The following is a 288,358-nucleotide window of genomic DNA, read 5'->3' as shown; positions in this document are numbered from 1 at the left end:
TATTTACCAATAAGCAAATATACTGGGACTGAAGTTCCTTTGAATGAGAAGATGCATTGGTTTCTGGTCCTTCTCTGTCACTGACAGTAGGTTTGTCATGGATGGAGTCACATCGTGGTCTGCAAGTCTTGTTTGGAAAGGATAAGAACTAAACTTGGAGAAGGCTGAGAATATACCTGTGACCAAAGAAAGGTCATGTGTAAGTCTGGGCAAGAAAAGTAGGGAGAAGCTAATTATCACTATGGGTCATCATCAAGGAGTGAGGAGGAGAAATGACCAGATAGTGCAGCTCCGTATTGACATTCCTCTGCATGGCATGATGTTAACAATTTTGACTGTAATAATTATAAAGCCTACCAATAGAGTGGCCATAGAATTTATCAACCAAATGGGGACACTTTCAAGAATGGAAAAGAATGCTATTTATAACTTCCAGACAACACATCTAAACCAGGACTGTCCAAGGAAACAAGACACATGCTCACCTGCCAGTGATTTCCCTCGATTCTTGGACAGAATATTCCATAAGAAGCAACCTTTCCACTATGTTCCAAGTCACAGACACTCAGTTCTCTCTACTGAAATGCAGAGATGCCCCCTCAGTCTAAGATGTTCTACACCATCTACACTGGACCTCAGCCTGTGTGGGAATCAGAATCACTGAGGGGAATGGAAAACAAATTGATTTGCGCTTCCTACCAGGGTTTCCAATTCAGAAGTCCTGTAGTGGGCCTGGGTGTGGTCCTGCTACTGCTGGCCTAGGGACCACCTATACTACACTGAGTGGAGGTCTTCGACAGCTGTGCCCTTCTTCATTCTCACATCTGCATCAGTCTAACATCAGTTCCTCAGATGCCCTCCCTAGCCCTACCACCAGTTATCAGTATGTTCATTCCTGACATTCTTACTTTACTAATTAATTCTTCTACAATGTTTCTCCTAATTTCCTATCAACTGGGGAAAGCTTATTAGAGAAAGCTCCTTAAAATGAATTCATAAATAGGCATATCTATTCATTCATTCAGCCAACACGAATTGGAGTGTTCCTCTAGGCTATCACTTGGAGTTAAAGCCTGCATTGATCTATTTTGACTACTCACTTGCCTTGCTTATTTACTTTATATCTCCCAGCTGGGTTTCAAAAGACACCATTTCCACAGAAATGTGGAATCAGTGAAAGATAACTGTAATCGAGAACATGTAGTCTAAAATATATCTGTAAAAATTAAAGAAAGAGTTGGAATGGCATTGCCATGGAGACATTGCTATATAAGAGACATTTCTTTATGAAAAGAGTAAAGATAGGACATCAATTCAGTGTCCAAGCCATATTTTTCATGCACACTATTCTTCTGTTTTATTTGAGAGGCTGAGATACAGAAACAGAGGGAGGGAGGGAGGGGGAGAGGGAGAGAGGGAGGGAGGGAGAGAGAGAGAGAGAGAGAGAGAGAGAGAGAGAGAGAAGGGGAAGGGAGAAGAGGGGAGGGAAGAGGAGAGAAAGGGAGGGGAGAGGAGGGATCCTATCTGCTAATTTATTCCCCAAATGGCCACAACTGCTGGGCTGGGTCAGGCTGAAGAGTGACCTGGAAACTCATTCCAGGTCTCCCATGTGTGTGGTAGAAATTCCATTACTTGATCCATCAGCTGCGGCCTCCCGGAAGCTGAACACAGTCACTTCAGTGCGGGTTATGGGTATCTCACCTGACTTAACTGTTGGACCAAATGCCCTCTGCCATACCCCATTCCTAGGGAATTGTGTGCCAGCTACACAGACTCTTGTCTGTCAATCATCCCCATTCTCACGGTCCATCTACTTCATATTGTGCAGTGTCAGTTCATATTTAATGAGATACAGGGATTCTTCTAGAAATACGATAGAATAAACTCAGCTTTAAATTAGCCCCTTCTCAGAGACCATCCATCCGCCTTGACCCAATAAGCCTACTTTCAGCTCATCTGAACCCTTTGAGGCTATTAAGATATGACCCTAATTCTTCAGTCTTTCCTTTCTCCCAGAAGAAAACCTCTTTGACAACAGCAAGTTCATCTCATGATCACCAATCTGGAGTGTGGTGTTGAAGGGCTTATCCATGCCAAGAAGTGACAGCCTTGGAGCTGGGCTGAGTTAGGACAGCTGAGTTGCCCCCATTTCCCCTGTGCTAGTGCTGCCCATGTGGTGCAGAGCATGGGAGTCTGGAAAGGAGCTGTGCTTTGGGGCAGACCCCTTACCCCAGGCTCACAGTCTTGCCCCTCACTGCCATCGGAGTCCCAGGACTCAAATCACTGGGGCCGTGTTTCCTTACCTTGTGTAGCAGGGGTAGGGAACCTTTATTCTGCCAAGGGCCATTTGGATTTTTATATCATCATGCGTGGGCCATACAAAATCACCAACTTAAAACCTAGCCTGCTACAAATTTATTGAATTTTGAGTCCTGCCGATGGTTCCCTTGACAAGGACAGACCAAATGATTCCGCTGGCCTTCTGTGGATGCTCCCCAGCCCTGAAGAGTAGATGAAAGAACTCACACTGAGAGAAGTCCACCCCCTCCCCTCCATAATACCCAGGATTTTAGGAGGAGAGAGCTGTGAGGATATTTACAAAAGCTCACAGACTGATAGAATTAAAGGAAGCTTATTTTGGTGCATAAAGACAAAGTCTTACTAATTGGATGGTGAGGAGGGATGTGCTACCTCCCAAATCTTGCAGTAGTTATGCCAAGTTCTTGCCCCGTGGGAGATAAGAATTCAAAGGGGAGGTGGAAGTAGCATACAAGAATGAGAGCAGGACTTAGTAAAGTGAGAAAGTGAATATATATTCACGTGTGGGTGTGGGCAACCTCATGAGTAGAGATACCCACCATAAGAGGGCCAGAGAGCTGCCTTGGAGGAGAGAGGACAGAGGCAAGAGGAAGGCCAAAAAAGGAAGGGCCATTCCCACGTCCAACAGTCCCCTTTATGAGGTAGGGGGTGGCACCTTAATTGAACATACAAAACAGGATGGATCTGGGGAAGGATTTAGTGTGGGTGAGGCTGTGTGGCAGGAATTCCATGGCATCTCCACGTGGAGTTTAGCTTCCATGTGTTCATCATGGCATCTCCTCCTTCCCAGTCCTGGATAAGACAGCCAGGAAAAAAGGCATGATGGGAAAGTAGGCGTACTGGCTTGGCAAGCAAGGGGGTGGTGTCATAATGCAGGAAAGCAAGACAGAAACTATGAGAAAATCTCCCCACTCATTTATTCCTACCTAACTCCCCACCTGGTTCCTCCACACCACCTTGAGAACCACTGAGTTCCTGTGGGGGAGGGAGGAGGTCCTATAGGCAGAGACCTTACGCACATGGTGTTTGTCATAAATGCGGATTTGGCAGGAACTAAGTGAACTTCCCTCATTCATGCTCCCCTTCCTCCTTGCTCCAAGTTTTCGCTCCCAGATGGAGTCTCAATCCCCACTCACATCTTCTCTCCCCGACTGCTGCTGCCCTTTCTGCTCCTTACTTCATCCCAAATGTAGGCTACAAGCAAAGTGCTGGCAACTCAGTCCTCAGAGGGAACAAGGTTTCACTGGGTGTTGACTACCATGGAGAGCAACTCAACACAGTGCAAAGAACAACATTCACTTGAATGAAGGGCTCATGGTCCATCCCTGTCACAGAAAGGTTTGCTTCTTCCTGAGATCCTGACTTGGCCTGTCCCATCGGGCTCCTGAGAACTCTCTTCATTCTGTTCCTTCCTCTCAAGTCATGAGCTGGCAACCCAAACACTTCTGTTGCTTTAGTATGCAGAGCAATCCGTTTTTTCAAACTCCATCCTAGACTATGTGTTGGTTTCATTATCTAACCAAACACGGGCTCTCTTTTCCAAAGAAACTCATATAATAGTCCAGTCCTGTAAAGTTCATGCAGTGACTACAGTCACCCCTTTTGAATCTCACTTGATCCTTTTTATGACAATCACCATATGGATGTGTGCAACCTGATTCATTTAACTGAGCCTTGCTCTTCTCACCTAGCTCAGTAGGTTTCTTTGAAGGTTAAATGCAAACGCCAGCCCGATGCTTACCAAATGGCAGCTGCTAATATTTTTGACTACATGGAATTTTCCTGGGAAGGGCAATTAATAATGGCAACACTGGGCGGTATTGGCCAACACCCACAGCCAGGAATTGACATGCTACTCTGCGGCTGAGGGTACCACCCTCCAGCACCAGATACCACATACCCTAATTCTCCTAGATGCCCCCCTTCTTGGCAAAGACATTATCAGAAAATATTAGGCAAATCCTCAAATTCTGGGGCTGAAAATATCCTTCCCCTGCCCCCACTCACAGTAAGGGCTGGTGTTCTATCACGCTTATGTTGTTTACTTCTTTCTCCTAGGGAGGAGAACAGAGCTGGCTGGACAGGAGCCCAGCTATGTGCTACACGCTTCTGCAATCCGCTGCCTGCCATCACGTATCTGCTCTGAGAATAAACTAGTCACAGTTTTTACAAGGATCTTAATTTCCCGGGGAAACAAGGGTTGGTCTATAGATAATCGGAAAATCATTTCAGCTGACAGAGTTAATGTCAGCGAAAGATCCCCTCCTGGGAGCCAACTTCAAGGCAAATGCCAGGGGATGCATTTGAATCAGGCTCCATTGGCCCAGTCATCGATCCCAGACTTGCCTCCCATCAAGGCTACCAAGTCTGCTCCTAGGCAAAGATCTTTTTCCCCTCCATTCTCTCCATCTCTCCTTCTCTCCTTCTCTAGCTGCTGTCCTTGTTAGATGTTTCAACATTATGTCTACTCTTCTAGCCCTCCCTCTGAGCCACAGAGCAAGTATTCACCTGAAAATGAGGTAACCTAAGTGTTTTGGGCTCTGAGATACAAGTACCCTGCACCAGCTGGTCCTAGGCCCTGTGCTTGGTGCTCTTTGTGTATAATCTCAACTGTTCTTCCAACACACAATGAGATTGATTGATTTTATACCCATTTTTAAGACGAAAAGGTGACACTCAGAGAAGGTAAAGCACTTGAGTGTGATCCCACAATCAGGGTGGAAAGCCAGGTCTCTCCTACAGCAAGTCTCATGTTTCTTTCATCACAAAATACTTTCTTCCTAGGTAAGATTATCAGCTCAAGGAAGGTTTCCAGTGAGACTAAAAGAAATCTAAAAGGGCCAGCACTGTGGGGCGGCAAGCTAAGGTTGCCACTTGGGATGCCAGTGTCCCACATCATGTGCCAGTGTGAGTCCCAGCTACACAACTTCTGATCCAGCTCTGCTGGTGTGCCTTGGAAGGAGCGGACAACAGGTCACGTCTATCATGGTGCCCTTTGCTGTCCTGACTTCTAAGTCCCACCATGGCATTTCTTTCCCCAGGAGCTGCACCACTCACTCTCTGGGGTGTCTGTGCATCTGCTGAGCATCCGAGGCCTTGTGCAGCCTGCCCTCAGTGGGGTTTCTACTCCATCTGCCATTCGACCCTCACACCCAGTCAACCCTCCACCCAAACAAAGGGCCCCTCCCAGGCCCTTAGAATGTTCTGGTTCAGGGTGGAAGTCAAGAGTAAGTTCTATGTAACAGAAATGTGCCATAGTGAGATACCACTTTACACCTACTAGGGCTATAATCCACCATGTGAGAAATAACAAGTGTTGGCAAGGATGTGGAGAAATTGGAAGCCTTGTACATTGCTGGTGGAGATCTAACAGGGTGCAGCTGCTGTAGCAAACATTCTAGTGGTTTCTCCATGGGTTAAACATAGAATCCCTATTCGACCCAGTAATTCCATTCCTAGGTTTATATCCGAAAGAATTGAAAGCAAGGACTCAGACATTTGAAAACCTACGTCCATTAGCAGGCTCTATTCACAGCAGACAAAAGGCAGACGAATGGATTAAAAATGTAGTGAATACATACAAAGGATACTTACTGAGCCATCGAAAGGAAGCAACACTAGATATATGCTTCCACGTGAATGGATCTTGAAAACACTAAGTGAAGTAAGTCAGACATGCATGGACAAATACGATTTCACTTACACGTGAAACCTAGAATTGGGCAAATTCATGAAGACAGAAAGTAGAGTAGAGATTGCCAAGGGCAGAGCTTTTTTTGTTGGGGATAATGAAAATTTTAAACATAGATGGTAGTGAGAGCTACACGATATTGTGAATGTACTGAGTGAACTGTGCACTTAAAAATGATGAAAGTGACACATTTCCTAGTCCTCCTTTTAAAGTCAAATCATGTAATGGACATTGTCAACCTAGCCTCTGATGCCTTGAAAGGGGGGTAGACCCGGGAAGCCAGCAGGGAAAACCAGATGGAGAGAACCCTCAGGCACTTGGAGGCCCTACACGGCCGAAACCAACCATATCTTCTCTCTGCGAATCAATCAGGTCGCTGTGCCCCCTGTTGACCCTGTTCCCATTAGCTCTTCAGCCCCAAGAACACACTGCGCTGTTTCCCACCTCAGGGCCTTTGCACATTCCTGTCCCAGTCCACTCTTCCTCACGAGGAAGGTATCAGCTGAAACCTTCCCTGCTGTAGACACCGCCCTGGCCTGCCAACTCTAACCGCTCTGCCCCTCTCTCGGCCACACTTTGTACCAGTCTTCACTCTGTTTTTTTCCCCTCTTTCTTAGCAGTGGATCTTTTTTTGGTAAACGTTGCATTGGTTGCTTTTCTTAGTTTTTATCTCTATACTTCAGTAGAACATGTGACCCCTGAGAGAGCACGGAGAGCGCTGTGTGTGTGTCCACTCCCAGCACACTGTTAGCTGTTCCTTGTCCCGGAAGTCTGAGCCCCTTTCCTCTATACGTGCCATCACAGTCTTGTTAGGGAGACAGACGTAAACCAGTTACTACCTGGGTCTCTAACAGGCCTGTCCTCCTGCGTGACGTGAACGTTAACACTTTTAGCAGAATGTAAGGTTGTATGTGCATGTTGAGCTGTAATCACTGCTGGTCACTCCCTGCTTAGGGCGATGAATGTCTCAGGATACTCTGAAAACAGAAATAATTAACGTTGGGTAGAAAATCAAAGTCTAAACTTTGATCCCGTATTTCTTTCATCTGATATTTTACCGAGCATTAAGGAACAGGTTTTTGAAAATACTTTCATCAGCTTTGAAAATTAAAACCATAATGAAGTACTCGTGAAAATGGCCAACTAAAAGAAAAAGCAAGAAGTAATAAGTATTGATGGGAATATAGAGAAATTGGAAGCCTTGTACGTTTCTGGTCGGAAAGTAAGATAGGAAAGCCACTGGGGAAAACAGTTTTGCAACTCCTCAGTTAAAGAATTAGCATAGAGCCCAGTAATTCTCCTCCTACTCAAAAGAGTGTTTGAACCTTTTTTTAAACAGAAACTTTTTCACAAATGTTCATAGCAGCATTATTCACAATCACAAGAAGGTAGAAATGACCCAAATAGCCATCAACTGATGAAAGGATCAACACAACCCGGCGTATCCACATGACGGAATCCTACGCACCCATGGAAAGGAAGAAAGCCATCATGCATGCCGTGACATGGAGGAAGCGTGAAACATTGTTCAGTGAAAGAAGCCAAAGGGCCACAGAGTGTGTGATCTGCTGTACACGAAATGCCCAGGCTAGCGATGCACAGGGGCAGGAAGCAGACCAGAGGTTGCCAAGGGCTGGGACGAGGGAGGATGGGGTGTGACTGCTGACTGGCTACCAGATTCTTTTTGAGGGGATGAAAAATATCTTGGCACTAGATGGTGCTCATGGTGGCACAACGCCAAAAACATACCAAACACCACTGAGAGGTATTCCTTACAATAACGAAAATGAGGACTTTCACGTTGTATATTTTACCACAGCTGTAGAAATGATTGATCTATTAAAAACTGCTTTACTTACTCCGAAAGTCATTTATTCGGGGAAATCTCCAGGGGTAGGAAAGAAATGCGTTCCAAGCTTTCTGCATTATGAGGGTACTTTTAGAAAGTCTTACAAAAGAGGAGTTTAAAGATAAGCTTATTTCAGTGCAAAAATTTTGAAATCTATGCACACAAGGGGTCATCAAAAAGCTCATGGAATTGCAGATTATGAAAAAAAAGATGCATGAATTTCAAAAGTTTTGCATGAAAATAAACTTATTTTTAATTTCACTTTTTCGTGAGCTTTTTGAAGTATTTCCATACGTTGATTGGAATTATTCTTTTTAGAAAAAGAGCATCCTGGGCCCCCCCTTTTTGTTTTTGGTCGTTAAAACTCTAGGCATAATGATTGACATACGACGTGGCTATGAATTGAGCACAAGTGACATTTTGAGAAAGTTATTAAATTGATCCGGTGTGCTAGATTCAGGTCAATTTACAAAATAACCACCCCTAAGACATACCCAAAGCACTTTAAAAAATGTTTATAGCTACAGTGCACAGAAGCTGCCTGCCCCCGGCTCTAGAGCCCAGTTCTACCAGAAGTAGCTGCAGTTCAGACATTCGTCCTTTGCTGCCGAGTATTTACGAACCTGTTCATTAGGGGTGAAGGATGAAAAGCTTCTGCAATTTATGCAAGCCCAAAGAGTAAGGCATCTTTGGTAAGTGCTCACCTTTCAGAAACTGTGGTCTCTTTCAGTAACTGTGGTCTCTGTTGTCACGCACCGGGTGAAGGTGCCACCTGTGACACCAGCATCCGATACTGGAGTGCTGGTGCCAGTCCCAGCTGCTCCACTTCCACCCGAGCTCCCTGCTAATGCACCTGGGAAAGCAGCAGATGATGGGCCCCTGCCAGGCAGGTGGGAGACCCAGATGGAGCTCCCAGCTCTTGGCTTCAGCCTGGCCCATCCCCAACCAGTGTGGTCATTTGAGGAGTGAACCAACAGATGGAAGATCTCTTTCTCTCTCCATGTCTCCCTCTCCATCTGTCACTCTGCTTTTCAAATACATATTTTTTAAAAAAGAAAGGAACTAGTAACCGACTAGAAAAAGTGTTTGGCATGTCAAACCCAATATAGCAATTTCATGAAAATGGATTTTCTTTCCAGAAAACTTTTACATGGTTAAATATAATTGAAAGAACTATAATGTACATTTCTCTTTCTATGAGAGAGAAAGCTGTGCATAAAATTTGCTGTAATTCAGACTGCAGCCTTTTATTAGGAAAGATGATATTCCTCCTGGGGCCAATAGCAGCAACTGAGATTCCAGCAAAAACATTGGACAGTTTAGTGGTTGGTCCACTTCCATGTTTCTTTTTTTTTCCTTGTGGTTATTGCTTTGTGAGCACCAGTTCTCATTATCGGGTCTTTCCAATCTATCCATTCAAAGGTTATTCTCTGAAGGCCTGGAGCTAGGCAAGTTAGAGATTACAATACATGGTAGAAGCCGTAGTGAGTTGGAAATCTGGACAGTGAGATGCAAATTCTTTCTCTGTTTCTTTCTAGCCAGGAAATGAGATCCTCGTGAGAAGAGGATCACCAAAGAGAAATTATACCTTGTCCTCTGCACGCCACAAGGCTGCTCCAAAGATTAAAATGAGAAGATGACTGTGAAAGGAATTTGTAAGGGATGGTGGTGAAATTTCCTCTTTACTCTTCAGGATAATTTTTAAATATACTATTTGCATTTAAAACTCTATAGTACAGGGGCCAGTGCTGTGGTGTAGCAGGTAAAGCCACTGCCTGCAGTGCCAGCATCCCATACGGGCGCCGGTTCAAGTCCCGGCTGCTCCACTTCCCATCCAGCTCTCTGCTATATGGCCTGAAAAAGCAGTGGAAGATGGCCCAGGTCCTTAGGCCCCTGCTCCTGCATGGGAAACCTGGAAGAAGTTCCTGGCTCCTGGGTTCGGATTGGCACAGCTCTGGTCATTGCAGCCAATCAGAGAGTGAACCAGCGAGTGGAAGACCTCTCTCTCTTTCTCTCTCTCTCTCTCTACCTGTGTGTGTGTAACTTTGAGATATAAATAAATCTTAAGAAAAATATCTATAGTGCAAAAATAAAAACAGATTGAGTTTACCTGTTGTTTGATGTTAGAACCATCCACTGTAGATCTAGAAATTCTACCATTTTTTAAAAGATTTATTTTATTTATTTCACAGGCAGAATTACTGAGAGAGAGAGAGAAATTCTACTATTAGAAATTAATGTCCAGCATGTTTTTTCTCAAAGCAATGTAATTATGCAGTCTCTTTGACCCTGTAGTTCTTTGGTGAAAATAGATTCTAAAGCAATATATGTGGATGCTTGCAAAGATTTAGCTGAAAGATGCTTAATACGTGCTGTTTGCAGTGTCAGAGAAGTGGAAATCAACATGTTCAGCAGGAGAGTGGCCAGATCACTTTGGCATTTCTAGAGCCAGAGGGATTCTCTCACGTCATACACTATTGGCATCATCTGCAGCAAGCAGGTGTTAATATTATCATCATGAAATACACGATCAATTTTATTTCCTACAATAAATTGAAGGTCATTCTATGCTAATTAACTCAACAAATGCATTTATCTCCTTCCCTCATGGAACGCAGGTACAGTGTCAGTGAAGGGAGTGTTTTAAGGCACAGACCAACCAAAAGGGGTAGGGGAGGAACTGTAGCCACAAACTGGGAGATGCCAGAAAGCCTCTGGATCACGGGTACAGTTGTAACAGACTCCAGAGAGCTGACTGGGGAGGGCAAAGAGCAGCCAGACTTACAACACTGAGTCCCTGGGTCTCCTGGAGAGGACGAAAGGGACCCTCACCACAGGGAGACCACCCGAAGCCATCATGCCACGTGAAATAAGCCACACACTGAAGAGCAAACGCCGCACGTTCTATCTCGTAGGTGGAAGACTTTTAAAAGTATCTCCATGAGCTTGGAACAGTGATTACTAGAGGTTGGGTATAGAGAGAAGTTGGGTCATGGGCACCCAAACACAGTCAGATAGAAGTCACAGGCTCACAGCACAGCAGGGTGAGAAAGAGCTCATGACAACGTGTTCTGTGCTGCATGAAGACCCAGAGGGGAGGAGCTGACGGGCACCGGACACGGAGGAGGACGGAGGACGGAGCTGTTGACTGCCTGATCTGATCAGCTGGTCCTGCTAGCAGGGGCCTGTGGAGATCCTGCTCTGGGGTGTTACATGCTAATCCAAAAAGTTTTAGAAATAATAAAAGCAGCGAGGAAACTCACACAGCTGAGGGAAGCTTCTGAGAGGAAAGATACAAACCAGAAGGAAGAAGGAGAAATAATAAAGACTTTTAAAAACCATTGTTAATTAAGCTGTCATAACTCAATCATTACTGATCGTATCTGAAAGATAGAAGAGAATGTTCTGTCCCTCAAATAAGAGGATACAACCAAAAGCATGCACAATGGGGTAGCAGGTGGACCAAGACACTCTGGCAACCACCTCCACACAGAGACAGTAACTGGCCCGGCTACTCATGCACCAGGTCTCCTCACAAGAGCTGTGGAAGCCAGGTAAGAATCTACACACCTGCTTTTAGTACAAGAAGAAAAGTCACACTGAAGAAAGCAGGCAGGAAAGAGTCATCCCTTCCCAGATCCAAGGAACACAGCATGGGGAGAGACACCTGCTACTCGGGGAGGGAGAAGGGACTGGATTCTAGTGCCACGCCTACCGTCATGAAACTCAGAGTCAGAGAGGGACCCAGGGCCCTGGCCCCAGGCCTGGACCTGCAGCGTATTTGCACTTTCTATAAGACAGCCACTCCGGCTATTGAGGAGTATGGTGGCAGGGGCCCGAGGACCTGGCCCTGGAGCTCAAAGCAGGCTCCAACTGTGGCTCACACAGGTGAACTATCTGAGAAAGAAATTCAGACCAACCAGTATTGGAAATTCCATTTCCAATAGCTACAATAAATAAATTAAAAAAAAACCTAGGAAAGAATTTAACCACAGATGGGAAAGATCTCTGTAATGAAAACCACAAATCAGGATGAAAGAAATTGAAGAGGACACAAAGACATCCTGTGTTGAGGAATTGGAACAATCAATATTGTTAAAATGTGCATACCCCCAAAGCAATTTACAGATTCAGTGTAATCCCTATCAAAATATCAATGACATTCTTCATAGAATTAGAAAAATCACTACTAAAATTTGGGTAGAATTACAAAAGACCTCAAATAGCCAGAGCAATTGTAACAAAAGAACAAAGCAGGAGGCATTTCACTATTTGGCTTTAAAATATATTACAAAGCTATAATAATTAAAACAGCATGTTACTGGAATAAAAATGGATCCATAAACCAGTGGAACAGAGGAAGGACCCAAGAAGTAAACTCACACATCTATAGGCAACTGATTCTTGACAAACATGCCAAGAACATGCATTGGAAAAAGGATAATCTTTTTAAAAAATATATATGTATATATTAATTTGAAAGGCAAAAGGACAGAGGCAGAGAGAAAAGGGAGAGGGTGTTGGAGAGGGTGGGAGAGACAGAGAAAGAAGCAAAGATCTCTTTCATTGGTTCATTCTTCAAATGCCTGGGACTGAGCCAGAATGAAGCCAGGAGCCAGGAATCCACCCAGGTCTCATCCATGAGTAACAAAGACCCAATACTCGGGCCATCATCTGATATCTCCCAGGTACATTAGCAGGAAGCTGGATCAGAAGTGGAGGTGAGACTTGATCTCAGGCATTCATTGATTTTTTTAATAAATGGTGCCAAAGAAATTGGAGATCCACATGCAGAAGAATGAAGCCAGGTCCCTATCTCTCACCATGTTTACAATTCAACTCAAAATGGATTAAAGACTTCAAGGTAAGATTTGAAACTACTAGAAGAAAATCGAGGGGAAATGCTTCAGGACATGGAAATCCAGAATTGGCTTTTTTTGGATCAGACTATAAAAGCACAGGAAGCAAAATCAAACATAGACAAATGGGATTTCATCCAGCTAGAGAGCTCTTGCACCACAAAGGAAACAATCAACAGAATGAGGACACAACTCTCAGAAGGGGAGGAAATATTCGCAGACTGTCCATCTGATGAACAGTTAATAACCAGGATGTGTAAGGAATTCAAACAACTCCATATCAAAGTGATGATCATCTGATTAAAAACAGACAGTAGATCTAAACAGATATTTCTCAAGACATACAAATGGCCGAGAGACACATGCGACAAAGATCAGCATCGTTAATCATCAGGAAAATGCAAGTCAAAGCCACAATGATGCATCACCTCGCCCTTTTAGATTGGGTATTGTCAAAAAGGCAGAAGATAACAAATGATGGGCAGCGTGTGGAGAAAAGGGAAACCCTTGTTCACTGTTGGTACGGTCATTGAGGAAAATGGATAGCATGGACGTTCATCACAAAACTACAAATAGAACTACCATGTGATCCGGCCATCCCACTGCGGGGTACGTACCCCAGAGAGATGCAATCACTTTGTTAGACACACACCTGCAGCTCATGTTTACTGCAGCACTGCACACAACAGCCAAGAAAAGGAAACAACCTGACGGTCCATCTACTGGTGGGCAGATAAAGAAAATGCGGTCAATATGCACAGCGAGATACCACTCAGCCACAAAGAGGATGAGGTCTCGTCACTCTCGGCAACATGGACGGAACTGGAGGTCGCTCGGTGGAATAAACCAAGCATAGAAAGTTAAGCATTGGATGATCCCACTCCTAGGTGGGGTTAAAACCAGGTGATCTCACAGAAGTTCACCATGTAACGCTGGTTGCCAGAGGCTGAGGAGGAAAACGAGGGGCAGCGATGGGAAAAAGGTTGGCTATTGGGTACCAATTTATAGTTAGATAGGAGTAAGAGCTCGGGGCTTTTACTGCATACTAAAGTAACTGTGTATAATGTGGATGTGTTGTATATTTCTCTATGATTTTTTTAAAAAATAGAGGATAGGAGTTTGAATATTTTCACCATAGAAATGTTCAATGTCTCAGGGGATCTATTTACCCTGATTGGGTATTACACAATGTGTGTATATGTGTCTATGCGTCAATGATATGCCTAAATATGCACGATTTTATGTGTTGTTAAAATTTTTTAAAGAAAAATTCAAATAGATCACACACATATCTACTCTTCAGAGAAGAGTTTGCATCACCTTAAAGTGTAGAGGAGGAAGTGGGAGATAAAATTTGAGGAAATCTCTCCAAAAATAGAATCGATTTAACCACGGAAAATATAGAAAAGAAAGTTAGAAGAACAGTTCTGAAAAATCCAACATCTGCTTAATAAAAGTTCCCCAATGAGAAAATGTAGAAGAATAAACTCTCATAGAAATCATTGGAGAAATCTCTCCAACCTGAAGCATGTGACTATGACACACTGAAGCCAGCCCCACAGGGCCCGCCCTAAGACCTAGGACGTGTTACTGCAGAACAATGGACACAAAAAGAACATCTCACACACTTCTAAAGCAGGAATCAGCCAACTATGGCTCATGGGCTACACCCCCACCACCTGCTGTTAGAAAGAACCTCTTACTGGAACACAGTCTTGCTCATTTGTTTGCATCCTGTCTATGGCTGGTTTCACACCACAACCCCACAGTTGTCATTGTTCCAGAAAGTCTACGGCTCACAAAAGCCCTAAATACTTGCTACCTCGTCCTGTACAGAAGTTTGCCTACTTGTATGCAGAAGGAAAAGATCACACACGAAAAACAAAGTAAAACTGTCAGGCTTGCAATACATATACAATATTTCCCCTTGTGCACCCTTTCCTAGGATGGTGCTAATGTTGGGTTCCACCAAAATAAGGAAGTGAATCAAGACAAAGGAAGATAGAAACTAAAAGACAAAATTCAAGACAGAGGCAAAAGAGGCCAGAATAACAGGTAGGAACCAGGCCCAGGGAACAAACTGTTCAGACCAGTGATGGAAACACATCTAATGCTGGGGACCTTGTTAACACAGTTAGAAAAATAGTAGAGTATTTAGAAAATTAAGGGAGTTTTATAAAAGTACGTAGAACACCAAGCAACTAATACAAAAAACACTGTTAACTCTAGAGGAAGCAAAGAGTTGTGTAGCAAAGGAAAAGTGACTAAAATATATAATTTAGTTGTGAATGTCATTTCCTTAGTCATAGTCACGTAGGCTTTGACTATTGATCTAACTAGAAGTAAGATAAACTTGGGGAGACAGGAAAACAGAAAAGAAACTGTGATTGACTATGTATAAAATGGGATTTAGGAGAGGCGTTGCTTAAAGCGAACAAAATCTTCATCTTTATTCTTGGAAAATCAACAGACAATTCATTGGCCAAATCGGCATGATTAGAACTACAGAGGTAAATGTCAAAAGAATCAGATAAAGGTTTTTTTAGGAATGACATAATGTTTATTTTTTATTTGTATGAGAAATATTTTTCCGTCTTTTTCCCGTTTAAATGTATTTATATAAAAGGAACAGATTTCATGTATTTCATAGGTACTATTTTAAGAGCAAAGTGATACTTTCCACCCTCCCCTCCCCAGATAAAGGATTTAAAGTTGGTTACCACTGGGAACAGAAACAATGGGAAGAGGAGGAGACTTTTTCCCCCAACAATCCATGTGGAACACCTTGAGCACTTATAATATGCCCACGTGTAATTTTGATTTCTGAAATCATCCCTGAATTTAAAAAGGAAAATAAGAGAATGAAAACCTTGCATATGGACACTCAGCGAGTGTTAGAGCAGAAAGTTGCCTTAGAGGGGCTGGTGCCGCAGCATAGGAGGCTAAGCCTCTACCTGTGACACCAGCATCCCAAGTGGGAGCCAGTTCAGGACCCGGCTGTTGCACTTCCAATCTCGCTTTCTATGATGGCCTGGGAAAGCAGTGGAAGTACACCCACGTGGGAGATCTGGAAGAAGCTCCTGGCTCCTGACTTCAAATTGGCCCATCTCTGGCCATTGTGGCCATTTGGGGCATGAACCAGCAGATGGAAGACCTTTCTCTCTGTCCCTTCCTCTCTCTGTCTATAGCTCTACCTCTAGAATAAGTAAATAAGAAATCTTTAAAAAAAAAAAAAAAGGAAGTTGCCTTAGATATCATCTGCCTGACTTGCAATTTTACTCATAAGAAAACTGACCAAGAGAGTTTAAGGAAAGAGAAAGGTTTGAGTCCTAGGCAATTTGTGCCACATCCCATGCTGTCCACCAAGTTCATTCAATGATTTTTTTAAGTTCATGATGCAGTTGCTAACTGTAACTGAATACCATGGGTCTCTATTGCTTTTACCTGGAGTCCCTCCTTTCCTCCTGCTGAAAACCCTGTTTCATATGGTGGAAATGGCACTGAGCCTCCGTCCTCCCCACTTCCTAAATGCATCATGGATGCCAGACAGGAATATTCCACACACACCTTTCCCCAGTTCCAGCCCTGGGGATAGACATGTGGCTAACACCACACAAACTGTTCCTCTCTGACATGTATTAAGCAGAGTGCTCAAGTCAATGCCGTTACATCGTGAGCTTACTACTCTCATTCTCTCTGAATCCTCATAACAACCCCAGAAAGTTGGCAGTCTGTTTTTATAGACGAGTTACCTGGTGCACAGACAGGTTAAGTGATTTCCCCCCAAAATAGCTAACTGGAACTAGATATGATGGATTCACATCACATGGTCTGATTCCAGGTTCTGTGTCAATCACTTTGCCTCTCTAGGGTTTGTGCTTTACCCTCTCACACACCCATTTCCCTTCCAGGGGTGGACGTTGCTGTGGGGGACCCATCGCTCTACCTGCTCCTGGTCATGTGATCAAGGTAGGCCCCGGTGCTGGAGGTGGGACAGCTGTCCCGGGCATGGACGATGCAGACACCACACTCTTTGTTCAGTGATGGCTCAGGGCCTGACTCACGACCTAACCTGCTGTCCTCAGAGACTTTTCAGGGGCTGCTGGGGAAGTTTCTTCCCCTTTCTGTTCACACTCGAGCCTGCAGTCGTGTGAGACTGAGGCTTTTCCAGCCGTCCTGCCAGCCAGCATGTGGGTCCTAATGCAAAGTGCACAGTACAGAGGAAAAGACGGCAGAACTGACCCTACAGGTGGAGCACATGGAGCCCCAAGGACACACAGAGACTCGGGGAACCCGGTTAGCTTGACTCTCAGCTCTGGGAGGGCACAGTGTCACCAGTGTCCATAGCCGTGTCTGATACCTGGGAGGCCCTGGGAGACTGCTTGTTGAACACATCATCTGGCCCCAGGCACCATGTTATCACTAGACTCTTCAATTACACGGGCCAATAAACTTCCTGTTGTGGCTAAGTTGTTCAGGTCAGGTGCCTCAATGACAACTCAGGTCCTTAATCACCACCTTGCTAAATCAACCCACTTTGGGCCAGCATCATGGCGCTGCAGGTTAAGTCATGCTTATGAACCAGCATCCCATACTACAGTGCCTCTTCAAGTCCAGGCTGCTCTGCTCCCAATCCAGCTTCCTCCTAAGGTGCCTGGAAAGGCAGTGGCCCAAGTGCCTGGGACTCTGCCATCCATGTGAGAGACCCAGATGGAATTCCTGACTCTGAACTTTGGCCTGGCCCAGCGCTGACAGTGTGACCATTTTGGGAATGAACCAGTGGATGGAAGATCTCTCTCTCTCTCTCTCGCTCTCTCTCTCTCTCTGTTTCTCTGCCTTTCAAATAAATATTTACAAAATTTTTAAAAACCTACTCTTTGCAAATATCCAAATAAAATACTTAGCTACTCCTTCCCTAGCCAAGTCCATACTCTTTAACTAACACAAGAGTCCCCCCTGCCCTTTCTAAATTGGTACACACTTGCCTGCTTTCCTCACTCAGGGTTTAATTACAACTAATCCAACCACCCCCACACTTTGCACCTCCTTCTCTTATGGGTGTCAAGACAACTTTCTCTAGAGCTGAGCTTGTTAAAGAAAACATTCCAGCAGACAGGGTTGATTTTCTCGTGATGCTATTGCCAGCCATAGGGAGCAAGCACAGAGCCCGCGTGGATACCCAGCTCTGTAGAGACAAGGGCAGAAGCCTTTCCAAGGGTGAGGGCGAGAGGACCTTAGGTCACCTGTGTATGCTCTCTGGTCTTATCCAGAGGCAAAAGGGACTTTCTCATGTGTTCCCGGCAGGAGGTGATTTTGCAACTTGAAACAAGGAGCCCATGCAGGTTGGACTTCTGGAAAGGGAGCCTGGTAGGGGTGCTATCATCCTGGACCTCTGCACTTCCACAGAATGGCTTGCTCCTGCATCTTTGAGGGGGACTCTTCAGGGTTGTAAAACTGGCAAGAGGCTTTGGAAAGCTTTTTCTCTCAAAGGGCAGGGCTGGAGGGAGAATGTGCAATGACGAGTTTTCTAAAGTAAAAGCTCTCACAGAAGGGAGGTGAGGGCCTAGAGGGCAGAGACGTCTGTGCTAAGCTTTGTCAAGCTGAGGGAAAGAGAAGGCTGTCGTGGTCCTGGTTTGTAGGAAACTGGAACCAGATCAATCTCTCGGCACTCGCAAAACATCTGAGTGTTCTATTTTCGTTGGATTTCCTCCTAAGATGAACAAGAGCACTCCATCTTATATATTCAGGAGGAATGTGTAGGGTTAATCTCATGTCCACTCCCTGCCTGTGGCCTAGCGAAATCTGTACTCAGTCTACAATTGCCCATCCCGTAGTCTCCCACAGAAACTCCCCATGAGGGCAAACTGCCTGCTCTGAATGCCTACAGCAGTTTGCAGTTGTTACCAATCGCCATGCTTGGGTGTTTCTGTCCCTGCAGGTTCACAGGTTGAAGTCTCATTGCCCATGAAATGTGCTTAGAAAAGAGGCCTCTGGGATGGGGTTCTGGGATCTTGGCTTTGACCTGGCCCAGCCCTGGGTCTTTGCTGCCATTTGGGGAGTGAGCCAGAAGACAGAAGATGGCTCGCTCTCTCTCTTCCCTTACTCTGCCTGGCAAATAAATAACTCTTAGAGAGAGAGAGAGAGAGAGAGAGAGAGAGAGAGAGAGAAAGAGAAAGAGAATCAGCTGACCCTCAACTCTGGAGGTTACCCCAGGTGACGTGTGTAGGCAATGCAATCACAAGGGTCCCTAAGAGTGAACAAGGGAAGCAGAAGAGGACGTCAAGGTGAGGCAACACTCAACTTGCTGCTGTTGACTTAGAGGAGGAAGGAGGAGGCCACTGCCCAAGGAAAAGAGGCAGCCTCCAAAGGTGGCAAAGGCAAGAAGAAGGATTATTTCCTGGAGTCTCCAGAAAGAATGGGGTGCCGCTGGAACTTGCTTCTCTTCCAATGAGACCTGTGTCGTACTTGGGTCTTAGAGCAATGTAAGATAATCAATTTGTATTAAGCCACTGACTTTGTAGCGAGATGTTACACAGCAGTAGAAAATCAATGTGGACTGCATAATCAGAATCCTGGCTACCTCTGGAACTCTGCAAAAGTGACTTAACTTTTCCTGTTTCTCTTCACCTGTTAAATGAGACTGGTAATCATATATTCTTGAGGATTAAATGGGATGATCCAGGTCATACTTAGAATAATGCCAGACATATAGCAAGTGCTCAATAAACATTCAATGTCGTCATTTGGTTGCTGATTTCTTCTTTGCCTTTCTCTTTGACTTTTAGCATGAGATTTTACCTGGGAACCGTACTCCAATGTTACGTTTTCCCCATTTCCATTTACACGGCACAAGAATGCCTACCAAATGAGTAAGAGCCATGACGTCCTCAGCTGCAGCTGCCTGGGGTTCCTTCTTCAGATGTTTTGTTTTTAGCCTTGCACTGTTAACTTATCTTGCTTGATCTAACTCGCTGGAACAAGCCATGCTAACACCATTTTTTAAAAAGAACTTTCTGTACTTCTTGATGACTTAATTATAGGGCTGCTGGCTGATGACTTTTCATTTGAAACCAAGACCTAGAAATAAACCCAGTCATTTCAGTTCTTGATACAACTGAGTGAGTGAGGGTGCCTTCTCTGGTTAACTTGGGGGCCTCACAGTATGGCAGGACCAGGGGACAAAATCAGCCATCCTTACCAAATAACCTCATTGTCATTGCTGATTTTGGCCAATTCTAAAATTTTACTTCTTCCTGGAGCATACTGTGTTTGATATGTTTGTAATACAGCTAGCCATTTTATTTGGGAAATCTAACAGTGTTGCAGTGTTCGATTAACTTAATTTACTTTTTCCAAAAGATGTCACAGAAGAAACAAACTTTTACCACATGCATAAAATATAAAGTCCCTTTATTTTTAGTAGCTTCTGGGATCCTCCCACAGATCACAACCTTAGAGAATATCTACCTCGATGCCCACAGAGTGTGAAAATTTCCTGTCTTCTATTAGTCTGAACAGCCCTACTCTTGTACTATTATGCCTATAATAAGAATCTCTCTTGTTATCATTGAAATTAACATATATGAGGTTGGTGCTGTGGCGCAGTGGGTTAAAGCCCTGGCCTGAAGAGCCGGTATCCCATATGGGTGCCAGTTCTAGTCCTGGTTGCTCCTCTTCTGACCCAGCTCTCTGCTGTGGCCTGGAAAGGCAGTGGAAGATGGCCCAGGTCCTTGGGCCCCTGCACCTGCATGGGAGACCCAGAAGAAGCTTCTGGCTCCTGGCTTCGGATTGGCGCATCTCCGGCCATTGTGGCCATCTGGGGAGTGACCCAGTGAATGGAGGACCTCTCTGTCTCTACCTCTCTCTGTAACTCTGTCTTTCAAATAAATAAAATAAATCTTTTTTTAAAAAAAAGTAAGTACCATACACAAGAAAATATCAGAGGGCATTGTTGGGGAAGGAGGTTACAGTACTGCACCCTACTAGTTTCAATGCTTGGTCAAAGACAATGGATTGAGCTTCCTGGTTTGCTATTCATTCACTCACTCATTCTTTCAACAAGTGTTTATTAAGTTTGTGCACTCTTCCAGAAAGATAAAGATAAGCCACATACTGCCTATACATTCAGAAGGCTGAATTGACTTTAAAACCCTCAAACTTCAGAATGGTGCCACCACTGGGGGAGGCAGGGAGGTGGGATCAGGGAGGAGCCAGTGGTGTGGTGGCGTCAGAACTCCATGTTGGATGATACTTCTTCAGGTCTTCCTTCTATCACTACACTTTATAACACACATATACTCTTTGATTCACAAATACTCATTTGAAAAAGGAACTGCCAGTCTCTGCTTTAGCTAGCTTATAGTCTTCTACAGCTTTGTGTGGTCTCCAGAACTTTTTTCTATAACAATGGCAGGGAGGGAGGGAGGGGGAGGGAAAGGAGAGGGTGAGGGAGAGAGTTTGAGATCTCCATTTCTGTCATCCACTGGTTTACCCCTCAATAGCCCAGCTGAGGCTGGAGCTGGGAACTCCATCCATGTCTACCCCGTGGGTGGCAGGAACCCAGCCACTTGAGCCACTACCACTGCCTCCCATGGTCTGCATTAGTAGGAAACTGGAGTCAGGAGCCAGAGCTGAGTGTTGAACCCAAGTACACAGATGTGGGATATGTGTAGGTGTCTTAAGCACTCGACCAAATGCCTACCCGAAGATCTCACATCTTACATTTCTTCTACTGGAATCTCTGCCTCCTCTTCCCCTTCCTCCCACCCGTTTTGGAAGTCACTCATCTCTTGTTAGAGAAAAATACACCATACATTCCTAAATTTTACAAAAATGTCCCAATGAAAGTACCTTGCAAACTTACATGTGCTCACCCATCCTGAGCTCAAGGGACCAAGGATCATTTCCGTGTAATGAGTGAGTAGTGGGGACACTCATCTGTTTTCTTGTCTGTGTCCTGCAACTTGAGCACAGGGAAGGGTCAGCCCCAGCAGACCTCGTGTGGAACAAAGTGCTCAACAGTAGAAGGCAAGTCCCAGCCTAACTTCCACCATTCATTCATTGTGTGCTCTTAAGCAAGGAAGTAAATATTCTTTCATCTTTTTCTTTTTACTTGCCAGTGTCAAAATGTTCACATCTATAGGCTGTCTCCTGGGGCCTTTCTGTGACTATATAATTACACATAATATATAAAATTTCAAACACTTTGAAAACTTAAATGCCATATTTAAGCTGCCTACTGCCATGAGCATTCTTGTTACAAGTATGTGAATTCGGATTGTGTATATTTCTATTTCTTTTCATCTATTTGAAAGGCAGAGTGACAAAGACACACAGATATATATATATATATATATATATATATATATATATATATATATAGAGAGAGAGAGAGAGAGAGAGAGAGAGAGACAGAGAGAGAGAGAGACAGAGACAGAGAGAGACAGAGAAAGGGAGGGAGGGAGGGAGGAAGGGAGGGAGAGATCTTCCAACCACTGATTTAACCTGCACACACCTACAACAGCCAGGGCTGGGCCTGGAACTGCATCCGGGTCTCCCACATGAGTGACAGGGGCCTAAGCTCTCGGGCATCATCTTCAGCCTCCCAGGATGCATTAGCAGTAAGCTAGATCAGAAGTGGAGGAGCCAGGACTGAAATCAGGGCTCCAATATGGGATAGGGGTGTTATAAGCAGTGGCTTGACCTGCTGTGCCACAACATTCACACCCAAGTGTGTGAACTTGATAATGAACATTTGTAAAGGAATTTGTGGCTGTTATTACAAATAATAAGGCACAAGAGCACGATGTGGCAGAGAGAAGGTAGGGGGAGCATTCAGCTTTGCCATTAAAATGCCACTGAGGGGGCCGGTGCCGTGGCTCACTTGGTTAATCCTCCACTTGCGGCACCAGCATCCCATATGGGCGCCGGATTCTAGTCCTAGTTGCTCCTCTTCCAGTCCAGCTCTCTGCTGTGGCCCAGGGGGACAGTGGAGGATGGCCCAAGTGTTTGGGCCCCTGCACCCACATGGGAGACCAGGAGGAAGCACCTGGCTCCTGGCTTTGGATTGGTGCAGCACCAGCCATGGCAGCCATTTGGGGAGTGAACCAAGGGAAGGAAGACCTTTCTCTGTCTCTCTCTCTCACTGTCTATAACTCTACCTGTCAAATGGGGGCTTTGCTCTATCCAACAGTTTCTCCCAGCCACAAAAAAAAAAAAAAAAAAAAAAAAAAATACAAAGGTAGATTTCTGTGTAGACAACGCCTGGGGGCTGCCTGTGCTTAGCTAGGGTATCTTTGTCAAGTACATGTGTTCGTTGATCTTCCATTTCTCCACTTGCAAAACATGGGCTCCTACATCAAGGGATCTGCTAATGAGAATGAAAACGGATACAGCATCTGTGAAGGGATATGTGACAACTCCTATCACTTAAAATGTCCCTATATGTTGAACAAGCAATTCTACTTCAAGGAATTTATCACACAACTAGGCTCATTCAATTAAGAAATGACAGCATGTGCATGGTTTCTGATTACAGGGTTGTAATTAGTCAGGCTTAGAAATAACCTCCACACGAAGATAGTGAACTGGCTCAAAAACTTCACATCCATACAACGACAACAAAAAATTGTAAGGCTATTAAAAAAAAAAAAAAGAAGGAAGAACTCTTTGTGCTTATGTGGAATGACCTACAAGATAAATTGTTCGGTAGAAAGACAAGATACAAGGGAAGAGTGTGTCATGTATCACCATTTGTGTCTTTTTTGAAGCAAATGCATTCATTTCCATACACATGACATTTATAAGGACACACCAGGGTCACATCACTTTGGTGACCTCTGAAGGAGACCGAGCGGCTAGAAAACAGAGAGAGGAGGCAGACTCCCTCCCTGTGTATCTCTCTCTCTGTTTCTATTTTTCCCCTAAGATTTGTTTATTTGAAATCAGAGTGACAGAAAAAGAGAGAGAGAAAAATCTTCCATCCACTGGTTCACTGCCCAAATGCCCACCAGAACCAGGGCTGAATCCAGGAGCCAGGAATTTCTATGTAGGTGATGGGGCCCAAGCACTTGGGCCATCATCTGCTGCCTTCTTATGTGTATGAGCAAGGAGCTGAATTGGAAGCAGAAGTGCCAGGACTCAATACCCAACGCTCCCAATGGACTTTAGGCAGCCTGAGAAGCAGCGGAACCTGCCACAATGCCTACCCCTTTCCAATTTTGAACCATCAAATATATTGCCTATTTGAAAGATAATGAATCACCCTATCTGGCATGAAATAAGTGCTCCAAGTACTTAGCTCCTTGTCTTCAATCCTCCCCATCTAAACTATTTTTAAACTGAATGTATAGCTTTTTTTAACCCTTTATTCATTTTCCCATTTGAACTATTCAATTCTCCAGCTGGAATAAGAGAAAGTGTAAATCTGCCAGTGTTTTGAAACAGCCATTATGACAATCACTGAAATGAAGTGCCATACCCTTCGGCAGACCCTAGTTGTAGAAAGTGGCCCATTTCACACGCTAAGTGCACAGAAGGCCAGCAGAAATGAGAGCGCAAGCCCAAGACCCCTCTGTCCCCCTGAAAGGGAACCAGGCGAAACCCCTTCCTGCACAACCTGAGCGCTGTCATCATTTGTCCTTGGCAGCCACCTCTGAGAAGCAAAGGGATATTCCCTGATCGAAATGCCCGTGCGCAGGGACCTGGTCCAGGGGAGAGAAGAGGCCAACAAGCTACAAAGTGAATGCTCCATGCAGCTGGGAAGATGGACAGGAGAGCCTGATCTCATTATCTTTCCAATCTTATTCCAGCTTTTCTATATAAACACAGCAGTCTCCCGCCACCTATTCCCTAGCAACTTCTTGCCTCTCTACTGCCTGGTCCATGTCAGAATTCATCCAGAGCTTTACGTTACAGGAATAGGTTTAATTTCATTTAGCACATCTACCATGCCTTTGGCTCAGTAAGTGGCTAATCATGAAAACGTGCATGACGATACGGAGACGTACAGCACATCAGTCCATGAAAAGGTTAATGATAACCCAAGACGAGGACTTCCGATGGGGAAGGGTGAGTCAGGGAGGGCAGAGAACACTCGGTGCTGTGGTTCTGGAAAGGTCCATGAAGAGACGCTGCTGGGTGCTCAGGGATGTGCGCACAGGATCGAGGAGAGGTAATGCATGGACAGGTGTGGGGAACAGAGAATCTAAACCACATTGGGCCAGGACTTGGGTCACTACTCCCCGAAGTATAGACCCTGCAACACTGGAGATAATAAATTGTTTCAGTCAATGCAAGGGAAATCATTTCCTATGTAATAGTTGAAAACCACACATGTGGGATGAGCCCAGAGTTATCTCAAACAGGGAGCCACTCCTGCCTCCGGCTCCTGCACCCAGTGCCACAGTTGCCACTGCAGGTCCCCAGGAGGCCACCAGAGCCCTTGGCACCTTTGTAAGTTCAGAGACCCAGGAATTCTGGTGGAGCAAGCAGTGAGACAAGCCCAGGATAAAAACAGCCATTGGGCTGCACCCCCCTACAATTGGAGGAACCCCATACCCTCCTAGCTGGCAGCTTAGTAGGGAAAGTAGGTGGGAGGTTCCACCCATCCTGCAGACAGGGAGCCATGGAGGTGCACACAGGCCCAGCTGAAGGCCAGGGGACTCGGTATAGTGCATGAGTTTCCATTTGCCAAAGTGACTCATCTTAGAAAGAAACCTTTCATAATTATTACACAAGCATTGCAAAACCATGAAGGCTGTGCTCATTGCCCGGGGCTGCCATAGCAAAGTGCTACCAGCTGGGTGGCTCAAGTAGCAGTCGGGTATCATCTTTTCCCTGGAAGGAAGGTCAAGATCAAGGAGAGGAGGAACCTGTTCCGTGCCTCTCTTGGCTCCTGGTGGCCTCGGTGTCCTTTGCCTTTGCAGGTGGCTGCCTCCCTACATCTTCCCATCATCTTCCTTCTGTGCACTCTGGCCCTGTGGCCCTGTGGCCCCTTCTGATAAGGACACCAGTCATACTGGAGGAAACACCCACCTTCATTAGCTCATTTAACTTCATTACCTTAGTACCGGCCCTACTCTCAAACACTGGGAGAGGGCACAATTCAAATAGTAACAAAGGTACGAGCTGAATGATCAAAATTGGGTAGCACTGGCTTTCTGGCATCTTCTGGCTTCCCTTAAGTCCAGACGTGCCCTCTCAGAGCAATGCTGTCTTGGGCAAGTCACTTAACCTTCTGGAAACAACTTCTCTCAACCTTAAAGCAGAGAGATTGAGGTAGATCAGTGATGATCACATTGTTGGGTTGTTATGAACTACTGAACTTTCAAAGAAAAAAAAAAAGAGGTAAGGCAGAAGTCTTGAAACTTAGTTTTTGGCTGGCACTGTGGCTTAACAGGCTAATCCTCCGCCTTGCGGCGCCGGCACACTGGGCTCTAGTCCTGGTTGGGGCGCCAGATTCTATCCCGGTTGCCCCTCTTCCAGGCCAACTCTCGGCTATGGCGGGAAGGCAGTGGAGGATGGCCCAAGTTCTTGGGCCCTGCACCCACATGGGAGACCAGGAGAAGCACCTGGCTCCTGGCTTTGGATCAGCACAATGCGCTGGCCGCAGCGGCCATTGGAGGGTGAACCAACGGCAAAAAGGAAGACCTTTCTCTCTCTCTCTCACTATCCACTCTGCCTGTCAAAAAAAAGAAAAAGAAATTTAGTTTTTGCCAAATGTATGAAGTTTTGGCTAATTTGCCACCAACCCTACTTCCTCCTCCCAGGCACACAGCTAAACTGAATGACTCAGACTCATTGACCGGTAGATGTGGACAGTATGAGTTTCAGTGGTGAAATAGAAGTAGAAGCAATTGTACACTATCCAAGGCCTGGCCAATCACAATCTTGTTTCTGTAATGTTCCTTTCTCTTCCAACATGTGAAGCTGGAAGGAGTGGATTTGGGGACCTACATGAGGGCGGAGCCTCGACAGAGAAATCAGCCAGGGCCCCCAGTGAACATGAGAGGTGCACCCTGTCTTTTTTTTTTTTACAGGAAGAGTGGACAGTGAGAGAGACAGAGAGAAAGTTCAGAGACCCAGGAATTGGTTCACCCTCCAATGGCCGCTGTGGCCGGCACACCACGCTGATCTGAAGCCAGGAGCCAGGTGCTTCTCCTGGTCTCCCATGCGGGCCCAAGCACTTGGGCCATCCTCCACTGCACTCCTGGGCCACAGCAGAGAGCTGGACAGGAAGAGGAGTGACCAGGACAGAACCCAGCGCTCCAACTGGGACTAGAACCTGGGGTGCTGGCACCGCAGGTGGAGGATTAGCCTATTGAGCTGCAGCACCGGCCACGTGCACCCTGTCTTTATATTTTACTTAAGGAAGACATGAATTAATTGGGTTATTCCACTGGTGTCTGGGGATTAGAGCAGCTGTCTTTAATGACCGTAACTTAGACTCCAAAGATGAACACTTAAAAACAGACCACCTACTGTCACCAAAAAGGGACAATGGAACATACGAAAATGTAGGAAGCATACCATCTCAGAAGCAAGAGCTGTCCTTCACATTGAAAAGCTAACTCTTTAGAAAACCCTTTATTTGAACCTGATTTTTCTCATTTCACCATGAATGTATGTGAACTATTGCAGGCAGTCACTGGTGAGTACGCCAACACTGAACCTCTGGACAGCTGACGCCCGACTCAATCTGAGCTCAAGGGACAGATTGAATTCAGGTGCTCATGGTTGTTGGGACGCAGCCTCTCTCCATCCCAGGGCTGTGCTGCCCCCTGTGTTTCTTCATGCCCAGCAAGCTCAGTCTTCATGGTGAGCTCCACTTCTCCTGGTTAGCATGGTCATAGCTCCAATACCGGGGGAAGAAGTCTTTCTGTTGCTATGAAAGACAACCCATGATGAGTTCTGATTGGATCAGCTGGGGCCATGAGCCTCCTCCCACCACACACTGCAGCCAGGAGGATTGGATATGCCTGGGACCAGGCCCAGGCACATACAGGGATGGCTTTGCCAGAAGATACTTGATGATACCTGATGCTGGGCACCATAATGTTGCCATAAACATAAACAGGGATTCTGCCAACTTCCCAGTGAGCTCTGATATAAAGTGTGGGAGGAAAAAAGGGTTTCAATGAAAATAAACAAAGGCGTCCTTATCCATACCAAGCAAGATGAAAATGCCAAATTTGGGGAGGTAGGCAGGCTAATTAAAATGTGAGCTTTGAAGTTTCATTTTTTTTTTTAAGATTTGAAAGGCAGAGTGCCAGAGAGAGAGAGAGAGAGAGAGAGAGAGAGAGAGATACAGAGAGAAAAAGAGATCTTCCCTCTGTTAGTTCACTCCCCAAATGGCTGCAACAACCAAGAGTGGGCCAGGCTGAAGCCAGGAGCCTGGAACTCCATCTAGGTCTCCCACATGAGTTGTAGGAGCCCAAGTACTTGGCCCATCTTCTACTGCTTTCCAAGTGCCTTAGCAGGGAGCTGGATCAGAAGCAAAACAGCCAAGACCGCACCCTGTGCTCCCATGTGGGATATCGGTGTGCCAAGTGGCAGCTTAACCTGCTGGCCACAAAACCAGCCCTGCTTTGCTTTTATTAGGGGCATCAGAACAAGTGAGATAAATTTGGGATCATTAAAGACTTGGTTTCTCCACCCACCTTAATTTTTGTATTCTGTTATTATCATCCCATCTGTGAGAAAAGACTTAGAGACATTCAGTATGTCATATCAGCAAGGTCAGAGAATTTTCCTCTTCTTGAAAGTTCATGTTCTGCCTCCCTCATAACGGAAAGTTGGAAGAATAATGAAACACGGTTTTGCCTTAGCTTACCCCACATTTGCAGGCATTAGAATCTCTCCCAATCCTGTCGATGGTCTGTGCCCCATATTGGACTCTTTTGTTCTAATTATACAAGGAGATTGGATTTATTTTCATGTTTCCAGCAATCTAGCAAAAGTCTTATTAAAGCTAATCCAGCAAGCATCTTCCAGAAATAATTAGACAATGATGAATTTTCAGACCTAGTTCAGCTAAAGTCCACAAATTACTCTTCATTCCCTGGTATGTGTCAGGCGATTTTTCTTTTCTCCTTGGCTGTCATTAATTCAGTCGAGTTCTTCAATTTGAACTCTCAACAGAGTGACAGATTAAGTCTGTCTCTCTTTTTTTCTGCCCATACCTTTCTCACTCAAACATGAAGGCCCATCAACCTCATTCTTGCTTCAAGACTATCTGGCCCCGGCTCACTTCAAAGTGCCTGGATTCCACATCCGTCTCTGGCTTCTGATTCCAGCTTCCCGCTAACGGAGACGCTGGGAGGCAGTGATGATGGTTCAAGTAATTGTATTCCTGCCACCCACAGGGGAGACCTGGATTGAGTATCTGGCTCCCAGCTTCAGCCCTAGCCTAGCCAAAACCATTGCAGGCATTTGGGAGGGAATTTGTGGAAGGGAGATCCTTCTTTTTGTCCACCTCCCTCCCTCTTTCTCAAATTAAAAAAGAAATTAAAACCTCATACCTCCACAATTCACTTGCTGCTTCCAATGCATTATAATATGTGTGTTAATTTCTGTTTTGAAAGCCCATTATTCACAATTACTAAGAGGAAAATCATAGGAAAGACAAAATTTACGATTTTTTAACTAAATAGGTTTGACATTTTAACTCGTTGTCAAATACCAAGGACAGTTCATCATTAATTTTAAAAAAGATTTATTTATTTGACTTCCCCCAAATGATGGAGTTAGAAATGTACCAGGGGATTCCAATACAATCACATCAAGGTGCATGTACCAATGCCATCTCACTAGTCCAAGTGATCAATTTCAGTTCACAACCGATGGCTCTGATAGGTCTAAGAATCAAAGGGATCACACAAACAAGACAAGTGTCTGCTAATACTAACTGATAGAATCAAAAAGGAGGAGAAAGATCCAACATGGGAAGCGGAATACACAGCAGACTCATAGAATGGCAGACATTCTAAACAACACTCTGGCCTCAGAATCAGCCCTTAAGGCATTCGGATCTGGCTGAAGAGCCCATGAGAGTATTGTAGGCATGGAAAGCCAAGATACCATGGAAAAGAAAAAAAAAAAAAGAAGAAGAAGACCTAAATGAAAGATCCCTGTGAGTGAGATCCCAGTGGAAAGAACGGGGCCATCAAAGAAGGAGGTACCTTTCTCTGAAGGGAGGAGAGAGCTTCCACTTTGACTATGATCCTATCGGAATAAGATCGAAGTCGGTGAACTCTAAAGGCTTCCATAGCCCTGGCAACTCATGACTAGAGCCTAGGGAGATTACTGACGCCATGAACAGGAGTGTCAAATTGTTAAGTCAGCAACAGGAGTCACTGTGTGCTTACATCCCATGTGGGATCTGTCCTTAATGTGTTGTCTAATGTGCAGTGATGCTATAACTAGTACTGAAACAGTATATTTACACTTTGTGTTTCTGCGTGGGTACAAACTGTTGTGATCTTTACTAATTATATACTGAATCGATCTTCTGTATATAAAGATAATTGGAAATGAAAAAAAAAAAAAAACAAAAAACCTGGTGTTAAATTGGAAATGGCATAGAAAATTAATTAATTTTTTTAAAAAAATATTATGTAGGATCTCTGTCTTTAATGTGCTGTACACTCTTATTTAATGCTATAACTAGTACTCCAACAGCACTTTTTTTTCACTTTGTGTTGCTATATGGGGCAAACTGTTGAAATCGTTACTTAATATATACTAAACTGATCTTCTGTATATAAAGAGAATTGAAAATGAATCATGATGTGAATGGAAGGGGAGAGGGAGCGGGAAAGGGGAGGGTTGTGGGTGGGAGGGAAGTTTTGGGAGGGGGAAGCCATTGTAACCCATAAGCTGTACTTTGTAAATTTATATTCATTAAATAAAAGTTTAATAAAAAAATACTGCAAAAAAAAAAGATTTATTTATTTGAAAGCAAAGCTACAGAGTGAGAGAAGAGAGAGAGATCTTCCATTTGCCAATTCACTCCCCAAATGGCCACAGTGACCAGGGCTGGGCCAAGCCGAAGCCAGGAGCCCGGAGCTTCTTCTGGGTCTCCCCTGTGGGTGCAGGAGCCCAAGGACTTGGGCCATCCTCTGCTGCTTTCCCAGACACATCAGCAGGAAGCTGGATTGCAAGCGGAGCAGCCAGGACTCAACCAGTGCCCATATGGGATGCAGGTGCTACAGCCATAGCCATAGCTTAACCTGTTGTGCCACAGCACCAGCCCTGATAATTAACTTTTTCAACAAATATTAGATACTTCAAAAAGTTCATGGAAAATGGAATTAAGTGATAAAATTTATTTTGGTGCAAAACCCTTGATGTCCATGCATGGTTTTCTTATAATATGCCTTCTCAAAGAACATTTTCAAGACCCCTCACATGCATGAATTTCAAAATTTCCTTTAGCAAAATGAATTTACCTCTTAGCCCATTTTCCTGGAACTTTCTGAAGTGCTCTTTTATTTACTGATTCCACAAAAGGGCCCCGAGCATTATGGCTGAGGAGCCGGGCTGGGAGAGCCTTCTATGCAGAGAGAACACGTGTGAGGATCCAGAGGCCGGAAGGCATTCCCCAGAAGTCAGGGGGAAGGAGGCCAGCACGGCTAGGTCATTACTGTCAGTCATCTCGGTGGTCCAGCGATGGCCTGTGAGTGACAGGTCTTCCAGAGAATGCAACATTTCAGTTGCCTGGTCAGTCAGTCACTCCTTAACTTCCACAATGGTTTATTTTTCATATATGGTGAGGTGGTTCGTAGTTCTCTGGATTGAGTCTAACCATGTTTAACTCTCTAAGAACACCAACAACGCATTTTGAGTCCACGCAGAAAAAGCATCCACTCCGACACCAGTGGTCACAAAGAGTTAATATACCTCCCGGAACGCCAGTTGGCTGCCAAGAAACCCTTCCCAGCCAGAGAGAATCTGGCTAGATATTTGTAGCCATCTGGTATTGAAAGCAAAACCCATTGTGCAGAGCTGGCCACATTTCAGAAACACAACAACCATCAATCTCGGTTTTCGCTTCCTACCAACGAATCTCTCTCGGCGTGCATCTACTGAACCAGGCTGTGCTACTCTGATATTTTTGTGCCCTGGTTTTAATAACATTTCAAATTATCTAACAAAATGTCATGTGAAAAAGACTGATGGAGCAGGGCTCCACGGCCTCTTTGAGCACAGCATGATCTCCAGTGAGCTCCATCTGCTTCCTGTAAGCACCAGGCCGACCAGGAATAAGCCAGGCAAAGCAGGACAAGGAGTCGGCTGTAGCCCCAGCTCTGCAGCCCTGAATCTACAGCAAATGGCAGAAGAGGCTCCCTTGGTGTGTGACAGGGCACTCATCTGCAGGAGGAACTTGGACTTCTGGAAGACCGAGGTACAAATTTCAGGGTCCCACTCACTCCTCCCTGGCCTCAAAACCTCAGTCCTTAGGTACCTTGTGTAACTTCCTCCAACATCGCTGTTATCAAGGGCAGAAGGAAAACAATGCATTTGGTTTGTTAAGAGAATTAACTGCAAGAATGCACATAACAAGTGTGTCACATCATCAACAAAAGCAGATACTGTTTTCCTGATCCTTGTGAATGAAGTCCATTCCTCAGGTAGGTAGAAAATAGCTCCTAAGCCACTCCCCATCCTGGAAGAGACACAGCAGGTGTTGTGGGGACAGGGTGAGCAGAAACCTTCCAAGGCCATCTTGTACCCATTCAATCACATCTACCCTGTCTGCTTTGCCTGGCAGAGGGTAGGCTCAGAAGGAGACAGCTCTGACCTCTGTAGTAGCAGGCTGTACTCATACCACAAACTTGAGTGACTATTGCTCAGTTGGTCAGTATGGCATGGGGTGAGGGGTGAGAGAGAGAGACAGAGAGAGAGAGAGAGATTGATTGATTGAGATTCAACCTGCTGATTCACTCCCCCAAATGTCTGAAACAGTCAGGACTGAGCCCAGGGCAAGAGCTACGAGTCAGGAACCGAATCCAGGTCTCGCACGTGGGTGGCAGGAAGCCAATCACCTTAGCCACCATTTACTGCTCCAAGATTCTGCATTGACAGGAAGCTGGAGTTAGGAGCCAGAGCCAGGCACCTAACCCAGACACTCCAACATGGTACGCAGGCATCTTAACCAGTGTCTGGATCATCAAGCCAAACAACCTACTCTTCTCTGCCTTGCATCCGGGCACATACCGTTCTCTATCACTGGAGTGCTTTGTTCCAAAACCAACTACACACTTCTCAGGCCCTGTACAACAATACAAAGGCAGGTGTTCTTGTTTGAAATGTATTAAGACTTTCAAGGTGGTGACAACAGAGCATGGGACCCTTCCACGCCGGCGGCCCTGTGTGATGCCCAGGTCTGCCCCCAGGAGAGCTGGTCCTCCTTTTGCTTCTGCTCTCCACTGAGCCCACCCCTGCTGAGAGCACCTGTTCCAACATTCTCTGAGAGCTGCCTTCTTTATTTTCTGTAGAGCACACACCACAATTTTAAATACTAACCTATTTCTGTGCTTGCTCCTTTGGGTCTCTGTCTCCCATACAACCCCCTTTGAGACTTTAAGTTGCCCAGAGGCAAAGGCTACCTTAGCCACAGTTGGATCCCCAGTGTCTACAACAGAGTCTGGCATATGCCAACTCCCAGTGAATATATGTTGCAGGAGTGGATTCATTTATATTCCTCAGCTTTCACCTTGGGGTTACTTTTAATATCGAAGCCTTTAGTGCATAAAAATGTAGCTTGAGACTTGTCAGAAAGAAGGCAGAACTCCATAAGAGTGATGACTGCTTGGACAGAGTCAGGGTCATGGTTTTCTCTTCTCATCATTCCTCTCATCTGGATTGTTTTCTAGAAGCATTCAGTTGCTCTTATGGGTTCTGTTCTACCTAAACCTTCCTATTTTCTTGTATAAAGGCAGATCTCAGGCCCTCCATGAGGTATAGGTATAGTTTCATGACTAGCTCATAAATGAGTTAAGGAAGAAGTAGATAAAGAGTTATCCTGACAGCAACTTGTGAACTGTGGACAGCAATACAGCCGTGACACTCCCCATCCACACAGGAGACCTGGATTGAGTCCCTGGCTCCTGGCTTCAGCCTGGCCCAGATCCAGCTGTTTTGGGCATTTAGGGAGTGAACTAGTAGATGGGAAATCTCCTTTCTCTCTCTCTCTCTCTCTCTCTCTCACACACACACACACACACACACACACACATTAAAAATTCAAGAAGAGGCCGGCGCCGCGGCTCACTAGGCTAATCCTCCGCCTGCGGTACTGGCACACCGGGTTCTAGTCCTGGTCAGGGCACCGGATTCTGTCCCGGTCACTCCTCTTCCTGTCCAGCTCTCTGCTGTGGCCCGGGAGTGCAGTGGAGGATGGCCCAGGTCCTTGGGCCCTGCACCCGCATGGGAGACTAGGAGAAGCACCTGGATCCTGGCTTCGGATCGGCTCGGTGTGCCAGCCAAAGCATGCCAGCCACAGCAGCCATTGGAGGGTGAACCAATGGAAAAGGAAGACCTTTCTCTCTGTCTCTCTCTCTCACTGTCCACTCTGCCTGTCCAAAAAAAAAAAGTTCAAGAAGAGTGGGGATTCCGTGTTAGTCATGTCAAAATAGGCAGAATGGGTTATGAACCCCAGGTCCCAGTATCCCATAACTTCAGAAATCATCATGTAGTTGGCTATTTCTTCTAAACTCTTTCCCACTTCCCCATTCTCATTACGTCAGTTTGAAGCAAATCCTAAATATTCAAGCATCTCATCTGTAAATTGTTCCACTGTATATTTCTACATTTGATCTTAGCCAAAAGGCCGAGAAGCAATCCACTGTATATCTCTAAAATACAGACTTTCCTTTTAATACTTAGCAATCATCCTTTATTCTCAATATCCTTTCTGTGTTTATAAAGATTTTTAAAAGTATCTTTAGTTGGTCTTGGAATGAAAAGAACACATCACAATTAGTTATTGCAACTCTTAGGTCTCTTAGAGTCTACTGGTTCCCACATTACGCAGTCTCTTTCCCCGGCCATTTTCTTCCTGAAGACACCAGATTGTCTGTCTCTGGTTGTCTGGCTTCTGCTGTTTGCATTTGTAGGAAGTCTTTTAGTCTATTCCCCTGGCCTTTTTATTTCCTATACGTTGACAGTAACATCTAAAGTTTTGATCACATTGAGAACGGATGGATAGATTGACCGATCGACTGACAGAGAAATGATTATTTTGTGTTTTAGCAAGACTCCCTGATGAAAGGCGTTGTGTACATCCATTAAGGGGTGTATGATATCCGGTTGCCTTTTTCCCTTATAATGTTAGAAAGTGCTGATGGTCAGTTCACAGATCCATTAATTTATTAAGAGTTGTAAAGTGATGATTTCCTAATTGTATTATTCCATCATTAATTAAAACACTTGGCTAAGGAGAAGCTACCCTGGTAAACTATTGGTTCCTCAGCACAATAGAGAGCTCATTTAAGAAAACAAGAATGCTTGATTCTGGCCCAGTATTGGTCATATTTATAAAGTGTTTATTCCCTGTACTCTCCAAGGGCAATCTGAGGTTATTGGAAGTTTTGTTATTGTGTTCCAAGTTTTTAGCTGCAGTGAAAAAGTCCTTCCATGGCAAACTGATTTATAAACCACCTTTACAGCTTCAATCTTGATAATTTTTGATTTATTTATTCATTCATTTTAAAGGCAGAGAGAGAGAGAGCGCATACTTCCATCCACTGGTTCACTCCCCAAATGGGCACAACCATCAGGGCTGGGCCAGATTGAAGCCAGAGCCAGGAACTCCACCCAGATTTGCACATGACAGGCAGGGACTCAAGTCTGTTGCTTTCCAGATCCATTAGCAGGGAACCAGATCAAAATGGAATTAGCTGGAACTTGCAAACCCAGCACTCTGAGCTGGGATGTGGGTGTCCTAACCCCCTTAATTCTTCTTCCCAGAAAGACCTGCTGAATGAGTAACACTCATTTCTATAAGCTGCATGGGGCTACTGATTATGAGTTTTTGCTTATGTGATTTTTCAAGGGATTGTATCCTTTGCAGGAAACAGAATTCTGAAGAAAATGTAAACATGAACTTATCAAAGTGCTCTCTGAATTACTTTCCTAATAAGATCCACATTATTTCTCTCCATTCAGGTGTTTTCTTTGCAGAATAGCTTACTCCATGCAGAAATACGTTTAAAGTCTGGGTCAGTTCTGAGCCACACAGGTCTATGAGCCTCTTGGCACATGCGCGCGTGCGCACACACACACACTCGTGTTTAAAGGGTCAGCATTCTCTATTTTTGGTCGCATTTCTGAGAGTGACTTTGCTCTTGTAATCTCTCAGGGTGGCTCCCTAATCAGCTTCATGCATCTGCTTTAGACTTGATAGGGACTGGGGACTGCTGGCAGGTGCGGTCTGGCTCCCCATGGTGACCCCGGCCACTGCCACCAGTGCCTTTGACGCTCCTGTTGGCATGTCTGCTATTAGTTGACAACATTCTTATCTAACTTCTGCTAAAATTATCCTCCCTTGGAATACAGTCTTCTCTTTCATCAGGGTAATTACTGGCCCTCGAGTGCCTTCCCAAAGCTGTTGTTTCCAATGATTCACACGGCACAAAATACACAGCTCGGTTCTGGAGACCCAGCAATGACAACAGCATCCTGGGAGAGACAAAATGCAAAATGCAAAACAAAAACAAAAACAAATCCAGAGATACAGAAGATTGGTTTTTCTTTTTTGTAAAGATACACGCACATACACATTCCTGCACTTAAAAGCTCTGTCACTCTAAAAGTCAATAAACGGCATCTCTGGGATCTCATCCCAGCCAGACTGATCCAGACTGAGTTAATTACACGCAAAGGCAAAACCAGGGCGTGCTTCTGATATAATCTCAGGGTCATGAGAAGGCCCTGATAGTTCTCCAAATGCCCTCTCCCTCCTGGTCAATGCCCAAAATGTAATTAGTACTTCATCTTTCAGCTTACGGCTCACCCCTGGTTGAAAAGCTCACACCTCCAAGGAAGGTTAGCACTTACACTGGATCTTCCTCCTTGTGAAAGGTGGCCAGGATCCACCCCAGCCACACTGAGCGTGAGGCAGTTCTCAACTTGCCTGCACATTAAAATCTCCTTGGACACTTTTACATAACACAGCTGAGAGGGCTCTGCCTTGGGCCAGTGGACTCAATCTCCCAGGTGGGCTTGGCTGCTGTTAATTTCTAGAGGTAAAAAATGGCCCACGTGACTCCCAATGTGGGATTGGATACTGGGGCTGAGGCTCTGGAGAATAACAGGGGGGCCAGGCATGGTGTTGGCGGAAAAATGAACATGAGCAGGACAGACCTGCCAAGGCTCTGTATACACGAAGCAGACGTCTCTGTCTCACCCAGGACACACGGCACTCTATCTGATGGACAGGTCTCCCTCTTGCTGGCAGGGAGGGGAGCTGTGGCTCAGGCCCAGGCACTTGAGCACTGCATCCCCTTCCAATGATGAGCTGGGTGGATCAGAACCAACAAGCACCACCTTCAGGACTTTTGCTGGAAGTGTTGGGAACAAAGTTCTGTTAGCGCCAGGATTGCTCAGAAGCAAGCCAGAGTGGCTAGTGGCCCGTCTGACCGTATAGAGAAGCTGCCAGAGATGGACACTCACAGAAATGAAGCTGAACCAGGACCAAGACAGCCAGTCCCAGAGACAGCTTCTCACCAGTGGAACCTGCCTAGAATACTACTAAAACCTCGGAGTTGTGGGAGCTAAGTTCTTTTGCTTGTATCACTTTGACTTGAATTGTCTGTAAGTTGTGACAAAAAAAGAATGATGAATAATGGATGAATGGAGAGGCCTACATGAGTAAAAAAAAAAATTCTCTGGTTTTCAGGACCGTATCTAGTATTGCCCTTACCATTGAGATAGGCTGGGTTGAATAAGCAGGGATAAAGATTACCATGAGCCATAGAAAGAAACCAAGACTCTCAAAGTGACCCAGAGTTAATGTGCTGGGCTATTTAACCATAAATAAATATCACAAGGAAGAGCCTTTAGCTGTACTCCTAATGTTTAAAAAAACTAGTCCTTTTTTTCTAATTGAGTTAATTTGTGCTAGATTAATGATATCAGCAGTTACTTATCACCAACACTCCCATGGTTCAATCAGCTCCCCATGAAAAACAGTCTTCTGCAGCCAACACTGTAAGAAACAAGGTTTCTGGGGCTGGTGTCATGGCACAGTGTATTCAGGGCCACTTGCAGCTGCACATCCCATATGAGTCGAGACCTGGCTGCTCCACTTCTGATCCAGCTCCCTGCTAATGTGCTGAAGAAAGCAGTGGAAGATGGCCCAAGTGCTTGATCAGCCACCTTAGTGGCAGGGGCATCCAATGGAGTTTCAGGCTCTTGGTTTTGGCCTGGCCAGCCCTTGGCCATGGCCATCATTTGGGGAGTGAAACAGCAGATGGAAGATCTGTTTCTCCTCTCTATGACTCTGCCTTTCAAACAAATAGATCTTTAAAAACAGAAATGAAGTCTCTATGCACATTATAGTCTAGTACAGAGATAGATTATGTACTGCCATGCACTTCAGGAAAGCTGATGCCCTCCACAACAGACATCCACTATTGCCTTTTATGCTGAGAAGAGACAGGAGGTTCACAGCCCCCACCCCTTACCCATCTGAGATGCAAAGTCTGATTCAAGTCTTCACACATTCACGTGATGGCAGACTCTCATTCTTTCCTCTTCCTTTGAAATCAACAATTCCCAGTTGGAACTTAACATCCATCAGATCCAACCCTGTTCTCTTGAACTCAAGCTGATTTGAATACTACGGGGGTATTTTTATTTCATAGGCCCGTAACTCAACATGCACCCCCATCTTACGTTTTTCTCTGTGAGGCCTGTAGAGTGTGCGTGTAGCTGTAGGGACAAGCCTCGTAGCTGCAAAGCGGAAGAAGGAGCTTAGAACCCAACCTAAGGGAGCCACAGGCACCAAATAAGCATGACGGGCAGTCATCCCCGGTGAGACTGATCGCAGGTTGTTCTAAGGGATCCTCCTCAAATCTGTGCGACATTTAACAGTGCGAGAACGAATGGCCAGCAAGCGCTTATTTGCTGGTCCCCTGGCTCCACCTTGTGATTGTCGTCATGCTAATCTCCACTGCAGGAGTGTTTAAGAGGTTGCACACAAAGACCTACAGTGACTGGCCCTGGAATTCTGACTTCCCCACGAGTATCTGAACATAGTGTCTGAACCAGTGACCCAGCTGGTCTGCTTTTTTTCCCGCCCCGGCCTGTCAATTCTGGTTTGGAGCAGGACTGAAGTCCAGGATCGGTGTGGCTCTCAGCTCTGGGCCTTGTCACTTGCGGTGGTCGGAGCATTCTGCACCCACCCAACAGGAGCACACAGAGCGCTGCCTCCTGGACCGCCTTCACCCCCTCTCATCCTGACCTGTGCCTTTTATTCCATCCTGTGGGCTCAAGGAAACCATGGCAGGCACTCACCTGGAATAATTTCTATGTAGGAGCCAGATAGCAGCTGAGTGTGCACTCCTACCTTAAAGAGACATGTACCATATCCTCCCAGTAATCCCATAGAAACCCCTGTCCTTCAACTTGGCCTTCAAGGAAGCACCACACACACACACACACACACACATCCTTTCCCCTTGGGGACAAGGTAGCCAAGGAAGTCCTCTTCTGTCTCCAATAACTTTTTTATCCTTGTGGCAGATGAGGTGTGCTCAAATCATTTAACTAATTTTTGGACATTTACTTGGAAATGACTATAGGATGCCCTGTCTCAGAGCTTACATACTGTGATCTGATACCTATCACCTGAGAAGTCAGCCAAACATTCCACTTTCACTTCCTGTAGGCAAGAATAAAGCTAGCCTACAGTAGCACTGAAAGCCCAGAAAGTCATTCAGGTAAAAATTCAAACATTGTTCTCCCTGCACACTTGAACAGCAGCCCTTCATCACGTCTTCGCTGAAGAGCAATCAGGTCATGGCCACCTTGTCCTCTGTTTTTCACCTCTGAGGTCACACCTTTTTGGGGAAAAGCTTGACAAACAGCCTTGCTCTGACTCATGCTCTCCGACACGGCCCCTCCTCTTGATCTACCTGGAAGGTATCGGATTCACCCCCTCCAGAGAGGGTGCCAGGAGCTACAGACTGAACAGCACCCAAGTTCACCTCCGCAGGAGACCAGGAGTCAAACCCACTGCAGAGAAACACAAGTCATCTTTTTGGTAATTTGACTCCATGTGTATTTTCAATCTGTACCTTGTGACTAATAGCAGAGAGGTAGTTGTTTGGCCTTGTGGTCAAGCTACCAGTTAAGACACCTACATCCCATGTTGGAGAGCCTGGTTGCAAGCCCTGGTTCAGCTTCTGGCTTCAACTTCTTGATGATATGCACTGCGGGAGGTCGCGAGTGATGGCTCAGAGTTGGGTTCCTGCCACCCATGTGGGCCACCTGCATTGAAATCCTGGCTCCTGGCTTCAGCCTGGCCCAGCCCTTGCTACTGCAGGGATAGGGGGAGTGAACCAGTGAATGAAATCTCTCTCTCTCTCTCTCTCTCTCTCTCTCTCTCTCTCTCTCTGCCATTCAAACAGATAAAAGTTAAAACAACAACAAGGAGATCCCAGTTGCAGATTCAAATCCCCAGAGGGGTGCCTCAGGGTTGCCTCTTTCAAGCCTCTTGCTGATGAGGAGGTTGAGGTTAAAGAAGGCCAGGGCCTCGGCCAAGGTCACATAAGTCACTCAGCAGATGGCTCCTTCACACAAAGTTCAAAGTCTGCAGGGCAGGAGCCAGCACTGCAGCATAGTGGGCAAAGCTGCCACCTGCAGTGCCAGCATCCCTTATGGCCACCAGTTCGAGCCTCAGCTGCTCCACTTCCAATCCAGCTCTCTGCTATGGCCTGGGAAAGCAGTGGAAGATGGCCCAAGTGCTTGGGCCCCCGCACCCATCTGGGAGACCTGGAAGAAGCTCCTGGTTCCTGGCTTCAGATCGGCACAACTCCTGCCGTTGTGGCCATCTGGGGAGTGAACAAGCAGATCGAAGACCTCTCTCTCTCTGCCTCTGCTTCTGCTTCTGCTTCTGCAACTCTGCCTTTCAAATAAAATAAATAAACCTTAAAAAACAAAGTCTGCAGGGCAGATGTTCACATAATTGCACAAATAAATTCAATTCCTCTAGTAAGGCTCAGGGAGTCACGGAAATGAACCATGAGAAAATAGTTCTATTATTTTTAAACAATTCTAGGAAAGTAATATATATCTGTTACAGGGGATTTGGAATGAACAAAACATGAAGACAAAAATCAACTAATTATACAAAGAGGCAGTGCTTTTAACATTTTTGTATGTGTTTATATGTATAAATATATGTATATAGGTATATATACATATATATATAATATAGGTATATACATATATGTATATAGGTATATAGGTACAGATGCAGAAAGTATATATGTAGAATTTATATATATATATATATATTTGTATATGATTACAAGGTATAATTATTTTTTACATATAGGTTATATAATACTAGAATTCATCTCATTTCTTTCCACTTAGCATTTCTTTAGCCATTAAAATCACTGTGTCATTGTTGACTAGTACTTCCTCAGAACCTAGTTTTCAAATTCTCTTACTATTTCACATTTGTTTCTAGATTTGCTCTTGTGAATTAGGCCAGCAGGTGAGATCTGAAGTTTCACTAAGGTAGAAAGGTGTGTTGGTAAGCAGACCGCAGTGGGGTTCCAAGAAGGATCTGTTGGTAACAGAACTCCAGGGCCAGGCCCCCACACAAAGGCAGTAAGATGGAGAGGGGTCAATATGCCTGTGGGAAGGGTTGCAGGAATCGCCAAGAAAAGTCAACCATTAGCAAATTTTCCTGGGCATGGTCCTGTGTATGGACATTGAAATTCCAGAAAGAACAGCAAGATTCATCCAAGGCCAACCTCTTTCCTCTTCTCCGTGTCTCCTACCTCTCAGACAAAAAATTGCTTTTCTGCAAGACTTTAGTCAACTGATAACCAACCTCTTCAAAACATCACAGATCTTGGAAAAGACAGTTCAATCAAGAAAAACCTTTAGAAGAATTCTTGAAAGCTAATAACCCTCTTCTTCCTAAATGTCCTTAATTAGCAGTGCTGTTTTATCTGAACAAAGCCCATTTATTTAAGTGCAAAATTTTTTTTTCTCGAGTACTGATGGATGACCTATTTATATTCTATGAGAATGAGAGTATATTGCCTCTAACGTAAAAAGCTATGTTTAGGCTGCTCAGCTAAAATGTTCTCTAGTTATAAAATATTTATAGAGCAATTTTCCTATATTCTTTCCTTAGATAGGTTTGCAATTATGAGAGTATTGTTTGGGTGGGGACAGTATTTCACCATTTCAACTATTACCCCAACTAGATAACAACTTTTTCTCAACGGCCCCTTAATCAACATGCTAATCTTTCTTTTTTCTTCCATCCAAGTTTTAGAAATTAATTTCAACTGTCTTGAACAATGAAAAGTTTTCTTTTTTAAATTGAAATATCACTCAGACCTTGAAATAGCCATGTTAACTCTCATATTTGCTGTTTTAATACTTTTGTTACTTACTATACTGCTAAACGTCTCTTCATATTTTTGTTTCACACTCTTGTTCAATGAAAATGTTCACAAAGATCCAATCATGCTAAGCGCCAGTGAAATAAAACAATGCTTCTTTTCTGAACATCCAGATATTCCAAAGTCAAACATGGAGTTTAGTGAAAGGACCAAGTTTCCTGAACAGTTGGCATTGACATTGGCCCTGTTCGCTGATCCAGGGAGGAAGTTCGATTGGAGAAGGCCCCAGTGAAGATGCTGTTGACTTCAAAAAGAATTTCACAGAAATTTCAAAGAAATCCTTTTCTGAGATTTTTTACTGGGGCTGTTCTAGAAACAAACATTCTATGGGAGCCGGCGCTGTGGCGTAGCAGATAAGGTTGCCGTCTGCAGTGCCAGCATCCCATATAGTCGCTGGTTCAAGTCCCAGCTGCTCCACTTTCAATCCAGCTCTCTGCTATGGCCTGGGAAAGCAGCAAAAGATGGCCTAAGTGCTTGGGCCCCCACACCTGCATGGGAGACCTGAAAGAAGCACCTGGCTCCTGGCTTTGGATCAGCTTAGATCTGGCTGTTGCAGCCAATTAGAGAATGAACCAGCAGATAGAAGACCTCTCTCTCTCTCTGCCTTTCCTTCTCTCTCTGTGTAACTCTGACTTTCAAGTAAATAAATCTTTTTAAAAAACTTTCTAAAGCAGTATTTTACTATTTCTTTGAGGGTGATAACATCTCTCAATGTAAAATAAATTTTTCACTTTAAACAACTTCTGGTAACAGTTCAACATACTTAAACAGTTTGGCCTGCTAAAGCACATACTATAGCAGGAGCTCAGGGAAACATGTCTCCCACCTGATTTGACCTTGAACTCTTCTTTTTTTTTTTTTTTTTTTTTTTTTTTTTGACAGGCAGAGTGGACAGTGAGAGAGAGAGACAGAGAGAAAGGTCTTCCTTTTTGCCGTTGGTTCACCCTCCAATGGCCGCCGCGGTAGCGCGCTGCGGCCGGCGCACCGCGCTGTTCCGATGGCAGGAGCCAGGTACTTATCCTGGTCTCCCATGGGGTGCAGAGCCCAAACACTTGGGCTATCCTCCACTGTACTCCCTGGCCACAGCAGAGAGCTGGCCTGGAAGAGGGGCAACCGGGACAGGATCGGTGCCCCGACCGGGACTAGAACCCGGTGTGCCGGCGCCGCAAGGCGGAGGATTAGCCTGTTGAGCCACGGTGCCGGCTTGAACTCTTCTTTTAAGGAGAAGCCGACGTCCCAATGAAGGATTTGATGCCACTACAAAGCAACCTCAGAAATCAATTGCTCCTTGGCAAAGCTGAACACTTCTAGTAAGCTTCAGACACCTTAAGCGCTGTGGCGCAGCGGGTTAAAGCCCTGGCCTGAAGCGCCAGCATCCCATATGGGCATCGGTTCTAGTCCTGGCTGCTCCACTTCCAATCCAGCTCTCTGCTATGGCCTGGGAAAGCAGTAGAAGATGGCCCAAGTGCTTGGGCCCCTGCACCCATGTGGGAGACCCAGAGAAGCTCCTGGCTCCTGGCTTCGGATCAGCAGCTCCAGCCATTGCAACCATCTGGGGAGTGAACCAGCAGATGGAAGACCTCTCTTTCTGTCTCTACCTCTCTCTGTAACTCTGTCTTTCAAATAAATAAAATAAATCTAAAAAAAAATTACTGGGTCACTTATGCCCACAAATAGCATTCATATTTTTCTGTTACATTGAGTAAAACTGCTTTTTGTCATTTCCATTTGTCCAAAGGAAAAATTAATAAATGTTTAAAAAAAAAAAGAAATCCATTGCTCCTTCCATGTCTCACTCCATCCCCACAATCCCTTGCCCCTTTTCACCTGCACAGCCTCTGACTGGCCCTGTTCCTCATTGTGCCACCCTTCGGCTCTATATCTGCCATGTGTGACTATTTGCATCAGCAGGTGCTTGCTTATGTGTTGGGCAATCTTGCCTATAATGAAAGAGTATCATTGTCTTAAATTCCTACAAAAGTTCAAATGAGCTTCCCAAAAGCTCAGTACTCTGCTTTGCTCTCTGGCACTATTCTCTCTGCCTATGTATTTCTCAAGGTGTCCTGCCCACGCATACACGTATTTTGTGTTGAAATCAGTAGAATATAGTTTTTTCGCACCATTTGATTCCCTCTCATTTCTATTCAAGCAGTGATGGCTTTTTCCAACGGGAACTATTGTGTGCACCTTGTTTCGTATCAGGAGGAAAAGTGAAGTTAAATGGATAGGCAGGCTCTCACCTCGGCAGAGGTTGAGGGCGGAAGTCAGCTACTTCCCTGCCAAGCCTCTGCTTCCATCCCCATGCCCCTCACAGCCCTAATCACTTCATCTCTGTCCTCTGACCCCAGGGTGCAGTTCTGTTGCGCTCCGATCCCTTCCCTACCCTGCAGGAAGCCTGGAAGAGTGACTTGGAACCTCAGTAGTGACAACTTTGGTCCTCTCCCTGGATCAAGGGAGCTCAGAATCTAAACTGAAATGCAGAGAAAAGTGAATCTATTACAAACCATTGCTGAGTGATTTCTCTGTGACCTACCCTGGTCAGGAGAAATACCGTGTCTGAGAGAGCTCCCATTTTTCAAGGTCCCCAATCCCCAGACCCACACCAGCTTCTGCAGCAGTCTAGGGGCACCACCGCCAAGGGCACAGTCCTGGCAGACTGGGGCTGGTGCCCTGGGGCAGCCAAGCTAACTTCAGCAGCAGCTAATTGTGGTAAGAGCACAGGGTCTGGGCAGCGGGTCCTCCTTGCCTGGGATTCCCACCTGGGAGCTTTTGCCTCCAGGGGCCCTGATAATCAGCGGGAGTCTGGCTGAGTCTCAGCTACCAGGTGAGGAGATGGGTTCCCCTCCCTTCATGCCTTGCAACTCCCTTCTGAAATCTCCTCTCTCCACCGCTGTATTCCCCAAGTGTCGGTCACACAGTGTCCCACCTGGCTTTATTCTTTCCTTCATTGTGCCTTCTTAGCATCTCTTTACAGTTAGGGAAGTCGCCCAGGGGCTCCATCTCCCTGGACACAGAGCAATGTGATGTCCCTGCGTTAACCTGGTACATCCACCTCCTTGCAGCAAGACCTGTGAATCCTCTTCCTACCTAGTTACTGTATCTAAGCAATGGGGCTGACAAACACTCCCAGTCCAGTCTAGCGCCTTCCAGAACTGCCCAGCTAACTCATGCACCCAGAACCCACCCATTCTCATTGACACAAAGAAATACCTCTCAGGGTCGGTGCTGTGGTGTAGCGGGTAAAGCCATCGCCTGAAGCGCCAGCGTCACATATGGGCGCCAGTTCGAGTCCTGGCTGCTCTACTTCCTATCCAGCTCTCTGCCATGGACTGGGAAAGCAGTAGAAGATGGCCCAGGTGCTTAAGGCTCTGCACCTGCATGGGAGACCTGGAGGAAGCTCCTGGCTCCTGGATTCGGATCAGCCCAGCTTCAGCCGTTGGGGCCATCTGGGGAGTGAATCAGCGGATGGAAGACCTCTCTCTCTGCCTCTCTGCTAACTCTGCTTTTCAAATTATTATGTAAATCTTTTAATAAAAAGGAAAAAGAAATACCTTTCTGTGTCTTAGCACAAACGCCTGCTGAGTAGACAAAAGGCACGTATACACCAACTCGTGTTTCCTTCTTACAGCAAGTCTCTCAGACTCGGGGCAATAATAGAAGCGTGTTATGACAGCAAGACTCCAGCACGAAGACTGACAATTCTCCAGCAAACAAAAGAAACTTAAAGGTTAGTGGAAGTTGCTGGGGAGAAAATGGATGTAGACTCAGTTCTCAAAACTACTCCTTTTTGGAGGCAAAAATATCAGAGGAACAAAAAAGATGAGTTTACATGAAAAGAAGTGACCATTCTAAACTTCTGTCGTGAAAACATGCTATATGCTTTTTAGCTTCTTATAATATAAGCTCTCTAATATCCAAATGGTTTAAAATTAAATTGCTGTATTTGAAATGATACGTTTTTATCTACGTTCTCAGCTTAATAATTCTTTGGTTAGTTGAAATATTTTCAAATATTCCTGAAGCTTTAAAAAAAAACGAGTTATAACAAAAAGTACAGAGCGTGATTAAGTTTGCACTTTGGGGAAACTGTTCCATACCCTTTAAGCACCACAGGACCTCGGGCAGTTATGAATAATTCTGAAATAAATGTCACAGAGGAGTTAACCCGAGGTTACCCCAGACGACACTGATCAGGCTTTATCAGTGCAACACTGCGGGAGTGGGCTGTAGGCTGGCAATGAAGAGGCTGGCCTCCGCACCCGAGTGCCTGGATTGGTTTCCAGCCGGGACCTCTAGCGCCAGCTTCCTGCCAATGCAGACCCTGGGATGTAGTTCTAACACTCAAGGACTTGGGTTCCTCTAGCCCTACCCAACCCAGCCACTGAAGGTATTTAGGGAGTGAACCAGTGGATGGAAACATGCCCCCTCCCCCATACCTCTGAAATAAATTTTTAAAAATTTTACTGGGTAAAAAGATTTAAACAGACACCTATCAAAGATGATAGGTTTTAAAAATAATTATATCAGGTCCGGCACCGTGGCTCACTTGGTTAATCCTCCAACTGCAGTGCCGGCATCCCATATGGGCACAGGGTTCTAGTCCCAGTTCCTCCTCTTCCAGAACAGCTCTCTGCTGTGGCCCGGGAGTGCAGTGGAGGTTGGCCCAAGTGCTTGGGCCCTGCACTTGCACGGGAGACCAGGAGGAAGCACCTGGCTCCTGGCTTCGCATCGGCACAGCACCGGCCGTAGCAGCCATTTGGGGGGTGAACCAACAGAAGGAAGACTTTTCTCTCTGTCTTTCTCTCACTGTCTAACTCTGCCTATCAAATAAAAAAAAATTATATCAACATAAATTTGGAGCTGAGACCTAAACATGTTACCAAGACAAGGTAAATTATTTATGTTCTCTAATGTTTAACCTTTCAAAAGAGATTTAAAACATTAAAACTCCTCCACATCAAGAGATTCAATAACTATCTCACAAACAAAATATAACTTTGTTAGGAGGCTCTTGCATAATTTGGTTTTGCTTATTCAAATAGTTTTTAAATATGCCATTTATTTATTTTAATGCTAAAGATCTAAAGGCATTTTATATTTTATACTTATGTTTATACTTTACATAAATAGAGTATTTTATATCAATTAGGATATTTCTATTGCAAGTAACACACAATCCTATTCCAGCTGTTTATCCAGAAAAGGTATTGTACTGTTTTCTTTTGTAAAACATAGAAAAACCTAAGGATTCCACTAAGAAGCTTTAAAATTGATAAATCAATTCAGTAAAGTCATAGGTTACAAAATCAGTATACAATAAAAGCAAGTTTTATACACCAATAATGAACTCACTGTCAGAGACATCAAGAAAAAAATCCCATTCACAATAGCCACAAAAGCTATCAGTTAGGAATTAATTCAACCAAAGTAGTGATATATCTTTACAAAGAATATTCTAAAGCATTGTTGAAAGTAATCTCCAAGAACACACCTACAAAAAAGGAGAGTCCTTGCTTATTAATTGGAAGAATTAATATCATAAAAATATCTATACTACCTAAAGCAGTCTATAAACTCAGTGCAACCTCTATCAAAACACCAACAACATTCTTTACAGATATAGAAAAAACAATCCTAAAACTCAAATGGAATCACAAAAGACCCGAAGTAGCCAGAGCAATCCTGAGGTGGTGAGGGGAGGGAGGAAAATCAAGCTGGAGCATCACAATACCTGATTTCAAAGCATACTACAAAGCTATAGTAAGTAAAACAACATGGTGAGGCCGGCGCTGTGGCACAGTGGGTTAATGCCCTGGCCTGAAGCGCTGGCATCCCATATGGGCGCCAGTTCAAGACCCGGCTGCTCTACTTCCTGTCCAGCTCTCTGCTATGGCCTGGGAAAGCAGTAGAAGATGGCCCAAGTCCTTGGGACCCTGCACCCGCTTGGGAGACCAGGAAGAAGCTCCTGGCTCCTGGCTTCGGATTAGCACAGTCCTGGCTGTTGCAGCCATCTGGGGAACGAACCATCGGATGGAAGACCTCTCTCTCTCTCTGCCTCTCCTCTCTTTGTGTAACTCTTTCAAATAAATAAATAAATCTTAAAAAAAAAAAAAAACCACAGTACTGCAATAAAAACTTGAACACGGATCGAAGAAAAAGAATAGAGAGCCCAGAAATTAACCCATGAAGATACTGCCAACTGATTATTGACAAAAGTGCTCAGACCATACATTAGAGGAAGTACAGTCTCTTCAAAAGTGATGCTGGAAAAACTGAATATACATCATAGAAGAATGAAATTAGATCCATGTCCCTCACCATACAAAAAAATCAAGACCTAAATTTAAGACCTTAGACTATTCAATTGCTAGGGAAAAAAAAATGTAAGAGAAGCATTTTAAGACATTGATATGGAAGATGACTTCCTGAATAAGATCCTCAAAACACAGGCAACAGAAATAAAAAAGACAAAATGGATTATGTCAAACTCAGCAGTTTATGCACAGCAAAGGAAATGATCAATAAAGAGACATCTGACAAAATGGGAAAGAATATTTGCAAGTTACTTAGCTAACAAAGGATTAAAACCCAGAATGTATCAGCTGCTCAAAAATCCCAACAGCAAAGGAACAACTGATCCAGTTAAGAAATGGGCAAAGGGCCTGAATAGACAGTTCTCAGGAGAAATAGAAATAGCCAACAAAGATATGAAGAAATGCTCAATATCACTAGCCACCGGGTGAATGCGAATCAAAAGGACAATGAGATATCACCTCACCCCTACCAGAAGGGCTGTTCTCCTACACAGAGCAACAAATGCTGGCGAGGACGTGGAGAAAGGGGAACTCTTACAACGATTGGTGGGAATGTAAATTAGTGCAGCCACTGTGGAAAACAGTATGGAGACATTTCTTTCTTTCTTTCTTTCTTTCTTTCTTTTTTTTTTTATTTGACAGGTAGAGTTATAGACAGTGAGAGAGAGAGACAGAGAGGAAGGTCTTCCTTTCATTGGTTCACTCCCCAAATGGTCGCTACGGCCGGCACTGTGTTGATCCGAAGCCAGGAGCCAGGTGCTTCTTCCTGGTCTCCCATGCAGGTGCAGGGGCCCAAGCACTTGGGCCAACCTCCACTGCACTCCCAGGCCATAGCAGAGAGCTGGACTGGAAGAGGAGCAACCGGGACTAGAACCCAGCACCCATATGGGATGCCTGTGCTGCAGGCGGAGGATTAGCCAAGTGAGCCACAGCACCGGCCTCCTTGTGACACTTTTTGACTTAATTACTTTTTAAAAATATACAGGAGAGGGGCCGGCCCCATGGCGTAGCAGGTAAAGCCATTGCCTGCAGTGCCAGCATCCCATGTGGGTGCCAGTTTGAGTCCCAGCTGCTCTACTTCCAACCCAGCTCTCTGCTGTGGTCTGCAAAGGCAGTAGAAAATGGCCCAAGTCCTTGGGCCCTGTACCACATGGGAGACCCGGAATAGGCTCCTGTCTCTTAGCTTTGGATCATCGCAGCTTTGACTGTTGTAGCCAATTGGGAGTGAACCATTGGATGGAAGACCTCTCTCTCTCTCTCTCTGCATAACTCTGACTTTCAAATAAACAAATAAATCTTTAAAATATATATATACAGGCGAACCACCTTCTTCTCTTTTGGTTACCATTTGCATAGAGTATCAGTTTCCAACCGTTCACTTTCCTATATGTGTTTCTAAGGCTAACGTGAGTATCTCAGGTATAGCAAATAGTTGAATCTAATTTTCTAATCTGTTCAGCCAACCTTTGCCTATTGAGTGAGGAACTTACATCATTTAAAGTAATTCTTTATGGGTCAGGACTTGTGCTGCCTTTTGTTAGCCCTGTTCCAAAGCTGCCTTATTCCAGTCTTCTGTCTTCCTTTGTGATGCACTGATTTTTGGTGTGGGATATTCTGCTCTTTTGTCTTGTGTGTATTTACTACAGGGTTTTTCATGATGTTCATAAAAGTATAATAGACTGCTTTAAGCTTCATTCCAACCACATGCTAGAACTCTACACTGGAATGTTTCCTCCCCCCAACACTTAATGTTTTTAATGTCACAGTTTACATCCTTTATATATTGGATCTTCATTAACAAATTACTGCTGTTTGGTTACTTTTAGTAATTTTAACATTTTTTAAGATTCATTTATTTATTTGAAAGGCAGAGTTAGAGAGAGAGAGAGATTGATCTTCCATCTTCTGGTTCACTCCCCAGATGGCTGCAATGGCCAGGACTGGACCAGGCCAAAGCCAGGAGCCAGGACTTCCCTCCACTGCTTTCCCAGGTGCATTAGCAGGGAGCTGGATCAGAGGTGGTAGAGCTGGGACACAAACCAGCACCCATATGGGATGCCGGCGTCACAGACGGTGGCTTCACCCACTACACCACACCACTGGCCCCTCTATTTTTGACTTTTATACAGAAGTTGAAGGTTATTTATGTGCTAACATTACAGTGTTAGAATATTCTGGATTTCATTGTACTCGTATTCTTACCTTTACAGTGAGTTTTATCAGTTTTTTGTGTTGTTATCAATTAACTATAACGGGAAGGATTCCCTTAGCATCTCTAGTGGTGATGAACTCCCACAACTTTTCTTTGGGAAAAGTCTGAACCTCTCCATCTCTACAGGGCAGACTTCCTAGTTATGGTATTTTGTTGTTGTTGTTGGAAATACTTTCTTTCAGGTCTTTGGATGTGTGAAGCCCATTCCCAAAACACAAGAGTTCTGCCAGGAAACGTGTCCGTGGTCCCATAGAACTCCTTTCTACATGATGAGTTACTTTTCTCTTCATGTTTTTCTTTGACTCTTGAGGTCAGAATGTGTCTCGGTGAAGATCTCATTGTATTTAAACTCTGTGGGATTCTTTGGGATTCAGGGATCTGGATGTAATTCCTTTTCCAAGTATGAGATGTTTTCAGCCTTTATTTCTTTAAGCAAATCTTCTGCCTCTCTCTCATGCTTCTTTTGGAATTCTCCGTATTGCATATTTTAGTTAAATTGATGCCACCTGTTAGGGAATCATTCATGGAGAAAGTAAGTGTAGCGCCATTTGAAACAAAGTAACTGCGCAGTAGCGCAGCTTGAAAGAAAAGTAGAAAGGTAACCAGGCTAGCTGGTAAGATTTGAAAAGGGACGGCCTAACCAGATGGCCTAACCACAAACTGTCGCTGCCATGACGACGGGACCCTGGGAGGTCGGAATGTGGGCGGGGCTAGCCTCTAGAAACTGTATATAAGGGGACCCTCAGCCCCTGTAAACCAGAGGTGGCTCAGCCTCTCTCTCCAGTCCGCAGTGCGTAGTGCCCGCGGGGAGAAGCTCCTGGGCCGCAGTGCCTAGTGCCCGCAGGAGTAGGCTTGAGCGATCTCTCCTCCTAGTCGCCTAGAGTTTCAATAAAGTGTGTTTAGCTTGACCTTCCTCAGTCTCCTGGACTCTTCCTTCGCGGCAACCTGGCCAGTTCCGGGAGGGAGAGATCCTGACACCACCCCATAACTTCCCTAAGCCTTCTTCATTATTTTTCTTTTCTTTTTGTTACTCTGACCAGGTAATTCAGTTTCCCTTTGCTTAAATCTACTGTTGACACTCTCTACGGAATTTTTCAAGTCTGTCATTGTGTCTTTCACCTCCAGAATTTGTCTGGTTTTTTTTTTTGTGGCTTCTACCCCTTTGTTGAACTTTACATGCTGTATTTACAGGTACTGTTTCTATGATTTTATTTTTATCTGTATTGTCTTCTATCTCACTGAGCTTCTTCAAGAGGAGTATTTTGGATTCTTTGTCAGGGAGTTTGTAGGTCTCCATTTCTTTGGGCTGAGTCACTGGTACTTTATTTTGTCCCTTTGATGGTGTCCTCATTCCCTGATTATTCATGTCTCTGTGTTTGAACAAGTAGGCACTTCTGGCCATTGCAAATTGGCTTCAGAGTGAAAGCCTTTTACCAGTGAGCCTGGCCACAGATGCTGGGCAAGCCATCTGCAGAACAGCTGGGTGGGCTTGCTGTTAGAGCCCTTGGGCAAGCTTACCTGGTTCCAGGGATCACAGGGCCCAGCCTGGTACCTGGGTCAACATGAGCAGGACTGGGTCCTAGGGCCACGGGGGCTGACCTGATACTGGATCCATGGAGCCTGCAGCCTGCTTCTCTAGCGGCTGACCTGTCACTGGAACAGGCCTTGAGCCTGAGTCTTCAAGAGTTGGATTGGTGCTGTGTGAGCCTAGCACTTGAGTCCATGGGGATAAAGCCTGATCCCCATGCCCTAGAGGCTACCCTAAGGAGGGTGTGAGCCTAAAGACTGATCCTGCAGAATTAAGCCAAAAATTTGGCATCACAAGGCTTGTCACAAGGCTTGGACAGGGCTGAAGTCTAGAACCGCTACAGCCTGAGTCCATGGGAGCAGCCTAATGCTGGGGCAGGTCTGGAGCCTGGGCCATGGGGACTGGGTCATCCTGGGGCAGGGGGCCACCAGGTCAGCTTGTTGTTGGGAGATTCCTGAGACTTGTCCCATGGGCACGACCCTAAAATATCAGGCTGCAAGAGCTGGCTAGCGTTGGAGTGGGCCTGAAACTTGATGCTCAGGAGCTACCCTGGACCCTGGGGCAGATCTAGATCCAGAGTCTATATTGGCAATCCTGGAGTCTTGGTGTCACCGGGGTGTGCCTCTGGCCACAGAGGGCAGTCATGCTAGCCCCCATCTGCCACAAGAGAGACTGCAACAAACACAGAGTGGCTTGAATCAGAAAAATCATTATTTCTGTTTTATAAATTTCACATATCACTCTGCCCGATCTATATTGGATATAGTGATAAGACCGAAGGAGGTGGCCAGAGAAATGAGGATAGTAGAGTTGTCCTCTGTGACATCCAAACAAGAGCCACCTTGTGCATCTTCTGCTACCACAGAGGAGATGCTTGTGGAAGAAAAAAGGGCCACATTGCTTCTGTGGCAGAGCAGGGGCACAGTGCAACCAGCTCTGGTGACATTGCCTTGAGTGACAGCCATTGCCTGCAGAGCCACTGCTGCACCCCCATCACGTCCTGGGCATTAAATGGCACCACAGAATAAATCAACCGAAATTCACGCGTCACTACAGCTGGTGGCAGGGTGAGGAGGAGAGTGACAAATAACATCTTCACAGCCAAGTCTAAAGCCAGCGTGGAGATGAATAGAAATGTTTTTGCCTCATAAACTTCATCGCTGTCTATTTTGCCTTCAGTGAGCTTCACCCTTTTTAAGCACTAGCTTGATGGGCTTTAAGGAATTCTAGACACCTATGGAGCTGCCGCCACAGTCAGGATGCAAACTATGTCCCTCCTTCCAGAATGTTCCCGCAAGCCCTTCCTTGTCCATGCCTACAGGAAGATTTTTCTTTTAAGTAAACTAAGATTTCATTGAACATTTTTCAATGGCGCTGAGATAAAAAAGAATCTGCTCACTTGCCAAAACCAATATTTAGATCTTCAGTTCTTTGCCTGAAATCAGATAATCCTCCCCTAAGTATCGGTTGAGTATGGACCAGCTTCTAATGGGAAGTGGTTGCCACACAACTTCCAAGCCTGGCCAGCATCTGAAGTGGACCATCTACCCCCACAATAATACAATGGAAAAGGGAGGATTGAGTATACCTGACACGTTCCAAAGTTAGGAGGTTCTCCTCCCAGGGCCACAGGGAGGCCATTAACATGGGTGAGAGGGCTGGGGGGAAGGGAAAGCAAAATTTTAAAGAATGACTTCAGTAAAAATTATATCACATGTATGCACTTCTGCAAAATTATATGTGTATACAGAGGACGGTAATTCCAAAATCTCATAAAAATAAACCACAAAATACATTTATTTTGAAGGAAATAAATTTAGAAATCCTCACATAGTTTTTCCATAATATATGCATTCTGCATGAATATATGAAGACCCCTTGTATATACAATTTATATACCCCTCTGATACATATCTTCTAATTTCATTTTTCCATGAACTTTTTGGGATGTCCTCATACACAGAAACTGCATATAAGATTTAAAATATAGGGGCTGGCATTGTAGCACAGTGAGTTAACACTCTGGCCTGCAGCACCAGCATCCCATATGGGCATCAGTTCTAGTCCTGGCTGCCCTTCTTCCAATCCAGCTCTCTGCTATGGCCTGGGAAAGCAGTGGAAGATGTCCCAAGTCCTTGGGCCCCTGCACCTGTGTGGAGACCTGGAAGAAGCTCCTGGCTCCTGGCTTCAGATCGGTGCATTTCCAGTCGTTGTGGCCATCTGGGGAGTGAACCAGCAGATCGAAGACCTCTCTCTCTGTCTCTACCTCTCTCTGTAACTCTGTCTTTCAAATAAACAAAAAATAACTCTTTAACAAGATAAAATAAAATATAAAAAATACTTATAGAGATGCCCCAATTCTTACAAAATGTTCTGACCTTGCCACTGAATTCCCTTCAAAATATTTCTTGGCTTATGTAACATCAAATAATTTTCCATCTTTAAAAATAAAAACAGACTAAAATCTAAAACTTAGTATTGACTGATAGAAATCCAGAATGAGATTTGGAGAGAAAAGCGCTTTCTCAAGCTGGCGCTACAGCGTCTGTTTCATAAGTGCCTTCCTGCCTGCCTCCCCATGGACCAGTGTAATGGGCCAGGCAAGAACTTCGCCTATGGACGCTTTCTAAGAGACGCTGAGAGCTGGACAACTCAGGGACTAAGACAGATTTCTGATCCTAAACCCCATCCATCTTTGTCATCTGATAGAGTATGCAATTAGTAGGAATTCTCAGGTTGCCTTTAGGAAACTCTTGTGATTTCTATTATGACTTCTTAATAAAACATAAAAGCAGGTGTGCACCATTAGAAAATGGAAATATGACTGAAGTTTTATTCAAATAGTGGTAAGGAAACCTGGGAAAAAAAGTATAATTGGACAACAAAGAATTGCCTTTAACTTGGTCACATTTTAAAATATGGAAATAGGGGCAAGTACCTGGTGCAGAGGGTAAGATGTCACTGGCAATGCCAGTGACAGTGCCTGGGTTTGAGTTCCAGCTCCACTCCTGAACCCACTTGCTGTTAAAGAGCACCCTGGGAGGCTGCAAGCAATGGCTCAAGTAGCTGGGTCCCTGCAACCCACATAGGAGACCTGGATAGGGCTCCAGGATCCAGCTTTGGCTGTAGCTAGGGGCTGTGAAGGGCACCTGGAGTAGTGAATCAACGGATGGGAAAAAACTCTTTCTGCCTTTCAAATAAAAATATAAAATAAATTTGCAGCAATAAAAAACACAATAAGCTGACACTGTATCCCAAGTTTCCACTTACTATTGTTAACATATATATATTTTCCATTTCCTAACTAATTACCAATAAATACCTTGAAGAAAATAAAAGATTTATTTGGAGTCAGTGCTGTGTTGTATTAAGTGTCCCATATGGACACTGGTTTGTGTCCCAGCTGCTCCTTTTCCAATCCAGCTCTCTGCTTATGGCCTGGGAAAGCAGTGGAAGGTGGCCCAAGTGCTTGGGCCTCTGCACCCACTTAGGAGACCCGGAAGAAGCTCCTGGCTTCAGATTGGCTCAGCTCTGGCATTGCAGCCATTTGGGGAGTGAACCAGAGGATGGAAGACCCCTCTCTCTCTCTCCCTCTCTCTGTCATTGTGCCTTTCAAATAAATAAATTGAAAACTTGAAAGGTGGAGTAACAAGGGGGGGTGGGGGGAGAGAGACAGAGATCTTCCATCCGCTGGTTCACTCCCCAAATGACCACACTGGCCAGAGCTGGGCCATTCTGAAGCCAGGAACTAGGAGATTCATCCAAGTCTGCCATGTGGATGCAGAGGCCCAAGCACTTGGGTGATCCTCTGACACCTTCCAGGCACATCAGCAGGAAGCTGGAATGGAAGTGGAGCAGCCAGGACTGGAAGTGGTGCTCATAGGCAGGCATCCTAGGCTGTGGCTTAAACAGCTGCACCCCAATGCTGCTCCTTTTCCTTCGATTCTTCAGCCAGCACCCAGACAGGGTACTGGCTCCAGAGGGCAGCCTTACCTGCTATGCCACAGCACCAGCCCCCAACAAACACTTCTTAATGATTGTCATATAGTCCCCCAGAAATAAAACTTCTAGCCTTGGCTAGTGTTGGACAGTTAAGCTGGTTCCAAGTTTGGGTCATCACAACCCTGTGATGAACACATTTGTATGTAAGGCATTTTCTGTAGTTTGCATTGTTTCCCTAGATCACATTTTTAAATGTGTAATCACTGCATATGAGCATGCAAATCTGTCTCTTATTGCCTATTTTCAATTTGCTTTGCAAAAATATAATGATCTGTTTTTTGGGCAATTTGGCAGTGTGCATCAGTATCTTCACAGATATTCCTGTCTTTTGGTCCATTATTTCCTTCTGTGCTTACAACATTATTGTAGTATTATTTCCGTGACCAAGTCAGCCACAATTCAAATTCCCAAAAGTCAAAAACATTTACAGAAAATTACATCATAGAATTGCCTTATACAGCATTAAAATCACATATTTAAAATATGTAAAAACAGGCAAAATGTCAAAATACAGTGTATCATTAGGTTTAACTGAAAAAAGTGAGGATGTAAAATTATATAAATATTGGGGCCAGCGCTGCAGCATCATGGGTGAGGTCACCACCTGCAGCACCGGCATCTCATATGGGCGCCAGTTTGGGTCCCGGCTGCTCCACTTCTGATCCAGCTCTCTGCTGTGGCCTGGGAGGGCAGTGGAGGATAGCCCAAGTGGGAAACCTGGAGGAGGCTCCTGGCTCCTGGCTTTGGATCGGCACAGCTCTGGCCATTGGGGCCATCTGGGGCGTGAACCAGAAGATGGAAGATCTCTCTTTCTCTTTCTGCCTCTGCCTCCCTGTGACTCTGCCTTTCAAATAAATGAATAAATATTTTTTAAAAAGTATATAAACATTTGGATCTCAATCATATGTGTGTATATATGTAAAATTAATTGTATATGTGTGTGTTCATTAATAAAAGCTAGAAATAGATCAAATGCATGTAGTCATGACCTGCTACCTCCCAGGGGTGCACCAGTAGGATGCTGGAGTTAGGGGCAGTGTTGGGACTTGAACCCAGGCATTCCAATATGGGACACAGGTCTGGCAGTGCTTGGCATTTGGGGATTCAACCAATGAATGGGAGATGTATGTATATATATCTCTAACAATTTTTTAATATATATAACCATTATTTCAAGGTGGGGGTGATTATATATGTTCATTCCCATATTCTTTGGTATAGATTTTTCTATCTTCAAGATAGTAATCCTTTCTAATATTTTAATGTCTATTTTTCTTTTTCATCTACTTAAAAGGCAGGGCAACCGAGGAGAAAAAAAGAGATCTTCCATCTGCCGGTTCACTCTCCAAATGCCCACAATAACCAGGACTGAACCAGGTTGAAACCAGGGGTCTGGAACTCCATCCAGGTCTCCCAGGTGGGACTGGATGCCATCTTTGGCTACCTCCCAGGATACACTGCAGAAAGCTGGTTTGGATCCCAAGCAGCCAGGATTCAAAGCAGGTACTGTGATGTGGGATGGGGGCATTGCCAATGGTGGCTTATGTCTCAGTGCCACAGGCCTGCCCCAATCCTTTCTAATATTTCTATAGCACATTTACACCTTTATATAAAAACATGCATTAGTCCATATAAATGGAACTTGAGTATAACATTTAAAACATAAGAATATTTACAGAGGGCAGGTGGTGAGCCTCATGGTGAAGATGCTGGTTAGGACACCCACAACCCTTATCAGAACACCTGAGCTTGATCCCCGACTCCACCCCTGTATAGTTGGGCACTGGGAGGGGCAGTGATGGCTCAGTTGGGTGCATCTCAGCCAGCCACATGGGAGACCCGTATTCTGTTCCCATCTCCTGGCTTCAGTCTGGCTCAGGTCTGTTGTGTAGGCATCTGGGGAGTGCACTAGCAGATCAAACATTCTCTCGTTCTCGCTCTCGCTCTCCCCCCCCCCCTCATATAAATAAAAATAAAACATTTATAGACATTCCAATTCTCACAAGGTAATTTTTCACCTAAATGGATTACACATTGGCAGTTATTAAACAGAAAAGAAACTATGACAATTTCTCACGAGGACCTATGGTTGCATTGAATTTTTGCACTACTGATTGGCTGTCTAAAGTTTTCAAACGAATGACCCTGGCAATGGAGTAGAAGCAGAGTTTGTGCCTTTGGCCGAGTTTACATTCCCTCAGTCTCTGTGTGGGCTCTGGCTGGCCCTCAGGCACGTCCCCAGGCCTCAAGACACCGCCTGAGCTCTCAGGGCGGAGTGCACCTCCTCACACAGGAGTACAGGAGCCTCCAGAGGCAGCCTCTGCCGCCCCCAGGGCCTTCCCTCTGACTGCCCACCCTCTGTTCCTCCAGCCTGCTCTGCTTGTCAGGGGGCTGGGCACTCACTGGGCAGAAACACCGCGTGTCCACTCTCTCCTGGGGTGTTCATTCAGGGAGAGCGGAATCACAGGTTTACTTTGTCGCAAAGAAGTGTTTCGAAATTCACTCATGGTTTATATAAAGCACATTTTCCCAGGGACTTTTTGAAGACCCCTTCTTTAGGGACTCGCAGAGGGTGCCAATCCTCCTCTCAGACGTCACCTGTCCCCGAGAAGGCACCCCACTTCCTGTCCCCTGCAGGTGGCCACGTGCTCTGCCTCCGCACTCCCACAATAGGACTCTCCTTGGGAGCTGCTCTCTCATACAGTGCCTTGCACACAGCAGGCATTCAGTAAAATGTTTGACTTTTTCTATTCACTTACTTTACACTTTGGTCCAGGTATTTTTACATCGATGAAAAAACAGTCATAAATTTCTAGGGAAAAATACAGCGGACAAAACTCTGACTTTTTTAGATTTACTTATTTACTTGAAAGGCAGTTAGAGAGAGACAGAGAGAGGCAGAGAGATTTTTCATCTGTTGGTTCACTCCCCAAATGGCCACAATGACCAGGACTTGGTCTCATTCATGTGTCCTATATGGGTCACAGGGGCTAAAGTACTGGAGCCATCTTCTGCTGCTTTCCCAGGCACATTAGCAGGGAGTTGGTCTAGAACTGGAGCAGCCGGGACTTGAACTGGCACTCATATGCTGGTATCCCAGGCAATGTGTTCAGTGGCTGCACCACAGTGCTCTTCCATTTCCTCTGATTCTGGTGATAAACCATGGAGTGGGCATCTAGTGCAGGGTTAAGACTGATGTCCAAATCCCTTATCAGAGTGTCTAGGTTCAAGTCCTACCTCTGCTTCCAACTCCAGCTTCTCTTTAATATGTACCCTGGGAAGCAGCAAATGATGTCTCAAGTACTTGGTCCCCAGCACCTACATGAGCACAGGATTGAGTTCTGAGCTCCTGGCTCTAGCCTGGCCCAACCCTGGCTCTTATAGGCATCAGGTGAGTAAACCAATGGATGGAAGATCTCCATCTGTCTCTGTCTTTCTGTTTTTCAAATAAATAAAACATTTTTTGTAAAAGAGAAATCATATTAGAATACAGCCCTAGCGATAGATAGGTAGAAGGCCAAAATCCTATAAGGCTAGGCTCCCTAAGGCCATGCAGATATGTAGCCTACACTGCTGGGCCTTCCTGCAGAAGAAATGGGTCCTTGGGAGTAAGTTTTATAGAGAGCAGAATTTCCCATTTCTTCATGGTAGCACCTAGGGGTAATCCCAGAACACAGGAGAACATCTCGTTGCTGTCATTATCCATTCTATTACTGAGACAAAGCACAACATTAAATTCTGTCCTAGAGCCATTTGGCGAAATGTGCAAAATCTCATGCCAAAAATACAGTCATTGATTCTGGGATTGGAATCTATTTGAAAAATAGACCTTTTGAGTCACTTTGAAGCACTGGTGCTTGCTTGAAGCTGGTTTGTTGGGGATACTGGGCTCACTACCCAACACAAGCAGGATCCTTGAGACCAGTAGAGCCACAAGCTGGGACGGCTGCTGCCCCCAGCCTGTTGCCGGTGGGCAGCCACTCTCAAGAATGTTGAACCAGGGCTGGCACAGCAGACAGCTGGATCCACAAAGGCTCATTCAGAGCCTCCCTGGCAAAGCAAGAAACTTCCCTGTAGCAAAAGAGATGTTGACAGCCAGAATAAATATTCTTGCTGCCAGTAGCACAGAGATCCTGGGCTATGGTTTGCGCAAGATTTGTCTCCTATGGAAAACGTGTTGGGATGTAATCCCTGTTATGAGATAGCAAGAGGTAGGAACAGGTGGGAACTTGCAGCGGTGATGAGCCCTCAGCCATCATGAATATATCTGTGAGTTAGTGGTTCTCTAGCAGGTAGATCTGCTATAAGAGCCAGTTCAGTTTAGGTCTCCTGCCCTCCCGGTCTCTGCCTAAGGCCCTGCACTGAGGCAGGGCTCCACCAGCAAAGGCCATCACCAGATGCCATCCCTTGGCCCTGGACCAGAACCATGAGCCAAAATAAATCTTTCTTTAATCCTTACCCATTTCGTGGTATTGGGGCATTAGGAGAAGAAAACAGACTAAGACATCCTATAAAGTAATTAAACACTGCACACACACAGGCTGTTACAGTCCCACAAAGCCCAGTGGTTCCTGCACCTGGTGGAAACACAATAAACAGCCACCTGTGTGCTCCTCGTCTTTAAACCCTTAGTTAACTTGCCTTTGGGCAGCATTTGCTGTCAGGTGGATTTTCTTGGTTTTTGTTTTGGACTGTACATTTGTGAATATATATGACAGACTGGATACAGACAAACATACATTTCCATGAGTAGTTTACCCTTGGCATTTTATTTCATTGCGAATTATCACTCACTGTATTTCACTTCTTTGTACTTCTCAGTGTGGTGAGTGCATTTATTTGACTGGGATCAGCCAAAGCCTGATAAAGGGCAATGCGAATTGAAGGCAGGAAAGGAGCTAAGGGGGTGGGGCTCCTCACAGTAGCTTGACTACAGTTTTGTGTCTGGGGAGAAGGTGTTTGTTCAGAATCCGTGGAGACAGAAGTGATGACAAGAAACTAGAGAGCAGAAAAAGAACTCACCGACAGTTGGGAAGAGGTGCAGTAGCCAGGTGAAAACACAGGGTAGGAATTAAAGCAGATGGCTAGCTGGCACCTGCGAGGGCATTTCCCTCAGAATGTGGCTTGACCTTGGGGGAGGTGCAGGTGGTAATTAGGACCTGGGGGAGTTGTTTTGAAAGCTCTTCCAGTGCTGCTACAGTGTGTGAAAATGCACCTCCACACAAAATCTGACACTGGGATGGATCGCTGGCTGGCTGGCTGGATGATGCTTGGATGACCAGGTGGGTGAGTGGGTGGGTTTGTGGAATATGGTAGCAACGTTAGATATACAAAATACATCTCCTCCAAAAAAATCATTTCTAGAGGCTTCGGAGATGCCATTTTAGAATCCTTGCCTTTGAGTTGTTCATGTACTGGCCTCAACTCTCTGAATCGGAATGAGCTTGTTTTAGAACTTGCTTGGCGGGGCCTAGGAATCTACAGGTAAAGTTCTCAGGGTAAATGCTTTGCACCTTAATGTTTGAAATGCCTGGACTAAGGCATTGTCCTTTGACAGGTATGAAGGACACTCTCCACGGATCAGGTCCTTTCTTACAGACCGAAGGCAGACAGATGGAAGAGAATGAGAGGAGGAGTATTTGGTAGGGGAGGGAGGACTTCCTTCTGTCCGGGCGTCAGTGAAGGGGCCTAGGCAGGCAGAGGCCCCCAAACATCCTTAGTACCATTCTAGGGAGAAGGGGGAGAGTCAAACACTCATGAGTGCCACTCACACACCTGGGGCCTCCAGCCCGTGCATTTCCAAGGTTCAGGTAAAGCTTCAGCTCCTCCACAGTTCGAGCCACACACATCCACCTGACCCAGCGTGAAGTCACCTGTTCTTCTAAGCTCTGCTGAGAATTCTGCCTGCACCTTTCATGGGCTTGATTTATCCATCCAGTTAGAATATGGACTGAGGAGTGGGCGCTTGGTGCGTGGTTAAGACACTGCACCCCATATGGGAGTGGCTGGGTTCAAGTCCTGGGTCTGCTTCCAATTCTAGCTTCCTGCTAATACACATCCTGGAAGGCGGTAGGTGATGGCTCAAGCATCCGCCATAGGCCAGACCCTGCTGTAGACACTGAGAGAGAGCAGTGAACTAAAGAAATAGACGTTTTTGCTTTTCTGGAGTGTAGGTCCTTGTAGCAGAAGCAATAAAACTAGTAAAATACATGTTATGTAAAAAAATGCGAGGTGGAAGGAGCAAGACAGCAGGACATGTGTGTGAGGTGGGGGAGGCCATACTTTGAGAGTCAGGGAGGGTCTCTCCATCAACGTGACATTTGTGTAAAGGACAGGAGGAAGCAGGCCATGAGCAGAGGGCATCTCTAAGAAAGCACTTGAAAGCAGAGCCAACTGCAAGGTCAAAGGCCTGGAGGCCAGGGCCTGCCAGTGGGATCAAGGAGTCATCAGGTGGCCACTGTGAGAAGAGTAAGGCAGGGAGAGACCAGTAGGGGGCAGGGTCAGGCAACGATGGGAAGGCCCTGTCCCACTGGCTCAGCTCTGGAGATGTTAAGAAGTTTGTCATTTACTCTGAGCAAGATGGAACTCTACCAAAGGATCCTAGTAGGCAAGTGTCACGGTCAGTCCCAGCTCCGACAATATCGCTGGGTGTTTTGTTGAGAATCATTCACGGGTGGCAAGTCTAGCAGAAGGAAGGTTGGTTTCAGAAAGCCATTGCAATAACCTAGGACAGAGACAATGGTGGTATGGATGAGCAGAGGAGGTGGGGAGACACGACCTGACTCTAGATGTGATCTACCAAGGTTATCTAGCTGGCCAATGGCAGAGAGGAGAGTTAGACTCCAGCTGTCTGTCCCCAGAGAACGTATCCTAACCATTCTGCCTTATGATCCATGAGGCCCTCTAGGAGACTGAAGAAGGCAGGGGATCAAAATGTGGCCCACCATGAAGGGCAAAGGTCTCTGAAAAGATTCAAACCAAAGATGACTTCACAAAGATGTATCATAATAAAACTGTCAAATATCAAAGACAAACAGAATTTTGAAAGCAGCAAGAGAAAAAAAGTTTATCACATATAAAAGAACTCCATAGGTCTATCCACAGATTTCTCAGCAGAAACTTGCAGACCAGGAGAGAATAGGATGATCTATTACAAGTGCTGAAAGAAAATAACTGCCAACCAAGAATACTTTACCTGGCAGAGCTGTCCTTCAGAAATGAAGGAGAGATAAAGACTTTCCCAGACAAACAAAAGCTGAAGGAGTTCATCACCACTAGACCTGCCATACAAGAAATGCTAAAGGGAATTCTTCAAGCTGAAACGAAAGCATGCTAATTAGTGACATTAAAACATATGAAAGAATAAAACTCACTGGCAAAGGCCATTAGCAAGGAGCTGGATCAGGAGTGCAGCAGCTGGGACAAAACCAGAACCAATATGGGGTGTTGGCATTGCAGGCAACAGCTTTATCTGCTATGCCACAATGCAGAAGAGGAAAACAAAGTAACTAAAGCACACCACTACAGCAAATCATCAAATCACAAAGAAAGACAGCAAGAGAGGAAAAAGAATGAAGGATCTATAACTCAGCCAAAAACAATTGAGAAAATGGAAATATTAAAGTTCTTACCTACCAATAATGACTTTAAAGCTAAATGGATTAAATTTTGTCATCAAAAAACATAGAGTGGCTGAATGGATTAAAAAGACTATATAAAGTCTATTTCAGATTTAAGGGCAGACATACAATGAAAGTGAAGAGATGGAAAAAGGTATTCCATGTAAATGGAAACCGAAAGAAAGTAGGAGTGGCTATATCTATTTCAGACAAAACAGATAATAAGCCAAAAACTGTAACGAGGCAAGGTTATTTTAAAGTAAAATGGGATCAATTTAACAATTTGTTGCATTTTTAACTTTTATTTAATAAATATAAATTTCCAAAGTAAAAAAAAAAAAAAATGTGGCCCACCTCAGAAACATCCCACTCGCTGACATCTCAACCCTCGTCTTCTTTGAGTTCAAATATAGAGCAATCCTTCTGAACACCTATACCTTAGCAGAATTCAATAGGATGCACCCTCGACAGGTAGTACTCAAATCTTATGAGTATAAATTTAACTGAAAATAGATCTGTGTAAAAATTAAGAATGGGAATAGGAGAGGGAGGAGGTGGAAGGGTGGGATCATGGGTGAGAGGGAGGGTAGGGTGGGAAGTATCACTATGTTACTGAATCTGTATGTAGGAAATACATGAAATTTGTATATCTAAAATAAAATTTTTAAAAAATGAAGTTAGAAGGCATTGATAAATTCTGTAAAAAAAATCTACAATTTCAATTGAAATATGTTAACAATATGATCAAATAGCTAATTATTATTTTAATAAATATTTAGTAAAAATAAATATAATTAAAAGAATAATTAGAATTTAGGCATCCTAATGCATTTATGAATATTTAAAATGGGTTTACGTTCAACTGGTAAACTATTAAACATATTCAAATATTGTTTCTCTCCAATCATGGTGTAAGCAAGTTACATTAAGCAAATAATTATCTGAATGCAAAGATCAGTCATCATTTATGTTCACTAAACAGAGTTTCTTTATTCTAAAAAAAAAACTTTCAAAGGTTGGAAGACTTGGGTTCCAGACAGCCAAAGTCTCACCATTTACTTATGTGGATCATTTAGCCTCTAAGAATCTCTTGCTAAAAATAGAAAAGTAAATCTTTTTAAAACTATATTAGAATAGAAGCGATTTCGGAGAATCAAAATTGACCATTTTCAGTACTTCGAGCTCTTCTTCGTTCTAGATTAGGTGGGATCCTTGAAGACTGACAACTTGCAGGAAGGACTGTGTGCAAATCATGAGGTAGGAAATCAATGGTACCTGCATTTTATGTGCGCCCTTCTGTTAAAAACCAATCAGCCATTTTTGCTTAGAGTTAAGAAAACCAGTCAGACTCTGCATTTCCAAGGGGCCCATTTTTCTAGCCAAATAACATGGGTTAAAAGCTGAATTTCGGCCATTAAAAAAAAAAAATCTGAAAGTTGTTCAGCAAAGTCAAATCCAGTTTTTCTTTCTCACATAGCCCCCTGTTCCTCTCCGCTTCTTGGATAATTACCACCTTGCAAAATGACCGCTGGTAATAGTTACCTTCCAGTGGAGTTCAAGCCTGGCAGTCAGCTGATCATTTCAAGTGTCCTACTGCATTTAATCCTCCCACCTCCCTTCTCATATCCCTAGCATTAGCTCATTTTACAGAGGAGAAAGCTGAGGCTTGCAGAAGTGATGTAATTTTGGCCAAACTAAACAGCCAGAAGGCTAGGGAATCAGGATTCCAACCTACTGTCTTAGATTCCACAGGCACCTGCTCTCAGTCACTGGTACATGTCAATCTTCCTGGGAACCATACAAGATGAGGACGAGGGTGGTGCAAGGAGCCGTTAGGACTACTTGAAGCCATGGATGACTGCATCTCTGAGTTTGACAAGAATAGCTTACCCTGAATATAATATACCCCTGAAGCCAACACCATGGTAGTATTATCTGCGAGATCTGAGTTGGCAGAACACCAGGAGTCCATGGAGCAAGGCAAACCCAGAGCCATGATTTGGATATAACTTAACCAACAGCATTATTTTTGCATCTGAACTCAAATTGTACAGAATAGGTAAATTCTAATTTCCTAAGTAAGAACATTTTCCTTCTCAAACAACCCATTCCTTTTTGGCCAAATGACTGAGTAAAACTTTCATGAAAAGCCAAAGCTCAGTACTGTCATTGACCTAAGGCTCTGATCCACATCCCTTATGCTTCACTTCATTATTTGTGGGATTCCCCCAGGGGCCAGAACAGTTGGCTTCCTCAACTTGTGCCCCTGGGGAATTTCTATGGTGTGCTGTAGCACTTCATGCCTTTGTTGTCTAATTTGATGGAACCTGTCTTTTTATGCACCCAGGAAGATGAAATCAGGGGAAAGGTGTGAAACAACCATTTCACAAGAGCTACTTCCCACCCAGCGAGTTAAAGGAGTGAGGACCTAGAGATTTTTATGACAAGGAGCAGAAAACCCTGGGTGTGCCTAAGTCCCAGCAACCAAAGACTTAGAACATGCAGGCCAAGCCTGTCGACATCACAGAAGCTTCCCGCAGTCACAATGCCACCGAGTCACTTTTAGGGAGATGCCCAGAGACGTGAAGACTTTTGCTAGAACACAACCAAGATTCTGTAGTACTTTGACTTTTTGAGAAAGGGGAGGGGAACCAAATAGAAATATTAAACCAACAAAAAATAGAGCTGAGAAATCAAGGTCATGAGCTCAGGTATTTATTCCCTGAACAGCTCAAGGTCTCACTTCATGATCATACCTCTATCTCTTCTAAAATTTATTTTATTTATTTGAAAGGAAGAGTGACATAAAGAGGGAGAGAGAAAAAGAGGGGGAGAGAGGAAGAGAGAGAGAGAGAGAGAGAGAATCTTCCATCTGCTAGTTCACTCCTCAAATGGCACCAATGGCTGGGCCAATACCAAAGGCCAGGAACTCCCTCTTGGTCTCCCACATGGGTAGTGGGGGCCCAAGTACTTGGGCCATCATCTGTTGCCTACCTAGGTACATTAACAGGGAACTTGATTGGAGGTGGAGCAGCCAGCTCTTGAACCGGATCTCCCATATGGGAATGCCAGTGTTCCAAGTGGTGTTTTTTTTGTTTTGTTTTGTTTTTGTTTTTGTTTTTTTTAAAACAGGCAGAGTGGACAGAGAGAGACAGAGAGAAAGGTCTTCCTTTGCCGTTGGTTCACCCTCCAATGGCCGCCGCTGCTGGTGCACTGCGGCCGGCGCACCGCACTGATCCGATGGCAGGAGCCAGGTGCTTCTCCTGGTCTCCCATGGGGTGCAGGGCCCAAGCACTTGGGCCATCCTCCACTGCACTCCCTGGCCACAGCAGAGAGCTGGCCTGGAAGAGGGGCAACCGGGACAGAATCCGGCACCCCGACCGGAACTAGAACCTGGTGTGCCAGCGCCACAAAGCGGAAGATTAGCCTATTGAGCCGCGGCGCCGGCCCCAAGTGGTGGTTTAACCTGTTGCATCACAAGGCCAGCTCCACCCTGTATTTCTTAGTGCAAATAAACATAATGAAGATACTCAGGTGTCGTGGGGCCAATAGCCTGAGGATCATTCCCTATAATTTCAGAATTATTAGACCTCAACAAAGCTCCTGTCTTTTTTTAAAAAAATATTTATTTATTTATTTGAAAGGCAGAGTTGGGGTGGGGGGGAGACACAGAGAGATCTTTTATCTGCTGGTTCCCTCCCCAAATGGCCACAATGGCTGGGCCAGGCTGAAGGCAAGAGTTTCCTGGGTCTCCCATGTAGACCATCTTTTAATTCTTTCTCAGGCCCATTAGCAGTGAGCAGGATCAGAAGTGGAGTACCCAGGACACCAAAAGGTGCCCATAAAGGCACCTCATGGCCAGCAGCTTAACCCAGTAAGCCGTAATTCTGCCCCCTAAAGTCCCCATGTTGTATTAGTCCCTGCTAGAATACGGTCTTCTATCTGATTGTACATGTATTGGGTCCCTGGGGGAGAAATTTGGAGTAGGAGAGAGAAAAGGGCAAAAGTAAAACGAATTAGAAACTTCGCTTTAAGTTCTGTCGATTAAACTGCTGTCAACTTAAAAAAAAAAAAAATTGCCACGGCAAAAATTCATTGGCCAGAGTTGCTAATCTGACTCAGCATTCTGGTTGCCTAGATACAGATGCAAACAAAAGCGGCTTCCAGACTGCCCAGGAACAGCCACAGCCGCAGCCTGATGAACCCGACCGCCCCGCTCCTGGCTCAGCTGCCGACCAAGAAGAGAAAGCAAGTATTCTGGATATTCATATCAAACACAGAATTTTTGCTCAGCTTCCTTAACGCTTAGGGTTGCTTAGACAGTTTCAAGAAGTCTTGGCAGAATGGTCTTTGCTTTGACTCTTAACACATCCCCTGTGCGCTTTGCCAGGACCAAGTAGCTGGTAACAGCACAAGTTGACTTTTTTTTTTTTTTAAAGATTTTATTTATTTGAAAGACAGAGTTACAGAGAGGTAGAGACAGAAAGAAAGGTCTTCCATCTGCTGGTTGTAACATGAGAAAGAAGAGCTAAAGAGAATAGTTCCTGCATCAGTACTTGTCATACCTTTCTCATGAACTTTAAAAAAAGCATTCAAAGCAAGCAGTGTTTTTAGATGTTGTTTTGTGATTCTCGAAACACCCAACGTGTGGACACAGCCTCTTGTCCTGAAAAGAGCACCAGAAAGCCAGTCCCAGAGCCAGCCCTGGTTCTGCGTTATCTACTGAGTGTCCCACACACTAGTCCTGGGGCTTTGGACGATTGCTTAGCCTCTCTGGTACCTCTTCCATAAAACTGGTGAATTAGAACTATCATACGAAGTTCCTGAGAGGTTTGAATGAGTCACTTAGGTAAAGTGCTTAGCGGGTAGGAAGAGCTCAATCAACACATTTCTGTTTTATCATCTACATGATCTATAGCAAGTCCATTACCTTCTCTGATCCTCAACTTCTTCCCCTACAAAAATAACCATCTTAAATTGTTTCTGGGATAAGGGAGGATTTCAGTTACTTAAAGTTTCTAATGTCATCCATAATGTGAAAATATAGGAGTAGAAAGCTCCTGGAAAATGGAACTAAAAGTTTATTTTAGTTTAAGCACCTGGCTCCTGCCATCGGAACAGCGCGGTGCGCCGGCTGCAGCGCGCTACAGCGGCGGCCATTAGAGGGTGAACCAACGGCAAAGGAAGACCTTTCTCTCTGTCTCTCTCTCTCTCTCACTGTCCACTCTGCCTGTGAAAAATTAAAAAAAAAAAAAAAGTTTATTTTGGTTCAAAAAAATTCATACATATGAGCCGTCTTCAAAAAGCTCATAGAATAATGTGTATTATGAAATATGAATAATTCATATTATGAAAGGAACTATACGTGGATTTCAAAATTTTTGCACCCAAATAGACTTATCTTTTAATTTCATTTCATAATTTTGAAGTACCCTCATAATGATGTCCACCTTAGTGCCATTAAAAGAATGAAATCATGCAATATATAAGAAAATGTGTTGCAGTCCATAAAGCTATAAGGGTTTACAACATGTGAAAGTATTATGAAACATGTAAAAACTGACACATGTAAAAAACTCCTCCCAATAACCATCAAGCTATTTGACTATGAAACAAGTTTTACATATAATTACATCCTAGCCTGTACATATGAGATATAACAGAACTGACTTCTATGTTAACTTGCAAAAGTATAGAAATTTAAATATTCTCTTCTATACATAAAAATGCATTAAAAAGAGAAAATAATTACACTATAATGTTAACAGGCTCAAGGTAGTAAAATTTCAAGTGAGAGTTTATGCTCTTGTATGTTATTTTTTGTATTTTTACAAATTTTTCTAGATTTCCATCCTTATGCTTAACCTGTCACTTAAAAAGTGTGTGTGCTGGGTAGGTTTTTAAAGGGATGGCATTTGAGGGCCTGCACCGTGGCTCAACAGGCTAATCCTCCGCCTGCGGCACTGGCACACCAGGTTCTAGTCCCGGTCGGGGCACCGGATTCTATTCCGGTTGCCCCTCTTCCAGGCCAGCTCTCTGCTATGGCCCGGGAGTGCAGTGGAGGATGGCCCAAGTGCTTGGGCCCTGCACCCCATGGGAGACCAAGAGAAGCACCTGGCTCCTGCCTTCGGATCAGCGCGGTGCGCTGGCCACAGCGCGCGTCGCAGCGGCCATTGGAGGGTGAACCAATGGCAAAGGAAGACCTTTCTCTCTGTCTCTCTCACTGTCCACTCTGCCTGTCAAAAAAAAAAAAAAAAAGGCGGGGGGGATGGCATTTGTAGTCTTTCAAGACTTGATAAGACAAATAAGACTTAATCTATGAACACCTACAGAGGGACGGTGGGTGCCAACCACATAAGGTAAAGAGCCAGCCGGCCGTTGTTTGAGAAATGCCTAAGACAGACTCCCACGGGCCAGGGAGCAGTGAAGAGCTGGGAATGAAAGCGCTGGCAGGAAGCAGGGGGACACTCAGGGCCCAGCTCTGTTCCGGCAGGAAGCAGGAGTGCAAACAGGCCCCAGAGCAGAAACCGGGTCAAGTCCTCTGGGGACCTGGGGGGCCATCACCACATGGGCACCTGAGTGCCCAGAGGATCGGTAAGAGCCATTCTCTAGGGGAAGGCGGGGCTCAGGGGCACCAGACCCATTGCAGATGCCACTCAGCAATGGGGAGAGGGCTGAGGCAGTACCTGGAGACTCCGGGGTGCCAGCCTGCGCAGCCTTAATCCTACCAGGTGAGGTAGGAGCACCTGAGTCTTGACCTTTATTTGCTCCCTTGATAACAGGCACATCAAGTTGGATTTTTTTTTTTTATTTAAGAGGGAAGCTTCCAATTAAGTTCTTTGGCCATAAATTAAAAAGTGTTCATCAGACATTTGCAAAAGGAACGCTATCTGTGTATCTCTTCACATATTCTGCCCATATTATAATGAATAGTATAAACCAAGAAAAAATGCTAGGAATTTATTTGATTTAATTTTCTGAACTGAGGGGACATATCACTTATAGTCTTCCTGTTGAATTCAGTACAGGGATAGGCTATTAAAATTAACCAAAATTAACATAAATGTGTGTCCTACTTTTTAAAATTAAAAACTGAAAGAATAATAGAGTTTAAAACATTTTCAGCAGAGGCAAAATAGCAAATACATTCGATACCCTCTCCTTATAGAAATGTTGCCCAATTATTAATTTGCATTTAGATAGAACTTTCTAGTAGTATCATTTTATTGAATTAAATATTGTCAGTTAAGTGTTTAGGTGGCCACCTATGCTTAATACTAGTAAACCATGTATAAAGTTATGCTTTGTGCTTTTATTTCTCATTGATTTCAATAACCTGACATCCAGATTTCTTAGAAAATAAAATTACTTAGACTAGTTTCCTAGTTTTAGGCTTCATTTTTGAAAATTATCTGACTCCCCTGAGAAATCAGCATGTCAGGAGTAACTCATTCTAGGAGGACTTCTTTAATAACTCCATCAATAATCATTGACTATTTTATTGATTCATTTTCTAGGGATAATAATGACTTTGGGTTTTCCAAAAAGTTTTTCCTGACTGTGCTACCAAGCCTATAAAATGCAGCTTTGCAGTAGCTCACCAGAATTTAATTTTAGTTTTATTCTTTAGCAATACAAATGAGGTCTGTGCAAGATTAACAGGGTTGATGTTCCATGATCTATGGCATCTATTTTGTTCAAAATTGAAACATAAAAAGAATAAAATGGGTAAGAGTAGCCTGTCTAGTAGGAGATGATGTATTTTAAATCCATGACCTTTGTTTTAGGTAAGATTATCTCCAACCAAAATGTCAACCAAGAGCTCTACAGATCTAGTTGAATATGTTGACAAGTAAGTCTGTAAATTACAACTTGTTCTAGCAGTTCACGGTGCCTAATTATTCAGAGATTGAAGTGCCTGAAGGAGACTTTAGAGTTTCTCTAAACTAGTTCTCTGTTCTCAGAAGAGACAGTCATGTCAGAAGGATGACCTCTCTAACCCCTTCCTTTCTGACTGACACAGCAGGATTTTACTGCCTTTGCCTTTAATAAGCTGCTGTACTCTGGGTCTTCGTTGGGTGTTATGGGCTTGATCTTAATGGTTAATGGATTAAGTGAGGAGATTTAATACAACTGTGATGTCTGGAGATGGGGCCTTTGACAATTGAATAGATTGGATTTAAGTTGCAGGGGTGGAGCCCACATGATCAAATCACAGGAGCTTTATAAAGTGAGACCCTGGGAAGGGAGCACAAGCATACTCCTTGACTCCTCTTTAGCATTCCACCATCCACTGCCCTCATCACACATCTGCACCAACGGGGCCACCTGATCTTTGACTGTGAACCTCCAAAATCACAAGCTGAAATAAACTCTCTTCCTTCATGAGTAGCTGCTCTCAAGAATTTGTTATAGTGATGAAAAGTGACTAAGGCATAACCTCTGTAGGTTTCCATAGATTTATAAGAAAAATAATACAACATAGGCAATGAATGACTTACAACAAACATCAAATATAACTGATTTTTCAAAGAAGCCAATGAAATCTGAATATTTCGTAATTTAAAAAATCAGGAGAATTTGAAATATACATTAAGAATCAAATAATTCTGTTTCTGCTGTTTATAATGCCACACCTAGAGCTCATGCAGGTAGGGTCTACAAAAAAGGTCAACTCTGGACACTGAATCATTTATGTATGTACACTGTGCAGAAGACTCTAGAATTCTAGTTTGCCATTGTGCTTCTAGGATGACTGATTTTAGCCCACAATGCCTCTGGGCTTTAGTTTTTTTTTTGTTTATAAAATGAAGAGGTTAGACTAGGAGCTCTGTAGGATCTACAGCAGCTTTTAAATAATCCAGGCTCTAAGATGTCCATTATGACCAGAGAAAAAAAGATGACCAAATAAATGAGTTAATATGCAGAAAATAAATACTAGACTGATTTTAAAGCTTATCTTTAATAATGAAGATAACATTTTAAATTTTTATTTTTTATTATAATATTGGCATAATTAAGAATCCCCCTGTTCCTTAGGCAGTGAAACTTATTACAATCCAAATAGTTCAACCCCAGTATTTTGGCCCCTCTTTTCATGTTCCATATAACTTATAATTGCTTATGTGACTAAGTCTATAATTTAGGTGAAAAAAGGAAACCAAGTATCATTGGAACCAATCCACAAAAAGGATTTTTAGTATTTAGAAAATAATACAATTGAATAAATGAAATTTTTTCTCAAGGACAATGAATACAACCCAATGCACAAAAATAATTATAAATGGCCACATTAGCCATAAATGAGGAAAAGACCTGCTCCTACATGATTTTATATGACAAAAAGAAAAAGAAATTCATCTTCTGATCTGTCAATTTCCAATATGAACCCATGCTGGCTCTGTTTAGCTGAGGCTATGATCTGCAGTCTGGGAGACCAGAATAAGTTCTGGGAACATGGGAACAAATTTAAGAAATCCAAGATTTTTTTTAGATTTCTTGGTTTCTAGAAAAACTAAAAAAGACCAAGGGTAGAAAGAGTCCAGGATTCAAGACAAATACATGATGAAGGTTATCTGGCCCCAGCATTCATTTCTACCTTGATCTCTTCCATAACTCTTCTCTTGCTGTCTAAATCATGTATCTGGAATTGTCTATTCAGATAATTCTCTTTCAGTGTCTTCTCTCTTATCTGCCACAACTGGCTGTAAGCTCCCTAGAAGCAGAGATTGTACGGCTGTGTGCTTTTTGAAGTCCCCACAGTGGTCTATCATGGTGCATTGCCTTGATGCATGGTGCATGGCTGCTTGATGAACTGAGGTTGACAGATTTAATGGTTATCAATGGTAGAACAACTGAATCATTAGAGCTCTTCTTAAAGCAGTAGACCTGTGGGTAGATGACTAATTGGAAAAGCAAAATGGCACTTGAGCATTAGAGTCATCATTGCAACTGACATATTTAACCCCCAAAAAATAAAGAATAATAGTCTTTAAAGTAACTATTGTTTAAATTACAGTATTCCTTGGGAAGCAACAAACATATTGATATGCAAGCAGAGCACTTAGACAAGTAAAAGCCATTACCAATTCATTAAACTACCTGAATATATATCATACATTCTTAGAGGTTCAGCCTTGAAACATATGTGGGTACTTCCAAAGGTTCATGGACAATCTTATGATGAATAAATTACCCATGGGTTTCAAAAATTTTTGTACCAAAATAAACTTAACTTTTAATTCCATTTTAATGGCCTTTTTGAAGCACCCTTGAGTATATGTGTGTGATTTTATATATATATACACACATATACTATATATATATACATATATATAATCACACACATATATATGTATATATCCATATTTACAGGTAATACTAACAACAAATGATAAAATTCCAGCAATAAAAGAGGTAATACCAGTCCTGTGGAAAAGTTGGGCTAGAAATATCCATGTTAAAAAGGCAGGCACACAGCGTGCATTTACAGGGCACTTTCTGGAGTCACATACATGCCTATCAGTGTCCGTTACATGTTAAGTCATGTTCGTAGTGAACAGGGCAAGGATGGCCAAATGCTTGCATCCATTGATAGGACAATTTCGGTGACATTATACTAAAGACAATCAATTCTGATTTCTGCATTTGTTCATTGATGCAAAATGAGCAGATGAATTGACGTCTGCTGATTTTACATCAGCAGAGCCTGTGCTCCTTTTAGCTTAATTGAATAGAAAATCAAAGGCTTTTTCACTTGTTCCTTTTCTTCCACTGGTGGAAGGGCACTAATGGAGGCTAGGACGCCTTCCATCTACTCTTCAATCTGATGCTACTGCACTGTGGCATTGACCTTGAGAAAAAGAAAATTTCTTGTCTTTCCTGGTCAATCTCTCTGGATCCTCTATAAAATTGGATGGGGGTTTCAAGTGATCAGGGATGAGAAGTCTGAGTCCCAAGGGCTGTCTGTGTTGAAGGTAAGACTTGGATTTCATTTCCAGGATGCAAATTAGAATGTTGCTGTATTAGCTTTTTATTACTTCTTGGGAAGGAAAAGGTGTAGCCTGGCTTATAGTCTAGAGGCTCAGGGTTCAAGGTGGGGCAGCCCTATTAGTCTGGAGTTCGGTGGAGACTGGTCATGGCCAAACACTTGAAGAGGAATGGTCAGGAAGCAAAGAAGCCAGGGCACACTCAGCTTAAATAACCAACGCTCTCCGAGAACTGCCTTCCAAGGGCAAACCCCAATGACCTGGAGACCTCCTACTGGCCTCACCTCCTAGCCTGTATAATTAGATCAAGTATCCACCTTAATTCATCAACCATTAGCATTAATCCATTAACTGCTCACCTAACTTTGGAGTTTGAATATCTGCACGTTTGGGAAGCCAAGTCCTGTCTGTGCCCTAACAGTTGCCTTCACTTGCTCTCAGCTCTGCCCACGGTCTCCCATCAACATTCTCCTGTATCATAAAGCAGGGGGTGAAGATTTAAGAACATACAGCATTTCACTCCGTGGGACTTCATTTTGATTGAAAAACTAATTCTGCCCACATGTCTATTTTTCTTTTTCTTTAATTGACTCTCCTAAGTTGGGTGAGAGGTGTAACATCTCATCACACAATCAAATATTGCTAAGGTTTCTTCACCCCTAACATTCTTTGGTTTTCAAAAGCTGGCAATTGCCAATATTTATAACAAATAACAAATATTTACTAAGCATCTGCCATGTGCCGGCCCCCATGTTAGGCACATGGGAGAGTCTTCATGAATGACACAAAGATCCCTGCCCTCATGATGCTTCCACTCTAACAGGAAGGAGCGATGCATTGTTAGACAGGTGGCATCCAAACAAAGGCCAGCAAATGAGGGCTTTGGCTCTGGGGACATGGGGCAGGGGGAAGAGCCCAGTTTCTGAGGCAGGAACACTCCTGTGGTGTGGCAGGAACAGAAAGGGGACAAGGATGGCTGGAGGAAACAGGAGGAAGGACAAACTCGAATGATGACGGTATCTCAGCTGTGATTTGGAAATCTCTGGATAGAGTGAACTCTGACAGTCTCCTGCGCATGTGGGAAATTCTGCATTTTTTGAACAAAAAGGAAACCAGGGAAAGGATGTTGTTTCATGCTAAGGAGCTGTCCAAGCACATAGCTATCTCTGGACTTCTCTCAGGTGTATATTCTGGGAAGATGAGTGTCCGGCTAAGAGCCCAACAACAGTATTTGCAATTTGGGCATGGAAAACGTTCAGCAAGCCAAACAGACAAAATAATGAATGATCTGTGATTTCACCCTGTGAGAAGATGACCTTCACGTGTGACAAGTACTTGTCCCAAGGCTTTTCTGAGCCCCGTGGCAGACTCTTGATGTTGCTGTGATGCCTCACTTCGGCGGCTAGCTGATGAAGACAGATGCTTCACGTGGCAACACATGGGAGAGGCAGACAGCATTCATGGACAGGACAGGTCATGGGTGGCATTGCCATCAGCACAGTGTATTCTTTCATTCTCTTTTGTCTTCTCCTGCCTGTGATGGCCAAGGCTGTGGGAACTGGCCGTTATCCACACTGACCCCTCAAATTAGTCTGAGCAGGAGCTGCCCCCTTGATACTTGATCTCTCCCCACCCCATGGGCCCTTTAAGCTTGTCGCACTTGAGTCTCTGCTCAATTATAAGAACCCTGGCCAGTGCCATGGCTCACTAGGCTAATCCTCCGCCTGCGGCGCCCGCACCCCGGATCTAGTCCCGGTTGGGGTGCCGGTTCTGTCCCGGTTGCTCCTCTTCCAGTCCAGCTCTCTGCTGTGGCCCGGGAGTGCAGTGGAGGATGGCCCAAGTGCTTGGGCCCTGCACCTGCATGGGAGACCAGGAGGAAGCACCTGGCTCCTGGCTTTGGATCGGCGCAGCGTGCCAGTCGTAGCGGCCATTTGAGGGGTGAACCAATGGGAGGAAGACCTTTCTCTCTGTCTCTCTCTCTCTCTCACTGTCTAACTCTGCCTGACAAAAAAAAAAAAAAAAACTTGTAAGAACCCTGTCTCAGTTCCCTACACATAGAGGGACCTCTGCACTCCATAGGTCTTTAGACACAGAGAGGAACTGAGACCTCCACAGAGAGATGTGAGCAAGCAAGAAAAGGTGACAAGGGTGAAAGATTACATGGTGCTGGAAGCATGTCACATATCAAGAGGCAGGAGGATTGGGTGTTCGGCCTAATGTTTAAGACAAGGAGCAGGATACCCACGTCTCACATCAAAGTGCCTGAGTTTAGGTCCCAGCTCCATTCCTGACTCCAGCTTCCTGTTAATGCAGACCCTGGGAGGCAGCAGGTGGTGGCCTGGACTGAGATCCCAGCTCCTGGCTTCAGCCTGGCCCAGACCCAGCTATTGTGGCATTGAAGAGTAGACCAACAGACGGGAGCTATTTGTCTACCTCCTAAATAAACCAACATTTTTAAAGAAGCAGGAGAATAACACATCTTACCCCTCCGAGGAAATGCAAACACAAAAGGAAGGGCCACTAACTGGACTAAACAATGATGCTGTGATACAGGATAAAGAGCAGATGGACATTAACACGTGGCCTAGTTGAGTTAATAAAAATCTCCAAGCCTCAAATTCCTAAACTGAAAAAAAAAATTTTGACTTATGCCACAAGATATCATGAGAAGGAAATCATGTTTATGAAAGTGATGTGTTGACTCTGAGAAATAAAATCACATTATAATAAATTTCTACATTTCTTCTGAAATGTAAACACCCCTCAAACACTTTACCATCTCTGTTAATTTCCAGGACTGCCATAACACAATACCACAAACTGGGTGGCCTAAAACAACAGAAATCCATTGTCTCACAAAACCGGAGATTAGAATTCCAAAGTCAAGGTATCCCCCGGGGTTGACTCCTGAGAGCTCTCAGGAGCATCTGATCCACGTCTGTCTGTCTGTCTGTCTGTCTGTCTCGCTCTCTCTCTCTGGCTCTACAGGTGACCTCTGTCAGCCCTTGGCATTCCTTGGCTTACAGATGCCTCATTCCAATCTCTGCCTCCCTCCTCATGTTCTCCTTCGGCCTCTGTCCTCAAGTGGATGCCAATCATAAAATTAGGGGCCCACCCTACTCCAGTACGATCTCATTTTCGGTGTTTACATCTGCAATGACTCTATTTGCAAATAAGCTCACATTCTCAGGTGCTGGGCTTCAAGATGTCAGCCTATGGCTGGCGCCATGGCTCAATAGGCTAATCCTCCACCTGTGGCGCCAGCACACCGGGTTCTAGTCCCGGTCGGGGCTCCAGATTCTGTCCCGGTTGCTCCTCTTCCAGTCCAACTCTCTGCTGTGGCCCAGGAAGGCAGTGGAGGATGGCCCAAGTCCTTGGGCCCTGCACCTGCATGGGAGACCAGGAGAAGCACCTGGCTCCTGCCTTTGGATCAGAGCGGTGCGACGGCCACAGTGGCCATTGGAGGGTGAACCAACAGTAAAGGAAGACCTTTCTCCCTGTCTCCCTTTCTCACTATCCACTCTGCCTGTCCCAAAAAAAAAAAAATGATGTCAGCCTATCTTCTTAGAGGACACAGTTCAACCCCTAACACTGTCTCATTACCAATAGTTGTAAGAACATAATGTTTGATCTTTTAGACATCTCAAAGCAATGCAGGTACTTTACTTGAAATGATTCCCTCTGCCCATTGAGTATGGCAGGAGCCATTCTCTCCATGGGACAGAGGAGGAGACTTGCTCTGGGCAACCTAAGTGGGCAAATGTAATAAGTAGGAGTTGGCCTAGGGATGGAGACTCAGCATCCCACATCGGAGTGTGTGGACTTGATTCCCGGCTCTAACTCCTGACTTCAGCTTCCCACCAAAGCAGACCCTGAGAGGCAACAGCTGCGATTCAAGTAGTTGAATTCCTACCATTCAGGATTGATATCTCGGATCCAGGCTTCATCTTTGTCCAAGCCCTAAGCATTCTAAGTATTTGGGGAAGGAATCAGCAAATGGACCTCCACTTGCTCTCTCACTCACTCTGTCCTCCTCTCAAAATTTTTTTGACAGACAGTAAGTGGCACAGACAGAACTTAATCCAAGTTTTCTGGCTCCTAGTGTTCTTTCTCCAGAAGACTCACAGGAAAACCCACCATCTGGGCCCCCAGAGGAACCAGGCAATATGGGGAAGGGCTCGAGATGGCTACCAACGCCGTGGGAACTCCAGTCCACATCAGAGCAATGTGCTGCTGCTGCACTTCCGTACATTTAATCCACACGAGTGCCCCAGTCACCCACCCTGCCCTCATTCACACGGGGCCCATGCCTGGAACCTTTGCAACTTGACTGGAAATGCCATTGCACATGAGGTGTGCACCGCCTAGCATGCATAGCTATTCCCAGGACAGGATTCAGAACCAGTCTCCCTCTCCCCCAGCCCCACCCCCTCTTGTCTGTGCCACTGTCTGGAGTCCTCTCTTTTCCACCCCCATTGGCCTCGGTCTGCATTTCCCCAGCCCTTGCCCACCGGAGCATGATGCCTTGCTTGCTCCCCAGAGCCTTTTGCACTGGCCACACTCAGCTCTGGAGGCTTGAACAGCCACCAACCCCATCTGCAGTTATAAACAGTCAGTGGAGAAACCACAGCAAATTTTTTTTTTTTAATTCTGTTTCATCACTCCCCCCTCACGCTCATAGATTATTTTTGGGCGGCTTCAAAATATTCTCTTAAATCTTGCTCTCTATGGCTCTGCAGGAGTCAGCACTCAGAAGGTAACCGGTCACCCAATAGATCTCCTAAGAAGGCAAACAACATTCTTCAGGGATGCTCGCTTGTCCTGGAAGTGGGCTTCCATTGCGGCATCTTTGTCTCTGAGTATTGCAGGTTGCCAAATTGGCTATCAGAATCTCCCAAGTAAATTTAGCACGCGATTCACAAGAACAGAACAGGCAGAGAAGTGCGAGGCTCCCTGTACTGAGGGAGCTGCCAGCACCCGCCCAGCTGCTGCACCTCCCGCCAAGCGGCGCAGAGAACTCCGAGTTTGTGGAAAATCTGTTCCGATGCAGCTGTCAGCGACACAACCGATGGTCTCTGAGAAGCCTAAACCTCTCTCTGAAAGGCCTCCTAGGAATTCTTCCTCCTATGGTTAGGAACTCCATCTGGACTAGTCTGGAATATTCTGTTATTTCTTTTCTCCCACAGTTAAATTTAGATAGAGGTCTCACTGGTATAACACTACTGATAAAGCAGTTGGGTTCTGTCCTAAAAATGTATTGGTTTACTTAGTCTAGGTAGCTGCAGCTTGCTCCCAGTGGAAAGCCTGAGTTTTTGCATTAAGATTTATTTAGTTAGTTGAAAGGCAGAGTTAGAGAGAGACAGAAACAGAGAAAGGGAGAGACAGACAGAGATAAAGAGATTTTTTATCTACTTGTTCACTACCCACATGGCCTCAATAGCAGGGGCTAGATCAGGCCAAATCCAGGAGCTTGGAACTCCACCTGGATCTCCCACATGAGTGGCAGGGGCCCAAGTCCTTGAGCTATCCTCAGCTGCTTGTCCACGTGTATTGGCTGGGACCTGGATGGGAAGTGGAGCAGCCAGGATTCAAACCAGCACTCATATGGGATGCCAGCAGCACAGGTTTGTGGTTTAACCTGCTGTGACAGCTCCAGGTCTTGGTTTTCAGCCCAAAAGGGCAACCTAGTGATTTGATCAGTGGTATCACTGGGAATTTCTCTTAGAAGATTAAAGTGTTCAAGTGTTTGTTTATCAGTTGCTGCACTGGGAAAGTCAACTGGAAAACAATGCTCTCTTCCCTTACGGAAATTGCAAAGCTATATATGTGAGGATACTTCAAAACTCTCATAGACATGGAGTTAAAGTTTATTTTGGTGCCAAAAAAAATTAGCAATCGACTCAATCATATAAGGAGCCTTAAGAAGCTTCATGGAAATTATATCGAATGAAAAGCATATGCATGGATTTCAAGGCTTTTTGCACTAAAATAAACTGATCTTTAATTAAGTCTCCCATGAACTTTGTGAAGGTTTGTCTTACAGGTACCACACGAACAGAACTAAACAAAGCATCCTTTAGTGCCCCACTCAGCCTGAACACACAAATTCTAAGTTCCAGGGACGCACAGGATCAATCACAGATGTCTGCATGGGGCCTGGACTGGAGAGCAGCACTGATCGTCCAGAGGCCAGAAAGATGCCCCAGCTCAGAGGAGCAGGGAACCAACCCGCAGGCTGTGTGCCGGCATCAACAGAGCCCAGCAGCCTCTTCCCTTCTCTTCTTGGCTCACGCCCATGCAGCACTGTCAGCACAGTGAGGTTTTAGGAGAATGGGTCTTATATAAACCAGGTACCATTTGGTGATTTTCCAGAAGAATCTTTTTGAGCCAAATGAGTAGTAGATGAAATCCCTTAGCCAAGCCGTCTGTGTGGCTCTCTTGTACTGCTGATAGGAAAGTGGGATCCTTGCCAGGGTAAGGCTGATTTATATGTCCCCAAAGAACAAACTATAAACCTCAAGGTTCCAACAACCTGTGACTTTATAAAGCCATTTTTCTCCTCCAATTTTCTAATAGCTGAGCTTTCAAAAAAGCCAAATTGGAAAAATCAGTCGGTAAATATTTGTTGGCATGACCACCTTCAAGGTGCCATGACCTCTATTCAGTGCCAGGGACACTTAGGGAACAAGGAGGAAATTGCCGGTGCACACGGATCTCTCATACTAGCAAGAGAGGACAGAAGATGAGCACAGAAACAAAAGAAGGCCAAGGAATGAATGGTGCAAGGGACAAGACACAGTGGGGTATCACCATGGAAAGGAGGGAGAAGAAGCCTCATCCCAAGATGGGACATTGGGGTTGAGACCTGTGGGGAAGAGCAATCCAAGCAGGAGGAAGAGCAAACGCCAGGGCTCTGAGGTCAGAAATAGCTCGGTGTGTTTGGGGGAGAGGAAGAAGGCTTGGGTGGTTGGGTGGAGGGTAGAGTGGGAGGAGAGGAGGATAGAGGGCTCAGAGACTGACCTGGCCAGAGCAGGGCTCTAAGCAAGCCAGGGTACTGTTTACACCCTGGGAACCATCAACTCTAGCTGCGGTAGGGAGGGTGTGGTCTGTATTAAGAGGCAAAAGAAGAGATGGTGATGACCAGGACCAAGAAAGGAAAGCAGAACTAAACACACAGTAGATTTGGAGCCTGAGGACGCTTGGAGGTGTCATTTCTGCTGCCAGCCTGACACACGACATGAGTAGCGTGAGTGAGATTCTGCCCCCTGCATCTGCTTGCAATGATGGCAGAACGTGGCAGTTAGCGTGAACACTGGATGTGGGAATTCTCGCGTTATAAATCCTGATGTTGGTATCACCAAGTTCTGTGACTATGCTTCCTCTGTCCAGTGAGTTTCCAGAATCTAGTCTTCCAAATCACTCATTCAGCCTTCAGCTCTTTCCCCTATCATATTCTTACCTCGTCTTTTCTTTCTTTATAGCATTTGCACTTGCTACTTTTTATGGCATCCTTTTTTTTTTTTTTTTTTTGCCAGTGTCCTTCCTTATCTTCTAATTGGCTTATTAGCCTTTTAGAAAGTTTATTTTTGTATCTTAGTATTCTTCTGTCGGAAGATTGTTTATTTGTGGATTGTTTATTTGCCACTTGGTTGATTTTGAAAGACAAATGTGCCTCTCAGCTTCCTCGAGCTCAGGAGAGGGTGGGGGTGACCCTCAGTACCTGAAACCCACAGCCAACTCCTCCGCAGCCTACGGAAGATAAGTTCTCATAGCAGGAAGGAGCAAGTTAGGAGGCAGGTGCTTTCCCACCCTGGGGTGCTCAGAGCTGGAACTGGGCGGAAGTTAGTTGTCCCTCGAGTTTGTCGCTTTCAGTCCTGTTCCAAGTCCTTACTCCATAGGCTGCCTGCTCTGCCTGATCTAGACAACACCTAGACCAGGGTCTGAAACGGGACCCAAGGAACAGCAGTGGGTCCCAAGGCACTGGAGGAAGCAAGAGAAGACCCCATCGGGTGTCACATTGGCTCTATGCCCCAGGCCAGCCAGGTCCCCTGGCCCAGGTTGGGTCGCCCTGGAAACAGACACTGAGCCAGAGACTGGGGAACAGAAGTCTACCAGAGAGTGAACCGCTGCAGGAGGGGAGGGAAGGAAACAGCTGGGAGGAACAGGGGAGCCGTGATGCAGGACCAGCGACATCAGCTGAGCCACAGAGGGCGCTGCAGTGAGGAAGGCCCTCCCAGTAAGCCAGCCAAGCCTGTGTCACCCGCCCACTAGCGCCCTGGGAAGTGGGCGTGGCTTGGTCAGGTGACCCCTCACCAAGGCTGTGCTTGGAGAAGACCAGCAGCTGAGGTCTGCCAGCCGGGAGCACTGTGAAGAGTTGCGGGGAGCTGGTGGCACAGTCACACCACCCAGGAAGCCATCCCACATGATCACCCCTTTAACACAGCCCTGCCGCCCTGGTTTCCATAGCAGTCTCACTTTCTCCATCTAGGTCCGCCAAGGTTTTTGCGAGGAGAGCTCAAAGTCAGGCTAATTCAGTGCATCTGTCCGAACTACAGTCAGCCCAGGAAGCTGTCACCCTAAGGAACTGTGTCACTCATTCCCTTCCGGCTTTGTCTCACGCGAGCTGACCTGTTCCTCTGACGCAGGCTTGCTTTACCCTGACACAGTCACATGAATCCTCACCTCGCTCCCTCACGGAAAGCTGGCTCCTAGGAGGCCGAGGCTGAGCCCAGCGGAGGTGTCCTGAGGGCCAGGGGCAGCCTTGGCTGAGGGCTCTGCAGAGACCCTGGGCCCCCTGCACATGGAGATGGCAGCATCTGCCATGGGCCCAAGTCTGCACGGGAGTCCCCAGGAGCTCCCTAGTAGTTCTCAGTCAGGGCCCTGACAGATACTTAGAGTGTCCAGAATGGGGTAGGGACCCACGTGGGGAGAGGGTACTGCTCCTTTCTTTATAAGTTTCCCCCCCACACACACACCAGACTTCTCCCAAGTGTTCACCTGCCATTTATTTTTCTAGTAACATCCAGGTCTCCATCTCTAGCCATGTTGCAGACTGTCTAAGGGGCCTATGGGTGCCTATAAATATCTCAAATTCATTTTCTTTCCCCTAAACTCAATGTTTAAAAAAAAAAATGTTCAGTCTTAACGAAAGTCATCATCATTCAGTAAGTCCACATCAGAACCTTGGACTCCCCTCCCAGACCCATTTCCTATCTATTCCAAAAGCCCCTAGAACGTCTCAATTCTTAGCATCATGTCTGTCTTCCCCATGTGTCTGGAACCACATCTGGGTCTCAAGCACTCTCACTGAAAAAAAACTATTAATTTATTTAATTACCTCTATGTATTTAATTTATAATTTATTTAATCATTTAATAAAACCATTATTTAAATTTATAATTTAATTAATGCTTTCATTAGCACTACTTATTTTGTGAAAGGCAGAGAGACAGAGTGACAGAGAAACAGAAACATAGATACACACTGAGATGGAAATACACAAAGAGACAGCAAGAAATCTCACATGTTCTGGTTCATGCCCCAAATGCCAGGGTTGGGCCAGGCCAAAGCCAAGAGATCAAAACTCAGGCCAAGTCTATGGGGATAGTAGGGGCTCAACTTCCTGAGCCGTCACCTGCTGCCCCGCGGGAGAGGACCCAAGTGCTCAAGCCACCACCTGCTGAGCAATGGCAGGAAGCAGAGTCGGGACCCCAACCCCCCCCCCCCCCCCCCGAGCACTCCAATGTGGGCTGCAGGTGCCCGGACTGACCTGCCCACTGCTGTGCCAAACACCTGCCCCTCATTTCTACTTGGATGACTGTGTTCCTTATCGACTGACATGTAGCAAAGTCTCCCAAAACCCAGCGGGATAAACGGCAAGCATGTAGCCCAGCTTCTGTGGACCAGGAACCGGAGGTGGCTTCCTGGGGGGGGGGGGGTGCTTTCAGCTCAGGGGGGCTCATGGGGTTTCACTGAGGGTGGCGGCTGCCGCTACGGCCATCCTGGCAGACTGGCTCCCACCACGTGTCACTCACATGGTTGGTGTGCATGGAGCTGCTCAACCTGGCAGCTGCCTTCGCCCAGAATGCAGGGGGGGGGGGGGGGGACAGGGAAGAGGAGAGCTTGCACACTGAGGGAACCGGATTATCACAGTGGGGAGGGGTAAGCTACTGACAACCAAAGCACAACAGGAGTACCTTCCTCCTTTTAGAAGTTCCTCCGAAAGCCAGGGAGCTGCACCCTAATGCTCCCCATGCCGTCAGCATCTGCGCATTCTTTGCCCTGACACTAAGTAGCCCTCACCTTTTTCCTTTTCCTAATTTACTTTGCTTTCATCGAACTCCTCTGTTCATCTTTGTCTTCAGGCTGCCCTGTCGGCCTCCCCCGAGCACTGACTGATCAGGTATTCGATGTGTGTGGATCTGACACCATGCAAACTTGGCTTGCTACACTGCGGGTGACACGCAGTCTCTGAGGGCGACACGACAGAGCCCTGGAGTCGGACTGTGTAGGCGTGAGCACTGGCTCCACCCTTGCTCATGGGCTGACCTTGGACTATCTGCTCTATTACTCTAGGCCTCCAACTTCATCATCTTTAGAATGGGGCAGAGTAATGGTCCTTCAGAGCACCATTATGAAGATTTAACAGGTGCCTCATTTAACATGCCAGCCACGAGGCTGGGCTTACGTGACATGTTCACACTCACTCACACACACACACACACACACACACAAGCTGTAATTATTCATCAAGGACATGAATGGTGAAGGGTGAGTAGCAACACCTTTCACTGCTCAGGGATGTCTTCTGCCTACTCTTGTGTTCCAACCGTGCTGTCCGAGACAATAGCCAGTGGCCACACATGGATTACTAAGTACGCAAAATGCAGCTGGCCCAAATTAAGAGGTGTTACCAGTGTTAAATACATGGTGATGGCAAAGATTTGGTATAACACCTGTAACATAGCCCTTTAATAAGCTTCATGTTGAACATGCTACAGTGACATTTTAGGGATTTCTATAAAGATGAATTCTATCTTTTTAAAAACAACATGGCTACTAGAAATTTCTAAATTATAAGGCTTGCATTACATTTCTTTGTGACAGTATTTTAAAGATTTATTTATTTGAAAGAGAGAAAGAGAACGAGAGAACCAAGAGAAAAAGGCCTTCTATCTGCTGGTTCACTCCCCAAATGGCCACAACAGCCAGGGCTGGGCCAGACTGAAGCCTGGAACTCCATCTGGGTCTCCCACATGGATAGCAGAGGCCCAAGGACTCGGCCCACCATGTACTTACTGCTTTTCCAGGCATATCAGCAGGGATGGGGGTCAGAAGCCAAGCAGCTGGAACTAAGGAACTGGTGCTCATATGGGGTGTTGTTGTTGCAAGCAGCAGCTAACCCACTGCTGGCCCCCAGGCACTCTTTTAGAAAAGGAAACCACCAAGTAGAAGTCACGTGTTGCTGTATTGTCTTCACCTGCATAGCATGAGCCACTCTTCTCTTCTCTAGGTTGACCTCCGATGGGCAGGTAGACCCTTGCCATCCACACACACTGATTCTGGAGCACCCATCCAGCACTAGAGTACCGATAATGCTATTTGTGGTCAATTTCTAACCAAGCTCTGCCTTGCCCAAGGAAACTTGATTGTCCATTCATAGGAAGACAGCCAATGAGCAACAGGAAAGAAACCAATGGCTTGTCTCTTAAATTCCTTTGACAGAAAGGCTTAGTATAAAATGGGAGGTAAGAGAGAAAAAGTACCTGACAAACAGCACTGTTAGCCAATCCGGCACCTGCACATTTCCTCTACTTCTATGCAAATAAAAAAACCTTATTTGGCTTAAGGCTGCCACATACCCAGATTTTTAAAATGTTTATAAACTTAAATGAGAAGAGGTGACCATATGGCACAGTTTCTACTAATGAAATATGAGGGGACTTCCGAAAGTTCATGGAAAAATGGAATCTACATAAACATTTTGGTGCAAAAAAACCTTTTGAAATGCATGCCTAGAGGAATCTTCCAGAGGCTCATGGAAGATGCAAAACGTCAGCCAGAGGTCCCCTCACACAGAGTGGCAGGGGGAGACTTTCAGGAGAACTGTTTCTCAAGTTAACCCTGGAGGGGCAGTGACAAACTCAGCCAGGAGACACATGGTACGCTGGGTCCTCGGGTCTTTTCCACCTGGGATCCGGGCACAATACTTCAAAGTGGAACAGCAACCTTGAGATTCAGGTTCAAGGTCATACTCTGAGAGTGAGCCAGGAAGTCCAAAGGAGCCTGAGAGCTCACAACTTTCTTTGGTCAGCAGCAAGTCCCCCTCCCTACCACCCACCGCTCACCACCACCCCACCACCCGCTCTTGCCCTATTGTTCCGCAACCAAATAACCTCCCTGTTTAACCATCTCTGGGTTTCTGTGGCCCACAGCTAAAAATAGCGCTGCAGAAGATGCTCATGTTCAGGCTCTTCTCTTCTGCTGTCCCCAGGGCATTCTCGCTTCCAAGCAAATAATAGCTCCCAGCAAACAGTTACTCCTGCTCTGGCAAGAGGAATGGGGATGAATTCTTTGGCTTTGGCTTTTTACGAACCAGCAAATGTGACAGTCATTTTTTAAGATGTATGCTACAGCTACATACGAATATAGATATAGATATTTCCTAGAGGGTGGCAGCTTTGTCTGTCTTACTCCTGATTTTACTCCAAGGCTTTACAAAGGCCAGATCTCCTCCTCTGCTTAAGACTGACTTCTCCCTCTAGTGATCGTCATCACACAACATTCTGCTACACTCAGAGGCACCTCACTCAAAGCATCACAGGGAGGTGGCAGGACACGTGGGTATCATCCTGCCTGTGCCAAATCAGCAGCTCTGTGACCTTGGGACTGTTCTTCACATGCAAGAAAGCAAGCCCATAGCCCCTTCCACCGGCTCATAAGTCAAGGACAACCATGAAATTTCAAACTCTCTGATCCATAGATCTAGCGAACAAGTGTCACACAGCAGGTACAACAATCAGACCTGGCATGAGGTCAGAAATAAGAGCACAGCAAAGCTTCGCAAGTCACCTGCACCTGGAGCAAGTGTATTAGCACATGTGCCTTGGATGACCTACAGCTCTGTATTTAACTACTCCATGAACTGTTTTCCCATCTATACAATCAGAATAGTACTGGCAGACATTTATATGATAACATACAATGAAAATCTCTGAGAAAAGAACAGAATGTTCCACGTTTTCCAAATGTACTTGACCATCAAATATGATGGCCTATCTTATCAACTGTTATTCCAAAATATGCGCTTTGGGAAACTCTCTAATACAGTCACTTTTGTGTTTTTACAGACATAAGAGCCTAGATTGTTTTTTCTAGATTAAAATAGAATTGTTTATATTGGGGGTAAGGAGGATATGAAGGCATATATCTCAGGAGGCTTCTAGCATATTCCTGCATGAACCCCTCATCACCTCCCAACCACGCTCAACTGGGCTTAAAAATTTCCTACTGTTGTCCAATTCCTACTGTTGAACAATGTCCCACTGTTGACCCATTCCTATTGTTGTCCAGTTCCTACTGTTGACCAATGTCCTACTGTTGACCCATTCCTACTGTTGACCAACATCCCACTGTTGACTCATTCCTACTGTTGTCCAATTCCCACTGTTGAACAATGTCCCAATGTTGACCCATTCCTACTGTTGACCAACGTCTCACTGTTGACCCATTCCTACTGTCAACCAATGTCCTACTGTTGATCAATTCTTGCTTGGAAAATAAGAAAAAAAGCCATCATACTAGATCACGGGACAACTTAGATCTGCTTCGTAGTGAGACCTAAACCAAGGTTCTATGCACGCAAGTGTGTGTGGTCCCACCACCCTGTCATGGGGGACAAAATGAAGTAGACGTGCAGCTGCAAGTCTGGTTCCTGGTTCCTTGTAACAACCCTGATGTTTCTTCTTTCTGACCAGGGGGCGTGCTTTTCTTCCCATCATTGCAAACGCCCAGAGCAGCCAGCTGGAAGACAGGTTGAGCAGCCAGGAGCGCACCATCGCTTTCCTCCTCGAGCAAGCCTTCCGCATCAAAGAGGACATCTCTGCCTGTCTGCAGGGCACCCATGGCTTCCAAAAAGAGGAATCGCTTGCCAGGAAGTTGCTGGAAAGCCACATCCAGACCATCACCAGCATCGTCAAAAAACTCAGCCAGAACATTGAGGTAATTCTGCTCTCCCTCTGTTGGCCTCCTGGCTTGAAAAAGATCGGCCACCACCAGTGCCACTTGTCAGCTGGAGAAACGTGTGCTCATTTTTTCATTTCAGCTGACTACAACCTAGCTGCCCCATATGGAGACAGTTTTTTCAATTTCCTGACTACCCATTTATGCCCCAAAGTAGAAGACACTGTGTTCAAAAAGCACGTATTGTACATCTATTTTGTGACAGCAAGGACAGTTAATTGACATGACATTAAACATCAAGCTAAGTTGCTCACCTTAGTCTAGATCTCTAAGATTCTTTTTTTTAAATATACATTTTATTTTATTATTTATTTGAAAGAGTTACATAGAGGAAGAAGAGAGAGAGTTCTTCCATCTGCTGGTTCACTCCCCAGATGACCACATGGCTGGAGCTGGGCCAATTCGAAGCCAAGAGCCAGGAGATTCTTCCAGGTCTCCCATGTGGGTGCAGGGGCCCAAGGACTTGGGCCATCTTCTACTACTTTCCCAGGCCACAGCTGAGTGCTGGATTGGAAGTGGAGTAGCCAGAACTTGAACCAGTGCCCATGTGGGATACTGGTACTACAGGCAGCAACTTTACCCACTACACCACAGCACTGACCCCTAGGTCTCTAAGATTCTATTAATTGTCTCAGTTGGATGTTTTCATAATGCATCAACAATGCTGGTTCCTAGGCCTGTGATAATCTGACCCCAACAATCTCTCTGTCCCTCTCTCCCTACCCCCCTACCTCTCTCAACTTCCCTTTAGCCACACTGACCTCTTAGCCATTCTTTTTTTTTAAAAGATTTATTTATTTTACTTGAAAGTCAGAATTACACAGAGAGAGAAGCAGAGAGAGAGAGAAAGAGAGAGAAAGCGAGGTCTTCCATCCTCTGGTTCACTCCCCAATTGGCCGCAATGGCCAGAATTGCACCGATCCAAAGCCAGGAGCTTCCTCCAGGTCTTCCATGCGGGTATAGGGGCCCAAGGACTTGGGCCATCTTCTACTGCTTTCCCAGGCCATAGCAGAGAGCTGGATCGGAAGTGGAGCAGCCAGGTCTCAAACCGATGCCCATATGGGATGCTTGTGCTTTAGGCCAGGGCGTTCACTCGCTGCGCCACAGTGCAGGCTCTCCAGCCACTCTTAAAACATGCCCTGGCCCCACAGCCTTTGCACATGTTATTCATTCTGGCTAGAGCATTTTCCTGTAAATGCACCTGTGAAATAGTCTCCATTTCCTTCAAGTTTCTGCTCCAATACCTGCTGGCACTCTAAAATACCACTCTTCCTCACCCAACAATTTCAATCTCCCTGAAACTCTATTTTTATCTATAGCGTATACCACATTCCACCATGGTCCATATTTGTCTATTTCCCCTTCTAGAATATAATCTCCATAAGGGCAGGGATGCTGTTCACAGCTAAATCCTGCACCAGACAACAACCATGTCTGGTATGTGGTTAGAATCGTGTAAATATTACTTGAATGGATAAGTAAATTAATAAATGGTTTTAAGGTGAGAAAGGAAAAATAGTTTCAATCATGAAAATTCTTGCGCTAAATCAAGATAAACAAATTTTCCTTACAGATTCCAATTTATGGGTCCAAACACCTTAGTAATTGAGAAGAGAATGACATTCTTAGAAATACCAAAGTCCCAAAGGATATTCAGGATCTTTCTCTGGATAGAGATGCTTACTTGACCCAATATGTCAAGACCCATCCAGGCCGGCACCGTGGCTCAACAGGCTAATCCTCCGCCTTGCGGCGCCGGCACACCGGGTTCTAGTCCCGGTTGGGGCACCGGATTCTATCCTGGTTGCCCCTCTTCCAGGCCAGCTCTCTGCTATGGACCGGGAAGGCAGTGGAGGATGGCCCAAGTCCTTGGGCCCTGCACCCGCATGGGAGACCAGGAGAAGCACCTGGCTCCAAGCTTTGGATCAGCGCGATGTGCCGGCCGCAACAGCCATTGGAGGGTGAACCAACGGCAAAAAGGAAGACCTTTCTCTCTGTCTCTCTCTCTCTCTCTCTCTCACTATCCACTCTGCCTGTCAAAAAAAAAAAAAAAAAGACCCATCCAGATGTCCACTCAGACATGTGCATTTCAACACATGTTAATTATCCTCCAACATACTCAGCATTAAGGGGGAAAAAGTCTTTCCATTGTGAGAATCTAGCTAAGAGATTTAGTTTTCTTTTAATAATTGATTATCTGAGATCAGCTCTAGAAAACAAAAAGGCTAAGTCAAAGCATTTTCCCAAAACTCTAAAATCTCTGAATATTAGCAATCCTATGAAGGGTTTGGCATATGAAGGGAAAATGAGGAGAGCTGCTCCGTTTGTGTGGGAAATGGAATTTAAAAATATTTTAAAAGCCATAGATCCTGTAGTTGAAATAATATGAAGGAGAAATTGTCAGGCCACATTCAGTAAATACCTAGGACTCTAAAGTGATAAGCACTTGCTAGAGAAATGGACTAGGTAGGTGTTTGGTACAGCAGTGGAGTTACAGCTGGAGACACCTGTATTTCGTATTGAAGCGTGTGGTGAAGTTTAGCTCGAGGCTGGCACACCCTGGGAGGCAGCAGGTGGGGGCTCAAGCAGTTGGGGACCTGCCACTCATGTGGGAGACCTGGACTGCATCCCGCACTCCTGGCTCACCCAGCCCCAGCTATTGAGAACATGGTGGGGAGTGACCCAGTCGCTGGCTCCTTCTCTCTTTCCCCCTCTTAAATAAAACAAAAATTAAAGAGAACCTAAATTCATTAACTGGATCAGCACACCTGCAAATTGGTCAGCAAAACAGATGCAAATGTGAACTGAAGCTCGACCCAAGTCCTTAAAATGAATTTTAAAAATGTTTTTAATCTGCCATAATTACAGCAATTAAGTCCCTCCTTCCTTTTTAAAATCAAGTCATTTCTTTTTTTAAGTAGGCAGCTAATTGTTTTTAAATTAGATTAATTTTTAACTAAAAAATGTATGTATAATGGTGTCTTGTGCAGGTTTTCCTCCCTCAATTTATAAAAGCGATAGTCATTTGTTGCAATTATTTCAAAAGTTCAGGCTGAAATTTTAAAACCTGGGAAAGCAATCTCTTAGAATTCTACCCCCAAACACAAGCATGTAGTTCCTTATAGGCTTTGCAAATATTCTAGACTGAGATTACACTTGTAAGCATAATCTACAATTTTAAATAAAGTCTTTCATGTCATTAAAAACTGCACGGGTCATACACCATGGTCTGCTTAACGATTCTCTTACTGTTGAACACTCTGTGTAGAACCTAAGTCCATGCTTGAGTTGTATCTGCAGTACATATCCTTAGATGTAGAATTCCTAAGCTATGAACCCTGAAAACACTTAACATATTTTGCCAAGTTTGTTTTAAGAAAGTTTTTAGGGGCTGATGCTGTGACACAGTAGGCCAATCTCTGCCTGCAGCACCAGCATCCCATATGGGCACCAGTTTGTGTCCCGGCTGGCCCTCTTCCAATCTAGCTCTCTGCTGGTGGCCTGGGAAGGCAGTGGATGATGGCCCAAGTGCTTGGGCCCCTGTATCCATGTGGGAGACCCTGAAGAAGCTCTTGACTTTGAACTGGCCCAGCTCCAGCTGTTGTACCCATTTGGGGATTGAACTGTAGATGGAAGACCTTTCTCTTTGTCTCTCCCTCTCTCTGTAAGTCTACTGCTCAAATAAATAAATATTTTTTTTAAAAAAAGATTTACAAATTTACTCTTTGATTAGCATTATTAGAGTGCCTTATTCACTGTGCCTTTGCCAGCATTGAGATTTCTTGTTTTAACTTTGACTAATTTGCTAGGATGGGGATATTACCTTTTTTTTTTCCTGGAGGTGTTGAATCTCTGGCTTTCCTATTACGAAATGTTTTAGGACCTAGTAGAACAAGTTCCCTGTCATCACCATGCTTTAGCTAAAAGGAGAACAAAGCACCTACACACCTGCTTTGACAAAAAGGAACTGCTATTTTCTTCTACTAGGATTTATTTGCTCTTGATTTTCTCAACCTGCCAGTGTACACAAAGGCAAGATCTGCACAGGGCCTCTGAAATTCCTAAAATTCATAACCTACAAGATCCTTCTTTTCCTTGGAAAACTTGAAGACGTAACTTAAACATACTTCAGGCCCTTTGTCAAGTATAACGACACTTTAATGTCTCCTCACATCACTAATTTGTTTCTTTCCTAAGTTCCATGGTCTCACTTTTCTCAATAAATGCATATTTTATATATCATCATATTACACTGGAATTTGTTTGCATATAAAATGAAATATAATGTTTTCAATAGGCAGAATGTTTTCAGTTTTTATAACATAAATACCGTTTTTCACTTTTTCAGTTGATACCTTTAAAATTTAAAAACCACTATTCCAAAACACCAAAAGGTCCTAAAAGCATAATCAACAATACTCAGAGACAAAACCTGAACCCATGGGAGCCCTCAGTCTCTCATATTCCCTAAGCAATCCCGAATGATTGCAGATTTCAGATACAGATTTCATGCCATCTGTATGGAACAGTTTGATTCACACTCGCTTTTCTTGATATTAGCTTCATGGTGATTCTGAATCGATCCACAGAGGACCCTGCCTGATGCCATCCTGAAAAATCCCTTTGTCTACATTGACCACTGCCAGGGAGGCAGCAGGCTTTGTATGAGAAGCTGTTGTACAGTGGTAACCAAATGGCAGCTCACGACCACTCAGCACTATCACCGCGTTCTTCTTGGCTCACGTAGTATTTAGTGGAAACTCCAAATTAGGGAGCCGTATTTTTAGGTTGAGAGATTTCACAGGAAATCTGCATTTCGAGTGCCCACTACTGCCCCCACCTGCTGCATCTTTCAGACCCAGCACAGGTCTCTTCCCCTGGGGTCGGCCCCCTTACTCATTTCCACCATCAGCCTAGCTAGGACACGCAATCAGATCTGTGACTTCTGCTTCAAATGATGTTCTCCTGTCATATGCAATGGGAAATTAATGGGATTTTCTCCTCAACATTACAGATTTTAGAAGACCAAATACGAATTCGAGATCAGGCAACCACTGGAGCCAGTTTTGCGGTACACGATCTAAGTGTGAAACACATACAAGGAGTTGGAGATCTTCGAGGAAGAGTAGCCAGGTGAGAAGAAACAACATCGATTAGCATTGAGCAGTCAGTTCTCAGCCACTGAATTCTCATTCCTAAATAAGTTCTCTACTGGGAGTCTTCAAAAAGTACATGGAAAATGCATATTATGAAAATACTGTACATGGATTCTGAAATACCCTCAAATTGTAGAAGCAATAAATTGTCTTTCTGTTGAGCTAAACTGTAGAGAGAAGAGTTGAGGAAGCATCTCATAGAACTTTCAGAGCTACATGCCACCTCTGAGTCCCCAGGTTTCTATAAAAGAGCCCAGTTATAGGCCAATACAATGTCCAGTATGATCCCAGAGAAGTGACCAGGGTCCTTTCTGTACAACCCTTCCCTGCTCCAAAGTCAACATCCTTACAGAGACACAACCTCATCACCACAGAAAAGTCCCCAGCCATGTCAAATTCTAATAAGGACCACACAATACACAAAAACTCCTTGTCAGAGCCCAGAAAAAGGGATTTACCAGTGACCACATGGAAAAAGTCTTGGAGAACATGTTTTGGGTGAGTTTTCCTGAATCAAAAGAGTTAACGGTTCAGAAAAAGTCTGTAGGTATTGACTGTAGCTGGACCACTCTGGCAGGTGCATCAGAGGCGACTTGAGGGAATAGACATCTCCCACCTGTACATCTTCGGCCAGAACCCCTTTCTCTCCTGGAATACCCCCACCTCCAATCTTGTTACTCTTCTCCGAAGTGTTAAAAACCAATGAGATAACACTTGAGTCAAGCCCCTCTATCTAAGTCCCTTTGTGCGCTATAACCAAACAAGTAAGACTAGAACACTGCTAGGAACAGACCTTTGTTTTCTCCTGGTTCTGGGGCCTGGAAAGTGTAAGATCAAGGTGCCAGCAGGTTCCCTTCTAGGGAGGACCTCACCCTCCAGAGGGGACAAACACTGGGTCCTCACATGACGGGAAGCAAATGAACTTGCTGCAAGGGCGAACTACCCAACTCCTGCACAAGCCCTCTAGACCAGCCTTCACCCCATTGACAAAGGGGTGGCCCTCCTGGCCTCATCGCCTCTTAAAGGCCCCACTTCTGCACACAATCACATTGGCACTCTCCTAGGGTATTTATTTGCCCATTGAATTCAGCAGCAGTACGGGAAGCCCTTATCACACGCCCACGCCCAGGTGTGTGCTAGGATTCAATAACCTGGCCCCCTTTCTGTGGCTGTTCACAGTCTCCCAAGGAAAACGAGCTGCAGCCAGAAGCAAGGAGGCACCTGTTATCCCGAGAGCCCTGGGGAGCTATGGGACTCGCCCAATCAGCACAGCAGAGGCTTTCCAAGCAGGTGTAGTTCTGAAGAGTTTGTAGCAGACCCTTCACACGGGAGCAGGGGACATGCAGAGAAGAACTGCGGCTAAGGATTACAATGACATGGCCAAGGGCCCACCTGTGAGAGCAGTGGTAAGGTTCTGGGAGTAAGCGTTTAGGAAGAGATGGCAGCTGAAGTTAGAGAAGAGGTCCCAAGTTGGAAGATGAGGGACCCTGAGGGCCAGCATAAAGGGTCTGACCTTGTGGTCATGGTCATGGGCGAATTCTGGGGAAGAGGCCATCTGTCCTACCTGGTGGCATTGGTAGCAGCTGAAGCGATCGGGTGCAGAGACCAGAGAACTGTGAGTGCAGCAGTTCCAGAGAGTTCAAGGGCCCAGACTACGCACTAGGCATGGCAGTCCCAAGCAGGGGACAGACAACACAGCCATAGGGAACAGAACTTACAGAATGAGTACCTAAATAAATGGGCTCCCCCAGGCAAGGACCGGCAGCAAAGCTTCTGGCTTTGGACTCCTTCAACAGAAACCAGAAAGGAGCAGTTTGGGCAAGGGAGTAGAACTGGAAGCAGAGAAGAGCAATGTGTTTGCTTTTGAGCGTGTTGTAAATGAGAAGATTGTGGGGTCCTGCCCAGGCTGGGCTGGTGCTCAGATAGGAAGGGGTGTCTCTGTGTCTGTAGGAGGGGTGAGCATCCAGCCTTCCAGGTATCTGGTTGTCAACAGCATCAATGATTCAGTGGTGCTGGGAGAGATTTTGTAGTTCTGGAGGGTGGCTGTATTCCTCTTAAAAGTAAAGATACTTAGGGCAGACACCATGGCTAGCTGGATAAGCCCACTGGAATGCCCATGTTTCAGATCAGAGTACCCAGGATGAAGTCTTGACTTGCCTTCCTGTCCAGCTTCCTTTAATTCACCCTGGAGGCAGCGGGAGATGGCCCAAGTGCATGAGCTTCTGTCACCTACATGGGAGACCCTAATGGAGTTCCTGGCTCCTGGCTTCAGCCTGGCCCAGTCCCAGCTGTTGTGGGCATTTGTGAAGAGGAAAAGTGAATGGAACCTCTTTCTTTCTCCCTTTCCCTTTCTCTTTCTCTCTCTCTCTCTCTCCACCCCCCATGCCTCCCTCCCATCTCCTTCTCTATGTCAAATAAATAAATAAATAATCTTAAATAAATAAAGATCCTACCTAGGAAATAATACTCACGGTTGGAAAACTCTCATAGAAGAAAAATGACTCTGACGATCCAGAGGAGAAAATGTATATAATTATTCATATTATGTGCAAATACATGAAATATTTTTATGTTTTATTCTACATTTCATAATACACAATATAATAGTTGTGTAAATTATGAAGTAATACATAAAAAAAACAGCAGCAAGTCTACCTCCCTACTTAAACAACTTAGATATGTGCCACTTTTTACAAAGAGAAACACCAAATATCTGCTTTCACTAAAACTTGATTAGTTCATACTGAAGATACTCCCGCCATCTACTTTTCTCTGCAAACCACTCTGCAGCATAACATTTTATTCTTGTAAACCCCATTTTCTATCCAAAAGAACAAATGGATTTGTTCTAAAGCCACGAGATCGATGGAATCTCATCAAGAAGATGAGCAATTCTTGCTCTGCTCCCATCTCTTTCCTTCCTGCCTCTTCAATCTTAAGCAGTGACTTCAGAGCAAGGTATTATTTTTCCTTGAAATGTCCCTCTTTATGGAAAATTTCTGAAATCTATTTGGTAATCTGAGACCGAATCTGGCAGAAAGCCACAAGACTTAAAATTCCCCCCCCCCCCCCGGTTTCTTTTCCGTGTTGTTGCCAGACGAATGACTAATGGACAAGCTAAGGCAGATGGATCACTGGCCTCCCTCATGGAGTGACCTTAATTCTAATAGTCAATTTGGCACAAGCCGAATTAAGTTGATTATTTTAGTACAATCTCTAGCAAATATTCTACTGCTTCATGAGTCAGGCTCAATATTTAACAACTCCACTGTACCTTGGATTTTTCACCTTTTTTCCCTACCCCCAACACAGTGGCAATTTAAAAGCAAGTACTTCCGGTGAGATGAGGCTCTCCAAGGTGCCCAGCCTCTCCTTTGATAGATTAGTCTCAAGTGAAGAAAGGGAAAAAGGGACTGTGCAATGGGTACCCAGAGAGATGGATCCGATTAATCTACAGCAGCAGCCAGAAGCAAGCAACCCATTGGGCACATTTGGTGCTGTGGGACTCCAGGGGAAACCTGAATTTAAGAACAGAAATGACACATTGGGGCCAGCACTGCACCGCAGCGGGTTAACTGCATGGCCTGAAGCTCTGGCATCCCATATGGGCGCCGGTTCTAGTCCCGGCTGCTCCACTTCCAGTCCGGCTCTCTGCTGTGGCCTGGGAAGGCAGTGGAGGATGGCCCAAGTGCTTGGGCCCCTGTGCCCATGTGGGAGACCCAGAAGAAGTTCCTGGCTCCTGGCTTTGGATCAGCGTAGCTCCAGCCATTGTGGCCAATTGGGGAGTGAACCAGCGGATGTAGGACCTCTCTCTCTCTGCCTCTCCTCTGTGTAAGTCTGACTTTCAGATAAATAAATTAATCTTTAAAAAAAAAAAAAAGAAATGACACATTGTGTAGATGTGCGATTAAAAGCAAAAATCAAGTCCATTAAAGAGATATCATGATAGTATGGACCTTATCAACTCTTAAAATGTGAAGAGGATCTTCTAGAATACAGATATTTTCCTCCACTCCTGTGTTCAATACCTCAAGCCAGTGGAAAAACAGAAAGCAAAATGTCTATCTTTAATGTAACAAGAAAGTTGCCACAATGGCCATCCTGATCCATTTCTTTTTTTTTTTTCTTTTTCTTTTTCTTTTTTTGACAGGCAGAGTTAGACAGTGAGAGAGAGACAGAGAGAAAGGTCTTCCTTCCATTGCTTCACCCCCCAAATGGCCACTACGGCCAGCACACTGTGCCAATCTGAAGCCAGGAGCCAGGTGCTTCCTCCTGGTCTCCCATGAGGTGCAGAGCCCAAGCACTTGGGCCACCCTCCACTGCCTTCCTGGGCCACAGCAGAGAGCTGAACTGGAAGAGGAGCAACTGGGACAGAATCTGGCACCCCAACTGGGACTAGAACCTGGGGTGCCTAGTGAGCCGCGGGGCTGGCCCTGATCCGTTTCTTGATGCCATAATGGAATACCTGTTGCTGGGTAATTTATAAAGGAGAAAAGGCATTTTTAGCTCACATTTTTGGAGGCTGAAAATCCAAGATGGGACACCTCAATCTGCTCAGGCTCTGGTGAGGACCCTCACAGCATGGCACAGAAGTGGGACGCAGAATGACTGTGTGCAGTAGGGGCCAGACAGAACCTCAGCCCAGGGGGTGGCCTTGAGTCCCATGAGAACTACATTAATCTCTTCTGAGGTGGATATCCTTAATCACCTCCTGCGTGGCCCTACCTCCTAAAGGTTCCACCACCTCCTCACCATTGCCATACCGGGCACCATGCTTCCAGCACATGAAACTTTGCAGGATGCACTTAAACCATACCCAAAACTTTGCAATCACTAACCACCAACAAAGCACACAGCCAATGACATTAAACTGATGTCCTTCTCAGACCCTCAATGTAAGGACTTACTCTGTAAGGAGCCAGAGACATTCAGAGATGCCATATTGATAGGTAGGATCAAGCCAAGAATAAAAATCATCTCCATTACCATACGTAGATTAGACTAGATTTGATGGATTAGACAGAAGATGATAAAGATGCTAGACAATGATAATGCTACTGATGATAGAAGATGATGATAGATAGGTAGATAGAAGATGGGAGACAGGTATGACAGATAAATACAGATAGATGATGGATAGTTGATAGACAAAAATGTCAGCAAAAGATTGATGAGTATGCTTCATGCGATGGAGTTCCTGGAAAAGTACAAGAAGAGTTCAAAACAAAGGTTTTCCCAATTTCAAAAAAATTAAGAGCAAAAGACAGAGATAAAAGAAGTTTGCTACGTGAACAGTCGTGTGTAATTTGGTCCCTTCCATGGAGCCCACTAAATCTACAGCGACCAGATGTTCACTTCACAACATAACCCACAAGGATAGGCAACATCAGAACCAAAGAGCTAGAACCTAGAAAGTTATGGGCAAGAGAAAACTGCCCTGGGGCAGGGACTTACTGAAGTCAACCTTAGAGATGGGGGATTGGCTGCAAACGAGCCGACCTTACACCATAGAATTCTCAAGAGGCTTTGGGTGCGTGCCTCAAGGGAGAGGCACTGAGAGGCAGGGAGAGGTAGGGCCAGGAACATTGTAGTTTGCTTTTTGCCTTTTAAATGATAGGCACATTTTCCTGGGATAAGATAGAGATTACTTTTAAAAATAAGGCATGGAAGAGTGCTGGGGTTTGGACTTGGTCCCCAAGATGGAGATTGTGTGGGATGGTGGGGCCATTTATAACTATCTTCCATCAGGAGGGACCTATCTGTCTTTGATTAGTCTAGGGCTAGAGAGTTTCTGTTGTTGAGAGGTAGCTTCATTTGGTGAGAGAATCAGAAAATGGACTAAAATGAACAGTTTCTACCCCAAAGACATTATCAAATAACAAAAGGAGACAAAACAGGAATGGCTCAGGGATACAGTCAAAGTTAAATTATTTTAGAGATTAAATCTGCTTCAGAAACCTCCAACATAAAATAAGTTTTCAAAGTAAAAAGCAGAAGCAAAATGCTTTTTAATACAAAAAATGGTTATAGAGAAATTAAATATATGACAGGCAACAAAAACTCATCCAACACAGACCTAACAGGAACCTATAAAGAAGAGAAAAATTCTTCAGAACACATTTATGGATAGAAGAGAAACGCGTTTTCCCCAAACACCAAAATCTGTTGTAACTCCTACAGCTGAGTCCATGTAAAGCCAAAAGTGTCAGATCTCTCCAGTGTACCCACATAAACTACCCCAATCTGTGCTCTTGTTTGGGTCTATGTGGGATACCTGGCTTCTCCCCCATCAAGAAGACAAGAGAAAATTGAATGTGATTCCTGTCTATGCTCCTACATCTCCTGGATCATTAATCAAAGAATGCTGGCATCTTTGCCCCCAAATGATATGCAGGTCTTACTCTGATATTAAAAATATTTCGAGTTTGTTGACTTCACACCAATTTCCGTCTTGCCACCAGATGTGATTCAAGCATCATGAAGCTCTCCAGTGACATTCACTTCATCAGGAATGAGTTCCGGCAAACGGAGAAAGCGATTCAAGACCTCGTGTCTGCCCTAGAAACTCTTTCTAAGAACCTGGACATGAAGGTAAGAGAAGAGAGATAGGGGTCTTACATTATGAGATATGGCCAGAAGTACGCTCGGGATGGCTTATTAAAATGCCCAGGCAGGGGGTGATTTTTTCAATTAATTAATTTGGTTTCCTCCAAGAGGTGTAAATGTGACAAATCACTCATATCCACCATGGATAGTCAGTTCAATCAACAATATCCATTGAGTGCCCCCTATGGTCCAACACAGCCTCTCCCATTGTAAGCACACATTGCTGGATTCCACCATTACTGTTATTTACTTTCTGGATTCCCTTCAGTGACTGTGGACCAACAATATAAGCAAAGAAATTTCCCATGGAAGCTGATATTATCAAAGATCCAGCATAGACAAGAGTGGATTATATCACATACCTGCTTAAAACCATGCAAGGGTAACGTCTCTTAGAAAATTACGTATTAGTTCCTTGGTGTGGATTTTAAAGGCCATGTCTGCCCCGGTGCCTGGTTACTGCCTGTGCTTCCTGTTTCACCTGTTAAGCCCACTGACACTGAGCTACCTGAAGGTAGGTCCCCATTCACACCTGGGTACTGCCCATCCTCCCTCTGCACATGATCTTGCCTGCCGGAAACGTCTCTCTCTCCTGGTCTTCCCTGGATTCAACGGTGATTCAACAGCAGTGGGGTCCAGTCCAAAGTTTACCATGCCCTGGTTGGTCAAGTAATTTTGTAAAACAGGCACATCTCCTCTGAAGTCATTTGGGCAGAATGAAGTAGAAAAATCCTCCGGGGAACTGAGAGAAATGGAAGTTTGATGTTTGGTGATTTGTTGTTGTGAGAGAATCCAGAGCACACGTAACAGGTGCATAACAACATATCCAGCCCTGTCTGGCACCCCTTATCCACCCTCCTACTTAACCAACAAATCATATGAGTTTTTTAATCTCCATGTCACACATTAGTCACACAAAAAACTTTTCATGACAATGTTTTCTCTGATATTCTGATTTTAAATGTCATCCTTTTTTTTTTTTTTTTAAGACCTTGACCAAAACATATCAAACACCATTAAATAAATGTCGTCAATAAAGGCAGCTTGGCTGATCCCTGGTTATATTGGGAATCTTTTTGTTGTTCCCTGTGGATGTTGGTTTGATACATTTATAATCATTTTTTAAAAGATTTATTTTATTTATTTGAAAGAGAGTTACAGAGAGAGGTAGAAACAGAGAGAGAGGTCTTCCATCGGCTGGTTCACTTCCCAGATGGTCACAACGGCCGGAGCTGTGCCGATCCAAAGCCAGGAGCCAGGAGATTCTTCTGGGTCTCCCACATGGGCACAGGGGCCCAAGTACTTGGGCCATCTTCCCCTGCCTTTCCAGGCCACAGCAGAGAGCTGGATTGGAAGTGGAGCAGCTGGGACTAGAACCGGCGCTCATATGGGATGCGGGCACCGCAAGCAGAGGATTAACCAAGTGATCCATGGCATCAGCCCCTCTAATCATTTTAAGAAAGATACCCAATGTTTCCAACTTAGTTGTATTAGGACTGATTATTTAATTTTAAATATCAAATGCCTAAGATTATCAGATTGGCTGTTTGAGGTTCTTTCGCTTGTGTACTTCTTTTTTACTTTCTACCATGCTATGCTAATACATTTCCGGATGCTGAAAGTTTCTTGCCTTTTCGGTAATAATTCAGTACTTGATTTTGCATCTAACTTCAAAAATGACAGTACTGACAGTGAGCTATAAATCCCTCCAACTCCATAATTTTTTAAGGTAAGTGTATGTATACTGGCTCAAAAATTGAAACTATATATGAAATACACTTTGAGGATTTTCACTCCCACTTCCATCATCGTTAATGACATTTTTAGGGCCCCTCTCATGTGACCATATTTATTAGTCTGCTGTGAATCTTTTCAATATACCTCCTGTTGCAGACACAAGCAAATGTATATTCTCATTTCTCTGTATGTTTCACAAAAGCACAATGGTGTCTATTTCTATACATTCTGGAGAACTTTCCTAATCATTATTTTTAATAGTAATTTTTTTACAACTGCATACTATTTTTCTATATGTTATAGCACATTTAACTAGTCCTTCATAGATGAACATTTGGGTTTTTAATGTTCCATCTCTTTCAAATGATGCTGCAATCAACAGCCTTGCATTTCTTTCATTTTGTATGAAGACAGGTGTGGGTATTCTGTAGGTTAAACACCCAGAGGTGGAATTGCTGGGTCAAAAGACATGAGTGTTTGTTATTTGGAAAGGTGTTGCCCATTTCCTTTCCACAGAGCCTCTAGCATATTCAACACCCACTAGCAATATGCCAAATCTCCTATATGCCAGTTGCCTCATCAATGGCCATTCTTACAGGGCTTTAAAAAAAAGTGCTACATGGGAGATGCTGAGGAAACTCCTGGCTCCTGGCTCTTGGCTTCAGCACTGGCTGAGCCAGACCCCCTCGCTATTTGGAGAATAAACCAGAGGATGGAATATTCTCTCATTCTCTCTCCCCCCACCCCATCTCTCTCTCCTTCTCTCTATCTCTGCCTTTCAAATAAATAAATGAAACCAGAAATGCTCCCTGTGTTCCTCTTATGATGGGAGAACAAACTATGTAAGTTTTCTACTGGTATATTAGCCTAATTATTTATATTAATATCTTTCCTGCTACTAAACCATTCTTGCTTTTGCAAAAATAAGTCGCACTTATGTTTATTTTTATTTACTTGAATTTTTATTTGAAATCAGAGAGACAGATGCAAAGACAGGGAGAGATCTGCCATCCACTGGTCCACTCCCCAAATGCCCTCAACAGCCATGGCCGGGCGTAGGCAGATGCTAGGATCCTGGAACTCAACCCAGGTCTCTCACATGCCTGGCAGGCACTCAGGCACTGGAGACGTCATCCTCTGCCTCCCAAAGTGTGCATTAGAAGAAAGCTGGGTGAGAAGCTGAGGAGCTGAGACTCAAAGCAGGAACTCTGATTCCAGATGCAGGCATGCAGAGCAAAGCTACTTTGTCCCTGTGCCAAATGTGCATCCTGATATGCTTTATTTCATTGTTGCTGAGATTTGCTGTGGCACAGTGGGTTAATGCCCTGGCCTGAAGTGCTGGCATCCCATATGGGAGCCAGTTCAAGATCCAGCTGCTCCACTTTCGTCCAGCTCTCTGCTATGGCCTGGGAAAGCAGTGGAAGATGGCCCAGATCCTTGGGCCCCTGCACCCACGTGGGATACCCGAAAGAAGCTCCTGGCTCCTGGCTTCAGATCAGCGAAGCTCTGGCCATTGCGGCCATATAGGGAGTGAACCATCGGACGGAAAACCTCTCTCTCTCTTCCTCTCCTCTCTCTCTGTAACTCTTTCAAAAAAAGAGAACTTAACATTAAAGCTTATAAATGAATTTACCTAATTTTTTACCCATTATGCACTGACTTCATGAAAGTAAGTTGCAGGCTTCTCTTCTTTTTTTATGCTTTGAAACAGTTTCAAGAGCATCACAAGTATTTATTCTGTCAGGATTTGGTAGGTTTGCTTTTGAAACCACCTGGTCCTAATGACCTGATGGGGACAGAAGTCCTTTGATATTTTTGCTCAATTTATTTTTTCTATGGAAATTGGTCTGCTTAAAATTTTTATCTCTTTAGGGGTCAGTTTTAGTCAATTACTTTTTTTAAAAAAACTTTTATTTAATAAATATAAATTTTGAAAGTACAACTTTTGGGTTATAGCGGGTTTTCCTTCCATAACCTCCTTCCCACCCGCAAACATCCCATCTCCCGCTCCCTCTCCCATCCCATTCTTCATCAAGGTACATTTTCAATTATCTTTATACACAGAAGATCAATTTAGTATCTACTAAGTAAAGATTTCAACAGTTTGCACCCACACAGACACACAAAGTATAAAGTACTGTTTGAGTACTAGTTATACTGTTAATTCACATAGTACAACACATTAAGGATAGAGATCCTACATGGGGAGTAAGTGCACAGTGACTCCCGTTGATTTAACAATTGGCACTCTTATTTATGATGTCAGTAATCACCCAAGACTCTTGTCATGAGCTGCCAAGGCTATGTAGAAGCCTCTTGAATTCACAAACTCCAACCTTATTTAGACAAGGCCATAATCAAAGTGGAAGTTCTCTCCTCCCTTCAGAGAAAGGTACCTCCTTCTTTGATGGCCCGTTCTTTCCACTGGGATCTCATGGAGGTCTTTCATTTAGGTTTTTTGTTTGTTTGTTTGTTTTGTTTTGTTTTTTTTTTTTTTTTTTTTTTTTTGCCAGAGTGTCTTGGCTTTCCATGCCTAAGAAACTCTCATGGTCTTTTTAGCCGCATCTGAATGCCTTAAGGGCTGATTCTGAGGCCAGAGTGCTGTTCAGGGCATCTGCCATTCTATGAGTCTGCTGTGTATCCTGCTTCCCATGTTAGATCATTCTCTCCTTTTTAATTCTATCAGTTAGTATTAGCCGACGCTAGTCTGTTTATGTGATCCCTTTGACACTTAATTCTATCATTATGATCAATTATGAACTGAAACTGATCACTTTGACTAGTAAGGTGGCATTGGTACATGCCTCCTTGATGGGAAGTTTTCTGCTAGTATCTCACCAAAAAGGCCTTCTAATCCTTTCTCTCTCTCCATGCCTTCAGGAACTCCTAGAACCCAAATGTTAGTTTTTTAAAATAATATCCTGTAGATTTCCCAACAATATTTTTTAGATTTATAATTTCCTCTTCTTGTCTTTGGTTTGACTGTATACTTTCCTGTGCTCTGTTTTCTAAGTCTGATATTCTCTTCTGCCTGATTCTGTTTTTAAGGCTCTTAACTGTGTTTTTTTCATTTGTTCTATTGAGTTCTTCATTTTGATTTCTCTTCAATATCTCAATTTCATGTTCTATTAAATTCCTCATTTCATTTTGATACCTCCTTAATATTTCATTTTCATGAGAGATATTTTCTTTCATGTCCTGCATGGATTTCAATAGTTCATGCATTTGTTTTTGGTTACTTCTAAACATTCTTATCATACATTTTTTGAAGTTCCTTTCTTGCATTTCTTCTATCTCATCGTCTTCACAATCTTGTATTGATGTGTCATGTTCTTTTGGGAGCGTCATGTTGTCTTCCTTATCCTTGTTTCCTCAGTTGTTGCATTTGTTTGGCATTTATAAATGGACTGTCTGCTTTCAGTGACTCCCTAGAGGCTTGTGGTGGGTGTGGCCAGAGAGCTGTGTTCAGTTCTTCAGGGTGTGCCTAAGGTGACACACCCAGGTTTGCCGTGGTAAATTATTTAATCAGAAGGGAACTAATTCCCCTCAGCTGAGCTCTTCTCCTTGATGGCGATCAGTGCCTAAGCGCTAGCCCCAGTGGGTATAATATTCGTCTTCTCTACCCCAAGGACCACACAAAGGATCTGTGCAGTCCTCAGTGTAAGCTCAGATTCCCCTGCAATGTCTCTCACTGGGTAGCCAGGGCCACAGGAGCTTGTGGCATCTCCCACTGAGACTACTTAAGTCTCAGCCACACCGTGAGTTCTCCCATACACCGTCAGTTATTTTGTTTTTCCACAGTCCCAGTTCATAAGCTCCACACATTCACTAGGTCTTAGAGCCAGGAGCCTCTTCCAGGTCTCTCACGCTAGTACAGGGGCCCAAGCACTTGGGCCCCTTCCATTGCTTTCCCAGGCCATAGCAGAGAGCTGGATCAGAAGAGGAGCAGCTGGGACTTGAACCAGACCCATATGGGATGCCCACACGGCAGGCTGCGGCCTCAAAAGCTATGCCACAGCCCTAGCCCCAATTTTCTTTAGATTGAACAGTTGAGTTGTTTTTTTTTTCCCTCCAAGTTAAATACTTGGTTGTGCTGGTATTCATTTTTTAGTTTTATCTTATTACGAATAAATGTCTCCGTGTATATCAATTTTAGTTTCCTGAATATTTTGAAGGTTTTTTTTTTGTAATTGGATAGTCAATTTTTGTGCATGCACTAAAGAAATGTGTATTCTATATTTTTAAGTTATAAAGTTTAGACCACATATACACAAGAAATGGCCTATTGGTTAAGTCTTTTTTTTTTTTTTTTTTTTTTTTTTGGCTTACTTCTGTCTCAGATTGAAGGAGTTTGGTTAAAATCTCAATAATTATTGAGCTTTCATTTCAATTATAATTGCAGCTTTGCAATGTTTTTTGCTATTTTATTTGGTTCGCAGGTATCCATAGCTGCTGTCTTTTCCCACCTCTAATTTTTAATATTCACGTTTTCTCTTTTCTTTATGCATACTGTAGGACAAACTCTACTATCTTTTTAAAGAATGAGTCATTGGATTTATTTATCACTCCAATATTTTTTCTGTGTTTTATTCCCTGATTTTCCATAACAAATTGCCCCAAACATAGTGGTTTAAAATAACAAAAGGCCGCACTGTGGTGTAGCAGGTAAAGCTGCTGCCTGCAGTGCTAGCATCCCACATGGGTGCTGGTTCTAGTCCCGGCTGCTCCACTTCCAATCCAGCTCTCTACTGTGGCCTGGAAAGGCAGGGGGAGATGGCCCAAGTCTTTGGGCCCCTGAACCCACATGGGAGACCTAGAAGAAGCTCCGGGCTCCTGGCTCTGGATCGGCTTAGCTCTGGCCGTTGCAGCCATCTGGAGAGTGAACCAGTGGATGCAAGATCTTTCTGTCTCTCCCTCTCTGTAGCTCTGCACTTCAAATAAATAAATCTTTAAAAAATAAGTAAATGAAAAAATAAAACATAAATGTTGTCTGACAGTTTCTGTGACTCCAAAGTCTAGGTGGGCTAGACTAGACCCTCTGCTTAGTCTCACAAGGCAGAAATCCAGGTGTTGGGGGTGGGGGTCCTCTGGGCAGGCTCTGGAGCTTGGAGCCGCGTCCTCTCCCAGGTTTATTCAAGTCTTCGGCCAAGTTCAGTGTCCTGCAGTTGCAGGACTGAGGTCCCTTCTGTGCTGGAGGCTGCTCTCTGCTCTGCAGCCTGCCTGTCGGCCTCTCGTGTTTTCCATGGGGCCGGTCGAGCCACTGCCGGTCAAGTCTGTGTCACACTCCACGTCATTCGGATCTCATCTGCTGGTGCACCTCCCACTCTTCCTGGGCAAAGTCCCTGCTTCTCAGGCCTCGTGTGACTAGATTGAGCCTATTTAGATAATCCAGAATAATTTGCTTTATATATGTGTGTGTGTGTGTGTAGGCAATCTTTTTCTTTTTTTTTTTTTTTTAATTTTTTGACAGGCAGAGTGGACAGTGAGAGAGAGAAACAGAGAGAAAGGTCTTCCTTTTGCCGTTGGTTCACCCTCCAATGGCCGCTGGGGCCGGCGCATCTCGCTGATCCGAAGCCAGGAGCCAGGTGCTTCTCCTGGTCTCCCATGGGGTGCAGGGCCCAAGCACTTGGGCCATCCTCCACTGTACTCCCTGGCCACAGCAGAGAGCTGGCCTGGAAGAGGGGCAACCAGGACAGAATCCGGCACCCCGACCAGGACTAGAACCCAGGGTGCCGGTGCCACAAGGCGGAGGATGAGCCGCGGCGCCGGCCGGCAATTTTAATTTATAGCTACAAACTCCTTTTGTCAGGAAATGTAACCTATTCATAGGTTGCAGACACTTGGGGATGGACATGTTTGTGTAGTCACTGTGCCAGCCACACTGTGTCTATTTCTTTACTCATTCATTTATTTATTTAAGTGAGATTTGCTGTTCTCTTTTTAAGTTTGTGAAACCATCAGTTGCATAATTATGAACACAGATAATGTTACATATTGATCTGAGTATAGATTTGGTTGTGCCCTTCTGGTAGGTAACGTTCTCATGATCATTTCCTAAATAAATTATAATTGCAGGGTTGGTTTACTCTTTGACATTTGTACGAGCCCAGATCCCTTAACAAACAAATGCAGTAAAGGAATTAGATGAGGAAAAGTCTATGAGAAAGATGGAGAGGGAGGTCCAGGAGACAAGGAGAGACTTACCAGTGTCATGCAGGTCTGAGTTCTGTGAAGGTGACAGGGAGGGGTGGCCCTGGACTGCAATGCCATTCTCCCCTCCAAGTGCTAACCAGGCCCGACCCCACTAAGCTTCCAAGGCCAGACCAGATCGGGTGCGTGCAGGGTGGTGTGGCCGTAGACTGCAATGCCATTCTAAGAGTGTTGCATCAAGACGCTTGAGCCAGTCACCCAGCAAAGGCCCACTGCTCAGACCTGGGCTGGGAACAGCCCACGCAAAGCGTGGTCTGGACGTATGGTCATTTTGAGCACAGTGGTCAAAACCCCTGGTCAATTCCACTGCTTGCTGAAGATCTGAGAGGTGCATTTTCATGTGAAACACTAGAACTAGACACTAGAATTAAAAGAGCATTTTTTTAAGTCAAGTGACTTTATACTTTATCATTTCTAGTTTTAGTTCAGTGTAGAGTTATGGTCTGTGCTTTTCTTGCTCTTGGGAATAATTTGAGATTTCCTTCATAATTACCTGAGTTATTGCAAATTTCATGAGCATTAGACTGTTTGCTGTTATATGGCTTGATATATAAACCTATTAAATAAAATGTATAGTCTCATACCTTTCTATATCCTTATTTATATATTACATATTTGACCAGGAAAGAACATGAAAGTCATTTAAAATAATTAATATATCATCTCTGTTAGTCTTTCCTAAAATGCTGTTTTTTATTTTAATATAAATAGTTTCAATGCTATTTCTTATTGTGTATCTTCATGTATAAGAGTGATCATCTTTGTCCTACATTTTAACATGTTTTTGCCTTGAATAACACTTAATCTAACATTAATATTGCCCTGCCTGCTTTCTTTACTCTGTTGGATATATATTATAGCCTATTATTTTATTTTTTTACAGCTTTGCCATTAGCCTATTGCAAGGGTATCTCCTACAAATAACCATTCAGGTGCTGTTGGTTGCCCAGCCAACATCTCTCTCTTCAAACCCTTCTGTTATTAACGGCTTTCCTTTCTTGGAGAACTCTGACTTTATTAAATGCCCACTCCCCTCTTTCCATTTCAGGAGCTGATTTCTGTTTGGCCAAAGCCAGCCATGTAGTTTTATTCCTCTAGGGACGGTGATTAATTTAGGCACAAATACAATATGACTCTGCATCTGTGTTTTAATCCAGTCCTAATTCCTAATTCTCAGCGCCCTCAGCAGTGAGAAGCACTCCCAACCTTAAATTCTAGAACAGGACCTGGTTTCCTCCCATCTTTTTAGACCCTAAGTCATTTCACTGTGGATCCCAGAACCTCTGGGAATCTCTGATGCCAAATCTCACGCCAGCCAAGGGCATGGTTACCTCAGACCCTAACTGTGCATTTGAACATCCAATAAGTGTTTGTAACACTTATTAGTCTCCCAATGTGTGCTGGGGGTTCAGCAGGGACAGGATATAGTGGCTTACATGAAAACCGGGGAGGCACCAAGAAAAGAAATAATCAAATCAAAACTAAGGGCAATCGTGTCTTTGCTGTATCGTTAGGTAGCAGGGTATGTGAAAAACTATTATAGACAGCAGAATGGAACATTCCCTGGTATTCTTTTCCTAAAAATAATGCAGTCACAATGGGGAGTCAACCCCCCCACCCCGGGAAACACCCACCTCCAAACACAGACACGCTGCAGGTGGAAGTGGACTCGCCGGCTCCTTTAGGAGTCCAGGGCAGTTCCTCTAAGTGCTGGTGGTTTTGTTCACACACAGATCCCCCCTCTCATATTTTCATTAGGTAATGCAGCTCTTGGGGAAGATAGAGACCGCCAGTTCTGAGCAAATCGCACACGTAAAGATGGTCCAGGGAGATTTCCGTCATGAAATGGATCTTGTGGAATTCAAGTAAGTGAACACAAGATTTTGAATTCTGTTCAACGTGTTCCAAAGAGTTTTGCCTCACAACAGCACTGGCATTGAGTAAAAACCTACCCTAGGAATTTCAACCTGGCCAAGAAATAAAGCAGCAAACTGATACTGAGAATATTCTAAAGCAACACAAACAATATTCATAATAAAACATGAATATTGTTATTCTTTGAGCAATGTCAACTGAATTGACATGCTCATTGTGATATTAATTTATTACCAGTTGTATACTAAAATGTCTCAATGTCAAGCACTGTTAAATATAAATGGATTCTGCAAGATTATCAACTATCTTTACAAACAATTTTGATTTATAAGCCTTTAAGGTCTTTTCTACATTTTCCCTTCTTAAGACTGGTCTCTATCCCATCTTAAACTAAAACTCTTTCCCTTAACTCTACAGAGGAAGTAAACTAGACAAGGCTGTACACATACCCAAATTACTGACCCCTTATTCTCAAATCTCTCTTTCTTGTTTAAACGACCACAGTTCCTAGGCCTCCATGCAGGCAAAGAGAAGCTCTACTCACATAGATGATGCCTCCTTATAAGCCACGCCCACAGAGTCTCAATCCAGACCATCAGCTTCAGTTTGCATTCCTTTCCCCATTGGACTTCGCTTTTCCATGAATGGCCTATTCTTTTCTTTGGTCAATTTTTGTGTTGAGATTTTTATTACTTTCTTATTAATGTGTAGGGTTCCTTCACATTAGGGATATTAGCGTCTCAAATGAGATAAGTATTGCAAGTGTGTTTTGTTCAAAGAGAAAGCAAGCATTTATGTTTTAATTTGGTATGTGGATCTTTAGCTTTTAGCAAGATTGGCTTTGAACAACAAATAGCTTTAAAACATATACAAATCAATGTCAACATTATAATTTTGTGATACATGTCAATTTAAAATTAACGTAGAAGGCCCAGCATTGTGGCATAGTGGGTTGTCAACATCCCATGTGGGCACTAGCTGGAGTCCCAGCTACTTCACTTCTGATCCAGCTCCCTGTTAATGAGCCTGGGAAGACAACAGACGATGACCCAAGTGCTTGGGCACCTATAACCATGTGGGAGACCTGGAAGAGGCGCCTGGCTCCTGACTTCTGCTTGGCCCAGTCCTAGCCATTGGGACCATTTAGGGAGTGAACCGGCAGATGGAAGACCTCTGTGTCTCTGTGTGTGTCTCTTCCTCTCTCTCTATAACTCAGCCTTTCAAATAAATAAATTAAATATTTAAAAAAAATTATAGTAGATTGGGTTTAGAATGTGCTTTTCTTTGTTTCTGAACAAAGGAGTTATTAAAAGCATTTTAATAACATAAATGTTCAGTTTAATTAAGCAATTGAACATGAACAAATTCAAGTTTAGTGGTCAACTAAACTTTTGTTTTATACTCAGCTTAAAAACCACATTATCATCTGGGGATTTTCTTGTGAATTCTTGAGTCTTTGGCACTGATTATTAACCTGACAAAAGAAATGTACATTGGACCCCACTACTGAGCCTCTTCCTTCCAGAATAATCTTTCGCATTCAGTTAAGGAATGTCCGAAGTCAATAATTTTGTATTCAGATAGCTGGAGACTCAGCCATCATGATATACCACCGCCTTTTAACAAGGGTTTGGCAGGCCAGCACCTGCCAGTCATCCACAGAGAGCTCTTTCTGCTGATGCTATTAGGAGACAGTGATTTAAAGAGAAAAAAGTGGTCAAATAAGCAAATGCATGGACTTAAATCTTATCACCCATCTTTGAAAATGCTCCCGCAGTAGAAAGTTTACAAACTATTCAAGGCGGGGATATGTTTCATTAATCTTTCATTCAGTGCCTATCACAGTCAAACACAAATAGAACCCAATCAACAATGATTTTTTAAGCACCTATAATATGTAAGTTATATTTTGAAATATCCAAAACATAATCCTAGCCTCAGACAATTGGGAAGAAACTACATGAGTCAGTGAAAAGCTAAACAGAACTCAAATAAAAGTTAAGACTGTGTTAAATGAGATATATCAGTAGGCAGAAGTAGTAAATGTAGTAGTTGTTATTGATAAATGTCTTATTGATAAATGTTATTGATAAATGCCTATCGATCTTGAATTGCTCAAGTTAACCAATGCAGCTGGCCCTGTGGGGTGGGTCTCCTTGCTATTTAAAGATGAGGACATTTATAATCATAGAGATTCAGTAATATGCCCAGTCACATTGCTGGCATGTGTCTGGCTCCAAAACTCAGGCCATTTTCATTTAGTCCATGAGGGCTCCATATCACAATTCTATCTTCTAACAAACTAATTGTATTACAGAAGGTTAGGGAAGGTAAAGATTGCATTTTCTTGGGTGGCCAAGAGACAGGTTGTGAAGGTATTGGGATTTAAGTTCAAGTACAATTTGGGAATGACCAAGTAACAATGTTTCTTGGAATTAAATCCTTGCTTCTACTTTGAAATTTGAAATCTTAGACTCAGTCTCCAAGTTAGTAAAAGCACAAGGTCTATCATAAGCCCTTTCCCAAATATAATCAGAGAGAGAGAGAGAGAGAGAGAGAGAGAGATCATCTGTGCTCATCAGCTCAAAGGCCATTAATTCTTTCACATTCACACTTGATCAAAGCCACTCTCCAAATTCTTGAGAACCTGTTAATTTTAACAGTATCCAAGAATTGAAACTCTTCCACATCTTCTTATAAGAAGTTCATTCAAATGATTGTTGAATGCAAGAATTGGGTTTAAGGCACAAGATAACTGGGAAGTCAAGTATGTTAATGAGACTGTCTCCACTGTTAGCCCCGGGCTCTGCTGGGGCTGTAGATTCCCACTGTAACTTCCTTGCTCACAACTGACTCTGGGAAGGATTTTAACCCGATTCCATCAGGATACAAACTTAAATAAAAAAGAAAATGAGCAATAGCCTGAATTTGAGTGCTTAAAAAATAAAAAGGCTTCTAAGACAAGTGATGATTAACACAGAGCTAGTGAGCTCTCTGGCCAACACTGAAGCCTGATTTCTGTACTTAGAGGAACACTAAAGCTTTCATCTACCCACCTATGTATATACTTACCGACCTACATCTGATAGAAATACACCTACACTCAGCAAAATAGAAGATTTGGGGACGAAAATGTCAATGTCATCTAAGATGTTGACATTTCAATTGGAAACTCTATAATTAATAGAACTAGAGAAAACCATGTCCCTTTTTGTTAGGTAAAAAGTCTAAGCAAAGAAAAATATTCCCATAAACCTTTATTTTATGCTTATCCTTCAAGGAGAATACTTTCTTAAAAGGCTTTTATAGTGGCTCACTAGGGTAATCCTCTGCCTGGCACCCCAGGTTCTAGTCCCAGTTGGGGCGCCAGTTCTGTCCCAGTTGTTCCTTTTCCAGTCCAGCTCTCTGTTGTGGCCTGGGAGGGCGGTGGAGGATGGCCCAAATGCTTGGGCCCTGCACCCACATGGGAGACCAGGAGGAAGCACCTGGCTTCTGGCTTCGGATCAGCGCAGCACGCCGGCCAAAGCAGCCATTTGGGGGGTAAACGAACCAAAGGAAGACCTTTCTCTCTGTCTCTCTCACTGTCTAACTCTGCCCGTCAAAAAAAAAAAAAAAAAAAGGCTTTTATGTTTTAATACACTACCAATAGACAGAGAGTCTGACTTTTGACTGTACCCAAGAAACTGAGCCTCCAATTTCAGGCAAACCTTGTAATAAAAGGATCACAAGTAGTAATTCATTCTTTATGGCTTTGTTTTAATTTCAGTATTTCAATTACTGAGATACCCTTGCAGAGCTATTACATGGGCACAGTTAATGGTTTGTTGGCTTTCATAGGGATGTTAATATTGTATCAGTGACAAGAGAGTAAATGCTCTTATTTATCTACACAGGAAGGGTGAGGACTGAATGCCAGCTTCTCAATTTCAAGCCATCTCTTGGTTATCTTGGGACTTAATCTTCCCTCGACCCATTACTATTAATTAACATATCACAGGACACAGGGAAAGGAAGTTGACAATTGAAACAAACTAGGGTTCTACATAGCTTGATAAATGTATTATTTACTATTTGCCAGGAGCCCTAATGGAAGCTATTTAATGGGAAAGAGTGGCTCATTTGTTCATTTCGTCAACAACTGCTTATTGAGCACTTACTCTCTTCCAGACATGGTTCACGGCCATGAGCAAGGCAAAACTCTTGGTTTCATGGAGCTTTAAATGCTAGTGGAGAAGAGGGCACACAAATTAGTGATGCTCATATGGAGAGGAGACTTTTGGAGAAAGGTTAAGTATGGGAAGAGAATAAGGGGTGTCAGGCGAGGAAAAAGGCTCCTTTTTAGGACATTAAATTAAAAGTCTTCTCTGATCATGTGATATTTGAACACAAATCCAATTGATGTAAAGGCAAGAGCAAGTGTTTTGCTGAGGACCAGTGTTCAGATTAGAGGAAATAATTGGCTAAAATGAAGTGGCCCAGGCACGGGTTGGTGGGTGTATGTGTCTGAGATCCATGAGCTGTCAGGCTGTTGCAAATCATGATTAGATTAAGAACAGGAAGAGAAAGCAACTTCATCTTCTTTGACGTTCAGGCATATCACCTGAATTAAGATATGCTATCCATGTGAAAGGATGCCCCTCCCTGTATCAAGAGTAATGTGAGGACTTGGCAAAGACGAAGGTCCAAATTCAGCTGTTTCACTATCACTTAAAGAACTGCTGAAAAACCAACCTCCTTTTTCCATGCCTTGGTTTCATCGACATCTGGGTTCCCCAGCCTGGACACTGTGTGCCTTCCAGCAGGCCAGCTCGCATGGTGGGGCCGTCCTGCCCGCTCTGACATGTTTGCTGACATCGCTGGTCTCTGGCCACTCGATGCCAGCAGCACCTCCCACATGTGACAACCAAAAATATCTCCAGAACTTACCCAGTGCCCCCTGGGAGGGACAAAGTTGCCCCTAGATGAGAGCTGTGGGTCTAACTAAAAGTGGAAATGATGTCACAGGACTTCTTTTCAAGGGATTAATCCCAGCACTGTCTCAGGGAGCAGGAGAGGTATGTATGTGCGCTATATTCCATTTCACGTTAAGCAATTTGCAATGGTAAATAGCACAAACTAAATTATCTGCTTTAACCTTGCCTGAAAACATCAGAGCAATCATCCCCATAATTTTAAGTACCACATATTGTAACTAAGCCCGAATATTTTCAATCGCAAACATGGCAATTTTCAACTACAAACAACATGGTAATTTTAAGTACCACATATTGTAACAAAGCCTGAATATTTTCAATCACAAACAACATAGATCGTTCCTGCCCATCTAATAGTTTTTGCTGTCATGCTACAGGAGCCCAGAGTCTGAGAGGGCTTGTAACATTCATTTATTCCAAAGAAACCACCCCAAAGTCCACCTGGGAGAATTAAAGGCTTACCCTACCTACGGGAATGACTGATGGCTGTGGTTGATCAGTAATTTGCCATGCCTGGTCAAAGTGCAGCATTAAACAGGAAACAGCAGAATGGGTTCACGGGCGTGTTCCCTGGTGTCCCACAAAGCTACCAACGCAAGGACACAAGCCACAGCTGTTTTCTGCTTACCTCCACCTTCCCCAGATTCTACCTAAGATGTTCATGAGGGCACAGCGGGGCCGTCCCAGAGCCACCCCCGGGGCACAGAATGCCCTTCCTCGTGGGGGAAGGGCAGGGTTAGAGGCCGTTCCTACGTCTGCCTTTTCTAAAAGGGAATTTGAAATTCACATCTTCACTATGAGAAAATCACCTGCGAAAATATAAGGATACTTCAAGAAGTGCAGGGAAAATGGAATGAAAAGACAAGCTTTCTTGTGCAAAGAAACTTTGAAATCCACGCATAGCTTTTTCATAATACGTATTTTCCATGAACTTTCTGAAGAGCGCTTGTGTGCAGATTTCAAAAAAACTGCATGAAAAATGAACTTACTTTCGACTCCATTTTTTATAAACGTCTCGAAATCCCCTCACACTTAACTTGCTCCTCTCACCCATGTGATGCTAAGCACACGGAACCTCCTCATGCTCAAAACTACAGACTTTTCCAACACTCAATTTTGGTTTCAAGTTTACATTCACGTATTAAAACCATAACAAATCTGTTTTGTTTTCAGATTTAATTCACTTTCAAGTAATCTGTATGAAGAAATTTCAAACAACCAAAAGTGGACCGAAAACCAGTTCCTCAAATACAGAAAAGACCACCTGTGCTATATAAATGACTACCTGAAGGTTCTCCAGGAGAAACAGGTGAAGGGCTCTGGGATGAACTCAGGGCCACCAGCTGCCCCGTCACTCCCGGATGTTACCAGCTGTGACGGCCATGGGCGTATTCTCACCATTTTCCGGGTTCTTGTCCCACACACAGATAAGCACTCTAAGTTGAGACAGGTATAAGTTGTACAAAGTCATAACAAGACCTTATGTAAAAGGTGAGAAAGTGAACTCACATTCACGCTTCCATGTGGGCTGCCCGACAGGGAGAGAGAACCTGTTATGAGTGGACCAGTGGGTTTCCCAGGGGGAGCAGGGGTGGGGGGAGAGGGAAGAAAGAGAACACCTGAGCAGCACCTCCAGCCACGGTCAGCAGAGGAGAGCGCTCTCCCCCACTGCTGGCACGAGGTGCTGCCTCCACTTGCATGAGGCCACCAGGAAGCTTTATGACCCCTACATAAATTCCAAGTGAAGTTTAATATTTCACAGCCCTCCTTCTAGGTCCAGGATGAAACAGGTGCATCCTGGGAAAGGGGGCGTTTTGATCGACAGGTAGAGAGTTAACGTTACATCCTGGCTTGCAGGGATCCCCAGCTCACTACAGAACTAAAGCAGCGGCCTGCCTATTCACCCCACATCCCGAGAGGTCAAGGTCACAGGCAGAGTGATCTCCACTGTGTTTGGTAATGTGCTTTTTTAACACTCACGAGGAGCCCAGAGGCCTTGCTCCTGGCCCTGATTTCTACTCCCCAGCTCTGCAGACCTCCATTTCAGAGTGTGTTCTCCCTGGACCAAAGTAACTCGCAAAGACTTGCTCAATGACACAGATTCCTACCTCCGTCCCCTGGAGTTGGCGCATCTAGACGAGTCCCCTGGGCGACCTCTAGGCGCCAAGCAGCTTGCCAACTTGGGGTTCGACAAACCACCCCACCTTTCGGGAGAGCCATTCGTTCGTAGAGCAAAGGTTTTCCAAAACTCCTTCTCCAGACTGTAAAATAAGGCCCAGGCTTTGGGAGTGAGGCTATTAAAGTGCACGAGAATTGTGTTTATATCAGGGCTTCCTTCTCCCACAGCAACTCCCACAGGGGACCCAGTGGAGGGGGCGGGGAACAGCAGCCGGCCATTAGCATGGTCAGGGACTGCGAGCCCTGCAGGTGATTCAAATAAGATGTTTCTAGAACTTAGGGAGAGGGGGCTCTGGCAGCTGAGAAAATTACATCCCCAGCCCCGACCTGTGTAGACAAACAGCTGATACGGTCAGCAGTCCCAGCTGGAGTCCACTGTAAGCAAACAGGCGAGGCTTTCAGAGCAGGGCTGTCAGAGGGGCGGCCACGCTGGCCTGCTAGTCCTTCACCCCTCAATCAGGCAGGCCTGTCCGTTACAGGCAGCACCAGACGACCTCGAGCCCTCTGCAGGCAGGGCCTCCCCACAACACGGCGGAGAAAGACAATCACTATTCTTAAGTCAGGCAGGGCCAAAGGAAAAAGAATTGCCAGTCACTCCCAGTCCTGCTTCCAAACTCCCTGGGCACGTTAGAAACACCTAAAGAGCTTTTCATTTTTTTATTTTATTTTATTTTTTTTAGACACACAGAGAAAGAGAACACCCCCATTTGCTGATTCACCCCTCAAATGCCTGCAAAGCCTGGGCTGGATCAGGCCAAAACCAGGAGACAAGAAATCAGTTTAGGTCTCCCACGTGGGTGAAAGGGACCCATGTACTTGAGCCCCAGCTGCTGCCTCCCAGGGTGCCAGTAGCAGGAAGCTGGAGTCGGGAGCCGAGACAGAACTCCACCCCAGGCCCTGCAAATGGGATGCTAGCATCCCAGGGGGCTCCTGCAGACCTTTCAAATATCAGTTCCTGAACTCCGTCATAGACCAATGAAACGGGAATTCCTGATTCCTGATTCCAGGTGGCGTGCAGGGGCACTTTTCTGGCTGAAGTGTGTCCACGTGAAGATACATACGTCTAGGGACTAAGAACTTCTAACACTTAGGGGCTCGTCCAAGCAACGTGGGGAAAGCAGGATCTGAACCATCTTCTCCAACACTACGCTAAAATTCCAACCCCTCAAAGCACCTTAACCAACACAGCTCTTTTCCCGCATAGCCTCTACCATTCCAGCAACCACAAGCAAACAAGCTCAAACCAAGGGTTACCTCTTACATATGTGAACACAGTTTTCGATGGAAGGACTGAGGGTTTGAATTTTCATGCTGGCCGTGAAAGCGTGAACATGGGCAAACACATTCCCTCCGCGGGAACATCCCTCTACTTGAGCATCCTTTTCTGCAAGAGTTTTATCTCGTCATCTCTTTCCTAGGAAAAATCTGAAAATAAAATGGAAGAAAAATTGCTGCAGCTTTCAAGCAAACTAGAGAATGTCATCAACACACAGAAACAGGAAGCAGAGCTCAACAAAGCCAAGCACATAGAAAATAAGTTGTCCAAAAAGATGACCCACATGGAGAAGCAGATCTGGGAGGAATTAGAGAAGATGCAGACCGAGTACCAATCAGGTGAGCAGACACTGTCTTGTTACGAAGTAGAGAGCAGCTCTCCTGGCTGCCTGACTCCTCAGAGTTTTCTACTAAGACATAATGACCAGGGATCAACCTTGTCGAGCGTGAGCTGCTTATTTATTGAATTGGGCTTTTCCAAATAGCCTGTAACACAGCTGGGGAACATCAGGCCCGTGGGCCATCTAAGGCCTGCAAAATCATTTGGTCTGGCCCTGCCAAGGCAACCGCAGGTGGGACTCATAATCCAATACATCTATAGCAGACTAACGTTTGAGTTGGTAACGCTCTATGGCCCGCGAATGAGGTTATAAATATCCAAATGGCTCTCGGGAGAAAAAAAGTGCTCCACCCCACCCCTGCCGGGCCAGCATACTACTGAAGGGATGAAGTAAGTTAACCTTCTTCCTTGGCACCTAGCAATGTCATAAGCCTGTCACTGCTGGGAGGTTTTCTCCACTCTGTGACCATAGAGTCACAGGATGGCTAGACTTGGAAATTCCTTTGTCCATTCTTGAGACCTGCCTTGAGGGTATATCACGAAAGTAGGGGCCTCCATCCAACGGCTCTCTCATTGAGCTGCCGGTAATGAACCTGCACAGATGTCAGCCTGGAGACTTGACCTTTAGAAGTGAAGAAGAAAGATGAGTCCGGCACACTGACTGCTGTTCTTAAGGGGCTGACGGCCACAGTGCTGAGCTGAGCTAGCGTCATCTAATTTGTCAAAGGGCAGGACATGGGATCGGCGCCGTGCGGCGGCCATCTGCCTGGAGCCACAATTCTGCGGGGATTACCAGGAGTCAGAGAGGATTCTTTATAAGAGAAAGTCCCAATCCATTTTCTGTCCTCTGGATCTTAGGAACGTGGGTACATCCTACCAAGCTGTGCCTTGGGAAGACGTCAGGGTCTCCTTCTGCTGGATGTTCCTGACACAGCAGTCGAATGGGCTGCATGGGAATCTGACGCTCACAACCCCCACCTCCTGCCCTCAAATCAAAATAGCCAGGAATCATGTCCCAAGCCTAACTGGCCCTTCTATTAGGGGACCTGCTTTCTGCGTAGCCATCAGAAGTTGGGTTTTACTCATCTATGGGCACAGCCTCGGGGGCAGCCGGAGCAGAAGTCGTCCTCTGTATGTTTCTGCCTTTTACTAAGTGGGAGCTCCAGCCAAGGGGACTGGATGGTTTCTTCCTTTGTGCCTTTCATAAAAACACACCGAGAAACAACTACGTGAAGGGCCTCAGCCCATGAGGAATGCGCTGTAGCCCAGGAACCAGGACCCCCAAGCTCTGCTGGGCCTGCAGTCACCAGTGGCCGGCTGTGTGAGAGATGACAGTGCAGGAGTGGGTGGGGGAGCCCCCAGGGCGTGGAGCGTGGCGGGGGGCGGGCGGTGGGCAGCAGGTGGATTATACTCTTGAGATCCTTCAAGCAGGTCACTTCAGAGGACTTTCAGAATCTCAACTGTGGTCTGCACCATCAATTTGGTAACAAGATTTTTCTTTTTTAAAAAAAAGGGGGAAAGCTCCAACAAGTAGTCAAAGCAGAAAGAAAAAAGTATTTTAAATTTCTTTTGAAACCCGGAATCGCTTCATTAATGCAATATGTTTGGGAGCAGGGGAAGGAGAGGAGTGAAATGTTCATGATGATGTCATTAAAACATTCTGCTAATGCATCCTGGTGACATGCAGGAAAGGGATCATAAACATTTTAGGCTGGTCCCCGGGGCACTGGGTGTGCTTTGAATTAAATGATGATCCGCTACGGCAGAACTTCTGCCCAGCAACTTTTGTAAAATATACATTTATCTCTCTATTCTGATGCGCTGCTTCAGCATAGCTATCCTCTTACCCTCTCCCAGGATTTAAATCGATCCACGACTCCCTCACCTCCCTGCAACAAATACAGAAGACAAAGATGGATTTAGAGAAATATAAAGTACAGAAAGACCTGAAGAAATTACAGCGTAAGATAGTGGAGCTCCAGGAAATATAGAACTTTCCCATCATCTTCTTTTGCACCGGCCTGTGGAATGGTTTGTATGGGAACGTGAGAAGACAGTTCCTGTCTCTGGGCGGGAGGTTAGGGGTTCTGAGGAGTCTGAACTTCTAGCACTTTCGAAGGATGTGACCAGAAAAAACAATAAAGCAAAGAAACTTATGATGCTTTCCATCTCTGAATGAAAAACTTAAGGGATTTCTTCACATAGCTGTCTTTTTATGTTTGTTTGTCTACACATAAAAAAGAGCAGTCTGCATAAAGTAGCTGGATGAGCGGTGTAGGCCAGGCATCAGACATTAAAGAGTGGCAGAAATTGTGGCAAATCGCAGGTGACTGACTCAGCCTAAAAGTAAGAGCCACTCTGTAGTTCCGGTTCATCACTGAATATGTCTTTAGTCCAATATTGACAAAAATTGTCTTAGTAGAAACGTCTCCAGTTTTTGGCATTAGTAACTGTTCAAAATAGTTCCCAAACGATGAAGGACGTGTCCCTGGAGCAGATTTGCCCGGTGAGCTCTCAATTAGCAACTTTTGACCAGAGGTTTTCCTTTCTAATGTCTAATTTATACATATTTAAAGTATATTTCATCGTATTCCTTATGTATCACAATGAGGAAGAAGTGAGAGTTAACCTATGTAAGAATATAACAGCTTCTAGGAAAAATATCCAACATCTGGGGTCAGCATTGTAGCACAGCAGGTAGAGCCACTACCTGTGATGCCAGCATCCCATATGGGCACCTGTTCCAGTCCTGGCTGCTCCAATTCCAATCCAACTCCCTGCCAATGCGCTTTTGCCAGAAGAAGATGGCCCAAGTATTCCCATGTGGGAGACCCAGATGTATCTCCAGGCTTCTGGCTTCAGCCTTTCCCAGCCCTGGCTGTTATGGCCATTTGGGGTGTGAACCAGCAAGTGGAAAATCTTTCTCTCTCTTTTTCTCTCCTTCTCTGCCTTTTAAATAAATAACAAATAAATCTTTTAAAAAGGAAAATATTCAACATAATTTTACGTGGGTAAATGCAGAAGTACTTGAAAAACACTAACTTCATATAAAATTAGAATGTCTAACTTTTCTGGATATTAATGTTAAGTGCAGAGCATGGTATTGGCCAGTAAAATCATGAAAATAAACTATTCCCAGCATGTGCTATCTGCTAGGACAAGGACAACTTTCTAACCACAGAGCTTTTCGGAAGCCTGGCAGAGGGATCTTTGAGTCAGGTTTAATCTCTTCCCTTATGTACAAAGAGTGGCAACTTTGCCACTAAAAAAGAGCAAACATATCTCCCAAATAAATTTTACTGACAAATGCCCACTTCTCTAATTCCTTTACTATATGAAAAACATCTCCATTTATTATTATAAATAATCATAATACTCTGCATGCATCAATAGCTCTATAATCAGAGAAATTCTTATAGCAGGATTTAAGAGTTTAAAATGCAACAGACACATTCATTGCAATCAAGTGTCATGCTAAGACAGAGCTAATATCCCAAGTAATCTCAAATAATTCCTCCAAGTCAATGAGAAAATAATAACCAATGACATTTTTTTTTTCAAAATGGCAAAGGTTGAAATGATTGATAAGATTGGGCTGGCAAGGATAAAGAGAAATGTGTCCTTTCATACATTATTGGAGAGTCTATAAATTAATACATTGATTTGGAGGACAGTTGGAAACACATGTTGACATCTTTCTTTAAAAATATATACCTTTGATCTTGCAATACCACTGCTGGAAATTTGTATTACAGGAAAAAAAAATGAACCAAAAAAAAGAGTGTAAAGATGACTGAGAATAATCATTACAGGATCATTTGTTATGGTAAAAACCCCCTTCCCCCGCACACACACACTCACCAAATGCAGTCCAGCCCTTACAAAGAATATAAAGAGGTATCCAAGATATACTGTCAGGTTAAAAAACAATTTAAAAAAAAAGTTTCAAAGCAACATGGATATGATCCTGCTTTTGGAAAAAAAAAAGAGTTAAAAAAAATTTAGGGGTCAGCATTGTGGCACAGCGAGTTAAGCTAGCTGTGGTTTGTGACACCAACAGCAGATAGAAGATGCCTTTCTCTCCCTGTTTCTCTCTGTCTGTCCCTCCCTCTCTCTCTCCCTCATCAGTCTGCCTTTCAAATAAATAATATAAATTTTATTTAATAAAAAAGTCCATTGGTAGGTGAGTGGATGTTTGTGTATGTAATGAATTATTATTCAGCCTAATAAGGAAATACGCTATTTGCAACATGAGTGAACTTGGAGGACATTACGCTGTGCGAAATCAGCCAGTCACAGAACAATGAATACTTCATGACCTTGCTTATAGGTGGGATCCCAAGAAGTCAAACCCATAGAAACAAAGAGTAGGATGTAGTTGACATGGGCTGGGAGAGTTACCAGCTTTAAGTGTTAAGATGAATACATTCTAGAGATCTAATGTACAGTATGGAGACTGTATTCACCCATTTTCTGTTACTGTAGTGAAATACCTGAGGATGGGTATCTTGATAAAGAAAAGAGGGTTGGTTAGCTCACAGTTCTGAAGGTTCAAGCACCTGGCACCAGCAGCAGCAGCAGCACCAGCAGCAGCAGCAGCAGCACCAGCAGCAGCAGCAGCTCTGCTCTGGTGAGGGCCCCAAGGCAGATGGCATCACAAAGGGGTCAGAGTACACAGGAGAGGGGATAGATCATATTGCCAGACAAGGAAACCAGAGAGACTGGGAGTGGCCAGACTGGGAGCTGTTCTTCTATAACAACCCCCTTGTGAGGGCTGACCCCAGAGACCTAAGAGAACCGTGCAGTCACTTCTGAAGACAGTGCCCCAATGACCCAATGACCTCCCACCAGTCTCCACCTCCTAAAGATCCCCCAGCCTCCACAGTGCCAAACTGAGGACCAAGGCTTCAACACACAGACCCCTGATGGACAAACCACACCCAAGCCCTAGCAGAGACCATTGTTGAGATGTTCTGCATGCCTGATATTTCCTTCTCAACACACACACACACACGGTAACTATGTGAGGTGATGGATATATTAACTAGCTTGATTCTGGTAATCATTTCACAATGTATATGTTTGAGGAGTCTTCAAAAAGGTCATAGAAAATGTGTATTATCAAGAAAATACCCCTGGATTTCAAAATTTTTGCACAAGAATTTATAATTCCAATTTCCCACAAATTTTTTGGGTACCCAATAATATCAAAATACCACACTGTACTCCTTAGATATATATAATAAAAATATTCAACCTATTCTTTGCAAGGAAAATCATATGAAATTGTTCTTACTGAGGACTAAATGATAAAGTTCCAAGTGTTTTCTACCCCTTTGAAGATGAAGAATAAACTCTTTACATTAAGCTACATGGTGACTGCCTTCTCAGAGCCTTTGTGGAGTGGTTACACTCTGATAACCAAGAGGGCAGCAAGGCTCAAGGTCAAAGAAAGAGAACCCCCGTGTGCTCCAGACACCAGCAGCCGTCTCACCTTCTACAGAAACCTTCCAAACATTTGCTCACTTTGGCTGACTTCACTCACGTCAGCAGTAAACAGCACCCACAAACACCAAGGACAAATGCAAACTAGAATACACCTGCACAGCCCTGCGACCTCACAAAGCAGCCCTCCAGACTTGTAAGGGGCACTCCTTTTCTGAAATACGCCTTTCCTGCCTTCCTAGGTTCATGTCTTAGGAACTGTGGATACAATATTGAGAACCTAAACATGGACCTTGCCCTCAGCGCACTTCCAGTCCAGCCAAAATGAATACATTTGTGAATACATAGGCAACTCAAGGGTGTGAGGGGAGCACCCGGGAGAGCCATTTGTCACTAACATGGGGAATCAGGCAGAGTGATTTTCCAGAAGAAAAAGCATCTAAATTGAGACCCCTGAAGTCTATGTAGACAGTAGCCGAAGGACACAGAGCAGGTTAGAGGAGGTGCAGGCTGAGGCAGGTGGAATGGTTTGAATGAAGGCCTGCAGGCCAAGAGAATGGGACACACACCAGGAACTACCAGGCGCTCACGTGTGATACGTGGGCGGGGAAGCAGGTGAGCACTACAGAGAAGGCTGGAGAGGTGAGGGGAGTGTGCTGTCCAATCACAAGCAGCCTTGTAACACACCATGGGGAATCGGGCTTTACCTTAAGGACCCAAAGTAGATTTTAAGGGGTTTAAAATATGAGAGCAACATTATGAGATCTGCATGTTAGAGGTCCTTCTGGCTATAGGGTGGAGTATCGATTACTGATCGGCTGGGAGGGAAAGCAGGGAGATGATGCAGCATTGTGGGTCACGAGCTCAAAGTCATTGATTTCCAGTGTGTATGGGACATCCAAGTGGAGGAGTCTAGCGGTTAGCGGGAGATGGGCTGAAAGCATGACAGAAAGTTCTGGACTAGGGAGATGTCTTTGGAAGTCGGCAGCAGAGACCTGGCTATTGGTAGTGTAGGTGAGAAAGAGATTGCTAGGAGGGGTGGGGATGGAGTGGGGGACATGAAGACCACACCAAACGGGGAGCACGCTTAGGATATCCAACACTCGGGGAACCAACAGGCAGAGAGACCTGGGTGAGGAGAAGGAGATGGCAGCGAGGGAGGTGGAGGCAGTGCCATCCTTGGAAGGGCTCAGGGAGTTCCTGTTGGCAGATGACGGCAGCGACTGACCTGGCATTCTACCGCGATTGCTTCAGGGCCTACCAGATCTCCAACTACCCTGTCTTGCAACGCAAACCAGAATGCTGAATGTCTTACACAGCTCACAGAGAACAGTTGCAAACTCTTTCCCGATTCTCCTTAAATGCACTAAAATAAATGTGCAGTTGATTCTCACAGGGTGGTGAGCCCTCTGGAGAGAGGCAGGATTGCAGCCAGCAAACAGACTGGGATGCTCTGGCCCCTACCCAACTAGGCACTTGCCTCTCCAGGAGTTCAGACACACACACACACACACACACACAACCTGTGGAATGGGCTTCATTTTATTTCAGGGCTATGCCTTAATCTATAGTCATGAAATGTTCTAACTCCATAGACTGAATTTCCATAACCCCCATGCTCCTTGCTGAGGTTCTCCTACCTCATTTGCAGAAGCTATTGATATGCATGTAATAAATGTCATTAATCAGAAATGACCACCACTAGGTCATCACCCAGGCCCTCTTCCACAGTTGCATAAGACGCAAGTGAGCAAACAGGAAAATGAACCAGGCTTCTGGGCCGAGAAGGTCTGACAAATGGAGTTTAAACCCAGTACAACAGTTATTCTCCGTGTGACCTAGGGTATGTTCCTTAATTCTGGACTCCCAGCTTCCTCATCTTAAAACAGGGATGAGTATTGACTGTACCTGCCTTGTAGGTTATTGAAATAATTAGGTGCCATCATGGAGCTATCACCAGATATTGCAGGCTGTTCAAAGCAGTCCAAATGGATGAATTCATTCACTCTACCAAGGCACAGAGGGGTTAGGTAGCTGACATGAGGTCTCATGGCCAGTAAGAGATGAGCCAGGATTCCAACTCACCGCAGAACCTTCTCGTAAACATTATGTTATACGATTTCTCTCCATGTGGACGTCGACTGGAGGTGCACCAGGCGCTGACACCAGTGTCCAGGGAAGCCTATTTTCTCCTTAAAACCTGGCATCAAGGCAAACCCAACAGCCATTGCAGTTGGATAAGGGCAAATGGTACCCAAGTAGCAGAAGACTTCTCCAAAGAAGTACTGCTGTGCCCACGAGGCCAGTGTTCAGGGATGGGCTCCAAAGGGGCACGGTACTGGACAAACCCACACCCCTGCAACTGAACACAACTCCTATAACCAAGCATCTCTCTGGTCTCTACGCCTAAATTCCATTACTTAGCCCCTAAGACTTTGAGCATCCTGACACCAACACAAAACCTTCAAAAAACGTGGGATAGGTAGATAAATGGAAGAGTAAATGTAGACGCAAACACGCAGTCATGACCTAGAGCCAACCGCCTCCTCTGCAAAGATTAGTTGGTAACTAAGAGATCAAGGTTCTTCCATCTCACCCAAGAAAGTGTCCAGGTACCCAAGACTCCCAGGAGGGTCAAAGGACAGTCGGTGCACCCTGAAGAGAATCTAGAGAAAGTCAAAGAGGAAAACCAAAGGCTGGCACTTGTGATCTTATCAAGGAAAATTAAAATAGTTAGCTTAATTGGCCTTGGTTTATATCAAGTTCAAAATCTAACAAGGTGGAATAGTCCATATTACTTACCTTCATATTTGCATAATTATCTTTCTCCTACAATTCCTTCCTAGAATTGAGAAATGGAAATGAGAAATGGAAATGATAAATGATAGCATCTGAATGTAGCTTGGGAAGATAACCAGCCTGTCTCAAAGACATATACCTCAACTATTTCACATTTCTTTGAGCTGACAGCAATTATTGACCAAAATCTGAGAGTTGTATTGGGAGCAAGCTTTGGGTCTAGATTCTACTTGCCCAAGACTATAGAGAATTTAAAGAGAGTTGATCTCTCTGAGCCCCACCCCTCTTTTATTGCCTGTAAAATTAGGGTATCTACTATAAAAAAGATGTGAGAGTTAAACATGGTTAAGTGTTAAGAACTTGGCCAACGGTAGGCAGTCACTGCACTCGCTCTGCCCGCGCCCGTCAGGCTGTGGGTGGCAAAGCCCAAGTGGGTAGTGCTTACCACAGCATAGGCACCACACCCTCCTCGGCTGAAGGGCGGGCTTGGCTGGCATGCTGCCAACAGCCTTTGAGAGGCTCCTTCTTGCTTGAGCTTTCCTGGGAGCTGCGGGACTGGCATGAACAAGTTTATTGCTGCCTTCATATTTCCCAATATTCACAAGTGATTCCCCGCTGCTTATTGTAAAGCTGGGGCTTGCGAGGTGATAAATCATGTATTAAATCCGAACCTGTGTCTCAGAAAAGTCTTCCATCCACATGCACAGCACTGGTCCTGAGCCACTACAGGGCAGGCCTCAGGCAACTCAGAAATACCTGGGAGCACTTCAAAAAGTTCATGGAAAAAGGAATTTTTAAAGCCATTTGGTTTTGTTGTAAAAAGTGTTTGAAATCCATGTATACAACGGGTCTTCAAAAAGTTCATAGGTATGAAAAACCTATGCTGTGGAAAGCCAAGACACTGTGGCCAAAAAAAAAAAAAAAAAATCCTACATGAAGGATCTCTGTGAGACCCCTGTGGAAATAAGGGGCCATCAAAGAAAGATGTAGTTTTCTCTGAAGGGAGGAGAGAACTTCCACTTTGATTATGGCCTTGTTTAAATAAGGTTGGAGTTTGTGAATTCAAGAGGCTCCCATAGCCTTGGCAGCTCATGACAAGAGCCTCGGGTGATTACTGACATCATAAATAAGAGTGTCAATTGTTAAATCAACAACGGAGTCACTGTGCACTTACTCCCCATGTAGGATCTCTGTCCTTACTGTGCTGTACTCTGCGAATTAACAGTAAAACTACTATTCAAACAGTACTTTATACTTTATGTGTCTGTGTGGGTGCAATCTGTTGAAATCTTTACTTAGTATATACTAAGTTGATCTGTATCCAAAGATAATTAAAAATGAATCTTAATGAAGAATGGGATGGGAGAGGGAGTGGGAGGTGGGATGGTTTGGTGTGGGAGAGAGGTTATAGGGGGAAAACCCGCTATAATCCTAAAGTTGTACTTTCAAAATTTACATTTATTAAATAAAAATTTTCTAAAAAAAAAAAAAAAACTTCCACTTTGCTTATGGCCTTGTCTAAATATTGATGGAGACTGTGGATTCCAAAGGCGTCCACAGGCTCGGCAGATCATGACAAGAGCCTTGGGTGATCACTGACGTCATACATGAGTGGTAATTGTTAAATTAACAACAAGAGTCACTGTGCACTAATTCCCCATGCAGGACCTCTGCCCTCAATATGAGAATTAACTGTACTTGTTTTCAAAGTTTGTGTGTGTGCAAATTGTTGGAAACTACTTAGTATAGAGTTGGTCTTCTGTGAACAAAGTTAATTGAAAATGAATCTTAATGGAGAATGGGACAAGGAATGGGAGAGAGCGGAGGAGGTGTGATGGGAGTGGGGACAGGAGCTCGGGTATGGTGGGAAGAATCACTATATTTCTAAAGTTGTACTTATGAAATTTGTACTCATTAAATAAAAGCTTTTTTGGGAAAAAAGCAAAAAAAAAATCTGTATATATGAAAAAATCTGTTTACCTTAAATAAAATTTTAAAAAATTGAAAAACCCAAAAACCTACACTGGATTTCATTTTTTTTTTTTTTGCACCAAAATAAATATATCTTTCAACGCCATTTTCCATGAAGTTTCCTGAAGCACCTTGTGTTTGCTTCCACCTTGGAGAAGATGCTTAGTGCAAATCTTCTCCTCAGCACTCCTCCTCCTCTCTGCCTAGCCTCCTCCTTTCCACACACATACCAGTTTGCTCCGTCTGGCTTTTCTCAAAGACATCCGTGTCCCAAACACTGAGAAATTAGCACTGCCAGGAATGCACACAGGCAAGAAAGCATGCAACCAATTGCAAAGATAAAACCCAGGGTCGTCTTTTTTCCACACCACTTGACCAAACTTCCAGAGCTCAGCATGTATCTAAAGACCATTTGTAGGGTATTTTGGATGTATTAAATTGAACAATTAAGATTAGGATATTTTTAATGTGTGATGTGTATTCTTTTTTTCCGGAAAGATTTATTTATTTGAAGGGCAGAGTTGTGGCGGGGGTGGGGGTGGAGGGATTGATCTTCCACCTGCTGATTCACTCCCCAAATGGCCGTTAACAGTTGGGACCAGACAAGGTTGAAGCCAGAAGCCCTGAACTCTTATCTGGTCTCCCAGGTGGTGGCAGGGCCCAAGCACTTGGACCATCTTCCACTGCCTTCCCAGGTGCATTAGCAGGGAGCTGTATCAGAAGTAGAAAAGCCGGCCGGCGCCGCGGCTCACTAGGCTAATCCTCCGCCTTGCGGCGCCGGCACACCAGGTTCTAGTCCCGGTCGGGGCACCGGTCCTGTCCCGGATGCCCCTCTTCCAGGTCAGCTCTCTGCTGTGGCCAGGGAGTGCAGTGGAGGATGGCCCAAGTACTTGGGCCCTGCACCCCATGAGAGACCAGGATAAGCACCTGGCTCCTGCCATTGGATCAGCGCGGTGCACTGGCCGCAGCGCGCCAACCGCGGCGGCCATTGGAGGGTGAACCAACGGCAAAAGGAAGACATTTCTCTCTGTCTCTCTTTCACTGTCCACTCTGCCTGTCAAAAAAATAAATAAATAAATAAATAAAAGAAGTAGAAAAGCCAGGATTTGAACCAGTGTTCTGATGTGGGATGCCAACATCGCAGGCAGTAGCTTAATTCAGTGCCACAACGCCAGCTTCAGACTAGGACTTTTAAACCAGTACCTGGTGGTTTTCCAGAAAAGTTCCTGACTGCCTGAGACTACACTCTGCAGCATTTTTTTTTTATCTCCATAGAGATTAAGCAATGATCACATTTTGTATGATCAAAGGACAAGAAATAGCTTCAAAAAGACAGAGTCTAAAAATCTCAAGTTATTGAAGCCACGTGGAAGTCAAATAATACGAAAGTCTTGTTTACTGTGGGTGGTCCTTCTGTGGGAACAACCTCTTTGGCACTTGGCAGGCACACATAATTCCCTTCCGGGGCTGGCTTCCAAGAACGTATTCCCTGAGTAGTATAGGGCTGGTTTTCTTTGCCAAGACTGGTCTCCCTATGGGTCTCTGCAAAGGGGCTCTTCCTTAAGGTTTACAAGCCCAGGGGTCCCTCTGCTGGGCGGAAGCAGAGGTTGCTGCTTCACAGTACAGCACCAAACACCTTGTTTCAGCTCACTTCAGACTTGGAAACTGCGGACTTCAGAGCAGCATTAGATAGCTCATGCAAGGCCCTGTGTTTTGGTTTTTTTTTTTTTTTTCTTTTTTTTTAAAATTCACATAAAAACCCAAGGCCAAGTGATGGACTTAACTCAGTCACATAACCATTCCATATACTTACTTTTTTTTTTCCGATTTATTTATTTGAAAGTTTTTCCCATATTCTGGATCACTACCCAAATTGTTACAACAGCAGGGCTGGGCTGGGCCAAAGTCATGAGCCAGGAACTCAATCCAGGTCTGCCAAGTCGATGGCAGGGACGTAACTACTTGAGCCAGCATCTGCTGCCTCCCACAAGCAGGAAAAACACTGGAGCCAGCACTGTGGCTGGGCAGGTAACACTCTTCCCTGTAAAGCCAGCATCTCATATGGGTCCTAGTTCGTGTCCCAGCTGCTCCACATTGGATCCAGTTCCTTGTGAATGGCCTGGGAAAAGCAGCAGAAGATGGTCCAGGTGTTTGGGCCCCTGCCACCCACATGAAACTCCTAAAGACCCTGAAGAAGCTCCTGGCTCCTGGCTTCAGCCTGGCCCAGTCCTAGCTGTCACAGCTATTTGGGGAGTGAGCCAGCAGATGGAAGATCTCTTAATTTCTCACTCTCTCTCACTGTTAACTGACTTTCAAATAAATAAATAAATCTTCTAAAAAACAAAAGAATTGAAAATACTGTTCCCCAGAAAGATCCTAATCAGATAAAGAAAGGAGAAACCCAGGATTATAAGGCAAAAGGCCCGGAGCACCAGGAGACTCCACAGCTCCGAAGTGGATATGCTTTCTCAACCAAAAATGGGGCAGGCACTCGGAGAGTTTTCCGACTTCTTAATCTCATTTATAGGAAAAGTCTTTATATAAGGAAATATTTTTGTATCTGTATGCTGCATAAATGTTCTTTTTAAAGTGCCAAATCAAAGCCAATAAACAAAATGAAGGTCTTACTTAAGCAGGCAGTTGAATGCTACATCTTAAACAGGTAGCATGGAAGCCTCAGAATTTTCTATTTGCAACTGAAATGAAAGAAAGACCTGTGGAGCGATGTTCACCCAGAGTTCCACATTTCTGAATGTCCGAGCACTAAAGTGGATCTGCAAGCCTCTCAGATTCATACTCCAAAGCACTCTTGATTTTTGTGTTCCTTTGCAATTTCCCCAGACAGACAGCATTACCTAATGCCTCGAATGGTTATAAATCATCACATTTTTTAATTCCCTTGTTGTACAACCTGAGTATTTCCAGCCAACCCTATTCTTTGTAGAAACCCAAATTAAAGCAATTTGTCAACTGCTCACTTTGTAAAGTGAAAAAAGAGCATGGCATTTTAAACGAGGTTGGTTGGTTGGTTTTTGCTTGCTTGTTTGTTTTTGTTTTTTCTGATAAGAAGTGACTAAAAGAGAGATCTCAAGAAATGTGACAAGTGACCCCAAATACATAATGTTCCTGGAAGTTTACTTGTGACCCAAAATGTTTTACCATAGGAAATTATCACATGCCAAACTAATCTATAAACATCTAATTAATCAATAGCCAAGCGGTGGATAAAAAATTGCCGAAAATGTACTACCATTCTCAAACAAAATAGAACAATAAAATAACAGTATGAATGCTTACTATTGGTTCTTCAGGAAATAACCTTTAATTGAATTCCTCACATGAATCGTATGTATAAACTGCAGGGAAATGCAGGCCACTTTGAGAGCTCCTAGAATCCGGCGATGCTGGATACATTTCACACTTCCTCTGCTTTAAGACACTGGTTAGCACCATTCTCCCTTATAAGCCAGTATTAAATGACTATCCTACGGACACTCAGCCTAGTCTGGCACCAAGCAATCTGAAGAGAAGCTGACACACCAGGGTTAAGAAAGGGTATGTGCACAAACTCAGGAACGAATGACCTCAGATGGGTTAGTGGAGGTGTCTTCCCAGCTCTCCTCTCTACAAAGCCTGGGTCTGAGGCCCCTGGCAGTGGGAATCTGGCAAGGAAGTCAAAAGGTTACCCCTTGCCTTGTGGGCCTGGGGCCAAGGCTAATCAAGTCCACGCTCCCATGGAAGCACCCTGGCGAAGCAGGTGACACCAGAAAGCAGACGGAGGCCAAGAACCAGCCCGAAGCACTTAGCGGACGGAGCCAGCGCGTGCTCTGGGAAATGGCTGGGGTGTTTTCCTGGGCACCAGGCTGCACAGGCAGCCTTGCACACAGGGCACCTCTGGCTAAGGGCCAGGCTGTGACAAGCAGCCAGTTATGAGGGTAAGGAAGACACAGAGAATGGAGCGTGCTTAATCTTGTTACAGAAAGGAAGGGAGGAATCGCTGCATTCATCTGGCAGCTCACAAATCTAAACAAATCTCGGACTTTCTTAGGCACGCCTTTGAAACGCACAGTCCGAGGCCTCTCATCTGGAAACCCTGGTTACCTAGGTCTGAATGGTTATTAAGGTTAGCCAAATTTCGGAAACACCAGATTACAGTTCAACAGATTAGCCTTTGAAATACAATTTAATTACAGATTATCAGTTTATGTTAGCTCAGAAGTTGACACCGTAAACCTGTAGTTTCAGAAAAACCATTCACATAGATTATATAACCACCTATCTTGGTATAATAAATAACATGTAAATGTCCACATTTTTAAAATCATAAATCCAAAATAAGCAGCATATAGTTTCTTTAAATATGTAAAAGGCTTTATGAAAAAAATAGATAACTATGCTTTCAAGTTTTAAAATTTGAAAGTTAAAGTATTCTCATACTGATACTATAAAGAAAGTAAGATGCTGTACTTTATTTCAGAAAGTTCAAGTTTTTCATCATAATTGAAGGAAATGCATGATTGAGTAAACATCGATAGCATTGTTTTCCATTAAACGCAGCCATGCACCTGAGTGCTTTGAACTCTTATGCTTCTTCAATAGGATCTGAGATGAATGAATCACTAGCAAAATAAGTTAGAAGATTATTTGGATTTTATGATGAGTTGGTCTGAACTCCAGAATTTATAAGAAAAAGTAACTGAATTTAATAAATGGAAATTCTTCAATGCACTAATCTGCTTTTGCAGATTATTTAGAAAATGGCTATTAAGGCTTTACTGTAAGGGCTTAAAAAAAAGATTCTGTGCACCATGCATAAGCAGGAAACTATGGTTTAGAAATAACTGGTGAGCAACCCAGGGCATTGTGGATTTCCTTGCACTGTGGACTTCTGAAATCAAAGACGCTTTTCAGTTTAAAATTAGGTAAACAGTTAACGGAAAGCTACATCCCTAACTTAAGAACTTTAAGTTCTTTAGATTAAAAAAAAAGAAAAGAAATAGATGATTATTATTTTTTTTTTCTTAGAAAAATTGGTGCTTTGGGGAGGTCCTGATTCATTGCTTCATTCGTACAGCCTTTTTCTTTGCTTCTTAGCTGTTATTGTGAGGATAATTTCTGATGCAGTTTCAATGCCCTTGTATCTCTGTGAGTTTCAGCATTCTTGACCAGCACCTGCGGGAGAATCAGGCAGAAATATGAGGGTTTTGATTATTATCCGTATCTCTGTTCAGATCCATAAAAGCCAAGCACGCCAAAGGGCAGCAGTCTTGAAAAGGCAACAATAGACTCCATAAGAAAAAGTGACTGTGCAGTCTGTCCCTGCTGACATGAACTGCTTAACCAAAGCCAGCATCAGACACAGGCACGGGGAACAGCATCTTGACTGCTTCCTCTGTCAGCACTAGGTAAAAACTAAAGGTCGTGCTGGCATTTGTAGCGGTGCTGAAGATACCCCTTGAGATGCCCACGTTCCAGATAGAAGCCCCTAGTCTGAGTCCCAGGTTCACTCCCAATTCCATCTTCTTACCAATGTGCAACCTGGGAGGCATCAGGTGACGGCGCAAGTGCTTGGGTTCCTACCACCATGTGAGAGATTTGGACTGAGTTCCTGGCTTGTGGATCTGACCTTGCCTAGCTCTGGCCTGCTGCAGGATATTGGGGAAGGAAGCAGTCTGTCTGTCTGTCTCTCTCTGACTTTCAAATTAATAAATTAAAAAAAAAAAGATTAAATGTTTTGAAAAGAAACTAGAAAAATTTAAAGGTTTTTGTTGGTTGGCTTTGTTTAAAATACTTCTGGGTTTAAATCCTTACCCAAAAAGTCCATTTCATGCATAGAATTGTAAAATGATACTGCTCCCTTTTAAAATAACAGCTTTGTTAATTCTGGGTTCTAAGCTTTATTAAGAATCTTTATCAAGGGTTTATCAAGAATTTTTTCAGCCATGTTCCATACTGCAGTGCTGGTTCGAGTCTCCAGGCCTCTGCTTCTGATCAGCTTCCTGGGACTTAATCTGTGTCTCCCACAGGAGTTACAGGGACCCAAGTACTTCAGCCGTCGCCTGCTGCCTCCCAGGGTGCACATGAGTCTAATGAGCTTTCTCGAGTAAAAGAGAAATTATGTTGCTAAAATTGTTGGTTAAAATATGAGACACTTAACCCAATTTACTGTTGTGTACTCTACCTTTTTCAAGGCAATTTTAAATGCCTATATAGGCTTATGTGTTTACATGTCAGAACCATCTCAGGAAGAGTGCAGCAGAAATTGTCACACACATTTTAAAGAAAACTCAAGGAGAAATAAAACACTTTTTTAAAAGATAATATGAACCCCATTAGATTCTAACTCCTTTCCAAGCTACTGATTTCCCTCTACTGCAGTGGCCATAACAAAATACAGTAGCACCCAGCACCTCTGCCCACCCTTTCTCCTATACTACACAACACATCAGAACAACGTCCACGGGCCAGTGCTGTGACGCAGCGGGGTTAAGCTACTGCTTGCAACGCCAGCATCCCACATTAGAGCGCTAGTCTGAGCCCCAGCATCCCCACTTCTAACCCAGCTCCCTGCTAATGTACATGGGAAAGCAGCTTTTGACCTTGACAACCACCTGGGAGACCTGGATAGAGTTCCAGGTTCCAGGCTTCCACCTGACTCAGCCCTGACCATTGCAGCCACTTGGGGAGAGAATGAAAAGATGGAAGATCTCTTTCCTTTATCTCCCTCCAACTTTGCCTGTCAAATTAATAAATAAAATACATTTTTAAAAAAATAATAATAAAGAAGACTATCCAAAAGACCTTCAGAAAGTTAGCAGAAAAATGTGTATAATTTATGAAAAAAACTATGCAAGGATTTCAAAATTTTTTTTGCATCAGAGTGGGTGTTTAACCTTGCAGTGCCTGGATTTAATCTCTAGCTCCTGACTCCAGCTTCCTGTCAGTACTGACCCTGGGAGGCAGCAGTGATGGCCCAAGTAACTGGCTTTCTGCTACCCATGTGAGGGACATGGATTGATTTCACAACTCCTTGTTCGGACCCTGACCCCAGCCCCAGCCAGCCCGGGCCATTGCAGGCACTGGCAGAATGAAGCAGAGTTTCCACAAACTTTCTGATGTACCCTTGTGTTACCTATAGGTTAAAGCAGTGGTCCCCAACCAGGGTGATTAGACCCCAGGCGGCATTTGACAAGTGGAGAACATGTTTTTGTTTGGCACTAGCAGGGTAGTGGGGAGAAGCACAGTACTTCTGGTTTCTAGTGCTTAGAAAGATTAAGACTGCTGCCCAGCACCCAGCATTCCACAGGACCGCACCACTCCTTGCAAAGAATCACCCAGTCCACAGCCTCAGTAGAGCTGAGGTTGAGAAACTGAACTGAATAGGCTACAAGGAATAATCACATTCCTAGCGCAGCAAAGCTAAACACGGGCAGGCAAATATAACGCCATTCTTGTGATGTTAACGCAAGACCAGTACCAACGTATGCATCTCTTTCCTTTGGTTTACTGCTTTGCCTTTTACTAAACCATTTGGTTCATCCATTTCTAATAACACAGCAAGTGAAAAAGTGAGTACAGTTAAGTCATTCCTTTCTGGCAGAAACACAGAAAGGCGGAAAGACAGGAAAAGGGAAGAAAAGGAGAGGAGAGGAAGGAAGGGGGCCGGCACTGTGGTATAGTGGGTAAAGCTGCCGCCTGCAGTGCCAGCATCCCAAATGGGCACCGGTTCGAGTCCCGGCTGCTCCACTTCCGATCCAGCTCTCTGCTATGGCCTGGGAAAGCAGTAGAAGATGGCCCAAGTCCTTGGGTTCCTGCACCTGCGTGGGAGACCTGGAAGAGGCTCCTGGCTTTGGATCGGCTCAGCTCCGGCCATTGCGGCTATGAACCAGCAGATGGAAGATCTCTCTCTCTCTCTGTCTACCTCTGCCTCTCTCTAACTCTGCCTTTCAAAGAAAAGGGAGGAAGGGAGGAAAGCAGGAAGGGAGGGATGAAGGGAGGGAGGGAGGACAAGCAGAAAGAAATAGACAAGAAGGAAGGAAGGAAGGAAAAGTTGATTCTTGGTACTGCCTCAGGTTAGGTTTAGATGGTAACACATTTGCAAGGCTGTAAATTTCACTAAATAAGGGCTTCAGATCAGCAGTTTTCCATTTTTATAAAACTCAGTATATCTGATGAATGACTTAAACTTGTGATGCTCTCACTGGTTCACAGGAAAGTACGACCAATTAGGCAAGCCTCCTATAATTCTATCCTCCCTCATTTCAAAAAGCTTACAAGAATTCACTGACAGAGGAAAGTGTGAGAATAGCCATGAGTCTGCTTTATTTCATTACAAAAAATAAAGAAGTAAAACCCTATGTCATCCATGGCTGGTACACAACTACTTCCTACTTCATAACCAGTTACGACCCCAGGGTTTCAAAACAATGTCCTGGGCCTCAGGACTCGCCATTCATTTGGATTCTGCCTCTCAAATAATCACTCTCAAAGAAAACTGAGCAGATTCCCTGTAAGTCATCTAGCACATACACAGGCTGAATTTACATTCCACTACTTTTATTATCTAGTTAGTTAGTTAGTGAATTTTTAGCTGACACGGGATTTTGTATATATTTACGGGTACCATGTGATGTTTGATACATGCACACCCATATAAACTATTTCTAAACATAGCTTTAACAGTCCTGTTACTTATGTCCAATAACTTGGATTCTGATATTTATAATATCAAAACAGGAACTTCATAATCGATCCATGGAAAAATACAAAATATAGATTTAACCTTGAAGCCATAAGCATAAATGCTTTCCTATTTTCAAACATGACACAATTGATATTGCAGTCTTTTGTTGGCTCAAGAATTACATGCTCGTTTTTTTGAAGTTCAGTCATAAAAACAGAATAATTTTGAAAAAGAACTCTTGGCCGGCGCCATGGCTCAATAGGCTAATCCTCCACCTAGCGGCGCCGGCACACCGGGTTCTAGTCCCGGTCGGGGCACCGGATTCTGTCCCGGTTGCCCCTCTTCCAGGCCAGCTCTCTGCTGTGGCCAGGGAGTGTAGTGGACGATGGCCCAAGTGCTTGGGCCTTGCACCCCATGGGAGACCAGAATAAGCACCTGGCTCCTGCCATCGGACCAGCGCGGTGCGCTGGCCGCAGCGCGCTGGCTGCGGTGGCCATTGGAGGGTGAACCAACGGCAAAAGGAAGACCTTTCTCTCTCTCTCTCTCTCTCTCTCTCTCTCACTGTCCACTCTGCCTGTCAAAAAAAAAAAAAAAAAAGAAAAGAAAAGAAAAAGAACTCTTAACACATTTTAGGTCCAAGATGAAATATCTTAAATAAGATTAAGGCCTTACTTCAATGAGCTCGTCGTCATTTTTGGCATGTAAGTGTCTCAGCAGATACCAACGTGCAGTTGATACAACAGATTTGGGATACCCAGGCTGATAGACCACTCTCTCCAAAAGTCGCCGTGTCTCTCTGCAAAAAAGAATTTACATTTAGTCCAAAGGAAGTAAATTATTATTTCATACACACATGCATGTGGTATGTGATTACTCACAATTTTTTAATCCAGATAATGATAAAGGAAACAAAAATGGTTAATATTTCTTAGGTGTTTATCCTGCAGTAGATACCTGTGCCTGATATGCTACACTTTTACACATGTGGTCATATTCAATATTCAGAACCTATTGCTATTACTAGCGCCATTCTGCAATAAGCAAACTAAGGCTCATGTCAAATAGAAAGGGGAGAAGAGCCGTACTTTACGAGCACTTCGGAGGGTCCACTTTTAATCTTTTTGAAACTAGGCAGAAAATAAATCAATAAATAACACAAAAGTGACACATAGTGAGACAAGAAATATTTACCCTCCACACTAGAAGCTAAGTGTATAGTATCAGGCTTTCATTGTACAGTTCCAAGGACATACATAGTATGCAAACCCATTGTACTAACAGGCTGATTTACAGGTATAGCCTATCTTTTTCTTTTCTAATTTACTAACATATATGAACCCCATCATATCTGTATTGGTAGAAACAATATAAACAGCAGTAATTTCAAAACTGCTAAGTAGAAGGATCTTGTAAGTAGCAATAACTAAAGAACTCATTTTGAAGTTTTTCCATAAGAATAAAATAGTATGTACACTTTTTTCTTAGATTAGTATTTATTTGGGCTAGTCTAGAGAAGTGATAAAAATAAGAGAGGTATTAACAAGATTACAGGGGGAAAGGGGACCAGTGTTTTCCAAGTCACCCACAATGTGCATCAACATAAAGAGTTCATTGAAAAGTAAAAATTACAGCTGAAAAGCATTTCTTAGTAAAACTGGTCAGACAGAAACAGCTAAATGTGAACGACCATTAATGAACAATGATAGAAGTGGTGATTAGCCACGGGGTCTTAATTCTTCCTTCATCCCTGTTTTTGGATGTCTTTTGCCACATACTCTATTTACATGTACTAAGCTCTTTTTCTACAGTATCTATCATGTTCCAGTAATGTTTGTTCCTGAATTATGATTTTACTTATGGTCTTCTGTATTATGCGTGACAGCTGTTAGAGCTGGATATTATTTTCAGAGTTTTCACATACCCTTATTTGTTTTTTTCATCTATATGACCTTTAAGTAATTTTCTTCTAATTTATTTCTGGCCCTATCCCTACCCACTAACAAAAATATTGCCTGGATTTTTATATTTTAATCTGAGCAGCTTTTGGATTTTCTGGATATGAAACGATACTACTTACAAACAATACGTCTCTGTCTTTTGATTATTTATTACTTTTTCCATGGCTTACTGCATTAGCAAACAGCTCCTATTAATTTAGCCTTGAACTTGGGTCCTGTTGGTCTTTTTTCTAAGAATCCACATCACACTGTTGGCTCATCGTAAAGCTGAAAACAAAATTCCAAGGCTGGGGCCAGTGCTGTGACATAGCAAGTAAAGCTGCTGCCTGCGCTGCCAGCATCCCATATGGGCACCAGTTCGAGACCAGGCTGCTCCTCTTCTGATCCGGCTCCCTGCTGTGCCCTGGGAAAGCAGCAGAAGATGGCCCAAGTGCTTGGGCCCCTGTACCTGCATGGGAGACCTGGAGGAAGCTCTTGGCTCCTGGCGTTGGATCAGCCCAGCTCTGGCCATTGCAGCCATTTGGGGAGTGAACCAGCAGATGGAAGGCTTTTCTTTCTTTCTCTCTCTCTCTCTCTCTCTCTCTCTCTCTCTCTCTGCCTCTCTGTAATTCTGCCTTTCAAATAATTAAATCTTAAAACAAACAAAACCCTCAAAGGCCTTCACTTGAAATGCTGTTACTGCCAAACCTCCTGCTCTGTATTTATGTATCAAATTATTTCTTAAATACAAAATCTTGTTTTCTTCCTTATTGGGTTGCTAGAACTACCCCTTCCAAAGTGGATAAAGATAAAAGAATAACCCCAAAGTCTGCTAAACTAATTAGAAATCATTCCTTGACAGTTTCCTAGGTGGATTTAAAGTGAAGAAGCATCCAAGAAAAAAAATGAACAAAGATTCTCCATACCTCGCCCCCATTTTGCGGCTGAACTGTAACAAGGCTTGCAAAAGAACAGCCAGTGGACAAAAGCAAAGTTTCATGGCTTCAGCTGTAGCCTCTTGAACCAAGGATGGCCAGTGGTCACCGGAAATATTAGCCTGCAAAAACATACATATTAACTCCAAGTTTTTAAGACGTTTACTGTAAAAGAATGCAGTTCAGCTCTCATTGATTGAGCGCTGGCCTATCTACACAAAAGATACAAGGAACACAGTTACTGAACATTACTGAAGATCTGATTCCTTTCTTGAAGCGCTACAAAGGGTAGGCTGGAAGGAAGGCCTTGAAGAGGAGGCACCATTTACAAAACACTACATTATTATTATTATTTTTTAAATGCTCCACGCTACACAGGTGAATAAAATCAATGGTTTAGTAAGCCTTTGATCTACCAAATATAAAAATGCTAACTTTGACACAATAAGTTAACTGGTAATGATAAAGTTCTACATTTCAAAAATTATCTAAAGAAACAGGAAAGGCTAAACTATTTTAATAAAACTTCAATATAGAAACAAAGTGCAAACAGATCAGAGATTTAAAAGCTGAAGGCACGGACAGATGCTGGGCAGCATGGTTAAGTAAGACACCACTTGGGGTGCTCACATCCTGCATCAGAGTGCCTGTGGTCGAGTCCTGGGGCCACTCCTGATTCCTGCTGATGTGCACCCTGGGAGGCAGCAGGTGATGGTGCAAGTACTTGTATCCCTGTTACCCGTGTGGGATGCCTGGATTGAGTTCCAGACATCCAGGCTGTTGCGGGCATCTGGCGAGTGAACCAGTGCATAAGAGACCTCTCTCTCTTTCAAATAATTTTTGTAAAAAACTAAGTCAAAGTTGGCAATACTGTAAATATTTTTAAATGTCTTATCGATGAGAAATGTTAATGTATTAATTCATTAGTTGGGTTATGGATGCTTAGTTTTATGATACATACCAATGCAAAAATATCATAGATAAGTATTTCTTAATAACTGTTAATAAAATGAACACTACTGAATTATATAAGGAAAATGCATTAAAATTTTTTTATTAAAAATAAAATTGTACACATTTTAATGAAGTCAATATAATGAGCCAATATGTAGTCCATTTCAAATACTAAATTCTAAAAGTGTTAGAGCAGTAATCTCTCAGTGCAGTGCAGGCATTAGTAATTCCTGTCATCACAGATGAGGAAGTTATAATGATAATGAGCTTAAAAACAACAGAGGCTGTGAGACATCTTCTGTAAGGTGGGTGCACTGGGACAATGGGTACATCTGAGAAGGTAAACAACACAAGGCAAGCATGAAGCACATTTTTCTAAAATCTCTTTAAAAATTGGTAACATCGGAGCTGGTGCTATTGCTCAGCGTGTTAAAGGCCCAGCCCGCGGTGCCAGCATGCCATATGGGTGCCAGTTTGAGTCCCGGCTGCTGCTCCACTTCTGATCCAGCTCCTTGCTAATGCACTTGGGAAAGCAGTGGAGGATGGTCCAAGTGCTTGGGCCCCCGCACCCATGTGGGAGACCCGGAAGAAGCTCCTGGCTCCTGCCTGGCTCAGTCCTGGTTGTTGTGACCTGGTTGTTTGGAGTGAACCAGCAGATGGAAGACCTCTGTCTCTCCTTCTCTCTCTAACTCTGCCTTTCAAATAAAAGGGAAAAAACAGTAACACAAAACTTTCACTGGATATTTTTAATAATGCACTCTCTAAGTTCCAAGAAATCATATCAAGTTTTCTGTAAATCAGTACAAAGGTTATTTCATATAACTGGAAAATTGAACAATGTGATCAGAGTGTACTTTTCTTTTTGTCTCCCTGTCTCTCTGCAATATATTCAAAGAGGACTTTCTCTCTGTTCCTGAATGTAAATTACAGCAGTCCTCATGAGTCATATCAATGTTTCCTTCATCACAAATGATGTCCTCTTCCATTCACCATTTTACTCTTCATGGAAAGGTATTTACTGAATCTGAACCTCCCTCCCCAGGCCCTTCAGCTCCCAGGCTAGGGTGGGGTTCAGACAGTGGCAGATGGCTTGTCTCTCTTCTCTCATACTGCTGCCTTTTCTTCTGAGCTGTGGTGCCAGGCCTCTAGGAAATTATCACAAGCCTGTGTACTACTGGGAAGATGGTGTCAAGCTCTCCAGGCCTGATTTTTCCACCCCCTCAGGCTGGCTTTATCAGATTCTAACTTCTTAAGTAGTTGCTTAGCTGCATTCGCACTACAATAGCCTTTGGGGCCTTGTGCAAAATAAAAGCACAGGGCTGTTTGTTCAAAAATTAGTAACAATTCAAGAAGGCAATTGCAGAGCACTGAGCTAAGTGTGGAGCCAGGGACACAGACCACGAAGGCAGCCCTGCTCACCTGCAGTTCTGCTAACCTGGGCAAACGGACAGAAGCTCCTTGACTTAACATGGGGTTGTGTCCTGATCAACCTAGCATACACTGCAAATACTGTAAGTCAGAAATGCACTTCACGCACCTGACTACTGACACCCTCGCCAGCAGCACAATGTGCCACCGTCTCGGTTGGCACAGGGTGACCGGGAGCCACGCTCACTGCCGCTGTCTGGTGTTGAGTGGATCGTTCGTGTTTGTTAACCTGGGAAAGGCCACACTGCAACATTCAAAGCACGGCTTCTACGGAATGGATATGGTTTTCCCATCACTGGACAGCCAAAAAACCTGCTAAGTTAACCATCTGAGACAGGGGCATCCAAACTGTATTCCGCTTACTCGCTGCACATCCTGTAGCAATACGGAAACTCTAGCTTCCTCTCTGCTAAGATTCCGTGACCCCTGTGGACTGCCCTCCGGGGCAGGATCTAAGATAATGCCAGTCCACTCTCACACTTGGCTGTGCCCACTTCTAAATCTCACAAACTGAGTACCAGGGATCCCATCTGCAGCAACTGCCCCCCACTCCTGTGTCTCCAGTGAGGCCACTCTCCTGAAACACTAGCACTCTCTCTTCTGTATTAACATCTCAGAAACCTGAGAAGCACGTTTCAGACAGCTGTCCGCAAGCTTCTGTACACACGCCTTCAGGACCTCAGAGGACAAACGGCAAAGTCCCTCTCCCTATTAGGGTCCCTTCTTCACCTGTGTGTCTATGGAAACATGAGGGGGTTTACGGGGGAGACAACAGCTCTCTGCCAAGAAATGCCTTCATAGGTCACCTCCAACACTCCTCTTCTGATGCTGTTATAGCTTCCTTTACAGGTTAAGATTTTACCCACTTCAAAATCTGTATCATTCAGCATGGGCATGGAGTGCAGGGGTAAAGAAGCCACTTGGGGTGCCGACAGCCCCTTTTAAAATGCCTAGGATTGAGTCAAGGCTCCACTTCCAATTTTAGCTTCCTACTAGTGCATACCCTGGAAGGCAGCAGGCGATGTCTCAGGTGCTTCAGTCCCTCCTGCCCACATAGGAAACTCAGACTGAGTTCCTGGCTCCCAGCTTCTGCCTAGCCCAGCTGTGGCTGTTGCAGGCATTTGGGGAGTGAACCAATAGATGAAAAATCTTTGTCTGCTTCTCTATTGAAAAGAAGTAATTTTTCAAAATACCTATCTCCATCTAGTATCTTATTTTGGAATTGAACATGTAACATTTTAGGTAAACTTTCAGTTTAATATCTGTTTCATCTATACTCACACATTAAGTAGTAGTTCATAAAACAGACTAATTTTAATATCTCCATCTTCCCCACACTGCCAGTTGTTTATGTGCAAATGTGGCAACTCCTTTATTTCTCTGTAATAAGAAATGGGGGTGGGGAGGCATTTGGTGCAGTGGTCAAGCTGCTGCTTGGGACATCCGCATCCTATACCGGCGTGCCTGGGACAGTGCACTGGCTCCATTCCCAATTCTGGCTTTCTGCTAACATATACCCTAGGCAGCAGGCGATGGCTCAAATTCTTTGACCCTGCACCCGACATGGATTGAATTCTGGCTCCCGCTTCACTCTGGTTTAGTCCCATCTGTTGTGGGCACTTGGGGAGTAAACCAGCAGATACAGATCTCTCTCTGTCTTTCCACCTCCACTTCTCTCTCTCTCAAATCAAATGAAAATAAATAAATAAAAATTATATTGAGATAAATTTGTTGGGTATCAAATTTTTAACAAGAACAAATGACATTTGGATAGTGTTTGAAGGTCACAAAGGTTATCTGTAAATGTTACTTAATTTGATATTCCTAACAACCCAACAGGAAGATGAAGAAGATACCTTCACTATTACAGTCAAAGAAAATGGCTCTGCACAGTTAAACTGGTGGAAGATTTCCCAGAAGTAAATGGTAGAATCAGAATACAGGCTGTTAAAGAAAATACTCTTGTGTTGGCAGTGGACTGATGTGCAGTATACCTGGGTATTCCTGTTCTGCAAGCTGACTTCCCCATTTGTAATAGGATTGCTAAGACAGTATATTGAGTAAGGCACTTATAACAGCACCTAGAACAGACTAAATGCTAGATGTGTTTGCTATTGTTAGAGCTATTACTAATTTGTTTTATTCCAGGTCAGATTTAAAATTTCCCAGCATTAAAAAAAATAGCATTCATAACTAAGACATAGTAAGTTAGGCTACAATAGCGTCCATGTCTCCAGTTCACACACTCAAGAGCGTGTTACAGTAAGTACTACATGTGGTTTCACAGCTCACCGGTTACCAAGGTTAGAAAGACCTTTGTTAAACATAATTATGAGACAAACAAATGGTGGGTGATCTACAACTACTGTTACCACCATTCCTTTCCACCCAAATCACCTCAGATTTGACCACAATACTATTTGCCCATTCATTAAAAACAAACAAAAACCCTCCTATGTACAAGATAGAATGAAAAAGCAATGATGAACAGAACATGCACCCTGGCCTGAGGAGCACTTACATGTGTTCAACAGCAATTGTAACAAAGCTGAAAAGTTTCCTAGTTCTTATAGTGATTGCCGGTTTCTTATCTACCCTTCCATATAATTCTCTAAGTACATGCACACACAAGCACACATGGCATACTTGGAGATATGTACTTGTAGACACATACACCACACACAAACACCAAATGGGATTACATCACATACCCTGTCCTGCAGTTGCCCTCCCTTCACTTAAACATGGCTCTTCAACAATTCTTCCCTACCAGCAAATAAGACTTGCAGATGAACATATGTAAACTGGCATCAGAAAACAGGATGTCAAGTTGTAAATTAATAGAAGTCCCTCTGACAGAATGTCAAACTGAACTGAGAAGCGGCTGAAATTTTAAACACTGGCATGTCATCTGTGGAAGAGTGCTGGATTTAATTCTAATTTCAATCACCGAAGACTAAAGAGTGCACACTCTGCTACAACCCACCATTTACCACAGTGATCTCTGTTTTCACACCAAACACTGACAACGTTCTGCAGGAGTCTATGGATTTTCGCTACTTTTATGTCCATTAAGAACCCAGAATATGAAGTCAACGAAGAGACTGCACTGTAAGACAACAAAGGAACTCCACAGAGCAAAGCTGTGTGAACAGCTTTCATGTTAAAGAAAGATTAAACATCCCAGCTTTACGATCACAACTACAACAAGACCTTACCCTGCAGACTTCCAATGCAAGCAGCGCTAGTCTCAGTAGACTCGAGAGCTTCCCGCTCCAGCTGCCCTGCTGGGACGCCACTTGTAGACTCTTCCTGTAACACATCTCTGCGGCACTCATCATTCCCTGGGACTGATACACGTACGCCAGCCACTGGGCCACAGAAAGAGAATGCAGAGGATTTTGATTTAGTACCGTCCAGGATCCCACCCCAACACATTCAATAAGCTCTGATGAAGCTAAAAGTTTTATTTAGGGGTAAGTGGTACACAGTTAAGGGCCACTTAGGACGCCCATATCCCATATCCGAGTGCCTGGGTTTGAGTTCTTGCTAATGTGCACCCTGGGAGGCAGCAGGTAATGAATGACTCAAGTGTCTGTGACCCTGCCACTCATGTGGGAGACCTGGATTGAGTTCCAGGCTCTTGGCTTCAACCTGGCCCAGCCCTGGCTGTCGTGGGCTTTTGTGGAGTAAACCAGCAGAAGGAAGATTTCCGTCTCTGTCTCACTGCCTTTCAAATAAATAAAAATAAATAAATAAGAATGATTTAAGTTCTGTGCCCAAGAAACAAAAATTACAGGTTATAAAAGCTGTTACATAAATGTAGTCTGTAACTGAAAAACTATCCATAATTAAGATTCCAGGCCTAAATGACTTCAACAGTGAATTCTCCCAAATGGTTTAGAAACAAATAATGTTAACATTAAACACAATCTTTTAGAAAGTAAAAACAAAAGAAATAATAACAGACATGAAGACCTGACAAAGAATTTATAGGAATGAAAAATTACAGGCTAACTTCTTTCATAAATATAGGCACAAAAATTCTCAACAAGTATTAGCAAATTGATTTCAGCAATATATAAAAAGAAGTGTATCATAATCAAGTAGGGTTTATTCTAAGAATGCAAAGCTATCTTAATATTTGAAAGTCAATGTAGGCTGGCGCCATGGCTTAACAGGCTAATCCTCTGCCTTGCGGCGCCGGCACACTGGGTTCTAATCCTGGTTGGGGCACCGGATTCTATCCCGGTTGCCCCTCTTCCAGGCCAGCTCTCTGCTATAGCCCGGGAAGGCAGTGGAGGATGGCCCAGGTGCTTGGGTCCTGCGCCTGCATGGGAGACCAGGAGAAGCACCTGGCTCCTGCCATCGGATCAGCGAGATGCGCAGGCCGCAGCGGCCATTGGAGGGTGAACCAACGGCAAAAAGGAAGACCTTTCTCTCTGTCTCTCTCTCTCTCACTATCCACTCTGCCTGTTAAAAAAAAAAAAAAAAAAAGAAAGTCAATGTAATCTACCACATCAATAAAATAAAGAAAATGGTCCATTCTAACAAATGTCCAAAAAAAAAAAAAAAAAGCCCTGGATAATTCAAGACCTGTTCATTCTAGAAAACAAGCCTCTCACAAAAAATTCAGAACTTCCTTAATTTGATAAACATATCTACCAAAATCTACTACAAACTCATGATAATGAAATAATGTTTTCTATGAAGTAAAAATAAGACTGGAATGTTGACTTATCGTCACATTTATTTAACAATTAAAGGTTCTAGGCAACATAATTGAGAACAATTTAATATGTAAATATTAGAAAAATAAATTTTATCATTAACAAGGGGATATAACTGTCTATATACAAAATCCAACTACCATTTCAGAAAATAAATGAATTTGGTAAGGTTGTTGGAGGACCAATATATAAAAACTGACTGTACCTCTAAATGTTTCAAACTTCATATATATTTATACGTGCTTCATACACATACACATCTGTATATATACACAAACCAAAAAAATCAAAAACAAAAATCATTTACAATGGAACAAAAAAATTATAAATATCTAGGTACCTCAAAATTGTATCTAGATTTACCCAAAAGTATAAAAGAACTTTAGGATAAAACTGTAAAACATTGCTGAACATTTCAAACTAATTAACTGAGGAATGTATATTACGTTCTTGGGTAGAAAAATTCAGCACTGACTTACTTTGTCAGTTCTTTCCCCAATTAAACTTCGGATTCCACACAACCTCAACCAAGATGCCAGCAAGGCTTTCTGTGTGTATGTGCAGGAGTTCATTTTAACAATGTGGTCATGCAGAAGTCCTAACACGACTAAGACAAACTGAATGAGACCAAAAAGCAGGAGGTCTTAATGTTACCAGACATCGACACTGATAACCAATCTGTGAGCGAGGTAAACAAACAGACCAAAGGAAAAGAATAGGGACCGCCGAGAGTTATGACAAAGCCATCACCGAGATTCAGGGGGAACGGCATGTTTTTTTCAAAGAATGGGATTAGGTCAATTAAATATCCTTTTAGAAAAATATGAATTGACCATGGCAATATTCACAAAAGTTAATCAAGGATAAATTATAGACTAAATGTGAAAGGTAAGACAATAAAATGTCTACAGAAAACATAAAAAGTCTTCATGAACTCGGAATAAGCTGAGTTCTTAAGTAGAAGACCCTCATAAAGCATTCACCATTTAAAAATGATAAATTAGACTTCATTAAAATTAAGAATTATTCCTCAAAAAATAACAGTAAGAGAGTGCTGAAGCAGACCACAGATGTGAGAAAATATCTGCAATTAAAATTTTCAAAACTCCGCTGCTGTAGCACAGCAATGCCAGTATCCCACACTGAAGTGTCGGTCTGGGTCCTGACTGCTCTGCTTCTGATCCAGCTCCCTGCCAACACGCCTGGGAAGTCACATATGTGGGAGACCTGGATGGAGTGCCTGGCTTTTGGCTTTGGCCTGGCCCACAGCTGCTTGTTGTGGCCACTGGGGAGTGAACCAGCACATGGAACATCTCTCTCTGTCACTCTGCCTTTCAAATAAATAAATTAAATAAGTAAATCTTGGAAGGAAAAAAAGTGAGACACATTAAGATGAAGGACATCCCTGACCTCAACTAAAATCACGGAGAATTAATTGAGGACTTCGGTAAGAAGGGAGAGAACTCACCTGCCAAGCCGGAACAGAGGCTGAGTTGGACACGACTGCTTTCTGCAGTTCTTCTAGCACAGCGTCCGGGAGCTGCTTTTGTGACTCCAGGAGTGGTTTGCACTGAACTTGTCTCAAGAGTAAAATAACAGCTGGCTGATCAGGGTGACTTTTTAAATTCTGAAAATTGAACCCAAATAGGAAAATATCAAATGGGCCCTTAAATGTTAAATGTTAAATATCACATTTTTCATGTTCGTAAGAAGAATTCTTAATCTAGTTTTGGCATATTTAAGAGTAAACAACTGGCCGGCGCCACGGCTCACTAGGCTAATCCTCCGCCTTGCGGCGCCGGCACACCGGGTTCTAGTCCCGGTCGGGGCACCGATCCTGTCCTGGTTGCCCCTCTTCCAGGCCAGCTCTCTGCTGTGGCCAGGGAGTGCAGTGGAGGATGGCCCAAGTCCTTGGGCCCTGCACCCCATGGGAGACCAGGAGAAGCACCTGGCTCCTGCCATCGGATCAGCATGGTGCGCCGGCCGCAGCGCGCCTACTGCGGCGGCCATTGGAGGGTGAACCAACAGCAAAAAGGAAGACCTTTCTCTCTGTCTCTCTCTCACTGTCCACTCTGCCTGTCAAAAATAAAAATTAAAAAAAAAAAAAAGAGTAAACAACTGCAAAGGTAAACAAAACACTCAGCGAACAAGAACTTGGAAATATGAAACTCCATGATTAACTACTGGTTTTAAAAACCAGTAATGCTATTAATGTAGTCTATAAGTCATTTATTTTAGAATTAGTGTGTCCCTTTAACTTGGTTTATTTTCAGACAAATATAAGTTCAAATTGTAAGTCTACCCATTTCTAGCTGTGAGCTATTGTGTAAATTACTTAACTCTCCTAAGTCTTCGCTGTCTCATTACCAAAAATGGAATACTAATCAACCCCTCCGTCCTAGAACCGCTGCAATGTTTCAGTATAAAGCGCTAAATGCAGTGACTGGTTTGTAGCAAGCACGGATCAATCCTGGCTGTTACACGATCATCACAGCACAACCATTATCACATGCTCTTTAAACAGCCTGCACTCCACTTCTGAAGTCACTTCCGAGTGGGATAAGCATCCACACGTTTCAGTGTGCAGTTCCGTAACAAACCTTTGTGCAGAGAGCTTCGGCTTCAGCTGTTCTTCCAGTGTCTACTAGACCAGTGACAGCTTGTGACAGAGACCACGTTTCAAGAGATTGCTTGTAATTTTCAAGGAATTCTTTGTCTTTAACTGTAAATAAAACATATCAATGTTACTTTTCCCTGTAATTTATGTGTTCACAGAGCAACTAGGTTAAAAGGTAGTAGAACTGCTTTTAAATCTTACATGTCCCACTGGAATACCATAGGTTGTTCTGACACCAAACTAGTTTCTATGAAGTTTTGTGGTAGGAGTATCTGTGGCTAAAAAAACTTACGGCTTCACAGTGATATACTTGAGACTTGGACCCAAAATCATGGTACAGTAACAACACAGACAAAATTTAAAGTTTTACTGCAATACACTGGATAAAAAATAAACTGCATATATTCAAACTATACAATGTGATAAGATCTGACACAAGAACACATAAGTGAGCCATCACTACAATCAAGGAATAAACTGATTCACCAGTATTGAAAGTTTCCTCTTTTAGAGTATTGTAGGCATGGAAAGCCAAGATACCATGGAAAAGAAAAAAAGAAGAAGACCTAAATGAAAGATCCCTGTGAGTGAGATCCCAGTGGAAAGAACGGGGCCATCAAAGAAGGAGGTACCTTTCTCTGAAGGGAGGAGAGAACTTCCACTTTGACTATGACCCTATCGGAATAAGATCAAAGTCAGCGAACTCTAAAGGATTCCATAGCCCTGGCAACTCATGACTAGAGCCTAGGGAGATTACTGACGCCATGAACAGGAGTGTCAAATTGTTAAGTCAGCAACAGAAGTCACTGTGTACTTACATCCCATGTGAGATCTGTCCTTAATGTGTTGTCCAATGTGCAGTGATGCTATAACTAGTACTGAAACAGTATTTTTACACTTTGTGTTTCTGCATGGGTGCAAACTGATGAGATCTTTACTAATTATATACTGAATCGATCTTCTGTATATAAAGATAATGGAAATGAAAAAAAAAACAAAAACAAAACCTGATGTTAAATTGGAAATGGCATAGAAAATTAATTAATTTAAAAAAAAATATTATATTATGTAGGATCTCTGTCTTTAATGTGCTGTACACTCTTATTTAATGCTATAACTAGTACTCCAATAGTATTTTTTTTCACTTTGTGTTGCTATATGGGGGCAAACTGTTGAAATCGTTACCTAATATATACTAAACTGATCTTCTGTATATAAAAGAGAATTGAAAATGAATCATGATGTGATTGGAAGGGGAGAGGGAGCGGGAAAGGGGAGGGTTGTGGGTGGGAGGGAAGTTTTGGGAGGGGGAAGCCATTGTAACCCATAAGCTGTACTTTGGAAATTTATATTCATTAAATAAAAGTTTAATTAAAAAAAAAAAAAGAAAGTTTCCTCTTTTATCATCACTTCTGTCCCCAAGCCACTCCATTTCCCATTACCCTCTGCCCTCAGGCAACTCCTAGTCTGTTTTCTGTCACAGTAGACCAATTTGCCTTTTTCCTAAACCTTACACATACATGGAATCAAACAGCTTAAACTGTTTGGCATCTTCAAAGGTGTTAACACAGCGAATCTGATTTACTTTCAAATTCCTAGGACAAACCGTCCTAGACCCTGATGCACTACTAGCTTTCTTATTGATGCTCGATTTGAATGGCTGGGGTGTTGTTATGAACCTCTTCACCTGTGTTCATAGTGATGCTGTTCTGTAGTGTTCTGTTCTTGTTGTGTCTCTGTCTGCCTCACAGAGGACATTAGGAAATACTACCATGTTTTGGATTTTCAGGGGAGAATTTGTGTGAAATTGGTATTACTTCTTTCTTAACTACTTGGTAGAATTCTTCAGTGAATTCACGTGGCCCAGGTGCTTTCTTTGTGGGAAGATATTTAACTGCAAATCTCGTGTGTTTAATAGATACACAGCTAGTCAATGTATTCCTCTTGAGCGAATTTTATCTTTTACGGAATTTGTCTACTTCATCCAGGCTGTCAAATTCCATAGCAGAAACTTGTTCATAAGGTTCCTGTTAGCCTTTGGAATGGCTGTCATGATGTACCCTCTTTCATTCCTAGCGTGGGTACTCTCTGTCTTCTTCCTTACCCATCCAGCTAGAGGTTCTTTTTTCTCAAAGAAACAGTTTTTGGTTTCATTGATTTTTCTGTCAATTTTCTGTCCTCTACGTGACAGGCTTTCTATTCTTTATTATTTCCTATCTTTTTAGTTTCCTCTTCCTTTTCCTAGTTTCTTAAGCTAGCAGCTGATGTCACTGACTTGAGGAAGGCCTTTCTTCTTTTCTAATGTAGACATTTAATGCTAGAAACTTCTCTCTTAGCAGGGTTTTAGTGACACTGCAAGTCTGAAATGTTGTGTTCTTTTCACTCACTTCAGATTATTTTTTAATCTGAATTTTAATTTTAATTATTTTTTGATTTGTTGTTTGACCTGGTTCATTTAGAAGTATGTGATTTAATTTCCAAGTGTTTGAGAATTTTCCAGATATTTTGTTACTGATTTGAGATTTAATTCTGCTGTATAAAATATTACACTTTGTATAATTTGAATCGTTTTAAATTTATGGAGACCTGTTTAATGACCCAGACTATGATGTAATTGGGTAAATGCTCTGTGTGCACTTGAAAACGGCACGTTCTGCTGTTAGGAGCAAGAAGTGTCGTAAACGTCTATTAGGTGAAGTGACTTGACAACATTATTAAGTCTTTATAGCATCCTAACTCACTCTGTGCCTGCTTGTTCTGTCCATCAGGGGAGACACGTGAGGCGAGGCCTGCAACTGTGGCAGTTACTGCCTGAGACAGTATGCAGGCTACAGCTCTGGGAAGGCCAGTGGGGGCCAGCTGGGGAGCCGGCCAGGGTGGCTGGAGTTCTGGGAGGAGAAAATCGCACAGAGAGCTCCGGACAATACCACTGCCCTGCCTCCTCCCCTTGGCACTTCATCAGCTCAGTCTTGGCAGTGTGAGGGCTAGTGTGGGGCAAAAAGGGACCAATCAAAGAGGCATGAGCAGCAGTATTCAGAGTTTACAGAAGCCCAGCGATAGTTAGTTTTTCTGCCAGCCAGAGTTGAAAAATACTTGGAACAATGATGAGTGAGAATTTCTGCAAATTAATGTCAGACACTAACCCATAGACCCAAAAAGCTCAGAGAATATTGAGCAAGTATAAATGCCAAAAAACTGCACACCTGGGAATATCATTTTCAAGCTAAACAAAAATCAAAGAAAAACTGAAGGAAGCTAGAAGAAAAAAAATCTTACTTATAAAGACATGAAGGTAGAATTACATCCAACTTCTCCTCAGAAACTATTTAAGTCAAAAGAGAGTGGAGTGAAATAACTTGTATTTACAGTGTTGAGAGAAAACACAAATACCAACCAAGAATTCTACATGCTGAGTGAGCAGTTCTGCTACAACAGCGAAAGACGAATCGTCTTTCTCAAACAAAAATTGAGGGAATTTGTAACCCAGCAGACTCACTTTGCAAGAAGTGTTACAAGAAATTCTTCAGTGAGGAAGAAACAGATTAAGGTCAGAAACTTAGATCTAAAAGAAAGGAAGAGCAACAAAGAACAAATATTGAAAGTAAAATAGAAAGCAAATTTTTATTTTTAACTGACCGAATACATTAATTTTTAAAAATCAGTTTGTTCAAAATAATGATAGCAAAAATGTATTTAGTTGAGTGTGTGTGTGTATATGTATAAGCAGCATGAATGATAATGATATAAGGAACAGGACGGTGGAATGATGCTTATTTTGTTTTGTAAGGTACTTGGCATTGCCCATGAAATGGTACAGTGTTATTTGAAAAAGTGGACTTGGGACTAGTTGCAAATATATATTGCAAACTTCAGGGCAACCACCAAAAAAAGTTATAAAGTTTAACTGACATGCTAATAAAGGGGAGAAAACAGTATCACATAAAAGGCACAATTAAAAAGAAAGAAAAATAGTAGAAGGTGAAAAAGGAACAAAGAACAAGGGCAACAAACAGAAGATAGTAAAAAAAATGACAGATTTTAATCCACCCATATCAGTAACCACTGTGAATATCTATGGTCTAAATGCACCAATTTTAAGATACAGGTTTGCGAGGGTGGATCAAAAACAAAAACAGCAGGGGCACTGTGGCATAACAGCAGGTTAAGCCACCACTCAGAATGCCTGTATCCCACACCAAACAAATTGCCATTTGAGTCCCAGCTACTTTGCCTCTGATCAAGCTTCCTAGCAATGCATCGTGGGAGGTAGCAAACAGTGGCTCAAATGCTTGGGCCCCTGCCATCCACATAGGAGACCTGGATGGAGTTCCTGTCTCCTGTCTTCAGCCTGCTTCAATCTCAACTGGTGGGCATCTGGGGAGTGAACCAGTGGATAGAAGGTCTCCCACCCTGATCCCCTGCCCCTCCCTCTTTCTGCCTTCCAAATAGATGGCAATAAATAAACACTTAAAAATAAGTGGGTTGAGATCTTTTAAAATCTGAATAGCATGGATTAAAATTAAGTATGTTCTGCTGATTTATCACTGAAAATAAGTTCATTTGATTAAAACACTGAACGTTATAAGACATTTTATTATAATGACATTTAGAAAGGGCATAGTTTTAAAAATTTTCCCTAGTAATCCATAAAAGTCAGGTAGTAATGATGTTTAATATTTACTAAAAAATAACTATAGTCCAGGCCGGCGCTGTGGCTCACTAGGCTAATCCTCTGCCTGCAGTGCCAGCACACCGGGTTCTAGTCCCAGTCGGGGCGCTGGATTCTGTCGCGGTTGCCCCTCTTCCAGGCCAGCTCTCTGCTATGGCCCAGGAGTGCAGTGGAGGATGGCCCAAGTCCTTGGGCCCTGCACCCGCATGGGATACCAGGAGAAGCACCTGGCTCCTGGGTTCGGATCGGCACAATGCGCCAGCTGCAGCGCACCCGCCGTGGCGGCCATTGGAGGATGAACTAACAGCAAAAGGAAGACCTTTCTCTCTGTCTCTCTCTCTCTCACTGTCCACTCTGCCTGTCAAAAATAAATAAATAAATAAATAACTATAGTCTAAAATTTACTAGGGGAAAACTACTGTCCTAAGACAAGAGTATTAACCTATTTATGATGCTATTAAATCACTTTTCAATGAGGAGATTCACAGATTTTTCAAGACAGTGTTAACTAAATCTGGTTAACAGCTGCTCCGGCCAAGATTCCTGGAAGAGTCACAGGACAATTTCAGTGCTGGCTTCGGTAAAGGACTCTTCCAGGTTACCTCAATCCAAAACACTGGGCTCGAAGCAGGAAAACACCACAAAGCAAAGATTTCAGCTCACAGAACATAGTGCACTTTCAAACTACATGAGAAATAAAAAATGCGCAGTATGCATATCCCAGCTATCGTTCCTATGGATTCTTTACTGAATATATGTATTTTTTATAATATACGCACCAGTCATGTTCCTGAGTTAGCCAATTAAGGAATCTGAATTAAATTATGAATAAAAATGAGTTTTTAAACTTACTTGAAGCAGAAACAGCAGACAACAGTGCCAAGTATAAATCCATCCTCTTTGGATGAGTGTTGTTCACGAGAGCCAGTTTATCATCAGCATGACATGCCGCCATGAGCCCCGCCCACACAGCAGGGTCACCTAAATAGGCATAGAGTCAGAAGGTTTGTTAGTGGAGAGTCCTCAGAAACCTGGATATAACCCTACCATACAACCCCATCCCACTCCTTGGAATTCACCCAAAGGAAATTAAATTGGCAAACAAAAAAGCAGTCTGCACCTTAATGTTTATTGCAGCTCAATTCACAATAGCTAAGACTTGGAATCAACCTAAATGCCCATCAACAGTGGACTGGATAAAGAAATTATGGGACATGTACTCTATAGAATACTATACAGCAGTCAAAAACAATGAAATCCGGTCATTTGCAACAAAATGGAGGAATCTGGAAAACATCATGCTGAGTGAAATAAGCCAGTCCCAGAGGGACAAATATCATATGTTCTCCCTGATCGGTGACAACTAACCGAGCACTAAAAAGAAAACCTGCTGAAGTGAAATGGACACTATGAAAAATAGTGACTTGATCAGTCCTTGTCCTGACTGTTAATGAACAACTTAATACTTTATCCCTTTTAGTATTTTTTTGTTGTTGTTGTTCTACTTAATACTATTGGTTGAATTCTGTAATTAATACACAATTATTCTTAAGTGTTGAAACTTAACTGAAAAGTGATCCCTGTTAAATATAAGAGTGGGAATAAGAGAAGGAAGAGATGTACAATTTGGGACATGCTCAAGCTGACTTGCCCCAAACGGTAGAGTTAGAAACATACCAGGGGATTCCAATTCAATCCCATCAAGGTGGCATGTAGCAATGCCATCTCACTAGTCCAAGTGATCAATTTCAGTTCACAATTGATCAGAATGATAGGACTAAGAGTCAAAGGGATCACATAAACAAGACTAGTGTCTGCAAATACTAACTGATAGAATAAAAAAGGGAGAGAATGATCCAACATGGGAAGTGGGATACACAGCAGACTGATAAAACAGCAGATGTCCTAAACAGCACTCTGGCCTCAGAATCAGCCCTTAAGGCATGCAGATCCAGCTGAAAAGCCCATAAGAGTATTTCAGGCATGGAAAGCCAAGACACTTTGGCAAAAAAAAAAAAAAAAAAAAACAACCTAAATGAAAGATCTCCACAAGTGAGATCCCAGTGGAAAGAACAGGTCATCAAAGAAGGAGGTACCTTTCTCTGAAGGGAGGAGAGAACTTCTACTTTGACTATGACCTTGTCCAAATATGATCAGAGTCGGCAAACTCAAAAGGCTTCCATAGCCTTGGCAACTCATGACAATAGCCTAGGGTGATTCCTGATGCCATAACAAGAGTGTCAATTTGTTAAGTCAACAACAGGAGTCACTGTGCACTCACTCCTCATGTAGGATCTCTGTCCTTAATGTGCTGTACATTATGATTTAATGCTATAACTAGTACTCAAACAGTATTTTTCACTTTGTGTTTCTGTGTGGGTGCAAACTGTTGAAAGCTTTACTTAATATATACTAAACTGATCTTCTGTATAAAGAGAATTGAAAATGAATCTTGATGTGAATGGAAGGGGAGAGAAAGCGGGGGGGGGGGGGGGGGGGGGAGCCATTGTAATCCATAAGCTGTACTTTGGAAATTATATTCATGAAATAAAAGTTAAAAAAAAAAAAAAGAATGTTTGTTAGTATCAAGATGTTGCCATAAAGCTCCTAAAGTGAGAGTGAAAGTACCCCCCAAAATAAAAATTAACGATATCTCCAGAAAAATTCTACTTTCTTAAGGGAAAACTCAGTAATACTTGTTTTCAGAGACATATTACTACACTCATCCTTTGAGATTCTCCATTTTGTTAGTAAACACATCAGAGGCTGAGCAATTCGCTGCTGAACACTTCTTCCACGGCTGGTTAGCTCACTTGCCCTCAGCACTGTGTTATTATGGAAAGGATAATTATTCTGCTTTCACCAGACACCAAGGACGAGTCTCAAACAGTAACCCATCCTTCTCAACTTAGTCACAGGCTAAGTAAGGTAACATAATCTTTTTCGTGAGAAAAGTTGGAGTCAGGGAAAGGCTCAGTATTTCATCTATGTTGCAATAGGAGAGCCTGAAACTCACTGTTTCACCCCTCCCATTTCTAGGCTCCTACGGATCCCTCATTCATTTGCTCTTTCCCACCTGACCACAGCAGCTTCAGTGAGGTGGAAAGGCTACCTGCAACGAGCTGAAGGGGTCCAACAGAGACTACGCACATACACTCCTCTCCCTAAGAAAGGTTAGTTGTGAAAAAGCTGCAAGAGGACTGGTTTTCCTTGCTTTTTCTTTTTTTTTTTTTTTCTAGGTCTTTCATTATTTACAAATCTCATTTTGCAGCTTACTTCAACAGTTAATGTGTTTTAAATCTGACAATCCTTAAAAAGAGAAATGACTGGGGCATAGCAGGTGAAGTTACCACCTACAACGCCAGCAGCCCATATGGGTGCCAGTCTGTGTTAATTCCCTGCTAATTGCCTGAGAAAGCAGCAGAAGATGGCCCAAAGATCTGGGCCCCTGCCACCATAGGAGGCCTAGATGAAGTTCCTGGCTTCGGCCTGGCTTAGCCCTGGCCATTGTGGTCATCTGGGGAGTGAACCAGTAGATGGAAGATCTGTCTCTCTCTCTCTCTCTCTCTCTCTAGATCTCTGTAGCTCTCTCTTTCAAATAAATAAATCTTTAAAAAAAATCCCACAAGGGGGTGCTAGTTAACAATATAGTCACACATAGTTTGGTAATTGTTCTGATTGCCTCATCAAAAAATGTATCTCCCATAAAATGTCTAAAATATGCTTCTCAATTATAAATGCTCCTATTATGGCAAGTAGTACAAGAATAGTGAAAATTCCTATGCAGATCAAAACCTTTTACAAAGCAACATATATCTTCCTTCTCTGAAATATCTTCTTAACCAGAGTATGATTATTTTATCTGAAGTAACATAAGACACAGCCAAACTCCACAATAAACAAACGGGGACTGTTTCCTAGATTTCGTGATGAGATCTGATTACTATATAATATTACTATATAATAAAAGGCACATGACTTAGATCTGGGTTTGGGGGTCTAACAATGACACTGATTAGCTGTCTGGCAATTTTTCCTTTGGGAATTATTTTTCTATTACAAAAAGAGACAATTGAACAGTTGACAGCTGAGGTGCCAACTGGAAGTGGCGTTTCATAGGTCTACAATCTGAGGATTCCAACTACAGGGGACTCCATTTCTAAATACTGATTTATTCCTAATATTAAGTGAACAAGCCCCTTAGGGACCCTATGGTATTCTAAAATTTAGATTTTCAGCAAGGGATATAAACATTAGCTGGAAGATATTTCTTCTGTCACAATGCAAAAGAATGGCTGCTCCTAGTAAGTCTTCCCAATCAGCGACCCAAATTCCCTATGAAACAAAGTGTGACTCCAATATAATATCCACAGCACAAATGTAAACATTTTAAAATATAGTTTGTTAAACATTAAAACATTTCTTCATAGCACAGAATCACTAGTCTTTTCTCCATTTTTTTTCCCATTTAGTCCTAAATTCTTTGGATTATCTTTAAACTACTGAAAAGACTCCTTGGAGAAACATCTATCAAAAGTATACTTTCTTTGATCATAGATGCACAAGGTTGGACAGCCAACACACGTAACGACAAGCCTGTCTACTCGCACTGGACATCAAGGACAGGTCTCAAACAGGCACTCGTCTTTACCACCCACTCTCTGTCGTAAGCATCCCCCGTAATGGCTCCGCTTCCTTGATGTATGTATTTCTCCAAATTACTTGGGAAATTCAGAAACCATGACAGAGGACCTCATCTTGGCAATCTCACCTTTCTAGTTCATGCACTTACACAATCAAAGCTAACAGGTCTTCTATCATCTGAGACTGAAGTCTAATACTTGCCTGAGATCACTTCCACAAACCAGAAGCTTGTCAGTGTCTAACAGACAAATCCAAAAGCTTAGGGCCTGCTTTTGTTCGATGACAGGATAAACAACAGGATATTGGTCTCTACTTGTTTTGTAAAATAACTCCTGACTATTTGAGATTTTGCTGCTTGGTTAGGATCTTTATAGTTTATTATGAATATAATAACAATAAACTTTTTCTTTGTACAATCTGCTTCAGCCAAAAGCAACAGCACTTCAATCTAATCATTATCATGAAGTATTCTGGATGAATGTATTGTTCAATGCTTCATTTCATATTTAAATGACATTTTGTAAAAAAATACCTTGTGACCCTACATTGCTAGACATTCCCGATCTCTTGAGGCATTTTTCCAGTAGTGGAAATGGAGGCAGTGATATGCAATTCCTCAGTATCCCATACAACACCATATGCACCACACAGCTGGTCAGAACTAAAAATAGTCAGCTCAGGTGGAGCCATGACCTTGGCGTTTCTAACAGCTACCACATATGGCACATCCCTCCCCATCCTTCAAGGAGTTAACAGCACATAAAAATAACTAAGCATGTAGAGTAAATATTAGCAGCCACAGGTAAGCCTCATTAAATAAGAATGATGGAAAAACAGAAAGAAAACCACTTCTTGAAAATATATAATCCAGATTTTCAATAACAGGTAATAATATAACTTTAAGCAGACATTCCTTTCAACCTGTTTCTATAACTGATGCTCTCTCTCTCTCTCTCTTTTTTTTTTTTTTTTTTTTTTTTTTTTTTTTGACAGGCAGAGTTAGACAGTGAGAGAGAGACAGAGAGAAAGGTCTTCCTTTCCTTGGTTCACCCTCCAAAAGGCTGCTACAGCAGGTGCGCAGCGCCAATCCAAAGCCAGGAGCCAGGTGCTTCTCCTGGTCTCCCATGCGGGTGCAGGGCCCAAAGACCTGGCCCATCCTCCACTGCCTTCCCGGGCCACAGCAGAGAGATGGACTGGAAGAGGAGCAACCAGGACAGAATCTGGCACCCCAACTAGGACTAGAACCCGGGGTGCTGCCGCTGCAGGCAGGGGATTAGCCAAGTGAGCTGTGGCGCCGGCCAACTGATGCTCTCTTAATTATGAAAAGTCAAACCTAGATAACTAAATAATATGCAAAATCTTAAAAACAGTTTCCTAAAATTCCTTTTGCCTCATTTCATGTAAATACAAACTCTATGCCCGTAAGCACAATGTAAGATTGACAGAATCTGAGTTAGCGACGTGGATTTATCATGATCACCTGGAGAGAGCAGCGCTGCCTTCTGAATGGTCTTTAGAGCAACATTCTTTTCATCTTCCGCTGACCTGCTTCCCATCGCCAGCTGATTGGCTGCAGTGTACAGTAACGCCTTCTACACAGGGAAAAGGAGTGTGTTAGCCAATTCTCTTCACAGCTCCCTGTCTTTCAAACTGACCCAAAGACGGGCTATTTCTGATATGGAACCCCTAACGTTACAGAGAAAATTGGTTTTATTCTTTCATCAGTGCTGTTTAACAAGACGCATGTAACAAGGGCAAACTAACCTTCCCATGATGTGAGTCCAGAATATGGGCCACATTTCCTGCTACAGCACCTCCCTGCAATAGAAAATATGGGCTGTTTAGACAAAAGCACAGACTTTCAAAAACACTAAAATTTAAGACTGACAACATCTCTCCATGAAATCATTTGAAAGGTTCAGTTGTATCATATTCACAATTTCTAAACTCAAGTATCTACTTATAAGTACGGTTTTAAAAGATCAGTTTACTATTTTTGTGAAAGAAAATCTTTCCACTGTAATCATTTGAACTCTGCTTTTAAATATTCATGAAGATTCAAAAGTTACATGATTTGTACAGTGGTACCAAGCATTTTCCAACAATGTAAGAGACTGTGGGAGAAAGAGAGGGGGAGAGAGAGATTATAAAGCTAAGGAAAAGCTGGTTGTAGTCCATGAAAACATGCAGTATTTCTAAATGCATAGTGCCTAGTAAAATGAAGGAAGTGCAGAACACTGTGAAACTCACCACTGCTTTATTAATCCAAAACTAAAAATAGAATACACGCCTCAGCATCAAAGTTTTCATAAGGTAAATTTGAAATCTGTAGCTTTAAAAACTTCAAAATGAGACTTTTATTTTGTAAAAAAAAGTGAATGACTCCATTTTACTTCGGAAGTATACTCTACCTTTCATTTCTTATCATAAGTCTATCAGAAGTGTTTTCAAAATTGTACTTAGTGTGTATAAAGAATGCTAATAACATAAACTTCTAAAAGTATGTCAATGCAAAACAGAGAGATGGACTAAAAAGAAGGCAGGCAACACAGCAGAGTGGAAAGACGCTTCAGGAATCAGATCTGGAAATGAATCCCATACCCACAACCATTAAAGTTCAGTGCACAAGTTACTGTTGTCTCACATTTCCTTCTATAAATAAGGACAATAAGTGCTCCTACTTCATACGACTGTTGAGATTAAATGGCAAAATACATGAAAAGGCTTAGCACAGTAGTAGACAAATAGTAAGGACTTCATTCTGCTGTCTGATAACAATGGTGTTCCAGGTCTTTTAAATCATGCTATCCACTCAAGTCGTTAAAAATCTGGGAGAAAACCTTGCTCCTCAACTGTGCCCTGTGTGTCAGCCGCACTGCCACTCTCTGGGAGGTTGTTACCAAGGCAGAATATTAGGCCCCAGCTCAGAGCTGCTGAATCACAACCTGTATTTTGACATCGTCACCAGGCGATTTCAGCTGCACATTAAAGTGTGAGAAGTACTGGGATAGAACATTTAAAAACTTATTCTTAAAAGCATTGACTAACTGACAAGTTATTAAGGAATTGCCAGGCCAAAACCAAGAACAAAAGCTGCAATCTGGGATGGGTGAGCAAAGAAGCCACTTACCTTGCAGATCCAATAAATTTTAATTTTTATCTTGAAGGATTCATGGGTTTGTGGGACAGAAATTAACATCCAGGGCTCACACAAAGTGGGAAGTATATTAAAAAACCCATATCAGAAAAGCTGAGACTTTAAGAGACTATAACTTCAGGTTCTAAGTGAATCAGAATTAAGCCAAGTCTCAAATAACCTTGCAACCTCAAGCTCTAAATCTTGTTAATGGTGGCCCCAGATTGGTACAGCTCCAAACACGTGTCAGAAGCAAGTACAAATTCTTTCTAGAGAAAGGTATCTTAAACCTCAGCCTCAAATTATTACAAAAAACTTGCACACACATACACACACACAATTAGGTAAATAAAGAAACAAAGCTACCATGAGTAAGCACTCATAGTAAGAAAAAAAAAAACAAAACATCAGAACCATAAAGATTTTAGAGACCAGAATTATTAGGCATGGTAATACTAAAACATATTATCTATTATGACCATTATATTTACCAGTCAGTTTAAATGAACTATGAATGCACATATTAATCAGATATGTTAGAAGAAAAATTCCTGAAAATATTTGGCTGCTACAAATGGAAATAGTGCACAATCCTTTACAGAACATCAGTGAATTTATACACACCTTTTTTGAAATTTACAGCATTACAGGTACTATTGCCTTATCTTTAAGAATAGATAAAGCTATCTTTGGGGATTTAAAAATACAACAGCCAATGCTTCTTACACAGCCACATTATAAACATTATTTTATCGCACGGCCACTAACATAATCTGTATGTGTTCAAAATGGCCCTCGTCTTCTCTCTATTGACCACCACATCCAGAACAGTACAACAACGTGGAGGACACTCAGTCTAGTACTTGCTCAATGACTAATGGAACAGAATTCCCTTCACCAGATTAAATATCTTCCAGAAGAAAACAATGCTGCATGCTGAAATGATCATGTTCACACCATATCACAAGTCACTTTGCCACTTGGCCAGAATGTAGAACATGACTCACCTTTGCATTTCGCTGGGCATGCTGAGCAACGACACGGGACAACAGAGACCAAAGAGCAGGGTCAGCTGGGTTACTGCAGGGATCACCAAAGGCGCAGGCTTAGAGACAGGAGTTACTTTAACCACAGAGTGGACAACTAATGCTTTCTTAAGTTTAAAATCTTTTAAACATCAATAACAAGTTCATATTAATTGTTCACATTTGGTTGAAAGTATCTTGACTTTTGGAAAACATGCTCTTTATTTCTAATATACAACAAGAGTTCTTATGGAAACAAGAAAAAAACAGCAAAAGGATGACTACAAAAACACAAGACAATTAAGAAAACTTAAGGAAAGGCAATACACTGTGTCCAAAGAAACCAAAAAGATAATAAAAATTATAGGATAGAGTAGGAGAATGATTTCTAAAGGAAATGGCACTATAGTAGAGCAAGCTTTATATTAAAGTAATTTAATTTTTTTAAAAAATATAACCTGTAAATACCGTTAATAAGAAGGGACTATAGCAGAACAAACTACAGATAGAACACTGTACTGCAGACAAGAAAATGAAGAACTGTGGTTAAAAATGACAGCTTTCTAGTTTCCAAATTTTGAAGAAAATAATATTCAAGTAGGCAGTAACGCCTGAAACTACCAATGTGAACAGAATCATCTGACAGATGCAAACAAGGTTTGGGTCTGAACTGGAATAAGGACAAATTTATCAACTGAATTAAAAATACAAATCCCAAGGGCCAGCGCCGTGGCATTCCATATGGGCACCGGGTTCTAGTCCCGGTTGCTCCTCTTCCAGTCCAGCTCTCTGCTATGGCCCGGGAAGGCAGTGGAGGATGGCCCAAGTGCTTGGGCCCTGCACCGACATGGGAGACCAGGAAGAAGCATCTGGCTCCTGGCTTTGGATTGGCACAGCGCGCCGGCCATAGCAGCAATTTGGGGGGGGTGAACCAATGGAAGAAAGACCTTTCTCTCTGTCTCTCTTGCTCTCACTGTCTGTCAAATTTAAAAATAAATAAATAAATAAATCAAAATAAAAATCCCAACAGGTGAAGCAACACAGACCATTACCTAATCCCACATACAACTTCATAAAACCAGAGTTGGGCTTTCACATACACGTGCTGACCTCGCTGCACAGTCTTGGTAAACCCAAGTGTCGAACACAACCACATCGGTCCTCTCCATGTCACGAGGCCCCAAGGACACGAGGCCAGAATTCACCTGTGAACAGCCTTGGACGCCTGTCGCTGCACTGCCACGCTGCGGCCCTGGAGTGCGTGGATGGCTGACGTCAGAAGGCACCTCTGGTAATCACTGCCTCTGTGCTTGCCGCGCTTCAGTAACTCGTTCAGGGCTGCTTTGGACAGGGTCGCATCCTGCATGGCCAAGCCGAGGGCACACAGGGCTTGAAGGCTTTCGGTGGTCGGCTCCTTTAAGATAGAGCTGTAAACACATTTTCAAACTGGCTATTAACCATGCGTACAGCAGCATTTCTCTGTAACTATTAAAGTATACAGAATGCCTAGTACAAAAAAACCCAGTACAGTAAGGCCAGCTTGAAGATTAATATAAAAGAGAAAACTCCTTGGCTTTTGGAGACAGCAATTCCCTTGGCTGACGCGGTGTGAAGTACCAATGCCTTTCAGAGAACAACAGTTACAGTTCTTTCCTGGGCACTACAGCTAAGGTTTAGAAACAAATACAGATCAGCCTCCTTGGGCAGCAGTCCTAGGTAAACAATGAGAACAATTTTGCTAAAAATATTGTTTCAATAAAATCCTAGAAATATAAATAAAGAAAAACAATTTTGGGGCCGGCACTGTGGCGCAGTGGGTTAATACCATGGCCTGAAGCGCTGTTTCAAGACCCGACTGGCTCCATTTCCTGTCCAGCTCTCTGCTATGGCCCGGGAAAGCAGTAGAAGATGGCCCAGGTCCTTGGGCCCCTGCACCCGTGTGGGAGACCTGGAAGAAGCTCCTGGCTCCTGGCTTCGGATCAGCGCAGCTCCAGCTATTGCAGCCATTTGGGGAGTGAACCATCGGATGGAAGACCTCTCTCTCTCTCTCTCTCTCTGCCTCTAGAGCCTCTCTGTGTAACTCTGACTTTCAAATAAATAAATAAATCTTAAAAAAAAGAAAACAATTTTAATGTTAAATCTGATTTTTATCCTTCTGATGGAGCTTTGTCCTCATAAGCTGTGTGGTACTGAAACCAGCATTTTATATAACAAGTACAAACTATGTCTATATTCACCATACTCCAAGTTAGTATTTTTACAATTTAAAGAGAATTTAAATTTTGTATGTAAATACTTAGCATTTGTTTTCTCCTTCAACTGCAAAAACTGATTTAGCCTTATATAAGTGAAAGTCACTAATGTTTAGAAATCCTTGTTAATTTCAATAAAGAACACTTAGCTCTCTACAAGCTTAATACTTCTAATTATTATCATAAATTTTACACTATGATAAAACAAGGGAAATTCCAAAGCTTTTTAAAAAAGTTCAATAAAACATAACAGAAATATTCATTGCTTTATAAAATATCACATATCTCCACTATGTCTTTGAACTATTTTTGGGGGAAGAGGAAATTAGGTGTTTTGTACTTAATTTTGATAAACAGGTATGAAATAACAAATTCTTATGAAGCAGCTCTGGAGTAAGTAGCTTAAAGTTTCAATTCACAGTAAGAATTTAACAGACGTAGGAGTTCAAATATGAAAACACTTCAGTCAGTGCCACTTCTGTCAATAACCTACATGGTCAGTTGGTGAAAGTAAGAAAGCAAAAAATGAAAAAAACAAAATCCAGGGGTCGGTGCCATGGCACAGTGGAATAATCCTCCACCTGTGACACCAGCATCCCATATGGGCACCAGTTCTAGTCCCGGATGTTCCTCTTCCAATCCAGCTCTCTGCTGTGGCCTGGAAAAGCAGTGGAGGTTGGCACGAGTGCTTGGGCCCTGCACCCGCATGGGAGACCGGGAAGAAGTACCTGACTCCTGGCTTTGGATCGGCGCAGCTCCGGCCATTGCAGCCATCTAGGGAGTGAACCAATGGAAGGAAGACCTTTCTCTCTGTCTCTCCCTCTCACTGTAATTCTACCTCTCAAATGAATAAATAAATAAATAAAATCTTTTAAAAAATTCCAATATTGATAACAAAAGAAATTCTAACTTGGGCCTTGACTCAAAAGGATAAAAACCTTATTATAACATTTACTAACGTACAAAATCCAAATTATAACTGAAATGACTACATTCCAGTATTAAGAAGGAGTTAAAATCTCAGTGTCTGCATGCATGTAGTCTTTTACCACATTTCACAGGTTTCCCATGTGGTTTCTTACTTTTTTTTTTTTTTTTAAAGATTTATTTATTTATTTGAAAGAGTTACACAGAGAGGTAGAGGCAGAGGCAGAGAGAGGTCTTCCATCCGCTGGTTCACTCCCCAATTGGCCATAACAGCTGGAGCTGCACCAATCCAAAGCTAGCAGCCGGAAGCTTCTTCTAGGTCTCCACGCGAGTGCAGGGGCCCAAGGACTTGAGCATCCTCTACTGCTTTCCCAGGCCATAGCAGAGAGCTGGGTCGGAAGAGGAGCAGTCAGGTCTCAAACCGGGGCCCATATGGGATGCCCACGCTTCAGGCCAGGGCGTTAACCTGCTGTGCTGCAGCACTGGCCCCCATGTGGTTTCTTATTCTAAAATCTAGAAAATTGGTAACCAGATCTTTTTTCCCCTCATATGATGAACTATTCCCCTTCAATAAGCATTTTTAGGACACTGCTCATTTTCTAATATAAGACTATCAACCAACAAACAACTGGCAACAGTGAGCTTTCCATATAAAGAACATCACAGTAAAGAATGCCGAGGGCTGGGGGTGAGAACAGTTGGTAGTGTTAAGTTTCCATGATGACATTAAGAAGACTAAAACCATAGACAGAAACAAGACCCAGCCCTGGATCCAACAATCCAAAACAAGGGGGTAAAAGTTCTACTCCCAGCAAAAAAGCACAGATTATACTGTTATGTTTTCCCAGTTCCACCAATATTCAAAATGATTTGGGTTTAAGTAATAACCAAAATGTGTCTAATTTTGGGTTAGTTTTGCCCTTGATAACTGAGGTAATCATTTGCCATCTGACTCTTGGCAGCAAGCCATTTGCAAATTTGGAATCTCTGAACTTGTTATACAGAGGCACAAATATATGTCACAAGAATGTATCCTGTAAAATGACAAGATTTTCTTTTAATTTTCAGGAAAATTTTCTTTATTTGAGAGGCAGAGAAACTCGGAGAGACAGATAGAGGGCCATCACTGTTAGACACATTGAATCCGTGGATGGAAGCTCTCTGTCCACCTCTTTTCTGTCTCTCAAATAAATGAATGAATATTTAAAAGAAAAAAATCCAAAAATAGTATAAAATAACCATAGATACATAAGCTGTTATTTTATTAACTTATTCCAAAAGCATAGCAATAGCTAAAAGTTCTACTGGGACAATTTTTTTAAAGACTTATCTTTAAATGAAATATTTAGCAAGCTAACTCGAAAAGGAAAGAGGAAATAAATCTCTTCGGGGATCCAAGAAGCCAAAAAATAAACCAGTTATTTATTACCTTCATTAAAATTTTACGGTCATTCTTGACCACGTGGTTAAATACTGTTTAAAACATATCAATAACACACAGAGTAGAGGACAGTTTTGAAGGACTGGGTGGTTCCGGGGCTAAGAATGAAGCCATGATCTCTAGCTCCACTTCACTGTTCATTCAGAACCATGTGGGCCCAATCCTTTTTGTTTACTCAAAGTTCCTGAAATGTTAACAACTTCAATCTATGTGGCTCCAACTATATGGTAATGTTAAGTGCTCAGGTCAATTGTACATACCATTTAAATAGCAATGTCTTGGCTACATCCAGTTTTCCTTGTTTATATTCTGCTAGTGCCAGAGCTGTCAAGATATGGGCTTTGTCTTGCTCTGATTCAACAATAGACAAGGCTCTCTCATAAGCTGTTAGAATTGGAAACAAGAAAACATGAAAGCAATACTGATAGATGAAGTGTAGGATTTTTTCACTTCCTAATCTCATTTTTCAAAAAGCGCTTAAATAAAACTGTACCTTATTTGTTGTTCCCTTATTTTCTAGAGGCTAAAATAAAAATTCATAGTAATGTAACCCTGGAAGAGCTATTCCAATGTGACTGTGGGATTATCCCTAGGCCTATCACATGACTACCCCCAACTTCTACCTTCACAATCTATAGGGAGGCCACAATGGCTGTCTTTAAGGGCCAGGCGGGGCCAGAAGTAGAGGCCTGCACAGCTGTGACACCACCATAACCCACTGGAGCAGACCAGCAACTCCGCCTAGCAGACCACATTTGAATGAGTTGCACACATACTGGCTGGGCCCACCTACGTGAAAATTCACTCAGTTAATGTTTTTGGAGAAATCAAGATCTACTATTAGTAACATTTAAGCAGTGCAGAGTTGTGAACACAGGCCTTCAAAAGCTAGCTCATAGGGGTCCGCATTGTGGAGCAGCAAGTCAGTTGCCACTTGTAACATCAGCAGCCCATATCTAAGTGTCATTTTGGAGTCCTGGCTGTTCTGCTTCCAACTCAGCACCTGGGAAGGCAGTGGAAGATGGCTCAGGCACTTGGGTCCCTGCCACCCATATGGGAGATCTGGGTGGAGTTCCTGGCTCCCGACTTTAGCCTGGTCTAGCCCTGGATACCATGGCCATTTAGGGAGTGAACCAGCAGCTTTGGAAAATCCTCTCTCTCATTCTGCCCTCAAATAACTAACTAAATCTTTAAAACAAACAAACAAAGGCTAATTCCATGTCTACTGCAGATGATCTCAGCCCTGGTTTCCCTATCTGTACAATGAGCAGTCCTAGTACCATACTACAAGGACTATTCATAGTATTTGAAGTGGAGTCATAGATAAAAAGTTCTTAGGATCACTCAGGACTCCTAGTCAGATTTCAGGAAACACTGCACTCCTCCCTCCCCATACCCAGTTAACCCTTCTATACTTAAGCTTATCATGATTAACCTCTACTCGGCTTTGGAAACATCTGTTCATTAGCATCAAGCACTATCCTTACCTTTGCTGCTTTCTTTATATAGCCCCTTCATAAATAAAGCCAATGCGAAACCTACGATGTCTTCTAACTCTTCCAGAGGCGTTGACTTAAAAGCCTGGATAGCTTTATCATATTCACCAATGGAACTAAGAAGCAAAGCACAACTTACTTTTAATATAAAAGAAACACTTTGGATTATGAAAGGAAAATAGAGGGCTACAATTACATTAAGTTATTTTAATAACTTCACATGTAGTCTCTTTTTTACAGTGGTGATTCAGTAAACAATAACCTATTAAAGTTCTAGAAAAGACCCAAGATGGAAAGTATATCACAATTAGAATGTATTGGGGGGATTCAACATTAACCTCACACACTGCCCCTTTCCAATTACATGTGAAAATAACAGGTTCTGCTAAATCACAAAGTATCTTCTTTTAAGCAAATTTTATTTAAAACCCCAGTAAAAATCCAAGTTGGCTTCTATATAGAAATCTAATTTTCTAAGCTTAACATTTTAGTTAACTATCATCCTGTGGGTATAGTTCTACCATTTTTGACAAGTATAACAAGTCATAAAATATCTTGTCTGCATCAAACTTAGCCTTTGGATAAACTATTTACCTGAACACCCATTTTCTTGGAGCGCATACAGACTCACTAAAAATCCAGAGAAAAAAACTATGCATTTAAAAACCAGTGTTTAGGGGTAGGCGATGTGGTGTAGCAGGTTAAGCTACCACCTGCGACACCGGCATCCCGTATGAGCACTTGGCTGCTCCACTCCAATCCAGCTCCCTGCTAACGTAATGTGCGTGGAAAAGCATGTGCCCCACCACTGACACGAGAGACCTGGAATAAGCTCCTGCTCCTGGCTTCTAATCAGCCCAGACCTGGCTGTTGCAGCCATTTGGGAGTGAACCAGTGGATGGAGGACACCTCTCTCTCTCTGTGTGTGTAACTCTGTCTTTCAAATAAAGAAAATGTCTTCAAAAACAAAACAAAAAAGTGTAAAAAAAAAAAAAGAGGTTTGTCTTTCAATGAACACTATCTTCAAAGATGCAATTACTTTTGTGGAGAAAAGAATGGAATGAGAGAAGGGCATAAGGGGGGTTTTGATGCTACTTGTCTATTTTTTTTTTTTAAAGAAAGCTTGAGCAAATTGACAGAATTTTAAGCTGTCACATTTGAGTGGTGACTATTTGTTAATTTATGCTCTGTATTTTATTATTCATTATATGCTTGCATATTTAATGTATTTCATAATAAAAAATGAAAAAGACCTGTAAGCAATGGAAGGTATAGATTTCTTTCTAAAATACTTAAATTACATGAAACATTAAAACGAAAATGAACATATATTTTATTCCCCACAATTTCTTTCAGTATCTGTCCTCCGCTTCAATAAAATTGCAGACAGAGCTCTGCTAACTGACAAATGTAACAGTTTAAAAGAACTGATAAGAAAGGCAGCCAGCACAGAAAAATTTTCCTGTTTATGCATATAACTCAGTTACATAGTTGGAAAAGAAAAGAACTTGTGACCTCAGGTCTCTACCATGTAACTTTCAATGGAGACAACAATCCCCAAACATTTACACCATAATTAAATGTGCCTCAATCATTTGGGGGAGCTCAAAACTGAAGGAGGGCCATCCTACCTTGAGTCAAAACCTTTCTCCTGTATTACTTGTGTTCTCTGGTCCTCCAAACAACCGGTTCTTAATCAGAAATCCCTGACAATCTGAGGAAAGATACCTAGCTCCCTCACCGTCCCCCACATTTTCGTGTACCATTTTAAAGGGGCTGCTGAACCACTAACGCCCATCTTGAGTTTAAGAATATACACAAATCCGGATGAATGCAACTCCTCGTCCTTTAACGAGGTTTCTGCTATTAGAGACCGCACTCTCTCTCTCCCAAAGTTCTCCTCTGCACAAATGATGAGTTCTAACCTGCTCCTGAGACAGCAATATGGAGTTTCGTGTCATTACAGGGAAGGGAAACGGCAGAGGCTGGAACATGGGAATTATGTGTCCTGTACGTTCCGCTACTCTGGGATCTTGTCATCATCTCCCTAGTCCCACAGCTTTCACCGGGAAAATCCAACAGATACACAGCACTCATGGCAAAAAAATTATTTACCATAACAATCTGCCATAATGTCTTACAGTAACATTGTACGTATCTTTGTCTTCTGCAGACAACAAAATTGCTCTGAAAAAAAGAACACAACATTTTAAGTTATCTGCATGCTTAATTACCTACTGCTTATCTTTCCTCCTTAGCTGACTCTACAGACTTCTGTTCTCTTTATTCAACCCTATGAATTCTTTAGTGCCAATTATAACTGCTTACTCATATTTTATTAAGTTGGTGCCACGAAACTAAAATTTAGATTTTAGGTCATCAGGAAAATAACTCAAGTAAACTTACCTCTCATTAAGTGATATCATTAATCATAGCTGAGTGCCAAATATTCTCAAAATTTTAATCTAAATGCAGGAAATGAGTATATTGTGATGTTATGTTTTGACATATTTGGAGTTTCTAGAAAACACTTGTGAAGATACTGATATACAAGTATTTGAATTGGGAAGGCAGGAAACTGAGTACTTTCATGGGCCCTTGCCTGAGTACACAGAACAATAGTTACCAGAGAGTTGAGGGAAGGGAGCAAGTCATCAGAGGGGCCTGGAGGATAAGGGCAAAGACACCCACACACTGGCAGCCTCACTTCCTTCTCGTGCTCCGTCCTGGGCCGGGACAGAAGCATCTGAATAGCTCACGAGAGCCTGACATTCGGTAAGGCTTTGTATTTCCTTTTCTGTTTAGAGAGGATTTCTCAGGGTTTCTTTAAGTTCAAGAACAGCTTTTTATCAACAGTGTTGCAACATGAAGGAAACTTAGGGACACCTATAAGACAGTCTCACAGGGATCAAAACCCCGAGTTCTTGTTTAAGGCAGAAGACAGCAGTGCCAGGACCGTGGAGCAAGCCTCTGGTGCACACAGCGTGGGATACAGTGTCTGCAGTCCCCGCAGGAAGCACCCCTCCCCCAACGCTGCCTCGTTTTCCTTCTTTAAAAACCACATCCACAGTTGATTCTACCATACCGTTTGCTTACTTGTAAGTTTACTAAAACTGAAGGAAACAAAAGTACGGTTTTTCATGAACATCTCTCCCTGTACAACTGGAGTAACACTTCCTTGATGACGCCTCCAGTACCAGCTAGTGATGACTCCTTTGAACTACAGAGACATCCAAATAAATCAGGACACAGCAAAGCTTTTGGGACAATTCAATTAATTTTTTACTTGATAAGGCTTCTTCTAAATTTCTGCTTTATTCAGGGCAATAAAGTGACTCAGAGGTTAGGCCACAGGATCTTCCGGCTTCTCATCTCGCAGCTACTCATGAGGCCCACGGCTATTTTCTCATTCGCCTGTCTGTTACCTGGCAGTCACAGAACTACGTGGACTTCGTTTCACACCGCTGTCCGGGCTGGTCATTCCAGTCCAGCACGCTGGCTTTCCTGTGCCATGAACAGGCCAAGTCCGCTCCTGCTTCGGAGCACCTGCCCTCCGCCTGGGACAGTCTTGCCAGGATAACCAAACGGCAAGTCAACAAAACAGCTCAGTTCCTTCAGGCCGGGCCTCAGCTGCCTCCTCTGCAAACCCACCCTTCTTAAAACCTCTGACAGGTCTCTTCCTACCTCCACGTCCTCTGCTCCTTTCCCCACTTCGAGTGGCTTTCTTAGTAATTATTGTTATCTCAGAGACTTCTCAGCTTCTCCCATGTCTCCCAGCTCCAGGTGTGCCCTCCACAAGGGCACCTATGTAGTGTCTGATTCACTGCTAAGCGGCCAGTGACCAGGACACTGCGTGGCACACAGCAGTCCAAGAAACAGACACTGAATAGATAAATATAAGGCAGTAATAAAGGCATTCAAATAAGTATAATGTTACCGTCGCTTGTCTCACTGAACACATGTATGAATTAAAGCTGGGTAAATTCCCTTGGAGATAGATTTTTCTAAAACAGATTCTGAGGAGATTTTTGTCTTTTCTGTCAGTTTTGTCTTTCCTTTCAATCTCTCTCTCTCTCTTTCTTAACAGAAACCAAAGTAAAGCTGAAAATTGGGGACTGTGTCTTTTCACGTTCTAAGATGTAATCTAAGAAGATAATACACAATGAGGAAAAGGAAACGAGAACATTTCTTCAGTACCGTCTGCAGGAGAACGAGGCCAAGTGTGAGAAGGCTGATGGAGACAGGGCCTGCGCTTGGACGGACTGGGACTCACCTCTGGTACGCATCTGCTGCTTGCTTCTTCAGCTGCAGATGTTCATTCAGGTAACCCAGCATTGTGAAGGCTGGAGCGTAATTCTGAATTCTTTCTGGAAATTCAGAAATACACTGACATGCATATGCTGGTTGTGTTCAAAAATATTAGTATAATTTTCAATTTTTCCATTATCTTAAACACCAGATCATTGTCCTTGTTAAGAATAATGAGGGGCCGGCGCTGTGGCATAGCAGGTAAAAATGTCACCTGCAGTGCCGACATCCCATATGGGTGCCGGTTCAAGTCCTGGCTGCTCCACTTCCAATCCAGCTCTCTGCTATAGCCTGGGAAAGCAGTAGAAGATGGCCCAAGTCCTTGGGCCCCTGCACCTGCATGGGAAAACCCAGAGGAAGCTCCTAGCTCCTGTCTCCTGGCTTCAGATTGGCACAGCTCTGGACATTGCAGCCAACTGGGGAGTGAACCAGCAGATCGAAGACCCCTCTCTCTCTCTCTGCCTCTCCTTCTCTCTCTGTGTAACTCTAACTTCCAACTAAATAAATTAATCTTTAAAAAATAAAAGAATAATGATCTGACTTTATCTGGAATATGCCAGTAACCATTTTATTATAACTTTCAAGTTACTAAAAAATACTTGAGAGTGGTAGATGGTTTCTAGTTGTGTTTATACTTTACAAACATCTGATCTAATCTACTTAAAAGTGGATTAGAAGCTAATCTTCAAACCCCTTAAACTACCTAACAAAGTACAATGTAATATCTGATGTGCGATGTCCTAATGTCAACGCATAAAGTGAAAACCACACAGTTATTCTTGAAAAACTCCTAAAGTCTCCATAGGAGGAAAAAGTCACCAAAACTGAGTCAAAGTGAGCAGGAGAAGCTCCATGCTCGACATGGCACACGGTTAGACCCCAAGGCAAACAGGACAGACACGAGGTGATCTGCACTTTCCCTCTCTCTTTCCTGCTTCTTTTTTCTTTCCTTTTTGACAAGCACATAAAGTTGAATTTACTAAATGAATACAGGACTCCACTACAGGGTTTAAAAAAAAAAAAAAAAAGCTATGAATTAGTTGGTAGATTTTTTCACTGCTTTAAGTACCTAAATTCTGCTGCAAGCTGAAGGTTTCCCTCATTCTGTAAAGAAGCCCCTCTGTGAAGTTTCTGACCACACACTTCATCAGCTCCCAGTTCTTATCAGAGGCACTCATTCTGGCGTGGCGGGCGAGATGACTGTGTCCTAAAGGGACCATGTTTGTAAACTAACTTCCTCCCACGCCAGTGCTCCACACCAAAGGCATGAAGATTATGACACTCCCCAGTCCCTTCCACGTCTATGATGGGGCATGTTCCCTCCTGTGTTTCCAGTTTACGTGATACTTCATATGGTAGGTCAGTATTTACTGCTAATATAATATTCCTGCTGAAGTTCCTTCTCACTTCATTAAAATTTGTCAAAAGCTAACAGAACCAACACTTCTTGAGCATCCAGGGTACACCAGGTACTCTGTGGAATATTTTGTATAAATCATCTTTCTTAAACCCAAGGAAATAGGTATTTTGCTGCTTGTACTACAGATGAGAAATCTAAAATTCAATTTTGTATTATGCCCAAGGTTTCAACTGTAGCTACTAAGTGGTGGGGTAGATATGAAAAGCCAGTGGCAGTTTTATTAAAGAAAACAGAAAATTATTACAATAGAAGGTTAATAAAATTTTATCATTTTGCCGATTTTTTTTTAATCTAAACCTATTTTTCCAGTATCCTGAAGATAAGTCAGATGTGAAAGTAGGAGGTTAAAAGCCCTGAGTTTGGGGCTTCATGTACCTTAACTCATTTAAATAACTACAACTTGGGTATTATTGTTGATCATTTCCAAAGAATAAAGAGACATAAGGGGACATGAAATATTTGGCCTGAGATTGCGAGAAGGGACAACGGTGGAGCCACAGCAGCAGCACCTCAAACCCATTAGGCTCCAAAACCCTTTCCACTGTAAACAAGGAAACCACTTTTATCTTGAATCATAGTAAAACTAATTTTCATCACTCTTCAAGAGCCCTTCCTGAAGTTTAAAAAGTAGACTGCTTGGCCAGCAGGGAAAATGGCAAAATCGTGTTTTCAAGGACACTCATATTTAATTTGGGACAAATTAATTTTAAAAATTCTTTTAACTAATTTCAAAAGTAATTAAAATATCTTGGCATTTATATAACAGGCACCTTACCTATGTATTTACACAAAACAACTTGTGCCGCTGGAATAGCATTCATCTGGAGGATGTTGTACCGGTACAGTTCTGTTTCTCTGTTGCTTTTATCTTGCAGTGTTGTGCAGACCCAATATGCATAACCTATTGCTCCCTCGGTCTTTAAAAAAGCCAACATTAGCAAATGGTAAGAACTAAGACAATAAAAATTCAGAAGTAATGCATTGCAACACTGTAAGTATCATATCTTAGTCTTCTTTAAGTGCCTTTAAATGAAATATCACTACGATAAAACACAGCTAAGAACTTATTTAAGTCACTGGCTCCCATACTAAGTAGAGGAATCAAATGGGATAAACAAAGAGCAGACAACAGAGCCCCACCAGATGTGCTGGTTTCCCTCTTCTCAGCACCATTCCTATACAGGTCACACCAAAGAATTTTAAAATAATTTCACAAATAATCTAGAAATGTCAACTGAGTGTGATCTTCGGCTCAAGTCCATTTTTATTCCTAGAGTTTCAGTTTCTTCTCTATATAACTATTAAATCTCAGTGTCATTTCTTCAGTTTCAAGAGCTGATAGGAAGATGAAACTAGAGGTTCTTTAAAAACAGCTAATTTTTTCCAGGGAAGAATACAGAGTAGAAACAACTACTGTTGTTGACATCTTACACCACTGGCTATATATTTCCTTAAAGAGGATAGTACTTGATTAACTTCTGATAGTACTTGATTAACTTCTGAGTTTACATAAGATGAGAATGTTAGAGGAACATTCAAGTTTCTTACATGCATACTGAGCTCTGTGGTGTGCCTGAAGAGATCCATGGTATCAAAGCTCCCAACCGTCTCTGCAATAAGAGCCTACAAAAGGAAAAAAGTGGCTCCTAGTATGTTCAAAAGAATAGTAATAACAGAGATACATGAAATTGGAACAACCAAAGGTTTAATGCCTAAATTTAAAAGTAAATTTTGACTTATATTAACATTTTAATTAAACCTACTTCCTGAAATAAATTGTCTGTAAGAAAAAAAATAGATATATACAAATAGCTGATCTGAAAAGCATCTAAACTCTACTATCCCAAGTGAGGTTTCTGGACCAGCCTCATCCTCATCTCCTGGGAGCAGTTACAAAAGCAGACTCCGGGCTCTCTATGTTCACTAAGTGACGCCCAGGCTAGCACAGTAATGCCCCTGCTCCATAGTTAACAGGGAGATTGCTTTACCAATGGACTAGATTTAGACCAAGAGTCCATAGTCCTATAAAAGATATCAAATGCTGATAAATAACTTTCTTATAGGATTGGCGCCCCTAATATTCTTTGACCAAAACAATCAACTGCTTACTAATTCATTATAATTTCTCAACTAGGCAAGACACTGGAGGCTACCTGGTCCAATTTCCTTTTCTTCCAGGTGAGGAAATTAAAATCAAAGAAATGGGCCGGTGCCGTGGCTTAACAGGCTAATCCTCCGCCTTGCGGCACCGGCACACTGGGTTCTAGTCCCGGTTGGGGCGCCGGATTCTATCCTGGTTGCCCCTCTTCCAGGCCAGCTCTCTGCTATGGCCCAGGAAGGCAGTGGAGGATGGCCCAAGTGCTTGGGTCCTGCACCCGCATGGGAGACCGGGAGAAGCTCCTGGCTTCGGATCAGCACGATGCGCCAGCCGCAGCGGCCATTGGAGGGTGAACCAATGGCAAAAAGGAAGACCTTTCTCTCTGTCTCTCTCTCACTATTCACTCTGCCTGTCCAAAAAAAAAAAAAAAAAATCAAAGAAATGACATGTTCAGGTTAGAAAAACAAAATAAAACAAAACAAAATCCAGTTGATGATAGCTGAGACTAGTGACTGAGTACACGGATTCCTCTAATTGGCAGAGCAAAACTCTCAAGTTGGAGGAGGAGAGAAGACTCACCAAGTACCCAATCAAGCAAGAGTTTACGTAAGATAAGAAAACAAAATAATTAAAATGATCTCTACACATGTGCAGTTCCTCTTACACAGGAGTTAGGCATAGTATTTAGACTGATGGGGTTCAAAGCCCCTTAAAATCAACACTTAATCATTTTAAGGTGTGTGACTTTAGATGTGATACTTAGGATCTCTGTGCTTCAACTTCACATCCGTAAAGAGTTTAACAATCACAACTCGCAGGATTGATGAAATAAATGGAAATAATGTACACAAAGAGCTAAGTACAGGGATTCGTACAAAGTTATATCCTCATATGTACTCGTTATAATTATTATTTATATTACTAGGTTGTTTCTGTCCATTCCTATGAATAGGCTATATACATCAACAGGTAACCATTAGTGACTATATATCTTACTTGTCCAATCCAGCACATTAAGTACGATGGATCAAGGGACTGAGCCATTTTGAAAGCTTCATGAGCTTGCTAGGGGAAAAACATAAGAAAACATGTCATTTTGTAAAATCAGTCTTAAATTGTTTATGTTTAAAAACCATAAAACAAGAGGATAAGAAAAGTCAATCATCATAAACACACATGAACTGAGAACTCCACTGTTTATGAACAACTCCGCAATGCTTATTGCAGTGTTTCAGCAACAAGTCCTGGAGTACTCCTGGGTGCGATAGGTTTCTCTTCAGATTAGGAGCTCTGATCCCCAACAGAAGAGCTATATATACGTGTGTGTGGGTCTGTCTCATAGTCTGAACAACTTGTAAGCAAACACATGTACGTCTGCTAGCCACAGCTGGTGAAGAAAATGACTAAATAAGGTGGTATTTATTTCCTTCTCTTTGAGCTGAACCAGCAGGAAAAGAACTCAGTCAAGGAGGTCCGGGACATGAGCCTGCCCGTGAAGAGCGAGCAGCCAGTAACATAATTCTCCACTATCCAGTCACAAAGCTTTGAAGACACTTCACTCAGACGTGCTTTTTTATTTTCTTAACTGGTAATTACACATTACCTTATATTGTTTCTTCAATCATGTATGTATGACAGGAAATAGTCTTATTCTTTCTATAAAAAAGTTAGCTTGGCCGGCGCCGCGGCTCACTAGGCTAATCCTCCGCCTTGCGGCGCCGGCACACCGGGTTCTAGTCCCGGTCTGGGCACCGATCCTGTCCCGGTTGCCCCTCTTCCAGGCCAGCTCTCTGCTGTGGCCAGGGAGTGCAGTGGAGGATGGCCCAGGTCCTTGGGCCCTGCACCCCATGGGAGACCAGGAGAAGCACCTGGCTCCTGCCATCGGATCAGCGCGATGCGCCGGCCACAGCGCGCCAACCGCAGCGGCCATTGGAGGGTGAACCAACGGCAAAAGGAAGACCTTTCTCTCTGTCTGTCTCTCTCTCACTATCCACTCTGCCTGTCAAAATAAATAAATAAATAAATAAATAAATAAAAAAGTTAGCTTATGGGCAACAGCTGTGCCATTATAATAAAACCACATGCATACCTCATCATCTATAACACATTTCCATGTAAAAAAAATTTTTTTTTTTTTGACAGGCAGAGTGGATAGTGAAAAAGAGAGAGAAAGGTCTTCCTTTTTGCCGTTGGTTCACCCTCCAAATGGCCGCTGCGGTCGGCTCATCACACTGATCCGAAGCCAGGAGCCAGGTGCTTCTCCTGGTCTCCCAGGCGGGTGCAGGGCCCAAGCACTTGGGCCATCCTCCACTGCACTCCCAGGCCATAGCAGAGAGCTGGCCTGGAAGAGGGGCAACCGGGATAGAATCCGGCGCCCGACCAGGACTAGAACCCGGTGTGCCAGCGCCGCAAGGCGGAGGATTAGCCTGTTAAACCACGGCGCAGGCCCATGTAAATTTTTAGAGAATATGTTCATGTATCTTAAGATCCAAATTAATATTTTCTATTAGTCTTCTAACATCACTCTTATGTGAAGTGAGTTAAAGGATCCCTGAGAATATTATGGCTGTTTTAAAAGAACAAGATCCAATATACTGGCTGAAATACAAAGAGTACAGATGTGGCATTATCAAGAGACATGTGGAAACTTTCCAAATATGGCTTAGAAACATGCTGGGACTGGGAGTTTAGCCTAGTGGTCAAGACACCCACATCCCACATCAGAGTGCCTAGTTCCATCCCTGGCTCTAACTTCTGACTTCAGCTTCCCATCAAAGCAGACCCAGAGAGGTGGAGGTGAAGGTTCAAGTAATAGAGTCCCTGCCACCTACACGGGAGACCTGGGTTGCATTCCCAGCTCCCAGCGCCAGCCCTGGTCCAGTCCCAGCAACTGTAGGCATTTGAACAGTGAACCAGTGGATGGGAGTGCTCTCTGACACTCTATCAAAATTAAATAGATAGGAAGGTAGATAAGTAGATTGGTAAACAGGTAGATAGACAGACAAAAAGATAAAGAAATAAATTTAAAATGCTTCCAGCTTAGTACCAGTTTAATGTATAACCGCTCAAGTATGACAGATTACACTGTATTTAAAGGGATCAATATCCACTAAACCCAAATCTAAATCACCCAAACATAGGTTAAATTTGAGCTATTAGAGGAGACTAGTTGTCTCCATCACCTACATCCACCCACTTCAAACAGTCTGCTTCTCTTAACTTGTGTACAGATATAAAGAAAAACACTCCATTGTAACCCATAAGCTGTACTTTGAAAATTTATATTCATTAAAGTTTAATAAATGAAAAAAAAAAAAACACTCAAGTCACAACAGAATTATTTTCACTTCAGTGTGAAAAGCCAACACATTATAAAACTGGATGCTTCTAGAGTGTCATGGAAAAGAAGATAACTCTTACATGTTCATTATTCAACATAATGGAATGAATTTCATCAATTAACTAGCACAACTGGAGAGTATCCTAGACAGACAACCAAGTAATAGATATTTCACAAGAAACTGAGCTATGACAAAGAGATCAGAAATAGAAAATGTTCTTTGTATGTATGTTTTATATAATTTTTTGAATATTTTGACACATTTGCTTTAAATATACAGTTCATACATACATATATACTATTTTTCTTAACAGATATTAATATCACAGAGTGAAGGATTTATGATAATGATCATAATGTGGGGAAAGAGACACATGGTATGATTCATCCTTCTATTTAAGATGACAAAACAGACAACAAATTTACCTCAATGTTTTCATTTGCAAGGTACAACACTCCCAAGTTGGTCCATGCAACAGCATTCTGAAAAATAAACACATAGATATGTAAAAATACATATACACAAACACACACATGTCTCTGTGTACTTGGAAGTCTCAAAACATTCTTAATATTACATTCTGAAGTTCTTTTTCAAAGACACAAAGAACACTCACAATTTGTTCAGACTGGATTGATTTGATGAAGCAGTGCTGAGCCAGGGCATAATTTCCAATACCTGAAAAATAAAGAATTCACTGAAATTGAAATCTGTTACCTGGAACCCATAGTCTTCTAAAAATATTGAAGTAAGTGTTACTCAGTTCTCACCACTGTAACATGCAACCACACCAAGAGCATTCCAGTACAGGTGGTTATTACTGTCAAGTCTCACTGCCTTTTTCAGACACTGAAAATAAATTAAATTAGATTAATTTTTATTTCTTAGAGTGTTTACATTTATATCAAGATAAATGTGGCTTTATGGGAAAATACTACAGTATTCATTCTATCAAAAATATTTCTCAGAAAAGCATCTGGTTTTTTAAATTTCCCAAAATCATACATGTAAAGATTTCTCCAGCAGCTCTTGAAGATCATTCATGCTGCTGCCTGTTTCTGCTAGATGTTGTACTTGGCGATAGTAATTAATCCCAAGGTCACACCATGTATTAGACGTAGACATTAACTTCAATGCGCGACCATAACACCTGTGGAAATATAAATGTGAATGTCACATTTGATTTTAATGTCCTAATTCAATTTGAATGTCATTAACTGATCATTTTCCTAAGTTACCTTCCTCCAAGATGGAGGAGCTCATTTTTCTTTAATACTTGTTTTCCTTCTTTCTGACCGAGCAGGACTCCTAGAACATGAATGTTCACTTTGGATGTAGAGACAGCATACAGGCTGGTGCAGGCATCACCAATCAGCTTCCAGAGGCAGGACACATCAGCTCGCTGCTGCAGGGCCCTACGAAAAGGAATAGTGTGATGTTCACAGATTATTTCCAAAACGTATAAAGGCTATCTCCCTTGTCACTACTTCCAACCGAAACAGAATAACTATATTCCACCCAGATTAAAACCTACTTCCTGGGTCAAGCACTGTGAATGCTTTATGAACCTCCTCCTACCCTCACTGTTGCCATCTTCCTAACAGGAAGGTAAGAAGGCAGGAAGAGTGGAGGAGGGGCAACTGGGTATTTTAAGCTGAGTTCCAGAAATTTTGCAGATTTTGGGGTATTTGTCAACATTTTGTTAGAAGTAGCAGAAATCAAATAAGTCAATAGATTATTCAGACCAACTTAATTTTGAATTTTTTAACTATGCTATTTTTGCTTGTTTAAGCAATGACCACAGCAGTAAAGTGACAACTCTCTTACAGTGGGCTATTGTAAACTCAGGTTTCTGCATTTAGACCGTCCCTCAAAATAATAAATAAATAAATAAAACTAGTAAATGTATCAGATATATTTGGTGATCCATGTGATTTTTATTCTCTGAAATCAAAACTAACAAAAATGTAAATATGAAAAACCACATTTTTAGAGCCAACAACTGACTGAATGGATAAGCTCAAAAATAAACAGAAATATTAATTACAGTGACAGAGTGTACTTCTTGGAATGAGAAAATTTGCGGCTATACATTTCTGTTCTTCTCAAGATCTTATAAATAAAACACAGCAATTTCATTTAAGCCAATCATCAGCCATCACAAATGGCTATGCTACTGGCAGATGGACAAGCAGATGGAACATTTTTCATAGCCTCTTTTATTCAAGGAGTTCAGCCAAAAATCATCTTGCAATGTCTTCCTGAGAAGCAACGCTGAGTACTGCACTCATGACAGAGAGCCACTGTGAGAATCAGGAGGAAGGACAACACTATGTAGAGTTCCTTTGCCCAAATATCTAGCAAAATTTTTAAAATTTATAGCATGAAGGAAAAAGGAAAAAAAGAAAACGAGCAATTTAAATAGCTTACTTCTCTTAAGTTAAATAAAAAATAAACATGGGGTGGCCTTTGGTGTAGTGGTGGGGACACTGCTAAGGAACCCACATCCCTTGTTGGGGTGCAAGTCCTGGCTCTGCTTCTGATTCCAGCTTCCTGCTAATGCACACTGTAGCAGGTAGCAATGAAGGCCCAGTACCTGGCCCCTGCCATGCATGTGGGAGACTCAGATGGGGTTCAGAGCTCCTGGCTTCAGAATGACCCTGTCCTGGCTGTTGTAGGCATTTGGGGAGTAAACCAGCAGATGAAAGATCTTGCCCTGAGTTTCAAATAAATAAAAATGTAAATAATAAACAAAAAACATGTAGAGTGAAATACCTTCTCTTACCCTTACACATTAATTTTGATAGTACAAATTCCTTTTAAGGCTAGAAGTAAATATATTGTGGATCAAAATTTAAAAGTTCTATGTATCACCTTATAATTGGTTATAAGTATGCTTATGTAATTCAAAATAAAATTTTCTAGGCTCAGGAACACAGGACTGCTACGAAGGATTGTCACCCACAGGTTCACATTTACTTTTAAATACCAGTTCAAACAAAGCATGTCCCTTCACACTAACTTTCCTGGTGGAAAGAATACTACATGAGATCTGAGAGTCAGCAATACAAGTCAGTGAGAGAAAAAAGGGTTAGGTTTTCACCATTTCATCTCTTAATCATATGAAAAGCAATTCTGGAACAATCAAATAAATAGGACGCAGAGGAAAAGACAAATTAGAAAAGAAAGAAGAGAAGTAGAAGAAAAATGTTTCCAAGAAAAAAAAAAAAAAAGCAAGTGTTTTGTCTAACCTTCAGAATGTTTCAAGTCGTTTACCACAAATAACACTTCTGCTCTACCCAATGAGTTTACCTGTGTGCTGTGTCTGTGTATCACATCTACTCAGATTTTTCTGACTCCTTTCTTATTACCAGACACAGCATTCTTTTCTACATAGTGTCTCTCCAGATGCAACCACATTGCTCATTTCCCCTTCCCCTCAGGTCCATCAGTAAACCTCAAACAGGCCCATACCGCTAAATGCAAAGCATACTGTGCCTGAAGCCCTGTTTCCCCCTCAGCACCCATTTCTGGGCCTCCTGGGAGGGAACACTGACACGCGTCAGAGCTACTGCTCCACTAACAGCAGGCTTCTTCTTGCTCTTCCTGGACACTTGGCACACAAGCCACTGCAGAGCACAAGTAAAATCAGTACAAGGGAAGGGGAGGGTTGCGGGTGGGAGGGAAGTTTTGGGAGGGGGAAGCCATTGTAACCCATAAGCTGTACCTTGGAAATTTATATTCATTAAATAAAAGTTTAATTTAAAAAAATAATAATAATAAATTAGGCACAGTAAGAGATTAACAATAATAGTAAAATAGAGCAATTATAACAATACACTGTCATAAAAGTTACTTAAAATTTCTTATTTATTTCTAGAACTTTCTATTTAATGTATCTTGACTAGTTGACATTGTGCAACTGAAATTGCAGAAAATGAAATTGTGACTAAGAGGAAAAAAAAAAATCAGTACAAGGATATTACAGCATTAGTTGGCTAGTCTGTTCTTTAGGTCTGGCATTTTAAATAATTGCTGCATAACACAGAATAGCCCTAAAATAACTTTCTACATGTAGCTTATCAGAATAAGAAAATCAATACAGTAAGAATGATACTAACCAAGTAAAATATTCCAGTGCTTTTTCTATGTAGTCCACAGCTTTCCCATCAAGATAATCCACCAGAGCTGCTTTGGCCATCATAAAATGGCATTCACCCAAACCTAAAATTGAGTAAGATTGTAGTTGACATAAAACAAACACTTAACATGAACTTCAAATATATTTATTGGTGTTATTTTAAAGGCATTTCCAAGAAAAAAAAGCTTGAAGTAACTTATAAAACTATTTTTAAGTATGATCTCGCATACATTTAGTGAGGAATTCAAACGTCAGGGTATACTGGCATTCACAAGGACTGAAAGTGATAAAAAGTTGACCCTGGACAATCTGCTTACCTCCTAAAACCTCAAAAATGAAAATGGGACTATTACCTAAATGTTACTCTTTATCTTATTACTATTTCTGGACTGTTGTGAAACAAAGTTTGATCTTTTTAATTAAAATCTGTACAGCAAACTCTAAGAATTAAATGAAATTGTGATGTTACTAAAGTACCTAGTAAACATTTCATAAATTAGAGTTTTTTTTCTTGAGGAGTTTTATAATTTTTTTAAAAGTTTCATGCCAAAGTTATATGCCACTTAAAATATATATTTGATTTAAACTTCAATAATTTCTTAAAATAAAAGAAGGAAAGCATATATAATAAAATCCAGACTTTTGTTAAATGGTCAGATATACTCATAAAAATGTAGTTACATATGGATTGTGGTATTTTACTTTATATCACTAAAAATAATTTATTAAGAAATCTAGGAGCTGGCGCTGTGGTGTAACGGGTAAAAGCTACTGCCTGCAGTGTCAGTATCCCACGTGGGCACCGGCTCGAGTCCCAGCTGCTCCACTTCCAACCCAGCTCTCTGCTTTGGCCTGGGAAAGCAGTAGAAGATGGCCCAAGTGCTTGGGCCCCTGTACTGCATGGGAGACCCAGAAGAAGTTCCTGGCTCCTGGTTTTGGATTGGCCCAGCTCCAGCCATTGTGGTCATTTGGAGAGTGAACCAGTGGATGGAAGACCTCGCTCTTTCTCTCTGCCTCTGCCTCTCTGTAACTCTTCCTTTCAAATAAATAAAATAAATCTAACAAAAAGAAAAAAAAAAAGGAATCTACAGATCTCTATGGAGGAAGTAAAAATCAATTTCGATAATCAGAAAATAATGCAAATTGTTAAGTTTTAAAAAAATTAAAACATGTTTACTAGGTACTTTAGTAAACAAAAAGATTTCAAAAGAGGTTCAATAGCTTACAAAGTAATTAGAAGATATTTTAGCAATATTGTGAATAATTATCAAAATATAAGAGGCAGGGAAACTCTTGTTAGTGAGTTCCACGTTTAGATCCAATAGCAACTATGCTATCTGTCTAAAAGTTAAAGCTCTACCATATTCTTATTCATTAACTGTTATGAAGGATTTGATCTTTTTATATTCAAATCTGTGTTAGCTGTACTATAAGGTTCATAATGGATGCTTGTTATTGATGAAAGAAATCTTTTTCAAATTATTCAGTACACTTACTTAGGTGGGAAGTTGACTCAAGCATTTTATAATTCAGTTTACAAAAGTCAAAGGAGCTAATAAAATGGAATTACCTTTCAGAGCAGGCACATAATCTCCTTTTTTTTTAATGATCAGCTGGTATTGCGCTATAGCCTCCTTGTATTTGCCTAGGATCTGCTGTATTGCTGCAACCTTAAACACACTGTATATGGATTCCGGGTTCAGTTCACTGGCTTTTGTGAAGGATTTCAAGGCTGTCGTATAGCTGCCTCTGCTTAAGTATGCTTCTCCTAATGACTCCCAGCAATTGAAGTCCTTCGGGTCTGCCCGTAATGCTGCCTGTAAACTGTCAAGAAACAGTAAGAGATATGAAAGTAACAGAACTAAGTTCCAGAACTGATATGTGCATATAAATAACTCAATGGCCACTTTTATTTATAAAAGTGTTATGTGGAGGCCAGCGCTGTGGTGTAGTAGATTAAGCCTCCGCCAGGGGCGCCCGCATCCCATACTGGTGCTGGTTCCTGTCCCAGCTGCCTTTCTTCCAATCCAGCTCTCTGCTAATGGCCTGGGAAAGCAGAGGAAGATGGCCCAAGTGCTTGGACCCCTGCACCCACATGGGAGACCCAGAAGAAGCCCTTGGCTTTGACCTGGCCTAGCCCTGGTCAATGTAGCCATTTGGGGAGCGAACCAGAGGATGGAAGATTCTCTCTCTGTCTCTCCTTCTCACCTCTGTACTTCTGACTTTCAGCTAAATGAATAAATTTTTAAAAAAAATACATGTACCTCAGCTTTTTATCACTGCTTACATTTCTACGAACCTACTCTGTGTACTAAGAAGACTTCGTTTCCAGAAGTCTTCAACAGACCGGCTATCTCCTCAACAGCAGGACATCACTTAATCCATTTTTGCAATCCCCATTGCCTATTAAGAGGAGCCTAAAAGCTCATTCTGAATATAAATGAAATCTAACTTAAGGAACCATTACACTGTGGAACAGTGTGTTTAAAAATAGTAGGTTGCCTTACTCAGCCACTGCTTGAGAATGCTGACCCGCTCGCAAGTAGTACAGTCCACGCCTGAGCCAGGCCCATTTTGCTGTTCCAGCACTTGCCTTTTGAGTTACTGCTGTTAGGATAGCTAGGGCAGTTTCCTAAGAAGAAGAAAACACTAATATTACAGACATTGAATATCATAAAAATTCAGAACATCAAGTACCCCCCAGTTCTACTTCCCACTTCTGATGTTTTTAAACTTAAATAGTAAACACTAAACCACAGTTTCAGCATTAAATGATGAGGAATTTACCATCTACCAATGAAAAGAAAATTCACTCTATTTATAAATATTGGCAAAACTATTTTTATTGCATCTACAAAAAAAAGTGAAAACTAATGATACTTGTCAACCATTCATATAAAAAACTTTGCAATGCTATACTCAGGATGGAAAAACAAGAAGGTGAAAGCGGTTACCACATCTTCCAGCTCCACGCTCAGGTCAACTGCTGCGGCTCCCGCTTCACTGTCAGCATCGTCCAGTTCAAATGCCTTCCTGTAGCAGCCACGGGCTCTGTTCTTATCTCCCACCACATCTCTGTAGTAATGACCCAAATAGCAGAAAACTTTGCCCATGTATGTGTCCAGTCTTGCAGCCTTTGAAATAAATATTGGTAACAAAACATTAAAAATTCATCTGGCTGGGTAATAAGCCAGTCTCAGAAAGACAAATATCACGTTTTCTCTTATTTGTGGAAGTTAGTACAGAGTATAAAAATTATGTGGATGTCATATTACTTGGTAAGTAGTTATAAATATTGCTTCATTGACTCATATCATGTAAATGACAATTTATACCCTTCTTTTCCCAATGTTACAATAATTGTTATGAATCTTTCACTTGGTGATATTAATATCTGTTTTCAAGAAAAATAAAAAAAGATGGAAAAAAAAGAAAAAATCCACACAAGATACAGTACATAGACCAAAAAAGAAAATGGACAATTTCTGAAATATATAAAAATTTGCCAAAACAACTTCTGATATAAAACAGACAAGAAAGCTGGCCTTCACTGTAGACAGAAAATAAATAGTAGTGCAAAAATATTATTCTTTTGTGTGGGAAATACGATTAGAACAATTATTAAATTAATCTACTCCTATGAGTTAGGATAAGAACGTAAGACAGATGTTAACAACTAAAAGAACAAGAAATTAAACATCTAAATTCATGTGCCAATAAAAATATAGTAGAAATTACTTTTAAAAATATTGTTTTCTAGAGATAAATGTCTCATTTTCTATAGTACCTTCTTCTTAAAAAGTAACTTTTATAGTTTAATTTTCTCCTTGAAAACCTCTAAATTTTCTCATAAAACCTTGTATGTGAGATGAGGCACAAAAACAGTTCAGTAAAGAGTCATTTCAAGTACTTAACCTAAATGAGTATGACTTATGATTTTATAATAAATCCATTTCAACTAAGAATTAAAGATGAGCTGTTGTTTCACCTTCAGAAAGTGGGTGAGAGCCTTTGTTTTATCTTTTCTTGTTTCTTCACTCATGAACCAATACGTTAACCCCAGCTGGTAATGGTATTCAGCCACATCAGCATCCTTCTCCAGCGCTTGCTGGAAACTAAGTCACCAAGGAGAGGAAGGGGATATATTTTAAACTAATGTAGCACACATATGTTTTTCTTGGCATATGTATACATATAAATGTACATAAAAATGCATGAAAATTATAAGAGACTCCACATTGGAACAATTTCAGCATCAAGGATACCAAACTAGAAACAAACCACTACTTTAGGATTTAGATTATAGTAAGAAAAAAAAAAATTTGTTTTTGAAGAAGTGCTTAAAAAACCATAACAGCTTCTTAACACTACTATGTACAAAGTGTTCACAGCATAAACTAAACATCACATTTGCTTACTGAACATTATGATCACCTATTTTGATTCAAAATCTATCAAAGCATTTTATAGCCGCATACTAAATAAATTTTCTAAAACACTAAAATCTACAAAAATCAAATTTGTACAAAATCAAGTCTTCATCAAGCCCACTCATTTTGAATTTTTGAGAACTACAAAAAAGTAAAATATGTCTGGATCCATATATATTTTTACCATTTTTCGGCTTGTAGGTAGTCCTTTTTGGTAAAATGAATTAAAGCCTCCAGGGCATGAACTTCAGCGAGGTCAGGATAAGAAGAGAGAAGGTCTTCCATAATCTACAAAACAGACATCTATTAATTTCATATCCATGTAGAAGTGACTTAAGTTTTAGAAAGTACTCAGTTTGAATGAACAAACAAAACACACCAACCTTTGTAGCTTCATCTACTGAGCCTTTGTTCAGATAGGCCAAGCTTTTGAGAACCAAAAGGCCTGGGATGTTATTTGCATCAGAAACCTAGAAAACAATCATAAAGAATTGCTCTAAGTCTTCAATGTATCACAAAAATAACTTGTTTTAATTAAAGCATGGTCATAGGAGAGCAGGGGCTAAAGGAATAAAGACACATAGATCCAACTGCTATCACTATTCACACTTTCACTCTTCACAACCTCAATACTGGGGGAAAATTTAAGTATGTTAAAAAAAAAAAAAAGAAACCCAGACTAGGATAACAGACCCACATGCACCCACCATCCAGCCACAGAATAAGAAAATAGAAGGCAATCTTTTTTCAAATATACCTCTAACCACCTGACCACCCTCTTGCTCAGACTGTTTAGAAACAAATCCCAGTTGTAGTAACTTCTCATCTTTTCATTATTCATAACTTTAGTGTCTGTATCTAAAAGGTAAATTCACTGTTAAATTACATAACCACATTACCATTATCACACGTAAACAAGCCCAACAGTATATATCCTCAATATCATCAGGTTTTCCAATTGGCTCATAAAGTATTTGAAGTATTTATCTGCTTTAATAAAAATCCTAATAAGGTACTTGCATTTCAAGTGGCTGATCTAACTCTTTCAATCTCCATTTTTAAACTACAGAGTTCCCTCCTAGCTCTTATTTTTTCCCCTCTCCTCTCCCTAACAAGGTAATTGTAGTAGAAAGATTTGGGCCGTTTGTCACAGGTTCTCATGGTCTGGATTTGCTGAATATATTTTCAGGGTGTCCCACAATCACCCGCATTTTCTGTATGATAGCAGTTGGGTCTAGAACTTGATCTCATTTGAGTTTAACATCCTGACAAGAAGACTCCATCTACTTGAAGTTGGCTGAGTCTGGCTGCATCTCTGTGATGATGGCAGCACTGGTCCTCAATGTCCAGATCTACACATTACTTATGGGTCGCAAAACGGGTGAGTTCCTATTCTATCATTCCTTCTTCCCTTCAAGATGGAATACTTGAACACAAAGAACCTCCCCCTCCTCTCGTTATCTCTTAGGTTACCCTAAGGAGCAGTTCAAATGAGCAAGGCGGGACAAAAACTTTGCTTCTTTCCAGCTGTATCATGGCAAATGCATGGCCTTAAGCACATCTGATATATCTAAATCCATAGCAGGTACTGATGTGTATGCCAGCTCCTGGGCCCTTCAGATCCCAGCAGCCTTGAGCTTCCTTGCTTTCTAGCAAGACAAGATGCCCGGCCTCATCTATACATTTTCTGCCTCAGCCCTGGACTCTCCCAATTCTCTAAGAAACTTTTTGCTTTTGTTTTGTAAAAAAGTGATTGGAAAGGCCCCTATAAAGCATTCACAAACATATCATTGGTAGGAAGGTAAGCAGAAGAGAAGAGAACAAGATAATTCTTAAAGGATGCTGACACTGTTTTAAAGAATTATCATGAAATATAAAGCCCTTTGAAATATATAAAATGATCTTAAAAAAAAAAACTTAAAAAGTTGTAAAATGTTGATATAAAATGTGATATAATTTTAATTTTAGACCAAAAACAAAAAGGTACTGCATGATTTGGATATGGTTTGTCTCCTAAAGGAGGGGTAGGTAACAGCCAGCCCCATGGGTCATATAAGGCCAGTGAAATCATTTGGTCTGGCCATGCCAAGGCAACCAACGGTGGGATTCAAAGTTCAATAAATCTACAGGAGGCTAATTTTGAAGTTGATAATTTTGTATGGCCCACAAATGATATTATAAATATCCAAATGGCCCTTGGTAGAAAAACGTTCCCCACCCCTTTCCTAAAGGCTCACAGAGACAGGGATCTTAAAAGAGACAAAGGCTAGTGGAAGGTGCATAGGTCACAGACTAGCACCTGCAGAAGGGATTACGTCTTCTCTGGGGAGTGAATAAGGTCTCCTGGACTAAACTAACCACCATGAGAAGGCGTTGTTATAACGTGAGTTCAACTGCTTTCTTGGCTCACTCTCTTGCTTTCTTTCTTACCATGTAAGTGCTCTCTCTCTTTCTCCCTTCCTCTCTCGCTCTCTCTCTCTAGCTCTCTCGTGTGTTCCCATCATGTGATTTCAAGTGCCATGCTATGATGCAGGCAAAGGCTCTCACCAGATGCCACTGCCATGCTGATTGGACTTCCCAATTACCAGAATTCTGAGTGAAATCAACTTTTCTTTATATATTACTTAGCATCAAGTAATCTGTCATACCAACACAACCAAGTTAAGACAGATACAATGCTGTTATAATCGGTGATTTACTAATTAATATTTTTCATTAGGAAAATTCCCAATTTCTTGAATCAAAAACATAAGGAAATCAATTTTCTTCTTAAAAATCAATCTTTCTTTGAATGAAACAAGGAAACAAGACACTGTACTAGGAGGCTACTAGTATCTTTAATTATCCTTGTCAATCATCCATAAATATTTTCCTAGAGGAAAAAGTTTTAACATTCAAGTAGTAATAATGTAAAAGGGCTGAAAGAAGAAGGGAGAATAAGAGAACCAAAGACAGAAATCGCCTCATATGAAAAGCACTGTCAGTACTTAACCAAGAAGCAAAGAACTTCAGAACTCTCAAGTGCGGAAATGACTGATTACAGCACAGATGTGCACAGTGGGTTTTCCGTGTAGCAACTGACACCAGTTAGGACACCCACAACCCACACTGGCATGCCAGGGTTTGAGCCCTGGCTCAAGCCAGCCCTATTATAACACCCTGCTAATACACACCCTATGAGGCAGCTAGTGATGCTTCACATAGTTGGGCCCCTGCCACTCACAGAGGAGACCTTGGTTGAGTTCTGGGTTCCTGGCTTTGGCCTGGCCCTGCCTCAGCTGCTCTGGGCATTTGGGGAGTAGACTAACAGATGGGAGAACTCTGACTTTTATCTCTTGGACTGTTTTTCAAACACAATATGTACTTATTTGTTTAGTTAATAATATGTATTTGATAAATAAATCAAAATTAAACAAAATAAGGCACAGACACAGCAAATTCACACCTGTACACAACACGTAAGGAAGCGGTCATGTAATGACAGAAGGAAACATCTGACGCTAAGACTACCTGCTCCAGGGTACGGATTGCCTCCTCTGAAGAGTCACTATCCGAAACCTGAACCAAAGCCTCTGCTTTCAAATGAAGACACTGATTCTTCTGTTGAAGACCGCTCGGAGACGCACCAGCATTCTCTGCGCTCTTCAGAGCTGACAAAATGAAGGATGTCTCGATGAAGATAACCATACCACTTCACTTTTTTTAAGGATGAAACATAATAAATTATAGACACAGTAAGCATAATTTTCCAAAAACTATACATACATACTGAATGACTAAGCAAACCTGCTGCAAAACGAAAGTCAGCCTTTGGTAAAAGCCTCTGTAACAAACAGCAAATTAGAGACACTGGAGGAGAAGAGAATCTGAATTGGAATGGACCTCGGGAAACTGTTTCTCAGTGACAGAGGCTGGGCTACGAGTTGGCCAGGTACAGGGAATCATTTTTTATGATTTCCTACCACCACACCTCACCCATCATTCACCCAAGACACTCAGATTTCCCTTTTCCTACATCAGAGAAATTTAGACACATGAAGATCCTGGACACACAAGAAACTTCACTGTTACAAAGGCAGAGCACCTCCACCCCAGCCTAAACTGTGCCACAATTCCAAACGTGGGGAAACTTTACTACTCACTGTCAGTTTAACTTAAATTAGTCGGCAACGTAAAATACAAACTACAGGGGCCAATGTTGTGGCACAGTGATTTAAGGTATTGCCTGCAACAATGGCATCCTATATGGGCACTGGTTTGAGTCCCAGCTGCTCCACTTCTGATACAGCTCCCTGCTAATGTGCCTGGGAAAGCATCAGAAGACAGTCCAAGTACCTGGGACTCTGCCACCCATGTGGGAGGTCCTGATGGAGTTCCAGGCAAAGCCCGGCCATTGTGGCCATCTGGGGAGTAAATTAACAGATGGAAGATCCCTCTCTTTCTGTCTCTCCCTCTCTCTGTATAACTCTGCCTTTCAAATAAATAAGTAAAACTTTAAAAAGAAGAAAACAAAATACAAAATGCAGCATCTGAAGTTTGGAAACCACTATTCTTTGTCTTTTTAAGATGAAAATAAAGAGGGCTGGCCATGTTCATGTGTAAACCCCAAAGATGTCAAGAATACCTTCATTGCATGAAAGAACAGCTTCCTTAGGTCTATGCATTTTGACTTGGGTTTCTGCCAGATGATACCATCCGGTTGTGCAGAGGGGACTTTCCCTTAACCCTGGAAGGATAAAACAAGCACACAAGTCAAGGTTTCTGTGACTACAGACAAATGGGGCCACCATCTACTCTCTAACGCAGGCTCCCCCCGCCTTCTGCATCTCTCACGTCAATCAGTCACCAAGTCACATGGATTCCACATGGTAATCCATTTCTCCACATACTTCCCCATCTTAAACCACTTCAATTCTGACCTCCTCCATCTTGATCTCTCAAATGCTTGCATCCCCTCCAACACATTCGCTACACTATACCCAGATAATCTCTCAAAACACTATCAGATGATGGAATCCCCCCTCTTAAAAAAAAAAACAAAAACAAAAACAAAAAAAAAAAACAACCTCTTAACTGATTCCCTGTTGCCCTCCGGATACTGTGCAAGCTCCTCAAACAAGTTTCCTAAGGTCTTCAATCTTGCTGCCCGCCCCTTCCTGTACCCATACCTTAAATCTGGCTGCACTGCCTGCAGTTTCCTGAACAAGCTCTCCTCTTGCCTCAGGCTATTTCACAGATTCATCTCAGCCTCCAGTGTTTCTCCGGAGCCCTTTCAGCCCCCTGCCTGGCTTGCATTTGGCATTCAGATCTCAACTTGAATGCAGGTTCATCTAGAAAGACTGTAACTGATGAGATTAAAACCTTTCCGGGGCTTCCTAAAATCATCCCACTTTTTGTGAAAGAAAATACTGAGACACAAAAAGTTTAATTAACTTTTCTGAGGTCTTGAAATTAGTGAGTGACAGAGTTGGAATTCAGACTTAAATTGACTCCACAATAAACCGATCCCATCTTAGAGATGCATCTCTTAAAGAACCAAAGATCAATGTCCAGCAATCCAATAATAATCACACTGCAGGTTGTGTGCTACATACTGTACAATACCTTCTGTTAGGTTCCTGACAGCATCTTCATACTTTTTGTCTTGCAGTGCTTTTATGCCTAAGCCAATAAGGCCTGGACCACTTTTTGAATCCATTTCTAATAGCCTACAACAATACTGCTGTCCCTCATCAGTAAGATTTCCTAGAATTAAAAGGAAACGTATTTAGCACACATGTACCAGGTTTCTAAGTTCCACAACCTATATACTTAAATCCCAGAAGCTATGTTACACATCTTTCACCATATCTTGAGTCCAGGAATTGAAAAATGAAAACAGATCAGCAAATGCAGACAATATTAACATTTCACAAAGAAAATGATGCCCTTTCATCTACTTAAAACTTGGGACTAAAAATCACTTTACCCAGAATCTGAAGTCATAGCAAGAGTTTAGGATAACAAACCTACTGTTCCCTGTCAGTAGGCTGTCCCACAAGCCCAGGAGGAAGCCCGGTCTGCCGCTCTTACCACAAGGTGCTGGGGAGGCCAGAGTACAAGACCAGCTTCCTCCTTCTACGCCGTGAGGACTGGGGGCAGCCCCTCTGCACTCAGAAACTCCAGCACTGCCTCTGGTGCTGCACGCAGCATCACCTGTGCATGCCTGTTAGGACCAGGGGACCGCCTGTGTCCCACAGCACCAGATTTCCTCTGTCTGGGGCCTAAAGACACACACCTGCGGAAGCTCACCTCCACTTCATGTTGTGATGCTACCTCCTCAAACTGCTGCACACTGCTGAGCCTACTCCCACTGAAGCAATCACTCAGGAGTCACATTTCTGGGCTCATCTAGAACCAAATCCAAATCAACAACCCAAGCGATATCCCACGTTCCATCAAAACAAAAGTCTTTTCCAGGAAAACCTTAAAAACTTTCTTGAAACATATGAAAGCGAAAAAACAACATAACAAAACCTGTGGGACTCTGCAAAAGCAGTACTTGCAGCAATACATGCTTATATTAAAACACACACACACACACACAAAGATCTCAAATAATCTAATGATACATCTCAGGAACTTAGAAAAACAGGAACAAACCAAACCCCAAAATTAGCAGGAGGCAAGAAATAATAAGAATCAAGCAGAAATAAATGAAATTGAAACTAAAGGGGAAAAAAAGGAACAAAACTAAGATCATCAAAATGAAAAGCTGGTGTTTTGAGAACATAAACTACCAAACTTTTAACCAAATTATCAAAGAAAAAGAGAGAAAACTGAAAAAAAAAAGTTAGAAATGAAAAAAAGACATTACAACTACCACCACAGAATATACAAAGGACCATAAGAAACTACTATGAACAGCTATATGCTAACAAACTGAAAAACCTCAAAGAAATTGATAAGCTTCTGGATACTTACAGCTTACCAAGATTAAATCAGCAAGATACAGAAAATCTAAACAGACCCATAACAAGTAAAGACATGGAAGCAGTACTTAAGTCTCTCATCAAGGCAAAGTCCAGCACCTGATGGCTTCACTACTGAATTCTACAAAACATTTAAAGAACAACTAACTCTCATACTTTCCAAACTTTTCCAAAATACTAAAAAGGATGGAATTCTGTCAAACTCTTTTTACAAGGCCAGCATCACTCTGATACCAAAACCAAAAAAAAAAAAAGACACAACACAAAAACTACAGACCATATTCTTGACGAATACAGATGCAAAAATTCTCAATAAAACATCAGCAAACTGAATCTAACACTATCCATCAGAAAGATCATACCTCATAATCTAGGGGGATTCATCCCTAAGATGCAAGTGAGTCTTAACATTTGAAAAACAGTAAAAGTTCAGAAATCACACCAACATAATGAAGAACAAAGATCACATAATTATCTCAACAGATGGGGAGAAAGCATTTATAAGACTCAATATTCCTTCATGATTAAAAATCCCCAATAAATTAGGTACAGAGGAACATAGCTCGTTATTGTAAAGCTTATATATGACAAGCCAACAATCATTACCAATCACATGACTGGGGAAAACCTGAAAGCATTCCCCACAGATCCAGACAAGACAATGATGCCCACTATCACCACTCTTATTCAATACTGTGTTGGAAGCATTAGCAAGAGTAACTAAGGAGAAGAAAGAAATAAGACACTGAAATTGAAAAAGACGAAGTCAAAATATCCACGTTTATAGATGTTGTACATTAAACTCTCTAAACACTTGAACAAAAAGCTATTATACTGATAAACCAATTCAGTAAACTAGCAGGATACAAAATCAATATAAAAGTACAACAGCATTTTTATACACCAACCATGATCTAAGATATCAGAAAGGAAATCACATTAATAGCAGCTATCAAGAAATCAAATCTTTAGGAATAAATTTAATCAAAGAAGTGAAATATCTCCACAAAGAAAACTACAAAATACAAAGAAAGAAATCAACAAGGACACAAAAAAATGAAAAGAAATCCCTTGCTCAGGGAATGGAAGAATTCATATCATTAAAAAGTCTGTATTACCTAAAATAACTTACAGATTCAACACAATCCCTCTCAAATACCAATGACACTATTTACAGATTTAGAAAAAAAAATCCTAAAATTCATATGGAATCACAAAAGACCCAGAATAGCCAAAGCGATACTGAGCCAAAAAAATCAAGTTAGAGACAACACAATACCTGATTTCAAAGCATACTGCAAAGCTACAGTAATTAAAACAGCATAATACTGACATAAAAACAGACACACAGCTCAGTGGAATGGAAAGGAGCCCAGAACTTAATCCACATACATACAGAAAACTGACTTGTGACAAAGGCACCAAGAATACACATGGAAAAAAAGTCTTCAACAAATGGTGCTGGCAAAACATACATATACAGAAGAATGAAATTAGATCTCTGCCTCTCACCATATGCAAAAATCCACTCAAAGCGGATCAAAGATCTAAATGTAAGACCAGAAACTATGAAACTGCTAGAAGAAAACACAGGGGAAAGACGAAGACACTGATGTAGGTGACAACTTCTCAAGTCCCCAAAGCACAAAAGCACAGAGAACAAAAGAAAAACTAGACAAATGGGATTATATCAAACTCAGAAGCTTCTGCCCTGTAAAGGAAACAACAGAGTGAAGAGACAACTGACAGAATGGGAGAAAGTATTTGCAAGCAATTTACTCAACAAAGGATTAATATCCATAATATATCAGCAACTCTAATAAAACAATCAGTCAAGAAATAAGCAAAGGTCTTGAATAGTTCTCAGGAAAACTAGAGAGGGCTGGCATTGTGGCACAGCATGTAAAGTCACCACCTTTGAGGCCAGCATCCCATGTGGATGCTGGTTTGTGCCCTGGCTGTTCCACTTCCAATCCAGCTCCACGCTACTGGCCTGGGAAATGCAGCAGAAGATGGTCTGATTGTCTGGAGATCTGCAACCCACGGTGGGAGACCTGGATGAAGCTCCTGGCTCCTGGCTTTGGCCTGGCCCAGTGCTGGCCATTACAGCCATGTGGGGAGTGAACCAGAGGATGGAAGAGCTTTCTCTCTCTGTCTCTCCCTATCTCTCTGTAACTCAGTCAAAATAAGTAAAATATCTTAAAAAAAAAAAAATTATATATATATATATATATATATAAGAATTACAGAGCCAGTATTGTGGTACAGAAGGTTAAGCTGCCACCTGCAATGCTGGTATGCCAGGTGAGCACCAGTTTGAGTACCAGCTGTTCCTCTTCTGGTCCAACTCCCTGCTAACATGCCTAGGAAAGAAGCAGGATATGGCCGGAGTGCTTGGGCCCCTGCGGCCCATCTAGGAGATGTGGAGGGAATTCCTGGCTCCTAGCTTCAGCATGTTCAGGCCCTGCCTGTTGTGGCCATTTGGGGAGTGGACCGGCAGATGAAAGATTCTCTCTCTCTCTCCCCATCTCTTTCTGTAACTCTTCCAAATAATTAAATATTAAATTATCAATAATTATTAATTATTAAATTAATTATAAATATTAAATTATATAATTTTATGTATTTATATATTTATATTATATATTATATATAAATATAAATATATATTTATATATTTATATATTATATTTATAATATATTGCATTATATATAATAAATATATTATATATAATATATGTAATATATTATATATTATAATGATATAAATATATATTAATATATAATATATTAATATTATATAATGTAATATATTATATATTATAATTATATTATATATAGTATAGCATATAATATATTATATATTACATATAATATATATTATATAGTATATATTATATAGTATATATGATATATATTATATAATATATTATATACATGATATAATATATATTATATATTATGTATAATTTATATTATATAATATATAATATGAATATATAATTATTGATGTTAATTATTAAAAATAATTGAATTATTAAAATTAAATAAGAGCTATAAATCACCAACAAATATATGGAGAAATGTTCAACATCACTAGCCATCAGGGAAACACAAATCAAAACCACCTCACCTCTCAGAATGCCTATTATAAAAAAGACAAATGCTGCTGAGGATGTGAACAAAGGGGAGTTCTTGTACACTGTCTGTGAAAATAAAAATGTAGTACAGCCACTGTGGAAAACATTATGGAGATCTCTCAAAAAGCTAGAAACAGACCTGCCACATGAGCAGCAATCCCACTACTGGGTACAAACACCCAAAAGACATGCCCTCGTTTTTTCAAAGAGATACACTGCTCACCATTTCACAGCAGTACTGTTCACAACAGCCAAAATATGGAATCACCCAGGGAGTCCATCGACAGATGAAGAGACAAAGAAAATGTGGAGTTTCTATACACAATGGAATGCTATTCAGCCATAAAAGAAAAGAAAACCCTGTCATTTGCAGCAAAATGGAAAGAACTAGAGGACATAATGTTGAGTGAAATCAGCCACATAAAGACAAATATATGTTTTCCCTTATATGTAGGAGCTAAAATTTACAGGGGAAAATAAAAACACCTCAATCTGAACAAGGAATGTGGATTACTGGAGACTGGGAAGAATGACAGAGATAAAAGGTTTGGGATTTAAAAAAATAGAGGAAGCTGAGTGTTGTTCTTTAACTGTGACAAAGATACTAATATGAGATTTAATACAGGAAATGGAGTGAGTGGGAAATGGGAACTCTTTGTACTACTACCCCACAATCTTTCTTTTGTAAATCTAAACTATTCTGAAATAACATGTTTTTTAAAAAGAAAAGATAATTAAAAAGATAATATATTACATCTCCATTTCCTCCAACTCCAATCTTACAATTTTCAATCCCAGAAAACATTAAAAAAAAATGAAAAACATGATTTTTTAGACATCTATTTTAATAAATTATTTAAAAAGCATTCACTTAATAAATAGTTTAATCACATAGAAAAATTCTTAAAAACACAGACTACAACATGAAACAATCAATATGGGGAATAATAACTTATCTGAAAAAAAAAAGACCTGATGTTTTCCATGTAAAAATATAGGTCCCAAGTCACAGGCAGAACTACTGTTTCAGTCACAGATGTCAAGTTTTTTGCATAATGCCATCTGCTTACATATTTAAAGTTTTTCAAAATCAGATGCACACCAATGCACAATTTACAACTAAGATGCTACACACTGACTTAGAAATTAAATTAGTACCAAAATGTAAAAGAAGTCATAATGGCTACAGAATTAGAACTTCAGTATTTGGTTAAGATGTGAACAACAGGAAGAAACTGATTAGTAGGCCAATAAAAAAGACACAAGCCTGCTACTGCTGTGCTTCCAGACACAAATCTCCTGCCAGGATGTTCTCATTGCTGCTTCCATAAATGCAAATGCCAAGAAGAGACACGTCTAGTTCCACACCACACCTGTGCCCACCCACACAAACCAGTGGCTTTTTCCTTTGCTCCCAGTGGTACTGCCTAGACAGCCACTACAACAGGCATCGGAATCACATGAAGGACTTGTTAGGAGCATGCTGAACTCTACCCTAAAGTTTCCGATTCAACAGGGCTGATCTAAGACCAGAGAATCTGTATTTCTAACAAGTTCTCAGGTAATGCCACTACTACTGGTCTACAGATCATACTTAAAGAACTACAGGTCTGCAGTACTTGCTAATACCATGCATCACCTTTATTACTAGTCTTACAGATACACTGCTTCTACTGCATTTGTAGCTAAATGATAAATTCTGGAAAGCAGAGACTGGGGCAGTACCATTCACACAACAGGCATTCATTAAATTCAAAGATCATGATGATCCTTTAAGAATGCCATCATTAACTGATGTGCAGAAAGAATGGCTGGGAATTACTACAGAAAATTTTAGATCTTCATCATCCTACAAAAGAATTTTAAAAAGGAACACTGAAATTTTATCTCTCGTTTCTACCCACCTCAGTCAAATTTCTTACTCCACAGAAACATAATTTATGAAAAACTACCTTGGTCACACAAAAGGCCCTTATTACAGAAAATATACCCAGGATGAAATGAAGAAAGTTTATCATGCCTCTCTCCAATAAGCATCCTTAAGGAAGGCAGCTAAGACTGCACATAAGTAAGCAAAGTGTGGGTAGGCTTAAGAAAACTGTTTCCAAAATGCTGAGACCAAGAACCTTCCCATATTCTCTTTGCTAATGCCTGGGGGAACAGTTACAAAAACAAAGGCGATTGGGGAAAGCTCTCCTGTTGATTTCTAGGGAACATCATCTCTACATCTGACCAAATGACACTGAGAAACACTTCCCAGAGTCAAAGGCAACTCGCAACAGTAACAACACCAACCATCTAATTATCCTGTGTGCAGAGATAAAGGAACAGTACAGCTTCAACTCCCCATCCAATTCTCCACACTGATTTTTGTTGAGAATATTAGCCAAATAAACTCCATGGTGAGGGGTAAAAACAGGGAGGAAACAGGTCTCATTGCTTTTTAATAGAAAATCATTTATTTCACTTATTTGCTCTTTTTAACATTTAAAGGAGTCTTAGTTTCCAGATTTAATAACTCTAAAAACAGTTTGGTATATTTTTATTTCTTAAAAATGCAAGCTAAATTTATCAGTGATGATTGATCAAACTCCAAGATATTGTGAAAAGGTCCAGGATGAATAAAAACTAAGTGAGACCGGGGCCAGCGTTGTGTGAAGGGGTAAAGCCACCATCTGTACTGCTGGCACCCCATGTGGGTGCCGATTCGAGTATCGAGTGCTCCACTTCTGATCCAGCTCTCTGCTATGGCCTGGGAAAGCAGTAGAAGATGGCCCAAGTCCTTGGGCCCCTACACCCACATGGAGACCTAGAAGAAGCTCCTTGGCGCCTGGATTCAGATCAGCACAGCTCTGGCCATTGTGGCCAATTGGGAAGTGAACCAGCGGATTGAAGACCTCTCTGTCTCTGTCTCTGTCTCTCTCTGCCTCTCTGTGTAACTCTGACTTTCAAATAATAAATACATCTTAAAAAAAAAAAAAAACCTAAGTGAGAGCTACTGGAATTCAGTTTCTTAAAGTTTACAACAAAAAAGAGACGTGAGTTTTTTTTTTTTTTTGAATAATCAATTCATTTCTAACATCCTGGAGAGACTGATGAACACTATAGAAATGTTCTTTTAAATAAATCCGGCTTGGGAGCAAAAAAAAAAAAAAAAAAAAACAGGACATACATTATTCTCACTTGGACTTTCTAATATTTCAAGATCTAAAAATCTCAAAGAAGCTGTTTTCTGTCTGAATTTGAAAAACCAACCTTTCTTAGCCTTCCCATTTCAGCAACAAATCAAGGTCATTTAGTGTGGAAAAAAAAATTTCAACAGATGACAACTGTGAAAGATACTCACTGCTTGTTTTGCTTTTTTAAACAAGAAAAAAGATTTATTTATCTATTTGAAAGGCAGAGTTACAGAGAGGCAGAGGCAGAGAGAAAGAGAGAGATCTTCCATCTTCTGGTTCATTCTCCAAATGGCTGCAATGGGGAGATGGGCCAGCAGATGGAAGACCCCTCCCTCTCTCTCTTTCTCTCTCTCTGCCTCTCTGTGTAATTTTGACTTTCAAATAAATAAATAAATCTTTAAAAAAAAAAGAAATCATCTTTTTTTAAAATTTTTATTTATTTATTTGAGAAGCAGAGATAGAGAGAGAGAGAGACAGAGAGAAAGGTCTTCCACCTGCTGATTCACTCCCCAAATGGCCACAAAAGCCTGAGCTGGGCTAATCCAAAGCCAGGAACCAGGAGCTTCCTCTTGGTCTCCCATGCAGATGCAGGGGCCCAAGCACTTGGGCCATCTTCTACTGCTTTCCTAGGCTATAAGCAGAGAGCTGGATTGGAGGAGGAGCAGCCAGGACTAGAACTGGCACCCATATGGGATGCCAGTGCTGCAGGCAGAGGTTTAGCCTACTATGCCACAGTGCCAGCCCCAATTAATAAATTTTAAAAAAAGACTAACCAACCTGGAATGCTGTAACTCACAATTCCTCAGTACTCATGTATTTTCTTATTTTATTAGCCTTTCGGAGAACACACAGACTACACAATGCACTTCCTTTCACATCTAGAAACACTGAAACAGTAACTTACATATAGTAAGAACTGAAACACTCTTTGATTGACAACAACATCATTTCCACACAATCACATAACTCAAGAACATTCAGTCTAATAAAGAAATTACCTGATTCAATTAAGTGCAAGCAAAGAACTTCTAACGGATACTGCACGGTGGGATAGATGTTTATCATTCCTTCACAGGCCTTCTTCAGCCTGGCAGACTCATGAGGAAACTTGAAAATATAAGAGCAAGAAAAACTAAATTCCAGTAGTAGTAGGATATATTTCTGAACATTTTCCTAATTAGAAATACGTAAAAGTCACATTAGAGTTTTCAAATACTCAACTTACTTTGGATAAACAATGAATGAAATGCTTATAAAGCATTTGATGGTCTTCACTAGGAATCTTCTGTGTTAAGTCCAGTGCATTCTCAAACGCAGTTAAAAGCTGAAACAAGCACACAGAAAAGCTATCATCAACAGCATCCTTACGAAAGTGACAAGTGGTTCAATGTACAAAACTGCCTCCTATAAACCATCCTTTCAACTAGCTGCAAATAAATCTTATTTTCTGCCCCTGACAATTTCAAAGAGGAAAGAAATGTATATGTAAATTTTGGCATGTATTCCAATTCCAACTGGCCAGCAGATTACTCTGGACTAGTAAGTGACTACAAAATAGCAACATTAATAAAACATACTTCCAAGTACCTCCTCCATAGCAGTCAACCAGAGGATACTCGCAAATGCTAGCAGCTGCTACACTCACATCCTTCCTAAAGCCTCTCTTCGGACATCACTAGCACATTCTCTGGAACATTTTCAATGCTGTAAAATCTTCAACCCTTAAATAATTTTCTTATACAGTTAGGTTATACTTTTGGTGAAAGAAAAACAGGGATATGACCACACTATAATGAAATCAATTCTCATAAATAGTGTTGGCTGGTTTTGAAGAAAATTACAAAAGAGCCATTTTAAATCTGTCTTGAACAGAAAAAGCAGTATTAGAACCCCAGGCAAGCACTTTCTATCATCTGTTTACATAAGTTCTACATTTTAAAAAATGAGTGATTTAGGGGCCGGCGCTGTGGCGTAGCGGGTAAAGCCATCGCCTATAGTGCCGACATCCCATATGAGCGCTGTTTCAAGACCTGGCTGCTCCACTTCCAGATCTGCTCTCTGCTATGGCCTGGAAGACCCGGAAGAAGCTCCTGGCTCCTGGCTCCTGGCTCCTGGCTTTGGATCGGCGCAGCTCCGGTCGTTGCATCCAGTTGGGGAAAGAACCGGAGGATGGAAGACCTCTCTCTTTCTCTGCCTCTCCCTTGTCTCTCTGTGTAACTCTGAATTTTAAATAAATAAATAAATCTTTTTTAAAAATGAATGATTTAATAACAAAAACCCAAAATATAGTTTACCACATCAAATTTTCCTTTGGTAAATATTGTACAAAGTCTTTCCAAATAAATATAAAATTAGGCTGCTTTGCTAGAGCTAATGATCTTGAAAAAAAAGGAAACCTAATTTAAAACACTCTAGCATAATGGATTTTAAAGAATAGGAATGAAATTATTACAACTAGAAAATAGATGACACATTTTTTCTGAACACTTAGTATAAGGTGAAAATACCTCCCCACAACCTTTTATTTCTTTTTGTTTTTTTAGATTTATTTTAAAGAGTTACATAGATAGAGGAGAGGCAGAGAGAGAGAGGTCTTCTATCCAATGGTTCACTCCCCACTGGCCACAATGGCTGGAGCTGCGCCGACCGGAAGACAGAAGCCAGGAGCTTCCTCCAGGTCTCCCACGTGGGTGCAGGGGCCCAAGGACTTGGGCCATCTTCTACTGCTTTCCCAGGCCACAGCAGAGAACAGGATCAGAAGTGGAGCAGCTGGGATTCAAACTGGTGCCCATACGAGATGCTGGCACTGCAGGCCGTGGTTTTACCTGCTATGCCACAGTGGCGGCCCCATATCTTTTTATTTCTAACAGTTAAAAATCAATTCTTAAAGCTGTAAGCATAATTAATTGTATTTGTGGAGGAGTGCAGTATAGTCAACTTAAAAGACATTTTACTTATTCTGGCAATCTGGCAATTTTTTTAAAAAAAAGTGAAGTCAGGGCCAGCACTGTGGCACAACAGGTAAGGGCACTGCCTGCAGCACCAGCATCCGACATGGGCTGCAGTTTGAGTCCCAGCTGTTCCACTTCAGACCTAGCTCCCTGCTAGTGCACCTAGTCAAGCAGTGGAAAATGGCCAAAGGCCTTGGGCCCCTGTACCCACATGGGAGACCCAGATGAAGCTCCTGGGTTCAAGCTGGCCCAGTCCTGACCACTGCAGCCATTCGGAGAGTGAACCAGCAGATGGAAGATCTCTGTCTCTCTCTCTCTCTCTCTCTGCCTCTCCTTCTCTGTAACTCTTTCAAATAAATCTTTAAAAATAATAATAATAATAATGTAGCCATGTTAAAGATAGGCTTTAATGGAAATTGATAAGCTACCTAATTCTGTCAACATTCAATTTCTTCTACAACAAAACCTATGTAGAGATAAACCCTTGGATATTGGAGCTCCTACAGGGCCAAGCGTGCCCCTGCTCTCCGCTAAACTGTAGGGCCGCCGGGCCGGCAGCATGGCCCTTGCAGAGGTTCTCTTTTCCTGTCTCTTCCATGCTGCTTGCTCCATTGCTCTTCTCCCTCCGTGCCCTCCTTGATGACCCAAGGGCCCCCTGCCCCAGAAGGAGCAAGGTTGGGTGAGCAATGAGGGGGCTGGCTTACTGATTAGCCACCATTATCAAACAAATTGAAACTTATCACATTTTTGGTCCCAACGCGTAGGATACTGCCCAACACGTACTGGGTTCTCAGTAAATTGCTTTCTGAATAAAATAAATGAATAAGTGAATGAATTAACAAACAAAAACAGAAATGCACTTTCCATCCTATATGGAGTCCATACTTGTTTAGGAAAAAAAAATTCCATTCAACTGAACAAACACACATTGAGTAGCTATTTATCATAAGAAATTAAGCTAACTTTTAAACTTGCAAATAGGGAAAAAAAGGACAACAGAGGCATTTCCAATTACAGTTTAAAACCAATGTTTTCTTAAAAAATTCAATTATTTGAAAATCTACACATTAAAAAGGAATATTTTCTAAATATAAATAATCCAGTAAATATACTCTAAAGTCTAGCTATAGTTAAGCCTCAAAGTAATTCAGTACTCTCAGTTTTTAAGTATAAACAAACAACACCGAAAAGTGTTTTAGAAATTCTAATTTTGTGAAACTCAATTTTTACATAGTGTCTTTTTTACAGTGACTATGTTATTGACTTACTGAGGAGTCTCATGAATATAAAGGAATGAAATTCAAAAACTCTGAGTAGCAATTCCACCTCATCCAGACTCTCCATCTAGACTTAGGAAGAGACAACAAACAGATATATCTATCTCCATCACGAAGAACCTCTATGAATTTAAAACTACGTACTTACAAGATAACTCATCTGACATAAGGTACATTTCTATATGATGTCACTGTGTTTCCATTTTCTAAATTTAATTAAATGAACAATACGACAGACTGTGAGGAATAAACACATCAATACCAATTGCTGGGTTTCATTGTTCTGATCCTCTGTCCTCTCGGCCAGCAACTGAGTCAATTTCCTCCACAGCTGATGAAGCTCTTGATTGTCCGCACCCTCCTCCTGCCGAGTCTTGATCAGTTTGTGCCATGTTCGAGCCACCTGTGCGCAAAAGGAGATTTTTAAATGGCATTTTTTTAAAATCCTGAAAGCACCAATAAAAAATGTAAAATGTGCAAATAAAAATACTTTTATCTGCTAACACATTAAAAACAGCCAAAGCACAGAACATATCTATTAGGAACTCCATAAAGAAATGAGTTGACTGGACAAACCCAAAGAGCCCTAACATCAGAAGTGTGACAGACACAGCAGGACAGATACAGAGTTGATGGCTACGTGCCCAACCCCCAAAACTGAGAGCACCAGCTATGCAGGCACCACAGATAAGTTCCACAGATGACATTCTGAGTTAGTTCATTCACACTCCGTCCCATTTCAGAAAGGTTTAGAAATTATGTTACCTTAAATCTGAATTCTAATTTACAATTTTCAAAGCACTGCAATTTGTATTATTTTTAAAATTTTTTTCAATAGATTACATATGATTTTTAAATTTTCCTTTAAGTAAAAGCTTCCTTTTAATAATGGTTTTATTAAAAGAAATCTAGGATCCCCAGAAAATCTTTAACCAACCTCTAGGTGTTTCTTCTCCTGGTAATACAGATCCACGAGTTTCTTACAGACATCACACCACTTTGCCTTGTCAACACTTAGAGAAACAACAAAGAAGGACTTGAATTTTATTAATGAAAACAACCAAAGATTTAAAATGCTAAAATAGAAATATCCCAATATTTTCAGGAACTATTTCAAATTAGAATACATTCTCTTCCATACTACAGTAAAATTTTCTACAACAAGCTTCTTGTAAAAGACTTCAGAGACTGAAAATAGTATCAAAGTTCCAAACCTAGTGGTTCCTTTCAGTAATGGTATTTTCATTCTATTTCAGTCACAATCAAGAGATTCTGTGACAAAAAGAAAAGCCAACCCCAAGTAAATGTGCGGGTTACTATTTCTATATAATTTTTAGTTAATTTATTCCAATCCAAACTTAAAAAAAATGGCCTTTCTTGTACACGCCTTACCTTTCATAAAGATCCAGAAGCTTTTGGTAAACACCAGGCAAGTCATCCTTAGCACTGAGGTGATTACTTTTCTCATACAGGCTTGCTAATCCCTGAAAGAGGAAGTAGAGAGGCTATCCTTTCCAAAATGATGATGCCACATTTGTTCATTTATTTGCCACATAATGATTATCTACAAAGATAACTTGTGATAAAAGATACAGCTTGCAGATGAAATTACATATCTGGAATTTGCCTCCAAATATCGGGGATGGGAAGGATCAAGTCAAAATACAGGTGAAAAAATACTGTCAGTGAACTCTGGGTGATAGGCATAAAGGGGCCCAGTACACAACTTTTTTATGAAAATACATTTGAAGTGTTTCAAAATAAACACATTTTCAATAGTTTTTCTACAATTTTAACCACTACAGTTTACCTTGTAAGACTACCTTTAAAAATTTTTTCGGCATGTTTTAAAAGCAGCTTAATTATTACTGATATATAAATATTAAATATTCTAAAAATTTATATGTTGTTTTAATATGTGTATACAATGCAAAATGGTCATCATAATCAAAACAATTAACATATTACCGCTACACAATTAGTATTTTATAGGCATGCATCTGCACGTGGTGAGATTTAATTTAAGATCTATCTGACATGATACTACTTTTATGACATGGTCAACAACAACAAAAAAATCCAAGTCATCTGTAGAAAGTATCACTGTCGCTTCAAACCGAAATCAGATATCCTACCAGTCAGTACATTATAAAAGCAGCCATTTCTCTATTTTCTGATATCCCAACCAAATTCTTATTTAGTGAATCTGAGACAACAGGTTCATACTTTCTGCAGTCTACGAATCAGGTCTGAAGATGTTACTGAGGTATGAAGCAAAGTATTAAAAATTAAAAGTTGGGGAATCCAACTAAAAAGATTAAGATCACTAAGTAAGAAAAAAATTTAACTTGTACTCAAAGATACAGAATTGAAAAATTTTATAGTGTTTTATTTTTAGATAACATATTCATTTAGTAAGCATAAAGAACATTCTGGATTAGTCTTTGTGCACACTTAATTCAGTTGCAGGTGTATATAAGTGTATTTCATTCTGAGTCCTCATGCTCAGAAATAACCCGCTGGATAGGATGCTACTGTCAACAACATCCTCTGCACCAATTATTTTTTTAAACTAACTTTTAGACTTAGAAGAGCAATAGATTTAACTTTTTTTTAATCCTTGCATGGGGCAAATAGAGGTTCCAGTGCTTATTTTAACATAGTTAACTCTCGACAACTACAGAAGCATCCTTCCCTGTAACACGGGGGAGAAAGTTTACATACCTGCCACGCCAGCAACTGGTCTGGCTCTAGCTCCGCAGCTTTCTTATAGGCCCCCTGGGCCTGGTCAGGTTGTTCTAGCTCAGCCGCAGCAACGCCAATAAAAACCCAGGCATTATAGTTATTTTTCTCTTGCTTCAACACTGTCTGGTTAAAAAATTAGAAGAGTAGGTCATCAAATTTGGGAAGCTAACAAACAAAGAACAACACAATGAAAGTCTATGAGAGAGTCTGGGAGTCTGTGTGGATCACTAACTGGGTCCCCCTCAGAACTGCTGCCTGGCCTCCCTGGGTTCAGATTCCTCGGGGAGCAAGACACGACTGGACTCAGGGACTGGAAGGGGTTTGAAACACAAGGCATGTTTTTAAATGCTGCCCAAGTGATCCTCACGGCCCCATCAAATGTCTCCATCACCATTCTCTGAGAACACTGGGTATAAAAGAACAGCAGCCACCCCACGCTCCCACGGCTGCTCTTCTCTTCTCACATCACTTCATCCAACTTCCACGTTTTCCTTTCCCATGCTGCTGTTTCTCCATGTTACACAGATGGATTTTACTTCCATCCATCAGGTGGGATGAAAAGTATAGGCCAGGAAAGTGAATTCACCGCAATGTGAGGATACCACGTATGTTCAAAATAGTGGGGAAAGTTTCAATCACATTGCCAACCAGAGTAAAATTATATAGAGAGATACTGCTTTCAGAAATAACAGCTACTGGCTAAGGCAAATAAATTAGCTTGAAGTAGAAAGCAAATAGGTTCTAGGGAAGGAAAAACAAAAACTGGCAGCGAAAACGATATTAGCCTCAGGGTCGGTGTGGTGGTGTAGCAGGTAAAGCTGCCTCCTGCAGTGCCGGCATCCCATATGGGCGCTGCTTAGAGTCCCAGATGCTCCACTTCTGATCCAGTTCTCTGCTATGGCCTAGGAAAGCAGTGGAAGATGGCCTAAGTGCTTGGGGTCCTGAACCCACATGGGAGACCTGGAAGAAGCTCCTGGCTCCTGACTTCAGATCAGCACAGCTCCGACCAATCTGTCTCTCTGTAAATTTGCCTCTCAAATCAATACATAAATCTTAAAAAAAAATTTTTTTTTAATGAAATGAGCCTCTTAGGGTTTTGTGCTTTCTAGAAAACTAAGAACTTTTCCATGAGTCAAACCAGTCACATTATTAGGCTGAAGTGCATTCACAACACTTCCAGCAACTGCCCACTTTCCATTCTTTATAATAACAATGTAGCTTCAAAAAAATAACAACAACAACAATGAGTTAACTGCCGAAGTGAAGTTACTTGGGTCTACTTTTGTTGATTTGGACATCACATGAAACACATACTACAAGTCAGTAACGCTGATCAGTGGGTAACGTGCTTTTATTGTGGAAGAATACACATTGGTTACCTTACAGTGCTTCAAAGCTTCTTTGTATTCTTTGTTCCTGATTGCATCTCTAGCACTTTTTAGAGCCGTCTTCACTTCCTTGCTGGACATTCTGTCAAGGCAAAAACCCTGAGTGAATCGACACCGTTGGCTTAACTGGAAGAATCCTGAAAGAGTTCTGAACAGCTTGATCATCTGTAAAAGGCACCTATGATTTCTTTTCTCCTGGAACAGCCTCCTCTCTAATAAACACACAGCTGATTCCCTCAGGTCTTTGGAATCTTGCTTCAATGTCACTTCCTCAATGAAACCTTCCCTGGACACACTATTTAACATTTTAACCCTTCTACCACCCCCCCACAACCACAACATAATCCCTTAGCCCCTTCCCCTGCTTTATTTTTCTTCAGAGCACTTATCACATCTAATATACAATATATTCTACTTATGAGAGGACTTCAAAAAGTTTGTGCAGCCGGCCCTGTGGCTCAACAGGCTAATCCTCTGCCTTGCGGCGCCGGCACACCGGGTTCTAGTCCCGGTCGGGGCACCGATCCTGTCCTGGTTGTCCCTCTTCCAGGCCAGCTCTCTGCTGTGGCCAGGGAGTGCAGTGGAGGATGGCCCAAAGTCTTGGGCCCTGCACCCCATGGGAGACCAGGAGAAGCACCTGGCTCCTGCCATCAGATCAGCGCGGTGCGCCGGCCGCAGTGCGCAGGCCGCGGCAGCCATTGGAGGGTGAACCAACAGCAAAAGGAAGACCTTCCTCTCTGTCTCTCTCTCTCACTGTCTACTCTGCCTGTCAAAAAAAATAAATAAATAAATAAAAATTAAAAAAAAAAAGTTTGTACAAAAATAGAATTAAATGATAGGCTTCATGTAATGGTGTTGTGACACAGCCGATGAAGCTGCTGCTGGTGATACCAGCATCCCATATGGGAGAGCCAGTTCAAGTCTCGGCTGCTAGGCTTCTGACCTACCTTCCTGCTAATGTGCCTGGGAAAGCAGCAAAAGATGGCCCGTGTTTGGGCCCCTGCTTCAGCCAGGCCAAGATCTGGCTGTTGTGGCTGTTTAAAGAACCAAGGAGTACAAGATCCGTATCTCACTCTCACTCTCACTCTCTTTTTCCCTCTTTCCCTGCCCCCACCTCCTCCCTATCACTCTGCCCTTAAAATGAATAATTTTTTTTGAATCTTTTTTTTTTTTTTTTTTGACAGGCAGAGTGGACAGTAGAGAGAGAGAGACAGAGAGAAAGGTCTTCCTTTTTGCCGTTGGTTCACCCTCCAATGGCCGCCGCGGTAGGCACGCTGCGGCCGGCGCACCGCGCTGATCCGATGGCAGGAGCCAGGTACTTCTCCTGGTCTCCCATGGGGTGCAGGGCCCAAGCACTTGGGCCATCCTCCACTGCCCTCCCTGGTCATAGCAGAGAGCTGGCCTGGAAGAGGGGCAACCGGGACAGAATCCGGCACCCCGACTGGGACTAGAACCCGGTGTGCCGGCGCCGCAAGGCGGAGGATTAGCCTAGTGAGCTGCGGCGCCGGCCTTAAAATGAATAATTTTTTAAAAGATCAGTAAGTTTATTTTGCCACCAACAGTTTTTAAATCCATGACTTTTTGTCTGTTCAATTTCCATGAGCTTTTTGAATATATGTCCTATTTACTGTATGCCCCCAAATGCTACCTAACCACATTTCATGCAGGTAGGCATTTTGGTCTGTTTTTTTTTCCCCCCACTGCTTTATCCTTAGCACCTAGCATGGCAAATTACAGCTGATCAAGACGTGTGCTAGAACTGAGCTGTTTCAGTCATCCTCAGTCTCCATGTGTTTGGCTAAACCATGGATGATCTTAGGGATTAGGAACCAAAGCTCACACCAATCTCAACCTAATCCTGTAGAAGGTCCAGTAAAATAACCACAAGTCAGGACTAAACTGTTATCACAAATAATTTTACTATGATGAGAGAATTTAAGAAAGCATTCTGTTTTAAAGCTGGTTTCTATAGAATTATCAGTCTACAGAGAAACAGATGCAATGTTTATACTTGAATGGAAGTGACAAATAGTGTGAAAAGACTATCTACTAATTTCAGTCATAAAAAATCAATTAGACAAAGTATTCTCTCATTTAATCTTAAAACATAAAAATTTGAAATAAATTAGCAAATCTTAAGATTTCACAACTTATTCTGTCAATTGCATGGACTCTAATTTCATCAGGAAGGATTAAAAAAAAAAAAAGCTGAATAAACACAACATGGAGTAGTTGGAGACCACAGATGTCAAAGCAGTAAAATGAACCAAAAAGATGGCTCACTAACAGGGCTCACTAACAGTCCTTTATATCTAATGAAGAACCTGAGGTACAAGTACAAGATCAAAGCAGCCTGTGAGGTCAGAGATTTAAAAAAGCAAAAGTCAAAAGTCAAAAGTCAAAAGTTGTTTTGACTTAAAGAACGCTAGAAGACAAAATAATATAAAAATCAAGATATAAATCAACGTATTTCACATGCTTTTCTTTAAAACCTAGTGTCTTACCTGAAATTATCTTGGGATTAATTTATAGGTGAAAACTTAGGGAGGATTTTTTGTAGTCTACAAATCTTGATTGTAATAGGTAATAAATTCCAATGCTGACAGCCATTAAATTTCCTCAAACAAGTTTCCTTTGTTTGAAAATAACCTGTAGACTAAAAAGAACAGACCATTAATGGTGACAATAATTGTTCTAATCCAATAAAGAAATAAACAAATAAAAAAAAGAACAGATCTCTAAGTTAAAAAAGAACAGAAACAATTTCAAGGTAAGCCTAAACAGAACCAAACAGAAGACTGTAACCTTTTCAGGATGAAGACCACCATCTTTTCTATCACCCAACATCTTAAGTGGAAGCAGCTACAAACATGAGAACCAACAAGCACCAAGACCACCTGCAGCTCTCAAACTATTTGTTGCACATGACATCAAAAAAAAATAGAAAAGAAGGTTCCTGCTCCAAGAATAAAACCTAAATCAAGAGAAAGACCTAAGACACACTTAAGCCATTATGGAATCACATGCTATCTAAGGATAATGACTGTAAGTGCAATAGATTCTGAAAAGAAAAGATGTGTGGTATGAAGTAATTAATGATTATTAGATGGACAAGGCAAAGGGGGCAGACATTTTGTGCAGCAGTTAAGACACTGCTTGAGACACCAGTATTCCACATTCAATGCCTGGGTCTGAGTCCTGGCTCCACTTTGGCTTCCTGCTAATACAGACCCGGAAAGCAGCAGGTGACAATGTCTCAAGTAGCTGGGTCCTTGCCACCCACCCAGGAGACCCGGATTGGATTAGGCCTTCCCCAGCCCCAGCTGTCCCAGGCATTTGTGAGGTGAACAAGCAAGTGTAAGAAACAATGAGAAAATCAGTTTAAATGGATCAGAAGGAACTTAATGAAGAACAGAAGAAAATCAGGTTGGTAGGGTAAGCTGAGCCTAAGAGTACAAATGACCTTGAAAGTCAGATAGACAATTTTGGGTTTATACACAGCAGCAAATAGGGAGCCATTAAAAACTTTTTTTTATTTATTTCTTTTTTTATTCATCTGAAAGGCAGAGTCAGAGAGGAGGAAAGACAGCGAGAGAGAGATCTTCCAGTTGGTGGTTCACTCCCTAAATGGCTGCAATGGCCAGGGCTAGGCCAAGCCGAAGTCAGGATCCTGGAGCTTCTTCCGGGGTTCCCACGTGGAAGCTGGGGCCCAAGGACCCGGGCCATCCTCTGCTGCTCTCCCAGGCACATTAGCAGGGAGCTCAGAAGTAGAGCAGCCAGGTCTCGAACTGGCAGCCATATGGGATGCCGTCATCATAGGCAGAGGCTTAACCTGCTACGCCATAACATGGACCTCCATTAAAAATTTCTAAGTGGATTATTTTTAAAGACCACTAGCAACAAACTCCACTCTCCTGTTGCCAACCAATTCCTCTTCTTCTTCTTCTTCTTTTTTTTTTTTTTTTTTTTTTGACAGGCAGAGTTAGACAGTGAGAGAGAGAGACAGAGAGAAAGGTCTTCCTTTCTGTTGGTTCACCCCCTGAATGGCCGCCACGGACGGTGCTGCTGCGCAGATCCAAAGCCAGGAGCCAGGTGCTTCTCCTGGTCTCCCATGCGGGTGCAGGGCCCAAGGACCTGGGCCATCCTCCACTGCACTCCAGGGCCACAGCAGAGAGCTGGATTGGAAGAGGAGCAACTGGGACAGAACCCAGTGCCCCAACCAGGACTAGAACCCGGGGTGCTGGCGCCGCAGGCAAAGGATTAGCCAAGTGAGCCGCGGCACCGGCCACACAACCAGTTCTAATAGTCAACACCCTTCCACACCCATATGTGTTCTGTATGTAATTACAATTCCTTACAATGCAGTAGAATCCTCTACTCTTCTCTCCTATTAACTTCTTTGATGAGTCACTTAGCATAATATACTGCCACTGAGGCCCTCTCTCTTCACCTAACGTACATGTCCTATGTGCATATAGTAAAACACACATGCACATACATGGTATCATGTAAATTTCAAAAGGATAATTGTTTAAATTACAAAGCAATCTGCCCCTTTCTAGCCCTGAAAAATACTTTTTCTTCCTATGTACGTATGTATATATTTTGAGGAGATGGGAACAAGTTCACTAATTTTCGAAACAAACCTTTAATGAGAACTACCCATCTAATAGATACATTTCAAATCCATTTCCTGTCACACAGTAAAAACCTACTACTCAGAATGATTCCATGTTATTCCACACTTCTGTATCTGGGATGCTTTCCTTTGATTCTAAGCACTTCCAATTCTTCAAAGAAAGACCTAGCTCTCTTGTAAATGTCTTCAATGTCTTCCACAACCGCTGTGCTAATACTTTCTCCATGTAGCTCCCTTCCCATTTTTTGCTCCCAAATCTCAATTGATTTTTTAAAATAAGGGCATTCATTTTGCACATTTTCACTCAATGAAAGTTTTTTCTACCACTTGATTATCTTGGTATCCAATATAAATCAAGTTTACAACGTAGCAACAACTATACTTTAACAGAGTTAGCGACAGTCAGGTTAAAAAGGCAAGGATTTCCCTAGAAGCCAGAAGCTATCAAATACAGGTAAATGAACTGATCTCACAGCCCCTGCGGACCCTGCAAAAGCCTCCCATTACGTTCATACAAAGGTTCCACGAGACAAAAACAATAAAAACAGTAAGTTATAATGACGAAGGAAGTTAATTATAGAAGAGAAATTAAACCTTTTTTTTTTAAAGATTTATTTATCTATTTGAAAGTCAGAGTTACACAGCGAGACAAGAGGCAGAGAGAGAGGTCTTCCATCTGCTGGTTCACTCCCCAGATGGCTGCAATGGCCAGAGCTGCCGATATGAAGCCAGGAGCCAGGAGCTTCTTCCAGGTCTCCCATGCAGGTGCAGGGGCCCAAGGACTTGGGCCATCTTCTACTGCTTTCCCAGGCCATAGCAGAGAGCTGGGTTGGAAGAGGAGCAGCCAGGACTAGAACCGGTGCCCATATGGGATGCTGGCGCTTCAGGTCAGGAGATTAACCTGCTGTGCCACAGCGCCGGCCCCAAAAAATAAACCTAATAACAAAAATCTAATGGCATTTTGGGATACCTATAGTCTGACATAAAAATATCTATGCCACTGAGTCTTCTTCTGGAAGGAACTGGCAACAATTATTAAATAAAAACAGACTTGGGGCCGGCACTGTGGTGTAGCTGGTAAAGCCACTGCCTGCAGTGCCGGCAACCCATATGGGCGCTGGTTCGAGTTCCGGCTGGTCCACTTCTGATCCAGGTCTCTGCTGTGGCCTGGGAGAGCAACAGAGGATGGCTCAAGTCCTTGGGCCCCTGCACCCACGTGGGAGACCCAGAAGAAGCTCCTGGATCCTGGCTTCAGATCAGCACAGCTCCGACCATTGCTGCTAACTGGGGAGTGAACCAGTGGATGGAAGACCTGTCCCCACCCCACCTCTCCTTCTCTCTCTGTGTAACTGATTTTCAAATAAATAAATAAATCTTTAAAAATAAATAAATAATTAATTAAATAAAAACAGGCTCCACTTACTAATTATTTAGCATTCTATACACTTACCTCTTACCTATTATCATCTCCTCTATCTTCATCCCAAATTAAATATCAGATTGTTTATTATCCCTTTTCCATCTAAAGTAAAAACAAATACAAGACAGTCACATAAAAGGGATGACATCCACAATTCAAAATATTTTGAATTATTTCTATCATATTCATAATTTAAATAAATAATTTAAAATATGAGAGAATTATATACAATCATTAGTCTTTTTTCCCTCCCAGAGAGGCACCAACTTAATCTCCAAATTTTTTATCTAAACTACATTCCTATAGCCTCAGATTATAAAAGAAAACTTCCATCAGTGACCAGAAAGACTCTAAAAAAAAAGACTTCAGAAGCTCAACATACATTGATGTTGATATAAAAAATTGAGTTATAGCCGGCGCCGTGGCTCAACAAGCTAATCCTCCACCTTGCGGCGCCGGCACACCGGGTTCTAGTCCCGGTTGGGGCGCCGGATTCTATCCCGGTTGCCCCTCTTCCAGGCCAGCTCTCTGCTATGGCCCGGGAAGGCAGTGGAGGATGGCCCAAGTGCTTGGGCCCTGCACCCGCATGGGAGACCAGGAGAAGCACCTGGCTCCTGGCTTCAGATCAGCGAGATGCGCCGGCCGCAGCGGCCATTGGAGGATGAACCAACGGCAAAAAGGAAGACCTTTCTCTCTGTCTCTCTCTCACTATCCACTCTGCCTGTCAAAAAAAAAAAAAAAAAATCCCCCCCTTTAAAAAAAAATTGAGTTAAAAAAGAATAACAACTACTTCTACACTATTGTTTTGAATCTAAGATAATTAAGGATACTCACCTTTTTTTTTTTTTTGAAAGCTTTTATTTAATAAATATAAATTTCATAGGTACAGCTTCTGGAATATAGTGGTTCTTCCCCCCATACCTGACCTCCCACCCCAACTCCCGTCCCACCTCCTACTCCCTCTCCCATCCCATTCTTCATTAAGATTCATTTTTAATTATCTTTATACACAGAACATCAACTCTATACTAAGTAAAGATTTCAATAGTTTGTACCCACACAGACACACAAAGTGTAAAGTACAGTTTGAAGACAAGTTTTATTGTTAATTCTCATAGTACAACTCATTAGGGACAGAGGTTCTACATGTGGAGCAAGTGCACAGTGTCTCCTGTTGTTGGTTTAGCAATTGACACTCTTATATATGATGTTAGTGATCACCCAAGGCTCTTGTCTTGAGCTGCCAAGGCTATGGAAGCCTTTTGAGTCCACAAACTACTCAGTTTGCAGCCTAACTATACTAAAGTGAACCATGTTCTAAGCCATAGATAGAGTTACAAGCATGTATATAAAAAGTATCCCACAACCTGGGAAATTGTTACAATAGTTAAGACACCCACAACCTATATCAGAGTGCTTACGTTTGAATGTCAGCTCTCTCTCTCTTTTTTTAATTTACTTATTTATTTGAAAGAGTTTCAGAGAAAGAGACAGAGGGAGAGAGATAGGAGAGAGATATCTTCCATCTATTGGTTCACTCCCCAGATGGCTGCAAAGGCTGGGGCTGGGCCAGGTCGAAGCCAGGAGCCAGGTGCTTCTTCCAAATCTCCAATGTGGGGTCCAGGCACTTGGGCCATCTTCTGCTGCTTTTCCCAAGACATTTGCAGGGAGCCAGATAGGAAGTGGAGTAGCCAGGACATGAACCGGCACCCACATGGGATGCTGGCATTGCAGGCAGCAGCTTTACCCACTGTGCTACAACATCAGCCCCAAGTATCATCAGGTCTTCTGGGTCCAGCTTCAAACAAATGTGCACTTTGGGAAGCAGGTGACGGCTCAAGTACTTGGGTCCCTGCCAATACCATGTTAGATGTGGATTGAGTTGCAGGCTCCTCGCTTTGCTCTGGCCCAGCCCTGGCTGTTGTGGTCATCTGGGGAGTAAACCAGTAGAGGATGACCTCGTCTGTCTGTCTTGGGTGTCTATGTGTGTGTTTCTTTTTCTCTGCCTTTCAGATAAATTAAAAGAAAAAAAAATTTAGATATGTATATCACACAACTATATTAGTTTATAAACTAATGAACACACAAAGTTTTTAAATATTAAAAATGTTATCAGGAGGCTGGCACTGTGGCGTAGTAGGTAAAGCTACCACCAGCAGTGCTGGCATCCCATATGAGCACCAGTTGGAGTCCTGGCTGCTCCACGTCTGATCCAGCTCTCTGCTATGGCCTGGGAAAGCAGCAGAAGATGGTCCAAGTGCTTGGGCCCCTGCACCCACGTGGGAGACCTGGAAGAAGCTCCTGGCTCCTGGCTTCAGATCGGTGCAGCTCCAGCCGTTGCGGCCAATTGGGATACAAACCAGTGGATGGAAGACTGACCTCTCTCTCTCTCTCTGCCTCTCCTCTCTCTGTGTAACTCTGCCTTTCAAATAAATATGGCTAATGTGATGTGCAAACTGCATACCTGAAACGATGATAACGAAACCAGACATTGGCTCCAAGTCAGCCACCTTCTTCTGGAACGCTCCAAAGGAGCTCTACACTCCAGAGGGAGCAGCGACTGTTCTGCGGCCAAACGAGGTGTTCTGAGCCGAACACGTCACAAGGCCAGCACCGCGTTGCTCCGACCTCCCGGTCCGGTCCGTCCTATTCCGTAGCTCTCCCGAGGCCCCAGGCTCCACTCGGCCGGGCACCCGCCCCTCGCCCCGCGGAGGCGCAAGAAACCCCCACCGCCCGGCAAAGGCAGGCAACAAGACGAGACCTGAAGGCCTCAGAACAGCCAAATCGCCCCTGCGGCGGTGCAGCCAGGGGCCTCACAGGGATCCGCCCCGTCCAACTTCAGTGACAGCCCCGCGCCGCCACCTCAGCATCGCCCCATTCTCGCTCTCGCCACTCTGCCAGGCTCGCTCGGCGCGAACCCAGCAGTCCCAGCCTGCAGGCCCTCCTCTCAGCATCCCTTCAACCACGTACAGGCTCCAACCTCTGCAAAAGCGACGAAGACCCGAACTCACCTGGGACAGATACAGCTGTTCTACAAACGCCGGGACCGGGGGCGGGGGGGAGGCGGGGGAGGAGAGCGCATGCGCATCTCCCAGGCCCTGCTCACATGACTGGAAGTGGCTGGGGTGGCTATAGTTCGCTCGGTATTTGATGAAAAGGCCTTACGCACCCGATCGGCGGCGGCGGGGAGTCCTCCCTTACGTACGTGCACGCGCTAAGCCTGACGGGAGTTGTGGTTCTGCGGCGGCCGCTGTGCTGTGTATAGACGTCAGACTCTGGGGAGGAGTTGGTGGTCGTCCCTGCCCTCCTCATTCTGCATTCGTCAGGAGTTCCAGAGAGGGCTGGCGGCCGGCGCTCGGCGCGATGCTGCTGCTGTGGGTGTCGGCGGTGGTAGCGTCGGCGCTGGCTGCTCCGGCCCCCGGGGCAGGTGGGCGGAGGCGGGGAGTGGTCGGAGCCCCTAACGTGGTGGTGGTCGTGAGCGACTCGTTCGTGAGTACCGGGGGGGGCGAGGGCCGCCAGCAGGTCTGAGGCGCCCGCAGGCGGTCAGCGCGCTGCAAAGGACGCAATAGCTTGAGACCCCGGTCACGCGCGGACACTGCCCGCCCGCTAAGTAGATTCGGGTGCAGAGAACGTAGAAGTCCATGCCTAGTTTCTTCACGACATGTGTTTTCCGTGGGCTCGTTAGGCAGTTTTTTGCACCAAAACTGAACTTCCTCTTTATCTCGCTTTCCGCGAGCTGTTTGAAGTACCGTTGTGTGTTTGCATACACATAAGACACACTCGGGTACCATCTCCGCAGCTTGTTTTTTAATGCAATGCTCGACACAGTAAATTATTTTACTACTATTAATGAACGCCCAAACCCTTCATGTGTTGCCCCTATGGAGAAAATAGCATTGAACATCTCCCTAAGAGGCGGCCAGCATTCCAAAAGTCATTTGTTAGTCCAGTGCAGTTTGAAAAAATCAACTTTATGATCAGGTATTTGATGATCCTACTAGTGCTGACTTTAAACGAGTTAGCTGATAGAATTGGACCCAGTCGGTCGTGTTCCAGAGAAATTGTATGTGTGCACACACAAGTTTGGGGAATCCCAAACTTGAACAGTTTTTGGAACTTCCCTAATCCAAAGATAGTGATATCAACCTTACCTAATGCTTTTAGTATTTTCCATGTGTTTTTTTTTTTAAACATTTATTTATTTATTTGAAAGAGATACAGAGAGAGGTCTTCTATCTGCTGGGTCACCCCCCAAATGACCGCAATGGCCGGAACACAGCCCAGAGCTGGGCTGATCAGAAGCTAGGAGCTTCCTCCCGGTCTTCCCACGTGGGTGCAGGGGCCCAAGCACTTGGGCCATCTTCTACTGCTTTCCTAGGCCATAGCAGAGAGCTGGATCAGAACTGGAGCGGCCAGGACTCAAACCGGTGCCCATTATGGGATGGCAGCACTGGGGGCGGCGGCTGTACCGGCTGTGCCACAGCGCCGGCCCCAGTATTATCCATGATTTAATAAATGTTGGTTAGACAACTGTTGGTTATTATAATATTTATTACATGGTTACATAGGTTGTTGATGTTACACATGTTTTGCACTAAAAGTCGGTTTTTGTTTGTTTTTATCTATTTGAAAGGCAGACAGAGGGATTCTCCCATCTCCTGATTGACTCCCCCAAAGTCCCAGGACAGCTGGGGCAGGAGCCTAGAACTGGAGCCAGTTCTCCTGCATTGGCAGCAGGGCTCCAAGTCCTTGAACCGTCCTCACCTGAGGCCTCACATGGTGCCGGTTAACAGGAGGCTGGCAGGAAGCAGAGCTGGACTCCAACCTAGGCACTCAGACATGGGATGGGGCATCCCAGAGCCTTAGCCACTGTACCAAATGCCTGCCCCACGGAGAAGGGTTTTAATCCCTATGTTGAATCGCCTTTCTCTTGCTTAACCCGTGATGATTAACGTTATGTAGTCTGGATTTGCCCATAAGATTTGTTGAAAATATTACTTAAGTGATCTTTGTGATTATCTAAATGTAGAGAATGAGCAGTGCTGGAAATGAATAAGATAGGGAGTGCCCTTGAGCTAGAAGGGAAGTGAAATAAGCCTCGTTGTGCAGAAGTTAAGTTGTGTTCAGTGTGTTCCTTATGGGCTGTTCTGCAGCCAGTGTGAGCCTGCGCAGTTGATTCCAGCTGGGGTGAGCCAAGCAGCCAGTTGCGAGCTTGCCCAGAATGCGGCATGATCTGGCAAGGCAGCTGTCCTCAGCAGGCTCATTCATTCCCAAGAGGACTATGCGTGGTACATCACAACCTCCTGGAAATTTCCAAAGAAAACCGAGATATTTAGGCTTGTTAATTTGTTTAGTGTCGTATGAACGCGTACATTTCTTGTATGTGTGTGCTTAAAGCTTTTGTATTCACTACTTGTTGACATTCACACTGTGCATCTTTGGCTGCTAGAAGCCCCTCAGGTTGTTCCCCATTGTGACCCCTCCCCAGTAGTAGCCAGCAGCTGGCTTCAGCAGAGTTCTGTGTCCAGCTTACATACTTCCTATCTCACCTGGTGTTTAGAAACCCCATTCTGCATATCAGGGCTTTTATGGCTTCTAGATCCTTCCAGTGGGTATACTTAGCATACATGCTTTAGAGGAGTAAAGTAGATCATACTGATGGTTCCATTTCCAACTTAAGATTGCAAGGTTACTTATTCTTTGATTTTTTTATGCTTATATCTCTTTTTGCTTCATAACAAATATTCTAATTCCTAAATACATTAATGCAATTCCTTTTGCTTCATCTAAACATATCTCTATTTGTATGTATTGCATGTATGTATGTATTATGTATCTGAAAATAAAATGGCAATATAACTACAAATAATGATAGTTCTGAGTGCCACTTACAGTTTCTTTGCAGTTTTTGACTTAGGTATTTTCAACTATATAGTCAAAATACTGAGGTTTTTTGGTAAAGATTTTTTATTTATTTATTTGAGAGGTAGAGTTACTGACAGAGAGAGGGAGAGACAGAAAGATCCTCCATCTGCTGATTCAGACCCCAAATGGCTGCAACAGACTGAGCTGAGCCAATCCAAAGCTAGGAGCCAGGAGCTTCTTTCGGGTCTCCCACATGGATGCAGGGACCCAAGCACTTGGGCCATCTTCCACTGCTTTCCCAGGCCATGGCAGAGAGCTGGATCAGAAGAGGAGCGGCTGGGACACAACCCAGAGCCCATATAGGATGCCAGTACTGCAGGAGGAAGCTTAGCCTACTATGCCACGGCCCCAGTTCCCAAAATACTGTTCTTTAAATTAACTTGCAGTAATTCATCTCTCTATGAGTATAACAATTTGGTATACGGTTAGATTCCTAACAATATGATTTGTCACTCCTACAACTCCACAAGCTAAGGCAGTTGAGCCAATAATAACTGTGGTAAGAAAACAGCACACTGGTTTCACTTTCAGGATGTCAGTATGAAAAACTTCATAGACCTACTGCTCCTCAAAATAAGCAAAACTACTGAAAACTTTTAAAAAACTGATGTAATATTTTAAATATGCACAGTGCCTGGAAATTGTACTAAGGGTACACATCCAAGAAAGAAGCACTAATGAAAGAAATTCTACTGAAAGTAAGAACCTGTAGCAGGTTTTAGGAGTGAACCATGGCTTAGCCTGGCAGTGGTTTCACTTTGGGCAAAGCATACATGGGACCCAGGAGCCCCTGCCCCAGCTCTCTAGTAGGGCAAAGATTCCTGAACAGAAGAGAGAAGCTGGGGAGCCAGACAGGCATCTTCAAGGCAAGCAAAAGGAAGGATACAATTAGGATTAAAGCAGAAGTGAAGGAAATAGAGAATGGAAAAATAATAAAGAAAGTTAATGAGGCTGGTGCCGTGGCTTAACAGGCTAATCCTCCGCCTTGCAGTGCCAGCACACCGGATTCTAGTCCCGGTTGGGGCGCGGATTCTCTCCCAGTTGCCCCTCTTCCAGGCCAGCTCTCTGCTATGGCCCAGGAAGGCAGTGGAGGATGGCCCAAGTGCTTGGGCCCTGCACCCGCATGGGAGACCAAGAGAAGCACCTGGCTCCTGGCTTCGGATCAGCAAGATGCGCCAGCCACAGCAGCCATTGGAGGGTGAACCAGCGGCAAAAAGGAAGACCTTTCTCTCTGTCTCTCTCTCTCTCACTATCCACTCTGCCTGTCAAAAAAAAAACAAAACAAAAAAAAAAAAACAATTTCTAAAAAAGAAAGTTAATGAAACCAAAAATTGATTCTTTGAAAAGATCAACAAACTTGACCTTCAACCAGAATAACCTTCTGAGGTTTCTTATAATGAAATCGTTTGCTATTGTGAATTTTATGAATAAAGTTAAAGGGACATACGTTGTGGTACAAGAGATTAAGTCAGCCTCCTGGGATGCCTGCATCCACTACCACAGTGCCAGTTCCACTCCACTTCTGATCCAGCTTCCTGGTAGTACATCCCAAGAGGCAGCTGATGCTGGTCCAAGTATTTGAGTTTCTGCCACCCACATGGGAGATGCAGATGGAGTACCCAGCTTTGACCTGGCCTGGCCCTAGCTGCTGCAGACATTTGAGGTGTAGACTAGTACTGTCTTTCTGTGTTGCTCTTCCTTTAAGATAAACGAATATAAATAAAAATCAACATTTAAAAATAAAATTAAAGAAAATTGTCTTCTTTTGAAATGCAATCAATGTTAATTAAATTTCTTTATTCCAGGATGGAAGGTTAACATTTCATCCAGGAAATCAGGTGTTGAAACTTCCTTTTATCAACTTCATGAAAACACATGGCACTTCCTTTTTGAATGCCTACACAAACTCTCCAATCTGTTGCCCATCACGTGCAGGTATGAATATGATTAATATTAACAGAAGAAAGTGAGTACTCACTGAAAATATGTTCACAGTTTAGAAGATTATAACCAAAAGTATTTGGAATCTAATAAAAATTTCTAATATAAGAGATGTGTGTTTTATTATATATATTAGGTATTAAGGTTATTAGAATTTCTAATTTATATTCCAAGAGTAGGCATTTTGTCATTTAGAATAGTATTTATTTCATTTGTTAGTGTTTCATCTTATGCTTGGTGATTAAGAATCTTTTGACTATAGGAGCAAGTGAGGAAATACTCATACTTCCTAGAAAATTTGTTTCCAAGGAAGTTTTTCAGTAAGGGTGTAGGTAAAACTGTTTCAAATATACCACAAAGTAATTGGAACTTCTCATATTCAGGTTTATGTGGGTCTCCATATTGCATCAGATCATATGTTTTATCTTCAGTGTCAGTTGACTTCTATCCAAAATCTAGTTGTTGACTCTTCTTTTTTTTTTTTTGACAGGCAGAGTGGATAGTGAGAGAGAGAGAGACAGAGAGAAAGGTCTTCCTTTTTGCCGTTGGTTCACTCTCCAATGGCCGCTGCGGCCAGCGCATCTCGCTGATCCGAGGCCAGGAGCCAGGTACTTCTCCTGGTCTCCCATGCGGGTACAGGGCCCAAGCACTTGGACCATTCTCCACTGCCTTCCCGGGCCATAGCAGAGAGCTGGCCTGGAAGAGGGGCAACCGGGATAGAATCTGGCACCCCAACCAGGACTAGAACCCGGTGTGCCGGCGCTGCAAGGCGGAGGATTAGCCTGTTAAGCCACAGCGCCGGCCTAGTTGTTGACTCTTATAATAATTTGACAGGCTTAATTTTCCATGAGTAATTAAGAAATTAGGGAGGGAGGGGCTTCCCTGTTTATAAATCCCACCTGTTTCCTGACAGTCCTCTGCCCTTCTGGCTATGACTGTTTACCCTGGAACCTACAAACAGCATTCAGCAATTTGGTTTTCTCTGTGAGGTACTGAGATGATATTCTCTGTGATATGAGTTACCAGTTCTTTCACTGGTATTTTCAACACTATCAACTATAGAATCAATGATTGAAGGAAACCTAAACTGTATAATAAATAATATTTCAATGGTGATCAGGTGTGTTAAAAAAAAAAAAAAAACTTCTGGTAACTTTTGCTTCCAATGAGTGAGTGGGATGAGCAGAGGGCTGGGCTAAGGTGATGACCTTGGCTCTAATCTCAATGAGCCACTTCAAGCAAGTTACTGTGTCCCCTTGTCTACAAAAACGCTGTGCACTGTGGCTCTTGTAGGGTTGTTCTGAACATCAAATGAAATCATGAATGAGAAAGCAGTCAATGAATTCTAAGGGTCTTAATAATGTTAGGTGTTATTTTTTCTGAAGAAATGTATTTTGAAGAGATTACACAAAGAGAAGGAATAATGTAATAAAAACTAACATTGCATTCTTACTATGTGCATGGCAGTATTCTAATTCATACATGCCTTACATGTATAAATTGAGAAAATCTTCATAATATTTCCATAAGGTAAATACTGTTATTATCAATATTTTGCAGATGAAAACTAAAGTACAGGGGGGCAGTGTTGGGGCACCGTCAGTTAAGCCTCTGCTTATGACACTGGTATCCCATACTGGAGTGCCAGTTTGAGTCCCAGCTTCTCTGCTTCTTATCCAGCTCCCTATTTGGGCCCCTACCACCTACATGGAACACCAGGGTGGAATTTCTGGCTCATTGCTTTAACCTGGCCGAGACTTGGCTGTCATAGCCATTTGGGAAGGGAACTAGTAGATGGATGCTCACTCGCTCGCTCTCACTCTTGCTCTTACTATTGCTCACTCTCTCCCTCCATGTCACTCTGCCTTACAAATAAATACATCTAAAAAAAAAAAAGACAAAACAAAACAAAAACATAGAAATCTAAAAGAAAAAGGCCACTCTGTTAGTGGTGTTATTAGAATTCAAACCCAAGTAATACCCCATCCCACCTCCCAGAAAACATGTTGTTAAATGAGAAAGATCACTTATTCCAAGCTATTGTTTGTGTGCTCAGAAATGGGAAAAGGAAAAGTATTTATTTAAAAAATAATTATAGTTCCAGAAAGTGAGAGAGACATGGTATATTCAAATTTGTTGTGAAAAGCTGGTAGAAGTAAAAAGAAAGGTGAAAATTGATCTATACTAAATTGATTGATTTACAAAATTATCCAGTAAATATTTATGGACTAGTATCCAGTAAATATTTATGGACTAGTATCCAGTAAATATTTTGGATAGAAGTCAACTGACACTGAAGATAAAACATATGATCTGATGCAATATGGAGACCCACATAAACCTGAATATGAGAAGTTCCAACTACTTTGTAGTATATTTGAAACAGTTTTACCTACACCCTTACTGAAAAACTTCCTTGGAAACAAATTTTCTAGGAAGTATGAGTATTTCCTCACTTGCTCCTATAGTCAAAAGATTCTTAATCACCAAGCATAAGATGAAACACTAACAAATGAAATAAATACTATTCCATACATATTTACTGGATAATTTTGTAATTTATGGAATTTAATACAGTCAGGTGGGCTTTATAGTTGGTTCAAACTGTTTCTACTTTAAGCATCTTAACCTCTAAACCAGGAGTAGGATCAGCCAAGGGCCATTTAGATATCTGTAATATCATTCACAGACCATACAAAATCAGCCTGCTTCTAGTTGCCCTGGCAGGACCAGAACAAATGATGTTGTGGGCCTTTGGTGGCCCACTGGCTAGACATTTCCCACTACTGCAAACCTAAGTCAGTTCATTTGTAAAATGGAAATAGTAACTTCCAGCAGGATTTCCACCAGATAAAATAAACTCCTAATCAGAATTATTGGATTAAACACCTAAGGTGTGTCTTCTAAATTGATGGACTAGTCTCCCAATAGAATTCTCTTAATAGTTAAAGCAATTTCTTAAGGTTTAACAAGACCCATATATTTGTTGCCTACAAGAAACACACATCACTAACAAAGATACACACAGACTGAAAGTAAATGGATGGAAAAAGATATTCCATGCTAATGGAAAGCAAAAACGAGCAGGGATAGCCATCCAACTAATATCAGTCAAAAAAAACACTTTAATGCAAAAACTGTTAAAAGAGATAAAGAAGGGCATTATTTAATGATTGAGGGATCAATTCAACAGGAAGATGTGACTATAATAAATGTATATGCCTCCAGTGCCAGCGTGCCTGGCTATTTAAAACAAATAATGGATCTAAAAGGAGACATAGACTCTAAAACAGTAGTGTTGGAGAACTTCAAAAACCGCACTTTCATTAATGGACAGATCAACTAGACAGAAAATCAACAAGAGAGGCAACAGACTTAATCTTCCCTATGCACCAAATGGATTTAACTGATGTCTACAGAATTTTTCATCCCATAGTTGAAGAATACAAAATCTTTTCATCACTGCCTGGAACCTTCTCTCAGACAGACCATATACCAAGCCATAAAACAAGTCTCAGTAAGTTTAAAAAAAAAAAATTGAAATCATACCATGCATCTTTTCTAACCACAATGGAATTAAGCTGGAAATTAACAACCTAAGAATCTCTAGAAAATATGCAAACACATGGAGATTGAACAACATGCTCCTGAATGAACAGTGAATCATAGAAGAAATCAAAAGTGAAATAAAAAAATTCATGGAAATGAATGAAGATGACAATACAACATATCAAAACACATGGGATAAAACAAAAAACAATATTAAGAGTGAAATTTATAGAAATTGGTGCTTACATCAAGAAATTGAAAAGACACAAAATACATGAACTGTTAATGTGTCTCAAGGACTTACAAAAACAACAACAAACCAAACTAAAAATTAGTAAGAGGACAAAAATAATTAAAATTAGAGAAGAAATAAACAAAATTGAATAGAGAAAAAATAAAATTGAAATTAAAAAATACAAAAGATCATTGAAATGAATAGCTAGTTTTTTAAAAAAGTAAAATTGTCCCAACTAACCAAAAATAACAAAGAGGGAGAAGACCCAAATTAATAAAATCAGATGAAAAAGGGAATGTAACAGATACCACACAAATAAAAGAATCATTAAGAATTACAAGAGCTATATGCCAACAAATTGAAAATCTGGAAGAAATGGATAGCTTCCTGGACACATACAATCTACCAAAATTGAGTCATGAAGACACAGAAAACCTAAACAGACCAGTAACCAAGACAAAGATCAAATCAGTGTTAAAGGCCCTCCCAGGAGATGTACAGTTCAGCACACGTTCCCACAGACTTATGCCTAAGGGTAAAGCTAAAAACTTGCCATGGGACTCCAAATCCCATTAAGTTGGCAGATGCTAATGCCATCTTACTAGTTAAAATGATAATTTTAAGTGCATAACTGATCATAAACATAGGAATAAGTATCCAAGGGATCACATAAATAAGATCAAGTGTCTGCTAATAACAATATATAGAATTAAAAGCAGAGTATAATCCAACATGGGAAGCAGGCCACACAGCAGACTTATAGAATGCAAAAGCCCTAAACAGAACTCTGGCCTCAATCAGCGCTTAAGGCATTCAGATATGGCTAAAAAACCCAAAAGAGTTTCTCAGGCATGGAAAGCCAAGACACTATGGCAAAAAATGGACTACATGAAAGATTGCTGTGAGTGAGATCCCAGTGGAAACAAAGGAGCCATCAAAGAAAGGTACGTTTCTCTGAAGGGAGGAGAGAACTTCCATTTTGCTTATGGCCCTGTCTAAATAATGACAGAGTTTGTGGACTCAAAAGTCTTCCATAGCCTTGGCAGCTCACGACAAGAGCCTCGGGTGATCACTGATGTCATAAATAAGCATGTCATAAGTAAGCTGTGTCAAGCACTGGAGTGCACTTTCTCCCTATGTAGGTCTTCTGCCTTAAGGAGTTGTACTATGAGAATTAATGGTAAATTTGTCTTCAAATAGTGTGTGTCTATTTGTGTGTCTGTGTGGGTTCAAACTGTTGAAATCTTTACTTAGTATAGAGTTGATGTTCTGTATATAAAGATTATTCAAAAATGAATCTTAATGAAGAATGGGATGGGAGAGGGAGTAGGAGGTGGGACAGGAATAGGGGTGGGAGGGTGGGTGTGGGGGGAAGAAATGCTATATACTAAAAACTGTACCTATGAAATTTATTAAATAAAAGATTTCTAAAAAATACACATAGTAAGAACTCAGAAGGGTGTTATATTGTTTGCTGTTGTAGGAAATCTAGTAAAGACACTACTGCTTAAAATATTAGGCATGTGGGGGCCAGCACCCTGGCTCACTTGGTTAATCCTCCACCTGCAGCACCAGCATCCCATATGGGCACCTGGTTCTAGTCCTGGTTGCTCCTCTTCCAGTCCAGCTCTCTGCTGTGCCATGGGAGCGCAGTGGAGGATGGCCCAGGTTCTTGGGCCCTTGCACCCACATGGGAGACCAGGAATTAGCTCCTGGCTCCTGGCTTCAGATTGGTGCAGCGCTGGCCATGGCGGCCATTTGAGGAGTGAACCAACAGAAAGAAGACCTTTCTCTCTGTCTCTCACTGTCTATAACTCTGTCAAATAAATTTTTAAAAAAATTAGGCATACGAACCCTAAGATGAAAACTGAAAGTAAAATACTATAGATGTAGCCAATAGGTCATTATTTATTTGCATTCTTGATAGCATGTTTTTAATATGAAAAGGTAGGTTCATGATGTAGTCAAGGCTATCCCCCAGGAATGATGAGTGTGAATGAAAAACGCTGAATGTGTATAGATATACATCTCCATCTAGAAATTTACCTGAATAAACACAAACTCATTGTAATATCCCTAGACCACCAGACTTATTAAGAAAATTAAAGAATCTTAATAGACTAGATTATTAAAGATCAGAAATACAATTAAGTGAAAAGGCTGTAAAAGATTTATTAAGACCCAATAATGTGTGTATATTGTGACTGAGAAATTAATATTCATTATTTTGACATATTGTATAAACTTTTGATGACACATTTAAATTACAACATAAATTCATGTCCATGATCCTCAGTGATTCACCTCCAGTTTAACTGATTACTTGCTTTGTACCACTGTATATAAACTTTCCCTTAAATAAAAAAAAGGCCCTCCCAGCAAAGAAAAGCCCAGGACTAGATGACTTCACTGCTGAATTATACCAGACTTTTAAAGAAGAACTAATTCTAATTCTTCTCAAGCTATTCGAAACAATTAAAATGGAGGGGCTCTCCCAAACTCCTTCTATCAGGCCAGCATCACCTTAATACCAAAACCAGGAAAAGACCACAGAGAAAGAGAACTATAGGCCAATATTCCTGATAAACATAGATGCAAAAATCATAAACAAAACACTAATTAATCAAATCCAACAGCACATAAGAAAAATCATTTACCCAACCAAGTGGGATTTATCCTTGGTATTGCAGGGATGATTCAACATATGCAAATCAATAAATGTGATACATCATATTAACAAATTGAAGAATAAAACCTACATGATTATCTCAATGGATGCAGAGAAAGTATTTGATAAAATAGAACATCCTTTCATGATGAAAACTTTAAGCAAATTGGGTATAAAAGGAACATTCCTCAGTGCAATCATAGCAATTTATGACAAACCCACAGCCAGCATCATATTGACTATGAAAAAGCTGGAATAATTTTCACTAAGATCCAGAACCAGATAAGGATGCCCACTTTCACCATTGCTATTCAATATAGTCCTGGAAGTTTTAGTCAAAGCCATTAGGAAGATAAAGAAATCAGAAGATTATAAATTGGAAAGGAGAAAGTCAAATTAATCCTGTTCGCAGATGACATGATTCTGTATATAGGGGAACCAGAAGACTCCATTAAGGGACTACTGGAACTCATGAAAGTGTTTGGTAAAGTGGCAGGATATAAAATTAACACACAAAAATGAATAGCATTTGTATATACAGATAATGCCAGGGCTGGGAAAAAACTAACATCAATCCCATTCATAGTAGCTACAAAAATTTTTAAATACTTTGGAATAAATTTAACCAAGGAGGTGAAAGATCTCTACAATGACAATTACAAAACATTAAAGAAAGAAATAGAAGAGGACACAAAAAAATTGGAAAAATCTTCCATGTTTTTGGATGGGAAGAATTAATACTATCAAGATTTCCATACTACCAAAAGCAATTTACAGATTGAATATGATCCCAATCAAAATACCAATGACGGGCCGGCACCGTGGCTTAACAGGCTAATCCTCCACCTTGTGGCACCAGCATACTGGGTTCTAGTCCTGGTTGGGGTGCCAGATTCTATCCCGGTTGCCCTTCTTCCAGGCCAGCTCTCTGCTATGGCCCGGAAAGGCAGTGGAGGATGGCCCAAGTGCTTGGGCCCTGCACCCACATGGGAGACCAGGAGAAGCACCTGGCTCCTGCCTTCGGATCAGCGTGGTGCGCCGGCCGCAGCAGCCATTGGAGGGTGAACCAACGGCAAAAAGGAAGACCTTTCTCTCTGTCTCTCTCACTATCCACTCTGCCTGTCACACACACACACACACACACAAAAATGCCAATGACACTCTTCTCAGATCTAGAAAAAAACAATGCTAAAATACACATGGAAACACAAGAGACCCCGAATAACTAAAGCAATCATAAATGACAGAAAGTTGAAGACATCACAATATCAGATTTTTTTTAAACTTTTATTTAATGAATATAAATTTCCAAAGTACAGCTTATGGATTACAATGGCTCCCCCCACCCATAACTTCCCTTCCACCTGCAACCCTCCCCTCTCCCGCTCTTTTTCCCCTTCCATTCACATCAAGATTCATTTTCAGTTATCTTTATATATAGAAGATCAATTTAGCATGTATTAAGTAAAGCTTTCAACAGTTTGCACCCACACAGAAACACAAAGTGAAAAATACTGTTTGAGTACTAGGTATAGCATTAAAGCACAATGTACAGCACATTAAGGACAGAGATCCTACATGAGGAGTAAGTGCACAGTGACTCCTGTTGTTGACTTAACAAATTGACACTCTTGGTTATGGCATCAGTAATCACCCTAGGCTCTTGTCATGAGTTGCCAAGTCTATGGAAGCCTTCCAAGTTCGCCGACTCTGATCATATTTAGACAAGGTCATAGTCAAAGTGGAAGTTCTCTCCTCCCTTCAGAGAAAGGTACCTGTCTTGGCTTTCCATGCCTGAAATACTCTCGTGGGCTTTTCAGCCGGATCTGCATGCCTTAAGGGCTGATTCTGAGGCCAGAGTGCTGTTTAGGACATCTGCTGTTCTATGAGTCTGCTGTGTATCCCACTTCCCATGTTGGATCGTTCTCTCCCTTTTTTATTCTATCAGTTAACAATACCAGATTTTAAGACATACTACATGGCAGTTATAATCAAAACAGCCTGGTACTGGCTCAAAAATAGACGTGTAGACTGGTGAAACAGAATAGAATCCCAAGGAATGAAGCCACACATCTACAACCAACTAGTCTTTGACAAAGGAGCTAAAATCAGTCCCTGGAGAGAGGACAGTCTCTTCAACAAATGGTACTGGAAAAAATGGATCTCCACATGCAGAAGTATGAAACAACACCCCTACTTTACACCTTAATATAAAAATCAACTCAAAATGGATCAAAGGTCTAAATCTATGACCTTATACCATCAAATTACTACAGGAGAACATTAAGGAAACTATGCAAGACATTGGCATAGGCAAAGACTTCTTGGAAAAGACTCCAGAAGCACAGGCAGTCAAAGCAAAAAGACAAATGAGATTATATCAAGCTAAGAAGCTTGTGCACTGCAAAGGAAGCACTCAACAAAGTAAAGAGATAACTGACAGAATGGGAGAAAATAGTTGTAAACTATGCAATAAGGAATAATAAAGGAATAATATCCAGAATCTATACAGCTCAAGAGACTCAACAATAACAAAAACAATCCAGGTAAAAAATGGACAAAGGACTTGAATTCCCATCAAAAGAGGAAATCCAAATGGCCAAACACACACATGAAAAAATGCTAGCCATCAAGGAAATGCAAATAAAGACCACAATGAAGTTTCACCTCACCCCAGTTAGAATGTCTCTCATACAGAAATCAACAAACAGGGTCCAGCACTGTGCATAGGTTAAGCCTCCACCTACAATGCTGGCATCACATATGGGTTCTGGTTTAATCCCAGCTGCTCCACTTCTGATACACCTTCTTGCTAATGCACCTGGGAAAGCAGCAGAACCTGGCCCAAGTACTTAGGGCCTTGCACTCATGTGGGAGATGTGGGAAAAGCTTTTGGCTCCTAGCTTCAGATCAGTCCAGCTCTGGCATTGTGGCCACTTGGGAAGTGAACCAGCAGATGGAAAATTCATTCTCTCCCTCTCCCTTTCTTCCTCCCTCTCCATCTCTCCTCTCTGTTTCTGCCTTTCAAATAAATAAATAAATTTTTAAAAATAATAATAAATGCTTCCAAGGATGTGAGGGGAAAAGGTACCCTAATCCACTGTTGGTGTGAATGTAAACTATTACAGCCATTTTGGAAGACAGCATAGAGAACTCAGAAAGCTTAAATAGATATATCATAGGACCCAGCAGTCCCACTCATGGGAATTTACCCAAGTGAAATAAAATCATGTGAAAGAGTTATCTATACCCCTATGTGTATTGCAGCTCTATTCACAATAACTAAGATATGGAATCAACCCAGATGTCCATCAGCTGATGACTGGATACAGAAATTGTGGTATACATAAAGCATGGAATACTACTTAGCTGTAAAAAAAGAATTAAATCCTATCTTTTTCAACAAATTGGAAACCATTATACTTAGTGAAATAAGCCAGTCGCCAAAACATAAATACTGTATGTTTTCCCTGATCTGTGGTAATAAACAGAGTACCAAAATGTAATGTATATGAGTGAAATTGACATTTTGAGATTTGATGATTGTTTACAGCCCTTGTCTTTACTGTTGATTAACAATGTTTTTTTCTTACTACTTGTTGTACTCTTTACTTAGTGTAGGGTTAATCTTAAGAGTATAAAATAAACTGAAAGTAGATCAATGTAAAAATTAAGAGGAAAGGGGCCAGTGCTGTGGCATAGTGGACTAAGCTTCAGCCTGCTTCACCAGCATCCCCTATGGGCACAGTTTTGTATCCCAGCTGATGTTCTGCTGATCCAGTTCCCTGCTATGGCCTGGGAAAGCAGTAGATGATAGCCCAAGTGCTTGGGCCTCTACACCCTGAAGAAGCTTCTGGCTCCTGGCTTCAGATCAGCCCAGCTGTGGCCATTCTGGCCATTTGGGGAGTGAACCAGTAGATGGAAGACCTTTCTCTATGTCTCTCCATCTCTCTATTTGTAACTCTTACTCTCAACTAAATAAATAAATCTTCAAAAAATAAAAATGAAAGAGGATGGAGGAGGAAGGGTAGGAGCATGGGTGGGAGGGAGGGTAGGGTTGGCAGTATCACTATGTTTCTAAATCTGTATATAGTAAATAAATGAAATTTGTTCATCCTAAAATTTTTTTCAATTTTTAAAAATTCAAAAAAAGTTAAGCTTTACCTTAATTCCAATTTATTTTTCCCCACAGCCATGTGGAGTGGGCTATTCACTCACTTAACAGAATCTTGGAATAATTTTAAGGGTCTAGATCCAAATTATACAACATGGATGGATGTCATGGAGAAACATGGCTACCGAACACAGAAATTTGGAAAACTGGACTATAATTCAGGACATCACTCCCTTAGGTAAAAAAAAAAAAAAAAAAAGTTAAAACAAAATAAAAATAGTCTGAATAGATTGCCCTCTATTAAGCATGTACATACTCTTACTTTTTATTTCCCCACAAAGGTGAAATTAAATCTCTTAATCTTTTGATTGTGTTAATTTGGCTAAAACTTTAGCTTTCTTTAATCTCCTTAAAATATTATGATTGCTAATATGCTGCTGATTTTGTTTCTCTTAAACATTAAAAGTCTCTAAATAGTGTTTGTAAAATGTTTAACCCTTGATTTAATTTGATTGATCTCCATTATATAATGGCTACTTTATTCTTCCTTTTACAGTCGGTTTTTAAAACCATCAGGTTCTCCTTACCTGCTTTTCTCAATTCTCTCCAATTGGAGTATATTGTAACTTTTTCTTTTTATTTTACTGAATCCTCAAAACACCAAGCAGCCAAGCATGGTGCTACATCCAGATTGCCTACTTTGGAATTCTAATTTATCGTTTACTTGTAATCTCGTAGTAGTATAATCTTATACTATCTAAGATAACTGAACTTTAATTCCTTTGTTGTGAGAATTAAATGAAATGTGTGCAGGAATCAGTGTAGCAGGCCTGAGACTAGTCCTTGCAAGGGTAGTGCTTGGCTGGCATCCAGGAGCTTGGTTTCCAAGAGTGCTCCACTGATAAGGATGCCTTACTGTGTGCATGCTGAGCTTGTACACTGGCTTGTGTGGAACACGTGCCTTCCTTCTGGGAATCTGGAAATTTGCTATGTGGCAGGCATGATCATCTTCCATTAAAAATTGGGCTACTGAGCATCTGATGAGTAGAGATAACACTCAACATATGTGGTCACAGTTTGATGCTGGAAGCGTTTGTGCATCTTTGCAACTCCACTTGGAAGCTTGTGCCCAGTTTCCACTGGACTTAGCTCCAGACACCTTCTGCCTTTGCTGCTTCCTCTGTGTGTGCTTCTACATGATATATCATAGCCATGAGTATTACATATTTTCCTAAAATTATAGTTTTTCAATATATTTAGAGTCTTGCAAATCTTCCTAGAGAATTTGGGTGTGATCTTGGGGTCCTCCAATACTTGCAACCTCCAACACATATTAGGACATTAGAACAGAACCTCTTTACCTCTTCTTAATTTTAGTAGTGATGTTAATGATACTAACGATGATGAGAACAAGAAAAACTATTGGTAACTCTAGTGAGTTGAGTCCTGCTCCCCAAAACTTCATGACACCTGGAACTTCATCATGTGACCTATTTGCAGATGGAATTAGCTAAAAATCTCAAGATGAAATACACAGAGAGCAAGAGGGTAGCAAATTAAAAGCACAGGCATAAAGTGGAGGGATGCAGCTACAAACCAAAGAATATGAAAGAGTGCACATTCATGGTAAGCTAGGGAGAGGCAAGGGAATCCTCTTCCCGAGAGCCTTCAGATGGAGCATGGCCCTGCTAACACTGGATTTCAAACTTCTGGCCCCAGAACTATGAGAAAGTAAATTTCCATGGTTGTAAGCCACACAGTTGATCATTTGTTCTGACAGCCTAGGAGACTAATGCCATAAGTTTTGATATTGAAATACTAACCAGATACAAGAGTATTCTAGAATAATCTGAGCATTAATACTGCTCTTCTGATTAATACTAAATTTCTTTCCTCCTCTGTCTTCCAAAATCTCAATGACAGCAATTCTGGAAGCCCCTGCTCTATCTTCTAATCCATCACCAAATGTTTTCAGTTCCACTTCTAAAATATTCCTTCAATTTTCACCATCTCCACCGAGATACTCTCATCTCTTGCCTAAACCACTTAAATGGTCTTCTAACTTGTCTCGTCTTTCTCTATCTGACCCAAGCAGCCACAATGATCTTTTTTAAAGGTACATCTGATAACATGACTCACCTGCTTAAAATCCTTCAAAGGTTTTTCTCTGCAGGTTGATTTAAATCCCAAATCCACAGCATGGTCCATAAGATCCTACATGATCCAGTTCTGTCAACTTCCAGTGTTATTCCATGCCACTCTCTTCTTCCCTCATTTTGCAGCTGGGCTTTTAAATATGTGCTTAACGTGCTTTTACTACCTCTGGGCTATTGTACAAGCTAGTCCACCTGTGCAAAATCCCCTTGACCCACTCTGCCTTGCTGGGGGAGGAGGGAGGAGCACAGCCCCTTTTTTATGACAAATAATTGTACATATTTATGGGCTACCATGTGACATTTCAGTAGTGTGTACAGTGTGTACTGATCAGTCAGGGTATTCAACATTTCCCCTTTGACATCACTTTAAGAATGGCGCCTTGGAGTTCCTTTCTTCTATTTGCTGACAAAATATGGAATAGGTTATCGTGAACTACAGTCATCCCACTATGCTATGTAACACCAGGTACGTATTCCCAGTCTAACTCTGCATTGGTACTCATTATCTAAACTTCCTCTAGGCTCCCCTACTCCTCCCAGCCTTTAGGAATCATTAATGTTTGTTCGCATGTTTTAGCTTCCTCATCCTTCCTTTAAGGGCATCAAGTGATGCCATCATTTTTACACCAGTCCAGGACACTAGTCCACCCTTGTGTCCCTTACTGAACATAATATCCTGTACCATATTTGGTACGCTATGGGCTGCACCCTTATTTCTCCCAGAGAATTGTTAAACAGGCATTGGTAGTACTACTCATAAAAATGCCACATACTAACTATAAGACTTTGGGCAATTATTTATCTCCCACAAACTCCAGTTTCATCAAATGAGCTTACACTAAATGGCCTTTAAAGTTCTTCCACTCTGAAGTCTATAACTTTGATGGCATACAGTTAAGTGGTTTATAAATTCCTGAAGTCTACCTGCCCCTTTTATCTTACATGTATTGTACATATAAGAAGTTTAGGTTCAAATTTGTTGTATCTTCTCATCAGTTGTAGGAAAATTTTTATATTTAATTCAGAGTATTTTGATCATTTTTGCTTTCATGTAAAACTGTTTTGCCAATATATTCCCAATACCTACAATGGTGGTTCTTAACTGAAGACAGTTTTGACATCCTTTCCTCCAAAGGACATTTGACAAGATCTGGAGACATTTTTCTTAACACCACTAGAGGCTGTTGCTAGTGTCTGGTGGGCAGATGCCAACGTTGCTGCTGAACAGTCAGCAACATACAGACATGAAGAATTATCAAGCCCCAAATGTCAGAAGTGCAGGTTTGAAGAACCATGTCTAGAACCAGATGTTTGGTTGTACGCACCAGCATGATCTCAGGAATGTCACGCTTCAAGTAACTGCATGCACTTTAAATCTCAAGTTTATTCTTCTGGAGTCTAAGGAATCAGATCCACACTCGACACTAGCATGGAATCAAATCTGCTTGACAGGAGCCAACACTGTGTCACAGTGGGCTGAACCAGTGCTTGCGATGCTCACATCCCATGTGGGAGTGCCAGGATTCGAGTCCCAGCTACTCTGCTTCCTGTCTAGCTGCCTGCTAATGTGCCTGGGAGGACAACAAATGATGGCCCGAATACTTGGCCCCTACCACCCACGTGGGAGACCAGGATGGAGCTCCTGACCCCTGTCTTCAGCCTGGCCCAGAACTGGTTGTTACAGCCCATAAGGGATTGAACCAGAAAAATGTGGGGATCTGGGCCGGGGCTCTGGTGCAGCGGGTTAATGTCCTGGCCGGAAGCACTGGCATCCCATATGGGCGCTGGTTCTAGTCCCAGCTGCTCCTTTTCCGATCCAGCTCTCTGTTATGCCTGGGAAAGCAGTGGAAGATGGCTCAAGCCCTTGGGCCTGTGCACCCATGTGGGAGACCCAGAGGAAGCTCTGGCTCCTGGCTTCGGATCGGCACAGCTCTGGCCACTGCAGCCATCCAGGGGGTGAACCAGCAGATGGAAGACCTCTCTCTCTGTCTCTACTTCTCTCTGTAACTCTGTCTTTAAAAAAAAAAAAAGAAAGAAAATGTGGGATCTGTCTCTCCTTCTTTCACTCTGCTTTTCAAATAAATAAGGACATCTTTCTTTAAAAAAAAAAAGTAAAGATTCATTTGATGATAGTATGTAAATTTTTTTAGAATTAATAAAGCCAACCAAAATTTTAATTTAGAAGTATATTGAATTAGAAGGTAACTTATTTCATATAGAAAAATTTTAACATCAGTAAGATTTGATATTAAGTGGTATTCCTTAAAGTACTATGACTAAAACATGATCCTTATTTAAGTTTAAAAAAAAAAAAGTAAAATCAGATACTTGCAGTATCTGTTCAACTAGCATTTATTGTGCCACCTCTTGTGTGCCAAGCACTATTTTTGATGATGTGAACATAATAGTAATCAAAACAGAAAATTCTCTAATGACATGTCACTTACATTCTAATGCTATCAGAAGAGAAACGACACAAACAGCTGCCTTGTTTTTCTCAGCTGAAAACCTGAAGCCTAAAATCAGGTCCCGCAGCATTTCATCTTTCCCTTGCAATTATGTATGTTCTCTGCTCCTGGAGCTTAGTGTTCCTTTGAGCCAAGTCACGACAGGCAATTTTAAATCCTCTGAAACATATGAGAAATAAAAGCCTGCTTCCAAAATGAGAGAACTGCTATGAGCAAACTTGAGCTGTGCCTCATGGCAGCCAGGCAGCACAGGGAAAGAAACTGTGGACTGCTGACACAGCTCCTTCTAGTCCCCCAGCCACACCCCCAGGGCCTCCAGACCACCACCACAGCTTTCTAAATAGAACCCACGTGATGAAGAGGGGACCAGCACGGCTTAGAGCAGCGACCCTGGAGTCCTCTCTCCTCTCAGCCTCTCGCTGCTGTGCAGACTAATGAGTGAGTCTGTGTGTATCTCATCCATAACCACTGTTATTTTACACTCTCAGATCTATAGATATATATATATATACACATACACACATGCATATATACTTTTCAGTCCATTTTTCTCCATACTGAGGAAGAGTTGATTTCATTCTTTTGCTTATAATGAAGCAAAAACAATACTTTGGTCATGTTAGTAGATTTTTTTATGATTCCCCATCTTATTGTCTTTATTGAAACTTAGTATCTACAATAGCATGCATTATTCTGAGTGCCGTCTGTCTCAGCATGAATTTTGACGCTAGTGGCACAGCTTGCACTGTTTTTGTTGTGGTTTGTTTTGTCAACCACAGTCTTCTTCTGATGACTGAAATCTGTGGCTGAAGTAGCCCCTGGGGCCATCTTCAGATTGCTCTCAACCACAACTCTTACATCTGTTTCTTAAAACACCAGTGACAACTCTGAGCCTGCAGCCTCATTACAATTCTAGGAGTTTTTTCATTTACTTACTAAAGTTTAATATATTGTTTAGCTGTGTGTGATGAAGTCCCCTACTTATACATCTTACAAGTGATTTTTAAAAATTCTGTTAGTTTTATTGGCAATCTTTTTTCTTGATGCTATGTAGGTTTTTTGGTGTTTTTGTTTGTTTGTTTGTTTGTTTTTATTTGAGAGGCAGAGAGATCCCATGTGCTGGTTTATTCCACAAATGCTAGCAACAGTGGGCTGGGCCAGGGCCTAGAGGCAGGAACTGAGCCGGGGACACAGTCTAGGTCTCCCACATGGGTGTCAGGAAGCCAGTCACCTGAGCCATCACTGTGCCTCCAGGTCTACATTAGTAAGAATTGTGTCAGGAGCCAGAGCTGGGCATGGAACCCAGGCACTGACATGGGTCACTGCCATCTTAACCAGTGTCTTAGTAATCACCAGGCCAAATGCCCACCTGGTGCATCTTAGAACTATTTTAACAGCGTTTTGGATTTGACTCCATAGAAGTAGAATACCACTAGGTTCAAATGGAAAACAGGAAGGAGACACTTCTTAAAAACCCCATCCAAGTAGAAAGGCACAAAAATGTGGAAGGCAGTGGATGAGACAGACTCCTGCAGGGTGAAAAGTAAAGAGTATGTGAGAAGCAGTAGAGTAACAGGCAGTGGCAGCTGGCAGAAAATAACCTGCACGGTTCATCAGTAAGGTGCATTTGAGACTCTCAAAAGCCTTTGTCCTCCTAAACAAACAAACAAACAAACAAAGCAGTCTTGGAGTCATTCTGCTCTTTTCCTCTGGCTGAACGTTGCCCCTGATTGAGTCCCGTAATTATTTTCAGGTGACTCCTTAGGAGCCGTGTGGTGTCTTGATGGAGCTACTTTGCTATCCCTTAAAAGGTCTTCCTGTTTTGCTCCAGGCTGTCTCTGTCATGCCAGCTGGTTCTGGTGCTGCAGTGCAGAAAGCTCTTGGTTTTAGCACGTTTCCTGGTGTGCGGCTGGTTGCAGTATTTCAAAAGGAAGCCCTTACTGTCTAAGGAATGCATGAGACTCCCTTTACAGTTTCTAAGGAGTATTGGAAGATCTAAAAGTACAGCGGTAAATCAGCATTCCTGGTATTAAGAATAAATTATCTTTTCTAAAAAGATTTTATTGATTTTAAAGACAGAGTTACAGAGAGAGGTAGAGACAGAGAGAGAGGTCTTCCATCCACTGGTTCACACCCCAGATGGCCGCAACAGCTGGAGCTGTGCTGATCCGAAGCCAAGAGCCAGGAGCTTCTTCTGGGTCTCCCACGTGGGTGCAGGGGCCCAAGGACTTGGCCATCCTCCACTGCTTTCCCAGGCCATAGCTATAGAGAGCTAGATTGGAAGAGGAACAGCCAGGACTAGAACTGGTGCCCACATGGGATGCTGGTGCTTCAGGCCAGGGCGTTAACCTGCTGTGCCACAGCACCGGCCCCAAGAATAAATTGTCAATCACAAGTATATTTACTAATACCAAGTTGGACTCAAGAACAGAATGTACTTAAATAGGAAGATTTTTTTCAGGTGAAAAAATATTTCTTAAGCAGATAAAGTAATTAAACATTGCTGTCTGTCAACAAAAGAAAAACAAGTCTTCAGTAGCAGGCAAAGGAATTAAAAAACTTGAGATCTAATTTCATATGAAGCAAATAAAGCTATAACCCAGGATAATAATTTATTTTCATAATGACAATCCTTGGTCATTTCTTTCAAGACTTGGCCAAGAAAAACATCTAAAGTAGTACTATGGGGGCTGGCGTTGTGGCACAGAGGGTTAAGCTGCCACTTAGGACTCACGTATTCCATGTTGGGGTGTGTGGTTCAAGTAGGCACCAGGTCTTAAAAGGGAAAATGGTGATAGCAAAACTACCTCACACTAGCTATCCACAGTTGCTGGGTCTCACAAAGATGACCCTGTTTTTCACAATTTTAGTTTGACTCTTGTTTCAGTAAATTAATTTTTAAGCCATTTTAGATACACTTTTTGGAAGATCAGTGATTTTGTTTCAAAATGTAAAAATGTGAACTTTTCTGCTCTTTTTATGGTGAGTAATAATTTTGTGTTGACCCTTCACCATATTTTTGGTACTAAGTACCCATCATTCTTAGTTACAAGCTACTGAACTCTGGACTGACATTAAAATAATTTTTTTTTTCATTTAACAGGTAACACATAGAATGAATAGCAGTTCTGAATACTTAGACCCAGAAAACAGGAGTCGGATGAGAATCAGTATCTGAGCATCCCCAAAGCTATGCCATAGAAAAAAAGAAAGGCTACTGAGGTCACTGCCACCACAATAAATTTCTAGCTAATGCCCTGTCTTTGTGGCATCCCCTCTAGATCTACAGTCCCAGACCTGAATATCAGATTGGCCAACTCCAGGTCCCTTATGTGCCCTAAGTGGTAACTAGCGAGGGAACCCGAGGGGATAGGGCTTGTCACTGCTGCTCCCGCTTTTGTATTGGGAGGTGGTAATATCCCTCATTAAAAAAAATCACCAGGGAATTTCCCTACAAAAGGCAGACAACTTGGAAAAAAAGTGACAGCCACCACATGGCTATCTTAGAACTCATTGCGTTAACATGACTCATTGGTTAACATGACTGAGTTTTTGTGAAATCTGACAGATTTTAAATAATTCAGTCGTGTCCTGTTATCCGTGCCCCTGCTACCATGAGAGCTGACTAAAGTGAAGTGTGTTGACTGGATTTCTGTGACCGCAGTGCCCTGGGGAATAAGGGTATCCATCCCATATGACACTCTTCCTGTGTAGCAGGCATGGCATTAGGCGGAAGAGAAACTTTCCAGAAGAGCCTTAGGCTTAGTAAAGGCGTATATTCAGAAACATCCTTTAGCAGGCAGAGGGAAATTTGGCAAATTGAACAGAAGATTAATTGGGATAGCAGTCCTGAAATTAGATTTCTTCACAGCAAAGCCATTAACTACTCACAAGTGTGACAGACATCAACGTGTGCCTTTGTGAAGTCTCCTGAGAGTCGAACGAACCACGTCCTCAGGCCAGTACTCTGCACCTGGTGACCATACTTGGGGTGGTGCAGTGAAAAGGGGTCTGGTTAGCAGCCCAGGAACCAGGGCCACAGGTCTACGAATCTCAAGTGGAACTCAGGACAGCGGAGAAGGACCACAGTACCAGGCACTGGGGGAACTTTATCCTAGTTAGCTGCAGTTAACATGACTAGACTCACCCCTTTCCTCTGTTCCTGGTCTTATCAACCACATCACTTCCACCCTTAACTTTGACCTGCATGACCCTTTTTGGCTGAAGCTTCGTCTCCATTTTGACCCATCTTCTACCTCATAGCCACATTCTGAGCAACTGTTGGTTATTCAGTTATTAGATGCAAATGCTATAAATCAGTATGACAGGCCCCACTCATATTGTAGGCCAGATCCTATCATAGTTGCTAACCAGGTTAAGGACCTAAAGACCAACTCCTGAGGTCAGGTGCACACACCTGCTCAGTCACAGTGGGAAAGTTAAATCCTACACAGGATGGCCATATAGGCCAGTCCTGCAGCAAGAGTTATGGCCACGGTGACAGCTGCAGAGACTCCTCGGTGAATTCTGTTAGTGACAGATACACTGGGAATAGTGTACCTACATGGTCCTTGCAGATTTGTCTGGGTAATATTTTCTGTATAATACTAAAAAACAAAATGTAAAAAAAATTTAAATGTTGCTCAAGTTGATATGTCAAAATTACTGTAAGAAAAATCTCCACCTTTCTTGATATAAAAGTAGTGAGTATGATCTAAACCATCCGTGTTATAGCCATAGCTGAACTATATTATCACAGTTGTTTATTTTACAAGGTAGCATTTGGCCCTATATTTTAAAAAGTGCAACCGTAGGAGCACTCTATGTGTGAGTGGATACAAGGTGTTAATACCATTGTGGTAACTGGCAAGTCACAGCATGCAGCTGCCTGACACAGTACCTTGCACAGGGTATGCGTTTATTAGGTGTTTCTTGAACTGGATTTAAAATGCCTGCTTTGTTTAAGTTGGCCCAAAGTGGAGCATATATGTATACTTGCTGAGGGCTATGCCACAGCCACCTAGGAATTCAAAGTTGTAAATATCAGTGCTCCACTATGGTGAATTCCCCAGCAGGCTGAACATGGCTGAGCTGGCTCTCACAACCAGAAGCCATTAAATCTCTGAGTATCCAGTCCTGCATACACAAACAAAATCTCTCTAGTGGAAATGTTTATTATTACTAGTACTATTATTATATTATCACTGTAATTATGTGATTTTATTATTACTGTTCAATGGAGAAAAATCATAATTTTCATATTTACAAAAGAATCCATGAATAAAAAAGATTGAGGAACAGAAGCTACTGTGATTCCATCAAAAAAGAAAATAGTTGGAACTAATAATATTATTCAGTGAAACAACATATTGAACATTTAATTAATGTATATTGAATAGTGATGTTCCAACCTGAACTTTCCAGAGTTGTATGATTCGCTCAAATAAAGCAGACTGTTTTTATGAGTGATCACATATATAAAGAAGACAGATGACAGATGTCCATTTAAAAATAGTAATGTGGTCCCCACAACTTTGAGAGAAGGACGTTTATTGAGTATGTATTTCTTTTCTCTCTCACAGTGTATTAGGCAGATGCAGAAATTTACAAGGCCATTTTTCAGAATTGTCATTTTTCTATTCACAAGACTTATTAGAGACAGATTAGCTCCTGCAATCTCAACACTAATAGTAAGACAGAAAGAGGAGGAGCGTGAGTGATATCCCCAGAACCCTAAAATCTCCAGTGGCTTACTGCTAATGCACACTGAGACACTGTAGGTAATGGCTCAAGTTCTTGGGTCCCTGCCACCCATGGGTGAAACCCAGATTGAGTTCTGAGCTCCTGACTGCTACCTGGCCCAGCTTCAGCATGTGGGCACTAGGGAGTAACTAGCAGATGGAAGATACCACTTTTCCTCTCCCTCTCCCTCTCCCTCTCCCACTCCTTCTTCCTCCCTCCCTCTCCCCCTCCCCCTCCTCCCTTTCTCCCTCCCTCCTCTAAAAGTCTGAGACAGTTGATTGTCTTCATTTGAATCTCAGGAAGCTAAAGATTTGTCTAGGTTTTTACCTCGTGTTGAAAGAAAACTGTCATGTCATCATCAATTTCAGTATGTGATATTTTTCAGATGTGATTGTTGCTGAGTACATTAATCTTGGGCTGCCTATGAACTACCAGTATCCAATTTTATAACAGTAAAACTTGGCACACCGGCATAGAAACCCACACACCAATGGCACATACACAAATTTATGCAATAATTAGTTGGTAATATGTTAGCTAGTTTCACTTTCCATTTGTATTAGTGCAGAGTTTTAAAGAGCTAATCAAAATGTTGTTTTAATTTTTACTTTCATTTATTTGAAAGGTAAAGACAGAGACAGAGATAAAGAGAGGTCTTCCATCTGCTGGTTTACTCCTCAGATGACCACAATAGCTGGGGGCTGGGCCAGGCCAAAGCCAATAACCTGGAATTCAATCCAGGTCTCCCGTGTGGGGCAGGGACCCAGTACTTGAGCCATCACCTGCTGTCTCCCAGACTGCACATTAACAGCAACTTGGGATAGGACATGGAGTCAGAGGCTCAAATCCAGGCATTCCAGTGTGGGATGTGCGTATCCCAGGCAGGGTCTTCGCTGCTGTACCAAGTGCCCGCCCAAAACTGTTGATTGTTGGATAGTGTATTTGGTTGGCTACCATCTTGTTTTCTGGAATTTAACCAAGATAGAAGAATTCTCCTACCCATAGGCTACTATGGAAATTCCATCTTGATTATCATGTCTAAATATTGAAGGTTCTTACAGAAAAGAATTCTTAGTGTTATGTAAAGTAGTGCCTCTGGAACTTGAGCACACATGCAGATCACTTGGACATCTTGTTAATGCCCTTTCCGATTCAGTGGGTCTGGGATGGGACCTGAAATTCTACATTTATTATAAGTTTTCAGGTTCTGCTGATGATGCCAGTCCATGAACCACATTTGAAATAGCAGAGACCGGCACCGCGGCTCAATAGGCTAATCCTCTGCCTTGCGGCGTTGGCACACCGGATTCTAGTCCCGGTCGGGGCACCAGATTCTGTCCCGGTTGCCCCTCTTCCAGGCCAGCTTTCTGCTGTGGCCAGGGAGTGCAGTGGAGGATGGCCCAGGTCCTTGGGCCCTGCACCTTATGGGAGATCAGGAGAAGCACCTGGCTCCTGCCTTCGGATCAGCGCGGTGCGCCAGCCGCAGCGCGCCGGCCGTGGCGGCCATTGGAGGGTGAACCAACGGCAAAGGAAGACCTTTCTCTCTGTCTCTCTCTCTCACTGTCCTCTCTGCCTGTCAAAAAAATAAATAAATAAAATAAAATAACCAGACTACCTACCTTTCTCCCTCCCTTAATCCTTCTCCTTCCTTCCTTTTTTTTTTTTTTAATTATTTTATTTATTTGAAAGAGTTACACAGAGAGAGAGAGAAGTAGAGGCAGAGAGAGAGTGGTCTTCCATTCTGCTGGTCCACTCCCCAAATGACCGCAACGGCCAGAGCTGAGCTGATCCGAAGCCAGAAGCTTCTTCCTGGTCTCCCATGCGGTGCAGGGGCCCAAGCACTTGGGCCATCCTCCACTGCCTTCCTAGGCCATAGCAGAGAGCTGGATCAGAAGAGGAGCATCTGGGACTCGAGCCGGTGCCCACATGGGATGCCGGCACTGCAGTCTGGGGCTTTAACCCGCTATGCCACAGCACTGGCCCCTCTTTTTTTCTTTAATTTATACAAGGATATACCTTCAATCCACTATATAATCGCAGGCCTAATTGAGAAAAAATATACCTGGAAACATTTGAAATCTGAGCCTTTGGAGGCATAAAGTTTACAAGTCAGGTAGGATCTTAAAACTATAAAGATTTGATAATAAAAGGAAATTGTGGTAGCTTTGGTTAGAAATGTTGGCTTCTGGGGCTGGCATTGTGGGGTAGCAGGTAGAGCCGCTGCCTTCAATGCCAGCATCCCATAAGGGCACTGGTTCATGTCCTGGCTGTTCCACTTCCCATCTAGCTCCCTGCTAACCGCCTGGGAAGAGCAGCAGAAAGTGGTCCAAGTGCCTAGGCCTTTGCTACCCACGTGGAAGATCTGGAAGAAGCTCCTGTCTCCTGCCTTTGGCCTGGCCCAGCACTGGCTGTTGTGGCCATCTGGAGAGTAAACCAGCAGATGGAAGATCTCTCTCTGTCTCTCCCTCCCCCTCTGTAACTCTGACTTTAAAATAAATAAATAAGTAGATCTCTTTAAAAAAAGAAGAAAAGAAAAAAATCCTGTTTTCTTCTGAGAAAAAGAAAATGAAAATGCCAGAAAATTCAGTGAATAAGGAGAAATGGTAGGAATCTGAAACACTTTCTTTGATTAAATGTCTTGCTGTAAGAAAAAGTGGCTCTTCTAAGCAATCTGCCATAATTTTAAAGAACACATAAATGAATATATTTCTTGTTATTTCTCTCCTGTTTTTTGAATGTGAACTGCTGAAAAGCTTCCTCATTGAGATTTCATAGTTATTCTGAATGGTTACATGATCGAAAAATTATTTTTCGATGTTGCTTTTTAATTAAATATGTATTTACTTATTTGAAAGGCAGAGTTACAGGAAGAGAGAGGGAGAGACAGAGAGAGAGAGGTCTTCCATCTGCTGGTTCACTCCTCAAATGGCTGTAAAGGCCAGGGCTGGGCCCACCTGAAGTCAGGAGCCTCATCTGGGTCTCCCACACAGGTGCAGGGGCCCAAGGACTTGGGCCATCTTCCACTGCTTTCCCAGGCCATAGCAGAGAGCTGGATCAGAAGTGGAGCAGCCAGACTCGCACGAGCACCCATATGGGATGCCAGCGCTGCAGGCAGTGGCTTTTTCTGCTGTGCCACAGTGCTAGCCCCTCATGTTGCTTTCTTAATGTGTATGCATTGTATGTTGTAAAACTTTTTTTAGGGAAAGACATCTGACCTGATGGTTAATACTCCACCTAAGCCACCCACATCCCACATTGGAGTGCCTGGCCTCCAGTCCCATTTCCACTCCCAATTCCAGCTTCCTACTAACGTGCACCCTGGGAGGCCGCAGGTGCTGGCTTAAGTGCTTAGGCCCCCACCATTCATGTGAGAGACCTGGATTGAGTTCATGGCTCCTGTCTTCAGCCTGGGAGTTGCACACATTTGGGGAGTGAAGCAGTGGGTAGATGGGAGCTCGCTCTCGCGCCATCAGATTTTTAAAACACTTTTTTTAATGCCTTAACAATACTCAGCTGTCTTTTTACTCCCTCAGTAATCGTGTGGAAGCCTGGACAAGAGATGTTGCTTTCTTACTCCGACAAGAAGGCAGGCCCATGGTTAATCTCCTTCCTGACGAGAATAAAACAAGAGTGATGGAAAAGGACTGGAAGATCACAGACAGGGCCATAGACTGGCTAAGGAAGGAGGCTGTTCGCCACGCAGGGCCCTTCGTTCTTTATGTGGGGTTGAATTTACCACACCCTTACCCTTCACCGTCCTCAGGAGAAAATTTTGGAGCTTCAACATTCCAAACATCTCATTACTGGCTTAAAAAAGTAAGTTCACCATGTGTGCCGCCACGTGCAAGTCAACATTTCATCTGTGGGTTTCTGGCATTAGTTCATTGTTTCTTTTATTACAGCTTTTAAAGAAAATTTGAAAATTATCTATTTTCCAACTTGACCAGTTTGATAAAAAACTAAAGGGGCAGTTTTACAGAACTAAACTAAAACAAGTGTTAGAACTCGTGCATGCTTCTGAACTGACCAAATGTGTGTAGGTTGTGTCTAGAAAAACAGAGACTGAAGCCATTCTCTTAGGGATACAGGCAGTCCTCATTACGCAGAGTTCAGGGTGGTAGAAAAGACTAAGCAAGAAGAAGCTGTACAAAATGATCCTAAGAAGCAGGGGAAGAAATGGCCATTGTTGGGCCGGTGCCGTGGCTCACTAGGTTAATCCTCCGTCTGCAGCGCCAGCACCTCACGTGGGCACCGGGTTCTAGTCCTGGCCACTCCTCTTCCAGTCCAGCTCTCTGCTGTGGCCCGGGAAGGGAGTGGAAGATGGCCCAAGTGCTTGGGCGCCTGCACTCGTGTGGGAGACCAGGAGGAAGCACCTGGCTCCTGGCTTCGGATTGGCGTAGCTCCAGCCATGGAGGCCATTTGGGGGGTGAACCAACAGAAGGAAGACCTTTCTCTGTGTCTCTCTCTCACTGTCTAACTCTGTCAGATAAAAAAAAAAAAGGCCACTGTTTCAGGAAGTTTTAAAAAGATCTGTCAAAACATTGAAAGCTTCTTTATGGGTTATAAATTAAAATGAAAAAATACTAAAAATAATATTTAGTGTACTGTAATGCAAACACTAGAAACATGGGAGACATGGAGAATTGAAGTGTAGGGTTCTTTACAAACAAAACAAAACAAAACAACACCTCAGCAGTAGTTTTAGCACTGGTTGCCTTCTCTAACCTATAACCCAGAGCAAGAATGGGCTCGGATCACCTTCTGACATTCTCCCTGTTTCACCTCCAGTGTCAAGACAGATGGCCAGGAGTTCCTCGAACGCACACTTTTGAGCAGTGTCACTTCCTCGGGACATCTTTGCCCTTTCTTCACGCCAGCTCTCCTCATTCCGGTCTGCGAGTGCCTTCCCCAATGTGTGGAAGGCGATGTGTAGTCTTAAATTAGGTCACTCTGGAAACTAATCAGAGGGGCCGGCGCCGTGGCTCACTGGACTAACCCTCCATCTGCGGCCCTGGCATCCCATATGGGCGTGAGGTTCTAGTCCCAGTTGCTCCTCTTCCAGGCCAGCTCTCTGCTGTGGCCCGGGAAGGCAGTGGAGGATGGCCCAAGTGCTTGGGCCCTGCACCCGCATGGGAGACCAAGAGGAAGCACCTGCTCCTGGCTTTGGATCGGCATAGCTCTGGCTGTTGCGGCCATTTGGGGGATGGACCAATGGAAGAAAGACCTTTCTCTCTGTCTCTCTCTCTCACTAACTCTATCTGTTAAAAAAAAAAAAAAAAAAAAAAAAAAGAAAGAAAGAAGGAAAACTAATCAGAAACACAATTTAGTGCATCCTGTTGAAAAGGAAATAATGTCAGAATTTTGAATTTCCATATCTTAGAAAGTTCTGGGGGCTTCATCTTCACAAACCTATTTGAGGGCAGACATTGTGGTGGAGTGGGTAAAGCTGCCATCTGCAACAACTGTATCCTAGATGGGCACCGGTTCAAGTCCCAGCTGTTCTACTTCTGATCCAGCTCCCTGCTAATGGGCTGGGAAAGCTGCAGAGGATGGCCCAAGTGCTTAGGCCCCTGCACCAACATGGGAAATTGGGAAGATGCTCCTGACTCCTGGTTTTAGCCTGGCCCAACTCCAGCTGTTGCAGCCATTTGGGGAGTGAACCAGTGGATGGAAGATAGTTTCTCTTTCTCTCTCTCTCCCCTCCCCCTCTATGTAACTCTTTTAAATACATAAATTTTTCTTTTTGACAGGCAGAGTGTACAGTGAGAGAGAGACAGAGAGAAAGGTCTTCCTTTTCCGTTGGTTCACCCCTCAATGGCCGCTACGGCCAGCGCGCTGCAGCCGGTGCCCTGCACTGATCCGAAGCCAGGAGCCAGGTGTTTCTCCTGGTCTCCCATGCGGGTGCAGGGCCCAAGGACCTGGGCCATCCTCCACTGCACTCCCAGGCCATAGCAGAGAGCTGGCCTGGAAGAGGGGCAACCAGGACAGAATCCAGCGCCCTGACCGGGACTAGAACCCGGGGTGCCGGCGCCGCAGGCGGAGAATTAGCCTATTGAGCTGCGGCGCTGGCCTACATAAATCTTTAAAAAAAAAAAAACTATTTGAAGTTAGTACTAGCCATAAATGAATTAAGTAACTTTGAACTAGATAGGAAATAGATGGTTAGACTTTTTGAAAGCTTACATGACTAAAACTTATATAAAAATTAAAGATCTAGTCCTAAATGTTGTTACCAACACTGTAAACATTTATATTTATACACACACACACATACAAACACACACACACACATCAAGGCTGCATTTTTGGAACAGGTATTTGGCCAGGTACTTAGATGTTGGCATTTTTACTGACGAACTCTTGGGGAAGAGTTCAGGTCCTCAGACGGTTGGATCTGAGTCTTGAGTGGGTCACACTCATGTACCAACTCATGTACACCACGTACTCAAGTGCTTCCCTCCACTAGAGGAGCAAAGAATGACGTTTCCCAGAGACATGAGGTTTGAGCTGGGTGCGGTGTCATCTGAGATAGCTCCTGTTTCTCACTGGCCTGCAGATGTTTTCTTTTCTACCACTCTAAGTGAGTGCACATTGTCTAGTTCCCCACACATACTTGTTGTTGGGGGGGGGGGGAGGATATTACTAATGTGCTAGAGCCACAAACTAAGCTTGTTCTCCGCTTCTTAGGTGCATCGTGACGCCATCAAAATCCCCAAGTGGTCGCCCCTGGCAGAAATGCACCCTGTGGACTACTACTCTTCCTACACAAAAAACTGCACTGGGAAGTTTACAAAGAAGGACATTAAGAACATTCGAGCATTTTATTATGCTATGTGTGCCGAGGCAGACGCCATGCTTGGTAGGTGGTTTACTTCGTGGCCAATTTCCTGAAGAAAACCTGGAATATTTTTCCAGCAGGCTGTGCTTGTGCTGGCTGGTGACTTACATGAACACCTTCAGAGATTTCTCACTACAGTCGCCTGCATGCTTCAGACTGAGAAGTCTAAGAATCCCGACACATACAAAAAGAGTGTAGCTTGCATTAGTAGTAGAACACAATGTCTTTTCTATCTTAATTACCCCTAAATTCTCATATTCGTAACTGCTCATATTCGTTCATACATAAGGAAAGGACCACAGAAAGCTATCTACTGCTTGAAACAAAACTCTTTACTGGCCTTAAATAGGGGCCAGTGTTTGGTTGACAGGTAAGGCAGCTTAGGTTCTAAGAAAAGAGAGAGGTTGCTAGTAGAATCCTGTCACTTCTTCCCGACTTGTAATAACTACAGATCCATTCTTGCTAGGCTTTTAGAGCAAGGCCTAACTAAGACTGAAATCAGTTTCCCCATGTACTCATATATTCAAGTCCAGAATCATACTGAGTTTTTTGTCCTTGTTCAAGTTTAAGGCCAGCTCAGAGTCAAACCTGTCTCCTTAAGATGGTTGTCATGGGGGTGTTTTGCCTTATCACTGGCAGAGTTATAGCAGTTCTCAGTTCATATGTGGAGACACCCAGGCTTTTTAAAAATACCAATGGAGGGGTGTCATGTTTTATGTATTTATTTATTTATTCATTTAAATTTTAGTTTTAAGAGAGACAGACAGGGGCCAGTGCTGTGGTGCAACAGGTTAACACCCTGGCCTGAAGTGCTGACATCCCATATAGGCACCTGTTCAAGACCTGGCTGCTCCACTTCTGATCCAGTTCTCTGCTATGGCCTGGGAAGGTAGTACAAGATGGTCCAAGTCCTTGGGCCTCTGCACCTGCCTGGGAGACCTGGAAGAAGCTCCTGGCTCCTGGTTTCGGATTGGCGCAGCTCCAGCTGTTGCGGCCAATTGGGGAGTGAACCAACAGATGAAAGACCTCTCTCTCTCTCTGCCTCTCCTCTCTCTGTGTAACTCTTTCAAATAAATAAAGCTTTTTTTGGGAAAAAAAAAAGAGACAGACAAAAGGAGAGAGAACTTCCATCCACTGTTCACTCCCCAAATGCCTGCAACAGCCAGACCTGGGCCAAGCCACAGCCAGGAGTCCAGAAGTCGATCCAGGTGGTCTCCAGGTGGTCCCAATGGCAGAGACCAAAGTACTTGAGCCATCACTAATTACCTCTCAGGTAGCCAGTAGCAGGAAGCTGGATCAGAAGCAGAGTAACCAAGACTTGAACCAGGCATCCCAGTAGTGGATGCAGGTTGCCCAAATGGTTTCTTAACTGCTATGACAAATGCCCAGCCCCAAAATACACATTTCTATAATGAAACTTATTTTCATTAATCCATGTTATTTATTTTGCTGCCCTTTAGCATAATGGCATTAGTGAAATATGGGTAGCACCTCTTCTGTCCAGAGTGAATCTCGGCGGTGAACAAGTAGATAGCTGTTTGTTCAAAAACAGTTCTTGGATGAAAATAGAAGAGTACACAGAAGAAAGCCCAGAGGCCAAATAAGTTATTTAAAACAGAGCAACATAATACAGGCTAAGAGTCACAAGGATTCCCCAAGTATTCAATCTTAATGCAAATAAAATTAAGTACGTTTCTGTTGTCATAAATCCATACACCTGTTTTCTATGGTAGGGAGCGTTCACTCATCTACACCCTAGAAGTCACTTTTGAAGATTTACAGCCATCCATTCACCCCCATGCACTAACATGAAATGCTGGCTAATGAGCTTCAGGGCTAGTGGGAATACTCCTCAGGCCTCTTCAGAGAAAGATACAGCAGTTCCCTTATGTTCAAGTCACAAAGTTTATGGAATATTTTCTGTCTTTATTGTAAATAATACACTTATATGGCCGGCGCCATGGCTTAACAGGCTAATCCTCCACCTTGCGGTGCCGGCACACCGGGTTCTAGTCCTGGTTGGGGCGCCAGATTCTATCCCGGTTGCCCCTCTTCCAGGCCAGCTCTCTGCTATGGCCCAGGAAGGCAGTTGAGGATGGCCCAAATCCTTGGGCCCTGCACCCACATGGGAGACCAGGAGAAGCACCTGGCTCCTGGCTTCTGATCAGCGCGATGAGCCGGCCGCAGCGGCCATTGGAGGGTGAACCAACGGCAAAAAGGAAGACCTTTCTCTCTGTCTCTCTCTCTCTCACTATCCACTCTGCCTGCCAAAAAAAAAATAAAATAATAATAATACACTTATATGACCAACAAATAGGATTACTGTTTGATCATGTGTGTTCAACCAACAATCAGTGCCTCTGGCTGTCAGCCACTAGGCTGGGCACCAGGGATACCATGCTGAATACTGTAAAGAAATCTCACATTTAAGATACTGTAAGCCCTTCCCCCACTTCAAGGCCTTTGGATGTTCTGTTTCCTCTTCCTGGGATGCCCTTCCCTTTGCTTTTTACATGGCTGGCTTATTATTAGCTCAGATAGTACCCCTGAAGACTGTTTTCCTAAACCACCCTCAGTGTACCAGTCCCATCATTCTGCTTCCTCTATACCTCATTGCGTTTTCCCATCATATTAATTTCTGTTTGCTGTCTGTTTCCCCCAAAGAACGTGAGCCTCAGGATGGCAGGGACAGTCAGTCTTATTCGGTATTACATCTGAGTTGCCTGCCTTGCATTCATAGTGCCTTGCACACGTAAGCATTCAGTAAATATTTACTGAATGAGTGTAAACACAAGAAGCCACAATATCTTGTTATCTACAGAGATGCCCAAGTTCCAGGGGTCTTGGAGAACAGAGTGATTCAGTCCACTTGGAGGAGCAGGGAATGAGGCTTTACTGGAGAGATGGAGCTTGAGCGGGGTCACAAAGGCAGGATGGGAATTGGCAGAGTGGAGAGAGGAAGAAGCGGCATTCAGTACAGGAAGCAGTGTGTACACAGAGCCAAGGAAGCATAACTAATGCTGTGTGTTCAGGAGATCAAGTGTTTAGGAGTGCTGGAAGGCAGAGGCCTGGCAGGTGGCTGAGGGTGCTGAGGTTGGAGAGTGCAGAGGCCTTGCGTGCCGTACTAAAGAATTAGGCCCTGAGAAGCTGTGAGAAAGCAAGCACAGGCGACACGATGAGATGCACCAGAGTGGTACGAGGACACTGTGGAGGGGCAAGGGGGTGGACACTAGAAGACCAGTTAGGAAGCAGTTCCAGTTGTCCAGTTGACAGTCACGATGGTTTCACATCCAGGAATAATTCCAAAGAGCACTGACTCTGTTCTGCCTGGACCTCAGAATCTGTAGGGTTGTTTTTTTTTTTTTTTTTTTTTTTTTTTTTACGATAAAGACTCTGGTACCCCAGCTGCAAGTAGTGCTAAAACAAAGATGACTCCTTGGTCTGTACTCTGCTCTACTGGGATACTCTTCATTACAATGGGGAGGAAGTTTCAAGATAGTAACAAACAGCAACTGGTCAGAGGAACTTGACTATCCAGTCATTCCCTAGCCAAGGATATGCTAAATCTCACTTGTATACTCTCTCTGTTGCCTCCAGCTCATCTTCAGAGGTGGAATTTCTGTAACCCTTAGTCAACTGCAAGAGCTTGACCTAGTGACTGCTTAGTTTGGAAGGGAGAGTAGCAGATAAGAGTTCTGACTGCTCTTATGATCTCGTTTTGTGCAGAAATTGTGGGTCAGTGGTGATACTAGTCTTTGTATCATTTGAGACATGTATGGTGTTGATGGTCAGACTTGACTTAGGGAGAAGACATCCCCCCAACCCACTGTCTTAAAAACAGAAATCCAGCCAGCCATGTTCTCCAGATGAGCTGGAGGTCCTGGGAGTATTATATTTTCTCTTTTCTCATTTCACTGTCAACTGAGGAGCAAGCACATGAGACTAGATAATATTCAGATGTTAAGACAAACTTCTATAGGGTGCTGTTGTCATAAACTTAATACGACAGAATAAAACATCAGATAATCAGTACCGATTTCTCTGGATTTCTATTGTAGGTGAAATTATTTTGGCTCTTCGCCAGTTAGACCTTCTTCAGAAAACTGTGCTCATATACACATCAGACCACGGGGAACTGGCCATGGAGCATCGACAGTTTTATAAAATGAGCATGTACGAAGCCAGTGCCCATGTTCCGCTTTTGATAATGGGACCAGGAATTAAGGCCAATGTGCAAGTTCCAAACGTGGTTTCCCTTGTGGATATTTACCCTACTCTGCTTGGTAAGTCATGGGTTCGGTCATTGTGTATTTGTAGTGAATGGAGAATGAACAAGCACCTCGGAGGTCCTGCTGACTGATTTCTAACCTTGAGAGACTCATCTGACTGTGAGTCAAGTCCATGTTGTGAAAAACAAGGAAACGGCTCCTCGTACTCCTGTGGCCTTCGCTGGCCTTAGTGATGTCCCCTTCAGAAGCTCACAGTCAGGATGTGACTGTGAAGCAAGCCACGAGAGACAGGGTCGTGATTCTCCAGAAATGATTTGTGCTCCATATGATTGTCTGCCACCACCTCGCTAAAATGTCATTTTAGGGATTATTCCATCTACTCGGAAATGACTAACTTTGTATAGTGTTAGAATCTATTTTCTAAAATCCATAGTTGTACATAGTTCTTTATATATTTTTATCTTTCGTAAGATTCTTAGTAACAGACTTCCTTTGAGTCACATTTCCCTGCAGAATATCTGTATTAACAGCATTTAGGTCATGTGCTACTTTGACCTGCCCAACAAGAATAAAGGAAGTGAAAGCCAAAAATAAGTGCATCTTCCATTCTACACTGGAAATTAACATCTTCAAGGCTTAGCACAATTTATAATGTGTTTCATAATAAATATTCTTACATTATCACAAGGGGAAAAGCTGCAACTATATGATTTTTTTTTTTTTTTTGACAGGCAGAGTGGATAGTGAGAGAGAGAGAGAGACAGAGAGAAAGGTCTTCCTTTTTGCCATTGGTTCACCCTCCAATGGCCGCTGCGGCCAGCTCATCACGCTGATCCGAAGACAGGAGCCAGGTGCTTATCCTGGTCTCCCATGCAGGGCCCAACCACTTGGGCCATCCTCCACTGCCTTTCCGGGCCATAGCAGAGAGCTGGCCTGGAAGAGGGGCAACCGGGATAGAATCCGGTGCCCCGACTGGGACTAGAACCCGGTGTGCCAGCGCCTGTTGAGCCACAGCGCCGGCCAACTATATGATGTTTTTTAGGGGTGAAAAAGCAGTGGAAGAGAACACAAGTGCACAGATCTTTATATAAGACCCTGAGATACCCTATAAATGAGCTATTAGCCAGAGGTAAAGTAGAAAGACGCAAGGAAATTTAACAAGAACCTAATATTTAAGCCAGACAATAACATTATCATGGTATTATTTCTTTCAAATTAACCTTTTTGTAAATGATACAAATTTAACACCCATAACACTCATAAATCTATAAAAAAAAGAGAAATACCCTATTAACAAGTTAACCAAAAGTTACAAACAAGCACTTCACAACAGAAGATATATAAATGACTGAGATATTTTTAAGGATTCAAACTTAGTAGTCATAAAAATATTAAAATAAGAACATCCTATTTTTCTTTCACATAGAGTTTAAAAACATTAATAAGAATTAGAAAATCTTGGGAATTAGAAAATCTTAGAAAAACATTAGGTATATACTGCTTCTGGGAGTATAAACTGATAGAGATTTTTCTGGAGGCAAATGTGGCATGTTCCAGATTTCTTAGAAATACATACCTTTTGACCTAGAAATTCTAATTTTATGAAATAACCTATAGATACACATAAATATTTACCTCTACAGATAGTTGTTATAAAATTAAAAAAAAAATAAAAGCAACATGAATGTCCAATAGTAATGGGTTGAGTAAAAAGATCAATTTTATTTTTTAAAAGTGAATTAATACCTGAAAGTAACCCCTATGTATTATTGAAAAGAAAAATTTGAAATTATATATATATTTTTTGGTTTGTCTTGTTTGTGTGTTGAGATAGGGTATCTATCTAATTTACTATCCAAATCAGAACACTTTGAGAGCAAAAGAGCGCTCTTAATCAATTGTTATACCAGGACTCATATGCATAAGTGAACCAGTTGCCTTAACAGCCCTAACCAACAACGTGAAGATAATTCTGATGGTCTATGTTGTTTAATCTGCCGTTTCATTGATCCTTTGTAGATGAAATTCCTCAGTTCTGGGAGAGCTTACAGCTACTTTAGTAGTGATTAACTCTTTTTTTAAAAAAAGATTTTATTTATTTATTTGACAGGTAGAGTTACATACAGTGAGACAGAGAGACAGACAGAAAGATATTCCTTCCGTTGGTTCACCCCCCAAATGGCTGCAATGGCCGGAGCTGCGCCGATCCAAAGCCAGGTATTTCCTTCTGGTCTCCCATGTGGGTGCAGGGGCCCAAGGACTTGGGCCATCTTCCACTGCCTTCCCAGACCATAGCAGAGAGCTGGATTGGAAGTGGAGCAGCCGGGACTGGAACCGGCACCTATATGGGAGAGGATTAACCTAGTGCACAGGCAGAGGATTAACCTAGTGCACCACGGCACCAGCCCTGTGATTAACCCTTAAGATTACACCTGTGGAACAGGATGGCCCACTTCACCTCTGCTTAAGAACTAAACATACACATATTGTGATAAAGTGCAAATGTCTACTGAAGACTTCTGACTTTGTGACTCACAGTACTGGTTAACTCTGAAATTGGACCTGTGGCACACTGTGTTCTATTTCACCTCAGCTTGATAAACTTACACATAGTTTGATGAAGTGTCCACAAAGAACACCTTATTTTGTGATTCTTCTAACCAATTAGAAATCTAAAATAGATGTAAACTGTCATCTATTTGTAGAATTTTAAAAGCCTTTTCTTTATTAGCTTACCTGTTGCTTTATTATTTTGCATAATCTGAGATTAAACCTCTCAAATCAAAGCCTCAAGCCAGGCTTCCTCTCCCTTCCATTCTATGAGTTGCAAAAAATATTGCATGAGGGGACCAGCGCCGTGGCTCACTTGGCTAATCCTCTGCCTGTGGCGCCAGCATCCCATATGGGCGCCAGGTTCTAGTCTCGGTTGCACCTCTTCCAGGCCAACTCTCTGCTGTGGCCCGGGAAGGCAGTGGAGGATGGCCCAGGTGCTTGGGTCCTGCGCCTGCATGGGAGACCAGGAGAAGCACCTGGCTCCTGGCTTCAGATCAGCGCGGCACCGGCCGTAGCGGTCATTTGGGGAGTGAACCAACGGAAGGAAGACCTTTTTCTCTGTCTCTCTCTCACTGTCTATAACTCTACCTGTCAAATAAATAAAAAAAAGAAAGAAAGAAAAAAAAACATTGCATGAAAGATAGTGATTCAAAAATTCTTTATTGGATTGGAAAACCAATTGGGATTCCTGCTTTAAAAAACCTACCTTACCCTCAATAGTGTGTTGAAATTTAAGATGCTGTAATGTTTTTATTTAAAAGTATGAATTTACAAATAATTTTTAAGAATGCATTTTCCCTATGAAATATTTAATGAGACAGAAGAGTATTCTTAGTTTGTGTATATTTGTGGGTCTTTTATGATGTACTATTATATTATCATTTACATTTATCATTACTGGCAGAAATGTGCCATTTTATGAATAAGAATTCTTTATAGTACTAAAAATTGATATCATTGTTTCAGAGATTATTCTTTAAAAATTACTCCCCCCATTTTCTTCTCGAAAACCTAGTATCAGCAACCTTTAGCTCAGTGAGAAATAAAGGTAATCTATTTTAGAATTAAAATTGATTTAATTTTCATTTATAAACTTATATGAAATTTTTAAAAAAGTTGATCTTTTCGTAGAACACCTGCCTTCCTCCCATTTAGAAGTTCAGATTTTTTTTTTAATTATGGGAATGTAATTATATAAAAAGGCAGTTACATTTAAAGAATTATTAATTGTTGGTGATTCAAATTGTAAAACCCTTATTTCAGGATCTTACTTGAAGGCTGGGATGGGCAGGCATTTTGCACAGACTTTGTACCTGGTTATAACTGGCTGAGAAATACTGTGGAATTGAATGACTACAGCAAAGCAAGAATTACGGTGTAATACAGAGAGCCTGCCCCTCACCACCGCCAATCATTACCAATTGTGTGACCCTGGGCAGGTTATCTGACATCTCTGCTCTTTCATTTTCTCATCAAAAAAATAAAAAAAAATATTTTATAGCTCTCGATAAAGCTTGGGACATGCTAAACACTTAAATGTTAGATACGGTTATCAGTAACATCTGTCATTCTTCTTAGGTAAGCTCTAAAAACGTGTGCTGTTGTTGCTGTGTATCTGCAGCAGCGCCCCGTGTGCTGAATGAATAAAAAAGAGAAAACGCACACGGACTCTTAGCTTACCACTGACTTCGCCTGGAAAGACAGGAGCAAAGTTGTGTGGTCTTCCAGGCGTCCCTAGGAAAGAAAGCGTAAGCACAGTTTAGGTGCTGAAGGTTATGAACACACTGACTGCAAGAACTTCCACAGACCGGAGTCCATGTCAGTGCATCGTCAAGTCCCGCCTTGCTCAAAGGCATCCCCTCTCCCCTCCCTGTGCCTGTGGAGCCACCCCTCCCCAGCCTCGCCCCCACCGCCCTCCTCCCCTCACTGCAAGCAGTCTCCCCTGCATCAACACCTCTCTCTCCTTTCTTTACGACTCAATGAAGTCCCTAGCGATGGTTAGCACAGTACTAGCACTTGTAATATGCCTTTTCCACAGGAGATGGAAGATAAACTTGTTATCTGTAAAACCACTACCTGCAGAAGATTTATAGAGGTCTAATTCCTTTTTCCCTTTTAACCTGTTTGTTCCCTCAGTTAATCTAATATATTTTTGTTTTTCAATTTGGTTTCATTTCTAACATTTCAGGTATAATACTTTCTGTTTTTCTTCAGAAATATTTAAATATACATAAAAATATGGAATATTCAATTCAAAAAAGGGGTGGAGAAGATGCTGCAGACTCATTTTAAAACTATCCTGGGCCGGCGCCGCGGCTCACTAGGCTAATCCTCCGCCTTGCGGCGCCGGCACACCGGGTTCTAGTCCCGGTCGGGGCACCAGATTCTGTCCCGGTTGCCCCTCTTCCAGGCCAGCTCTCTGCTGTGGCCAGGGAGTGCAGTGGAGGATGGCCCAAGTCCTTGGGCCCTGCACCGCATGGGAGACCAGGAGAAGCACCTGGCTCCTGCCATCGGATCAGCGCAGTGCGCCGGCCGCAGCGCGCCTACCGCGGCGGCCATTGGAGGGTGAACCAACGGCAAAGGAAGACCTTTCTCTCTGTCTCTCTCTCTCTCACTGTCCACTCTGCCTGTCAAAAAAAAAAAAAAAAAAACTATCCTGAATATGCAGCCATAATTAATGTTATTTCCCTACAGGAAAAAGAAAATTTGAGTGCCAAACAAATACTTTTTAAAAAAGATTTATTTATTTATTTATTTATTTATTTATTTGAAAGGTGGAGCTACAGAGAGGTAGAGAGAGAAACAGAGAGAGAGAGAGAGTTCTTCCATCCACTGGTTCACTCCCCTAGATGGCCGCAATGGCTGAAGCTGAGCTTATCTGAAGCCAGGATCCAGAAGCTTCTTCTGGGTCTCCCATGTGGGTTCAGGAGCCCAAGGACTTGGGCCATCTTCCCCTGCTTTCCCAGGCAACAGCAGAGAGCTGGATCAGAAGAGAAGCAGCTGGGACTCGAACCGGCACCCATATGGGAAGCCAGCACTGCAGGAAGTGGCTTTACCTGCTACACCACAGTGCCGACCCCACAAATACTTTTAAAGTCCTTAAAAAGTATAACGTGTTTTTAAGTTAGCCATTCCTCATTTCTCTGTCTACATTTTATAATATACCAATAAATCATTACATAAAATTAGCATATAAAAATAAATTACTTTCCTTAGATCAGTAGAATCCAAGATTCCTAAAGTACGTTTTATAAAATATTAATCCCCCAAGATGCTACTTAGAAATGAAAAAACATTCTGTTATTAAATAACTTTAGAAAACCTGGTATACTACAGGCTATTCTTGAAGTTTATACTACACAGCAACAATAAACCTACATCTACAACCATTTATCTTCAGTTTTGATTAGCCATTGTTTTGCACGTGTACATGACTACTGAACTCCTTTCTCATATAGGTCTTGTTAATATCCCATGGAACAGCGGGTGCCGTGGCTTAACAGGCTAATCCTCCGCCTTGCGGCGCTGGCACACCGGGTTCTAGTCCCGGTCGGGGCGCCGGATTCTATCCCGGTTGCCCCTCTTCCAGGCCAGCTCTCTGCTATGGCCCGGGAAGGCAGTGGAGGATGGCCCAAGTGGTTGGGCCCTGCATGGGAGACCAGGAGAAGCACCTGGCTCCTGTCTTCGGATCAGCGTGATGAGCTGGCCACAGCGGCCATTGGAGGGTGAACCAACAGCAAAAAGGAAGACCTTTCTCTCTGTCTCTCTCTCTCTCTCACTATCCACTCTGCCTGTCATAAAAAAAAAAAAAGAAAAAAAAATATCCCATGGAACAAACATGGAGAAACAACTGTGATTATTTGAACATTCAGGGGGAAAAGAATCTTCATTAACTAATATTGGATGAGGGTTCCTGTGGGCCAGGCAGTGTTCTCAGAATTTTACTTAGTTATCTTATTCAAACCTAAAGTGAACCTGTGAGATCAAAGAACTATTATCAACCCTCTTCTACAGGTGAAGCTCAGAGAAGTTAATACATTGACCAAGGTGACGTGGCTCATGGTCAAAGCATTTGAATGTAGGCAGTGTATTTCCAAAATCCACAGACAACCTCTAGTCCCAGCACCCTTCCTCTTAGAGAGAAGTGTAAATAATGTCATTTACCAATGTCCAAGTGACAGAAGAATGAGTTTTGAAAAAATACTTTATTTGTGTTGCACAGATATTGCCGGGATCCCTGTGCCTCAGAATCTGAGTGGATACTCTCTGTTGCCACTATCATCGGAAACACTTAGGAATAAAAATGAATTCAAAACCCTGCATCCGCCCTGGATTCTGAGCGAGTTCCATGGATGTAACGTGAATGCCTCCACCTACATGCTTCGAACTAAGCAGTGGAAGTACATCGCCTACGCAGACGGCGCTTCGGTGTTGCCTCAGCTCTTTGGTAAATGTGTTGATCTGCTTTTCCGTGTAGAACTTTGTGTGATGAGCTAACTGACTTGGTGTTACTCAAGGAGTTTGGTTCTAGTTGTTAATATCTGCTGCTTTTCATGCCAGAACAGTCTACGAAAGACTGCCCACGTGAGGAGCAGCTTCCTTGCAAAGATCGTGTGAATTTTAAAGAAAGTGTACTAAGGCTTTTGATTTCGGTCTCATGGTTGCAACCAGTTTTCTCTGATCAAGAATCTGTTCATGTTCATGGTTATCTTTTCCAGTCAGCTGTCAACACCTTCTCATTGTACCTAGGTTTCACCTGTCAGGAAAGATTAACGACTCTTATGGTGCCTGATGATCTACATGCATTATTGCACCCCTTCTCCCCCCAGATAGTAGCATTACCTTCATTTTGCAGAGGAGATGAGCAGCCAGAGAAATCCAGACACCTGTGAAAGATTCAACAGCTAAGAAGCAGCAGAACTCAGATTTTCACGCAGGGCTGACTCTATATCCCAGTTCCTTCTACCCTGGGGAAATGCCTGTTAGCTTCTGAATTAATTTCTAAACAGCATATGAGACTTAGGGTTTTTCTTACTGTTTGTCCCCATTTTGTACATAAGATACGAGTATGTGCTAAAGCCATTATTCATGTTCATTTCTTCCTATTTGCTTCCCAGTTACAAATGTCAAAAATATGAACTCAGAATAATGCTTTAGGGACCAAATTGACTAACCCCACCCCCTACCACTACCCCCTCCACACACACACACCCCTCTAAAAACAGGACTCTGGGCTGCAAAAATAAGTCCGTACATTCTCATCCTGATGGGTAGGGGGCATCTGTTGGTTGCATATTGGCCATTGTTAAATGAAACGGGTAGGAGCCATTGAGTGTACCGAGCCTCTGCGCACTGCACCCAGCAGTCCAGGCTAAAGCAGAATGGAGTCACTCGTACCAGATGCTGCGTGAGTAAACTAAACCTTCAAAGAGGCCCATTTCCCAAAAGTCAGGATGTTGACGATGACTAATCAGAAGGGGCCCAGTATGCCTGAGCTGGAATGCTCTGAAAGCCCCTCTGTTTTAACCCAATCGGGAAAGGGACTGCAACCACCAGTCCACTTTGCATGGTCTTTTCAGCCTTTTTCTGCATGAAGCCCACCTCCACTGCTCAGCTCACTGGAGCCCTTTCCTAAATCTTTACATGAGATGCTACACACTGCGTGACCCACTAAATAACCCATTTGGTCTTCCGATTGAATGTGTTGAAATTTTCTTTTCTTTTTTTTTTTTTTCTTTTTCTTTTTTTATTTTTTAACAGGCAGAGTGGACAGTGAGAGAGAGACAGAGAGAAAGGTCTTCCTTTGCCGTTGGTTCACCCTCCAATGGCCGCCGCGGTTGGTGCGCTGGGGCCGGAGCACCACGCTGATCCGATGGCAGGAGCCAGGTGCTTATCCTGGTCTCCCATGGGGTGCAGGGCCCAAGCACTTGAGCCATCCTCCACTGCACTCCCTGGCCATAGCAGAGAGCTGGCCTGGAAGAGGGGCAACCGGGACAGAATCCGGTGCCCCGACCAGGACTAGAACCCGGTGTGCTAGCACCACAAGGCGGAGGATTAGCCTGTTGAGCCGTGGTGCAGGCTGAAATTTTGGTTTCTAACATGCTGTTCTGCCATGACCCTTGAAGGATCCATAGTGGAGCCGCCCTTTCCTGCCACCTATGGGCCATCCGCTGACATCCTTTGCTTCATTTGCCTTCAACAGTCTCCTGGCACTCCAGTGGGCCCCCCACAGACATGTTCCTGTAGGATCTGCAGTTCATTCTCACAACAGCTTTGACCTGCTGCTCTTCCCAGTTAGATCGCTAACCCAGGCACATGCTGTCTTCCCACACCACATGTAAAAAGCTTGGCTGTGGATTTGAAATATTTTCTTCCTGTTCGTGATTGAAAAGTTTCCATTTCCAAGGCTGTGTGCTCGAATGAAGGGTAATATTGAAGTAACATTCAAACATCCAAGCAGAAGACGTTAATATACAAAGAAAACTGGGACCTGTGAAGTTGCCAGAACATGACTTGTCTACATACAGAATTCTTCCAGCTGGAGAGTTTAGGGCTATGGAAATAGGACAGTACAGGCACTACTATTTGGCAACGCATCAAAACCAGGAAGAATTAGCTGCAAACCAGCTAGCTAATAATGATGAGGTTTGATTGTCTCTAACATCTAAGAATGGATTAAAAAAGCAAGATAGCAGGATGACAGTAGGAATGTGATTCAGGCATACTTTTCGGGGCTGTTTTACTTTTGATGTTACTGTATTATTTTACTATACATACTATTTATACATATATTAAGTTTTGGTATTATTTTATTTTATAATGTATTCTGTTCTTCATTTTACTATAAGAAGAAGGAAGAATAAAAAGAAAATCTGGTGTGGGTGTTGCGGTGTGTGAGAAGCTGCTGCCTGGGATGCTCACGGGCCATACTGGAGTACCCAGTCAGTCCAGCAACTCTGCTTCCAGTCCAGCTGCCCCTATGCACCTGAAGAGGCACTGGATGATGGCCCAAGTATTTGGGTCCCTGCCACTCATGTGGGAGATCTGGATGGAGTTCCAGGTCCCTGGCTACATTCTGGCCCAGCCCTGGCTATTGTGGCCATTTGAGGAGTGAACTAGCACATCAAGATCTTTCTCTTTCTCTCTCTCTCTCTCTCTCTCTCTGTCTCCCTGCATCTCTCTGTGTCACTGTACCTTTCAAACAACAATATAAATAAATGTTCTTTAAAGATCTAATGAAATGCTAAAAACCATTTTTTAGCAGGTAACTACTTGACAAATGTTTAATTTTTTTTCTTTCAGATCTCTCCTCAGATCCAGATGAGCTAACAAACATTGCTACAAAATTTCCAGAAATCACTTCTTCTTTGGATCGGAAGCTTCGTTCCATTGTAAACTACCCTGAGGTTTCTGCTTCTGTCCACCGGTACAATGAAGAGCAGTTTATCCAGTGGAAGCAGAGCGTGGGACAGAATTATTCAAATGTCATTGCAAACCTTAGGTGGCATCAGGACTGGCTGAAAGAACCGAGGAAGTATGAAAGTGCAATCGATCAGTGGCTTAAAACCCACAAAAATCCAGAAACAACTTAACCAAAAATAAGAAAATGATGTCCTAGGGTCCAGCGCTGTGGCGCAGTGGGTTAATGCCCTGGCTTGAAGCTCCAGCATCCCATATGGGCACCGGTTCGAGTCCCGGCTGCTCCTCTTCTGATCCAGTTCTCTGCTGTGGCCTGGGGTAGCAGTGGAGGATGGCCCAAATCCTTGGGCCCCTACAACCATGTGGGAGACCTGGAGGAGGCTCCTGGCTCCTGGCTTCAGATCAGCACTATTCTGGCCATTGCAGCCATCTGGGGAGTGAACCAGCGGATGGAAGATTCTCTTTCTGCCTCTATCTCTCTCTGTAACTCTTTCAAATAAATAAAATAAATCTTTTTAAAAAATGATGTTCTAGACCTAAGTGTAAATATGTTAAAATACTGTGTTTTTCTTTATTTTAAATGGAATAGTTTCAATAATTACTGGGTTTTAGTTGCTCTTATGTTTGCAGATGAAATGCCAGTGATTACAGAATCACATCTTTGCAAAAATGGTTATTATTAAGACTGTATTCTTACCAAGTTCTACAAATTTAGTGAAAGTATAAAAAGAAAGGGAGCAACTCCTGCAGTGTAAAAGTTGTCTTCTTCTGAATAACACAGAATATAAAATATTTTAATATCTATTAAGCATTACTTAAGAACCATAAAGTAGTTATGTATGAGTATTTGATGGTGTTTGATGAGCTGTTTGTATTTGATGGAGCCATTTGGATGTATTTAATGGGAGTATTTGGAACATTTAGCAGGATGTAGACCTTGGATATAGTTCATTCTAGTACTTGCATAAAGTAGGCAATGCACGGACAAGGTAGAGGCTTCCAAAGGGTCAACAATGAACAGGAAGCTCCCCTCCTTCCCAGTCCTCTACCAGCCAGCTGCCCTTCTGAGAGGCCACTCCTGAAATTCCCTTCCCCTGTGTCCTTCTACAGACCAAGCCACATACAGAGGGTAGCACACCAAACACATCGTTCTGCACCTTGCTGCTTTTTATTTGACTTAACAGTAGACGCTGAGAACCAAAATTGCTGAGTCAGCAAAACATCTAGCCAAGCTACCCTGCCCTGTAAATACTGTTTTTCCAGTTTGTCATTGTCATTTGTCTGTGGACTTGGTCCTGGTGCTTTTTGACATGTAGAAGTTTGTTTTTTCATGTATTCAAATTCATGCATCTTTGTACCCCATAAGTGTACGTGAGAATTTCAAAAAGTTCAGATAAAAATGGAATTAAAAGATAGTGTACATTTCCCATGAACTTTCTGAAGTACCCTTATATACAGTTTTGAATTGTAGATTAATAATATGAATAAAAATTATGAGTATTCTACATTGGTAGCTTTAGGATTTTGTGTCCTTTTTGGACTGGCCCTTCCCACTCATCTTCCTTTAGAGTTTTATTTTAACCCTTCAATCTTTTTTTAAAAGATTTTTTATTTATTTATTTGACAGGTAGAGTTACACAGAGAGAGGAGAGGCAGAGAGAGAGAGAGGTCTTCCATCCGATGGTTCACCCCCCAAATGGCCGCAACAGTTGGAGCTATGCCAATCCGAAGCCAGGAGCCAGGTGCCTCTTCCTGGTCTCCCACACGGGTGCAAGGGGCCCAAGCACCTGGGCCATCCTCCATTGCTTTCCCGTGCCACAGCAGATAGCTGGACTGGAAGAGGAGCAACCAGGACTAGAACCCGGTGCCCATATGGGATACCGGTGCCGCAGGTGGAGGATTTACCCAGTATGCCACAGCGCCTGCCCCACCCTTCAATCTCTAACCGGACATATAACCCCAGTGTGCTTTTTAAATTTTTTTTATTTACTTGACAGGTGGAGTTAGAGAGAGACAGAAAGGTCTTCCTTCCGTTGGTTCACTCCCCAAATGGCTACTATGGCCAGCGCTGCGCTGACCCAGTGTGCTTTTTAAGTGGCTATCTTGTTGACATTTTCTGGAGTAAACTGTCTTATCCCATTGGTTAAAAATGTCTCTTGGTTACATAACCCCTTTGAATGAATCCATTATCTTTTCTCCTCATTTTGTTGTGTCCTATTTACACTTCTGCACTGAGCAGTTCTATCTTATTTATTAGTGTGGTCATCAGTATCTGGTAAGACTCGTCCCTGGACAAGAGCCTGCTTTTTCAGAATTGTTCTAGCTACTCATAGTTTTTCCATACAAATTTAGCATAAGTTTAGTAACAAAAATGAAAAATCCTGTTAGTCTTTTTTATGACATCATTACATTTATAGGCTCGTTTAGAGAGACTTGAATTCATTATAGCAGTCAGTCCTTCCAAAGAATACAGCCAGCTGTTCCCTTCATTCAAGTCTCTTTCTGTCCCTCAGTAGCCTAAGTTTTCTTCATACAGATCAGCTCCTCCATAGAGATCTTTGAAAAGGAAGGACCTTGGGAAAAATACCACCTAGGTCCCACCCTACACCAAGTCAATTACAGCTTCAGGAGGGAGCCTGGCCATGGTGTCACTGGTTTTTGTCAAGCCCTCAGCCAGTAACCTCAGTGTGCAGCCGGAGATCTGTCATTGGTTGGTTTATCCTTTATTGTAGTTGCCATTTTAAGTGGATCCTTCATTCTATCTTCCAGCTGGTCGCTGTTGTTAAACAGGGTCAAAACAACAATAATAATGGAAATATGTTTCCGAAAATGCAAGCTTTGGGAGGTAAATATAATCATCTTTTTCTTCCCAAAGCTCCTAAAATGCATTCATTCTAAGGATCTGCCAAGTATTCATGACTTTTTTTTTTATAAAGGTTTATCTTATTTATTTGAATGGTGATAAAGAGAGAGATACCTTCCACCCACTGGTTCACTCCCCATAAACAGCCTTAATGGCCAAGTCTGGGCTAGCCTAAAGCCAGGAGCCAGGAACTCCAACCCGAGCTTCCACATGGGTGGCAGAGGTCCATTCCACTACTTTTCCAGGGGTTATAGCAGGGATCTGGATGAGAAGTGGAGCAGCCATGACTCCAGTATGGGATACCGGCATCATCGGCACCACAATGCCAACCCTTCCATAATGTTTTAAGCAAATTAAGTATAGGATCATAATTACAAACAATTGCATTTTTAGGTCAGTATCTAATTAAAAATGGTACCAAGAACCATGAAAACAGAAGATTAGGACAAACTTGCAAAATGGAGACAATTATACAATCTGAGAGGAACTGGCACTAATTAGAAGCCAAATTGAAAGCAAGTTTTGGGCTTCAGCTTTTACCTCCTCCACTGCTACCACTATCAATAACCCACCATAACGTGTTCTTTGGAATTTTTCAATAAACTCCTCAGAGGGATCCCTGAGTCTGTCCTTGACTTTCTTCAGTCTATCCTCAACACAGCAACCAGTTAAAATAAATCGCATCACCGATAACCCAAACCCTCACGGGTTTCCCATCCCACTTTTTCTGTGAAAGCCAGAAGAGCGCTGACAGTGGCCTACAGAACGGTGACTAGTCCAGCTGAGGAGCACATGTCCTCCCACGCTGCCACCAGTTTGCTCAGCCCCAGCCACACCAGCCTCCTCCCAGGCACACCAGGCAGGCGCTACCCCCAGACCCGTGGGCTTGCCGGCCCTCCCTGCATGGGAGGCCTCTCTCGCCTCGGGTCTCCACATGGCCCATGCTTCCCCTCCTTCAAGTCACTGCCCAGATCCCATTTCCCACAGGGCTTCCTGCTTTATTTGTCACCACAGAAATCACAACAATCTAGTACTGTCTCTCCCATCCCCCCAGCAGTAGACGCTCCATGAAGGCATGGCTTTTTGTTTCCTGGAAGTGCCTGGTTCTCATCTGAAAGCAGCAATAGACAACACACAAACAAGTGTGCCTGGCTAAGCTCCAAAGAAACTTCACATGCAAAAATGCACGTTGGAACCTGTGGACCATAGTTTACTCACTGTGGGTCCAGAACAAAGGTTCACAACTCTGCTATAAATAGGAATCACCAACCACTACTAAAAAGTAGTGCCCGGCTCCTACCGCAACCATCAGGGATGCTAGAAGCCGCCAGGTAATTGTAACGTGGGGCCAAATTTGGGAACCACTAGTCCAGAACCCTCCATTCATACCACAGTCTTCAGACCAGAAACACCCACCTCAACTGGGAGTCTTACCTGTTATTATTTGTTTTTGGTTAAAGACAATGGATTTTGTTTTTTTCTACTATTTTCGGGTCTCCATTTCATTAAACTCAGGTGATTCTAGTCAAAAGCTATTAGAACTGATAGAGTTTGTTAAATGATAGCATGTATATGATCAATGTATCAAAATAATCACTAGGTAAAAATAGAAATGGAAATTAAAGGAAATAGTCCACTCACACTATTTATCCTATGAAATGACTTCTATTATTTATTGATTGATTTGAAAGGCAGAGTTAGAGAGAAAGAAACAGCTTCCATCCTCTGGTTTGCTCCCCGAATGCCCGCAAAGGCCAGGACTGCGCCAGGCTGAAGCCAGAAGCCAGGAGTTTCTCTCGGGTCTCCTATGCGGGTGGCAAGGACCTAAGCACCTGGGCCATCTTCTGCTGCTTTTGCAGACACATTAGCAGGGAGCTGGATCGGAAGAGGAGCAGCTTGGACTCAAATCAACACCCACATGGGACCCAGCATCGCAGGAGGCAGCTTGACCCACCATGCCAAACGCCACTCCCTATGATTTCAATTTAAAGAGAAGTCCAAACCTAGGGTTTTTTAAAAAAAACAAACAAAACAAAACAAACAAACAAACAAAAAAACAGAAAGCTATAAGGTTCCATTGAAGTATGTAAGCAAGATGTGAACATGGGCTTGGTTGGGAAGGTATAATCTTAAAATATGACTTCCCAAAATGAATGTATAAATTCATGTAATTCTGGTTTTCCTCCCAATGAGATTTTTTTGGCTTTTCTTTTAACTGGAATAAATTGTTATAAAGATTTTATTGGTGGAGGGGGCAATGAATGTCTGCAATGACTAATAAAATTATGGGAAAAGACTACTGCAGTGGTATTAATCTTACTGTTTAAAAATTCTATAAACCACTGAATCAAACTAAATGAGAGCTTGCTGATAAGGGCCTATGAAGTAAGAAAAAGACCACTCAACAGGAAGTAGGTAGAAGCAGCTCAAGGTTGGGGCCAGTACTTAGCAGGTTCAGCTTCTGCCTGTGACACTGGCATCTCACACAGGAGTCCTGGTGAGTCCCTATTGCTCTGTTTGCCATCCAGCTCCCTGCTAATGTGCCTGGGATAGCAGGAGAGGACAGCCCAACTGCTTGGGCCCCTGCCAGTCACACAGTGAGCCGCATGGAGTCCCCATCTTGCCCCACCGCCTATCGAACCCCAACTTTTGTGGCCATTTGGGGAGTGAACCAGAGGGTAGAAGATATCTGAGTATCTCCCTTTCTGCAACTCTGGGTTTCAAATAAATTTTTTAAATAATTCTTTTTGTAAAAATGAAGAAATTCAAAGTGGCAAACAGAGGATCTAAACTTGTGCTATTATTCTCATCTTCACAGGTCATATATACAATTGTGTGTCTTATTTATAATCAAGGATATTAAATTCTGATTAAATAAGACTTTTAAGCCAATTTCCTAACATTTAAAAAGAATAATTCCAAGTAATTCTTGGGTCAAAGATTACAATTACATGCTAATTTTACAATTATGAGAAAATTTAAAAGGATATATGAGACAAGCAAAACTGTACTCAGAATAACATTCTCAGCCTTAAATTTGTTATTCTTAATTAGAAATAAGGGGCCGGCACTGTGGTGCAGCAGGTTAAAGCCCTGGCCTGAAGTGCTGGCATCCCATTTAGGCACCAGTTCTAGTCCCAGCTGCTCCTCTTCCGATCCAGCTCACTGCTATGGCCTGGGAAAGCAGTAGAAGATGGCTCAAGTCCTTGGGGTCCTGCACCCGTGTGGGAGACCCAGAAGAAGCTCCTGGCTCCTGGCTTTGGATCAGCCCAGCTCTGGCCACTGTAGCCAGTTGTGGAGTAAACCAGCGAATGGAAGAACTTTCTCTGCCTCTCTGTAACTCTGCCTTTCAAATAAATAAATAAATCTTTTAAAAAATGTTCTGTGTAGAACCTATTTTTGTAAATACATAGATCTAGACTGCAGAATACATAACTATTAACAATGTTGATCTCGGGGCTGGCATTGTGGTGTGGGAGGTTAAGCTGCCGGCTGCTCCACTTCCCATCCAGCTCCCTGCTAATGACCTGGGAAAAGCAGCAGAAGATGGCCCAAGTCTGTGGACCCCTGCAGCCATGTGGGAGACCTGGATGAAACTCCTGGCTCCTGGCTTCAATCTGGCCCAGTCCTGGCTGTTGTGGCCATTTGGGGAGTGAACCAGTGTATGAAAAATCTTTCTCTCTCTAACTCTCTCCCTCTCTCAATAACTCTTTCAAAATAAATAAATCTTTTTTTAAAAAAGATGATCTCTGGTCAGTATACTAAATAACCTTTTTGGTGCTTTGGACCTATATACATATTATCTATTTTTCTGCAATTAACACAAACTATTTAAATTAGAAAAGAAATATTGAATTTTCAAGACATATGCATCAAACTAAACAGCACTTGTACTGAGTGTCCCTGAAATGATTCACTGGGTTCGCAGCATCACCTATGTAATATTCCTGCCACCAAAAGACAAAGCTCCAAATATAATTATGTGGAAACAAATACAATGTTAGGGACAGGCTGCAAAACACGTGTCATGGACTCTTCAAATGTCAGCATCATGAAAGCAAAAATATAGTTTGGAAAGACTGCACTAGATTAAAGGTCACTAAGAAATATTACAGTCAAATAAAAACTAGGCGCCTTGATTGTGCCAGCACAGGGGATAAAAATAAATCCATAGCAAAACCGATCTCTGAGAAATGTGTCAGCAACAAAGACAAACTTCCAGAAAGGAAAACAAAGTGACCACATCCAAACAAATCTCAGCTCAGAATGGCTTAAGGTTCTCCACACAAACACCTAGGAGCCACAAAGCGATGGCGCACTGCCTTCAGCATTCGGAAGGAAATGTGTTCAAGAGAATTCTACAGCCCAGAGGATCATCTGCTATGCTTGGGGGTAGGAGAGAGAAATTTCAGACATGCTAGGTCCCCAAAAGTCACCCTTTCACAAGAAGTTCCAGAAAGATGCTTTCTTCCCAGGCAAGGAAACAAACCAAGAAGAAAAGAGAGAAAGGAGAGAGAGAGAGAGAAAGAGAGAGAGAGGAAGGAAGGAAGGAAGGAAGGAAGGAAGGAAGGAAGGAAGGAAGGAAGGAAGGGAAGGAAGGAAGGAAGGAAGGAAGGAAGGAAGGAAGGAAGGAAGGAAAAAGAAAGAAAGAGAGAGAGAGAGAAACCCACGAAATCAGAAAACAAGAGAATTGGCATGAGATCAGGCAAAGTCACGTCCAGGACAATGACAAACTTGAAATCCAGGATGCTACCCACTCCGACTGAATCTTCAAGGTGGGCACAGTGAGGTCTCCCACTCAGTCCGCACGCCTTGAGGACAGCATTTTCACCCTGATGAGACATCGGATGATGCTTTCCACTGAAAGGGAGGAAACACAAAGACCAGAAATCCAGGAAACAGGAACTATAAACCCAAAGAAAGGCTGAGAGTTTCAATAACGGCAATCAACAGAAGCCCCCAGATGACAGCCAGGCAACAGGCCTAAGAAAAATCAGCCCAGATAGGAGGGAAACCGAGGTCTCTGGGGAGGAGCTTTCCTAGAGAGAGAAACATCAGAGTTGTTACATTGGTATTATGAGACAGGCCTTGTAGAAGGGGCAGGGAGGGATCATTTGAGGGTCATGGAAAAATCACATCTAGTAACAACAAAAATTAAAGAAAAGCAATTACTAACTTTAAAATAAGAAGAGGATATTCATAATAACCTACAACGCTCGGCTGAGAATACGTTCACTCATAATAACGTAAACACTGAACATAGGTCTATCCCAGAATTACCGTACTCACAGTATGGGAAAGGAGGAATGGGGCAGACAAAGGCCTAACAGTTAGATCTTCACCCTTCCTCAGTAACATTGCTGAACTAACGAATCGCTCTATACATGCTTACTACTTACAACCATGGAATTATGCAAATGTCAGAAGAAACTGCAAACAGAAACCTGAATGAGAAGAGATGCCTGGGCCATGCAATTCTTCACACTGTCAGCCTTCTTGTCCTGTTTCATTTTCAAAGCTGTGAGCATGTATTGTTTTGATAAGAGTTAGTTGTAAAATCAGTGTTTTATCAGGTATTATAAAAGTTAGGCTTTGGGACATGTAATTTCTGTTTTATAAAGTATAGGCACACTTCCAACAAATCTGAGCCAAATGGAGCAACTGTTTGGAGAATACTGGGCTGACACCGGCTCCAGGACTTACTGGATTAAGGGAAATCCTGAGGGTCCCCTGGGGGAAGTGGCTCATAGCTGGGACCACGTGTGTTACAAAGGAAAGCGCCTTGGACAAAACTCTCAGAGGAAAGTGTTCAATCAAGAACAGAGTTAAGGTAGCTAGGACCAGCTTAAACACTGCCATCCTCTCTGTAACCGTGCCTTTCAAATCAATCAATCAATCTTAAAAAAAAAAAAAAAAAAAGCTCAGATTTTCCAAGTATATCACTCTACCTATCTCTTTCGTTTTGTTTTTAAAGTTTTGTTGGTTTACTTACAGCATATTTATGTATTTGAAAAGAGAGAGGAGAGAGATCGCTGTTGTCAATCCACCTGTTCACTCCCCAAATGACTGCAATGGCCCCAGCTAGGGCAGAAATCAGAAGCTCGGAACTCAACTCAGGTTCACTTGAGCCCTCGCCACTGTGTTAGCAGGAAGCTGAGGCAGGAACTGGAGCTGGACCTCCAACCCAGGCCCTGCTACGGAACGCAGGTGTCTTAACCACTAGGCTGAACACCTATGCCTACCTCTTTCTGAAATGTCTCACCTAAGGCATTCCCTACCATGCATCTCCAGGGAGCTTCCTTGAGCTCCTTTGGAAGATGCTGCCATAGGTATGAAAGGCATGGATTTATAGTCAAAGCAGGAACTTTTCATCAAAATTATCCAAAATGCACTATATAGTCATTAATTCATCATCTCGACTACCATGTAACAGGCCTAGTGGGAGACATGATAACGAATGCGATGATGATGGTGATGGTGAAGAAAAAGGAGGAGGAGGAAGAAGAAGAAAATGACGAAAGTCTCTGGCAAAAGGACAATGCTTGGAAAATGTGATTCTAACAGCAACCAGCAGGGGAATCATCTATACCCATCCACCCCCCCATTCCACGTATCTGAAGTTCCAAATGTTTCCTGCTGAATGTGAACCCAGCAGCTGCCACACCTCCCAAGGGGGTGAGCCCAGCAGACGCCACACCTCCCAGGACTGGGAACCCAGCAGCTGTCACACCTCCCAGGGAGGTGAGCCCAGCAGATGCCACACCTCCCATTAGTGTGAACCCAGCAGCTGCCACACCTCCCATTACTGTGAACCCAACAGATGCTACACCGCCCAGGACTGGGAACCCAGCAGATGCCACACCTCCCATTAGTGTGAACCCAGCAGAAGCTACACCTCCCATTAGTGTGAACCCAGCAGCCGCCACACCTCCCATTAGTGTGATCCCAACAGATGCTACACCGCCCAGGACTGGGAACCCAGCAGATGCCACACCTCCCATTAGTGTGAACCCAGCAGCCGCCACACCTCCCATTAGTGTGATCCCAACAGATGCTACACCGCCCAGGACTGGGAACCCAGCAGAAGCTACACCTCCTTGGGAGTGTGAACCCAGCAGCCAGCGCACTGCTGTGGCCCTCAGACCAGGAAGCAGAAATTCTACCTTCACCATGACTTAGCAGTGTGTGGGGCGATGCTGCGTGTGGAGGGGTGTTACATAAAAGACAAATGCATGCTTCCAATAGGAAAACTTAAAATTTGTTTGTGAGGAAGTCGGACTAAAATAAAAAGCAGCAGCATTTAATCTAAGCCATTTCCTGTGATTTGGGTTTCTTTCTTAAAAAAAAAAAAAAAGTTGGCCGCCTTATCATTTTCTTAGTCACCTTTTCTCAATGCTTATTGGAGGCGGAGTCCCTCCTAGCAGCCTCACGTCTGCGGGAAAACAGACCCGAGAGCATGAGGAGCCTTGATGACACATCTCCCCTCGCCGGCTGAACACACGAGGGGAGCAGCAGTGGGCGCACTGCCCGTTGGCATAAAACCTAGTGATGCCCTCTTCAGACTCGCGAGGAGGGCTCCTCATCACCGGGCAGGCGACAGCAGCTGCGATCCAAGAGAAGCATCCGAGACAATCCGCAAGCCGCTGCCGCCCCTCACTGCCGAGCGGCACCCGCGAATCCAGTCCTCGCCGCTGCCAGCGCTCTCACTGCTGGACAGAGGCACGCGTGGGTGCAGCTGACGGCCCCTCTCTCTCACAATGCAGTCAGGGTTCTTGGGACCCTTGTCTTTCTCATGCTAGTGCAAACCCATGGCATCTCGAATCTCCTATTATTATTATTTTTAATCAAACTAGTGTCTTTTCCAATTTTCCCAGTGGCGATTACAGTCTCCGGCAAGAGCTTCCTCTCGTGCGTTGGCGCCGGGGCCACACAAGCCTTTCCAACGGCCCCGCGAACCGACTTTGCCAGCCTGCGCCCCGCGCTTCGCGCTGGGGGACCACGGGCGCGTGCAGTGGGGGTCCGCGGCTCGCGCGCTGGCAGCGAGGGGAGCGGCGGCGACTGGAAGAGGATCGCCAGGCGCGACGCGAAGGGGGAGAATGGGGATCACGCGTGTTCCTCGAGTGTACAACCCACGCCGGAGTGACAGATGACGAGGACCACCTACAAAAACCACCGAGCGCCAATCAGCCCAAACCCACCTCCCTCTCCGCGCGAGCGCTTTCCCAACTAACTTTGGGCACTCGCGGAGCCCGCGCCACCTCGCCGCTGCTTCGTTCCCCGCGCCCCGCTCGGGGCCAAGGATGGAGGACCCTTTCCTTCCGCCCACCCTGCCGCCGGCGCCCAACCTCTCCGCGCCCAGCTCGCCGGCCTGGGCTCTCAACCTGACCGCGGGGCAGGCAGCCCCCGCCCCGGGCCCGCCGCCGCCCGGGCTGCCCGGCCGCCGCGTTCGCCTGGCCCTGCTCGGGGCCCTCCTGGTGCTGGCGGTAGCTGGTAACGCCACGGTGCTGTGCCGCCTGTGCGGTGGCGGCGGCGGGCCTGGGGCGGGCCCCAAGCGCCGCAAGATGGACTTCCTGCTGGTGCAGCTGGCCGTGGCCGACCTGTACGCGTGCGGGGGCGCGGCGCTGGCTCAGCTGGCCTGGGAACTGCTGGGAGAGCCGCGCGCGGCCGCCGGCGACCTGGCCTGCCGCTGCCTGCACCTGCTGCAGGCGTCCGGCCGCGGCGCCTCCGCCCACCTCGTGGCGCTCATCGCCCTCGAGCGCCAGCGCGCCGTGCGCCGTCCGCAGGGCCCGCCGCTGCCCGCGCGCGCCCTCGCCGCACTGGGCTGGCTGCTGGCGCTGCTGCTGGCGCTGCCCGCGGCCTTCGTGGTGCGCGCGGGGGCCCCCTCGGCGCCCCCAGCCGCCCGCGCCTGGCCCGGGGCGCATCGCTGCCGCGGCATCTTCACATCCCTGCCGCGCTGGCACCTGCAGGTCTACGCGCTCTACGAGGCCGTCGCGGGCTTCGCAGCGCCCGTCGCGGTCATGGGCGTCGCCTGCGGCCGCCTGCTCCACGTCTGGCGGCAGCGCCGGCCTCAGACCCCGGCGGCGGAGGGGGCGCCTTGGTCGGCCAGCCCGGCCCGAGCCCAGGTGCCCAGCGCGCTGCCCCGCGCTAAGGTGCAGAGCCTGAAGATGAGCCTGGCGCTGGCGCTGCTGTTCGCGGGCTACGAGCTGCCCTATTTCGCCGCCCGGCTGGCGGCCGCGTGGTCGGCCCGGCCCGCGGGAGACTGGGAGGGAGACGGCCTGGCCGCGGCGCTGCGCGTCCTGGGGGCGGCCAACAGCGCCCTCAATCCCTTCGTCTACCTCTTCTTCCAGGCAGCCGACGGCCAGCTCCGGCGGCGGCTGCGGAGACTCCTGGGTGCCGTGGGCTGCGCGCGCGAGGGCGTCTCCGAGGACGGCGAGGACGCGCGCGGCCACCAGGCGCTCCACCGCCACCGCTGGCCGCGCCCGCACTACCACCACGCTCGCCGCGCGCAGGGGGACCAGGGCTGCCGGCGCCCACCCCCGCCGCGCCCCAGGCCGCTGCCCTGCTCCTGCGAAAGCGCCTTCTAGTGCTGCTCCGGCCACACACAGGTCGCCCGTCCCCTGTCGCCGCCGCGCAACGCGGGGCTGGCGGGGTCTGCCTCGGTCAAGCGGAGGGGGTCCCGCGGAGACGGTGACGCTGCAGCTAGCTACCCTCTGCTCCTGTTCTATTTCCTTGTAATGTTTACATGTTGCTACCTTCTTCCAGCGGGAGCGCGAGAGCGCCCGGTAGGAAGCTGTAACAGCAGCGGAACTTGGAGTTGTTACTTTTGCAGCCCTCCTTCAAGCCCCCATAGTGTTTCTGACCATGACCGTTTATGGTACAAATCGGCCAGACTGATTCTTTGCTCTTACCGTGTGTTTTTACTGATTTCCACCCGTGCTTAGATCGAACGGACCCACGGGCCCATAGAGGCTGCCTGGTTCAGAGGAGGAAGAGCCTCGCTCCGCTCTCCCCGGGGAGGCCTTGGGCCCTTCCGTAAAGACTGTCAGCAATGCAATCGTGCTGCCACAGCAGACACCCGGTATTTGTGAAATAAAAACATTTCCCACCCAGCAATTAGGATCTTAAAAACAACAACATAGCACTGTGTTTTCTCCGACGCAGATCACTACAGCCTTTCTTCCCAGTGTGGCTGCCACCTGCAGCAGAAGCCGGGGCGGTAGGAAGGCACAGAATGTAAAGGCTTCTCCCAATCCCTCCTAGACACGCCTGCTCCTGGAGGAGGCTGTTCCTGGGCCTGGACCAGCATCCAAAGGTCCCAGCGATGCTGTACCCAGACCCAGCAAATTCCTCCGCGAACCAGAGAAGGGACGGGCAAGGTGGCGACTCCCTGTCCAGCATGGACTTCTTCTCGAACCTCAGGACCTGTGCGTGCACCCGTGGAACTCCCGTTCCATGGAACTGAATTTCATGCCTGTGGGCGCGGATCGCTGAGACCCAACTCAAAGGGCACAGTGGATCTGTGAGCTCCTTTAACTGCCCTGGGTTCGAGAGAGAAGTGGCAAGCGTTTATGAACAATATCTCCGAGTGCTTACCGCCGGCTTTCAATCTGGGTATCTGAGGCTGTGCCTCGGGAGTGCCTCCTTTTCATGCACAAATGCAGGGCTGCGATGCCGATGGGCTCACGCTTGTCGCTAGAGCCAGCGCCGCCGCACCCTAAATGCTGAAGCAGTGCTTGACACAGGAACTCAACAGGTATTTGTTGAATAATTCATTGTATGATTCATCGCATCTATCAGGCAGGGGTAAGAATAGATTAGAGATGGACAAAAGGAAGTCTTCATTAAGTGAGACTTCCCTCCCATCATAATTTTGACAACAGGTAACATACAGCTAAAATAGGTAAACATGATTTATAATGTTATTTACAATAGCAAGTATGTAGAAAACAGCCAGGAGCATAACTCAGTAAACCACAACTAGTGACTAACTGCAAATCATATACTAAAAATAGCATACTCTGGCTTGTTTGTGGAAGACAAGATGGATTTAAAACATTTTTTTTTTCTGAGCCGCTTCCTAAGAAACACGGCCGCTTCCTAAGAAACACGGAAGAAGTTAGAAAACATGAGGAGTTTCCATTTTCAAAAAATGTTGACTTGATCAGAGGGGAAATATTAAAATAAAGTGAAGGGTCTGGTTAAAACCAAACAGATATTTTGTTGGGAGGCAGTGTTGGGAGTGAAAAGTGCAGAGTGTTCAGAGTCTAGAGACCTGAACTTGACCTTCACCTCTGTACTCAGTGATTTTAGGCAGTGTGCTGGACATTTCTGAGTTTCCTCATCAATAAGGTGGGGGTTATATGAATGGATGTAAAATTCTTGCTGGATCAGGATGGGGAAGACTTGCTGGCTTGTCTCTACATGTTCGCTCAATAGTTGATGGCTATCATAATTTTCTAACCCTGGGATGTGAGAGGTAAAAGTCCAGTTGAAAGATATTACATGAAGGGAAGTAAAAGGCTCCAGGGAATCCTCACAGAAAGTGAATCCACCAGTGGTGGCACTTAACAAGAAGGGACTTGGCCTCAGAAACGGTGGACTGGGCATTTGCTGATTGCCATCCCAGCATGTGTTTCACCTTTTTTGGAAGTTTTCAGAGTCTTATGAGGGTATCTATGTCTCTCAGTAGCTCTGAGGGAACCCCCATGCTGAATACTCTCCCCCTCCAAGACTGGGACTTGGTGAGCCCAAGCCCATCAAAGGAATTCTGTGCCCCCACTGTCACATCTTGTTCAGGAATGGTCATATGATCCAAGAGGGAAGTTTTTACTTCTTTAGGGAGAGATGTGGGAGCTAGCATGTTCTGTCTTTCTCACACTGATGGTAAATAAGGGAGCGTATGGCTCTCATGGCCATTGACAGCCACTCCAACCATGGCAGGAGCCAACCCTAAGATGCAGCTAACACCATGGCCAAGGTAGAGTGGAGAGATGAGCAGAAATTAGGTCCTAATGACCTCCTCTCTGAGCCATCAGACCAAACACCATGAAGCCTGGCCATTGTATGTCCTAGTACATAAGCCAATACATTTTCTTACTGCTTAAAGCACTTGAGTTTTCTGTTATTTATATCAGCAAACAGTCTCTGAAGTGGAAGTTTGGCAAGAAAAAAGAGAGTCCCATTTTAGCCTATTACGTAATGGCATATGTTCTTTATCAAAGAAATAGGACCATTCCAAGTATACTTTTACTTAGCCCATTAGCCATATGTGCTGAGGAACTGTATTGGGCCCAGTATTTGGCATAGTGGGGCAAATCAGAGAAAATCAATGTTGTAACTCATGAATTTACAAAATATACAATCTATGAAGAACTATCATTTTTTATAACAAGTACTTTGTTGAGAAATTTCAATCTATAATTCTTAATATTAGAGGACATTATTTGCAAACTCTTTCCATGGATAACTTTGCTATTCATAAAAGCATTCATTTGACAATGTTTATTAAAAATCCATCTTATCTTTGAACTCTATAATATACATAGGTATATGTCACTTATCACGAACATAAGTTCCATTTAAAATTTTTGGTGGGAACTAGGGGAACAACTATTGTTACTGTGCTGTCCTTTCCATGGCCAGGGGGAATTGATGACCATAAAACATGATGGTGTAGATTATTACAGTAATAGCCCCTACTGAACCAGTCTTCCTGATATCCACTGTTCTGTACTCTTTCCTCACATGGAATCTGGACTTGGTTATGTGACCTGTGTTGGCCAATGGAGCATGAGCGGATATTTAACAAACAGGGGCTCTTTCAGAAAAGCCATCCTGGGATCTCCATGTTACGAAGAAGTCCAGAAGAAAAGATCATGTGGAAACAAAGCCCTGTCACTCACTCTCTCAGCAGGGCACAGTCTCCAACTGACCATGTAGCTAAAGGTACCCACATGAATGATCCTAGGAGAGCTCAGCAGAACTGCCTAGCTAGCCTGCAGAACTGTGAGAAGTAGGATGTCAGAGCCATTTTAGACAATCAAGTATTGGAGCTGTCCATTTCACAGCAATAGATAACTAATGGATTAGACAAGGAACCTGGTGTTGGATGTATTAAAAGTGGAAGTCAGAATCCCAATGTTTAGGAAGACATGGATTCTAGTCTCCAAGGACTTGTCAAATGTTTAACTGTTTATTATATAATTTGATGAGATTTCACACTAACGTTGAAAAGAGAGAACACCAAGGGGAGGGTAAAATTTAGTAGACAGGCCCCACCTCCAACCTACCTCTAACGCCTTTTCCATGTGGTAAGACTCCTTCTATTGCCAAACCTTGGGTAGTACTGGGTACTGTTTTATGAATCAGGGTACTATTATCAGCCTTACAACAGATAAGAAGATAAAAAATGGGAGCCACAGTCATCAAAGCTCAAATAATGAAGCAGGGTCATGAGACCGATGTGGTGCTGATGCCCTGGCTTCCTGGTTAAGCAAACCAAATGAAATCTTCCTCATAATTTAAAAGAAAATAAAACCAAGCTCAGCCAACCACAGGAGGACAACCAGGCATTAGTCACATAGTCTTGAACTGCCCCACAAGGTAGTGTAAAACAGGCAATAGCTCAAATGTTTACCAAATAACTTCATTGCTCTGTTTCCACATTCATCCCATAAAACTGTCCCCCAGTGTCCCTTCAGTGGAGACCTGAATCACTTTCATTTCAGAGCTGCCCAACCCGTAAGTCACTGCCTGCACAAATAAACTCTTCAAAATTTTACTGTGCCAAGATTTATGTTTTAGCATAATCATGAGAGCTGAAATTCATTAACGATCTCTGTGAAGAAGGCACTATACTTGCCACTGTAGAAGCACTCACTCATTTAATCCTCACAACAACCTGAAAGGCATGTATCACAATAATCTCTGATGCACATATAAGGAATGGGGACTAGAGATGTCTGGGTTCAGCTTCAGACCTGTAAGGGGCAGAATCCTGTATTTTCTGGGTGGGAGGAGGGGATCATCTGAAAAATTATGGAATAGAAATCATCCCTCTGATCTTAAGATACAAGTTTGGCTTTACAGCCTTATATGTCTGCTACAACCCCAGCTAGGACACGCACAACTGGGAGTTGAGAAGGCATGTGTTGTATAAACATGGCTACCTAAAGAGCAAAAGGCATTTTAGAAAAACAGCATATAATTGTGACAAGAGGTTTTCATCATTTTAACTACCAAACAATCCAAAGAAAGAACTCAATTGCTCCTCAACTGGAGGAGACTTATAGCTGTTCACCAAGATCCATGATCCCTTCTTATGTGGCTGCTGGGCCAGAGACTACATTTCCCAGCCTCCTTTGCACCTAGCGATAGACGTGTGACTGTGTTCTCTTCATGCAACATGAACAGAAGTGACATGCGTGGCTGCTAGGCTTGGACCCTCCATGTTTTCCTTCCCCTTCTTATCGGTCAGAACACAGGATGTAAGAGTCACAGGATGTGGCAGTGACTTGGGTTCAAGCGTGCAGATGAGGACAACACACTGGGTGGCAGTGGAACAACATGAAAGGAATCTGGATTCCTTAGATATTGTGGGGTGGAAATAGCCTAAACTGGCTTGAAGATTGCATGAGGGAAAATTTATTTCCATATCACCTTTAAGTCACTGAATTTTGTGAGTCTGTTTGATACAACAGATCAACCTTTAATCCACCTAATATTCTGAGGTTATATGAATAGGTAGGTCTTCAGAAAGTTTATGGACAAAGCCCCACCCTCAAGCACTGACCAGAGCTCCCTGGCCCCACTCAGCACACACCTCTGGATATCCACTGAAGGAGCAGGCCACTAAGCCACAGAGGCATAGTTCGAAGATACAACCACCAAAGGATAAAACCAACATGTGTTTCCACAAACACCTAAAAATAAACACAGAAATATAAGAAACAAGAACAAGGAAGACAACAAGACTCCCACAAAGGAACACAACAATACTTCATATTAGAGGGAGAAGACAAAGAGCTAGATGAACTGCCTGAACATGAGTTCAAAAGAACAATCATAAAGTTATTAGAAATACAGAGAAGCAAACTTATGATATGAAGAAATCCACACATCACATGGATAATAAATTTTGCTGAAAGATTGAGGTATCAAGGAGAAATCAAGCTGTAATATTAGAAATGAAGAATTCAATATGTCAAATAGTAAATGCAATGGAAAGCCTTAGCAACAGACTTAGCAAGGCAGAATAAAGAGTATTGAGCTAGAAGACAAATTTTTGGAAATGGACAAAAGAAGAAGAAGGAGTTAGGAAAAACTGAAAATAGTGTTTGAGATTTATAGGATACTATCAAACAACCAAACATGCTGTAGCCATTTGGGTTCTCTTGTGTTTCCATATGAATTTTAGCATTTTTTTTCTTTTCTTTTTCTTTAAAGATTTATTTATTTTGCTTGAAAGTCAGAGTTACGCAGAGAGAGGAGAGGCAGAGAGAGAGAGAGAGAGAGAGAGAGGTCTTCCATCCACTGGTTCACTCCCCAAATGGCTACAACTGCTAGAGCTGCGCTGATCCGAAGCCAGGAGCCAGGAGCTTCTTCCAGTTCTCCCACACGGGTGCAGGGGCTCAAGGACTTGGGCCATCTTCTACTGCTTTCCCAAGTGAATTAACATACATGTTAGGAGTTCCTGAAGTCATGGAAATAGAGAATGGATTACAAGGCCTATTCGGTGAAATCATAGCAAAAACTTCTCTAGCTAAGATATGGAATCAACCCAGATGTCCATCTGCTGAGGACTGGATAAAGAAAATGTGGTATATGTACACCACGGAATACTACTCAGCTGAAAAAAAGAATGAAATCCTTTTTTTTTTTTTTTTGCAACTAGAAATCATTATACTTAGTGAAATATACCAGTCCTAAAAAGACAAATATCCTATGTTTTCCCTGATCTGTGGTAACTAATAGAGTACAAAAAATGTTGAGTATATGAGCGAAATGGATATTTTGGGATTTGATTATTGTTTGCAGCCCTTATCTCTATTGTTGAGGAGCAGTGCTTTTTTCTTTTTATTATTTGTTGAATTCTTTATTTATTGGAGGGTTAAGCTTATGATTATAAAATAAACTGAAAACATGTCATTCTAAAAATTGCAAGAAAAAATAAGGAAGGAGGAGAGAGGGTGACAGGGAGAATAGGATGGGAAACATCATGATGCTCCTAAATCTGTATATAGGAAATTTCTTCACTTACATAAATGAAAATATTTTTAAAGTTGATGGAAAATGTACATTAATTTTAAAAACTATAGGGCGAGGATTTGATGCAGTGGTTAAGATACTGCTTGGGATGACCACACCCCATATCACAATGCCTGGGTTCAAGTCTTACCTCCACTCCCAATTCCAGCTTCCTGCTAACGTATACCCAGGGAGGCAGCAGGTGATGGCTCAAGTGGTTGGGTCCCTGCTACCCACATGGGAGACCCAGACTGAATGGCTGGAGGTTGGAATCACCAGGAACTTCTTCACACATCTGGTATCCGGATTGGGACATGCAAAAGTTGTACTCATCAGGAACTAATTTTTTTTTAAAGAATTATTTTATTTATTTGAAAGACAGAGTTACAGATAGAAGTAGAGCCAGAGAGAGAGGTCTTCCATTCCATTCTGCTGGTTCACTCCCCAAGTGATCACAATGGCCAGAGCTGAGCTGATCCAAAGCCAGGAGCCAGGAGCTTCTTCCTGGTCCCACATGAGTGCGGGGGCCCAAGCACTTGGGCCATCTTTCAGTATTTTCCCAGGCCATTAGCAGAGAGCTGGATTGGAAGAGGAGCAGCTGGGACTCAAATGGTGCCCATATGGGATGCTGGCCCTGCAGGCTGGGGCTTTAACCTGCTGTGCCACAGTGCCGGCCCCTCATCCGGAATTATTAACAAGAGCTCTTACACATGTCCCTCCATGTGTCTTTGACTTTCTCCCTGTATGGTGGCCTTAGGGGAGTTGAATTTCACATAAGTCTGCTGAAGTACCCAGGAGCAAGTGTCCTGGTGGACAAGGTGCAAGCTGTGTGGCTTCGGAGCATCTTGCCTCCGAAGTCACACTGCATCACTTCCTCTTCATTCAAGTGGTCCAAGCAGTCACAGACCTGCCCTGACTCACAGACAGAGCACACAAACCCTACCTTCTAACGGAAAGCTTGTCACAGCACCTGCTGTCAAATTTTAGAAGAGCCACATCACCCCTTCAAGGGAATCACTCTCCCCACAGCCCTAGGATCATCCATGGCAGCCAGGAAAGCCTGGGCCTCCTGCCAGTTAACTGGAGCTGGACAATGAAACTAGAAGTCAGATCTTCCAAGGTCTTCTGGCAAAGGGTTCCTGACCTTAAGTAGAATATTCTAGTAAGACTGTTTCTCTTCTTCTCCTAGTTATTGCAGTCCCTGGAGGTGATCTCAAGCTCTCTCAGTCAACACACAACCCACAAAAAAG

The 288,358-nt window shown here is 42.9% G+C and overlaps 4 protein-coding genes across 8 annotated transcripts; 3 read left to right on the top strand and 1 right to left on the bottom strand.

The window, feature by feature from the left end:
- The first annotated feature begins 62,938 nt into the window (after nt 1-62,938).
- Nucleotides 62,939-121,617, top strand: FAM81B (family with sequence similarity 81 member B). Its single transcript, XM_062211962.1, has 10 exons — nt 62,939-63,047; nt 68,186-68,295; nt 71,835-71,899; nt 89,012-89,255; nt 94,291-94,409; nt 100,894-101,023; nt 110,744-110,850; nt 117,007-117,142; nt 119,430-119,625; nt 121,484-121,617. The coding sequence occupies exons 1-10, from the start codon at nt 62,939-62,941 to the stop codon at nt 121,615-121,617; spliced, it is 1,350 nt and encodes a 449-aa protein (XP_062067946.1).
- Nucleotides 121,618-134,290: 12,673 nt separating this feature from the next.
- On the bottom strand, nt 134,291-221,231 carry SKIC3 (SKI3 subunit of superkiller complex). 3 transcript variants are annotated; one of them, XM_062212391.1, is made up of 43 exons: nt 221,175-221,231; nt 218,194-218,265; nt 214,609-214,760; nt 212,096-212,186; nt 210,696-210,839; nt 209,364-209,455; nt 208,909-208,984; nt 208,234-208,374; nt 204,969-205,067; nt 204,742-204,850; nt 196,058-196,198; nt 195,078-195,179; nt 193,964-194,103; nt 190,837-190,923; nt 190,638-190,741; nt 190,012-190,138; nt 188,978-189,157; nt 188,531-188,655; nt 187,594-187,847; nt 186,004-186,106; nt 183,121-183,297; nt 182,888-183,032; nt 182,653-182,731; nt 182,499-182,560; nt 182,308-182,364; nt 179,538-179,606; nt 177,992-178,066; nt 177,219-177,360; nt 174,989-175,082; nt 172,831-172,902; nt 170,707-170,831; nt 169,480-169,603; nt 165,805-166,026; nt 164,582-164,654; nt 162,203-162,256; nt 161,919-162,030; nt 156,647-156,775; nt 151,109-151,230; nt 149,977-150,135; nt 146,997-147,149; nt 141,388-141,518; nt 139,197-139,320; nt 134,291-135,013 (listed from the first exon to the last, which is right to left on the bottom strand). In XM_062212391.1, exons 4-43 carry the CDS (start codon nt 212,183-212,185, stop codon nt 134,939-134,941), a joined length of 4,689 nt encoding a protein of 1,562 aa, XP_062068375.1. In that variant the 5' UTR covers nt 212,186; nt 214,609-214,760; nt 218,194-218,265; nt 221,175-221,231; the 3' UTR covers nt 134,291-134,938. The 3 variants fall into 3 exon arrangements, with proteins under 3 accessions (XP_062068375.1, XP_062068376.1, XP_062068377.1); XM_062212392.1 differs by having other exon boundaries at nt 218,201-218,265; XM_062212393.1 differs by lacking the exon at nt 218,194-218,265 and having other exon boundaries at nt 221,175-221,193.
- Nucleotides 221,232-221,347: 116 nt separating this feature from the next.
- Nucleotides 221,348-268,482, top strand: ARSK (arylsulfatase family member K). Of its 3 annotated transcripts, none has more exons than XM_062211870.1 (8): nt 221,348-221,364; nt 225,894-226,023; nt 236,674-236,833; nt 250,495-250,777; nt 253,649-253,820; nt 257,858-258,082; nt 264,804-265,028; nt 267,884-268,482. In XM_062211870.1, exons 2-8 carry the CDS (start codon nt 225,954-225,956, stop codon nt 268,171-268,173), a joined length of 1,425 nt encoding a protein of 474 aa, XP_062067854.1. In that variant the 5' UTR covers nt 221,348-221,364; nt 225,894-225,953; the 3' UTR covers nt 268,174-268,482. The 3 variants fall into 3 exon arrangements, with proteins under 3 accessions (XP_062067854.1, XP_062067852.1, XP_062067853.1); XM_062211868.1 differs by lacking the exon at nt 221,348-221,364 and adding an exon at nt 221,429-221,652; XM_062211869.1 differs by lacking the exon at nt 221,348-221,364 and adding an exon at nt 221,551-221,590.
- A 10,681-nt stretch (nt 268,483-279,163) lies between these two features.
- GPR150 (G protein-coupled receptor 150) lies at nt 279,164-280,447 on the top strand. The gene has a single exon (XM_062211729.1). The coding sequence runs from the start codon at nt 279,164-279,166 to the stop codon at nt 280,445-280,447; it is 1,284 nt and encodes a 427-aa protein (XP_062067713.1).
- Nucleotides 280,448-288,358: the final 7,911 nt, after the last annotated feature.

Source organism: Lepus europaeus, chromosome 15 (assembly GCF_033115175.1).
Source record: "Lepus europaeus isolate LE1 chromosome 15, mLepTim1.pri, whole genome shotgun sequence".
Classification (NCBI taxonomy): Eukaryota; Metazoa; Chordata; class Mammalia; order Lagomorpha; family Leporidae; genus Lepus; species Lepus europaeus.
The sequence above is the reverse complement of the archived record's forward strand: the minus strand, read 5'-3'. Positions and strand labels throughout refer to the sequence as shown.

Bases quoted from the DNA above. Each gene is read 5' to 3' on its own strand.
- FAM81B (XM_062211962.1), top strand. From the start codon at position 62,939: ATGGGAAGGCCCTGTCCCACTGGCTCAGCTCTGGAGATGTTAAGAAGT. The intron at 68,296-71,834 runs GCAAGTATTCTG...CCTTTGTTTTAG, and splicing joins CTGCCGACCAAGAAGAGAAA to GTAAGATTATCTCCAACCAA. The intron at 101,024-110,743 runs GTAAGAGAAGAG...TATTTTCATTAG, and splicing joins CTAAGAACCTGGACATGAAG to GTAATGCAGCTCTTGGGGAA.
- SKIC3 (XM_062212391.1), bottom strand. From the start codon at position 212,185: ATGTCCAGCAAGGAAGTGAAGACGGCTCTAAAAAGTGCTAGAGATGCA. The intron at 194,104-195,077 runs GTATTCTTGACA...TCATTTTGTCAG, and splicing joins TGTTCTTTCATGCAATGAAG to CTCTGAAGAGCGCAGAGAAT. The intron at 172,903-174,988 runs GTGAGTCCCAGT...TCTTTTTTTCAG, and splicing joins GCAGCAGATGCGTACCAGAG to AGCAATTTTGTTGTCTGCAG.
- ARSK (XM_062211868.1), top strand. From the start codon at position 221,527: ATGCTGCTGCTGTGGGTGTCGGCGGTGGTAGCGTCGGCGCTGGCTGCT. The intron at 226,024-236,673 runs GTATGAATATGA...TTTTCCCCACAG, and splicing joins CTGTTGCCCATCACGTGCAG to CCATGTGGAGTGGGCTATTC. The intron at 258,083-264,803 runs GTAAGTCATGGG...TGTGTTGCACAG, and splicing joins TATTTACCCTACTCTGCTTG to ATATTGCCGGGATCCCTGTG.
- GPR150 (XM_062211729.1), top strand. From the start codon at position 279,164: ATGGAGGACCCTTTCCTTCCGCCCACCCTGCCGCCGGCGCCCAACCTC.